General features: G+C 44.2%; 4 protein-coding genes across 5 annotated transcripts; 1 reads left to right on the top strand and 3 right to left on the bottom strand.

Moving 5' to 3' along the window:
* Positions 1–42,322: 42,322 nt before the first annotated feature.
* On the top strand, positions 42,323–154,101 carry LOXL2 (lysyl oxidase like 2). Its single transcript, XM_040346078.1, has 14 exons — positions 42,323–42,463; positions 94,798–95,167; positions 98,440–98,615; positions 109,027–109,238; positions 112,487–112,694; positions 114,302–114,485; positions 116,513–116,664; positions 118,372–118,539; positions 122,986–123,151; positions 126,626–126,869; positions 144,343–144,458; positions 144,564–144,700; positions 148,839–148,950; positions 153,100–154,101. The coding sequence occupies exons 2-14, from the start codon at positions 94,831–94,833 to the stop codon at positions 153,177–153,179; spliced, it is 2,292 nt and encodes a 763-aa protein (XP_040202012.1). The 5' UTR covers positions 42,323–42,463; positions 94,798–94,830; the 3' UTR covers positions 153,180–154,101.
* A 254-nt stretch (positions 154,102–154,355) lies between these two features.
* Positions 154,356–184,699, bottom strand: R3HCC1 (R3H domain and coiled-coil containing 1). The gene is made up of 8 exons (XM_040346079.1): positions 184,642–184,699; positions 175,994–176,138; positions 174,634–174,771; positions 170,170–171,688; positions 162,712–162,884; positions 160,990–161,060; positions 159,450–159,545; positions 154,356–154,995 (listed from the first exon to the last, which is right to left on the bottom strand). The coding sequence occupies exons 2-8, from the start codon at positions 176,044–176,046 to the stop codon at positions 154,880–154,882; spliced, it is 2,166 nt and encodes a 721-aa protein (XP_040202013.1). The 5' UTR covers positions 176,047–176,138; positions 184,642–184,699; the 3' UTR covers positions 154,356–154,879.
* Positions 184,700–205,250: 20,551 nt separating this feature from the next.
* Positions 205,251–238,201, bottom strand: GOLGA7 (golgin A7). Of its 2 annotated transcripts, none has more exons than XM_040346076.1 (6): positions 238,094–238,201; positions 227,358–227,475; positions 216,235–216,387; positions 213,046–213,147; positions 210,671–210,720; positions 205,251–206,336 (listed from the first exon to the last, which is right to left on the bottom strand). In XM_040346076.1, the coding sequence occupies exons 2-5, from the start codon at positions 227,463–227,465 to the stop codon at positions 210,676–210,678; spliced, it is 408 nt and encodes a 135-aa protein (XP_040202010.1). In that variant the 5' UTR covers positions 227,466–227,475; positions 238,094–238,201; the 3' UTR covers positions 205,251–206,336; positions 210,671–210,675. The 2 variants fall into 2 exon arrangements, with proteins under 2 accessions (XP_040202010.1, XP_040202011.1); XM_040346077.1 differs by lacking the exon at positions 238,094–238,201 and adding an exon at positions 227,667–227,690.
* Positions 238,202–243,976: 5,775 nt separating this feature from the next.
* Positions 243,977–247,233, bottom strand: LOC120933079 (protein ANTAGONIST OF LIKE HETEROCHROMATIN PROTEIN 1-like). The gene is made up of 3 exons (XM_040346075.1): positions 246,854–247,233; positions 246,664–246,765; positions 243,977–244,965 (listed from the first exon to the last, which is right to left on the bottom strand). Exons 1-3 carry the CDS (start codon positions 247,072–247,074, stop codon positions 244,086–244,088), a joined length of 1,203 nt encoding a protein of 400 aa, XP_040202009.1. The 5' UTR covers positions 247,075–247,233; the 3' UTR covers positions 243,977–244,085.
* Between the last annotated feature and the right edge of the window lie 38,596 nt (positions 247,234–285,829).

The raw sequence follows: 285,829 nt of genomic DNA, 5'->3' as shown, positions 1-285,829 counted from the left end.
CTCCTGACTCCGCCACTGGGTTTCCCTGCGAGTTCACCTCGTCTGGTACTTCCGTGGTACCCCTACCTGACTACGTATCCTGGTGGACAGCTGATCTTCTACACCTTCTCAGCAAGTCGCAGCTGGCAACCCCTGCATCTCTGGGCATAGCACCCCCTGTGTCACCTCCAGGGGGAGTTCTGCACTCAGTCGCAAGGGAAGCCCTCTCAGCACTTCGGCCTCTGGTAAGGTACGTGACAGACATCTTATGTGTGTCAATGTTCAGTTACCCTAGTCTCCTGTACCAAGGTCTACTTCTATCAGTATGTGTGTACACCTATTAACGGAAGACCTTACAAGCTTGTGTGAAACTTGGGGACACTTTGAGTGCCAACATTCAGTTACTAGTGTTGCTCACGAATATTCGCATTGCGAATATTCGACTCGAATATAGCATATTCGAGAAATCGCGCTATATTTCGAATTTCGCGGTGAATATTCGCAATTCCGAATATTCACATTTTTTCAATTTGATTTTTAAAACAGATCACATCCTATCGACGTCTAAAAGCATTGCTGGTATGATTAGAGACCCTGGGCCGAGTAGCTAAGCTGAGGCGATCCTTTTATGTTGCCAAATTGAAAAAAAAAAAAATTGCGATTTTTCGCTATTGCGAATGCGAAAATGATTGCGAATTTTCGATAACTGTGGTAGGAGAACTCTGATTGTCTCTGATGCAAAAGGGGGGGGGCTTTGTGTATGTGTATGTTATGAATATTTGTATGTTTGATATTATTATTTTTTGTAAGAAGGAAAAAATTGCGCATACCTTAAAAAAGGGGAGAATACAGCAGCAACTCAAAAATGTTATACAACATAAATTAATACAAGACAGAAAATGGAGTCGCTCTACAAGAATAAAAAATATGTCTAGTGACAAGACATGTGGGCAAATTATAAAAGAAGCAAGCGCAAATAACTTGTGAAATACACAGTGAAACAAATATATAAAGAAATATAGTCCCAATAATAGAAAAATAATCTTTCATAAAAATGTCTTTGATATGTGAAGTGAAAAAAAGTCCAAAGCATGCAGCATGAACGTGTTCAATCTTCAAGGTGTTTGATTGACAAACGGCTGTGACAGATGGATAGAGTAAAGAATCACCACCAATGCAAAACACTTTTTATTTTGTATTGTAAAATATCACGAATATTCTGAGCCAATCAGAGTGCTCCTTCCGCATTTGCCGAATATTCGCAATTATTTTGTATTGTAAAATATCACGAATATTCTGAGCCAATCAGAGTGCTCCTTCAGCATTTGCCGAATATTCGCAATTATTTTGTATTGTAAAATATCAAGAATATTCTGAGCCAATCAGAGTGCTCCTTCAGCATTTGCCGAATATTCGCAATTATTTTGTATTGTAAAATATCAAGAATATTCTGAGCCAATCAGAGTGCTCCTTCTGCATTTGCCGAATATTCGCAATTATTTTGTATTGTAAAATATCACGAATATTCTGAGCCAATCAGAGTGCTCCTACAGCATTTGTCGAAATTGCGCAATAAATATCGCATTCGCATGTTGCGATATTTCGATAAAATATCACGAATATTCTGAGCCAATCAGAGCGCTCCTCCAGCATTTCTCGAAATTGCGCAATAAATATCGCATTCGCATGTTGCGATATTTCGATAAAATATCACGAATATTCTGAGCCAATCAGAGTGCTCCTACCGCAGTTATCAAAAAATCGCAATTATTTTCGCATTCGCAATAGCGAAAAATCGCAATCATTTAATTTCGATAAAATATCACGAATATTCGAATTTAGCGAATATATCTCGAATATTCGAATATATATTCGAGATATATCGCGAAATCGAATATGGCATATTCTGCTCAACACTATCAGTTACCCTAGACTCCTGTATCTAGTAGACATGTGCACTGCCAAAAAATTTGTTTGTTTTTAGTTACATTTGTTTTTTTGCATTTTTAGGAAATTCGGAAATTCGAAAATTCGGAATTCAGAATTTTGGAATTTGGAATTTTCGAAATTTAGAATTTTCGAAATTTAGAATTTCCAAATTTCCGAAATTTAAAGTTTCCGAATTTCCGAAATTTTGAATTTCCGAAATTTTGAATTTTCAAAATTTTGAATTTCTGGACCTCCGAATTTCAAAAAATTTGTAAATTAGAAAATTCGTAAATTCAAAATGTCGGAGATTCTAAATTTCAGAAATTCGAAAATTCGGAAATCAAACATTTCGGAAATTCTAAATTTTCGGAAAACCGAAAATTCAGAAATTGTTAAAAAACAAATTCTGAACTAAACGAATTGCGAATGCCAAGTATCTAGGCCTTTAGCAGTATGTCTAGTATTAGGCCAGTGGTTCTCAACCTGGGGGTCGGGACCCCCTTGGGGGTCAAATGAGGATTTGCCAGGGGTCACCAAAGCCTGGGCTGTTCCTGAAGCCTGCAGCCGCCCACTCAGCCTCTTCATAGCCGCCCATTTGGTTCATGGCATAGCTGGGGGGCAGGGAATAGAGGTCAGCTGACTGATGAGGAATGTGAAGTGGGAGGGGCTGGAGGAGACCCTATCTGCTGATTTCAGCATTGGTGTCACTGTTACAAGAAATCACAAAGTCGGAGACACAGTGAGTAACACTACCTGTGATTATAGTTGCCTTTAAAAGTCCCCACTACAGTTCTCAGATCAGCAGATGACCTTGATCAAGAGCACCTAAGTTGGCTGATCCCAACTCCCCGCCAGCACTGCCACTGATCCCAACTCCCCGCCAGCACTGCCACTGATCCCAACTCCCCGCCAGCACTGCCACTGATCCCAACTCCCCGCCAGCACTGCCACTGATCCCAACTCCCCGCCAGCACTGCCACTGATCCCATTCTCCCCACCAGGGAGTAAGGGAAGGAATAAAAATAGAGAATACATGGAAGGGGAGGAACAAATTAAAAGGGAGAGAAAGAATAGGAGAAAGAACAAGAAAGACATCTAGAGAGGGATGGGGATAACAAACAAGAAATTAGGATAGAGAGAGATAAAATGGAAAGAAAGAAGAACAAAGAGAAAGAGTGGTACATCCTAAAATGCACTATAAGGGGTTTTAATATTGTGCGAGTGGAAGGGACTCAGTGAGCGCTAAATGTCCGTGGGTTAGGGGCACAAATTACTTGTCTTACCTTGGGTGCCAACAACCCACGATAAGAAAATAATTTTACCGTTGGGGGTCCCCACAGCTTGGGAAATTTTATCAAGGGGTCACGGCACTAAACAGGTTGGGAACCACTGATCTAGGCCTTTTTCTAGCAGTATGTACATCCCTATGCTAGCAGAGGACCCTCCCAGGCTTGGGAGAAACCTGGGGGCATTTTATGAGTGCCAATGTTCAGTTACTTTAGTCTTCTGTATTGAGGTATATTTCTATCACCATGTGGACTCCTATCCAAATCCTTCCCAAGCCTGGGTAAAACCTGGGGACAACTATTGAGTGCCAACATATAGTTACCCTGGTCTCCTGTATCAAGGTCTATTTCTATCAGCATGTGGACCTCTATCCTAACAAAGGACCCTCCCAGGCTTGGGGGAAATCTGGGGACATCTGAGTGCCAGGTGCCTCTCTAGGGGTTTTGTATGATCCAACACCACCTGCAAAGGAACAAAGGCCCAGATTCACGTAGAATCGTGGCGGTGTAACGTATCGTAGATACGTTACACCGCCGCAAGTTTTCATCACAAGTGCCTGATTCACAGAGCACTTGCATGAAAACTTACGCTGGCGGCCTCCGGCGTAAGCCCGCGTAATTCAAAGGGGCGTGTGCCATTAAAATTAGGCGCGCTCCCTCGCCAGACCTACTGCGCATGCTCCACTTTGAAATTCCCGCCGTGCTTTGCGCGAAGTGACGTCATTTTTTTGAACGGCTACGTGCGTAGCGTACTTTCGTATTCACGGACGTCTTACGCGAAAACAAAAATTTTTCTAATTTCGACGTGGGAACGACGGCCATACTTTATACAGCACATATGTGGGCTGTGTAAAGTTAGGGCAGCAAAAACAACGACTAACTTTGCGACGGGAAACTAGACTAGCAGCGACATAGCGAATGCGAAAAACTGTTGTGGATCGCGGTAACTACTAATTTGCATACCCGACGCTGGTTTACGACGCAAACTCCCCCCAGCGGCGGCCGAGGTATTGCATCCTAAGATCCGACAGTGTAATTCAATTACACCTGTCGGATCCTAGGGCTAACTATGCGTAACTGATTCTATGAATCAGCCGCACAGTTAGGAAGACCCTAAAACAGAGATACGACGGCGTATCAGGAGATACGCCGTCGTATCTCTTTTGTGAATCTGGGCCATAGGGAACTAAGGCCTTCTCCATTCACCTGGTTAATAATGAATATCTGATGGAAAAACATTTCAGGTTTTATAACAATTCCCATGTGTAATCTTAGAGATTCCTGTAACCATAAAAGAGCCTGTGGTGGTTATACAATCCAGAGTACAGTAATAATATAGGGGTTGGGTGGGGGGCGTGTGAGAGATAAGCTTGTGTGAAGTATAAAGCTAAAATCCAGAACGGTATAAACTCAATGCATCTCTGTATTTATTACTACTTTCCTAAATGTGTTTTCTTTTTTTCATTGCATGCAGTGTACGCACCCAAATTTGACTTGGTATCACGCTCTTGGAGTCTCCATACAGCAGAGCTTAGACTTGGGGAGTGTCAAGTAACACAGCGAACCAATCAAAGGTGCTGTAGTGTAATGAACATATTGATAGGAGGAGGGAGCAGAGTGATGGAGAGATAGTTCATCATTGTGCTGGTTCTCTTTTCACTGTCCAGTTGCATGGTGGGTGGGGAAAAGACCTGTAAGGTGTAAGCCGGTCATAGATGGATCGAATATCCGCGGGTTCAGAGGTGACCAGCCAAGATTCTATCCATTTATGGGAAGGCTGATAGTACACGAGTAGATCCATCAATTGATTTGTGTATAAACAACATACAGTTGAACCTCGGATTACGAGCATAATCCGTTCCAGGAGTATGCTCGTAATCCAAAGTACTCGCATATCAAAGCGAGTTTTCCCATTGAAGTCAATGGAAACTAAAATAATTTGTTCCACGTTGACTTCAATGAGGTGCAATACCAAATGCGACCAGAGGTGGGGGGCGCCAGAGAGCGCTGAAAACGTCCAAAAAGGCCCGAGGACACTTTGGCTCGGCTCATGCGCCCCCGTACCTCAGGCCAAATGAGGTACTGCAGGCCAATCTTCGGCTTTTTTCGGATCCTGCTCCCCCGTACCTCAGGCCAAATGAGGTACTGCAGGCCTATTTTCGGCTCTGCTCGGCTTTTGCGCCCCTGTACCTCAGGCCAAATGAGGTACTGCAGGCCTATTTAGCTTGAATTCTGCTCATCTTGCGAGTCAACACTCGCAAACCGAGTCAGAATTAAAAAAAAAAAAAGTTGCTTGCAAATCAAAAAGCTCTCAAACCAAGTTACTCTTAAACCGAGGTTCCACTGTATTGGGTTTTTAGCATGCGATTATTATTAGTGCTCTGTCAAATCGTATGCCAAATCGGTGGTCATTGCTGGCAATGGCACCGTCCGAATCGGTGCGTTGCCGCACCGATTCCCAAAATTAGTTTCTGTACTACTTTTGGCGACTTAGGGGTGCGATTTGAATAGAAGCCGCACAGATGTCTCTGTCGGACTGACATGCAGGAAAGGGTGAACCAGGGCTTACTGTCCAGTCACAGGTATGTGTTACTGAATTGCAATAGAGAAAAAGCAGGTCTGCTCCACTATCAGGGAAAGCTATACTGTGTGGAAGAGCTTTGTAAATCTCAGGACTGGATGGGCAGAAATATACACTCACAGGCCACTTTATTAGGTACACCTGTTCAATTGCTTGGTAACACAAATTGCTAATCGGCCAATCACATGGCAGCAACTCAATGCATTTATTTATCTAGATGTGGTGAAGATGACTTGCTGATGTTCAAACTGAGCATCAGAATGGGGAAGAAAGAGGTTTAAGTTTTCGAATTCAAATCGTTTTCCAATTTCCAAAAATAATAAAAAAGAATAGAAAATAAAGGAATATAATAGAATTTTTTTTCTATTCTATTCCTTTATTTTCTATTCTATGTATTTCTCTTTGGAAATTGGAAAACTATTCAAATTCGAAAACTATTCGAAAACGATTTGAATTTCGTCCGAATTCGAATTTTGATTTGTTTTTTATTTTCTAAATAGGTTCCTTTAAGCTAGTGCATTGTTGTTTCACTTTTCCTTCGATTTCCTTTCTAAATGTTTTTTTTCTTTGTCTGAATTTCTTACTTCCTGTTCCTCCTCAGTAAGCTGTTCTGGCTGACTGACCCTCAGCCAGAACGGCTCGGATGATGGTGGAAAGCTTACTGAGGAGAAAAAGGAAGTGAGAAATTCAGACAAAGAAAAAAAAACTTTTAGAAGGGAAATTGAAGGAAAAGGTAAGTGAACCAACAATGCACTAGCTTAACCCCTTAACGCCCGCTGCACGACTATTTACGTCCGCAAAATGGCACGGACAGGCAGATGGGCGTATATATACATCCTTGCCTTCTAGCGGGTGGGGGGTCCGATCGGGTCTCCGGGGAGCGATCCGGGACGACGGCGCGGCTATTCGTTTATAGCCGCTCCGTCGCGATCGCTCCCCGGAGCTGAAGCACGGGGAGAGCCGTATGTAAACACGGCTTCCCCGTGCTTCACTGTGGCGGCGTATCGATCGAGTGATCCCTTATATAAGGGAGACTCGATCGATGACGTCAGTCCTACAGCCACACCCCCCTACAGTTGTAAACACACACTAGGTGAAACATAACTCCGAAAGCGCCCCCTGTGGTTAACTCCCAAACTGCAACTGTCATTTTCACAATAAACAATGCAATTTAAATGCATTTTTTGCTGTGAAAATGACAATGGTCCCAAAAATGTGTCAAAATTGTCCGAAGTGTCCGCCATAATGTCGCAGTCACGAAAAAAATCGCTGATCGCCGCCATTAGTAGTAAAAACTATCCCCTATTTTGTAAACGCTATAAATTTTGCGCAAACCAATCGATAAACGCTTATTGCGATTTTTTTTAACAAAAATAGGTATAAGAATACGTATCGGCCTAAACTGAGGAATTTTTTTTTTTTATATATGTTTTTGGGGGATATTTATTATAGCAAAAAGTAAAAAATATTGCATTTTTTTCAAAATTGTCGCTCTATTTTTGTTTATAGCGCAAAAAATATGGTGATCAAATACCACCAAAAGAAAGCTCTATTTGTGGGAAAAAAAGGACGCCAATTTTGTTTGGGAGCCACGTCGCACGACCGCGCAATTGTCAGTTAAAGCGACGCAGTGCCGAATCGCAATACCTGGCCGGGTCCTTTAGCTGCATCTTAAGGGGTTAAAGGAACCTATTTAGAAAGTAAAAAACAAACCCCTTTAAATTCGGTACTATTCTAATTTGGAAATTAGGATACATTGAATTGGGTGTAAAATTTGATTCGAATTTCAATTTTAATTTCGGAAATTCGGACGAATTTCATTTAATTATTCGGAGCATTGGGTAAACTTTGTTTACACTGTAATTCAGGTATTTGGATATATCCACATAACGAAAAATGTGTCCAAATATTAATTTGGAAACAAAACATACCGCACGTGTCTACAGACAGACATAGGCCCCGTACACACAGTTTTGGGATGAAGCCGCCGAGGAGCTCGGCGGGCCGCCTTCTCCCATAGAACAACGAGAAAATAGAGAACATGTTCTCTATTTTCTCGTCGAGTTCCTCGGCGGCTCCATCGAGCCAAAACTGTACACACGACAGAGTTTCTCGGCAGAATCCGGGTTTTGACCGAGTTTCTCTGTGAATTCTGCCGAGAAACTCTGTCGTGTGTACGGGGCCTCAGGATCAGGAAACTCCTTTGCTCTACAAATAAATGATCCCACATTGGGTTGTTTTGTGGGCCCAGACAAGGTTGTGAGCAGTGCAGCCTCTCCTCCTGTGCCGCGGATACTCGCTCTCTCTGGGATAACGGTCGGCGGGAAGATGCGCTACACGGAATAAAACTTGTCTGACCTCTTTATATATATATATATTACATTACGCAGCTCCGGGGGCAAGTCGCATACCACAACCTGACCACTTTCTTTTTAGTGTTTGGAGAAAAAATCTATCATCAGGCATCCTCAAAGGTTAGTGCAGCATGCTGGGACTTGTAGTTCCACAACAGCTGGTCAGCCACAGGCTGAATGTCTCTGTTGGGTTCTCAGGATGAGTCACAGAGAATACATAGCAACTGGTTAGTGATGGAATGTGTCCCTGTCACCCATTGATGAGCAGTCAGGAGCTCAGGGGACCAGAGGAGAGTTGAGTGGAGGCAGCTGTTAGAAGAATCTCTGAAACCTGTTTATCTTCATCTATGCTCTAGTCCTTCATTACGTCCTCATGCAGTCATCCCGCGCCAACTTTCCATGAACTCTTCTTCCTGTTCTGACATTTGCAATCTCTTCCTCCTGCTGACATCATGAGGGCACAAGTAATAGGCATGGCCCATATGTATTATTTATTACAGGTACTTATATAACACAGTGAATTTACGCAACGCTTTACATATTGCACATCAGTCCCTGCCCTATATGATTTAAAGTCATAACAAAGTCTGCAATGTTGAAAGTTCTTCTCTGTGGAAATGAAAAAAAACTCCCCCCCAAAAAAACTGCAAGACAAAGGCATAACGAGCTAGTATGCATCGCATACTAGCTCATTATGAAATACTTACTGTAGCGGCCTGCTCCTGTTGAACAGGCGCTGCTTTAAATTTAGAGGGGGTCTGAGTTGTTAATTAACTTTGCCCGGGGGTGTTATTACCATCCCAGGCCAATGGTGGCAGCAGCAGAGTCAGGCCTCGTACACACGACCGAGTTTCTCTGCAAAAACCAGCAAGAAACTTGCTGGGAGATATTTTTTTGCCGAGGAAACCGGTCGTGTGTACATTTCGTAGAGGAAACTGTCGAGAAACTCGACGAGCCAAAAAGAGAGCATGTTCTCTATTTCCTTGACGGGAATGGAGAAAATTGGCTTGTCGAGTTCCTCGACAGCCTAACAAGGAACTTGACGAGGAAAACGATGTGTTTCGCCCGTCGAGTTCCTCGGTCGTGTGTACGAGGCTTCAGGGTGTATTGGGTGTCTCCCTCAGCAGCGAATCAGGGGAGTGGTTGTCCCACTGTGCATGCTGGGGAGGGGTACTTAAGGGACAGACGCCATTGGACCGGGGTCGTCGGTCTGTCATCCCACGCGCCCGGTGGCCCAGCTGGCCAGGGGTGTGTGCCCCTCAATCCTGGCTCCGGGACCACGTTGGTCCAGGGTTGTGGTTTATCTAAGTAGGCCCAGTAGTCAGACTGGGTCTGCTCTTTCAAGGTGATCCTGTGATGTCTGTCCTGCGGGAGGAGGCCACTTGATGAAGGAAGCCAAGGGAGGACCTATCCTGGAGAGGACCATGCAAGAGGCTGGTACCTTGGGAGAAGGCCAGGAAACTTCATCGAAGGATGCACCATACACTGAGAGGCTTGATGGTGATCGCCTGTTAGATCTAAGTTCTACAAAAGTTAATCTGGAGAGATCCGGGTGCTGAATCCTGTGGCAGGGGATTCTGGACCGAAAGGGTCTCCTCATAAAGCAAGGTCTGTGGCAGAGACTGTACTTTATTCCGTGCGCCATCCAGGCTGCTAGGCCGGTGAGCGGGACCTATCCGGGTGAGCAATACCCACTCTGGCTAGAGTGGCGACGAGAACTGTTTGCTGGAATCAGGAGTGTTTCCTATTTGAGATTATGCACCTGAACCTACCTACCTATTTACGCTTCCACCTCCTTCAATCACTTCTTCTTTTCTTACCAAGTTCTGCAAATAAATCTTAGAAAAAGAAGTGTAAAGTGTGGACATTGAACTTTTTCAGCTCTCTTCTACTACCCTGGACAGCGAGAAAATAGAGGTAACATGCCGCCCGAAATACTCAGCAGCTCCTGCGGGGGTAGTGCTACATTACCTTAGATCGATGCCCTACAGTGCCGCCCGCACTCTGCTCCCACAGCCGACATCTTTGACCAAAGTTACTTACGGGTTCGTGGGCTCCAGTGCTGTGATTGGCCACGATGACTTCACTCCTGCAGGTGCCACAAGTCACGGCACGGGTACTGAAGAAACGGCACGAGCGGGCCGATTCTTCAGTGTGCATGCACCAATGAGATTGGCAGCAACCCATATAGTGAATATCTCCTAGGAGATATTTACAATACCTACAGGTAAGGCCCCGTACACACGAGAAAACATGTCCGATGAAAACGGTCCGCGGACCGTTTTCATCGGACATGTCTCCTTGGAGCTTTTGGTCTGATGTGTGTACACACCATCAGACCCAAATCCCCGCGGACAGAGAACGCGGGGACGTAGAAGACACCGACGTTCTCAAACACGGAAGTGCAATGCTTCCACGCATGCGTCGAATCAATTCGACGCATGCGCGGGATTTCGGGACGCTGGTTACACGTCATAACCAGCGGACATGTCCGATTAGGTGTACTAACCATCAGACATGTCCGACGGACATGTTTCCAGCGGACAAGTTTCTTAGCTTGCTAAGAAACTTTTGTCCGCTGGAAACCTGTCCGCTAGGCCGTACACACGGTCGGACATGTCCGCGGAAACTGGTCCGCGGGAAAGGCCTCAGGTCTCTGGCCTAGCAGTCTGGGGGCAATACGACACACATCCACCCAGACAGCCATCCAGGTGTGCATGCAGTGATGTGGACACCTAAACAAGGACCCCAGAATGTAAATAGAAGACGAGAGATTGGGGTTGATTTACTAAAACTAGCACTGAGATGAAGACAGAGTGGGGTCTGTTGTAGACTAGAAGTTATTTGTAGTGAGATGGCCTCCTATAAGCACCATCTTGTTCTTAATTCAGCATGTTGGCCTCTGATGACTGGTAGTCGGTATAAAGCTGGATACACACTATAAGAAAATCGGAAGAAAAATTCCGTATGAGGAACAAACATTTGATTTTCGCATTGTGTGTATACAACTTTTGACAATCGATACAGTCTTTCCAAACGATTTTTGTTTGATGTATATTGTTTTCGTACAAGGAAACTCAGATACGAAAAATGATCAGAAACAATATACATCAATAATCTTCACTACAACGTTTCTTCGTCAAGCAAAAAAAAAAGCCTTTGTCTTTCGAGAATTTTTGTACAATTAGTACGATCCTCGGGTTCGACTCGGTGTGAAACATCGAGGAAATCCGGACGATCGTTCATCCCATTTTATTTTAGTGTGTCCCCAGCTTAAATGGGTTGTAAAGTCAGAAGATTTTTTATCTTAATGCATTAAAGGGGTTGTAAAGGTAAAAGTTTTTTTACCTTAATGCATCCTATGCATTAAGGTAAAAAAACATCTGACAGCATCGGCCCCCCCCCCGAGCCCCCGCTTTACTTACCTCACCCCTCGAAAGTCCCGGGCGCGTTCTCGTCATCCTGTTCGGTTCCCAGCCTGGCCGTTGATTGGCTAGGCTGGGTGGATTAATAGCAGCGCAGCCATGGGCTGGCACTGCTGTCAATCACAGCGGATGACGTGCGGCGCGCCGGGGGGCAAGGCCGAGTGATACAGTCGGCGGCTATGGCAAAAGCTTTCCACCATGTGAGGGAGCTCGCATGAAGGTGGAAAGCTTTTGCGAGGAGGAGCCGAGACAGCCGCCGAGGGACCCCAGAAGACTAACTGCACAGCGGAGCACTACTACTCATCGGGGCACTACACATTACACATCACCATGCACTCTAGTGCTCGAGTATGAGCAAAAATTCTCCAGTCATTATTCATAGTTAACTGTAAACTGATGCCCTGTAGGATTCATGCAAGATTCATGCACATGATTGGATGATGGAAGTCATCAGAGCTTCCCCCTAATTTACTAAGCTCTGGAGGCACTATGCCTAACACACAAATGTGTACAAGGAAGTGCCCCCCAATATCTATGTGAAAAATTAAAATGACACAAACCCGATCGCGTTCTCCGATCTACCAACCAAAAAATAAAAAAATAAATATATATATATTTATAAAAATAAAAAAATAAAATCAACAAATACAAGGTTTGATCCAGGTCAGTGCCAGGGGTTAGTGTCAAGGTCAGGGTCAGTATTTTTTTACACTGGGGCAGTTTTCAAGCACTTTAGCGCTAGAAATAGCCTCTGCTAAGCGCTCGAAAACTGCCTCCCATTCATTGCAGTGTGTCTTTTCACACTGGGGTGTTGCGCTTGCGGGACATTACGAAAAGTCCTGCAAGCAGCATCTTTGGGGTGGTTTGGGAATGGGAGCGCTGTATTTAGTGCTCCCAAAACACCCTGCCCATTGCAATGAATGGGCAGCGCTTCCAAATCGCCTTAAAAACGATTTGAAAGCACCTTAAAAACTATTTGAAAGCGCCGCAAAGCGAGACTTTTTAAAAAAATTTGGGGGGGTAAAAAGTCTTCCGCTAGCAGCTAAAACAATGCTAGAGCACCACTAAAACGAGCAGTGCTTTAGCGCCAGTGGCTGGGCGTGCTGGTCTTAGTGTCAGTGGGCCAGATTCTCAGTGGAGATACGACGGCGTATCTCCAGATACGCCGTCGTATATCTCTGCGTTGCGCCGTCGTATCTATGCGCCTGATTCTTAGAATCAGTTACGCATAGATATCTGTTAGATCCGACAGGCGTAAGTCTCTTACGCCGTCGGATCGTAACTGCATATTTACGCTGGCCGCTAGGTGGCGCTTCCGTCAAATTCCACATCAAGTATACAAATTAGATACGCGAATTCCCGAAAGTACGCCCGGCCAACGCAGTAAAGTTATGCCGTTTACGTTAGGCTTTTCCCAGCGTATAGTTGCCCCTGCTATATGGTGGCGTAAGTACGGCGTACCAATGTTAAGTATGGCCATCGTTCCTGCGTCGAATTTCGAAAAAGTTACGTTGTTTGCGTAAGTCGTCCGTAAATGGGGCTGGACGTCATTTACGTTCACGTCGAAACCAATGACGTCCTTGCGGCGTACTTTGGAGCAATGCACACTGGGAAATTCCACGGACGGCGCATTCGCCGTTCGGGAAAAACTTCAATCACGTCGGGTCACAGTACATTTACATAAAACACGCCCCCCCTGATCCAAATTTGAATTAGGCGGGCTTACGCCGGCCGATTTACGCTACGCCGCCGCAACTTACGGAGCAAGTGCTTTGAGAATACAGCACTTGCCCGTCTAAGTTGCGGAGGCGTAACGTAAATCTGATACGTTATGCCGCCGCAAAGATACGCGGTTCTATGTGAATCTAGCCCAGTGTGTTTTAGGTTGGATAAAAAAAAAAATGAAAATATGCACTATTGTTTTTGGGCTGTACTACGTGTATATAGAACACCTAACATACACATATGTGGTATCACTGCAATCGTCAAGAGCAGGAAAATGTATTTTTGGTTGTTCTTTGGTGGTAGATTATGGTAGTACCAAGATATATACAGCCACATTTAAAAAATTCTACTATTTTGGGCCAGTTTTCCTTTGATAATAAAAAAAGCAGGTGATATCCATTACCATTTACCATCAAATGAAAGCCCAATTTGTCTTGGAAAAAACAATGTATAATCCACGTGGATGCACAAAGTAGTTGTGATAATATGTACAGTTTTACTAACACATGTCAAAGTCACAAGATTGGGTTTAGGCATTAAGATTTGTTTTACCATTAGGCACGAACGGGTTAAATCAGTGGGGTTTGTTTCGCTTTAAGTCAGTAATGAGATGTAATGGGCATGGACATCATAGCTCATTTTTAGCCACAGTCCCCTGAATATTTCTATGACAAGACCTGATACGTTTTTCTTACTGTATGTGCCAGACAAAACACAGCTGAGACTTCAGGTATGTGACAAATGCAGATGTGACAGCAGGGAGTGTGCCCACATGGGCTGACTCAACCATCCCTTTGGCAGAGGCTGCCGACTGCCCAGTGCAGTGCAAATGTGCCATTCAGAATTTCCAGCACAATCAGAACATGACCTTAGAATACATGGAGCTTCTCAGACGCTCTCTCTGTACTTTTTCTTATGGCAATGCTGAACTGGAACCCTGGAAAATGCCCCCCCCCCCCCACAATACCAGTTTAGGGTCCATTGATACTAATCTGATGGGCAGCATTTTCTCTCCGTACCTAAAGAACGCACTGAGGTCATTATGGTACTGTTATTGTGAATTACACTTTAGCTATGTTTTCTTGCAAGCACATGCTCCAGTTATTCAGATCTGTTTTGCAGAATAAAAAATATTTTTGGAACAGCCAGTACAGGCCCATGGCCTGGGGGGTGGCAGTCTGCCCATTATTTCATAATCTCTCTGAAAAATTAACACGCACAAATGCACTTGTTTATATTATCTGAGGTATGTAGAGCTGTGCGGTCGCCAAAATAAAGGGCAATACAGTAAATGTAAACTGGACAAATTATAAATGAAACCCATCCCTGCAGATGTAGAAATCCATATGGAATATTGATGCTAAATGTAAAATCACATTAATATGTGTGCACCTCCCTAGCATGGGAAGCTGTGCTGTTCCTACTGCACTGTGTGCTTCCCACAGCTTTAGCTGGCCATACACCGCTGTTGAGGTATTCCGGCATCAGCGGCAGTCATAATCAGTGGTGGCTGGTGATAAAACACAATTAGGGGGCGCAAACAAACCACTCCAGGTCCTTACCGTCAAACGGAACCTCCAGCCTGGGCTGTTATCCTGGCTCCCCTGATACACGGCGGCTTTCGTATTCCAAATCTTCAGCCTCCTGATTGGCTGGGACGAGAAGCCGAAAACTAGAAGTGACGCAATGGTGAATTTTGATCCGCTAAAATCAAAAGTGGGAGGGTTAAGGGCGCAGTTCTCTGCGCCCCGAGGACAACATAAAACAAGCCAATAAAAGCCTCAGGCCCCGTACACACGTCCGAGGAACTCGACATGCCAAACAAATCGAGTTCCTCGACGAGTTCAGTGTGGAAGCCGCCGAGGAGCTCGGCGGGCCGACTTTCCTCATTGAACAATGAGGAAAAAGAGAACATGTTCTCTTTTCGGCCCGACGAGTTCCTCATCGGCTTCCTCGCTGAAAAGTGTACACACGACCGAGTTTCTCGGCAGAATCCAGCTCCGACCGAGTTTCTGGCTGAATTCTGCCGAGAAACTCGGTCGTGTGTACGGGGCCTCAGGCTCTAATCATGTGCTTGTTAAACATTGACGAACCTAATAGAAACCTATTAGTCTGGCGCCCCGCACAGTGCACTGTACGCGCGTAGAAAAATATATTTTTAGATTTTGGCTAGAGTGGAGAAGTGTTAAAATCTCTGACGGGCTCTTAGGCCCCGTTCACACTTGAGCATTTTGTAGCTTGTTCCTCAAAGCTCAAAAGCACTTAACAAGCAAAAACCTATTGTTTTCAATAGCCCTTGTTCACATCTGAGCATTCAGCAAAGCGCCCGTCATTCAAAAAAGGATGTGAGCTACTTTTTAGGCGTTTTTGTCTCCATAGACTTTAATGGAAACGCCTGAAAAGTGCAACATGAGCTTTTTTTGAGTGTTTTTTCAATCATTTTGTTGCGTGTTTCCTGCTCAAACAATAGCTCTCTGACCCTTTTTCAGCCTCACCTCACACCTTTAAGTTGAAAAATGCTGCAAAAGCGTGCAATTCTGCTCCAAAAAACGCTCAAAAACACTTGAAAACGTGACGCTTACATGTGAATGTCTGTGTCGCTGTTGGGGAGATTTCCCCTCACTTCCTTTGCTGTTGATCACTAACACTAGGAAATAAAGTGAGAGTCATTTCCCAACAGTACTACAAGACATCCCCCATAAAGGTGCTATCCTATCCCCATGGCAGTGATCCCTTCCCCAGAATACCATGATAGAGGGGGGAAACTGGTGCCAAAGAGAAGCTCCTGTGCCCATTATCATACTTATCTCCACTGTGCAGCTCGTTTTGCACAGAATTGCGCAGATCCTCGACTTATGGGGTCCCTCGGCGGCTCTCACGGCTCCTCCCTGCATCAGATAACCCCCCTAGGAGAAGCGCTCTCCCGGGGGGTTACCTTGCGGGCGCGCTCCTGAGTCCAGCATTTGCGTCCATAAACACAAATGCCAACTCGGCCCCACCCCACGGCAACCGCGTCATTGGATTTGATTGACAGCAGCGGGAGCCAATGGCTGCACTGCTATCAATCTATCCAATCAAGATATCGGGCCCCCGTGCAGGGAGGCACAGCATGTTCACGCCAAGGGAAATATGGGGCTCAGGTAAGTAATACGGGGGGCTGGTCACTACCAGAAGTATTTTCACCTTAATGCTTAGGATGCATTAAGGTGAAAAAGCACGAGGGTTTACTACCCCTTTAAGGACCCACTATTTGCAAGGCCCCCTTTTTTACAAAACAAAGCGCATCGCATTTCTAGACAGGGAATTGATTATATACTGGTAAGATATTGCTTGGAACCAATGCTTCTTCACCCCTATGTTATTGGCGAATGGTACGAATTTGCGGAGGAACTTCTTATTTTTGGATACTAAACAGTTAACCTTTTCTTGTCATTTCTAAAATATAATAACATTCAAGTAAAAGAAATTCTAAGCTTTTTCCAAACTATCTAAAACAGATAAAATATGTTGCTACAATTATACTGTATTGATAAAAGCAATACAGATATGCAAGTGCAATGACCTATAGCAATTTAATAACAGATTGTACTACAATAATCTGGTTGGATGGCACGCTTTCCACATCTGTACTACAGTTTGCACCATTCGGGGTAAGCCAGTGGGTGAGTGTTCCTAAGCACATACACACATCCAGAACACAAGTAGGTAAGCATAGTCTACAATGAAGTCCATATTTAGACCACGTACATCATGAGTGTGCAGTTTGAAATACTCTAGAAAGGACATGACAGGTACACGTGACATTACTGATACAAAGCGGGTCTCCGTGTATCACTGGACAGTGGAATGTCCAGCACTAGAGTGTTAATACAGAAGTCATCCATCACTTCCCCACATCGCACCCCCACAGTAATCACAGCCCATCTCCCATACGTACAGATAGTGTAGAGGTATATATGGCCACATCTGTTACCAGTCTGCAACATCTGTCCTGCCATATTTTACACTGAAACGTCTCCCCAGCTGGGTCATTTCCCTGTGTATTGGGCTTCATCTATACAGTTTCTTGCAGGGTCACTTGTTAGGACAGGATGACGGCCCCTGCCTCCAAAATGATGCCCAGGATATGATGACATGTGCATACCTCATGACTATTCCTTGTACAAAGCAACCAGGAAGGTCAAGGAAGATGGGATAGACCATATACGTTGGTGGGCTATATAAGGCATTAAGTAAACATCTTGACCTTTAAGTTGATGTGTTGAATGCAGAAAAAATGAGCAAGTATTTCAGAGACATTGACAAGGGTTAAATTGTAATGGCTAGACAGAGAAACTCCAAAACTGCAGCTCTTGTGGGTTGTGCCCAGTTTGCAGTGGTCAGGACTTGCCAAGATTGGTGTTGCGTAGACAGAGTACCAGGATACTCTCTATGACACTGCGTATCGTCCGGTTATCTAAATTGCTTCCTCCTGGTCAATGGTCAAGGGTTGTTCACCAAATGCCCCTCATTGGCACAATACTTGTCTAGGATAATTATTTCTACATCGTGATGGACTATTCTGGGTTAGGCATGGGGTGAAACTCGTTGGGTGCTTTTTGGCCTTTGTCAGCCTTTACAAGCAGAGTTTCACCTTCGTACTACGGCATATTTCATATACCTGCAATTGCGACATAAATTTGGTTTAAAAAGGTTTCTTTACAGATCTCCGCTTTGAAAAACCTATTGTCCGACCCCACACATTCCAAACGTATTTCTACTTATTATTCCTCTTTACTTCACTCCAAAACTACTTCTTAACACGGAATCTCGGCGAGGGGAGGATATCCCGGCAGGAAATACAGTTATTTCATCCAAAGATAAAGTTGTGCAAACAAAGTTATTTTTTCGTTCCTATTATACCCATCTTCTGCTTTTTAGAATGGGCAAATTGTCATCTCCAGAATGTCATAAATGCTCTTCTGCGGATGACACATTTTATATAAAATAACCTATGAGGCTAAAGGTTGCTCTAAGAAGTTTCATAAGATTAGGTCCCTATGGGTAGATTTCTTGACCGCTATACTTGATAAGGAGTAATATTCTTATGTATTTTGCGCTTTATTTGTGCTACCCTTGATTGTCTTATTATCCTTTTATAACTACTGTATGGCTCCTGATTCCTTTGCATATCGTATTCTTACCATTGGCTATATTATCATGGCATTGTACCTTTATGCAATCTATTATCCTTTATAATCTGCTGTAACGATATACGGAATGGACACCTGTTTGTTACATTGTCTGCTGTTTGTTTTGAGTGATGTTCGCTCGTCTATATTTGAAAAAAACAAAATTACCTTAAAAAAAGAGAATGGTTCTAGGCAAGAAAACAAGTGACTCAGTGACAGGGTAATGGGTGGCTAAGGTACATTGATGCATGTGGGGAGTAAAGGCTGGCCTGTGTTGGCCAATCCAATAGAAGAGCCATTGTACCTCAAATTGCTGAAAAAGTAAAGGCTGCTACTGATAGAAAGCTGTCGTAATACACACTGCATCGCAACTTGTTGCATATGGGGCTGTGTAGTCTCAGACTGGTCAGGATGCCCATGCTGACACATGTCCACAGCCAAAAGTGTCTACAATAGGTGTGTGAGCATCAGAACTGGATCACGTGTAATGGAAGAAGGCAGCCTGGTCTGACAAATCACATTTTCTTTTCCATCATGTGGATGGCTGGTTGTGTGTGCATCGCTTACCTGGGGAAGAATGGAGAGAAAGAGAGAATGCACTATGGGAAGAAGCACTATGGGCCTCCGTTCCCAGTTGAAGCCGTTTTTGCGGAAAAGCGTCAGTTGGAGCACCATTTCCTAACACCATCACGCTCATATTATTCAGCTTTAGGTTTGATCCTTGGCTGATGTGCAAAGTAACTATCGTTAATTATCGTTGTGCCTTTTATATTATTTTGCTGTGGACACCTGCTGTGAAATTTATTTGTATTTATTTTTATTTTTTGGTTGTTGTGACACTTGACTGTGTTTTTTTAAATAAACCTCCAATTTTTTATATACTTCACCATGAAGACTCTATTGTCCCTTTTTTGCTGAGCCTACTATTCCCAGATCAAGTGCCTGGTAAAGCTGAGTGGATTCTGCCTGTTTTTCCTTCCTGTGTGATCCTTCCTGTGTGGTGTGATCCGGTCTGATGAACAGCTGAAGGTCATATCCTCATCCAACAAGACGGAAGCATCCCTCCTTGATCGAGGTGGTCGTTTATTGTGGCCGGCAGGCTGATGCACACGCTCTAGAGATCTCTATAGCCTGAGATCCTCTTAGTCTGGTAAGCGGCAGTAATATTACACTCTTTTGGCTGAAAATAAGACCAAGGCTCCTTCCAGATACTCCATTGAATATTGCAGTAGCTATTGGATAAAATCCTAGAAGTGTCCTATTGTTATGCTTTGGGACTTTGTTCTTCTTTCACACAATGAACATTTAGCACATAATTCACTTTGAATACATTTGCCTCTTGTTGTCATTCACTGTTTTTTTTTGCGTATTTTTATATGCACAATCATTACTGATTTGACTATTTCACATAGGGATTTCTATAATGACACTTTATTGAAATTTTGGTTGCGCGCTTGTTTATAATTTATTATATCTATTTATATGTTTTTTTGGGCCTTAAGTATTTAGGCTTTCATGAGCAGCAGCACTATTTTTTGTTTGATCATTTTTTCACAATCAATTGTTTGATTTTTCACATTCACTTTTTATTAGGTCAAGCGCAGAGTTCTTTTCTCTTTTTTGATAACTATGGGAAGAAGGCAAGCATGGGAGGCAATGTGATACTTTGGGCAATGCTCTGCTGGGAAACCTTGGGCTTTGGCATTCATGTGAATGTTAATGTGGAGTTCATGCCTCGACAGGTCAGGGAAGTTTTGGCTGCAAAAAAGGGGACCTAGCCAATATTAGGTGAGTGGTCATAATGGTATGGTGGGTGGTGATAATGCTGTGCCTGATCGGTATGTATCATAGCTTCCCCAATCTCCCCACCACCAGTGGAGTACAAACTTTGTTCTTCTCCTGAGCCCTCTCATGCCTTTCCTTTGATAGAGCTAGGACAGGGTTTCGCAACCAGGGTTCCATGGAGCCCTAGGGTTCCTCCAGAGGTTGTTAGGGGTACTTTGAGCAATGAGCAATTTATGCCTCTCAGATAAGTTCCCACTGAAACCATTGATCTTTTTGGTTATCTGTAAGGGGGAATTATTTCCAATGACCACAAGTGTAAGGAGCTTTCTTCCCACTGACCATCACACTAATGTATCATGAGTTGGAGTTATACCAAAATGTTAATTCAACGTTTCCTCTGTGTTGAAAAGGTTGAGAAAGGCTGAACTAAGAGCTTAGGTTGAAGGAAGAATAAGGAGCGACAAGCACAAGTGTTATTCTAGAAAGAGACATAATCCAGTAGGAGGAAATTATAATAGGTTTCTTTGATTTAGCACTGCTTCTCCTTCCTGTTTTCTTTCTGAACCTTATTTTCCTCCCTCTATTGGGATAGTGACAAGGGGTTTAATATACCAAATGCCATTGTTTATTTCCTTTTTCATACTTATAGGTACAGGTACGAACAGATATAAGCTGTATAGCCTGCAGCAAAGGCCTGTATACCGGATTTATGGGAAGCAGAAATCACTTCCGACTCACTTGTTACAGCTATGACTAAGCATTGTTGAGAGTGTGAAACGCGTCAGCTTTTTTATCCTGTACCCTGCTGTGGTTTGTATTTTTGTTGTTTTGCACAATAAAGGCGTTTTTATTGGAGTGCGGCTGTCCAGACCATCCCTCTTCTAATCACTTGTTACGGCTATCGAAAGTGGCTGACATTCACTCCATGGACTCCATCACTGCCACCCTGCAGAATAAGGGAGAGAAGTTCAGATATAAATGTTTCTACTGGACTCTATACACATGTTTTCAAGAGTACCAGTCTGCCCTCACTGCAGAGGGGTGAGGTTTCCATCCCCTTCCCCAATATCTATCCACCCCCCGCCACCCTATATTTTTTCTCTCTCTTCTTTCCCCTTCTCTCACTATATGCCTTCATCTTAGCGGTTGTTGACAGATGTCAAGCCCTTGTTTCCTGTTTTAATACAGAGCTCAGACAGGATGTGGAAGGTGTTATTTTATCTTGCAACTCTTCTGCTCTTTGGCACAAATGTGCATTGTCTATTTATTTGACATGCCTTATTTTTATCTTATGTTGACAACTGTAAGCTGCCGCTTACTTCTTTCTGTATGCTGAATTTATAAATAAAGAATAAAAAAAAAAAAAATGCATAGCCTGTCTGCCAAGGCTAACTGTCAGGTTGTTCTGGTTGGCCAAAGCTCCCAAGCTTCCAGGTGGTGTCGGAACCTGACTGCTCTTTCCCTCTACATTCCAATGGGCACACCACTGCCTCGTTGGACAATAGGAATGTGTGTGAGGTAAGAAGGCATGATCAAGCTCCGTCATTAGTGGGAAGTGTGGGAGCTTTGCTTGCTCAGAACAGTCCAGCATTCAGCTGTAGTAGAGGGCATGTAATGTAATGAGAGCTGCTGCAGGTTGCGCAAGAACCACTAGGTGCCTCTAAGTAACCAAATTCAAATGTAAATAAATAATAACCAGATGGAATATAACTATCACTGCTAGGTCAAAAATGCAAATATGCTAATGTTTATCAGAAGCGTGCAAATTCATTTATATACACTTCATATATGATCATTCAAGCATATAGAAATACATGTTTTAAAAGTCTCACAATACATATGGCCTTCGTTATGTTGATCGTTTATAATAAAATAAGTATGGTTTTATTTTGACACCATGTTTTACCCTCCAGAACAGGGGGCCTCTACTAGCTTGACCTATTTATGGGCTGTCACACGACCCTCCCGCTGCAATCCAATAAGTGTTCTTATTTTCTTGCAGAATATTCAGGTACTCCACCTAAGGCCCCTTTCACACTTATACGACTTGTCCCACGATTTGTGATGGCAAAGTAGCATGACAAGTCGTTTCGTATGACAGACACCATAAGTCTTCAATGACAGATTTAACGTTTGTATGTTTTTCGATGCTTTGTCGAATCTTTGTCGTTCATGTTGAATTGTCAGGTAAGTTCTACAATACACAAGTAAAATGCGCATGAACTAAATTACAGCAAGAATTTCTCAGTAGTATATTATGTAAAAATAATAATAGTGTACACAGAAGTGTACAATTAACAGCATAAAAGAGTTCAAGCTCAAGGGGGTATATATGGGAGAGAGTCCAGGGATGAATGGAAGAATGTTGTTGCAGGGGTCACATATACACAGAGGCGGCTCTTTAATTAGGCAAATTAGGCGGTCGCCTAAGGCCTAACACTCACAGGGGCCTCGCGGTCACCTAACTTGCCCAATGCATTACCCCAGTTTTGAGGGACAGAAGATGTTAACGCTGCTGTGCTCAGGCAGTGTTATGAGCCCTGACTCAGGAGCAAGTGCCGCCAGCGTCCCTAACAACCAGTGAATATCGGTGACACCATCCCTTGTGACGTCAATGACCCAGCATGCCCTCAGTCAATGACATCAATGACATCACCGGGTGGCTCCCACCCCTAAGTTATTAACCAGTTGCTGACGGCCGTACGACTTTGTACGGCCTCAGCGCGGCTCTGAATTCCTAACAGGCCGTGTTTTTACGGCCTCCCCTTTGCTCGTTCCCCGCGCGTGCTCACGAGCGCGCAGCGGGGAACTACTGTCATCGCCGCGTCCCCTGGATACAGCCGCACACAGATCGTGGTAAATAGCCAATCACAGCGGCTATTTACAGCGCGATCTGGACAGCCAATGACGGATGATCTCATATGTAAACATATGAGATCATCTCTCATTGCCGGCGCTCTCTCCACACACAGACGCCGCGTGTGTGGAGAGAGAGTGAGTTGCGATATTACAGTTCTACAGTGAAAGAGTAAAAAGTTAAAAAAAGTGCCCATCAGCGCCCAATCAGTGCCCAATCAGTGCCCACCTGTACCCACCTGGTACCACCAGTGCCCACCTGGTACCACCAGTGCCCACCTGGTACCACCAGTGCCCACCTAGTACCACCAGTGCCCACCTGGTGCCCACCAGTACCACCTGTGCCCACCTGTGCCACAGTACAGCCCGTGCCACAGTACAGCCCGTGCCACAGTACCGCCCGTGCCACAGTACCGCCCGTGCCACAGTACCGCCCGTGCCACCAGTACCGCCTGTGCCATCAGTACCGCCTGTGCCATCAGTACCGCCCGTGCCATCAGTACCGCCCGTGCCACAGTACCGCCCGTGCCACCGTGCCACCGTACCACCTGTGCCACAGTACCACCTGTGCCCGCCTGTGCCATCAGTACCGCCCGTGCCATCAGTACCGCCCGTGCCATCAGTACCGTCCGTACCGCCCGTGCCATCAGTACCGCCCGTGCCATCAGTACCGCCCGTGCCACAGTACCACCTGTGCCCGCCTGTGCCATCAGTACCACCTGTGCCATCAGTACTGCCTGTGCCATCAGTACCACCTGTGCCATCAGTACCGCCTGTGCCCACCTGTGATCAGGGCCCATCTGCAACACCTCAGTGCCCATCTGTGCCGCCTCAGCGCACATCTGTGCCGCCTCATCCGTGCACATCTGTGCAATCAGTACACATCTGTGCCGCCTCATCCGTGCACATCTGTGCAATCAGTACACATCTGTGCTGCCTCATCAGTCCCCATCTCTGCCACCTCAGTCCCCATCTCTGCCACCTCAGTCCCCATCTCTGCCACCTCAGTCCCCATCTCTGCCCATCTGTGCCACCTCAGTGTACATCTGTGCCACACACACACCGCCAGCAATGTCAAAACGTCGCTATTCCTTACAGGAGGCATTTCAGATTATTTCTGCACCTGATGAGAGCAATGTGGAGCTCCCTGTTTCTGATTCCCAATCGGATTCGGACGTAGACTATGAGCCAGTCTACACCAGTGGAACAGCGACAGGCTCAGAGGGGGAAGATGGTCAGCCCGCCAAAAGAAGGCGCTCTGGTGAGGAGGCAGTGGCATCCACCAGCACCGACATGCCATCCACCAGCACCGACATGCCATCCACCGATACTGAAGTGCCATCCACCAGTACCGTCGTGCCATCCACCTCTACCGAATTGCCATCCACCAGCACCGCAGTACCCCAGCAACAAAGGTCAAGGACCCATGCCAGCCTTCCCTATGCCCTTCAGTACCCCCTGTGGCTTCCTCCAAATTCCGGAGAAGCCAACATTCCCCCCTTCACTGCCCAGCCAGGAGTCCAGGTAAACACGGACAATTTTTCCCCAATTCAGTTTTTCGATTTATTTTTCCCTGAGGAACTGCTTTCTAGCATTGTGGCCCAGTGCAACTTGTATGCCCAACAATTTATCATCAAGAACCCCACATCGTCCTATGCCCGTCCCTTCCAGTGGAGAGACCTTACAGTGGATGAGTTCAGGATTTTTTTAGGCCTCACTTTTTGCATGGGACTCAACCCAAAAAATGAAAAACATTCCTTTTGGTCAAAACGCCCCATTTACCACATGCCAATTTTCTCCACAACAATGCCCAGATCCCGATATTTTATAATCATGAGGTTCCTCCACTTCAATGATAATACACAGTGCCTTCCCCGAAATGACCCCAATTTTGACAGGCTTTTCAAAATTCGCCCCTTATTAGATTATTTTTCGCAATTATTCCCCCAAATATATACCCCGGAACAAAACGTATGTGTCGACGAGTCCCTAGTAAAATTTTGTGGCCGACTTAAAATCAAACAATTTATACCCAGCAAAAGGGCCCGCTATGGGGTGAAGGTCTACAAACTTTGCGAACGAGCCACAGGGTACCTTTATTCCTTTTTAGTGTACCAAGGGAAGGACACCCAGCTGAATCCCCCCGATTGCCCAGACTACTTGGGATCAAGTGGGAAAGTTGTCTGGCAACTCATCAACCCCCTCCTTGATAAAGGATACCACCTGTACGTGGACAACTTCTATACGTCTCTTCCTCTGTTCCACAACCTGCACCGAAAGAAGACGCCAGCATGTGGCACCGCCAGAAAGAACCGGAAAGGCTTTCCGCAAAGCCTTGTAAATACAAAGCTGAAGAAAGGGGAATCGGCGAGTCTGCGGAACAAGGAGGTTCTGGCAGTGAAGTGGAGGGACAGAAGAGACGTATATATGTTGTCCTCCATCCACAACGATTCTTTTGTTGAAACCCGCAGAAGGCGTGGCACCACCATCCAAAAACCCACCTGCATTCAGGACTACAATTTGTTCATGGGGGGAGTCGACTTAAACGACCAAATGTTGGAACCATACCTTGCCACAAGACGCACGTACCATTGGTACAAAAAGGTAGCAATTTATTTTTTTCATTTGGCCGTCTACAACTCCCATATTGTTTACCGCAAATCAACCCAAAACCCCCTACCCTTCCTTGGCTACCTGGAGGAAATTACCACTTCCCTGATATTCCCGAACGACCTGCCCCAAAACATCCGATCAGATGTTCTAAGTCGGCTCTCCGAACGGCACTTCCCGGATAAGATCCCTCCCACAGCATCAGGCCGACGAGCTCAAAAAAAATGTAGAGTGTGTACCAGTGGAGGAATCAGACGGGACACAGTTTATTATTGTGCAGAGTGTCCTTCCAAACCCGGCCTCTGTATAACTGACTGTTTCAAACGTTACCATACTAAACTAAAGTATTAGTTTAGTATGGTAAACGTAATCCTCCGTTCCTGCCTTCTCACCCCTTATGCCACTGCCTGCTTTTGTAACTGACCCCGGCTTGTTATTGGACCACCCTTCTGCCTAATGATTTTGTAATACCGCTGCCTGATTTGGAATTGACCCTGGACTGTTTTTTGACCATTCTTCTGCCCAACGATTTTGTAATACCTCTGCCCGATTTGGAATTGACCCTGGACTGTTTTTCGACCATTCTTCTGCCTAACGATTCTGTACTGCCTCTGCCTGATCTGGAACTGACCTCGGACTGTTTGACCATGCCTTTTGCCTGCCTCTTGGACTGATCTTGTACCCTGCTACTGGACTAGTGGGATTCAACACAGGGGTCTCACATATGTGAGGGGCGCCAGAAAAGTTTTTCTGGATGAAGAAAACTTTTTTGTTTTCTCATGCTAGATTAGGGTCTGGTTGCCCGGAGGCTTCAAAGAGATTTGGGTGGGAGAAGCCTCTACCCCTGTCCCCATTCTGTCCTGAACGAGGCCCTCCTTCTGCCTGCTGCCTGTAGGACCTATGCCATCATGCCTCTGCCTGTTGCATGAACTGACCACCTGCAGTATCCCTGCCTGGACGTTGCTGACCAAGTCCCTGCCTGCTGCCTGGACCAGTGCTATCCTGCTGTGTAGAACTGCGCTACTATTACCAAGGTAATCTTTTGTTTACGCTTTGCTCAGCATAATGTATTTTGGGGTGTAATTCTTGGTATGTGCATGCTATGTGTCTCTGGAACACCTGACGGTGTTCCTTGCATGTTGGATCTCTATATGTGGTCAGGCTGTGTAGAAGTCTCACACATGGGGTATCGTTTTACTCAGGAGGAGTAGCAGAATGTATTTTGGGGTGTCATTTTTGCTATGTACATGCTATGTGTTGGAAATATCTTATCAATGGACAACTTTGTGTAAAAAAAATGCGTTTTCATTTTTTTTCCACATATTCCAAAAACTTCTGGAAAAAAATGAACTGTTCAAAAGACTCATTATGCCTCATAGATTATACGTTGGGGTGTTAGCTTTCCAAAATGGGGTCATTTTGTGGGTAATTCCATTGTCCTGGTGTTCCAGGGCCTTCAAACGTGTAATAGGTTGTCAACTAGTTAGATGTGCAATTTATGCTCCTAAAACCCCTGATGGCGCTCCCTGCATGTTGGGCATCTGTATGTGGCCAGGCAGTGAAAAAGTCTCACACATGGGGTATCGTTTTACTCAGGAGGAATAGCAGAATGTATTTTGGGGTGTAATTTTTGCTATGTACATGCTATGTGTTGGAAATATCTTATCAATGGACAACTTTGTGTAAAAAAAATGCGTTTTCATTTTTTTTCCACATATTCCAAAAACGTCTGGAAAAAAATGAACCGTTCAAAAGACTCATTATGCCTCATAGATTATACGTTGGGGTGTTAGCTTTCCAAAATGGGGTCATTTTGTGGGTAATTCCATTGTCCTGGTGTTCCAGGGCCTTCAAACGTGTAATAGGTTGTCAACTAGTTAGATGTGCAATTTATGCTCCTAAAACCCCTGATGGCGCTCCCTGCAGGTTGGGCATCGGTATGTGGCCAGGCAGTGGAAAAGTCTCACACATGGGGTATCGTTTTACTCAGGAAGAGTAGCAGAATGTATTTTGGGGTGTCATTTGTGGTATGCACATGCCATGTGAGAGAAATAAGCAATTACAATGACACTTTTGAGAAATTTTTTAAATAAAAAATAAAAATCTTAATTTTGCAAAGTGTTTTGGGAAAAAATGACAACTTCAAATAACTCACCATGCCTCTTACTAAATACCTTGGGATGTCTACTTTCCAAAAAGGGGTTATTTGGGGGGAATTTGTACTTTCCTGGCTTGTTAGGGTCTCAAGAAATGAGATAGGCCTTCAAAACATCAGGTGTGATCAGATGTGATAATTTATTATGATTTGCACTATAGCTTGTAGACTCTAAAACTTTCACACAGACCAAATAATTTCCCAAAAAATTGGGTTACATGTAGAAGTATAAATTGTGGCCAAAATTTATGAAGAAAATTTAATATTTTGCAAAATTTTATCACAGAAACTAAGAAAAAAAATTTTTTTTTCTAAATTTTCGGTCTTTTTTCATTAATAGCGCAAAAAATAAAAAACCCAGAGGTGATCAAATACCACCAAAAGAAAGCTCTATTTGTGGGAAAAAAAGGACAAAAAAATCATTTGGGTACAGTGTTGCATGACTGAGTAATTGTCATTCAAAGTGTGAGAGCCCTGAAAGCTGAAAATTGGTCTGGTCAGGAGAGTGTTTAAGTGCCCAGTATGGAAGTGGTTAAAGAGCACAAAATATGGCTGCCTTGTTAAAGGGTGCTTCCAGATTCTGATAAGCCCCCTGCCCACAGACCCCCACAACCACCGGCCAGGGTTGTGGGGAAGAGGCTCTTGTCCTATTTTTTCCCATCATGAGCGTGAGTGGGGCCCCATGTCAAGCTCCCCCACCGCCGCTGGCTATCAACATCATACAGCGGTGAATGATGCCTTCATGCAGCACAGCGCCCCAGCAGGTAAAGGAGCAGACTTCTCCCTATGGATTTTGTACAATGCCTACTTTAACATCACCAAATGTGAGTTGCCTGTACTAACCTGTTCATTAAATTGTTTTTAAACATCTACACTTAGAGGCGCCTTATCCCTTGCTTTTTGTCAAGTTAGTTCTAGCTATTTTACTGCTATTCCTCTTTGGTTACAATCAGCCAATAACATTCATCATCATCATTATTTTTATATTACTTTACTTTTATTTTACTTCCCCCACCCAATTTCAGCATCAGATCTTTTCTCAGATCTTTTCTCTCTATGTCAAATCTTTTCTCTCTATAATGTCAAATTTTTTCTCTCTATATAGAACAGTGGTCTCCAAACCGTGGCCCTGGGGCCGGATGTGGCCCTTTGCTTGCCTCTATTCCTGACTCCCTTGGGGCACTATTCCAGTCGCAACTAACTATAATGATGGGGCACTATTCCAAACACTGACACCAAGGATGGGGTGCTATTCCTCCCACTGATTTCAACCATAAGGCACTAGTCCCTCCACTAAAACCAATGATGGGGCGTGGCTTACTTCCTTTGATGCTCAGGCATTTTCTACTCCCAATGGCCACAGTCCGGCCCCCCCTAAAGTCTGAAAGACAATAAACTGACCCTTTGTGTAGAAAGTTTGGAGACCCCTGATATAGAATAATCTTGGACTAATAGAGTTAAGGTTAGCCACATTCGACCAACGAAAATGAAAATAAAATATTTGTTTATGTCAGATCTTTTGGCTTTCGTATTCTGCGCTTTTGTTTTCGTTTGTTAAAACGATAAAGAAAATACCTGAAATTCGGACGTAAATGCATTCAGACGAAAACGAATGCACATGTCTATTATTAATAGCCTGTGGACGACTGCTTGAGAAGCACTACCATAGATGATTGGATCCTGTCCCTAATATGGCACTTGAACAAGAACCAGGATATTTAGAAGTTCCGAATTGGGGGTGAAAGTAAAAGCATTTCAGAACGTTGGATGAACTAGTTATTAACTCATAACTTAATTTGCAGCTTGTTGGTAAATGTCCTTATTGTAGAGCCAATCCTTCATCCTTCTCAAAGGAAGGTGTTAACTAAGGGCCAGATTCACAAAAGGGATACGATGGCGTTTCTCCTGATACGCCGTCGTATCCCTGTTTCTATCTATGCGACTGATTCATAGAATCAGTTACGCATAGATATCCCTAAGATCCGACAGGTGTAATAGTTTTACACTGTCGGATCTTAGGATGCAGTACCGCGGCTGCCGCTGGTGGGAGTTCGCTTCGTAAACCAGCGTCGGGTATGCAAATAAGGAGTTACGGCGATCCCCGACGGATTTTCGCGTTCGCTACACCGCCGCTAGTCTAGTTTCCCGTCGCAAAGTTAGTCGTCGTTTTAGGTGCCCTAACTTTAGTCAGCAAACGTATTGCTGTCTAAAGTATGGCCGTCGTTCCCGCGTCGAAATTTAAAATTTAACGTCGTTTGCGTAACACGTCCGGGAATACGGAAGTACGCTACGCGCGTCGCCGTTCGAAAAAATTATGTCACGGCGCGCAAAGCACGGCGGGAGTTAGGAAACGGAGCATGCGCAGTAGGTCCGGCGCGGGAGCGCACCTAATTTAAATGGCACACGCCCATTTTAATTGGCCCGCCTTGCGCCGGAGGCCGCGGGCGTAGTTTTCATCGCAAGTGCTTTGTGAATCATGCACTTGCGATGAAAACTTGCTGGCGGCGTTACGATACGTTACGCCGCCGCGATTCTACGTGAATCTGGCCCTAACTGCCCAGATGCATTTCATCCATTGTTTCATCAGAAATGGTGCAGGTCCCAACACTAGATAGGAACAACTGTATTTCTGGGAAGACTTCTGATAGCTTTAATCAATACAGATGCAATAAGTTTTTATTGCATTGTGCTTTTTGCAAAACAACGTCTTCTGACTTGGGTTTGTGTATAATTATTTTTACTCCATGTGACCAAACCTTGCCACTACATTTTTATGATTTAGACTGGGAACATGAGATTGTTTGCTGGAAAATTTCCAACTGGATTAAATATGCATGCATTGGTTTACTTAGAATCCTACCATGCTCTTTTCAACCTACAATAAATCACAAGTGTGAACGTGAGAAAACAATCTGATTGGTTGATAAGGTCTCTTCCTCCAATTTTATACAGCTTCCTTTTCATTATTTCTTTGCTTGCATGGTTTTTACATACACATATACAGCTGTTCTGAGAACACATGGTGCTTTTATTAAGCCCACGAAGGAGGAAAATATCTCCGTTCATATGTCTCCAAAACTTTTTCCTATTGTTTAAAGTGGGAAGATTCCGATGCTTGAGATCTCACGTACACACATTGCACATGTGGTGTTTATAAACAGCCTATCTGACAATCAGGACAGCTATCCAGTCTGTTCCAGGCCGCAGCGGCATGCGATAATATGCCAGTTCTGTGGTCAGGGTGACAGGAAAGCCCGGTCTCTTATTTCTCAGCTGGGCACCCCATAGAGGAAGTTACAACTCCTGGCAAGAGCCGTTCAGTTCAGATGAAGGCAGAGAAACCAAGCTGTACTGGGTAAACAAGAGAGATTGCTTCATAGGAATGGAAGGATTTCATGGAACTGCCTTAGAGAACAGATGGCCAAGACAACTCCTTTCTTCTTCACCACAAATTTAAAGGACAATAGAGCTGATGTATAGCATAGGGGTTGATTTAAAAAAGCTGACAAGGGCAAAATCTGGTGCAGCTTTGCATAGAAACCAATCAGCTTCCAGTTTTTTTTTTTTTTTAACTTAAAGCGGGAGTTCCGCGGGAAAACAGTTTTTTTTTTTTAAATACATTTTTGTACGCTGATGGTACAAAGAAAAGAGTACTCACCAGTCTCATAATTGCAGTCGTTAGCAGGACGATTTCCCCCAAAAGTATATTTTATAAAATTTCATGATGGACATTGCCATCTTAACTGCGGGCACTCTGAAGCCCTCCTGTGTAGTCTTCCGGGATGCGGTGAATGCTGTCCCAGCAAAATGGGCGAATTGTATCCGCCCCCGGTCACATGACCGTCACATGACCGGGTTCAGAGTCATGTGACGATTCAAATCTCTTGAGATTTCTTCTCTGGCTATTGAAAGCAATGTTGTCTCGTCATCGTGAAGAGACACACGTCAACAATCCCATAATCCATTGCGGCTAAAGCGACACGCCCAGTCCCGCAACGCTAGAACCAAGAAGGGCCTGGTCGAGGAGGCAGAAATAAGGTATGGAATTTTTGTGAATTTTTTTTAACTGCGAACTCATTATGTACATCGGGGGGACTATTATTTCAGCCAAAGTGACCAAAACGGGTGAACCTCCACTTTAATTGAACAAGCTGAAGTTAGAAGCTGATTGGCTACCATGCACAGCTGCACCAGATTTTGCACTCTCCAGTTTTAGTATATCAACCCCATAATGTCCATAGTAAAGGAGGGTGCCCATATCAGTCATAAAAAACAATCATATTCAATCTGCCACTCTTTTTTTTTTCTAAGTTATTGAGTACTTGAAATTAAAAACACGAACAAATAAATTTGACATTATGAGTAGATCGATCAGAGCTTACTTTCTTAGAGAATAATTAAACGCTTGCAAAAAATTATAAAGAGAAGATAGGCCCGGATTCACAGACAGCGGCGCACATTACGCCGTCCCCCTGTGCGCTAAGCCGACGCAGCACAGAGAGGCAAGCACTGCATTCAGCAAGCTATTGCTCCCAACGCTGCATCGGCGTGGCGTAGATTTCGAAGGCGCAGGCCGGCGTAGGTGGAAGTGGGCTTGACCCATGCAAACCCATGCAAATGAGGCGTGACCCCATGCAAATGATGGTCCGAGCGCCAGACAAGTACTTTTAATGAACTGTGCATGCGTCGTGCCTTGGACGCATCCCCCTGCGCATGCTCACAACCACGTCGGAACAACTGCCTAAGATACGCCGGATCACTGCCTACGCCATGAATGTATCCTACGCCCAGCCAGACTCGAGTCCAACGTAAACTACGTAAAATACGCCGGCTTGTATTCCTTGGCGCAGACCTTTGCATGTCTGCTGCTGGGTTACACCTCCTTTATGGGGCTTAACTTTACGCCGGAAGTACAACTTACGCGCACCTCTCATAGCCTGCGTCGGGCGCACGTACGTTCTTAAATCGCCGTATTTTCCTCATTTGCATATTTGAATGGCTGATCAATGGGAGCGCCACCATGCGTCCAGCCTAAATATGCACCCACGATACGCCGGCGTAGGCAAGTTACGTCGGTGGGATGAAGCCTTTTTTTTAGGCGTATCTTAGTTTGTGGGTCCGGCCCACAGATACGACGGCGCATATTTGCACTTACGCGGCGTATCTTGAGTTACGTTGGTGCAAGTGCTTTGTGAATCCGGGCCATAATCTTCAGTGGCATTGTCAAAATGTTCTGTGATTGAATTCCTAAGGCTGATATCACACAGGCTACTCCAACACATCTCCAGCACCAGATTCATGCAGAATTACTCTGTGGAATTACTTCTGTGAAATGACACCCTCTCTGTCCCCAAATGCTCCTGAGTCTGCCTTACTAGCGAGGGGGGAAAGAGAAACTTCAAAGAGAATCGCAAACAATCTTTTGGTAATCCCAGTTGGGGAGTTATCACCAGTGTGAAGATCACCCGTGTGATATGGTGGCCCTGTCAGGGAAAGTAAAATATATCTGATGTGACTTAATATTAGGACCGTGACCCCCCCCCCCCCCCAGAAAAATAAATAAAACTGGGGCCCTCATATCTTATTTAAAGTGGAACTCAGTGCTTCTATTGTGTTTCAGTCAAGGAAGCTACCTTCTTGGCCTCTGTTTGATCTTCAACTGCCATGATGATGCTGCACATGTGATCAGTTATGACACCGGACATTTCATGGTTTGACAGTTTGATTGAGAGCCCAAGCAACGTGACAGTTAGCTATCCTAGCATGCCGGGAATGTAACTGTTTTTTTTAAATTGTTAAATCGATGTTCCACTTTAAAGGGGATCATGTATTTCTTTCTACATTTTACCTTTCCTATTTAATTTATTCTGGTCATAGCTAAAAGCAAAAATACTTTAAAATATATATTTTTTTCTAGTAAGGTAAATATGAATGATCACATATCATTATTATACACATATCATATTATATATCATTTACTATAAAAAAAAACTGTTGCTCATCACCAATTGTCGGCTCTATCTAAAGCAGCATTTTTGACAGAAGATAAGTATGCAGGTGCAGTCTTTTTAGCTAACCTATTGTTCCCTGTGGATCCTTTGCTATGTATTAGGTGTTCATTTGTAAATTAAGTTTGTGTGTGTGGTGACTCATGGGCAGCAACACACTTTATCGTGCATTGTGGCAAGCTTCTTACCTTAGCCCATGGGTCTTCAAACTACGGCCCTCCAGGTGTTCAGGAACTACAATTCCCATCATGCCTAGTCATGTCTGTGAATGTCAGAGTTTTACAATGCCTCATGGGATGTGTAGTTCCGCAACAGCTGGAGGGCCGTAGTTTGAGGATCCCTGCTTTAGCCCATTCATTTTGACTAGACCCTAACAGCCCTCCACCTGTTGCCATACTACAAGTCCCATGAGACATTGCAAGGCTGAGAGTTACAAGCATGACTCCCACATGCAGAGGCATGATGGGACTAGGGCAGGGGTCTCAAACTGGCCCATCATGCCTCTGCATGTGGAAGTCATGCTTGTAACTGTCAGCCTTGCAATGCCTTATGGGACTTGTAGTTTTGCAACAGCTGGAGGGCCGCCAGTTTAAGACCCCTACCCTAAAGCAAGAGAAATAGCTTCTGCTCTCTTTTTTTTCTGGTTCAATCTGAATCAGTTTTACAAAGAAATAATAAAAAAAAAAACGATATAAAATAACATAGACTTGTACATTACTGAACATACTGCATAAGGTTGCCAACCACAACATCCGAGTCTAAGGAGCATTAAAAAAAAGTCCCAGGCCATAGTCCAGAAAACAGACGTTCAGCCTAGGTTCACACTGCTGCGAATTCAAAATCGCGGTAAAATGCATGATTTTAGCGCGATTTCGCGGCTGCGATTTTGCCGCGATTTCGGCCGCAATTTAATGTAAATCGCGACCCGAAATCGCAAAAAGTAGTACAGGAACTACTTTTTGAAATCGCAGATGCGGCGTCGCACTGATTAGGATAGTGCCATTGCTGACAATTGCCGCCGATTTGAGATGCGATTTGACATCTCAAATCGTTCCAAATCGTACCCAGTGTGAACCAGGGCTAATGATTGAATAGATGAGATAAGTTCACATGTGTAACGTGAGGCAGTCAGAACTCGATAAAGCAACCAGATGACCCATAATGCGGTCCAGCTAAAGAACCAAACAAGGGGGTCAGGTTGGCCTGCACCTGATGCCCATCCAGTAAATTAATAAATAAAAGCTATGCTCTCTGGACTTCACTAACAGATAATAATGCCTAAGGCCCCATATACTAGGTAAACCCATCAGTGTTAGGAGTGCCTTTGGGATCACTAAGCTGTGTCTTTCTCTATACCGTAATGTACCACTTATAGAAAACAAAACAAATAGCCAAAAGTCGGGATGGATGTCTCGACAACAATATCCAAACTGCTTAGAAAATAGAAAAGACAGAAAAAAAAAATGAAAAGAAAGAGAAAAAAAAAAGAAGAATAGGGAGTCAAGGGTGCGTCCGCCCAGGAATCCATCAGCTTCTCGCCGGGACTCACCTGTGGATATCCGGTACCTGTAAATAAGAGAGCCAGGGGTTCCAAGCCTTTTCAAATAGAAAGGGCCAGATCCACGTAGAGCGGCGCTTTTTTACGTCCGGCGTAGCGTATCTCAGATACACTACGCCGCCGTAACTTACAGCGTATTTCCTGTATCCACAAAGAATTTGCGCCGTAAGTTACGGCGGCGTAGTGTAAATGTGTTGGCGTAAGTGCGCGCAATTCAAATGGCTAAGTTGTGGGCATGTTTTATGTTAATACGTCTTGACCCAACGTAAATGACGTTTTTTCTGAACGGCGCATGCGCCGTCCGTGGGGGTATCCCAGGGCGCATGCTCCAAATTAACCCGCAACAAGCCAATGCTTTCGACGTGAACGTCATTCTACGCAAAGCCCTATTCGCGAACGTTTTACGCAAACGACGTACACAACGGAAAATTTGACGCTGGCCCGACGTCCATACTTAACATTGGCTACGCCTCATATAGCAGGGGTAACGTTACGCCGAAAAAAGCCTTACGGAAACTACGTAAAAAAATGCACCGGCCGGACGTACGTTTGTGGATTGGCGTATCTAGCTAATTTGCATACTCGACGCGGAAATCGACGGAAGCGCTACCTAGCGGCCAGCGTAAATATGCACCTTAGATCCGACGGCGTACTAAGACGTACGCCAGTCGGATCTAGCCCAGCTTCAGGCGTATCTTGTTTTGTGGATACAAAACAAAGATACGCCGGAGCAACCTAGAAGTTACGCGGCGTATCAATAGATACGCCAGCGTAACTGCTTTGTGGATCTGGCCCAGAGTGTTTATCTCATAGGACACTCAAAATCTTTCAATTGAGCAAGATCCAGGTTACCTTGTGATTCATCAAAGCCAGATCGATCACTTTTCCATGCAGTTGCTATAGCGATATTTTCCACCAAAAACCAGAGTAAATCAGAGTTTGTGTGTGTTTTGGGATATTTTCTATGGGTTTGTTCAATAGGGTAATCTAAGCATCTTTAGTAACATTGACCATGATAATGGAATGCAGTATAAGGGAATGGACCCTTATCCAAAAGTGATGGACTTTAGGACAGGTCCACCAGGTATGAAGGTTCTGCTCCCTTTTTTAACTGCAACACACATTGTGCATTGTGCTGCACCGTCGCAGAGGTACTCTGGATAGATTCTATAGGATGTAATTTAAAAAGAATGGCACCCCAACACATATAACCATGTGTCCACGCATGGGATGGTATGAATGCCCTTTATGAGTGAGATTTGTGATTTTTATTGCACTTAGGCCCCATGCACACGAGACGCTGGTAAACTCGAGTTCAGAGGCATTTGGGCATTTTTTTCAACTGCCCCTGAACACATTTAATGTTATCCTATGTGTCTATGCACACATTCATGTTTTTTTGCGTTTTAAAGCAGTTGGGTTTAGGCTCGTTTTTTGAGATGCAAAATTTTGGGTTCAGACGCAAACGTTTTTGTGTTTCAAAGCTTTGGGAGGGTCTACAATGTCTTTGTTATGAACACTGATAGCCGCAAACGCGGTAAAACGCCGCTAAACGCGGCAAAACGCCGGTTTTTGCCTTTGAAAACTTGAGTTTACATGTGTTTGCATTTGCTTCTCGTGTGCATGGGGCCTAATTGTCCTTAGATTTCTGCTCCCTGTGTGGCGTCTATCTTACACAATTGTACGCCAGTGAGGTCTTCAGGATCTGTTCTCATTCATGTAGTTAGAAATGCTGACCACATCTCTTGACCATCCTGATGTGGTGTGGTCAGCATTCTTGACTGTAGGACTGAGGACAGATCCGGTGACTATTATTAATACACAATTAGATGTGATAGAGGGCTAGCTAACATGCAATTTCAAAATGTCCTGTGACTGCTGTTTCCATTATCCTTCTGTATGCATCCAGACACACTAAACCTATGTTCTTTGTAAAGCCAAGACATAATACAGTAGTAACTCTATCCAGGGAGACTCTGTCATTTGTAGAGCGGTGTGGAAGACAGTTGGTTGCATTGAGCTCACTGGCAGTAAATCTCAGATTTCACCTATATGTAAGCATGACTGTTACAGAAAGTATTTGCATATTATGGGTAAAGCTGACTCTCGAGGATTTCGCCGCACGTTGCAGAGCAATGTGATGGGGGGGTTTCATCTCACAAATGACTCCCCCTCCCCAACCCTCTGGTTACACAGCTAGGGATTCTAAGGAAAGTAAAAATGTTCCAGTTGAAAATGAGTAATAAAAAAATCATGGACAATTCTTCTCATACAGCCATTGCCTTCTCTCTTGGGGCCAGTACCGTAATAGAAAAACAACTCAAAGCAGTATTGACTACCTTATTGCCGTCTGTACTTCTTCACATGTGTCATTAAATTTCCAACCCCAAACCTATGCCCGCAACCTTCCTTTCAAACTAATTCTATTCTACCTACACTTCAGTCTACAGAGGTTTTATCTCTTTCTTCTTTAACATTGCCTTGTTACAAGCAACTTGCATATTAAAAGTGAACTATTATATAACATTTCCATATTACAGATCTCCCATATACCATAAAAACCAATTACAATTAAATAGATGGATGCAATGGCAAAGTTGGCTGCTGTAACCTTCATGTAAGACTGTTGACTATGTCAAAAGAAACTGATGGTGGCTGCTGTTGTACAGGAGAATGCAAACGTCTGCTATCATATTACAAGAGAGAGAGATACTGTTGACAATTCACAGTACTTTAAGTGTATTAATAGCCATGCTTTTTTTGAAGAAAGTATAAAAAGACTAAAACCCCCACCAGTTTTATTTATTTATTTATTTATTTATTAGCTATTTGTGTCCCTTTGGGGAGATTTTACCTCACTTCCTGTCCCAGAGATACAGTAGGAAGTTAGAGGAGTTTCCTCCAAAATTAGAAGAAATCCAACAAATGTCACCAGAACAGATGTCTTTATAAAACAATTTGGCTTCACCTCCTTCATCTTCCAGAAACAACTGTAAAATTTAAAGGGGTTGTAAAGGAATTTGTTTCCCCCTAAATAGCTTCCTTTACCTTAGTGCAGTCCTCCTTCACTAACCTCATCCTTCGATTTTGCTTTTAAATGTCCTTATTTCTTCTGAGAAATCCTCACTTCCTGTTCTTCTGTCTGTAACTCCACACAGTAATGAGAGGCTTTCTCCCTGGTGTGGAGAAAGCCTCTTGAGGGGGCAAGCAGGAGTGTCAGGACGCCCACTAACAGACAGCTCCTTTCTCTATCTGCAAAGTAGAGAGTGTCCTGACCCTCCTGCTCGCCCCCTACCCCCTCAAGAGGTGTTCTCCACACCAGGGAGAGAGCCTTGCATTACTGTGTGTAGTTGCCGACAGATGAACAGGAAGTGAGGATTTCTCAGAAGAAATAAGGGCATTTAAAAGCAAAATCGAAGGATGAGGTAAGTGAAGGAGGACTGCACCAAGGTAAAGGAAGCTATTTAGGGAAAAAAATAATTTCCTTTACAACCCCTTTAAGATATCCTTTCCAGTCACAAAGACAAATGAAGGGGGTTACTCTTTCCAGCACAGATACCTGAAAAAAATATTTATTTTATAAACACGTTAACATTAGTGTAGTTATCTTGTTCATACAATCTGCAGGGTAAGTAAGTACAAATCAGGCCTCGGGCCTGTACCAAGGCCTTGGGTTATGGTATGCTGTACCATTACCCGATCTGAGGCCCAGTTTAGCAGGACATGCTGTAAATCAAGGGAGGCATAGGGCAGTTTGCAGAATGGGTGCAATGATCTGCAGAAAGGGGGACACTTTTCAATAGATTTTTATTAAAAAATGTAACAACTTAACACATTTTGTTAGGATACAAATTGCATATCAGTACAGAATGATCCATACACTCTTAAGAGGTGACCAAATGTCCAATCCATATGGCTGTAGTGTAAAAACGGACCTGAGCGGAGTACTGATAACTTCTTGGTAATGTTGGACCAAGTTGTAGCGCCTTTAATATATCACAAGAGCAGGGCCCTTAAAGTGGTTGTAAACCCTTACAGACCACTTTAACCTCCAGGTAAGCCTAGGTTAGAGTAGCCTAGATTAAGGCTTACCTGTCGGTGCAACAAATATTTTCTAAATTTACACAGTTTAGGAGATATTTGCTGAAAAGACTGCACCGTTGTCTCCGGTAAACAACGGCGCAGGCGCACTGAGTGTGTCGTTAGTGAAGGCGATCGTGCTGTCACTTACGGCTCCCACGCGGATGTGCGGGAGTGACGTCTTTGCGGCTCTGGCCAATCACAGTGCCGGAGACGTGATACCTGGAAGTCACTTGGGTATCATGGCGGCGGCGGAAGAGAGGAAGAAGAGTCGCTTTGGGGGCTTCGATCAGGTAAGTTATTCCTAATGAGCTAGTATTCTATGCATACTAGCTCATTATGCCTTTCTCTTTTTTTTTTTTTTAAAGAAATGTATTAGAGGGTTTACTTCCTCTTTAACACCAGAGGAGGTTAGGTACTTAGGAATAGTTTACATTGCTCCCACCTCAAAGTCGAGGAAAGAAAGGCTCCAGGACCCTCTATTTGTATCTATAAATTGAATCATTAAACATAAAAGGAGAAAAAATAAAAGGGGGAGGAAGGGAAGAAGAAAAATAAATTAGAGTATAATTAATTAAAATAAAATAAGGAAGAGGAGGGGGAAGGATGGGAAGGAGAGGAAAAGAAAAAAAGTAAGTAATTTCCCCTCAGCCTAGGCCCCCCACCATCCACCTAGAGACCACGGGGCCTGGAGGTACCTAATCCAGGGGGACCACTCCCTGTCAAATCTGGCCTGTCTGTCTTTAAGGATGCAGGTCAATTTTTCATTGACCATGATTCGAGTTTTTGCTTTATCAGTGCAAGACTGACCACTGGAGTTTTCCATGCTCGTGTTATTGTAATTTTAGCTGCTGAAAAAATAAAGAAGATGAGACTTCGGAGATGTCCAGGGGTCTCCTCTAGCAGGTCCGCAAACAGCGTCATCTTATGCTAAGGTGACCAGATTTTTAAAATGAAATCCGGGGACATATTTTTAATACATTTTTTTACTAGAATGGGCGCCCGAAACTGAAGAAATATTCCCTCCACTCCGACCAGCACATGATCATCAGAAAGGGGCACAGACATAGGTGTGCGCAGCCTATTGCATTAGGGTGTGCACCCCAAAGTTGCATTTGACTTATTTACCAGTCTCTTCCCCACTTTCCATCCTGAAATAATGGGGGGGAAGGGGGAACCAGGGAGCACACAGGGGGACCCGAGGCAACAGAAAGATGAGGAACAGGGACAGGAGGGGTGGCATATATTGGTACCGATCCACCGTATTTTCCTCCTGTGGCAGCTGAATGTCGACGAGAGGGTGAGGAGGAGAAGCCTACTTTCAGCTGCTGCAGGAGGAAAATACAGATCGGTTCGACTAAATTCCACCCTGCTGCTTTTCCTGTCCAGTATCTGAGGGTCGACAAGGAAGGATTGCGCATTTCCTGTCACCTGCTCCCCATTGACGGGTTGCCCAGGATTAGGGTGTGCCCAGGCACACCCCTTGCGCGCGCCTATGGGCACAGATAATGGAAAAAATATACCCCCCTAATGTAGTAGGAGCAGCAGAGTAGGGGGGGGGGTGTAATTCAGATTTTTTTATTTTATTCTGCACTGACTGTCTTTGAAATTGCCTCAGCCCCTGTTCAAATGCAATCTGGGGACAAAACCAGGGACACACTTGGTCCGGGGACAGTGTCCTCAATCTGGGGACTGTCCCCTGAAACCGGGGATGTCTGGTCACCCTATCTTATGCCGCGTACACACGATCAGGCTTTTGCCCAGCTAAAAGCACAACGGAACTCCATCGGAGTAGGATAGAACATGTTCCGATTGAATTTCTCCGATGGGGCATACACACGGTTGGAATCTTCTAGGAAAAGAGTCCGTCTGACATTTTCCATCGGAAATTCCGATCGTGTGTACGGGGCTTTAGGGGTTTTAGGTCGATTTTGTCCTGTCACTGAATAGACCAGGGTGAATATTCTGATCCAAAAGCGCTGAACTTGGGACAGGACCACCAGACATGGAACATGGTACCCTCTTGTCCGCATCCTCTAAAGCAAAGGGGTCTCTAAACATTCTAAACAAAGGGCTGGTTTATTGTCCTTCAGACTCTTTGGCCAGCAGGGGTGGAAATTTTCCTGGCATCAGTGGGACTAAACATCTGGTATAAGGAGGAGGAATAGTGCCCCATCGTTGGAATCATAGGGAGGAATAGTGGTGTTAGTGGGAGAAATGGAGAAATGGTGCTTCACTGTCGGTGTCAGATGGCAGAATAGTGTCTTGTATCAGTGGGAGAGATAGTGCCCCAAGGGCCGGATAAAGGCAAGCAAAGGGCCGCATCCGGCCCTCGGGCCGCAGTTTGGAGACCACTGCTCTAAAGCAAAGGGGTGAAGTGCCGGGGTACATTTTCGCCAGCCTTGCCGGAACCAGGTACCACCTGGACAGCACCTTGTAATTCCCTTCCACCGGGGAAGTATTAAGTATTCCCTTGTGCACCATGGTGGTCGGCCGAAAGGGGGGCACTTAATGGTATGGCCCATGTGATAATACAAATTACACACTAAATACGCCTAATAGATCATAATACTAATGTATGTAGCAGTATAGAACATGTTATTGCAGATTCTGTCACATTTCTCTCTCCAGCTGCACTCCTATATAACAATGTGAATTCTTCACATGATTAACCCTTTGAAGTTGAGTGTGTAGTTTGCTGCTCAGTCAGTGAACTCATATTACACAGCTCCAGAGTATGAGCTCACCCTTAGTAGTCTGCTGGGGGCTGGGAGAGGAGGGGAGTGCAGGGGGAGAGGGAGGGAGCCAGGCTTCTGTGTGTTCAAAAAGTGTGCAAGGATACAGGGCTGAGACTTGAAGGAAAACTTCTATACACTGCAGCCAGGGACCATCATCAGAGCCAGGGACCATCATCAGAGCCAGGGACCATCATCAGAGCCTGGAGGCTGCTGCTACTGACCTGTAAGTGTGGGGTGGAGGTGGGTGAGGGTGGGTGCCTAATAGAGAACTTACAGCAAGCTTTTACACTGCAGACTCATAGGCAATTCACAGGCAGTACAGTATATTATGAGCAGCAGCTTGCTTCCTGAAGACCTATAGGAAGTGATACTCTGCAGGACCACCGCCTGCCTATAAAGATTGTACAAAAAAAGGTGCTCATACTTTTCAGGTGTAGTATGGGGCTGCCTCTGCAGGGGAGACACATCAGGAGGGGACATTTCTGTGTCTTGAGGGTTGACATTCTTGGGAGTGATAGTCTGCAGAGTAACAAAGCCCATTCTAAGTGATGCTCTGCAAGGAGGCAAAGTCTAAATTAGGGAGAAATAATCTGCAGGTTTAAAAAATTAACTATTTGACACTAATGCTTTTCAAATGACTTGTAGCCCTTTTCAGAAACATGGAAGTGATACTCTGCAGTTTTTATAAACTGTGTTTCTGAATATTTCACACATGAGGGAGTGATAATCTGCATGTGACACACAGCTTGGCTCTGCAGAGCTTAAACAGCAGTGAGCGATGCTCTGCAGGTAGCCTGACATTGTGAGACTGACACCTAAAGAGAAATGCTCTTCAGGTGGCACCCAGCCTAGCTCTGCAGAGTTTGCAAAGTAGGGAGTGATACTCTGCAGGCATAAAGCATGTGTATAAAGATCTCACATATTAGGATGCGATGCTCTGCAGAGGGCAGACAACCTGGTTATGCAGAACTTACACAACAGAAAGTGATAGCCTGCAGGCACAGAGTCTGTCTGAAGATCTCCTATGTTAGGGAGTGATATTCTGCAGAGATCACACAGGCAGTGTGTTGTACAGATGTTGACGTTTGTTCTCAGGGATGCTCTGCAGGGATCATTGTGAGTGTGATCCATTGTCAGCCAAGTGTGAGCCGCTCACTCATCACAATGTAATTGCTGAATATCTTGTAGCACTTTCCTTGCAGAGTCCTGTGTGTCACATACTTCACATAACAGAGCTGAGTGATGCTCTGCTACACGCTACATACATACTTCATCCTCACGTGTGATGGCCCTACGTGTATTACAGAGCATCCCCAAAGAGAGGGATGTACTGTGTGTCTACAGAGGATTCTGTGTGCAATGCTCTGCCTGTATTACATAGCATCCTAGGAGTGATTCTCTGCCTGTATTACATAGCATCCTATGAGTGATTCTCTGCCTGTATTACATAGCATCCTATGAGTGATTCTCTGCCTGTATTACTTAGCATCCTATGAGTGATTCTCTGCCTGTATTACATAGCATCCTATGAGTGATTCTCTCTCTCTCTGCCTGTATTACTTAGCATCCTATGAGTGATTCTCTGCCTGTATTACATAGCATCCTATGAGTGATTCTCTGCCTGTATTACATAGCATCCTATGAGTGATTCTCTCTCTCTCTGCCTGTATTACATAGCATCCTAGGAGTGATTCTCTGCCTGTATTACATAGCATCCTAGGAGTGATTCTCTGCCTGTATTACAAAGCATTCTATGAGTGATTCTCTGCCTGTATTACATAGCATCGTAGGAGTGATTCTCTGCCTGTATTACATAGCACTCTATGAGTGATTCTCTGCCTGTATTACAAAGCATTCTATGAGTGATTCTCTGCCTGTATTACATAGCACTCTATGAGTGATTCTCTGCCTGTATTACATAGCATCCTAGGAGTGATTCTCTGCCTGTATTACATAGCACTCTATGAGTGATTCTCTGCCTGTATTACATAGCATCCTATGAGTGATTCTCTGCCTGTATTACATAGCATTCTATGAGTGATTCTCTGCCTGTATTACATAGCATTCTATGAGTGATTCTCTGCCTGTATTACATAGCATCCTAGGAGTGATTCTCTGCCTGTATTACATAGCATCCTAGGAGTGATTCTCTGCCTGTATTACATAGCATCCTAGGAGTGATTCTCTGCCTGTATTACATAGCATTATATGAGTGATTCTCTGCCTGTATTACATAGCATCCTAGGAGTGATTCTCTGCCTGTATTACATAGCATCCTAGGAGTGATTCTCTGCCTGTATTACATAGCATCCTAGGAGTGATTCTCTGCCTGTATTACATAGCATCCTAGGAGTGATTCTCTGCCTGTATTACATAGCATCCTAGGAGTGATTCTCTGCCTGTATTACATAGCATTATATGAGTGATTCTCTGCCTGTATTACATAGCATCCTAGGAGTGATTCTCTGCCTGTATTACATAGCATCCTAGGAGTGATTCTCTGCCTGTATTACATAGCATCCTATGAGTGATTCTCTGCCTGTATTACATAGCATCCTATGAGTGATTATATGCCTGTATTACATAGTATTCTATGAGTGATTTTCTGCCTGTATTACATAGTATTCTATGAGTGATTCTCTTCCTGTATTACAAAGCATTCTATGAGTGATTCTCTGCCTGTATTATATAGCACTCTATGGGTGATTCTCTGCCTGTATTACATAGTATTCTATGAGTGATTCTCTGCCTGTATTACATAGCACTTTTATGAGTGTATTTCTGCCTGTATTTCATAGCATTCTATGAGTGATTCTCTGCCTGTATTACATAGCAACCTATGAGTGATTATCTGCCTGTATTACATAGCACTTTTATGAGTGTATTTCTGCCTGTATTTCATAGCATTCTATGAGTGATTCTCTGCCTGTATTTCATAGCATTCTATGAGTGATTCTCTGCCTGTATTACATAGCAACCTATGAGTGATTATCTGCCTGTATTACATAGCACTTTTATGAGTGATTCTCTGCCTGTATTACATAGCAATCTATGAGTGATTCTCTGCCTGTATTACATAGCAATCTATGAGTGATTCTCTGCCTGTACTATATAGCCTTTTACAGCGATTCTCTGGCCCTTTTTTCATATCTTCCTGTAGGCAATGCTCTGTATGTAATAAATATCCTTTTGTTAGTGACACTTGCATTGCCTCCTATGAATGATTGTCTGATGATAGGTTACAGCTTTTGTATTTCGATTCTAGTCTGCCATGAGTGATCCCCTCCATACCTTCTTTATCTTACTGGAAGTGATGATCTGCATTGTGAAATGCATAACCAATAATGAATGATGCTCTGCAGTTATTAGTTGTCATGGAAGACAATACTCTGCATAGCCTTTTGTAAAGTGACATTCTACATAAATGAGGTGGATGAGTGATGCTGAGCAGATTTTACAGATGGCACTTAGCATACCTCCCAACTTTTTGAGCTGGGAACTAGGGACAGAAAATGTATGTAGGCATAGGACACCCCCTGCCATGCCCCCTTAAAGGAGAATTATACGTAAAAAAAAAAAGATTACCGTATATACTCGAGTAATACCCCCCACGGCTTATACTCGAGTCAGTGTACCTGAATTCTTGACAGGCGTCCATTTTTTTTAAAGTCGCGGCTTCCTCCTGGCGTTCCGTTCCATGATAGGCATTTGACACAGTGTTCCGCCTATCATGGGGGTCCTCTCATCCTCGGACAGTTTCCCAGCAGACACTGGCCCAGATCCACGAAAAACTTACGGCGGCGTATCTATTGATACGCTGTGTAAGTTCTACGATGCTCCGGCGTATCTTTGTTTTGTATTCACAAAACAAGATACGCCTAAATGTGGGAGAGATGCATATTTACGCTGGCCGCTAGGTGGCGCTTCCGTTGATTTCCGCGTAGAGTATGCAAATTAGCTAGATACGCCGATTCTCAGAACGTACGTCCGTCCGGCGCATTTTTTTTACGTCGTTTGCGTAAGGCTTTTTCCGGCGTATAGTTACCCCTGCTCTATGAGGCGTACGCAATGTTAAGTATGGATGTCGGGCCAGCGTCGAATTTTCCGTCGTTTACGTCGTTTGCGTAAAACGTTCGCGAATAGGGCTTTGCGTAAATTACGTTAACGGCGAAAGCATTGACTATTTGCGACGTGATTTCGAGCATGCGCACTGGTATACCCCCACGGATGGCTCATGCGCCGTTAAAAAAAAATTAATTTACGTGGGGTCAAGTTGAATTAACATAAAACACGCCCACATCTTAGTCATTTGAATTTCGCGCCCTTACGCCGACACATTTACACTACGCCGCCAAAACTTACGGCGCAAATTCTTTGTGGATAAGGAACCTCCGCTCTAAGTTACGGCGGCGTAGTGTATCTAAGATACGCTACGCCGGCCTATATATGCGCCGAGGTACGTGGATCTGGCCCACTGTCTTTAGTGTTCCGCCAATCGCAGACGTCCTCTCGTTCGAGGATGAAAGAATGTCCGTGATTGGCGGAACACTGAACACAGTGTCTGCTGGGAAACTGAGTCCGAGGATGAGAGGACCTCCATGATAGATGGAACACAGTGTCAAATGCCTATCACAGAACGGAACGCCAGGAGGAAGCTGCGACTTTTAAAAAATGGACGCCTGTCATCGTAAATGGGCCGGCGTAAGCGCGCCTAATTCAAATGATGAACAGGGGGCGTGTTTTATGCTAATGACTAGTGACCCGACGTGATTGACGTTTTTAACAAACGGCGCATGCGCCGTCCGTGAACATATCCCAGTGTGCATTGCTCCAAAGTACGCCGCAAGGACGTATTGGTTTCGACGTGAACGTAAAATACGTCCAGCCCTATTCGCGTACGACTTACGCAAACAACATAAAAAGATAGGTTTGTTCCAACGTCCATATCTTGCATGGGCTGCGCTGCCTAGGGAGCAGCTTTATCTTAACGCCGGCGTATCTCTTACGTAAACGGCGTAACTAATTGCGACGGGCGCACGTACGTTTGTGAATCGGCGAATCTTGCTCATTTGCATATTTGACGTGGAAAACAACGGAAGCGCCACCTAGCGGCCAGCGTAAATATGCACCCTAAGATACGACGCGTAGGAGACTTACGCCGCACGTATCTTAGCCTAATTTAAGCGTATCTGGTTTCCAGAATACGCTTAAATTTACGACGGCGTAGATTCAGAGTTACGTCGGCGGATTCTCTCTGAATCTAGCTATTTGTATTTTCAAAGTTTCAGGGAATTTAGGGCAGGGAACTGTTTAAAAAACAAAAAAAAAATATGTGACTTCCTGTCAGTACAAATAGTGTCAGTGAACTGTAGCCGGCCGGGTCTGTGTGACTGCAGACATGTTCAATTAACGCTCATTATTTAGATATCCAGCTATGTAAACACTACATTTTTACTGCAGACAGACTGAGCAAGAAACGTGATAGTAGGTGTAAACCTGAACTACTGAATGACGTTTACTGGCCTAAAGCACAGTGTATTATAAACAATTAGGGTTAGGGGGTTAGGGGATTAGGGTTAGAGGGTTAGGGTTAGGGTTAGGGTTAGAGGGTTAGGGTTAGGGTTAGAGGGTTAGGGTGAGGGTTAGGGTTAGGGTGAGGGTTAGGGTTAGGGTTTCCCATTGAAGAATATGGCTAGGACTCAGGAATTGGAACAGGGACCTCCCCCAAAGGTCAAAGGTCAGAAGGCGGGTTCCCAGAGGTCAAATGTCACAGGGCATGGCTGACCCACCCCCACCAAAGTGTACCGCCTATCCCCCAACTAAGTCGGGGAATGAACAAGTCGGGGACATGCACTCCAGCGGTGGCCGCATGGCATTTCTCAGGGTGGGTTTGTTGATGGTGACACAATGGGGTTTATTTATCAAAACTGGAGAGTGCAAAATCTGGTGTAGCTATGCATTGTAGCCAACCAGCTTCTAACTTCAGCTTGTTCAATAAAGATTTGGCAAAAAACTTGGAAGCTGATTGGTTTCTATGCAGAGCTGCACCAGATTTTTGCACTCTCCAGTTTTAGTAAATCAACCCCAATGGGACATGGTTGTGTAATAGTTGTTAAAATGGCTACTTGTAGTCCCCATCAGAAGCCTGTGTGACAGGGTAACAACGCAAGAGAGCAGATGGGAGACAGGGGCCGAGTATTTTCACTAGGGTTGTCCCGATACCACTTTTTTAGGACTGAGTACAAGTACCGATACTTCTTTTCAAGTGCTCGCCGATACCGAATACCGATACTTTTTTAAAAATGTGTCCCCAAATGCAGCCATGTCCCCCCACAAATGCAGCCATGTCCCCCCACAGATGCAGCCATGTCCCCCACAGATGCAGCCATGTCCCCCCACAGATGCAGCCATGTCCCCCCACAGATGCAGCCATGTCCCCCCCATATATGCAGCCATGTCCCCCCATATATGCAGCCATGTCCCCCCCATATGCAGCCATGTCCCCCCATATCCAGCCATGTCCCCCCATATCCAGCCATGTCCCCCCATATGCAGCCATGTCCCCCCATATCAAGCCATGTCCCCCCCATATCCAGCCATGTCCCCCCATATGAAGCCATGTCCCCCCATATGCAGCCATGTCCCCCCATATGCAGCCATGTTCCCCCCATATGCAGCCATGCCCCCCCCCATATCCAGCCATGTCCCCCCCTTATATACAGCCATGTCCCCCTTACCTACATGCTGCCATGCCGCGCCGCTTGGGTAATACGGGTCGGGGAACATTACAGCTTTCATTTGAATAGCTGTAGTCTTTCGCGCTGCGTATAGACACTCCCCCTTGCTCGGGATTGGACAGTTCACCCGAGCAAGGGGGAGTGTCCATACGCGGCGCGGCGGGAAACACTACAGCTATTCAAATGAAAGCTGTAATGTTCCCCGCCGTATTACCCAAGCGGCGGCGGCAGCGGGGATGCGGCGGGATGCGGCGGCGGGGGGGGGGGAAGTATTTTATTTAGGTATCGGGGGTATTTGCGGCAGTACAAGTACTCCCGCAAATACTCGGAATCGGTCCCGATACCGATACTAGTATCGGTATCGGGACAACCCTAATTTTCATCCTAAAATAGGACGTGCTTGAACAAGGACCTTCATGGCAGGATCTCCAGCTTTTCAAGTATTCACAGCGCTTCACTTTTTCCACATTTTATTATGGTATATCCTTATACCAAAATGGATTAAATTTAATATTTTCCTCAAAATTCTACAAACAATACCCCAAAATTGAAAAGTGAAAAAAGTTTGTTTGAAATCTTTGCAAATTTATAAAAAAAAAAAAAATGAAATAATCCCATGTACATAAGTATTCACAGCCTTTGCCGTGACACTCAAAATGTAACTCAGGTGCATCCTGTCTCCACTGATCATCCTTGAGATGTTTCTACAACTTCATTGCAGTCCACCTGTGGTCAATTCAGGTGATTGGGCATGATTTGGAAAGGCACAAACCTGTCTATAAAAGGTCCCACAGTTAACAGTGCATGTCAGAGCACAAACCAAGCCATGAAGTCCTAGGAATTGTCTGTAGACCTCCGAGACAGGATTGTATCAAAGCACAGATCTAAAGAAAGGTACAGAAAAATGTCTGCAGCATTGACCGTCCCATTGAGCATCATCTGTAAATGGAAGAAGTTTGGAACCACCAGGACTCTTCCTAGAGCGGACTGCCTGGCCAAACTGAGCAATCGAGGGAGAAGGGCCTTAGTAATGGAGCTGACCAAGAACATGATGGTCACTCTAACAGAGCTCCAGCATTTCTCTGTGGAGAGGAGAACCATCCAGAAGACCAACCATCTCTGCGCACTCCACCAATCAGGCCTGTATGGTAGAGTGGCCAGACGGAAGCCACTCCTCAGTAAAAGGTAAATGACAACACTGCAAATTGCCAAAAGGCACCTGAAGGACTCTCGGAGCATGAGAAATAGAATTCTCCGGTTTGATGAAACAAAGATTGAACTCTTTGGCCTGAATGGCAAGTGTCATGTCTGGAGGAAACCAGGCACCACTCATCACCTGGTCTATACCATCCCTACAGTGAAGCATGGTGGTGGCAGCATCATGCCGTGGGGATCAGCAGTAGGAACTGGGAGACTAGTCAGGATCAAGGGAAAGATGAATGCAGCAATGTACAGAGACATCCTTGATGAAAACCTGCTCCAGAGTGCTCTGGACCTCAGACTGGCTGAAGATTCCTCTTCCAACAGGACAACGACCCTAATCACACAGCCAAGATAACAAAGCAGTAACAAAGCAGTGGCTACGGGACAACTTTGTGAATGTCCAGCCAGAGCCCAGACTTGAACCCGATTAAACATCTCTGGAGAGATCTGAAAATGGCTGTGCACTGATGCTCCCCATCCAACCTGATGGAGCTTGAGAGGTCCTGCAAAGAAGAATGGGAGAAACTGACCAAAAATAGGTGTGCCAAGCTTGTAGCATCATACTCAAAAGACTTGAGGCCCTAATTGGTGCCAAAGGGGCTTCAACAAAGGCTGTGAATATTTATGTACATGGGATTTTGTTCCTTTTTTATTTTTAATACATTTGCAAAGATTTCAAACAAACTTCTTTCATGTTGTCATTATGGGGTATTGTTTGTAGAATCCTGAGAAAATATTGAATTTAATCCATTTTGAAATAAGGCTGTAACATAACAAAATGTGGAAAAAGTGAAGAGCTTTGAATACCTTCGTGATTGGGTTTACATCTACTTTATTGTGCAGAAAGGTAACCCATACCATCTGATAACATGACATCTTTTAACTCTAAAATGTGAATACTGAGTGATTGTTATGGTTACTGCTCTATGCACATTCTGTTTTGCTTAGACGTGCTATGCTGCAATGGTTTGCACTCTGCTGTACAATGCATTGGTTATCAATTCACAAGGAATGGCACTGCAATGTACCGTATTTATCGGCCTATTGCGCGCACCCGCGTATAGCGCGCACCCCTGATCTGGACGTGAAATTCCTGTTTTTTATTTTTTTATTACTTAGTTTTGGTGTCTTGCCCGGCGTCCATCGGCGGCCTTGTCCGGTCCGGCGTCCGTCTGCGGCCTTCGTGGTGTCCTCCCCGCTTGTCCCGCGCTGTCTCTGAGCCGATCCCCACTTCCCGCGCTGTGTTTGAACGCTGCCGCGCCGCCGACATATGCCGAGCGCAGTACACTCAGGCACGCTCGGCTCCTCTCGGCTTCTCTCGCATAACCACGAGGGGAGCCGAGCATGGCCAAGTGTACCCGAGTGTACTGCGCTTGGTATATGTCGGCGGCCGCGTTCAAACACAGCGTGGGAAGCGAGTATCGGCACCCACGATTTTGCCCTGATTTTAAGGGCAAAAAAGTGCGTGGTATACGCCGATAATAGAGCAGGTACACTGGCATGTGTTCTTAGCACGCTGCCACAGTTTACCGTACAGTTTTTAAGATGGGCAAAAGGGACACCCTTTAGTAAAAAAAAAAAAGCAGGCGAAAGACAGACCCCTGCCATGACTCCAGTTACATGAACGACAAAAAGCCTCTTTCCCACCTGAGCATTTTGTAAGCTGTAAAACGCTTAAAGCTGAACTTTACCAATAACAACTTGATAAAAACAATGTTCTTTGGCAAGGAACATACATTCCACATAATTATCTATGATACCAGAAGTGGTGTGTTCTTAAAATTGCCTCCAGCATTGGTTGTGTTTCTTTTTGCCAGAGGCTGCCATTTTGCTGAAGCCCAGAGCCCCTAAGCTCTAAGCAGCAGTAAATCTTTAGACTGCCAGCAGATTGGACTCTAGTGGCTCAGATTTTTGCCACAATGCCAAAAAAGGAAAGCAACTGGGCATGTGCAGAGCAGAGTGAGACATTATATTACTGGATTTTATAGGCACTTATTTTTAATGTTTTACAGCTATATCTGAAAAAGGGGCCAAAGGTGATTTAGCGGGACTTAATTTTCTGACTAAAGTTCCACTTTAACATTCAAAATCCTATGGTTTTCATTTGTACCTGTTCACACTTTAGTGCAGTGTCACTTGTAAACAATAAAGTACATAAGCTTTATTTGAACTACAAGTTTCAGGTGTTTTTGACCCACTTCAATGAAAACGCCCCCAAAAAGTGTAAAAACGTGCCTATTGAAAATCGCATTGTCTATGGCCTGCCTAAACACCAGCAGTGATCATTGTATTCGGCTGGTGGGAAAGGCTCTCCGCCAGCAGAACACAATAGCTCTGTGGAAGGGATTCCCCCATTAGCACTGACTGTGTTAATAGGGGAATCAAGCAATTTTCTTTCCTTCAACCTGTGGTTAAAAATAAGAAAATTGCATAATGTATGGCCTGAATAAGTGTGAATGCAGACTGAAGAAGGAATAGCAAGACTATTATAGGCTCAATTCACAAAGCTTAACATATGGGGATCTTTATTTTAGCCATGTGACTATAATTTTCAAATCTTATTGGACTTAGATGAAAATAACTGTCACTTAAATTAATGAATCTTTATCCCGGTGTGTTAGCTATGTGAATTCCTTCATATGTATGAAAAGGGTTCAGTGCTGTAGCATTAGCTATTTAAATGCTCCCCATAAATGTGCCCCCACCCCAGGCACACAGTGTTCTGCAGACTTCTCTGGTTACCCATTCAGGGGAACTTCCTCCCTCTGATGGATAATCCTGAAGTCTGTTTTCCCCAAAATGAACCCCTTCTCTAAAAGCAGAGGACTGATCAGCTAGGTTGGGTCTATGTAGAGATTTATGAACAATACAGAAACTTCCAATTGCAGGAAGTGGAGTTATTGTTTTAGTGTTAATAAATCCTTGGGAGAACTGCAGGGGCCCCCCTCATTAATATTTTGATCGGTCTTTGCTTGAAATATCCTTATTTCTCAGAGTGACATTCCACTAAACATTTTTTTTAAGTTTTGGATATAGCAGGGAAGGACTAGAACATCTTCCAAGCTTTCATTACTGTTTTTATTACTGTTGGTGTCACCTTTGAAGACATTTATTCTCAGTCTATTTCAGAGGTCTCCAAACTGTGGCCCTGGGGCCGGATGTGGCCCTTTGCTTGCCTCTATCTGTCCCTTGGGGCACTTTTCCTTTCACTGATGCAAGACACTATTCCTCCCACTGACATCAACAATATAATCCGTATGGCATCTCAAGTCACCATTTTTCAAGTATAAACTGGGGTACAATGGTAGGAACAGGGCTGTCTTAATGAGAGGGCACTCCTGGGCACTGCCCAGGGGCCCCAGCTGCATGGGGGCCCCTGCACTTTCCCCAAAGCAGCTGGTCCTTGAGCCGTCCTACCTACTTGATGTATTTACCTGCACTGTCTTCTTTGTAGGGGCCCCAGAGCATTACTTTGCCCAGGGGCCCATGATGCTATTAAGACGGCCCTGGGTAGGAACCCCAACTGTCATCCATAATTTCTGAAATTCTGATGTCAGATCTCAAGTGGACAGTGGATGGAGATCAAGCGACCAGAACAAACAACCTTTGAATGTTTTCTTTTGGAGGAATGCTGGATCAATTTTGTTGGAAATGTTCACACAATCTCCATTGGTTCCGCATTTATAATTCCCAACATGCTGTACATTCTCAGGAAACAGCTTTCTGTAAACATAAGCAAAAAAACATCCATCGTATCTAGGGTTGCCACCTGTACGGGATTCACCCGGACAGTTCGGGTTTTGAATCATGTGTTCGGGTTTCAGTCCACCCGAAACTCGGACACAATAGTCAGACGGAAATGTGGCTCAGAACAGGGTGAGAGGGGGCACTATGCACGCCACATTACTATTGTCTTTGGATTGCACAAAGGTGTCCCACGTCTGTTACAAACATATAGTTAAAGCGGGGGTTCACCCGTACATAACAATTTTTTCCCTTAGCTTCATGCTCATTTTGTCTAGGGGAATCGGCTAGTTGTTTTAAAATATGAGCTGTACTTACCTGTTACGAGATGCATCTTCTCCGTCGCTTCCGGGGTATGGGCTGCGGGACTGGGCGTTCCTATTTTGATTGACAGTCTTCCGAGAGGCTTCCGACGGTCGCATCCATCGCGTCACGATTTTCCGAAAGAAGCCGAACGTCGTTGCGCAGGCGCAGTATAGAGCCGCACCGACGTTCGGCTTCTTTCGGCTACTAGTGACGCGATGGATGCGACCGTCGGAAGCCTCTCGGAAGACTGTCAATCAAGAAGGAACGCCCGCTCCCGAAGACCCATACCCGGAAGCGACGGAGAAGATGCATCTCGAAAACGGTAAGTACAGCTCATATTTTAAAACAACTAGCCGATTCCCCTAGACAAAACGAGCATGAAGCTAAGGGGATAGTTTGAAAAAATTGTTTTATGGGTGAACTCCCGCTTTAATGCTGTTAAAATGTTCGGGTTTGGCTTTAAGAAAAAGTGGCAACCCTAATCATATCTCTTCATGACAGCCAGATGTGGGTCCATCCACACAGCAGTGATGGTTCAGATTAGTTATGAGATCATTTCTTAGTGGTTGATATGGCTCATTGCGCTTTGCACTCATAGAATAAGGCCACCAATGTGTGTGGTCAACATAAGGCCCTCCTTCCTTTCTTGTGCCTGACCAGTAATCATCTTGGTCTAGGAGGTTTACCATGTGCATTCCTAGCAGAGCTCACACATGGAGAGCACCCAGGGAGCGATCACGCACACTGCGCCTCTGTTCTATGATAGAAGTGAAATGGGAAGCTGTACCAAACATTTTACATTTCATTAACCCTAAACAATGTGTAGGCTTGTCTACCAGCATTCGTAATATAACATCCAGCTCCAATTTCTATATGGAATTGAAAGGAGATGATCATAGCTGCAGTGAGCACCTGTCCGTAACTCCCATATTGCTTTGTGCAGCACATTGCAGGCATTGTGATCTAGGAGATATTATCATTATTAATCACTTCCAAGATGAAGAGCACCACAAATAAGCAGTATCTTAATCCCAGCTGGTTCGTTTTAACCACTTAAGACCCGGACCAAAATGCAGGTAAAGGACCCGGACAGTTTTTTAGCGATTCGGCACTGCATCACTTTAACTGACAATTTCGCGGTCGTGCGACGTGGTTCCAAAACAAAATTGGCATCCTTTTTTTTCCACAAATAGAGATTTCTTTTGGTGGTATTTGATCACCTCTGTGGTTTTTATTTTTTGCGCTATAAACAAAAATAGAGCGACAATTTTGAAAAAAATGCTATATTTTTTCCTTTTTGCTATAATAAATATCCCCCAAAAATATATAAAAAAACTTTTTTTTTCCTCAGTTTAGGCCGATACGTATTCTACCTATTTTTGGTAAAAAAAATCGCAATAAGCGCTTATCGATTGGTTAGAGCAAAATGTATAGTCTTTACAAAATACAATTGCAGTTTGGGAGTTAACCACTAGGGAGCGCTGAAGGGGTTATGTGTAACCTCATATGTGTTTCTAACTGTAGGGGGGCGGGGCTGGACGTGTGACATCATTGATCGTGTTTCCCTATATCAGGGAACACACGATCAATGACAGCGCCACTGTGAAGAACGGGGAAGCTGCATCTTTGGAGCGGTGAGAGGAGCGGTGTGTTTACCGCTCCTTCCCATTGAAAACAATGGGACACCACCATGGTAATACCACCGGCAATGCGCCGCTGCAGGTTGGGTCGGTGAACTTACCCTTCCAACTTCACAACCCAAGCTCCATTACTTGGAGACTCATTTGTCTTGTGTCTCAGGGCAAGGGATTGGTTGGTTGTTTGGTATACAGATGCTACATTTTGTTTAGTGACATGGGCTAATTTGTGCAGTGTTTACTTTGGATTGGCCTGGTTGGTTTATAGTTTAGTTGCAAGACACATAGAGTGATGATCATATACATGAGATACCAGTCACACATCGTGTTTTCTCCTGTCTGTGAGTGTGCTTCAATCCCTCCAGAGAACAAATCAATCACCTAATTGCTATGAATGACTCTAGAAAAAAGGTGGGGCTTGCAATACCTGCCAGCCAGTGACAGTTGTTGCTCCTTTTTGGGAGGGTGCAAACAAACTGAAAAAAAAAACATCAATTGCCGCCACTGTGCCCATTAAATGCAGCCATTGTGCCCATCAAACGCCACCAGTTTGTCCCCTCAAATGCAGACAGTTTGTCCCCTCAAATGCAGCCAGTTTGTGCCCCCAAATGCAGCCAGTTTGTGCCCCCAAATGCAGCCAGTTTGTGCCCCCAAATGCAGCCAATTTGTGCCCCCAAATGCAGCCAGTTTTTGCCCCCAATTTCTGCCAGTTTGTGCCCCCAATTTCCACCAATTTCTGCCTCCAATTTCCATCAGTTTGTGCCCCCAATTGCAGCCAGTTTGTGCCCCCAATTTCCATCAGTTTGTGCCCCCAATATCCACCACTTTGGGAACCCAATTGCCACCAGTTTGTGCCCCCAATTTGTGCCTCCAATTGCAGCCAGTTTCCCCCCCAGCCCAGCACTTACCTTCTTCGGGTCATCGCCATGCTCCCTCGATGTCTTCTCCGCCCTCGATGCAGCTTCAGCCAATCAGGTGACCGGTATCCAGACCCCTCGCAACTGATTGGCTGAGAGGCAGGGCAGTGTTAGGGAAGCGATTCCCTAACACAGCATTGATTAACCAGGGAACGCACAGCCTGTGCGCCCTCTGGTTAACCATTTGGAAGCCGTGCAGGCTCTAATCGGGAAGCCTATTAGAGTATCTCACTCTAATCAGGCACTTCCAAAACACGCCCACCGCTGTTATTCAGATGGCCGGCACTCAACAGGGGGCAGGACATCTAAATAGTGGGCGGCAGCGGCAACAATACATAGCTCCATGCAATGCATGAAGCTATGTATTGTTGATGGGTGCAGAGGAGAGAGGGGGGTGGTGCTCATGCGCCCACTATGGATGCACCGCCACTGCTGCAAACCCCACATTATCTTTTCCCCCCTGCCCTTGCCATTGACCAGAAAAGTTACACTGGACCGAATGTCCCTATTCATGCAATATTCAGGCCTCATGAGTACAATTGGCCTGTGTCCTCTTATGTCTATTCAGACCATTAATCACTGTCTAGCTTTTCCCAAAGACCCTCTGGCTGGCATGAGCTTTGTGGCTGTGTGACCCTTTCGTAATTCCAGTGATGTTGTTAGCTATGTACATAGGTCCAGGCTTCTATAGCTGCAACTGGTAGGCGTGAGGGACGAATCTGCAGTTCTGGGTGATTTCCATCACTCTTTATCCCTCTGACACCAAGATCATAAATGAGAGAAATGGGGGTCAATTGGACAATAGGCCACAGATAGACAGTAATAAATGTGCCTGCTGCCTTTGTCCTCCTTAGTGACTTTGCCCTTCCCTTGCTGTTCCTCTGACCCCCAGTCAGCAAGAAAGGAACTGAGATAAACTTTCCTCAGTGGTGGAAAAAGAGTGTAAAACAAACCAGATGTTTTTATGTTCTACCAATTCTCTGTGATTAGGATGTCATTAGGATCATTAAACCCCATGATTATTGTGCCTCAATTTAAACACACATTTTACTTTTCTACAAAATGCAGTGCAATCCATGTGGATAGGAATGTGCTTCCAGTCCGGTGTTGATTGATAAGGTTGTTATTATTATTATTATTATTATTATTATTATTATTATTATACAGGATTTACAATATAGTTATAATACAATTAAAATACAAGAGGATTAAGAGGGCCCTGCTCAGAAGAGCTTACAATCTAATAGGGTGGGACAGATGGTACAAAAGGTTGTAACTGTGGGGAATGAGCTGATGGAAGTGGTAAAAGATTAATTGGAGACGTGATAGGCTTCATTGAAGAGATGAGTTTTCAGGGATCGCCTGAAGGTAGCAGGAGTAGGGGATAGCCGGACAGGTTGAGGTAGCGAGTTCCAGAGGAGGGGAGAGGCTCTGGAGAAATTCTGGAGACGAGCATGGGAGGAGGAGACAAGAGAGATTGACAGTAGGAGGTCTTGAGAAGAGTGAAGAGGACGGTTTGGGATATGTTTGAAGACAAGGGCCGGGATTCACAAAGCACTTGCGCCGCCGCCGACGTAACTTGCCTATGCCGGTGTAGCGTGGGCGCATATTTAGGCTGGACGCATGTGGCGCTCCCATTGATTTTCTATTCAAATATGCAAACAAGGGAAATACAGCGATTTACAAAAGTATGTGCGCCCGACGCAGGCTACGCGATGTGCGCGTAAGTTGTACGTCCGGCGTGAAAGTTAAGCCCCATAAAGGAGGTGTAACCCAGCAGCAGACATGCAAAGGTCTGCACCAGGGAACACAAGCCGGCGTATTTTACGTTGGACGTGTGTGTGGCTGGGCGTAGGTTACGTTCACGCCGTAGGCAGTGATCCGGCGTATTTTAGGCAGTTGTTCCGACGTGGTTATGAGCATGCGCAGAGGGATGCGTCCTCGTCTCGGCGCATGCGCAGTTGGTGATACGTATGTCTGGCGCTCGGCCCATCGTTTGCATGGGGTCACGCCTCATTTGCATGGCTCACGCCCACTTCCACCTACGCCGACTTACGCCTTCGAAACCCAGCGCAGTTTTGTCAGCACTGGCTTTGTGAATTCCATGCTTGCCTCTCTGCGCTGCGTGGGCGTAGCGTATATTATTTGCGCTACGGCGGCGTAATGTGCGCCCGCTCTCTGTGAATCTGGGCCAAGATTGGTAATGTAGCTCAGGGCAGAGTTGTGGATGGCTTTGTAAGTTGTGGTTAGTATTTTGAATTAAATTTGCTGGGTGAATTGTATATTATATTATAAAATACATTAGCGAATTGTACATTGTATTATAAAATCTAGGTTACATTGTATTATAAAATCTTAATATGTAATACAGCCATGTCATTGATTTTGGACCTGTCTGTTCATTAACATAGTACTGTAGAATCCTTCACAATGTGCCATATCCCAATGTCAGACGATTTCCTGTCACTTTCCACCTCTCTGTCTACATTCCATTGCATTGACTGTCACACTTCACTTCCCCTGTCCTCCAGACTTTCTCTGCTGGCCTTCTCCTCCCACGGATGCTCTCCATACTAAATGACTATTTAGGAAGCTGTTGAATAAGCTTTGGGTTCTCACTATGTCACAGGCTCTCTTTGTCTTTATGGCTGACTTCTTAACCTTATTCTGTCTTCGGACACCAGGTGCAGCCATCCATCTACATGCAAGGTCTAGCTCTTTAAGGTTTATTACTTTCACAGGTCATGAATCAGTCATCTTTGTGGCTTCAAAAAATAGCACCAGACTGCACAGTGGAAAGCCATACATCTTCCAAGTGGAACATTATTTTCAGTTTACTGTTCCATTAATGTTCAGTAAAATGACTGACGTCTTCAACAAGAATCCACTTATCCTCTGAGGAGAGTAGAAACATGCCTGTCTTATTGAGGTCATCCGATTTACAGCAAGTATTTCTTTCCATTGTGGCACCTTTCCTTCTTTGACATGTGTAGCCAGCAGGGGCGGACTGACCATTCGGGCACTGCCCAAGGGCCCCATGCCACTAGGGGGCCCCATCAACCTCAGTAAAACCAGGGACAGTATGTAAAAATCTGTGTTTTTTTACATCTGTCCCTGAAATGTCCCTTACCGACATCCTTTTGGTCTAAAAATCCCAAGATTATAGCTGCCCCGCCTCTTCAGTACCTTTTCAGTGTGTGTATACTATGTATTCTGTGTGTATGTATACTGTGTGTGTATACTGTGTATGCATACTGTATGTGTGTATACTGTGTGGCCCCATAATCTATTGCCTGGGGGCCCCATAATCTCCTATTGCCCGGGGGCCCCATGAGTTTTCAGTCCGCCCCTGGTGGTCAGAGGTAATTGATTCCCTTTTTCAGTGAATTGTTTGCACCTCGATTTACAGGTCCATCCACCTGCAGTAGCCAGGCATGCAAGTGTCTCACATTCCCATTAACATTATAATACACTAACAGAGAATAAAGAGTTGGAACATAGTATAGTATACTTACATGTTATCAGTGGAAGGGAGTGTGGGGGGTTTTCAGGCCCTCGATGGCACCCATGCTGAATGAGTGGATGATGCGGAGACTCTGTCTGTGAGTCGTATTTTGGTTGGAGTTGGTTAGGGTGCAACTAAATCAGTTTGTCTCCTGTTTACCAATGGTTGACAAAAAATATTGTTTATTGATACAATCCCAAACATATGGGTGAGGCTACCACCCCAACGATAGGGCTTATGAAATAGCACGACGGCTCTCTATAGATACCCTCCAGTTGTACCGCAGCAATCTTGATTTTTTTGGTCTCTACCTGTATGGAGCTTGCTTCCCTACTCTTATGAGATTTGTCTCCCTCACCTCTATATATGCAGGTGATCCCTGCTATCCTGCACTTATATATAAATTTGACCAGTCTCTTGCCTGCTGCGGCAATTATTTGGACTCATCTATCTAAAACCGTCTTTGATGCCTGGACACTCTACTTCCTGATCCAGTCTACCTAATTTTAAAGTTAAAAACGTAACCCTATCCATTTCTGTGGATGAAGATTTATAGCTCCTGAAGAAGCATTCAACTGCGAAACATGTAGAGCTCATGCATAAATACGTCTACTAATACTACGTTGGGAATCAACTTAGGTTGCTGTCCTTAGTGGACCTGTACTGGTTTTTAGTGATTTTTCATTGTCATAATAATTAGATCATTCTCTGTGACAATCTATGTTTTTAATGTAATTTTTATACTTTGTACTGTAATGTTGGTTCAATCACCCATATGTTTGGGATTGTATCAATAAACAATATTTTTTGTCAACCATTGGTGCCTAGAAAGTCCATTCCTTCCGAAACAATAAACCTTTTCAATACTAGCTAGGACGTGGCACTGCAGTACCTCAGGACACCCATAGTCCATCCTATGGTTTGTGTACCTAAAATCTCTTTAAAATCTTGTCTCCTGTTTAGTCTAGACCTAACTTTGCAGGCTGTAGACTCTTCCAGGTTGCAGACTCCTCCAATATGGCAGCTGAAGCCACTTTGCAAGTTCAACTTTGTAATAAATAAATATCGTAACCTGTAGACTTCACTAGTTGTAGTACTGAAGCCAGAGGAAGGGCAAGAATTTATGAAGTCAATGAAGCCACCAGTGTGATGGCGGTGCATTGTATGCCGTCTATAAAAGGAACCTGTTCCCTCGTCTTCCTGGCTCTGGGGCCCAGAAAGTTTGTCTGCCCTGGGGCCAATTTCCTTGCATGTTATGTCTGTACAGGCATCAATTAAATAGGCTGTTGTGGAGTAATTGTATGTCCTAATTAACCATACAGCCAATTTACTTTGCATTTATCCCAATAATAAAGAGACATAAATCTGTACTTAGACAGCGTAGGTCACAAAGGGCTTGTATTGAGTTACATTAAAATGATGTGTGAGTAAAATATCATTTTTTATTTAAATGCTGTGCTGTGAAAGGCTCATTCCATTAACCACAAAATATTTTTCATAATTTCGGGCCACTATCTTATTGAGAAGACTGTGCATTAAAAGTATATGTCAAGACACAAAAACAAAGATGCAATACATTTCTGCAATGCACACACATGTCCCCATGTTTTACTCCTTCAAAGACTCTGCCAGAAATGCACTCAGCTTCCAACTTGTGAAATTACACCACATACCCTTTTGTACGCTAAAATTGCAAGACTTGGTGTCGGCCCTGCCCATTTGTCTGTTAAACTACACAATTTCCTCCATTCTCCTAATCTTCTTCTTCTTCTTTTTTTTTTTATACTGCATTTTTTCATTCTCATAATCTTCACAGCATATGGACTAATTGTTCTGTGGAGCAAGATAAGAACTAGGATGAGTTCTTAAAGCGGGAGTTCACCCAAATTTTTTTTTTTAACATTAGATTGATGCTCATTTTGTCAAGGGGAATCGGGTAGTTTTTTTAAAATCGAAGCAGTACTTACCGTTTTAGAGAGCGATCTTCTCCGCCGCTTCCGGGTATGGTCTTCGGGACTGGGCGTTCCTATTTGATTGACAGGCTTCCGATGGTCGCATACATCGCGTCACGAGTAGCCGAAAGAAGCCGAACGTTGGTGCGGCTCTATACGGGACCTGCGCACCGACGTTCGGCTACTTTCGGAAAATCGTGACGCGATGTATGCAACCGTCAGAAGCCTGTCGGAAGCCTGTCAATCAAATAGGAACGCCCAGTCCCGCAGCCCATACCTGGAAGCGGCGGAGAAGATGCATCTCTAAAACGGTAAGTACTGCTTCGATTTTAGAAAAAACTACCCGATTCCCCTTGACAAAATGAGCCTCAATCTAATGTTAAAAATTAACTTTTCGGGTGAACCTCCACTTTAAGATAACACAGGAAGTGTACATAGGACAGCACTGGATTTCTGACACAATCAATAGGCATTTAATAGAAAATCAGAGATGCTCACTGTTCGGGGTATACTTTTGTTGCAGCGGTTTAGACATTAATGGCTGTGTTGAGTTATTTTGAGGGGACAGAAAATGTACACTGTTATACAAGCTGTACAATCACTACTTTACATTGTAGCAAAGTGTAGTTTCTTTAGTGTTGTCACATGAAAAGATATAATAAAATATTTACAAAAATGTGAGGGGTGTACTCACTTTTGTGAGATACTGTGTGTTAAGGTGTGTCTAGAAGTATTTGTGTGCACTAGTATGAGGCACATGTGTCATGATGTTATTATTCTGCAGCTGCCATGATGTCATAGCAGTACTGAGGTACATGGAAGTGCAAGTATCTTCAGCTCTTTTTTCCTTGTAATTTTTGTCAAGACTTTATAAAGCCTTATAAACAAGCTATAAGGGATTGCATTATGTTTCAAAGTGTTGAGTGGTCTCTGGCTCCAGATTCTCAACTCTGTATTATGGCTAAAGGCCCAGTACACACAGCTCTTCTGTATAGTTCTGGCTTTGTGCTCCATTGGCCTTGAACAATATTAGGAGGAGGAAAGAGTAATGTACAGAAGGATGAACATAGAGGCAGGATAGAAGTTAAGGGGATCCTTAAATGCAGGAAGGGGTCCTGTATGACTGTTTGCACCAACAATGACATGCCTTTGACAACGGGTTGGATTAATCCAAGTGGTGGTGCTTAGCACATATGGGATTTATACAATCTGAGATGGTGTTTATTATCTGCTTAGGAGTTGATCTCCAAGATGGCAATCAAAAGATGGAACTGTAAACTAAGGGAATGTGTGGGTGAGGCTGCAGAGAGGGAGAAGTTCTAGAACCAATGAACATGCTTACTATTTTGAGGAATGCCATGGCGAAAGCTAAAGCCATTCAGCAGGTATACCATGCCCCCTCTGCCATGTTCTGGAGGACTTGAACGGTGGCAGCTACACATAAAAAAGGCAAGCAGGGGGCTAAGTAGACTAGTCACCAATATTTCCTGTGGGCTCCTGGCAGCTGATCTTTTCGCCATTGCTGGCTTACAATGCATTATTCTGCAACCATCTTGAACTACTCCTCATGTTGGAGCTGCTATACAAATGAAGGAGGACCTGTTGACTGGTGGGGTAATTATTAACCAGTAGCAGAAGAGATGGAGGAAGCAAAAATTCAGAAAATTAATAAAGCGGAAACAAGATTCTTTCACTGCAGGTCCTCAGGTACCGCTTTCCTTGCAGCAAGGAGAACAGTGAGCAGCATAGTGTTCACCAATTTTATTAGACTAACAGTCAGAGGCACAGGAGTGCCTAGACACGGAAAGCGCATTGCTATTCTTTCAGGAGGAAATTAAGGCAAACTAAGATTGATCTACATTTTTCCAATGGGTGTGCTGTTTTGGATAGAAAGGAGTGGAATTAGAATGAAAGTGAAAGAACATTTTTAAATGGGGACACTATTTCTGATGACACGGGTGACAACTAGGGATTTCCTTTCAACTCCTGTTTTTACTGTAGGAAAGGAAGTGAAGGCACACAAAAAAAAAACGACATTGGTTATAACCATCCCTTAGGCTGCATTCACACCTGAGCGTCGGTCGTTCGGCGTTTTTTTCGGTGTTTTTTTCCGGCGTTTTGTCGCGCGTATTCATGCTTATTTGCGCGTTTGCATACAGCGTTGTCCGACGTTTTTGTACTTTGACGTTTTTTATTTTAGCCAATAGGAAAAACTATCATCTTTTCATCACTTGTTGCTATGTTGGTAGATTTTTTTAATCTTCTGCCTGGGCGACAAGTTCTATTGATTAAAGCGACGAAACGCCCGTAGCAAACGCCCGTTGTCGCGCAAGTCGCTTGAATCGAGCGTTTCCATTACTTTCTATGGGAAATGGAAACGCTCAAATATGCCCAAACCGCCCGATACGCGCGACAAAAAAGGGTCCGGAACTTTTTTTGGCTACAGGCGATGGGCGTCAGGCGCATCAGCGTTCAGATGTGAACCATCCCCATAGACTTTCATGTATTTTGGTCCCTCTGGCGTTTGTGAGCGTCGCGCTACAGGCGACAAAACGCCTAGGTGTGAATGGGCTCTTAGGCTGCATTCACACCTAAGCGACAGCAGCGTACGCGTGTAGCGGCAGATTTGCCGCGATTACAAATGTATCTTTATTTTTTTCTAAAGTATTCCCATTGCTGTCTATGGGAAAACGCGCCTGTCGCGTGAAAAAAAGGGTCCGGGACTTTTTTTCAGGCGACAGGCGTTGCGCGTCTATGAGATGTGAACCATCTCCATAGACGGCAATGGGAATTCTCCCCTCTAGCGACAGAAGCGTCCCGCGTCGGGCGTTTTGTCGCTTAGGTGTGAATGCAGCCTAACTCTAACTAGAATGAAAAAATATGTTTTGGCTTTAGTTCTACTTTGAGAATACAAAAAAATAAAATTTTGCACACCATACAGTAAGATTTGCTATAGCTTCTTATAGTTAAGTGCTATTTCTATTTCATTACTGTTAAACGTGGTAATAAAGTGGACCTGAAGTGAAGATTGCTGTCTTTTAGTGAACATCTAGAAAAATGAATTGTGTCTAAGCAAATCACGTACAGGTATGTGATCTTGCGCTTCTGGGTCTGTGGTGCGCACATGTGCCGCCGGCGACCTGTTCCCACTGTGAATAAATCAACTATTACTTTTTTGTTTTGTTTAAATATTTTATGCACATCTCGTGTGTCTTTGATCTCCACATAGGAAAATCAGTGGAGGTGATATTATCTGGTTAGCTTCGATAGATAGATGTGCGCTTATGTGCGTTCTCCTACTTTTAGTCTCCCTGCTGATGTATATTACTTTTCCAGGGAGCCTTATCATCAGATCAATGAAAATATTTGTGAGCGGAGGAAGTCTAGTAACTTTTAGTTGAGACTGGAAATCCCCTTTAGGTTTACTATTACTTTTTTATTTATCCCTCTGGTTTCATCATTGACATAACTAGGGCATGACATCATTGGAGTAAAGCTTCATCTTGCAGGACCTCTAGGCTCAGTCAGACCTTTCCCTGGTAACTGAATACGTGATTGAGGGATGGGAAAATTGCAGCCTAAGCAAGATTTCCTCTCCTGGCTCCATAGGCTAACAGGAGTTTGGCATTAAATGTTAGTGAAGGTGCCAATGTTCTGCCTAATTATACAGTACATGGAATTGGAGATAATTTACAGTGATCCCTCAGTTGTAGATATTTACTGTATATCAGACATGATGATGTAGTACAATCATTATTAACTAGGGTTAGAGGTTCTTAGGGGTTTCTTGAAAGCCTACTTGACCCCTCAACTGATGGTGCCAGCATGATTCTGGCTCCAATGAATGATCTAGCTGTCCGTATTGGTGGCATTTTGATCAACATGGCAGAGGAAACATTCTTCCCACCACCAATGTAGGGGACATTCTTCACTCTGACCCGGAATAGTTAATTTTAGCTAGGGTTTCCTACGACTTTTTTTTTTAAACTTTTTTTAAAAAGTTGAGAAAGGCTGAAAGGCGGTAGTGTTAAGCAGTACCTGCAATATATGCAATGGCACTGTGGTTCTGCACATTCTGAGCCAGATCCACGTACCTCCGCGCATTTTTCCGTCCGGCGTAGCGTATCTCAGATACACTACGCCGCCGTAACTTTTAGCGTATTTTCCGTATCCTGAAAGAATTTGCGCCGTAAGTTACGTGTAACTGTGTCGGCGTAAGGGCGCGCAATTCAAATAGATAAGATGTGGTCGTGTTTTATGGTAATTCCTATTGACCCCACGTAATTGATGTTTTTTTTTTTTAACGGCCCAGTACACATGCTCCAAATTAACCCGCAGCATGCCAATGCTTTCGACGTGAACGTAATTCTACGCAAAGCTCTGTTCGCGAACGTTTTACGCAAACGACGTAAACAACTGAAAATTTGACGCTGGCCCGACGTCCATACTTAACATTGTGTACGCCTCACATAGCAGGGATAACTATACGCCGAAAAAAGCCTTACGGAAACGACGTAAAAAAAAGCGTCGGGCGGACGTACGTTTGTGGATTGGCGTATCTAGCTAATTTGCATACTCAACGCGGAAATCGACGGAAGCGCCACCTAGCGGCCAGTGGAAATATGCACCTTAGATCCGACGGCGTACTAAGACGTACGTCAGTCGGATCTAGCCCAGCTTCAGGCGTATCTTGTTTTGTGGATACAAAACAAAGATACGCCAGAGCAACCTAGAAGTTACGCGGCGTATCAATAGATACGCCGTCGTAACTTCTTCGTGGATCTGGCCCTCTATGTGACTTGTCTAATTAGAGTAGCACAACTGCAGATAATTATTGAAACCATCCTAATAAAGTGTGTAGGGAAATGTTAACTCTGAGTTCCTCCATGCTGTATGAGTTTATACATACCAAGCATGCTTGTACTACAATAAAGTAAACATAGAGCTTAGTTCTCTGATGTGTGGATTAGTAGTTTTACAGTAACATTATGTAGCATTTTATGCATAATACAAAGTATATGGAATAAAAATGTGAGCCTATCATTGCATTGTAATGTGTTAATGTTTTGCATTGCTGCTATAATGTAGCAGTGTGTGCAACACATACAGTCAAGGGTAGCAGAGTGGCTAACTGGTTAGCACTAGGGTCGCCTGTTCAAATACCAACCATGACACAACCTGTCTGAAGTGTTCATGTTCTCCCCTGCGCGAGCTTCCTCCGGGGACTCCGGTTTCCTCCCACACTTCAAAGACATGCTGGTTGGTTAATTGGATCCTGTCAAAATTGTCCCTAGTATGTGAATTAGGGACCTTAGATTGTAAGCTCCTGGAGGGAAGGGACTGATGTGAATGTGCAATAAATATATGTGAAGCGCTGCATGAATTGACATGGCTATATAAATACCTGTAATTAAAATAATAAAGGTTAGCATACTTATAGCAATATGTTTATGCCTTGTGCAAAAAGTGTAGCATTGCGCTAATATTTTACACATGCTATGGAATGTATAGCAGTTAATATGTATAATATTGTGTATTTACCATGCTGTATTTGTACGGTCTTGTTATCTAAAAGGCTTTGATTGTTACCCATAGAACCAGCTTGCCTTTTATTTTCAACTCACCCAAGGACTAATGGTAGCAAACTATAGACAAGGGGGCTAGATTTACATAGATTAGTGGATCTTTAGATCCGCCTAATCTATGTGATTTACGATCCGCCGGCGCACTTTTGCGAGGCTAGTGCAGTATTCACAAAGCACTTACCTCTAAACTTGCGCCGGCAGATCGTAACTCCCCCGGCGGAATTCAAATTCCGCGGCTAGGGGGAGTGTACAATTTAAATCAGGCGCGTTCCCGCGCCGATTTAACTGCGCATGCGCCGCCGGTGATATTTCCCAGTGCGCATGCTCCAAATGACGTCGCTAGGACGTCATTGTTTTGGGCGGCAACGTAAATTCCGGCCATCCGTATTCCCGACCAACTTACGCAAACGACGTAAAAATTTGAAACTCGGCGTGGGAACGAAGGCCATACTTAACATTAGCTACCCCTCATATAGCAGGGGTAACTATCCGCCGGAAAAAGCCGGACGCAAACGACGTAAAAAAAAAGCGACGGGCGGGCGTTCGTTTCTGAATCGGCGTATCTCCTCATTTGCATATTCGTCGCAAGTAAAACACGAAACGCCACCTAGCGGACAGCGGAAGATTGCAGCCTAAGATCCGACGGTGTAAGTCACTTACACCAGTCGGACCTAAGGGAGATCTATGCGTAACTGATTCTTATGAATCAGTCGCATAGATCCGACCGTCGGATCTCAGAGATACGCCGTCGTATCTCTTTGTGAATCTGGCCTACGGAATTCATCCATATCATAGGGTAAAGGTGTGTGTGTATAAATATATATATATATATATATATATATATATATATATATATATAGTAATACCTCGGATTGCGACTAACGCGGGATAACAAACGTCTTGCAATACGAGCTATTATTTGTTTTAAATCCAGACTCGGTTTGCAAGCGTTGTCTCACAAAACAAGCAGGATTCAAGGTGTGGGGGGTACCGGTGAGACTTGGAGCCGCTCAGATGCACTTGGAGCCACTCTGAAACAATCCATTCCCAAATGTTTCAGAGCCTCTCCGAGTGTGTTCAAGTGCATCCTAGCGGCTCCAAGCGGTCTCTGAGTGTTTGGAGTGTCTCTGACGCCCCCCCCCACCTCTGGCTACATGTGGTACTACATACAACAGAAGTCAATGTGGAACGAATTATCTGAGTTTTGACTTCTTTGGGGAAACTCGCATTGACATACAAGTGCTTTGGATTACAAGCATTCTTCTGGAACGAATTATGCTTGTAATCCAAGGTATTACTGTGTTAGACTCTATATTGTACATTGTGAATAAACCAAGTCATTGTAATTTAACAAAGTATAGATTCATATACGCCATGGCATAAAAGTGTGTACCTCTAGCAATTTGTATATCAGTGCATACATGTAGTACTAAGTTCATGCCATGATGTATACATATAGGCCCGGATTTACAAAGCACTTACTCCGACGCATCTCGAGATACGCCGCGTAAGTGTAAGTATGCGCCGTCGTATCTATGCGCCGTGCCCATAAACTGAGATACGCCTGAAAATAGGCTTCATCCGACCGACGTAACTTTCCTACGCCGGCGTATCGTGGGCGCATATTTACGCTGGGCGCATTTGCCGCTCCTATTGATTTTCTATGCACATATGCAAATGAAGGGAGATATGCCGATTCACGAACGTACTTGTGCCCGGCGCATAATATACGCAGTTTGCGTAAGTCGTACGTTCGGCGTAAAGTTATTCCCCATATAGGAGGCGCAACCCATGCAAAGGTATGGACCAGGGAACACAAGCCGTCGTATCTTTTGTCGTTTACGTTGTACGTGAATATGACTAGGCGTAGGTTACGTGATTCTGCGCATGCGCACTGGGATGCGGCCATGGGACGGCGCATGCGCCGTTCATTTTAAGTACTTCTATGGCGCTTGCCCCATCATTTGCATTGGGTCACGCCTCATTAGCATGGCTCACACCCACTTCCTCCTATGCTGGCTTACGCCAAGGAAACCCAGCGTATCTTTTAGGCCCGTACACACGACTGGACAATTGTATCCGGTGGATCGGACAGTTTCCAGCGGTTAAAATGTTTCTTAGCATGCTAAGAAACATGTCCGCTGGAAGCCTGTCCATCGGACATGTTCGGTCATCTGTACAGACTCACCGGACATGTCCGCTCGGCCCAAACCCCTCGCATGCGTCAAAGTGATTCGACGCATGCGTGGAAGCATTGACCTTCCAGGGCTGTGCACGTCGCCGCGTAATCGTCGCGGCGATGGCGCAGCCACGTCATCGCGTATCGTGTCCGCGCGGATTTCTGTTTGATGGTGTGTACAACCATCAAACAGAAATCCGGCAGAGGACTGTCCGATAAAAACGGTCCGGCGGACCTTTTTTATCGGACAGTCCGTCCGTGTGTACGAGGCCTAAGAGCGAGTGAGAGCAAGTGCTTTGTGAATCCAGTGCTTGCCTCTGTGTGCTGCGTCGGCGTAGCGTATATTAGATACGCTACGCCCGCATAAATATGCGCCGATGTATGTGAATCCGGGCCATACTATTGGTTAGTTGGTCCAGTATAACAATATATACATGTTGTAAGGAGTACAGGATTTGGTGTGAAGGGCCTGTATGGTTTTATCAGCCGCTTTCTCTCTTATTATAGAAAGGGAAACCACTTAGCAGAACAAGCAGCCACAGGCTCTGTCACTTTATATGATAGTGGGGAGTTAGTGCAGTTGGGCCTGCGGCAGACACATAGGAATCTGTGATTAGAGGCTAATAAAGTCTACACTTTCTGATTCTCTGTCTAGATAGCCCATCCCTGCATTACATCTAGTTACATGTCTGAATGCACATACTACAGAATGATACACGTGTGCACTCTGGCTGCGCAGCACACAGCTGACATTGATCTGATCATATGCACTTTCATCTTCAAAGCCACTTTAATCTACGGACCCGTTTAAGGATCAGTGATAATAATACCAATTTTACAGTTCATAACTACTAAAAACTAAGCTGAAGGCTGGACTAAGTGAGTATTGTGAAATGATGTGGCTTTCATAAATCTCTTTAATCGTGTCCAGAATGGGTTCCCATGCATACCTCCCAACTAGTATTAGGCTGCATTCACATCTAGGCGGACAAAATCGCGGCATTTTGTCCCGCGAATTGCGGCGACAAATAGCAGCGTTTTGTACCGCGATTTGCGGTGACAAAAGGCCGCGATTGTCCGCCTAGATGTGCCCCTAGATTGTCCCCCTATGGAGATGGTTCCCATCTCCTATGCCGAACGCCAAAAGCCGCCTGAAAAAAAGGTCCGGGACTTTTTTTCAGGCGGCAGGCGGCAGGCGTGGAGATGTGAACAATCTCCATAGAGGGCAATGTTAAATCATCCCTCTGGCGTGTCGGGGCGGCAGCGGGCGTCACACTACAGGCGACAAAACGCACAGGTGTGAATGGGCTCTTAGGGTTACTGGGAGGGTTAGTGTTAGACCCCATTCACATTGTTGTGCTTGGTTAGGTGCATGCAGCATAGGCTGTACAAACACGTTAGTGCTTTGCCACACGTTGAGCTGTGCTATACTGCGAGTGCATTGAGAAGGTGGGATGGGTGCCATTCGGAATAGGAATGCTAATGCTAACCTTTCCTGTAAACCTCACACTTATGCCCTGTACACACAATAGGAATTTCCTATGGGCTAAAATCTGATGGAATTTTCTGTCAGAATTCCGTTCAAGCTGTCTTCCATCAGTCTTACATACCCACTGTCAGACTAAATTCCAACCGTGCAAAACGCGGTGACGTAAAACACTACGACGAGCCATGAAAAATTAAGTTCAATGCTTCCGAGCATGCGTCGACTTGATTCTGACGTCCCAGGGACGTCCTCCCAGAACAACTCCACCGCGCTGTAGACGTATTTTCTCTATAGCGCGGTGGGAAAGTGGTTACGGTACAGCAGCCACATTGTACTGGCCGAACCAAAAACAACACAAAGACGTTTTTTTGGGGATATTATACCGATTTTTAGATTATAGTTAAAGTTTTTCCATCCTAGCAAGAACATCCAGCTCAACTGAGTGCTTGAAGAGGTACATCATGGTGATGGCTCGAGTCCCAGTACTAAGACCTCCCATTATGATATGTACTAGATTTCAATTGAAGGCCTTGTTTATCCCCCTATGGGATAGAAAACCCCTAAACTCTGGCACACACAGCTTATTGTGTATGGAAAATATAATGCATATTTACTTGGGGCCAGGTCTTTGTGGTTTAGCAATAATGATGTCACCCCATTCTATGGATGATGTGGGGGAAGCTGTGGAAAAAACAGCCAAACAAATCACTTGAAAATATAATGGCTATACCATATGTGTGTATGTAAGTATGCTACAGCTCACCCATGGGCTTCTGTTAGTCATTGCTAAAAGCAAAATTTGTCTTGGCTGATCATTGCAATAATATGTTGGGGCTAATAAAAGAAAATCAGGAAAAGGAAATCGTATTATGAAAAAATGGTAACTAGCAGATTCATGTTTTCTTAAACTTCTTGAACTGCTGGGTGCCGACCCAGTACTGGCAGAAAGAGCGCAAACAAAAGGAGGGGGTCTCCACTAGAATGATATCATTAAAACCTAAATCCTACATGGAAAGACGCCAATATTTTTACATGTAACAAGTTCAGGGGGATTAAATTATTCTTTAGTTAAAGTGTCACTAAACCCACATCATAAAAACTATTAATAAACGGTATATTACGTGCTCTGTACACTCACTCGGTCAATATGAGATTTCTTTTCGGTATTCTGCAAAACCTGGTTGATCCTGCTGTTCTCTATCTTCCCCTTCTGTCCATGTCCCCAATTCTCTAGGGATTTTGCCGGGCAGGGTTGGCAGCTCTGCACATGCTCAGTTTTTCTATTCTGAGCATTTCCTCCCTATCACATCTGAGCAGCCCATGTGACTATAGAGTCACACATGTGGGCGTATACACAGTGGTAAATGCCAGCCCACTCCCTCCCTCCTCCTCCATGCCCACTAACCAGCTAAACACAATGGGGGGCAGGATATTACATATAGATTCATGGAGGCTGCACCTCCTCTCTAATTCTAAGGCCCTGTACACACGACCGAACATGTCCGCTGAAACTGGTCCGCGGACCAGTTTCAGTAGACATGTTCGGTCGTGTGTATGGCCGACCGGACAATTGTCCGGCGGATTGGACAGGTTTCCAGCGGACAAATGTTTCTTAGCATGCTAAGAAACACGTCCACTGAAAGCCTGTCCGTCGGACATGTTCGGTCGTCTGTACAGACTCACCGGAAATGTCCGCTCGGCCAAAAGCCCTCGCATGCGACGAAGTGATTCGACGCATGCGTAGAAGCATTGACCTTCCAGGGCCGCGCACGTAGCGGCAACGACGCGGCACGTCACCGCGTATCCTGTCCGGGCGGATTTCTGTTTGATGGTGTGTACAACCATCAAACAGAAATCTCCGAGCGGACATGTCCACTGAAAACGGTCCGGCGGACCATTTTCAGCGGACTGTCCGCTCGTCTGTACGGGGCCTAAGACACAGGCTGGAGGGATGTAACACAGCCTATGACTGTCAGAAATCCGCCCTCACCGTGTTATTCCCACAAAATAATAAAGATTTCATTTGAAATGTATATTTGTATGACAATTTAAAACAGTTTATTGATATTAATTATGTATTTTTATTCTGTATTCCAAAAGCAGTTTTTTATTTTTATTTTGAACATATGACCAGCGGCAGAGGACTAGAAGCGCCTCCTTCTTATGTTTCCCTGCAGACAGGCTGGGAAAGATCTGGGTCATGTGACAGCTGTATATCGATTAGGAAAAAGGTACTTTTAGCCCAGGTTCACACTGGGTACGATTTCCTTCGATTTGAGATGCGATTTCACATGTGAAATCGCATCTCAAATCGGCGGCATTTGCCAGCAATTGTCGGCAATGACACTGTCCTAATCAGTGCGACGCCGATTTCAAAAAGTAGTTCCTGTACTACTTTTTGCGATTTCTGGCCGCGATTTACATAGACATCTGTGCAGAAACCTGCACAGATGTCTCTTAAATCGGGACTGCCAGCGGGAGTGAAGTCGTGCGAGTTCAGCTGAACTCGCACGGCTTCACTCCCGCAGCCCAGTGTGAACCAGGGCAGATGGGGGTTTTTTTTTTTATATAAAATAATTACAGTGACATTATCCATATACAGAAAGTATCACTTTAAGAAGTGGATAACCCTTTTAAGAAACTCACTATATCATAACTCACTATAGGAAAAAAACAGGTGAAACCTCACTTTTGTTCTAACCATCAGTCCTAGTATTATATCGCTTAATACATCAGACTACTGCACTACAATATGTTATATCAAATGAGACATTATTGTTCATATAGTAGATTGATGTTTTATGCCTCGTTATTGGTCCTCGTGAAAATTTCACGATCCCCAATCACCTTTGGGGAGAAATGATGTATGACGGACACAGCATTTCCTATAACCTGATCCTTGGATCCTTTACACAATGATAATCAGCCAGTATAAACCTAATTTCCTCTTGATTTTGTAAATTAAATTAAATTTACTTTGTTCTGGGTTAAAGAGCCGGGCCCCACCCATAACATGATTGGAACTTGGCGTTGAGACCAAAACAAAGGCGATAAGGTGGCCCAGAGTTCTTGTTGTGCTGACCTTGTGGTGTGTGATGTCAGTACTCTTCCTCCACCCCAGTTCTGTCTCCATAGTCCTCTGCCTGAACTCGTATCAAAATTCCATCCTCAAAGTATTCCATCTCTATGGTTGCCCAAATATTGCAAAATCAGAATACATCCAGGAAATGCAGGTCCGTTTTTCATGACGATAAAAATGTAATTTTTTTAATTGGTCGTGAAAAACGATCGTGTGTATAGGCTCCGGAGCTATTTTCTCGGCGAGAAAAATGGGCATTAAAAATGTAGAACCTGCTCTATTTTTTCTCGTCGTGTTTCACGTCGTTGTTTTTCTCGTCGTGAAAAACGGTCGTGTGTACGCTTTAACGAGATGGGAAAAAACGCGCATGATCAGAAGAAAGTTATGAGACGGAAAATTAGCATAATCAGCCCAAAGGGTGGCGCTATTCGAAAGGAACTTCCCCTTTATAGTGCCGTTGTACGTGTTGTACGTCACCGCGCTTTGCTCGAGCATTTTTTTATCACGATCGTGTGTATGCAAGGCAGGCTTGAGAGGAATCACGTAGAGAAAAGCGTTGTTTTTTTCCATGACACGAATAACGGTTGTGTGTACGCAGCATAAGAAGACCTAAACTTTTTCCAACCACCCCTTGCCCTATAATTAATTTAATCTGTAAAGCTTTAAAATACTTGTGTACAAATGGAGATGGTTGCACAGATCCGGCCAATCGGTAGTTTAATCCCAAGGCTAGCCATACACATATAAATTCCTCTTGTTCATCCTGCAGACTGAACGAGAGAAATGTAATAGATTCCTCCATCCACACTAAACAGTGCGCAAGGAGAAATCTCCTCTGCCCACTGCTGTATTTAGGCGATGGCAACGCCTGTGGTTGTTTAAATACCCAAACAGTGACTGCATCTGATGGGACGCAGCCAGTGTTTGCTGCCAATTTTCCGCCTGTCTCCTTTGACTTTTTACTTAAAGTTTGCTGAGTCGGGTGGTGCCAGCAGGGCAAACCACAGCTTGAATTTCATCTAATTCAGCAGAAATCATCCAAAATTTGAACTGTATATGATCAGCCTAATTCTTGTTGACAAAGAGAATACCTGCCAGTTTCAAGAGTTTCTTAGAAGCTCACTCCAACCCATTTTACTCACCGTTTCTGCACAGCTCTGTTGTACCACTAGAGCCACTGTACAATATCTGGTGCTTCTTAGTATGGAGGAGCCTTTGAGGAGCACTATGACATCACAAACCCTGTGTAATCACAGACCATTGTCCATTATAAGGCTTACACAGGGTTGACTCCCGGAGCAGTGGTGGAATGTGGTCAAGGAGAGGGTATACATAGACTAAAGGTTAACGTGGTTGTAAACCTCTGAAATTAGAAATGAACAAAGCATATATCGTTATAGGCCCAGATTCAGATACATAGGTGTATCTATCGGCGGGGCGTAACGTTTCTCAGATACGTTACGCTGCCGTAAATTAGGGCGCAAGTTCCGTACTCAGAAAGAACTTGCGCCCTAAGTTACGGCGGCGTAACGTATGTGGTCCGGCGTAAGCCCGCCTAATTCAAATGTGGATGATGTGGGCATGTTTTATGTAAATTACATGTGACCCCGCGTATTTGACGTTTTTTTACGAACAGCGCATGTGCCGTTCGTGAAAGAATCCCAGTGCACATGCTCGAAATTACGCCGCAAATCGTCATTGCTTTAGACGTGAACGTAACTTACATACAGCCCTATTCGCGAACGACTTACGCATACAACATAACATTTTCAAAATTCGACGCGGGAACGAAGTCCATACTTAACATAGGATACCCCTCATATAGCAGGGGTAACTTTACGCCGGAAAAAGCCGAACGTAAACGAGGTAAAAAAATGCGCCGGGCGGACGTACGTTTCTGAATCGGCGTATCTATCTAATTAGCATATTCCTTGCGTAAATCGACGGAAGCGCCACCTAGCGGCCAGCGTAAATATGCAACTAAGATACGACGGCGTAAGAGACTTACGCCAGTCGGATCTTAGCCTAATTTCGGCGTATCTTGCTTTCTGAATACAGAAAGAAGATACGCCGGCGCAGCTTTTAATTTATACGGCGTATCAATAGATATGCCAACGTAAATTCTTTCTGAATCCGGGCCATAGTGTCTAGTAGCCTCAATCCAAGAAACAAATGTGATTTCGGTCTCTTCTCTGCTATCTGCATTAGTCACTTCTGACAAGTTATCTGAACGTCAACAAATCTCAGGCGATACCCCCCCCCTTCAGCACACAGCAGGTGATTGACAGCCACAGCTTCGAGACCCTGTAGAGGTGTCTATTCCCTCCACTCAGGTGTCAGATTACACTCAGCTGTTCTCGCTGTGCTGTGCATCAGATTCCTGCCCCCTGTATGCTGGAGCTGAGAAATAGCTTTTGATCAGTGTGTTTTAGAAGGCCGTAGAGAAGCGGGTGCTGCAGATAAAAAGGTACAACTTATGTATGTTGCATAGTGACTTAGTAGGTAGGATTCTGTGAAATGTTGCCAACAAACCGACCAGTGTTGTAATACACGAAAGTGAAATTTGAATTTTTGTTCAAAAAATAGTAGCTGGCTGCATTCTGAAACAAAAATGGCATTATTTAATAATACTAAATTACAAAATAGCTTGTATAATAAATATATATGAAAATGTCTTATAGAAACAAAATTCTATCTACATACTGTATGGAAGAGTTCAGTCTATCCACCCATAGACGTACATACTCTGAAACCTTTTAGTTCTGCTCTTTCTCTACCTGCTGCAACAATAAGTAGCTAATTATTCGTTTTAGAGCTCTAGAGGTCTGCTGAACATCAGCCAGTTTAGTCATCCCATTGACAATTACAAAAACACATGATTAAAAACACAGGAATAATCCCTTATTGGCCCCTTATTTCCTGAACATCTGCAGATGGTGTTTTCAGAGAACAGACTGTCTGCAAAATTAGGGAGAAGTCTCAGATTTGAAAGATTTATACATGTAAGACTTAAAGGGTCATTAAAGGAAATTTTTTTTTTAGCTAAATAGCTTCCTTTACCTTACTGCAGTCCTGGTTTCATGTCCTCATTGTTCGTTTTTGCTTTGATGTTGCTGTAATTCCTCTCTGTTCTGGACACTTCCTGGTTGTCTGTTTCCTGATCACCACACTACTGGGAGATTTCTCACTGTGGTGACTAATCAAGGAGGTGTGTCTAAAACCCCTCAGCACCAATCCAGTTTCGTTTTGCAAAACCTTCACTGCCCTCTATTGGCTCTTTGTCTCTGTACATCAGAGAACCAGGAAACAACAGCAAAAACGAAACTAAACTGCAGATAAATTATATGATTGTTTTTTATCGATTTTTAATCATTTTTAAAAGGAATCAGTTAACTATTATGGGGCAGATCCACAAAGAGAGTACGCCGGCGTATCTATTGATACGCTGGCGTACTTTCAAATTTACCGCGTCGTATCTTTGTTTTGAATCCTCAAAACAAGATACAACGGCATCTGGGTTAGATCCGACAGGCGTACGTCTTCGTACGCCTTCGGATCTAAGATGCAATTCTTCGGCGTCCGCTGGGTGGCGTTCCCGCCGTTTTCCGTGTCGAGTATGCAAATTAGCTATTTCCGACGGTCCACGAACGTACGAGCGGCCGTCGCATTCTTTTACGTCGTCTCTAGTCGGCTTTTTTCGGCGTATAGTTAAAGCTGCTGTTTGGTGGCGTACTCAATGTTAAGTATGGCCGTCGTTCCCGCATATAATTTAAATTTTTTTTTTTCGTTTGCGTAAGTCATCCGTGAATCGGGCTGGACGTAATTTACATCCGCGTCAAAACAATGACGTCCTTGCGACGTCCTTTAGCGCAATGCACGGCGGGAAATTTAGGGACGGCGCATGCGCAGTTCGTTCGGCGCGGGGACGCGCTTCATTTAAATGAAACACGCCCCCCTACTCGCCGATTTGAATTAGGCGCCGTTACGCCGCGAGATATACACTACGCCGCCGTAACTTACGGCACAAATTCTTTCAGGATTCAAACCAACAAAAGTAAGTTACGGCGGCGTATGTGAAAACCACTTGCTGACCAGGCCTTTTCTGGAACTTTTTGTTTACATTAGTATTTTTTGCTAGAAAATTACTTAGAATCCCCAAAAATATATATATATATATATATATATATATATATATATATATATATATATATATATATATTAACAGAGACCCTAGATAATAAAATGGCGACCGTTGCAATATATTATGTCACACTGTATTTGCGTAGTGGCCTTTCAAACACAATTTCTTAAAAAAAAAAAAACACTTTCATTAAATAAAAGACAAAACAAAATAGTTACCCCTGTTTTTTTTTTTTTTTTTGTATAATGTGAAAGATGATGTTACGCCAGGTAAATACTGTAGATACCTAACATGTCATGCTTTAAAATCGTGAAATAGCGACAAACATGGAATGGCGACAAATGGTGCCTTGGAGACACAAAAGAAGTTTAACATAAAAGGATAGTGTTTTATCTTATCGCCCTGATTTTCACTCCTTTCTCTTTAAAGCGGAGGTTCACCTGAATTTTTTTTTTAAAAAGCCAGCAGCTACAAACACTGCAGCTGCTGACTTTTAAAAAATGGACACTTACCTGTCCAGGTCGCCCGCGACGTCGGCAGCCGAAGCCGAGCTACCGTTCGGCTCTTGGCTTCCCCTGTCGACATCCTCAGTGAGGGAATCGGGAAGTCAAGCGCTGTGACTTCACTGCACGGTTCCCTACTGCGCATTACGTGAGTCTATACCTGGAAGTGGTGCAAATATCTGTTTTATACAGGTATCTGCACCCCCTCCCCCCTGAAAGGTGCCAAATGTGACACCGGAGGGGGGGAGGGTTCCAAAAAGCGGAGGTTCCATTTTGGGTGAACCTCCGCTTTAATTGGCAGCCTGTAAACCTCGGCACTGTAAAGCTTCTGTCAATCTTCCCCTCTAGCTGAGCAAAGGCATACAATCAAGGCTGGAAATGTACATATTTTAATTATAGAAAGTGGCAAAATGGCATCCTCCAGCAAGAAGAAACAGGAGCAATGCTGGAGGCAATTTACAGCACACATTTTGACAGCATAATTAATGTGGAATGCATGTTCTTTTGTAAAAGAATATTAATTGTTATCAAACTGTTATGAGTAAAGTTCCGCTTTAATTACAAAGGGGTTGCACCACTGTTTCTGTCCTTGGACGAGAGTCTTAGAACGTTGAATAATCTCCAGTGGAATATGAATAGTTTTTTTTTATCAGACCATCTGCCAATTGCTTTAGAGATGTTGAAGGGAGATATGCTATACTTTCCAAAACTGATCACAGTATTCGACAGATGTTAAAGTTTATCTTGGTGCTCCTCAAACCAAGACTGAATGGTCCAAGTGTTATGATATTGACCCCTTTCACTTAGCCTTTTAGGCTAACGTCTTCACCACAGTCATCCAGACTGACACTCACCAGCCCACCGTGCTAACTCTTAGATCTCCCAATAGTGCTGATCTGCTTCTGCTGTCCTCTCTCCTTGCTCCCATGCTTCCAGACGAGGGGGGCACCCTTGAGGGCCACGACAGCCTCCTCAGCAATCCATCTCCATATTTCAAAAAAATTCCCCTGCTGGCATGACTCATGCCTATATATGAGTTGGCCTGCCCCCTTTCCAGCTCTTTACTGGGTATTGGCCGAGCTCCTCATAAATATTTCAAACAGCTCCTCCTAACCTCCACCCACTATGTCTGGAACATTCTCCAATGTCCCAGAAAACAGGGGGAGTTTGTAAGGGCTAATTTTCTGTCAACCTGTGACACAAAGGGACAGCCAGGCCATGAAATACCAACACTGACAAAAGCAGAACAATTGAGTGTTAGCTCTATAGGTGCTTGGTGATGATATTAAAATTGCTCTTGTCCAGCAGTCACTCAATGGATGAGGTGGAAAGGCGGGGTCACAGTCTCCACCTTGTCCAATCACAGAATGCTTTGCATTAATTGAGAGAATGCAAAGTGTTCTCTGAATGTCACCCGTGCTGTGTAAAAGACCTCATGTGTTCACTAGGCAGCAGGGCAGCCGCTTGGCATGGGACTCAGAAGCTAGAGACAATGGGCCAGATTCAGAAAGATCAGCGGATCTTTCTGCTGGCGTAACGTATCTCATTTACGTTACGCCGCCGCAAGTTTTTCAGGCAAGTGCTGTATTCACAAAGCACTTGCCTGTAAAGTTGAGCCAGCGTAGCGTAAATAACCTGGCGGAATTCAAATTCCGCGGGTAAGGGGCGTGTAACATTTAAATCAAGCGCGTCCCCGCGCCGAACGAACTGCGCATGCGTCGGCCGCGACTGAATCCCAGTGCGCATGCTCCAAATCACATCGCTATTTGTCAATGAAAGCGACGTGAGCGTAACTTACGCCCAGCTCAATTGTGAATCGACTTACGCAAACAACGTAAAAAATTTAAAATCGGCGCGGGAACGATGGCCATACTTAACATTAGCTACGCCTCAAATAGCAGGGGTAACTATACGCCGAAAAAAGCCGAACGTAAACGACGTAAAAAAATGCGCCGGCGGAACATACGTTTCTGAATCGCCGTATCTACCTAATTTGCATATTCCTCGCGGAAATATACGAAAGCGCCACCTAACGGCCAGCCTGAAATTGCAGCCTAAGATACGACGGTGTAAGACACTTACACCTGTCGTATCTTAGGCATATCTATGCGTAACTGATTCTCTGAATCAGGCGCATTGATACGACGGCCGGACTCAGAGATACGACGGCGTATCAGAAGATACACCGTCGTATCTCATATCTGAATCCGGGCCAATCACTTTAGTAGTGGAGATTACTACAGTAATTTCCACCGGGATCACACAGGTATGGCACATACATACTTACATTGGTCCAAGCTAGACCTAGTTACACCAATGTAACTATGCAAAAATGTCCTTACCTAAAATTAAGCTTTAAAGGTTTAGGAATTGTGAACGTTGGCTTTCTGAAGTTCTCGGCAGACGTTTTTTGTGGAAACTATGGTGCATTGCCAAGAGAAAGATGAGAGACATGAGACCGAACAATGCAGAAGAGCTGAAGGCCGCTATTGAAGCATCCCGGTCTTCCATAACACCTCAGCAGTGCCTCCATGCCTCCATGCCACGCCGCAGTAATTGACACAAAAGGGGCCCAAACCAAGTACTGAGTACATATGCATGCTTATACTTTTCAGAGGTCCGATATTGTTCTATGTACAATCTTTGTTTTATTGATTGCATGTAATATTCTAATTTTCTGAGATTGTGGATTTGGGGTTTTCATGAGCTGTAAGCCATAATCATCACAATTATGACAAATCACGGCTTGAACTATCTTGCTTTGCATGTAATGAGTCTATCTCATAGATTAGTTTCACCTTTTAATTTGCATTATGAAATAAATGAACTTTTTCACAATATTGTAAGTTTTCGAGTATCACCTGTATATTATATTGGCCAGCCGCTTCTAATCAATGTGGAGTAGCTGCTGATGGTTATGTATAGTAGTCAATGGGCTAGATTCATGTAGGGGCGCAGAGCGTAACGTATTTACGCTACGCCGACGCAACTTACAGGAGCAAGTGCAGTATTCACAAAGCACTTGCTCCGTAAGTTGCGGCGGTGTAGCGTAAATGAGGCCGGCGTAAGCGTGCGTAATTCAAATGTGGAAGGGGGGCGTGTTTTATGTTAATGTGTGATGACCTGACGTGATTGACGTTTTTTTTACGAACGGCGCATGCGCCGTCCGTGTACATATCCCAGTGTGCATTGCTCCCAAGTACGCCGCAATGACGTATTGGTTTCGACGTGAACGTAAATTACGTCCAGCCCTATTCGCGAACGACTTACGCAAACGATGTAAAAAATTCAAATTTCGAAGCGGGAACGACGTCCATACTTAAAGTGGAGGTTCACCCGAAAATGACCATTTTTAACCTTAGATTCATGCTAATTTTGTCTAGGGGAATCGGCTATTTTTTTTAAAATCGAAGCTGTACTTACCGTTTTAAAGAGCTATCTTCTCCGCCGCTTCCGGGTATGGGCTGCGGGACTGGGCGTTCCTATTTTGATTGACAGTCTTCCGACAGGCTTCCGACGGTCGCATCCATCGTGTCACGATTTTCCGAAAGTAACCGAACGTCGGTGCGCAGGCGCCGTATAGAGCCGCACCGACGTTCGGCTTCTTTCGGCTACTCGTGACGCGATGGATGCGACCGTCGGAAGCCTGTCGGAAGACTGTCAATCAAAATAGGAACGCCCAGTCCCGAAGACCATACCCGGAAGAAGATCGCTCTCTAAAATGGTAAGTACAGCTTCGATTTTAAAAAAACTACCCAATTCCCCTTGACAAAATGAGCATCAATCTAAGGTTAACATTTTTTTTTAGGGTGAACTCCCGCTTTAACATTGGCTGCGCCACCTAATAGCAGGAGCAAAGTTACGCCGAAAAAGTCTTACGCAAACGACGTAAAAAACTACCGTGGGCGCACGTACATTTGGGTATCGGCGTAACTAGGTAATTTGCATACTCTACGCTGAAAACAATGGAAGCGCCACCTAGCGGCCAGCGTGAGAATGCACCCTAAGATACGACGGCGTAAGAGAATTACGCCAGTCGGATCTTAGGCTAATGTCGGCGCAGCTTTGAATTTACGCGGCGTATCTATGGATACGCCGGCGTAATTCTTTGCTGAATCTGGCCCAGTCTGTTTCTGTATAAGCAATATTGCAGTTGCATAGTCGGTGTCTGCTGCGTGTCATCGTATCTCTCATTTTGAGACACTTTAAGTTTTATGAGATGACGAATTACATGCTTTAGTGATTTTACAGCTGGCGTTGGGTGTGCTGCAAGGTGCTGTTTCATTTATTGGTTTGTAAATATTTCCGAATGAGGATAAAATCTTGGTACATTATGTCCATAGATTTTGCATGGCTGTCTCACCCAATCCACCCCCCCCCCCCCTTCCCCCCGCACGTCTCCCAGGCATGGAAAATTCTCTAAAATCAAGCAGAATTTATCGCTCCGACAATTGTTTGTTATGCGCAACATCGAAGGTTATGTCTTTACTGATCAGAGCTGGGTCCGGAAAGTAAGAGTCTATGGATAACCTGGGGCCGTCCCAGACTGCTTAATGATAGAGGTAACACAAAAATGTGGGATGATTCATGAGGAATTCCATTCTAAATAAATAGCAGGATATTGTATTAAAATAGGGATCTGATGATATCAAGACATAGAACCACGTCACCTGTGGTGAGAGCAACTGATATGCATTCCAGCAACTCACATCTTGTCAAACTAGAAAACAATGATTACTGCTAGCGGCTATAGCTGCTGGCAGTAAACACAAATCTAAAAAAATACGACAGGCAGGTTGTACCCAAGTCGATCAATGGATCGACTTGTACCCAAGTCAATCAATGGATCGACTTGGGTACAGTCAGCCTGCCTTACATGGATCGAATATCGGTCGGTCCCTGCTGAACTGGCTGCATTTCGATCCATGTATGGCTGGCTTAAGGTCTTCTGAGTGGATGTAAATTCAGTGGATTGTTTAGGTAGGCACTCCCAAACATGGCTTTGGTAAATCTAAAGGAGATTATCAATAGAATGTACATGTAACATGTATAAGCAGTTTAGTAAATTAGGAGCAGGCTCCCATTATATCATCATTGAAGCTAAGCTTTCCTTTCTTTCTAGTTTAGATATGTAGAATATGACATGATGGGGAGGAGCAGTGTCTATACACTAGAACTAAAACATTTTTTTTTTCATTCACATACATCTGGCAATTATAGACGTTGGAACCTGGAGCCAATTTGTTTTTTTTTCTAGCAATCAGACTGAGAAACTTTTTGGGATCAAAGATGTTTTAAGGTGAAAGTGAAATACCCTCTAAGGGCCAGATTCTCAGAGACTTACGTCGGCGTATCAATAGATACGCCGTCGTAAGTCCGAATCTGCGCCGTCGTAAATTTAAGCGTATTCTGGAAACCAGATACGCTTAGATTAGGCTAAGATACGAACGCCGTCGTATTTTAAGGTGCATATTTACGCTGGCCGCTAGGTGGAGCTTCTGTTGAGTTCGGCGTAGAATATGCAAATGACTAGATACGCCGATTCAAAAACGTACGTGCGCCCATCGCAATTAGTTACGCCGTTTACGTTAGAGATACGCCGGCGTAAAGATAAAGCTGGTCTCTAGGTGGCGCATCCCATGCAAAGTATGGACGTCGGAACAAGCGTATCTTTTTACTTTGTTTGCGTAAGTCGTACACGAATATGGCTGTGCGTAAATTACGTTCACGTCGCAGGCATTGAGCCGACGTATTTTTGGGCGTAAATATGACATGATACTGAGCATGCGCACGCATGCACCGGTCGTTCGGCCATGCATCTACATGGGGTCAAGCCTCTTTTAAATACAACACGCCCCCTACAGCCTACTTTGAATTACGCGCGCTTACGCCGGCCCATTTACGCTACGCCGCCGTAACTTAGGAGGCAAGTGCTTTGTGAATACAGCACTTGCCTCTCTAAGTTGTGCCGGTGTAGCGTAAATACGGTACGCGCAACGTAGATCGGCCGTACCTGAATCTAGGCCTATATGTCTACTTCTTAATTATTGGTGGGTAATGCTCCTCAATAAACTTCTGAAAAGACAGTCAGGCCATGGAAATACAATGTGAAGGAATACATTTCCAATTGACCTGACAAGAGCTGAACAATTTAGTAGAAGGACTTTTCCCCAGCCTCTCCTATCCTATGTAACTCCTTACCCAAATCTGTCCGTCTATCTCCTTCTCTATTAGCTTTTAGAGGATCCCTGAAAACCCTCCTCTTTAGAGAAGCCTATCCTACCCACACCTAACAACTGTATTTTCATTTTGTCCATCTGATCATCCCCCACAGCTACTACCTCTTGTCCCACTTGACCCTTCGTTGAAGATTGTAAGCTCTAACGAGCAGGGCCCTCTGATCCCTCCTGTATTGATTTGTATTGTAATTGTACTGTCTTCCCTGATGTTATAAAGCACTGTGCAAACTGTTGGCGCTATATAAATCCTGAATAATAATAATAATAATAATAGAAGCCTCGAATGTGTTTGGCAATGTTATTGAAATTGCTGATCTGTGGGGAGATCTTGGGGAGACCACCATGATCAGCGGGTCACCTTTATTCCCACTCTAAAGCCCCATACACACTATCAGTCTTCCTGCAGGTTTTTCTCTTCAGGTTTACCAAAACTATGTAGTGCAAGAGCCTGCCTGATTGCATACGAATTGGAACTCTTATGCCGCGTACACACGATCATTTTTCAGCATGAAAAAAAACTTTGTTTTTCAGCATGTCCAAAAAACAATGTTTTCTCAACTTCATCATTAAAACGACGTTGCCTACTCACCATCACTTTTAAAAAATGCTCTAGCAAAGCGCGGTGACGTACAACACGTACGACGGCACTATAAAGGGGAAGTTCCATTCGCCTTTGGGCTGCTTTAGCTGATTCCGTGTTAGTAAAAGACGATTTGCGCTTTTCTGTCTGTTACAGCGTGATGAGTGTGCTTACTCCATTATGAACAGTAGTTTTACCAGAACGAGCGCTCCCGTCTCATAACTTGCTTCTGAGCATGCCCGGGTTTTTTACGTTGTTTTAGCCCACACACGATAATTTTTTACAACCCGAAAAACGACATAGTTTAAAATGGCTTTAAAAAATGCAGCATGTTCAAAATAATTTTTTTGTCGTTTTTCAGAACCTGAGGAAAACCGATGAGGAATAAATGCTGTCTGGTTACTTGGCTTTCTGCACATTTGCCAGTGTTATTTCCCATGGCAGGCATCCATTATTCCTTGGAAATGTCCCTGGTTCCCAAAACTGATAAATTCTACCCTATAATTTATTTATTTTATTTTATTTTTTATTTACAATTTTTATAGCTGTAGTATGTTTTCTGTGCTTTTAATACCCATTGAGATCTGTGCTGGTGCATTTTTTTGTAGCATTGGGCAGGTGCACTGTTATGCATCAATTTGCATTTCCTTTGTAATTTCACACGCTATGACGCATGTTCAGATGCATGTTCAATGCTTGTTCTAATTTAACATTTGGAAGGTATAGAGTTACAAGCTTTTGACCAAGGCCTGTTAAAACATGTTGCCAGGCCAGCGTGTCAAAACACGTTAGTTTTAATGCGTTGCCATTGACTTGGACCTTTCATTGCACTAAAATGCAGAAAAAAATGGCCTGGTTGTATTTTTGAAAATGCACTGCATTGTAGTGCTGTGAGAAAAGAATAGACACTATTTTTATCATATATTGCATTGTAACGTGTAGATTAAAATGCGACAATAAAAATGGACCCTAAAGTTACTATGAACTGCTAAGCAGCATTAAGATGCAGAATCTTAATATGTTCAGTTTTAATAAAACTGCCATATTTGAGAACATAATAAATCCCGGTCAATTTGCTACACAGTGATTTTAGACTAAAGCCTCATACACACGGCCTGTTTTCCCGATGGGAAAACTGCGAGAAGAGGTTTTGACCTGGAATTGCAGCCGTGTGTATGCTCCTCGCAGTTTTTCCGACGGGAAAACTGCCAAAACCTGCCGGACAAAAAAAGAGAGTCAGCTCTCTTTTTTCCTGCCGGGATTCCTGGCAGACTTTTTCCCAGTGGTTTTTGGCAGTTTTTCTATGGGAAAAACTGTGATGGAGCATACACGCGGCCGGGGTTCCCGACCAAAGCTCTCATCTCAGTTTTCCCGACCGCTGTGTGTAGGGGGAAAAGTTACCGAGCAGGTTCTCGGCTTTCCGCTTGGAATTTCCGACGGAAACATTTCCCGTCGGAAATCCCGCACGTGTGTACGGGGCATCAGCCTCTGAGCAAATGTTCCTGGGGATAGTTACTCAAGTATTAGGCCTCGTACACACGACCGAGTTTCTCGCCAAAAACCAGCAAGAAACTTGGTGTTTTTTTTTTTTTTGCCGAGGAAACCGGTCGTGTGTACACTTTTAGACGAGGAAACTGTCGAAGATCTCGTCGAGCCAAAAAGAGAGCATGTCTTCTTTTTCCTCGACGGCAATGGAGAAATTTTGCTCACAGAGATCCTCGACAGCCTAACATGGAACTCGACGAGCAAAACGATGTGTTTCGCCCGTCGAGTTTCTCGGTCGTGTGTACGAGGCCTGATTCTTTGTCTTGGTGTCATGCTGCGTACACATGACCGTTTTTAATGACGAGAAAAATGCAATTTTTTTAATTGGTTGTGAAAAACAGTCGTGTGTATGCTCCAGAGCATTTTTCTCGACGAGAAAAGTGGCGATTTTTTTTTTAGAACCTGCTCTATTTTTTCTCATTTTTCACGTCGTTCTTTTTTACGTTGTGAAAAACATTCGTATGTACGCGGCATCAGACATAATTCAGCTTAACTAATTCTGCTTCCTTGAACAGGTCGGACATTCTATCCAATGTACCAGTTTAGGCCCCAGTACAGCGCCACATGTGGTCAGCATGATAAAGAGAGGTTATTGTTCTGTAGGAAGTCAAGAGTGTGAAGAAATATGTTCTCTTATCAGACCACAAGCTGCTTTAGTGTGTTATTTTAGAAGGTCTGGAAAAAGTTCCATGCGTTGGTGTGAATGTTACCAAGGGGCTCCTACAGAACAATGAGCTTTATTATAGCCCTGCAGAAATTGTGCAATGTCTCTATGGCAACGGATGTCTGCTGCTATGGAACCTACGTGCCGTAAACTCTACCAGCTCAGCAAATATCGCCGGGATCTGGGGTATCCCCCTTGTTCCAGTGAGGTCATCTTCAGTGTGATTTCATGTTGGAAATATTCAGACTCAGGAACCCCCACCGCCCAGAGGAGTCTGGGAGAGTGAGACAGGGAGGGGGTCAGCTTCTGTACAAGACTGGGGGGAAGAGACTAAATGAAAGGTTTACTTTACTAGAGGATATGGACTTCCACCTACACATAGTGAACACATTACTGAATCATTCTGATGTTTGTTCGGTATGTGGAATATATACAAAGCCATAATACCCAGATACATATACCTACTGCTAGACATTTGGGAGTTCTTGCAATAAATTGGTACCTGGTCGGATTTTTTTTTCTTCTGTATGTATATGAGACACATAGTTGGTGGAAGGTGGATCTAATTTAAGTGTGAGGTCACCCTAAGGAGGATAGCGGGTTCTCACGGTGGTTAGGGGCCACTAAAGGGACCTCACCTACATCTAATGGGTCAGCAGTTAAGCAGTTTAACTCGCATCATCTATACAATATATACATATTGTCTCAGACACTAAAATTAGATTACAAGCTCAGGGGAGCCGTGTCTGAAAGTCATAAGCTTGAAGCAGAGATCAGCTATAGACGTTGGAAAATGTTTGGTTTTAGTTATATTTCAGCCAGATACAGCAGGTCCCATAGAGGAGAGGCCTAGATTTAACCAGAAAGTTCAACATGTGTTAAAACATTGCAACCAATCTTTTAAATTCTTCAATCTGATGAAAGATTAAATATGGATGATTGTCTGGGTTACTGCACACCATTTATTAGTTGCTTATCAAAGCCCAAATCCAGACAACATTTATTTCATTTTTGGATAGAGCAGGAAAGGGTTAGAGACTTGGTCAACTACCTTCTGTGTCCCTATCAGGATAGTTAGGGAATATGGGAAAAAACAGTGCTGGACCTGTAGGGTTATCTCACTGCTTTTGCTATCTTAAAGTGACATTAATGATTCTTAAAAAATAAAAAATAAATCATACCTACCTGATCTGTGCAGTGGCTTTGCACAGAAGCAGCCCTGACCCTCCTCTTTTCAGGTCCCCCACCGACGCTCCTGGCTTCTCTTCAGCCAGTGCCCCTAATACCAAGCCACTTGTTCTGGGGACACTGGTGGGTGCTCGTTCCAGAGTCTCGCTCCATGCATCAATAAGACACCCAGAGCCGCAGCTCGCCCCCCCCCCCCCCCCACCACTCTCTCCCCATTGTTGGCTGTGATTGACAGTAGCAGAAGCCAATGGCTCCCACTGTTGTCTCAGCGAATGAGGAATTGGAGACCTAGGAGAAGCTCAGCTCTCGTGCACAGAAGAAGCTTAGGTGAATATTAAGGGGAGGGGGGGGGGGAGGTTTTTTAGCATAGGATGCATGAAGGTAAAAAAGCATTGAAACTGTAAAACCACTTTGAACTATTGATATTGATGTAAATGACCATGTTCCCAGGATGGTGGCTTCTACACCCCAGGGGATTTCTACCGTCTCCTTGGCTTGAAATGTAATTTAACAAAACAAAGGGGGCAAACCAAAAAGTAGCCAATGTGTTTTGGGGGGTCCCCCCTCATCATGGCTAGAAAAAACATTAGGACATCTCCATATCAATCCAATGTCAATACATTCCCTCCTCTAGGTCATATTTAAAACAAATAGGCGATAGTATTTGAAGTATCAAAATTAAAGCGGGGGTTCACCCTGAAAAAAAAAATTCTTGATCTACAATACAAACGAGCATACTAGCGTCAGCTAAAGTATGCCTTTTTTTTTTTTTTTTTGAGCTGCACTTACGGTTTAATCCGTAACTTTCGTTTCCGACTCCAGCCGGGAAATGGGCGTTCCTATGAAGAGGGGTACTTGATTGACGTCCAGCTATGGCGCGTCATGCCTTCCGAAAAAAGCCGAAATAGGACGCCGACATATACGGCGCCTGCGCAGTCAGCTTCTAGTCTGATGCTCAGGCACCGTATAGCGCCGTGAAGAGCCGAGTCCTACTACGGCTATTTTCGGAACGTGGGACGCGCCATAGCCGGCCGTCAATCATGTTCCACTCTTCATAGGAACGCCCATTCCCGGCGGGTGTCTGAAACGAAACTTACGGATTAAACCGTAAGTACAGCGCATAAAAAAAGGCATACTGTAGCTGATGCTAGTATGCTAGTTTGGATGGTCCAAAGTTGTCTTTTTGGGTGAACCTCCGCTTTAATATACAAAAACTTCAGACAATAATGAGAGCATGATTACTAAACCATACCATTTCAGTTCATCAACTGGATAAAAAAATATATATTATTAAAATAATACATTCTGGTTAATATATGAACCTAATGAGAAAAAATGTATATATATAAATTTGTAAAATATAACCAAAACTGATATGAGCCACACACTATATACCGTATTCTGATTGTATAATAGTTGAACAATGCCCCCATTCACTTTGTACAGCCATTCACTTCTACTGTATGTATATTATCTCACATAGCCACACATTTATATTGCCATATTTAAAATGCACAAAACTTTTTATATATGAAAATATCTACACCTTCCCAAAAAATCTGATTCTTCTTTATTTTATAAAAGATAAATGTAGGAGGCAATCTAATTGGTACGCATGGATGGAACAGTCTGTTCTGAAGTCAGATACGTTTTATAGGCGGCTATGTATATCCAAGTTCAAGGCGAGTGTTAGACACATGGGGCCATGTACACAGAACCAGATGTGCACCTGCTCACTCAGCATTTATCGCTCCTTTGAAGTTGGTTGTGGCAACTGTGCACAGGCAGCCAAGTCCATGTGAGAGTGATGAACAGAACATGCAAACCTAGGGAGATAGATTTTGTTACATATGTTGGGGCACTGAGCTAAATATTTTAAAAAGCGTTTCAAACGCTCAAATGTAACCTGTTTACGATGTTTCAGAGTGCCTGAAACTTGAATCATTTATAACAAGTATATTCTAAGGCAGGGCTCGACAAATCCCGGGCGCCAGGTCGCCATGGCGACTAGAAATAGGGTCCTGGCGACTTGGCTTGGAAGGGGGGCAAAAAAAAAAAATTTTTTTTTTTTTTTTGGAAGCTGGAGCCATCTGGTGGTGAGCCGTTGGTATTACAAGTTATTACCACCAGATGTGTAAGCTGGCGCCATCTGGTGGTGGCCGTTGGTATTACAAGTTAAGCATTACAAGTTAAACAGCAATTCTAATGTCATTTTTCACTATTATCACTGCCATCTTCTTCCCTCTAATTAGAACCCCCAAACATTATATATTTTTTTTATCCTAACACCCTAGAGAATAAAATGGTGATCGTTGCAATACTTTCTGTCATGCCGTATTTGCGCAGCGGTCTTACAAGCGCACTTTTTTGGGAAAAAATTACACTTTTTTTTTATTAAAAAATAAGACAACAGTAAAGTTATCACCATTTTTTTTAATATTATGAAAGAAAACTTTTACCCTTTAAAATCTTCATAGGCGACGTTTAAAAAAATCTACAGGTTGCATGTTTTGAGTTACAGAGGAGGTCTAGGGCTAGAATTATTGCTCTCGCTCTACCAATCGCGGTGATACTTCACATGTGTGGTTTGAACACCGTTTACATATGCGGGCGCTGCTCACGTATGTGTTCGCTTCTGCGCGCAAGCTCGTCGGGACGGGGCGCGTTTTCTGGCTCCTAACTTTTTTAGCTGGCTCCTAGATTCCAAGCAAATTTGTCAACCCCTGTTCTAAGGGCTCTTTCATATGAAGCAGGGCTCGATGTAATCAGCCAGGACTCCATGAGCAGAACCCCTGCTGAATCGGAGCCGAATGGGACGGGTGTCAGTTTTTTTTACATTCGTATCTATTCAGTTTGTGTCCAGCAGACACAGGCGGACCTGTGATAGCTCTATGGGTGGTCATATGTACACAACTTCATTTTTTTTTCCCGGACCTGGACAGAATCGGAGGTAGGCGGATGTAAAGAGACACAAGTCCGTTTACATCCACCTGTCCATAGAGCTGCACAGAGCTTCTCATCAGTTTTTCTGTACGTTTTTTTCTGGCGGACCTGATCAGAAAGCCTGTGTGAAAGGGGTCCTAAGCCAGACACCTAGAATAGTGATTTTCTACCTTTTTTTAGGTACCCTTTAAAAGTATGCAAAATTTAGAGGTAACTCAGTCAAAAAATGGGGACCTCCCTTTGACATCAGGGTCCATCAATCAGATCAGAGTCTTCAGCCCCCCATTCCCCCCTTTTTAGATCAGAATACTAATTTACCCTCCCCTCCCTCCCCCTTTGTAAAAAGGAGTCCTCATAACTCTTCACATCAGAGTACTCAGTCAACCCCCCACTTTCACACCAGAGGCCTCACAAACAGCTGTCCCATTTGCTCTATGGAGACTCATGACACTTTGCAAAAATATGGGACGTAGCTCAGCACCCATGAGGAGCCCAGAAGGCACTCTAGTTGAGAAACACTGACCTAAAACACTGTGTGATCTATGACTGCAGAGGCGTAACTAGAACTTTCAGGGCCCTGGTGCAAGAAACCACAAAGGGCCCTTCCCGTTGATCCCGGGGGCCCTTTACTCCCATCGTGGGACCTTTTATCACTGCCCCTCAGCAGGCCCCCTTTCTGCCATTTTGGGGGTCCTTTGTGACCCCCGTAGTTCCGCCACTGGTGTCAGAAGTTTTTTTAAATTTTTGTTATTTTATTGCCATTTTATTCTATTTTTATTGTTTTTACAATTACATTTTTTATTATTCTTGATTTTATTTTTTATGACCATCGTTGGGGAGCTGTGGTGAAATATCAGGGGTTTAAACAAAGAAAGGAGATTGAGGACACTAGCCCTTAACAGAACAGAATAAATAAACAGGAATGGCTCTGTACAGAGCTTCATCATGTTCATTCATAAACTGAAGCATAGTAAACATAGTCCTCAGCTGTGAAGGAAAAATAAATCGTTACTGATCACTGACTCTATTGATTAAGACCTGGAAGAGGACGTTAAATGTGCGCTCCTTCCTTGCTCTCTATCCTGACAGTATCTCTAGCGGAAGTCGGGGGAGGTGGGAGGTGGGAAGGGGAAACCTGGCAGCGCTGCTTGAGTGCAAAGGGGCCCAGGGCAGCAGGACAGGGATAGGGAGGCAGCAAGGGCAGCATGTGGAGCAACCAATGCCCTCCATTTACTTCTTGCAGCCGCTGAATGTATGCAGGAGGGAGAGGAGGAGAAGAGGGCATTCAGCGGCTACATGGAGGGATGCGTTCCTCTACATGCCCTTGCCCCTCCTATACAGGTGTACAGGGGGGCCACACGGGCCCCCTGGAGGATGGGGTAGAGTCACAATTGTGACCCCTGTATGTACGGCCCTGTATGATTGCCTTGTACAGAACAAAATATATAATCTGATTTTACTGAATTCACTTACTGTATGCTTGTATTGGATCAGAGGCACAAAGTGTTGAAGACAGAGACAGACAGGTAACTAGCAATTTTAGAAGGAGATCAGCCATGATAACCTACATACCTCTCTCTTAACTTCCCTCAACTCCACCACCCTTGTATTAAGTCACCATAACATGGCTTGTTCTGAGGCCTCGTACACACGACCGAGTTTCTCGGCAAAAACCAGCAAGAAACTTGCTGGGATTTTTTTTCCAGAGGAAACCGGTCGTGTGTACATTTTTAGACGAGGAAACTGTCGAGGATCCCGTCGAGCCAAAAAGAGAGCATGTCTTCTTTTTCCTCGACGGGAAGAAGAAACTTGCCTTGTCGAGTTCCTCGACAGCCTAACAAGGAACTTGACGAGCAAAACGATGTGTTTCGCTCGTCGAGTTCCTCGGTCGTGTGTACGAGGCCTCAGGCCTCTTCTTATTAGTGAAAGGACAGACATGAGCACAGGTTCTAAGACACACTGCTGCTGCAACCCTTAAGCTGGTCTTCCACAGAATGCATTTCGAGCTGTGGGTGGCCCAGTCCACTACCTTCCACCCAAAATTCTGTCATTCTGAGAATTGAAGGAACCAGGTGGAAAATTGTTGACAGAACAGTGGCTGCACCCAAAAAGATGGCTTTAGTCAAATAGCTGTTTTCTAGCCTATTCCGGTAGGCTAGAAATAATTTAAATACAATATGGAAATGAATATATCATTTTACATTTTGACCATTTAATACATTTTAAAGAATAACATTCTGTTGTGTGTGTTTTATATCTGCCTATGCTTTCATTTAATCTGGTGATCCTGGAACACATGTGCTGGTTATGCTGGAACACCCACTTTCTGCAATCTCGCACTTGATAAGTTTGATTTAAAAACATTAGTGCTGAAAAGTTTCAACTAGCCACCAGTTATAACGTTGCTCCTTTTTCTTGTTCTAGGCTTGCAGTCAGAGCTGGTGTCATTCCTAAACCATGTTGGTGGTTCCTGCATTCCTTCTCTTCCTTACACTCTCTGTACCTGCACTGGGACAATATGAGCACTGGCAGTATTATCCTGAATATCACGAGCAACAAGCACCCCCTCCACGGCCAACAGAGCCACCCAAGCCTGCCCAGAAGGTCCACGTTCGTCTAGCAGGAGAGAAACGCAAACACACTGAAGGGAGAGTGGAAGTTTACTATAACGGGGAGTGGGGCACTGTGTGCGATGATGACTTCTCTATCCATGCGGCTCATGTAATCTGTAGAGAACTAGGCTTCACGGAGGCATTATCATGGGCACCCGGCGCCAAGTACGGCAAGGGAGATGGTGAGTAAGTCTGAAATACAACATGGTGCTATACTTACATATGTATGCTTACAGTGGCGGAGTGTAGGAAGGTCTTATTATGCTTTTGCCAATTTTACTCTGCCTAATGGCCTGCATATGCAAAACAAATTCAAGTTTTAAGCATTAATTAAACATTATTGTTATTCATATATATTTTTTGGTTTTATTTTAAGAGCTACAGTAACAACTAGGCATTTACAAGAATCCTAATGTCCTGTTTTAAAGTTTAAATTCAGTCTATATAAGACACTGTAGCTCTGTAATCAATATATGGATCTAAAATACAAAAAAATCTAACTTTTAAAGTCAGAATTCTGGGCCAGATTCTCAAAAGAGTTACGACGGTGTATCTCAGGAAACACCATCGTATCTCTGTTTTTGGCCCCGGGTATTTATGCGAGTGATTCCTAGAATCAGTTTTGCATAGATACGGCCAAGTTCCGACAGGTGTAAGTCACTTACACCGTCGGATCTTAGATGTAATGCGACGCTGGCCGCTAGGTGGCGTTTACGGTCAGTTCTCATTTGACTATGCAAATGAGACTGATACGCCGATTCCCGAACGAAATTTGCGCGCGTCGTCGTCGTTTACGTCGTTTACGTAAGCGTAAGGTTACCCCTGCTATATGAGGGGTAACCTTACGCCAGTCCGCCGTATGCCATGTTAAGTATGGCGTCGGGTCCGCGTCGGCTTTTTCCGTCGGTTACGTTGTTTTCCTAAGTCGTTCACGAATACGACTTTACATCAATGACTCTCACGTCGGCGTCATTGACGTTTTCTGTCGTGAGCTGGAGCATGCGCACTGGGCTATTTTTCCGCCGGCGCATGCGCAGTTCGATCGGCGCGGGGGCGCGCTTAATTTGAATACAAGCTGCCCCCTTTGAATTACGCGGCCATATGCCGGGCAATTTACACTACGCCACCGCAACTTACGGAGCAAGTGTTTGGGGAATACGGCACTTGCTCCTGTAAGTTGTGGCGGCGTAGTGTACACGTTTTTTTTGTTTTTTATATCAAAGCATTAGTGTTCAGCTGCAGGACGTCCCTCCCAGGACCCACCCTTAATTGTTCTATTCATTTATTTCACCCCCACCCCATATCTCTTCCTTATACCGGCGTAGTGTAAATAGCTTACGCGACGCCGCCGCAGGATGTACGGGAATCTGGCCCAGTATGTTTAAAAGTAAAAATTCTGACTTAATGTACAGTCAGAATTTTGCATTTAAAAGTCAGAATTCTGTGATTAAGAGTCAAAACTCCAATTTTTTAAAGCTAAAATCCTGAGATTAAACTCAGAATTCTGACTTTATCATTTCAGAATTCTTTGATTAAAGTTGGAATTCTGAGTTTCATAATGCTGACATTAAAAGTCAGAATTTTAAGATTAAGGGCTTATTCACACGGCCGTCAGTCCCATGCAGTGGCCAGAGCTGTTTCCTTTTTATTTTATTTTTCACTGTTAATCTGCATGTAGGCAGCCTGTAGAAAGTGAATCGGAGTGCATTGACTGTATAGTCTCACCTGCACAGCTGATTGACAGACATCAGGGATGGGTGCACAGATGGGTTTTAGGTTGAGTGTCAGAGGTCCTCACCTGAGGTCTCAGGCCCCGTACACACGACCGAGTTTCTCGGCAGAATTCAGCCAGAAACTCGATCGGAGCCGTATTCTGCCGAGAAACCCGGTCGTGTGTACACTTTCGGCCGAGGAAGCCGACGAGGATCTCGTCGGGCCAAATAGAGAACATGTTCTCTATTTCCTTGTTGTTCAATGGAAAATTTCGGCTTGCCGAGATCCTCTGCGGCTTCACAAGGAACTCGACGAGCAAAACGATGTGTTTTGCCCGTCGAGTTTCTCGGACGTGTGTACGGGGCCTGACAGTTACTGCTCTGTCAATTTCTTGACCACCTGCACTGCAGCCAAATTCATGAGAGTGCCAACAGAACTCTGTACTTGACAATGTTACTTGACAGTGTTTTGCACTCTCAGGAGCTGGGAGACCGTGCGCGAGGACAAGATGATGAAAAGGACAAAAATGGCAGCCTTCAAGAGATCTTGAACCCAACACTAAAGCCCAGATAAAATAAAATAAAAAACTAAATGAGGACTCAATTATATATCTTCTTTAGTATGCATGAGCAGTTTTAATGATTTAAAGGGTCACTAAAGGATTTTTTTTTTTTTTGCAGAAATGACTGTTTACAGGGTATAGAGACATAATAGTTAACTGATCCCTTTTAAAAATGATTAAAAATAGATAAAAACCAATCATATAATGTACCTACAGTTTAGTTTTGTTTTTGCTGTTGTTTCCTGGTTCTCTGATGTACAGAGCCAGAGAGCCAATAGAGGGCAGTGAAGGTTTTGCAAAACGAAACTGGATTGGTGCCGAGGGGTTTTAGACACACCTCCTTGATTAGTCAGCACAGTGAGAAATCTCCCAGTACTGTGGTGATCAGGAAACAGACAACCAGGAAGTGTCCAGAACAGAGAGGAATTACAGCAACATCAAAGCAAAAACGAACAATGAGGACATGAAACCAGCACTGCAGTAAGGTAAAGGAAGCTATTTAGCTAAAAAAAAAAAAAAAAAATCCTTTAGTGACCCCTTAAAACTGGTCATTTACATGAGCCCAGTCATGATGGGTGCTCATCAAGGTTACCAAAAACCATATTTTTCTTTGAATCTATAGCCAACTATGATCTTAAAAAGTTGAAAATTTCTTTCAGCCATATTAGGAGTAGATCATTTGTGTTTTAATCCTAGTCCAAACTGACCCGAGTGATCCCACCTGGAATCTGTCAATATACTAGACCAGTCATAAGCAGCCTAGGAATTCCCTGCCCTGCAGTTACAGGTATACACTCCCCTTGTATACATGTGGCTGGGAATGCTTTGACTGCAAATGATTGGCACAGTATAGATGGCATCTACCTAGCAGTATCACTCAGGTGAGTTCTGACTAGGATCTGGACATTGTGAGCTCATCCCTAATTAAGGGTACTCACACAGGATTTCCAGTATCCCCCTGCTCTTGATGCTTGCTCACTGTCTCTCTGAAATTCTGCATTAGGTAATTATAGATTGTTTTTTTATAGATTGTTTTTTAAATGTGTATTTAACCCACTATGACATCAGTGCATTATGTTTATCTGACTACAGTAACCTAAATTTTAATTGGTTACACATTATCATGACTGCTTGTCCTGCTTCATTGAATGAATGAATGGCCCTCTCCTATTTCCTCAGGTACAATCTGGCTGGACAACGTACACTGCAACGGCAGAGAGAGCAGCATTGCCTCTTGCACCTCTAATGGCTGGGGGGTTTCGGACTGCAAGCACAGTGAGGACGTCGGCATTCAGTGCAGCGACCGCAGGATCCCTGGGTACAAATATGATAATGCTTTGGTGGAGCGGCTGGAGGTGAGGATTGTGGGAAAAGCCACACCTAAGAATTGTGGGTGGAGATATAAGATATTTTATAATATTCCATTCAGTGGTAATTCATAGAATGAAGGCAGTGTACTTATATATCACCAGTAAAATGCAAGACATACAGTGCTTCCGGAAAGTATTCACAGCGCCTCTCTTTTTCCACATTTTGTTATGTTACAGCCTCAGGGCCCTTTCACATGGGACAGATTCGTGATGATCCACCCCGTGAACCTCCGCTTGTTCAACGGGGATCGCTCCCCTGATCCCCGCTGAGCCGGCGGATGACAGGGCGGTCCCCGAACACTGTGCAGGGACCGCCCTGTCAGATCTCCGCTCTCCCCTATGGGGGGATCGGATGAACACAGACCGTCTGTCCGTGTTCACCTGATCCGCTCTGCAGACGGATGGAAAAATATGATTTTTCTCCGTCTGCAGAATCGGAGTATTGCGGACACTGATATGATCGGGTGTCAGCGGATATTCATCTGCTGACACCCGCTATCTCATAGGGATCAATGTATGTCCCTTTTTCATTTGTAAACGAATGGATGAAAAAGCGGACGTATGGTCCACATGTGCGAAAGGGGCCTCACTCCAAAATGGATTAAATTCATTATTTTCCTTTAAAATTCTACAAAGAATACTCCATAATGACAACGTGAAAGAAGTTTGTTTGAAATCTTTGCAAATTTAATAAAAAACGAAAAAAAAAAAAATCACACAAACATAAGTATTCACAGCCTTTGCTCAATACTTTGTTGAAGCACCTTTGGCGCCAATTACAACCTCCAGTCTTTTTGAGTATGATGCTATAAGCTTGGCACACCTATTTTTGGACAGTTTCTCCCATTCCTCTTTGTATGACCTCTCAAGCTCTATCAGGTTGGATGGAGAGCGTCAGTGTACAGCCATTTTCAGGTCTCTCCTGAGATGTTCAATCGGGTTCAAGTCTGGGCTCTGGTTGGGCCACTTAACGTTCACAGAGTTGTCCCATAGCCATACTTTGTTATCTTGGCTGTGTGCTTAGGATCATTGTCCTGTTGGAAGATGAACCTTCACCCTAGTCTGAGGTCCAGAGCGATCTGGAGAAGGTTTTCATCAAGGATGTCTCTGTACATTTCCTCCAGACATGACGCTTACCATTCAGGCCAAAGAGTTCAATCTTTGTTTTATCAGACCAGAGAATTTTGTTTCTCATGGTCTGAGAGTCCTCCAGGTGTCTTTTGGCAAACTCCAGGCGGGCTGTCGTGTACCTTTTACTGGGGAGTGGTTTCCGTCTGGACTATCATACAGGTCTTTGATTGGTGGAGTGCTGCAGAGATGGTTGTTCTTCTGGAAGGCTCTCCACAGAGAAACGCTGGAGCTTTGTCAGAGTGACCATCGGGTTCTTGGTCACCTCCCTGACTAAGGCCCTTCTCTCCCGATCGCTCAGTTTGGCCCGGTGGCCCGCTCTAGGAAGAATCCTGGTGGTTCCGAACTTCTTCCATTTACGAATGATGGAGGCCACTGTGCTCATTGGGACCTTCAATGCTGCAGAAACATGCACCCTTTCCCAGATCTGTGCCTCGATACAGTCCTGTCTCGCAGGTTTCAAGGATGAACATTGGAAACAGGATGAACCTGAGCTCAATTTTAAGTGTCATGGCAAAGGCTGTGAATACTTATGTACATGGGATTTTTTTATTTTTAATACATTTGTAAAGATTTTAAACAAACTTCTTTAATGTTGTCATTATGGGGTATTGTTTGTAGAATTTTGAGGAAAATAATGAATTTAATCCATTTTGGAATGAGGCTGTAACATAACAAAATGTGGAAAAAGTGAAGCGCTGTGAATAATTTCCGGAAGCACTGTAGGTGATATATGTAAAAAGATATACAGTAGAGGCCAAAAAAAAATCATCTTTTAGAGCAGAAATGTTCTGGTTGGTTGCTGTAGATTGCTGTACATTACAGGATCATTGAATCTAGTCCAGGAGATGAGCTGTACGTTTTTTCAGCTTCAATTCCTTAAAGTTCAATATTACAGTGATAACTTGGCACTCTAAGGACAACAAGCGTCCCAGGAGGTCCAGAGGGACTGAAGGGTTTGCTCCGACTCCCTTGAAGATGAAGCTTGACTGAGCTGCCTGTAGCAAAGTCACCATTTCCATTAATCATCAGCTTTGTGTGTCATGCATTACACCGAATGTGTGTCATTGTCTAACTGTCCATCCTGAAACCAGCTCTAATCCCATCTGTGCACACAGCCCAGATATCTATTCCCTATCCAGCCTATACAAATACTCTGTGTGATCTCTCTCTCTATATATAATCTTCCTTATACCTTCCCGCACATACACTGTTACAATTTATCAAAATATCTCAATGTCCATCCAGGTACTCCACCTGTAAACAACTTGTACATCCATGTACTTCTTTTATATGTCATCCTATACATCCATGTACCTCTCGTATATGCCATCCTGTACAACCATGTGCCTCTCTTATATGCCATCCTATACATCCATGTACTTCTCTTATATGCCACCCTGTACATCCATGTACCTTTATTATATGCCACCCTGTACATCCATGTACCTCTCTTATATGCCACCCTGTACATCCATGTACCTCTCTTATATGCCACCCTGTACATCCATGTACTTCTCTTATATGCCACCCTATACATCCATGCACCTCTCTTATATGCCATCCTGTACATCCATGTACCTCTTGCCATCCTGTACATCCATGTACCTCTCTTATATGCCACCCTGTACATCCATGTGCCTCTCGTATATGCCATCCTGTAAATCCATGTACCTCTCTTATATGCCATCCTATACATCCATGTACTTCTCTTATATGCCATCCTATACATCCATGTACTTATCTTATATGCCATCCTGTACATCCATGTACCTCTATTATATGCCACCCTGTACATCCATGTACCTCTCGTATATGCCATCCTGTAAATCCATGTACCTCTCTTATATGCCATCCTATACATCCATGCACTTCTCTTATATGCCATCCTATACATCCATGTACTTCTCTTATATGCCATCCTGTACATCCATGTACCTCTATTATATGCCACCCTGTACATCCATGTACCTCTCTTATATGCCACCCTGTACATCCATGTATCTCTCTTATATGCCACCCTGTACATCCATGTACTTCTCTTATATGCCATCTTGTACATCCATGTACCTCTCTCATATGCCATCCTTTACATCCATGTACTTCTCTTATATGCCATCTTGTACATCCATGTACCTCTCTCATATGCCATCCTGTACATCCATGTACTTCTCTTATATGCCATCTTGTACATCCATGTACCTCTCTTATATGCCATCCTGTACATCCATGTACCTCTCTCATATGCCATCCTGTACATCCATGTACTTCTCTTATATGCCATCTTGTACATCCATGTACCTCTCTCATATGCCATCCTGTACACCCATGTACTTCTCTTATATGCCACCCTGTACATCCATGTACCTCTCTCATATGCCATCCTGTACATCCATGTACCTCTCTCATATGCCATCCTGTACATCCATGCACCTCTCTCATATGCCATTCTGTAATCCATGTACCTTTCTTATATGCCATCCTGTACAACCATGTACCTCTCTTATATGCCATTCTGTACATCCATTTACCTCTTTCATATGCCATCCTGTACATCCTTGTCCCTCACTCATATACAATACTGTACATCCAGGTACATTGTCCTGTACATGTGTGTGTCCTTATGTTGTACATGTGTTGTTCTTATATTACTTCCATACTCCACTCCACATGCTGACAGCTGCAGTCATAAAGTATTTGCTGATTCTGAACAGCTTTCCAAAGTCCCCCCCCCCTATACTTCGCCCGTATGGTAAATACAAGTACACAATGGAAGCGTTATATGAAAAGAAATGGTGGGCTTGAATGAACATCCCTGGCATCATTTATAGGACACACACGTGCTGTATGACAGGTCTCCTCTGTGTACTTGCTGTTACTGCTGCTCTATATACAGTATTATGTGAGCTGCCAGAGGCTGCAGTGTGTAGGTCTGTGTTTACTCTTCTCCTGCAGTTCTCACCAGTCCAAAGTAATCACACCTAGTGTACAGTACACATATATTATTACACAGCTCACTGAGTACAGTGCTGTATTGTGCGGCATGTATACCCACCACTGGGTTTTCCCTCGCTGTGACAGACACTGTGCTCCTTTCAGCTGTCTATCGTGTTAAGATTGAACCATCACTCCCCTGACGTTCTTTCATTTTGTTACTGTGATGTGTGATTTGCTTTAGGCGTGACCTTGCCAACGCAGTCTGTGCTGTGTTTACACTCTGTGCCCAGGCTGGACATGACTGAACCCAGCATCTGAGCCCAGACTGGTTGGTCTGGATGTCCTACAAAGCGTCTGGGTCACAAGTTCAAGAAGTGCGTCTTCTGCTTAAAATATGTTTGCTCAGAGCGTGGTCATAGTGTATATATAGCTGACATTTTGTATGTTGTGTGTACACATCTGCACAAAGGGTGTATGTATGTGTGTGAATATATTTAGAGCCTCAACCCCCCACGTGTGTTTGTGAATACAACTACCTCAAAATATTTTAATATATCAAGTAGTCAGTTTAGTGAATCAGACTTTTTAAAACATAATGGAGATTTACTAAAACTGGAGCTCTCAGAATCTGGTGCAGCTCTGCGTGATAGCCAATCAGCTTCTAACTTCAGCTTTTTGAATTAAGCATTGACAATAAAACCTGGAAACTGATTGGTTTATATGCAGAGCTGCATCAGAATTGGCATTGCCTAGTTTTAGTAAATCAATCCCAATATGTTTATAACAGTTGTAGAAGAGCTACTTGTGACTGTGGTTTATAGATGCCCCTTATATATCTGCCTGTGCTAAGTACTCTGTATTGGTCTCCCTATAGAAGGTACCCCATCTGTGTTTGCCTTTACCAAGAAATTGTGTATAGGACTGCCTGTAGTAGGTACACCCTTTGTGCCTGCCAGTGCTAAGTACCCTATATGGACATGCCTACAGTAAGTACTGCCTCTATCCTTGCCTATGCCAAGTACTCATTATGGGCCTGCCTGTAGTAGGTACTCCCTCTGTGCCTATCTGTATGAAGTACTTTTTATGGGCCTGACTGTAGTAGGTACTCACTCTGTGCCTATCTGTACAAATTACTGTGTATGGGCCTGCCTGTAGTAGGCACTCCCTCTGTGCCTATCTGTACGAAGTACTTTGTATGTGTATGGGTCTACCTGTAGTAGGTACACCCTTTGTGCTTGACAGTGCCAAGTACCCTATATGGACCTGCCTAAAGTAAGTACTGCCTCTATCCTGTCCTCTGCTATGTACTCAATATGAGCATGCCTGTAGTAGGTACCCCCTCTGTGAATATCAGTACGAAGTACTCTGTATGGGCCTGCCTGTAGTAAGAACTCTTTCTGTGCCTTCCTGTACTAAGTACTCTGTATGGGCCTGCCTGTAATAGATACCCCCCCTGTGCCTGACTGTACTAAGTACTATGTATGGGCCTGCCTGCAGTAGGTACTTCCTTTGTGCCTGTGTGTACTGAGAACTTTGTATGGGTCTGTGTAAAAGGCACCCCTTTTCGCCTGCCTTTACCAAGACTTGGTATGAGCCTGCCTTTAAAAGTGCTCTGTGTGCGCCCACCTGTAGCATTTTTTGCCTTTTAGCCTATTTGCTCTTTGCCTGCCAGTAGTATGTTCTCTGTGTGTCCTTGCCTGTAGTAAGGGCTCTCTGTACATTCCTGTAGTTAGGGCTCTGATTGTGCATATCTGTAGTAAACACTCTGTTGTGTTGCTGCCTATAGTACGTGATATGTTTACACCTTCTGGTACTATGTGCTCTGTGTGTGCCTGCCTGTAGTAAACACTCTGGAGTTGATGTACTAAAGGCAATTTGACTGTGCACTTTGCAAAGTTCAGTCGCACTTTTTTATTTTCCTTGCATGCTTGCATGTGTAGCGCCTGGTTACTTCAAAGTACTGGTGCTATTTAAATTTAGAAAGAGTTTAGAGTGTAGTTAAACTCTGATCTGGTTAAAATGTTCGAACTGGGTCTCTGTCTCGGCTTGCCTGTGCTGTGGGCTCATTCTGTTGTACTGGGGTGTTCTTCCTACCCCAGGGCAGTAGGTGGCAGCAGTGGAGTCAAGGTTTGGGTGCTCTTCCCCAGCAGCCAATCAGGAGGGTTGAGCCTCGCTGTGCATGCTGGAGGAGGGTATTTATGGGGCAGACGCCATTGGTTCGGGTTCTTCTTCTTCAAGTGCGGCATCCACCTTTAGGGTGTCTGCACCACGGCGCCCCAGCGTTATGGCCTACCTGACCGGGGCGTGCTCACAACGCGGAGTTTCTGATTTCGGGACCATGTGGGTCCGGAACATTTGAGTCGTGGCAGGGAGCCCAGTGGTCGACTGGGTTCCCAATTCTGAAGATCCCAAGCGGTATCGCTGTTTGGTGGGGAGTCCATCTGAGGAGAGCCAACAAGGGTCTCGACAATCCACCCGGGATCGAGGTATCCGGACACTGGGAGTCTGGTCACCTGTCACTCGGTACCTGAAAGGAATTAGAAGGAGATCCAGGCTTAATTTTACTAAGGAGGTACATCTCCGTAACTACAATCAGAAGGGCCTGTGGCAGAGGTTTCTTACTGAATTCATACTAGGAGGGCCTGTGGCAGAGACTTCTTGTCAAAGGTTCGAGCGATACTCTGGCTGCCAGATCAGTGAGAGAGGCCTGTCCAGGTACGCTATTCCACTCAGGCAGGAGTGGCGCAAAGAAGTGTTACACGTGGGAGAAGGAATGTTTCCCTATTACTACGCCTGAATTTGCTATTCTTCTTCCTTCAACTTTACCTTCTTCACCACAAGTTTATTGTTTTTACCCGGCTGGGTAATAAAGAGCACAACAAGCTCTCTGTGTGTACCTGCCTTAATAAGCACTCTGTGTATGCTTGGCTGTAGCAAGAACTTTGTGTTTGTCTGCCTAGAGTAAGTGCTCCATTTGTGCCTGCCTGTAGTAATGGCTCTGTTTTTGCCTGCCAGTAGTAGTGTTTCCCCTGTACCTGCCAGTAGTTAATGTTATGTATTAGTCTACCTGCGGGTTATATGCTTGTAGTTGGTTGGCTATATGAGGAAGGTCCTCATTGTGAATTATATATATTTGTTGCTTGTAGTATGTCTGTCTGTATTTTTTGGTTTCTTTCAGAAGGTTCTGTCTATTTAGTTATTAGAAGTATATGAGCCCTGAAGCACAGGAATTAAATGAGTGGTCTCTTTTAGTGCTTAGAAACCATTTTCTCTGATTTATGTGTGGCATTTGCACTATGTAGCTGACAATAGGAGAAAGAATTGATAATTACTCTCGAAAATATATTTATTTCCTTTACACAGATGTGCTATGAAGCTGTGTGGCCGTTTAGGGGTGCGTTGTGGTCTGGTGAAGTGGGGTAAGAATTTAAATGTGTGTATGCTAGTTGGAACAGTCCTTTCCTAATGTGTGTCTTGTGTTCCTTATATGATTATATGCTTTACTAGGGGAGTTTCTCCCAGTGTGTAGAGGTGGAAAGGAGCTGCTTCTGTAACTTGGTGTGCATGAATGGAGGAGGAATACCCTGCATGATTGGGTACATAGGAAGCCTATTGTATGCCTGAAAGAAAGGGGAGCTCCCTGTGTGTCTGGACTGGGGAGAAGTCCAATGGGTGGGGGCTGAGCTCACTGTGTGACTGGATGGAGGTGGAGCTTAATGAGTGGTTGGGTGGAGGTTGAACTCAATGTTTGGCTTTGTGGAAGTGAAACTCAGTGTGTTGCTGGGTCGAGCTGGAACTCAATGTGTGTCTGGGTGGAGGTGGAACTCAGCAGGTGGCTGGTTGGAGGTGAATCTCAATGTGTGGATGGTTGGAGGTGAAACTCAATGAGTGGCTGGGTGGAGGTGGAACTCAATGTTTGGCTTGCTGGAAATGAAACTCAGTGTGTTGCTGGGTCAAGCTGGACCTCAATGTGTGGCTGGTTGGAGGTGGAACTCAATGAGTGGCTGGGTGGAGGTGGAACTCAATGTTTGGCTTGCTGGAAATGAAACTCAGTGTGTTGTAGGGTCGAGCTGGAACTCAATGTGTGTCTGGGTGGAGGTGGAACTCAGCAGGTGGCTGGTTGGAGGTGAATCTCAATGTGTGGATGGTTGGAGGTGAAACTCAATGAGTGGCTGGGTGGAGGTGGAACTCAATGTTTGGCTTGCTGGAAATGAAACTCAGTGTGTTGCTGGGTCGAGCTGGAACTCAATGTGTGTCTGGGTGGAGGTGGAACTCAGCGTGTGGCTGGTTGGAGGTGAATCTCAATGTGTGGCTGGTTGGAGGTGAAACTCAATGAGTGGCTGGGTGGAGGTGGAACTCAATGTTTGGCTTGGTGGAAATGAAACTCAGTGTGTTGCTGGGTCAAGGTGGAACTCAATGTGTGGCTGGTTGGAGGTGGAACTCAATGAGTGGCTGGGTGGAGGTGGAACCCGATGTGTGGCTCATTGTATGACTGGGTGGAGGTGGAGCTCAGTGTGTGGTTGGATGGAGTAGAATCTCACTGTGTGATTGGATGGAGAAGATGTTCACTGTGTGATTGGAGGGAGAAGAAGTTCACTGTGTGATTGTATGGAGGAGAAGCTCATTGTGTGTCTGTGTGGAGGTGGAGCTGAATGAGTGGCTGAGTGGAGGTGGAATTCAATGTGGGGGTGGGTGAAGGTAGAGCTGATGCGTGGTTATGTGGAGGTGGAACTTAATGTATGGTTGGGTGGAGGTAGAGCTAATGCGTGGCTGTGTGGAAGTGGAACTCAATGTGTGGCTGGGTGGAGGTGGAGCTCAATGAATGGATTGGAGGAGGTGGAACTCAATGGCTGACTGGATGGAGGCTGGATTCAATGTGTGGTTGGTTGGAGGTGGTACTCCAAGCATGCGTCGACTTGATTCTGAGCATGCGCGGGTTTTTAACCGATGCTTTTGCGTACTAACCGTCGGTTTTGACCTATCGGTTAGGCGTCCATCGGTTCAATTTTAAAGCAAGTTCTAACATTTTTGACCGAAGGATAACTGACCGATGGGGCCCACATACCATCGGTTTGGACCGACGAAACGCTCCTTCAGTCCGTTTCCATCGGTTTTTACCGACCGTGTGTACGCGGCCTAAGGCCTGGCTCGCCGTCTCCGCTCAAATTCATTGCAAAGGTGTTCTATCGTGTTGAGGTCAGAACTCTGTGCAGGCCAGTCAAGTTCCTCCACCCCAAACTCTCTTATCCATGTCTTTATGGACCTTGCTTTGTGCACTGGTCTAAATCATTTGGTGGAGGGGGGATTATGGTGTGGGGTTGTTTTTCAGGGGTTGGGCTTGGCCTCTTAGTTTCAGTGAAGGGAACACTTAAGGCATCAGCAAACCAAGATATTTTGGACAATTTCATGCTCCCGACTTTGTTTGGGGATGGCCCCTTTCTGTTCCAACATGACTGCGCACCAGTGCACAAAGCAAGGTCCATAAAGACATGGATGAGCAGGTTTTAGGTGGAAGAATTTGCCTGGCCAACATCAGTGCCAGACCTCATTATTGCACTTCTGGAAGAATCATCAAACATTCCCATAGACACACTCCTAAACCTTGTGGACAGCTTTCCCAGAAGAGTTGAGGCTGTTATAGCTGCAAAGGGAGGGCCAACTCAATATTGAACCCTACGGACTAAGACTGGGATGCCATTAAAGTTCATGTGCGTGTAAAGGCCGGTGTCACAATACTTTTGGTATTATAGTGTATGTAGATTTATATTTGTCTGATGATGATGATCGTGATGACAATAAAAGATCTACTGCTTAGTGAATTGTTGATAACCAAGCAGGGCCATGTGTTTGGCAGAATGGAGGAATAAGCCAGTAAAACTGGCCATGTGTTATTGCAACCTGTACTTAGAGAGTATTTTTATATTTTTTACAGACAGGCAATTTTTAGTCCCAGATAAAAATTCTGCTGAACTTTTCAGAGTTTCTGCTGACCATCAGTCTGGTCCATGCACCTGTTTATACACCCAGCTCTAATATAAGGAGCTACGCCACTTTGCACACAACCGATATTGACTTGGAACGTGGGTTGAAGATTTCTTTAATAGGCACTCCCACAAGTGATTAGGTCTCGGCATTTGAGGAGACAAGACAGCAGCTGGTAAAGAAATGATTTCTCTATAATTAGAGCTGCCCGGACCTGCCATCAGAGACCGGATAGTACATTGCACCCACATGACAACGTTTCAGAAATATGTTTTATGGTTTGGCTCCTCTTTAATTATCCAGTACCGCAGTTATGTCCTTCACCTATAACATATTGCTGCATCCACAGGTGCTGAACATTCTGGTGGAAGACGTGCGCATCCGCCCCATCCTTGCCACATACCGCAAGCGAGTGCCTGTTACTGAGGGTTACGTGGAAGTAAAAGTTAATGACCAATGGAAGCAGGTGTGCGACACCCACTGGACCCAGAAGAACAGCAGAGTAATATGTGGCATGTTCGGGTTCCCCGGGGAGAGGAAATACAACCAGAAGGTCTACAAGTAAGTGAGCGTAAAAAGGAAAAGATGTAGATGCAGAGATTATTAATACAGTACAGGATGCAGCAACCCATAGAAACCAATCCAGTTTCGCCTTTTATCAGTTTAGAGCAGACCGGTTAAATGTGACTGCTGATTGGTTCCTGTTGGTTAATTCACACTTTCTGTATAGGTGATCTCCGAACAGATATAAAACACAAAGATCCTGTGGCTTGGTAATTATTAATACATCATTATTACCAGGGCTCAAGTCCTGCGGGAACGCGTGGGAACGGAGTTCCTGCACTTTTTTCACAGCAGGAACTCCCTTTGCAGGACTAGAGCAGCTGAGCCACCCGAGCCGATCCTTCACTAAGCGGCGATGCCCAGCTCGAGTCACTGTCAGGGGCAGGCGAACCTTAGTAATCCTTTATGTTACTGGCCGCTTCCTGTATATGGATTCATCAGGTAGTGTATGGGTATTCCGTCACTTCCTCAATGCCGCAATGTCTCCTGGGAGCTTTTGTCATTGTTCCCAGGAGACACTGTGGAGGTTTTCCGTGAGTTATCGCGGGATTTAGAAAGAACTTGCTTCTCGTAATTAAAACATGCGGTTTAGTAATTATGCATATGAACGTATCATTTTTTTTTTTTTTGGTGGGGGAGTGGATCTTGGGTGGGAGTTCCCACACTTTTTTCCCCAGGACTTGACCCCTGATTATTACCCTTATCTCATATACACCTTAATAGGCGGGTATACAGTATATTACTAGTACCCCTTATTGCATATTCATGTTTCCCAAACAATCGTTTACATTAAAAAAAAAGATTAAAAACTCACCCACGATTATTTTATGAATAATCATTTGCTCCAGTACTGTGCTAATATATTTCATTTATTTATACCAGAAGCACCCACCTAACCAGTTTAAATTACTCTCTGGGGGTACATGTGCTAATTAACATTTGTTCCGCACCACCTATGCCTAAAGCCTGGTACACACAACCAGATTTTCCGTGGACAAAGCGTAGGACTTTTGACCGAAGGGCGTTGGCCATGAACTTGTCTTGCATACAAACGTCAAAGAATTGTTGTCCAACAAACACGATGCTACCTGTTTTTTCAGCTCTTTAGCGCCACCCTTTGGTTAACTTCTGCTAATGTTGTGTTATGGTTAGCACTGCTTCTGAGCATGCGTGTTTGTACTTTGGATTTTTTCTCGACAAACTTGCGTACACACAATCGTAAAATCCGATAAGACACATTTGTTGTCGGAAAATTTTAAAGCATGCTATCCCACTTTTGTTGTCAGAAAAACCTGACAACGCTTGTCCGATGGAGCATACAAATGGTTGTATTTTCCGACAAAAGCCTGCCATCACACAATTCCTGACGGAAAATCCTATCGTGTATACGAGGCTTTAGACTAATCTACAGGTGGCCAGTGGTTGTTAGAATATGTGGTTATGCTGCACAGGACTGGTATTTGGCCATTTTTCCCGTCAAATGAAAAGCTTTATAGGTGTATTGTATATGTGCTTGTCTTAGTTTGAATGTCTTTTTTATAAAGTAAAACAAAAGGCAATTCTTTTTTCTAGTGGAGGTGGAGACGGATTAGAACATCTGTCAGGTTTTTATTGCTGTCTCCATTATGGAGATTCACCCTCTCTATTTGTCCTATTTACTGTTATCTGTTAAAAGTGAAAGTAAAAGAAAATCCCACATTTTTGGGTTGTCCCCAGAAAAGTAATACAGGGAACATCTTCCAATGGGAACACTAGTTCTGGTGACCTGGGGGGCCCCAAGGGATTCCCTTCATTTGCAAGGATTTCCTCTCACTTCTTGTTTTGGCTATGGGACAGGAAGTGAAGATAAATTTCCCAATGGGACACAAATTGCAAAAACAAAATAAAACATTTGACAGGGGTTGTAACGGTATGGCCCGTGGGACCCAGAGGCTCTTGAAGGATGTGGGGTACTCCTGTGTCAGCTTCACCAATGACTGAGAACTGATATCATGGATTACATGAGATGGGACAGTAATGATAATTCATGTATTGCAGGATATCTTGAAATATTACAAGTTGTTCATTCTGAACACAACAGGTCAATAGAGCGTCTCCTTCAATGTGGAACATAGACTGTTAAGATGTTAATTGATGTTAATCACCTTCAGCTACCTGGCTGTAGTGATGAAAGCTTGCTGTGATTGCATTCTATTGTCTATTGTGTTAATTAAGCCTGGCTCCTAAGATATTTCATGGTGCTATGCTAACTAACCCTGTATTGTGTGGAAGTTCTATTGATGCTAATATGTGTTGTGAGTTAACACACTCTAAAGGTCAGAATTCTGACTTATGTTCACTAAAAGAATGTGGATTGTGTAGCAGGTGAGAATAGCTTATCGCGGAGTCAGAACGTCTGGGTAATTATTAGTAATTAGTTCATGTAGATTATCTAAATGTCATTATCTAAAGGAATGTGTATTGAGCACCCATTGTGTCATGTTGTGGGTGAAGTTAAGCCATTGTTTCTTGGGGCTTCTAACTGTATATAAGGAGCCTGAGTTTACCATTAAGGTATCCATTCTGTTTGGAACCAGAGAACAGAGCTGTGTCTCGTTATTCTGGGGGAAATCCAATGGGTCCTGTCTGCTGGATTGTGGAGTGTCGGAAGCTGTCTTGGGTTGGTGGAATGGAATATCGTAACGGCGTTAACCCCTGACCGTTACAGGGGTTATAACCCTTTATTCTGATATCCATAATAATAATAATAATAAAAGTTTTGCCCATAGTTCTACTCTAAGCCCATTTGGAGTCACTGAAATAGATTTACAGTGAGACAGCCATTGTAACAGCAAGCTTCACCTTCATTCTTACTTCAGCGACTTTCCTATTACTGCAGTTGTGTAGACTGTCTAAATATCGCAATGCAGTTCAATAAAAATCAAACCCAGTGAACCTTGTTATCATCTCTAAGTAATACACACAGAACTGGTCAGACACGCCCCTTCTCTGCAATATAAGTCTGAGTGAGAAGGCTTATGTTGAGGGGTGTGGCTGTTATTGAGCTATGCCAGCACAGACCACTGCAGTGTGAGAGTTAAAAGCAGCATTTTCAGACCAAAAAAATATATATTAACGCCTTTTCAATTACAAATCAGTTACAAATCTTAATATGTTGGGGTACAGGACTATAAGGAGAAAAAAGATAGCGAGACTTCAACTGAGCTTTAAATATTTACTAAATCACACTGTTTTTCCTTTTCCAGAATGTTTGCAACCCGCAAGAAGCACACCTACTGGGAATTCTCTGCTAACTGTACTGGAAATGAGGCCCACATATCCTCCTGCACTGTTGGCAATATTCCTTCAAACCTGACCTGTAATGATGGGGCTCCTGCAGTAGTCAGCTGCACCCCAGGAAGAGCCTTTGCCCCAAGTCCCAACGCAGGCTTCAGAAAGGCATTCCGTCAAGAGGTGTGGGCAATTTAACTTGTGTGTTTGTGTGTTGGGGGAAAATCATTAATAATATTATACGGGGAATCGTTTATTCCAAAGCTGCTTCGTTTTTTTTTTTTCATTATGAAGACGAGAAATATTTAAATTGCTTTAGAATAAGTATACATGGACACCCAAGTCTCAAGTGTGTTGATTTTGTCATTGTAATAGACCCGTGATAGAAGGGAAGAAAACAGAAGTGTGGGTCCTGCTATTATGGACTTGATTTTGTTGATGCAGGTTTTGGGGCTTCCGTTGGTGCTGGGATGTCAGCCCTATATATTTGAACCTCTTTAAAGTGAAGCTGTGCTTTGCCCCATGCAAGTCAAAGCAATAAGATCAATGTATCCATTCCTCCTACATATCCACCTTTCTATAACTTCCCCACTGCTCCATTTAGCGTTGGGAGTGGTAGAAGCTGCTCTGTGTAAGCTAAAGTCTCTAAAGTCTTAGGCCCAGATTCTCAGTGGAGATACGATGGCGTATCTCCAGATACGCCGTCGTATCTCTGCGTTGTGCCGTCGTATCTATGCGCCTGATTCTTAGAATCAGTTACGCATAGATATCTATTAGATCCGACAGGCGTAAGTCTCTTACGCCGTCGGATCGTAACTGCATATTTACGCTGGCCGCTAGGGGCGTGTACGCTGATTTACGCGTCAAAATATGTAAATCAGCTAGATACGCGAATTCACGAACGTACGCCCGGCCGACGCAGTAAAGTTACGCCGTTTACGTTAGGCTTTTCCCGGCGTATAGTTACCCCTGCTATATGGTGGCGTAAGTGCGGCGTACCAATGTTAAGTATGGCCGTCGTTCCCGCGTCAAAATTTGAAAATTTTACGTTGTTTGCGTAACTCGTCCGTGAATGGGGCTGGACGTAATTTGCGTTCACGACAAAAACCAATACGTCCTTGCGGCGTATTAGGAGCAATGCACACTGGGAGATTTCCATGGACGGCGCATGCGCCGTTCGTGAAAAACGTCAATCACGTCGAGTCACAGAACATTTACATAAAACACGCCCCCCTGTTCCAAATTTGAATTAGGCGGGCTTACGCCGGCCGATTTACGCTACGCCGCCGCAACTTACGTAGCAAGTGCTTTGAGAATACAGCACTTGCCCGTCTAAGTTGCGGAGGCGTAACGTAAATCGGATACGTTACGCCGCCGCAAAGATACGCTGCTGGACGAGAATCTGGCCCTTAAGGTATCTCAAGGTAGTAAAGGAAAGGACTAATAGCAAACATTGCTTTGTCCTATATGACCTGCATGTAGGTTTTCTTTAAAATTAATCTATCATGAGAAAAACATGCTAGGTATCTGTTTGTCATACTGATCCTCTTGCTCCAGCACTCTTAGCTATTGAACTGGAAATAAGGACTTCTAATGTTCCTGATCTCCATACTTTTTCTAGATCAGTCATACTTCTGTCCAGGCAGGTTCTATTGGAGATCTTCATGGAAAAAAATGGTTAGACCAATGACACTGTCCAAACAGCTTCCCCAACAAGGCGTCTCTGTTCTTAAAGCTAAAGCTGGTTATATTTATCATGTCTTTTATGCTTTATTGATTGCACTTTGCAGCATCCATTGGTGCGCCTGAGGGGTGGAGCCAACACTGGAGAAGGACGAGTTGAGGTTCTGAAGAATAATGAGTGGGGAACTATTTGTGATGATCGATGGAACTTGGTTTCTGCCAGTGTGGTCTGCAGGGAGCTTGGGTTTGGCAGTGCCAAAGAGGCTTTATCAGGATCACAGATGGGGCAAGGTAATATTAAGTGTAAATGTGATAAATTTTTCTGGGATGTTTTACTAAATTAAACACGTGCTTTAAGTTTCCGGTCCCTTTTAGATCTGAACACAAGCCTTTGACTTTGAATTTTAGAATGAAAGGTCACATTGTTCCCTTGAGATAAGTCTGAGGAGTGTCTGCTCAGAGTATAGATAAAGTCATAGGTCAGATCTCCCAGATGGACTTCAATACTTAATTGCAATTAGAGAATAGGAGTCATACCAGGGAAGCACATTCCACATCTGACTAAGCTGCTTCCTGTTCATTGTGGTCTGAATAGAGATGTTATAGCTCAGGGTCTTCATAGCTCTCTGGACAATCATAGCAGAAAACCTTTAGGCTCCGTTCACACCAAATGCCAATGTGGCTCCCAGCATGGGTCCAGTGCATCCTGGTTTATCGTTTCAGGTCCGATTTCAGCCTGAATTTTGGGCTGAATTCTGACCCAAAATGGACCAAAAGACGCACAGGGCTCCTGTGCAAATTTGCACCGGAGCCGCATCAGAGATATGTGAACCGGCTCCATAGAGAGCCATTCACATTCTCCTGCTATTGCGAATTGAATGCGGAGAACCCACATCCAATTTGCAATAGTGTGAACCCGGCCTTAAAATTCAAATATAAAAAAAAAAACGGAATATTAGAGCATTAAAATTAACATAACAGAAGTGCTAAACAAACAGGTGACAAATCAGACACATTGAATTAATTATCTATAAAGACCAGATGTGGCAGAGGAAACACCCCATTATAGTTATGCCAAATTTTCGAATGTGTCTGTGCATTTGGGCACATGTATTCATGGCATTCATGCTTATACCGGAGTGGATATTGTTGTACCTTGATAAAGAGTTCCTGAAAGTTGTTAGAATAACGATCCTTGTAGAGTTTCCTTGCATTATAACATGGAGTGCTGGCGCTTTTGCCTCTGTTGCTTATGGCGTGAAGACCACACTGTGAAAAAGTAATACATCTACACATTGGAGATTCCTTAGGCCGCGTACACATGGCCGAGAAACTCGACGGGCAAAACACATCGTTTTGCTAGTCGAGTTCCTTCTGAAGCCGCCGAGGATCTCGGGGAGCCAAATTTTCCCATTGCCGTCAAGGAAATAGAGAACATGTTCTCTTTTTGGCCCGACGAGATCCTTGTCGGTTTCCTCGTCGAAAAGTGTACACACGACCGGTTTCCTCGGCAAAAAAAAAAACCCAGCAAGCTTCTTGCTGGTTTTTGCCGAGAAACTCGGCCGTGTGTACGAGGCCTCAATTGTCCGGTCAACTTGCATGAGTTTACTTTCCAATTTAAGTCTTTACGGCCCCATTCACACCTGAGTGTAGTGGGAACACGCTTTTCCGCTCACCTTTTTTTGCTCGTTCTTCATGCATTAAGACATGTCATGCCTAGGGCAGCCCATTTACTTTTTGGTCATGGAGCATTGAGTGTTTTTTACAGTGCGCATTTTGGCACGTCTGAAGGACATTTTGGTACTCGACAAACTTGCAACAAAACACGCATCTGCTACCCTTGTTTAACAGTTAATGGCACTGCAAGCATGGCCTGCGATTACAGTGCGTTTCTCTGTGATTTGTTGTGTGTTTATGAAATGCGCAGGTGTGCATGCAGCCTACAGCTTGTAGTAAGAAAAGTTGGCAAAACTGTAATCCTTATTATAATCATGTCCAACATGTACAAGTAAAGCTATTGCCAAAACGCGTCAGATTAATTGTTTTATTGTCACTCTGATGTACCAATAAACAACACATCAAGGATTACAGTTTTGCCGTCTTTTCTGTTGCATTGGAGTGTGTTGGGACACATCAAGCCTCGGCACTTGTGAGTGGACCTGGTGTATGGATTGGGTTGTCCCTGCAGAGAGCACTGTTACCTTTCTTCTCTTCCAGCCTACAGCTTGTGCACATACCGCAGTAGAGGGTCATAGTGTACATAGCTAGTCATGTCTCTGAATTGTAAAGCAAAATCACATGTCTCTGTGTCTCCGCAGGGATGGGCCACATTCATATGAGTGAGATCGAGTGCTCCGGTTTTGAAAAGTCACTTATAGATTGCAAGTTTAACATGCATACCCCCAGCTGTACCCATGAGGAGGATGCGGCAGTGAAGTGCAATATACCAGCCATGGGTTTCCAGAACCAGGTGAGAACTCAGTCCTGCAAGATTAACATTCACAGGCCAGGTATATAGATGCATATTTCTAATGATTTTCAAGCTGCCAAATGTTTGTACACCAAAAAGAATTATACTGGACATGATTTTAATTAGAGATTACAACAGTGTGCAAATCAGCCTCAGAACAAGGGCAGTTACAAATGTGTCTGAGGTCACAAAACTACGCAGTGGTTCAATTGGACATAGCTGAGCTTTGGAGTGTCTTTCTGTAGGTGGCCACCTCAGATAAACTGCATTTATTAAGAAGTAGAAAGGTAGATATACATTAGGGGTGTCCAACATTTTGTCCCTACTGGGTCACATTGGAAGAAGAGCAATTGTCTTGAGCCACACATAAAATACACTAAAAAGAAGGATAACTGATGAGCAGAAAGAGGTAGATCACAAGTTATCGATCACTGATATACATAATGTACCTGAGTAATTTATTTTTTATATTTTTTATTATAAAAGTAAAGAGGGCAACATAAAACGAGTGCGATATTTGACACTGTCTTCGATAATCTAACACATTAATATCTGGTTTGGATGTAGTAGCAATTTTCAAGGTGCTCATCAGATATTTGGGTTCTAATTTTGCCCTTTGTGTTCTTCATCCTTGAAAATACCTTATATACTCGAGTATAAGCCGAGTTTTTCAACACTTTTTTTGCTGAAAATGCCCCCCCTTGGCTTATAATCTAGTCACCTTTTTGCGCCTGATCTCCCGGACTTTGGGGACCCGGTACCAGCCATCCCCTGGACCCCAAACTTGGCACACATGTAGTCCTCTACAAGTGTGCAAATTTTGTTGTCCGGGGGACCTGCGGCCAGGGAGCACTGATTTTTCAAAGCCGGGCACCCCTTCTATAGACTCCCATATTAAACGGTCATTTGATCGGTGACTTTGGGGACCCCGTACCGGCCGGTCATAGGTCCACTGGACTCCCATGTTAAACGACAGTCTAGTCATGGACACAGTGAGGCATGGGCATAAGGCATGGGCACAGTGAGGTATGGACACAGTGAGGCGTGAGGCATGGGCACAGTGTGGCATGGACACAGTGAGGCATGGGCACAGTGAGGCATGGACACAGTGAGGCATGGGCACAGTGAGGCATGGACACAGTAAAGCATGGACAAAGTGAGGCATGCAGATGGACACCCTAGGCTTACACTCAAGTCAATAAGTTTTCCCAGTTTTTGTGGTAAAATTAGGTGCCTCGGCTTATATTCGGGTCGGCTTATACTCGAGTATATACAGTAGTTGCTCAAAAATATAGGTGCTTCTGAAACTTATGTCATGAATAAGGCATGATTGTGAAGATTGGGATGAATTAGAGCAGAGACTTTGAGCCAGGACTTCTTGTCCACTATCAGTGCCCTGACCTCACAAAGCACTTCTGGAAGAATGGTCAAACAATCCCATAGACACACTCCTAAACCTTGTGGACAGTCTTCCCAGAAGAGTTGAAGCTGTTATAGCTACAAAGGATGGGCCAACTTAATATTGAACCCTATGGACGAAGACTGGGATGCCATTAAAGTTCATATGTGTGTAAAGGCAGGCATCCCAATACCTTTGGCAATATAGTTTATACAGCTTCATACTATAGCGATAACTTAGAGGGTAAACTGAGCATGCAACTGCTGTTTGAAGTACTTCCTTACCTGAGATGGTCTGTTTCTATACAGGTTCGTCTGAGTGGCGGACGTAACCCCACAGAGGGAAGAGTGGAAGTTTTAATGGAGAAGAATGGCACCCTGCGCTGGGGCACTGTGTGCAGTGAGAGCTGGGGCACACTGGAAGCCATGATTGTCTGTCGCCAGCTAGGACTAGGATTTGCCAGCCATGCTTTCCAGGTAAGGAGTGCATGTTACCCAAACAGCTATCCTGTTCTGAATACTGGAGCACCATTCAGTGTCTACTTTTTTTTAAATGGATATACAGTTCAGTGTGTGTAAGATTCTCTTTAAGAAAATCCTCCATCAGGTCTGGCTTGGCTGGTGACATAACAAAGTAGGATAACATGTCTTGCTCCGGAGCCTTTACAGGAATGTTCCCTGGCTTCATTCCACAGTGTGGAGAACAGACATTGTTCCATGCACAGCAGCTGTAAGCAGATCGTTTACTGTTGTGCAACATGTAGGATCAGCAATGCCAAAGCTCCTGGGGGCGGCAATTTATAATGTCTGTAAAAAATAGATGTTCCCGATCAGACCCCTCGGATTCACATACAGAGAGATGCACATAAATATTATATGTCAAATAGCAATGACCAGAATTTTCTCTAAAGCTAAAGGTTATGTTACTCCAGGCAGTACTGGATGTCTGTTCCTGTATCCAATGGCTGTATGTAATAACACAAAGAGCAGTGATTTGCATTCCTCCTTATCAACCAATCAGAACCTGGCTTGTAATTGTGGAATACATTCAACTTATAAAAGGCTGAAATCTGATTGGCTAACAGCCTATCTCTTGTACAATGAGCCTCATTTATCAAAAGTGTCAGTTAGGCCGCGTACACACGATCAGTCCATCCGATGAGAACGGTCCGATGAACCTGACTGATGGTCCGTCGCGCCTACACACCATCGGTTAAAAAAACGATCGTGTCAGAACGCGGTGACGTAAAACACAACGACGTGCTGAAAAAAACTAAGTTCAATGCTTCCAAGCATGCGTGGACTTGATTCTGAGCATTCGCAGGTTTTTAACCGATGCTTTTGCATACTAACGATCGGTTTTGACCTATCGGTTAGGCGTCCATCGGTTAAATTTTAAAGCAAGTTCTCATTTTTTTGACCGAAGGTTAACTTACCGATGGGGCCCACACACGATCGGTTTGGACCGATGAAAAGGTCCTTCAGTCCGTTTTCATCGGTTTTGACCGATCGTGTGTACGCGGCCTTAGGCATGTCCTGTTATTACCATAATAATTAACCAAATTTAAACTGTCATATTTACAGGAAGGTTTTAAAATAAAATTATGTTTCTGATTGGTTACCATGGACAGCAGTTCTTCAGATGAATTTAAGTAAAGTTGCATCTCATTAAAAAAGCTGCTGATTGTTAAGGTTGACTCGTCATTTGAAGGAATTTAAAAGTAGATCTGAACACTATCTGGATGACATTTACTTTGCTATCAACCAATTGCTATTTTTCCTCATAAGGATCGGTTCACACTACTGCGCTGTGAATTTATTCCGTTTTTTTTTTTTGTCCTGTGTGAGGTGTGAATTCACAGCAATTTTGCCGCGATTTTACCGTGAATTTCAGGAGTTGGACATAGCTGCGATAGATGTTCTAGCCAATGGAATCATAATGTAAAAAAAAAAAAAGGTGTACTTCCTGGATTTTGTGGAGAGTTGTGAGGTGGAATTTGCACATATGTGAACCATCAATGCGATTCCACGACAATTTACATTGATGTCTATGGAGACTAAATTTGCAACACAACACTGTAAACTCGCACAAGACCCTTTTTTTTATCGCATTGCGTTCGTAGAGGAATCGCAACGCATGTATGTGAACGACCGTCATTGAAAACAATGACTTTATGGATGACATGCGAATTTAGAATGTTTTTGACGCATCACATTCGTTATGAACCCGCATCAGTGTGAACCGGGCCTAGAATATACATTAATCATTTTGACTTTTTCATCCTTTTTTTACCAGTATATTTCCTGTAGCCTTTTTCAGACACTTCCTGTCTACATGCACTCGCTCCAGTGTCAGCTGCACATCACTGTGGACTGACAGAGGTGGACCATGCCTGCACAATGTGTAGTTGTCACCCTGTGACAGGAAGTGTCTGAGCAAGAGCCTTTATGACAGGATCTGCAGGTAATCTTCTATTATAATCCAGAATATATAAAAGCGTATTTGCATTTGGTGGAGTGCGTTCCCCAACCTATAATAACAATGGCTTCATTCCACAGTGTGGAGAACAGACATTGTTCCATGCACAGCAGCTGTAAGCAGATCGTTTACTGTTGTGCAACATGTAGGATCAGCAATGCCAAAGCTCCTGGGGGCGGCAATTTATAATGTCTGTAAATAAATAGATGTTCTCGATCTGACCCCTCGGATTCACATACAGAGAGATGCACATAAATATTATATGTCAAATAGAAATGACCAGAATTTTCTCTAAAGCTAAAGTTATGTTACCCCAGGCAGTACTGGATGTTTGTTCCTGTATCCAATGGCTGTATGTAATAACACAAAGAGCAGTGATTTGCATTCCCCCTTTTGTGAAATGTCAGTAAAAACGTGGCTGCCCCAGTAAATTTCGGGTGTCGTGCCAGTAAATTTCAATCTGGTAGGTTGTCACCAGGGGCAGGCAGGGTTTAGGTGGAAATATTAAGTTAAAAAGCCTGAAAAGAGAAATCTAATGAGTCCACCACATCTAAGGACTGGTAAGCCACAATCTACACAATGGGCCAGATTCACGTACGACTTACGCCGACGTATCTTCTGATACGCCGCGTAAGTTCTCAGATGCGCCGTCGTATCTATGCGCCTAATTCTTAAAAGAAGATACGCCTGAATTTTGGCCTCATCCGACCGACGTAAGTCTCCTACGCCGTCGTATGTTGGGCGCATATTTACGCTGGCCGCAAGGGGCGCTTCCATTGATTTACGCGTCGAATATGTAAATGACCTAGATACGCCAATTCACGAACGTACTTGCGCCCGTCGCTGTAATCTACGCCGTTTACGTAAGGCGTACGTCCGGCGTAAGTTTACCCCTCATAAAGCAGGGGTAAGTCATGTTAAGGTATGGGCGCGGGAACAGCGTCGTATTTTACGTTGTTTACGTAAGTTGTACGTGAATGGGGCTGTGCGTAGGTTACGTTCACGTCGAAGGCATTGAGCTGTCGTATCTTAGGGAGTATATGCGACGTGATTCTGAGCATGCGCGCATGCGCCGTTCGTTCGGCCATTCATTTACATGGGGTCACGGTTAATTTACATGTATCACGCCCACTACCTTCCTACTTTGAAATAGGCGGGCTTACGCCGGCCAAGTTACGTTACGCTGGCGCATATATGGGAGCGAGTGCTTTGTGAATACTCAGCTTGCCTCTCAATGTTACGTCGGCGTAGCGCATATGAGATGCGCTACGCCGGCACAAAGATGCGCTGAGCTACCTGAATCTGGCCCTATATTGTCAAAAGTGACGCCTGCCTTTACACGCACATGAACTTTAATGGTATCCCAGTCTTAGTCCATAGGGTTCAATATTGAGTGGTCCCTCCCTTTGCAGCTTTAAAAGCTTCTATTCTTCTGGGAAGACTGTCCACAAGGTTTAGGAGTGTGTCTATTGGAATGTTTGACCATTCTTCCAGAAGCGCATTTGTGAGGACAGACGCTGATGTGGACGATAAGGCCTGGCTTGCAGTCTCTGCTCTAATTCATCCCAAAGGTGTTCTATAAGGTTGAAGTCAGGGCTCTGTGCAGGTCAGTCAAGTTCCTCCACACCAAACTCGCTCATCTATGTCTTTATGTACCTTGCTTTGTGCACTGGTCCAAATCATTTGGTGGAGGGGGGATTATAGTGTGGGGTTATTTTTCAACTTTGTGGGAACAGTTTGGGGATGGCCCCTTTCTGTTCCAACATGACTGTGCACCAGTGCACAAAGCAAGGTACATAGACCTGGATGCGCGTATTTGGGGCGGAGGAACTAGACTGGCCTGCACACAGTCCTGACTTCAACCTGATAGAACACATTTGGGATGAATTCGAATGGAGACTGTGAGCCAGGCCTTCTCGTCCATCATCAGTGTCTGAGCTCACAAATGTGCTTTGGAATAGACACACTCCTAAACCTTGTGGACAGCCTTCCCAGAAGAGTTGAAGCTGTTATAGCTGCAAAGGGGGGTCAACTCAATATTGAACCCTACGGACTAAGACTGGGAGGCAATTAAAGTCCATGTGTGAGTAAAGGCAGGTGTCCCAATACTTCTGACAATATAGTACACATTACATCATTGATTTTGGATTGAGATGTGCTAAAAGCATGCATGCTGTGTTTTCTGGATAGTTTATGCTGTTCACTGAATATTAGTTATTAGAGTTGCCCTTTAATGTTGTGCTGTATATATCAGAATGTTGTTGTTGTTTTTTTTTGTGCAAGTGTGAAAATAAAACTTGCTGTGAGCAATATCTTCACATTTCCACTCATCCGTATTTATAGAAGAGAGTGGATAATGGGCCTGATATCTGTGATAAGATCTTGGTGTAGTGTCCATGATTTTTGGTATTCCCAGAGCATTGAGAATTGTCTTCCCTCCACAGGAAACCTGGTACTGGCAGGGTGATGTCACGGCTGATGATGTCATTATGAGTGGAGTGAAGTGCTCTGGCACAGAGATGTCCCTGTCACACTGCAGACATGACGGGCCCCACATCAATTGCCCCAAAGGAGGAGGACGATTCGCTGCCGGAGTGTCTTGTGCAGAGAGTGAGTTCTTTATACCCCATATCAAGGTTTATTACAGTATTCAGAGCTGTTTATACCAGGAGTGAGAATTATCAAGATTCTGTCCTCATTTCCTGCCCCTGAAGCCTCATACACACGATCGGACTTCCATCTGACTTTTCCGTGGATCTTGGTCCGAAGGGGCGTTGGCCGTGAACTTTGTATGCATACGCACGGCACAACTTTTTTTAGCCAACTTTCACCAAATCATGTGGTTTTTTAGCTCTTTACCGCCACCCTTTGGGCAACTTCTGCTATTGTTTTCTGATCTTTATCATTGGTTCGAAGCATGCGTGTTTGTACTTTGGACTTGTGTACATGCGATAGGATTCTCCTCCATCGGACATTTGTTGTCGAAAAGTTTAAGAGCATTCACAGCCAACATTTGTCCGATGACACACGTCGGATTGTCCGATCAGACACGTCCGTCCGATCGTGTGTATGGGCCTTTACGGTCACTTAAGGTACATACACACGATCTGACTTTTTGAAAACAATTGTCCGACAGACCTGTTTGATCGAACAATCCGACCGTGTGTACGCTCCATCGGACAAACCTTTTGGGCCAGATCCACAAAAACGGGCGTAAATATAAGCAGGCGTAGCGTATCGTAGTATCGAGAGGCAAGTGCTGTATTCACAAAGCACTTGCGTCTAAAGGGAAGGCGGCGTAGCGTAAATGGGCCGGCGTAAGCGCGCCTAAATCAAATGAGGAACAGGGGGGCGTGTTTTTATGTAAACTAAGCATGACCCCACGTACATGGCGCTTTTTTCGAACGGCGCATGCGTGCACATGCTCAGTATCACGTCGAATTTTCAAATTAAATTACGCCCGCTCAATGCCTAGACGACGTGAACGTAACTTACGCAAAGCCCTATTCGCGAACGTTTTACGCAAACGACGGAAAATTCGACGCTGTCCTGACGTCCATACCTAACATTGCGTACACCTCATAGAGGCAGGGGGAACGTTCCGCTGAAAAAAGCCTTACGTAAACGTCGTAAAAAAATGCGCCGGGCGGACGTACGTTTGAGAATCGGTGTATCTAGCTAATTTGCATACTCTACGCCGAAATCAACGGAAGTGCCACCTAGCGGCCAGCGTAAATATGCACCTAAGATCCGACAGCGTACTAAGACGTAGGTCAGTCGGATCGAGCCCACATTCAGTCGTATCTTGTTTTGTGGATACAATACAAAGATACGACGGGGCATCGTAGAACTTACGTGGCGTATCAATAGATACGCCGGCGTAAGTTCTTTGTGGATCTGGCCCTTTGTGTTTTTCATCGGACAAATGTTTGCTGTGCAAACAGACAAACTTTCCGGCAACAAATGTCCGATGGAGGCTAATCCTATCGTGTGTACACAAGTCCATCGTCTAAAGTCCAAAGTACAAACACGCAAGCTCAGAACCAATGATAAAGATCAGACAACAATAGCAGAAGTTGCCCAGAGAGTGTCAGTAAAGAGCTGAAAACCACGTGATTTGGTAAAAGTTGGCTGAAAAAGTCCTGCTGTGTGTATGCAGAACAAGTTCACGGCCAACGCCCCTTCGGAGCAAAATTTATGGTAAAGTCAGATGGAAGTCCGATCGTGTGTATAAGGCTTTACACACTTTTATCACGACCGGCAGGAGCTGGGGCAGCACACTGATGAGGAGGCACCTAAAGCGATGCTACAGCTTTCCCAAATAATATATTTTCTGTAAATTCCAGTTTCTGCCTAATTGTGGTCTATGGCTACCAGGTGCATTGTTAGTGTTTGACATTATCAGAGACTGTAATCTAGTATTTCCAATCAGACTTTTTTTGGAAATTGTGGGGTAGATTCACAAAGACTTACGACGGGCATATCAGTAGAAACGTCGTCGTAAGTCAGAATCCCCGCCGTCGCAACTTTAAGCGTATGCTCAAACTGAGATACGCTTAAATGTTGCTAAGATACGACTGGCGTAAGTCTCCTACGCCGTCGTATCTTAACTGCATATTTACGCTGGCCGCTAGGGGCGTGTACGCTGATTTACGCCTAGAATATGTAAATCAGCTAGATACGCCTATTCACGAACGTACGCCCGGCCGTCGCTGTAAAGATACGCCGTTTACGTAAGGGGTTTTCAGGCGTAAAGTTAAACCACCAAAAACATGCCGCAGCCAATGTTAAGTATGGACGTCGGAACCGCGTCAAATTTTTCAAATTTTACGTTGTTTGCGTAACTCGTCCGTGAATGGGGCTGGCCGTAATTTACGTTCACGTCGAAAGCATGACGATTTGTCGACGTCATTTGGAGCATGCGCACTGGGATACGTCCACGGACGGCGCATGCGCCTATCGTTAAAAACGTCAAATACGTGGGGTCACTAGTATTTTACATAGAACACGCCCCCAACCAGCCTATTTTGAATTAGGCGGGCTTACGCCGGCCCAGTTACACTGCGCCGCTGTAAGTTACAGCGCAAGTTCTTTGTGAATACAGTATCTGAGATACGCTATGCCGGCCGAAATCTACGTGAATCTAGCCCCATGTGTATAAAATAATGGACTATACATGAGGGAAAAGGTGTTTAAAATATTAACGAAGATAAATTTTGATTACATATTTTAGATCAACAAAAACATTACAAAAGCTATATGTCCTATTTTACATAATATACAATAATTAAAGCAGATCTGAATTTGTCTGTTTAGTTATTATAAAGGGGGGTGTCTGGGATTTTTTTTACAGTATATGGAGGTACAGGTAGTAATGATGCACGTGTTGGGGGTGTTTGAGATAAACTGACCCTCCCTCTACTTGGTAGGCATTGGCATAAATTCATAAATCTGAGAAACCCTATCACATTGAATGAATTGTAAAAACATATCTGAGCTACCTTATGGCCATAGGTGTGCGCAGCCTATTGCATTAGGGTGTGCACCCCAAAGCTCAAACACATATGCATTTAATATATTTACCGGCCTCTTCACCGCTCTCCATCCTGAAACAATGGGATGAAGGGGGAGCAAGGGAGCACATGGGGGACCCGTGCAACAGAAGGAAGAGGAACAAGGAAAGGAGGGGTGGCATATATTAGTACCGATCCCCTATATTTTCCTCCTGTAGCAGCTGAATATTGACAAAAGGGAGGAGGAGGAGGAGAAGCCTACTTTCAGCTGCTGCAGGAGGAAAATACAGATAGGTTCCACTAAATTCCACCCCCGCCACCTCTCCTGTCCAGGTTTTACCTGTCACCTGCCCTCCATTGACAGGTTGCCAATCCTAGGATTAGGGTGTGCCCAGGCACACCTCTTGCGCATGCCTATGCTCAGAGTACCGCTCACTCTGGGGTCCTAACTAGATTGCCCTAATGGTGAATGTAGCTGAGTTCCCTTCTCACAGATTAGTTATATGTCATGATGTTTCTTTGTATTAAAGGTGCCCAATAATGTATAACTGATTCTCTTTCTCCCTGGCAGCTGCCTCTGATCTTGTCCTCAATGCTCCTCTGGTTGAGCAGACCACATACTTGGAGGACAGACCCATGTTTATGCTTCAATGTGCCCATGAAGAGCGATGCCTGTCCTCCTCAGCTGACCGTGCCAGTTTTACCACTGGATACCGTCGCCTTCTACGGTTCAGCTCCCAGATACATAACAACGGACAAGCTGACTTTCGACCTAAGACAGGACGCCATGCCTGGGTATGGCACGAATGCCACCGGTAAGTCATTAGCCAATGCCCACAATAGCACTAATGCACTGTGTTAATTAAGGGAGTATCGGTGACAAAAGTGGTCTATGTATCAGAATCCATAACCAATTTTATGGTGGTTATACATGTAAGGATCGGTCATTCTTTCTTGTAAATATGTCCACCCTTACCTTTGTCCAGAGATGGGCTTTAAAGTGAACCTGCATAGGTAAAGCAAAGGTTCACTTTAAAGAAAACCTGTCAGGATAGTTATTTTTTTTAAGTGTGTAATACATGCTCTAAAATATAAAATGGGCATTTAAAGATGGCTTTTAGGCCCCTTTCACATGGACGGCTGTTCTGCCGCAATTAAAAGCATGTTTATTTTCTGTGAAATTCAAGACTCCAGGCACAGCGATCAGCTGCATTTGTACAGTGCGATTAGCTGCGTTTACATTTAGCTGTGGCACAATATTGAACGGGGATCCGACATAGGGATCCTATGGTCACATACCTTGTAGAGCTGTTTATATTAGAGCTTCCTGGGCCTTGCAGCATCTAGGAGCTAACAAGTCACATGCCTATGAGTGCCACCAAATTTAGGCTTAAATATGCCTTATGCCGCATACACACGGTCGTTTTTGGGCATTAAAAAAAACAATGTTTTTAAAAATGTCATTTAAAATTATCGTGTGTGGGCTTCACATCGTTTTTCAGCTTCTGAAAAATTCGAACATGCTGCATTTTTTCACGTCGTTTTTTAAAATGTTGTTTTTCGTGTTGTAAAAAATGATCGTGTGTGGGCTAAACCGACGTTTTAAACCCTTGCATGCCCAGAAGCAAGTTATGAGATGGGAACGCTCGTTCAGGTAAAACTACCGTTCATAATGGAGTAAGCACATTTATCACGCTGTAACAGACAGAAAAGCGTGAATTGTCTTTTACTAACACGGAATCAGCTAAAGCAGCCCAAAGGCGAATAGAACTTCCCCTTTAGAGTGCCGTCGTACGTGTTGTACGTCACCGCGCTTTGTTCATCATTTTTCAAAAACGATGGTGTGTGGGGAACATCGTTTCTAATGATGAAGTTGTAAAAACATCGTTTTTTGGACATGCTGAAAAACTTCGCTTTTTTTTATGCTGAAAAACGACCATGTGTACGCGGCATTAGGTTTGTTGTGTTAAGTTTAAGGCTGCACTTACACCTAGGCGTATATACGCCTGAAGCGTGACGCCGCAGCCGCCCCTCATACTCTGGAGGGATGATTTTACATGGTCGGCTATGGAGATGGTTCACATCTCCACGCCGGACGCCTGCCGCCTGAAAAAAGGTCCCGGACCTTTTTTTCAGGCGTCTTTCGGCGTTCGGCATAGGAGATGTGAACCATCTCCATAGAGGGGGTGAGGCTGCATTCACAATCGCTGCGTTTTGTCGCCGCGAATCGCGGTACAAAACGCCGCTATTTGCCGCCGCAATTCGCGGGACAAAACGCCGCGATTCAGTACGCCTAGGTGTGAATGCAGCCTAAATGGTTCTACACATTTTTGTTTTTGTTGTTATTTGGATGTCTTACATGAATAGTCGAGAACTTGGCCAAAGGGCAGTTAGCTCAGGTGACTTAATAAAAAAGGATGTTTACAGCTTTGCCCCCTTCCCTTCTGCATGCCTTGGCACAAGTCAGGCATTCGCTTACATGCAGCCAAACACTTCCCTGCAATCATCCTCAGAAATTAGCAATTATACTTCAGTGTTTTCACATCCAAAACTAGTCCCGGCCAGATGAGGGGGGGTTGCTCAGCCAGTCACTCCTAACTTCAGAACATGCTCTAGGCATAGAAATATTTTATTGACGGTATACAACCCTCAGCACATAGATTAGGTTATGTCCGCCACTTGTATGTCTCCTTGTAGTTCTGGTGTCACAGTTTATAGGGAAACTATAGTCTTTTTATAAGCTATATTACTGAAAGAAATTAGCTTAAATTAAATATGTATAGTAGTTTCTTTGTTTTTGTGTGCAACCACGATGGTGAAGTCAACAAAAAAAAACGCATGAAGTACATCTCTGCATTATGAGCACCATTTCCCAAATGTTATCCTTCTTCAAGGATATGTTCACCTTTTGGGAAAAAAAATTAGCAAGAACAAAAAGGGCATTTATTATTTTTTCCCTAAGGAGCCTTGAAAGCATTGGACCCCTGATTGATCAGGGGTGCAACGTCGGGCTCCTGCAGACAAGCCCTTCAGCTTTCAGCCTATACCTGCATACGAGCTGACTGGCGAAAAAATGTTCCCCAAGATACAGGGGAGAAAAGAGGCTATGTCTGTGACAAAGAATGTAATATGTTGGGTACAAAAAGATTCAATTTATTAGTACCAAAAAGATGTATAATTCCTTTAAAAGAATTTCCCTGGGGTACAGGTTCCCCCAACAGTGAATTACACAGAAGCACTTAAGACATTGAAGGTCTAGCATGCTAACATGTAACACAAAAACAAATAAATACAACATAAGAACCACTTAAGACATTGAAGGTCTAGCATGCTAACATGTAACACAAAAACAAACAAATACAACATAAAACATAAAATTGCAAAAATCGCCCTGACGCCAAGCCTTCTGACACGCAGGGTACTTAGGGTTGCCACCTCATCCCTTTAAACCCGAACACATATGAACTATACAGGTTCTGAGGCAAATTTAATGCAGATAAGGCACCAGGTGAGTTTAATTACCACCTTAATCAGCCACAGAACCTGTGTAATTAATATGTGTTCGGGTTTAAACACATAGGTGGCAACCCTAAGGGTACTGGCATGGCTATACGCCGTATGATATTACCAATAAGATCTACCTAGGTAGTTCTTCTAAGTGTCAGCCCCTTGGAGGCTCAAGCTGGCTGACTGTTTACAAGCTGCAGGCCTTGTGAATGAATGACAGGGCCACTCATCAGAGACCTCACAGTCAGCTGTCTTGTCTGATGTTAGTTCATGCATTCTCAGGAAACTGTGAATAAATGATGCAGCCATGTGGGTGGAGCCCAGCACAGCCTCGTAGATTTCAGATAGTTACAGTGGGCACGGGGAGAAGATCCCTTGCTCGCTGTCACAAGGAGAGGGGGAGAGTTTGCAGCTGCTTGAACATGTTACATGTTCCACCCTAAATACTGGTGGAACATGTAACATGTTCCAAAAGCTGAACCTTAAAGACTCTGCAATTACAGAAAATGACTTGTTGATCTGCCAAAAATGCACTCAGCTCTCAAAGTGGTTGTTAACCCACCAATGTAACTTTACATTTTCCACTCAGTTTTTTGACTGTGCTTTATAAAAATAATGCTGTATATACCTTGTTTACAGAGTGCTGATCTGCACTCATTGACTCGCCGCCTATCTCCTCTCTCGGCTTGACAGATACAGCAGGCAGTCTGATTAGTGATGTCCTTCTTTTAACCACTTGACCACCAGGCACGAAAACCCCCTTAATCACCAGACCAATTTTCAGCTTTCGGTGCTCTCACATTTTGAATGACAATAACTCAGTCATACAACACTGTAACCAAATTGCGCGGGGGGGTATTGCAGAGTAATTGTGCGGGGGGTATTGCAGAGTAATTGCGAAGGGGTATTGCAGAGTAATTGCGCAGGGGTATTGCAGAGTAATTGCGCAGGGGTATTGCAGAGTAATTGCCGGGGGTATGCAGAGTATTGCCGGGGAGTAATGCAGAGTATTGCTGGGGGTATGCAGAGTATTGCGCAGGGGTATTGCAGAGTAATTGCCGGGGGTATGCAGAGTATTGCCGGGGAGTAATGCAGAGTATTGTCGGGGGTATGCAGAGTATTGCGCAGGGGGGTATGCAGAGTATTGCCGGGGGTATGCAGAGTATTGCGCAGGGGGGTATGCAGAGTATTGCCGGGGTATGCAGAGTATTGCACAGGGGGGGTATGCAGAGTATTGCACAGGGGGGGTATGCAGAGTATTGCGCAGGGGGGTATGCAGAGTATTGCGCAGGGGGGTATGCATAGTATTGCGTAGGGGGGTATGCAGAGTATTGCCGGGGGTTTGCAGAGTATTGCGCAGGGGGGTATGCAGAGTATTGCGCAGGGGGGTATGTAGAGTATTTCGCAGGGAGGGGGGTATGCAGAGTATTGCCGGGGGTATGCAGAGTATTGCCGGGGGTATGCAGAGTATTGCGCAGGGGGGTATGCAGAGTATTGCACAGGGTGGTATGCAGAGTATTGCCGGGGGTATGCAGAGTATTGCGCAGGGGGGTATGCAGAGTATTGCCGGGGGTATGCAGAGTATTGCGCAGGGGGGGTATGCAGAGTATTGCGCAGGGGGGGTATGCAGAGTATTGCGCAGGGGGGTATGCAGAGTATTGCGCAGGGGGTTATGCAGATTATTGCGCAGGGGGTTATGCAGAGTATTGCGCAGGGGGGTATGCAGAGTATTGCGCAGGGGGGTATGCAGAGTATTGCGCAGGGGGGTATTGCAGAGTATTGCGCAGGGGGTAATGCACAGTATTGCAGGGGGTTGCAGGGATGGCTGAGCAGGGATGGATGGATCTGTGACTGCAATATTCACAGATCCATCACACAGTCCTGCTGACAACCGCGCTCCCCCTCTCACACTATACCGATCGGTACAGAGAGAGGAGGGAGGAACCGGCGTCATCAAATGACGCCGGTTTGTTTACATGTGATCGCTCCGTCATTGAACGGAGCGATCACGTGGTAAACGGCCGCTATCAGCGGCAATTTACCGCGATTTGTGATCGGCTGGGTTCTCTGGACCCGGCGGTCACGGACATTTCCGTGTGCGCGCCCCAGGGGGCGCGCGGGAGAGCGACTCTGGGAGGACGTCAATGTACGCCCTCCCAGAGTTAAGCAACCGCCCTGTAGACGTATATTGTCTATGGGACGGTGATTAAGTGGTTAATAAAAGGCTACAATATTTTTTCTTTTGTGATAAATAAATGGCTCTAAACTGAGCTGGCGATGTGCTGTGACCTCTTTACTTCTACATGAATTCCATATATCCCTTTGGCACCTCTGACTGTGAGGACATCACATGTCTGCGTAAGAATAATGGAAAATTATTTCAATATGTTTATTTTGCTGTTTTACTTTTTTAATTAATAATGCTGCTTTAAAGATGAAGTTATATTTTAAAACGTATTTCATTACATATGAACCTGGGGCTAAAAGTCTCCCTGGCATCTCTCCCTTCTTCCTTCCTGTTGCCATGCAGCCAGCTGTTCCTCACCAATGATGTTATTTACTGCTGATCAAATTTAGATTTTCTAGGCTAAAAGTAGAACTAATAAACACATAGAAGTGAAAACAAGTAGCAAATATAGCACAGAGTCGTTGCCAGTCCAAGAAGCTGAGCACACCGCACCTCCTAATTATACATGCCAGGGACAGAGTGCCAGGCTAGAGTCGAGGAATGCAGAATGAGAAGAAAGACATGCCTGTTTCTTGGCATTTGGACCGGGAACTGGGTGGGGTGGCTACATAGCTTTGGTTAAATCAAAGTGAAGCCACGGCCCTGGAGCTGGGGGAGTTGGGGAGGTGGAGTCTTTGTGATCAGGCCTGGAAAACATGGTGGGGTAGATAACCTGGGATAGGAAGACATGTACTAGATATTGGGTGGAGGGGAAATGGGTTCAGCTGGGGATCATGCGAAGCTATGTGCAGGTGTTAGTGCTGGAAGGTATCTAACAGCTGATAAGAATCTTGGCAATATTTTCTTCGCTTAAAAGCTTGTTTGATCCTAACAGGAAGAAAGGCAAGAATTAATGAAGGCTCCCCCAAAAATATAAGCTTTACCTAAACTTGCTGGGGCAGATCCTCAAAGAAGTTACGCTGGCGTATCTATTGATACGCCGCGTAACTTCTAGTTTGCTCCGGCGTATCTTTGTTTTGTATCCACAAAACAAGATACGTCTGAAGCTGTGCTAGATCCGACTGGTGTACGTCTTAGTACGCCGTCGGATCTAAGGTGCATATTTACGCTGGCCACTAGGTGGCGTTTCCGTCGATTTCCGCATTGAGTATGCAAATTAGCTAGATACGGCGATCCACGAACGTACGTCCATTTTTTTACGTCGTTTCCGTAAGGCTTTTTTCGGCGTATAGTTGCCCCTGCTATATGAGGCGTATCCTATGTTAAGTATGGCCGTCGTTCCCGCGTCGAATTTTGAATTTTTTACGTCGTTTGTGTAAGTCGTTCGCTAATAGGGCTTTGCGTAGAATGACGTTCACGTCGTAAGCATTGGCTTGTTGCGGGTTAATTTCGAGCATGCGCACTGGCATACCCCCACGGACGGCCCATGCGTCGTTAAAAAAAAAACGTCATTTACGTCGGGTCAAGACGTATTTACATAAAACACGCCCCCATCACATCCATTTGAATTGCGCGCCCTTACGCCGCCAAAGTTACACTACGCCGCCGTAACTTACGGCGCCAATTCTTTCAGGATAAGAAAAATACGCTGTAAGTTACGGCGGCGTAGTGTATCAGAGATACGCTACGCCGGACGCAACAATGCGCCAGGCTACGTGGATCTGGCCCGCTGTGTCTATAACCTTTTACCTGGGCCTACTTTTTGTTTTTAGTAGGTAGTCTGTATCAGTTTTGACGATGAAAATGTTTCGTCCAGCACTGGGCTCTTGTAAATACTATTTGTATAAAATAAACAAAGCTGTTGAGACCTGGGTCATATAGGGTAGATTCTGTGAGCAAGCATGTAGTTCCTGGGGGCCACAGACGTGGCCCTAATTCAAGACTGCTTGATTCTTGCTCCTCGTTGATCCAACAGAACCATTATTATGATATGATTAGTTGTTAGCTAGTAAAATGTTTTTCTTTACAAGTTTGGTAGGTTTGATTTAAAACAAGGAAAGTTGAACATTTTAGCTATTAATTCATGCTGGTACTGTTAATTAAAGCTATTGTGGTGATTGAAAAAATAAAAAAATAAAAAGCACAACTGCTAAATGGTTCTTTTTGCCCTGATGGAAGTTTTGCGCAATACATACTTTTATATCTGATTATACAGAATTGATATATTGTCATATGGGGGCCCGAGATCATCAGAAGCAGTTTGTAAAAGCAAACAGTCCTTTATTAATTCCTCCAAACAGATAACATATATAGCTTCCTTCAGAACAAAATCAAATAAACAGTTCCAGCAAAACAAGGTAGCATATAACTGGCTCACCACCAAATTCGTGGTCCCTGCCATACTGAGGTAGGGTTCCTCGGTGGCTCGGGGTGCGGGGCAGGCCACAAGGATCCAACAAGTGTCTCAGCTTGTCTGAGATCTCATGCTTTATTTACAGCTTGAGTCCCTCTCCACTCTACTTCCTTGACACAAATACTGATATCCCTCTATTGCCTTTCAACCCTCCCTTGGGACTTAACCTCTTTGGGCCCAGAGTTCTGGTGGCCAGGGTTTGGAGGTTCTTCCCACCCAAATCTGAACATAAAAACAGAAGCTTTCTTTGGGCCATTGTAGGGTGCACAGATGTCTGTGTGGTCAGTATTAATGCTGGAATATTACAGGGTCCTTGTAGAGTTATTGAACTGATAAGTGGCAGTTGGTAAAATGACCAAAGGTAGTCCAACATGATACAGTTTTCATGCCCACCTGACTTTTTTGGAGAAAAAAAAATGAAGTTTGTAGTATAGTAATTTTCCTCCAGTAGACTGCAGCTTGATAGCTAAAGACTGTTGGATTTCTCACCTCCCTTTTACTTTTATTGGTGTCTGTAATTGTGGTATGTTGTGTGTTCACAATTAATACTGTGTATGTCATGGGGCTGCACATCGCTTTATTACAGGAGATATTGTGATTTAGCTGTTCAATGACTGTAATTATTTTTCCTTGAAGTGGAAAAACATACAGGGCACTTTCATAATGCAGTCTGATCACTAGGCACTCATCCAACTGGTGAAGGATGAGCAAATCTAGCACGCCCCACTAGGAACAGCTTTGCTGATATTTTATTCAATATAAAAGGTATGTTTTAAACCTCAACTAGCTCACTGAAGCAGCATTATCATTTCTCAGTATGATCTTACAGTAATGGAGGCCATAAAAAAAATTGTATCTATTAAAAATAAAAGTGTCAATGTTAAACTACATGCCCTATGTCACGGTCATGAGACTGTTGTCAAAGGGAGCGGAGGGTCTGGGTTTATTTATGAGGGGGACTAAGATAATGACACCAGAGGCTCAGGAAACGGGAAGAGCATGGATCAGAATGCTTACATGTTTGGCAAGGGTTTGCTTGAGGCACAGAATCTAAGGAGCATCTAGTATTCACCAGAGCACCCTACAAAGATTGATACTGTTTGCTGCAGGGCCATTCCCAGGTTGTAGCCCTCAAACCCACCTGTTCAGGCTACAGCTGACCAGATACTGTGAAGATCTGGGGTCACTGAGATGTACTAAAGCAGGAGTAAAAGAACTTCATAGAAGAGACCTTAAGACGGATATTCCTCTTAGCCAGCCAGATACTGTCCCCACATTTAAGAAGTACAGTAGTGTCTTCTGATGATTTACAGAAGGTCAGCAAATTTTTTGTGCCTAACAGCAGATTGGCAAAGTTGGTTCTGGGATTGCATCTGTCACGTACCTGGCAGTGGAGCCCAACGTGCAGGGAGCAGCCTCTCATAAGCCTCTGACTCAGGAGCCCCTGGTAGAGTAGACAGAGGGTCAAGAGTCCAGAGGGGCACAAGCGCCTGATGGTAAGCTGAGTAGCGGACCGGGTGTGGCAGCAGGTAGGTGTAGAAAAGGTCCTGGCAGGATACCAACAGCAAGCAGGAGCAGAGGTGTGACACTTGCGGGACAGGAACCAAGCGGATGGCACAGACCGGATCAAGCACAGGCGGGCGGATCAGAAACCAGAGCAAGTCCAAAAGGGTAATCAAAGTCCAGGCCGGGTCGGTATAACAGGCGGGCAGAGAACAGAGCTGGGGGTTGAGCAGAAGCGGAGGTCAGACGTAGCCGGGGTCAGGGGCAGGTTGCAGGCAGAAGAGGTCACAGGAAGCCGGGTCAGGTAAACAGGAAACCAATAGGTAAACAGGTGCAGATTCTCCAGGGATACGCTGTAGACTGGTCAGCAAGATGGTGAGGGACCAGGCTGCTTAAATAGCGTATCTTGGCACCAAACGCTGTCACCGCGCGCTCCTGCCGAATGCGTCGGGGCTGAATTATCCTGTCGTTGTTATTGATGGCCAAACTACTGGAACATCTTTCATGACAGCATCCTATATGCCATGGCAGCTGAACACTTGCCAGAAAAAGATGAAAAAAAAACAAAACACTGCAATGGTTAAGCCGGGTACACACCACAAGTTTTTTTTTTAGTTCAGCCCAGCGGGTTGATTAAAAAAAAACTGTCAGCTCCAGTCAGAGCCGCTGTACTAACCATGCAAGGTCAATTCAGCCATCTCCCCAGCTGAGCTGTTGTGTTCTGATAGGGAGACAACCCCCCTGCCAGAAAAATCCGATCAGCGCTCTCTGTCATTGATCTGGAGTCAGTCGGCTGCTAGTTTTCCAGCATGCATGTCCGACAGAAGCCGGCCAGATTTCAGACAGACCGACACACACGTGGTCGAATGTCAACCGGTTATTTTTTCGGCCCGTGTGTAGGGGCTTAAGACACTTCAGGGTTGATCCCGTCACAATTAGTTAGATTGGTTAGAGCTAGGGTGTAGCACAAAAATGTGTGGAGGGAGTGGTGAGGGAATGATAAAGTACACAAGTAGATGAGGGTTTACGTTTATTGAAACTAATAGAAGGAATTCCTTCACACATATAATAGAGGTGGTAGGATAGATTACACAAGGAGGTTTCAATAATCATTTAAATGGGAAGTTGTGGAGACGCTTTCAGATATTTCGAGAGTCATAAATATATGGTACATTTATAAAAATAGGAAAGTTATAAGAGCCGGTTCACACTGGGGCGGCATGACTTTGGGCGCGACTCGGCAAGGCGACCTGAAGACGACTTCAAAGTCGTACAAGAACCTTTTTCTAAGTCGGAGCGACTTGCGTTGCTCCTTTTAGAACGGTTCTATTGAATAGAACGGGACGCGACTTGTCAGGCGGCTGAGTCGTCTGATGAGTCGCCCCAGTGTGAACCGGCTCTAAGGGTTCTAGAGGGTATATATATTCATAAGTCGATAAGTGGATTATTATATATATAAGTATTTACTGTATGTATGTATGTTCTAAACAATTAACTGGAGACAAGAGTTTTTGTTTAACAAACTGTATGTATGTGTTGTGTAAAAGAAAAAAAAAAAAAAAGACAGGTTTAATAAAGATTATCTGATTAAAGATAAAAAAAAAGCAAGGGATCTATTGGTGGTCAGAGTCTGAGTTCATCCATAGATTCTCCAAGATTAGGATTCAATTTCCTGCTAGGAAATTCTACAGTTTTCATGCTATCCCTATCCGTAGCTGAGCCTCCTTCTTGGCCTGTATAGTTTTCCTGCATGTTGGTGGGTGGAAAACTCAAGCAGCGCAATGTCTCTTTTTGCTTTATCAGCTTACACAACTCACTTAACATAATGCTGACTGCATTAAATTATCACTGCAGAATGCATTTTAAGTTTTAGAACAGTTCATGCCAAGGCGGTTTGGTCATTTTTGTATAAATTTAAAACAAGTTGGTGTAAGTTGGACATCGATCAAGGTTTGTGGCTTGCTTTGGACCGCATACCAATTGCTTCCAGTCTGTGGGTAATATTAATTGCCTGTGGCTAATACTGATTAGTAGCGCACACATTTGTATCTGGAATAAAGATCACGATTTCTGCTTTTTATTCACGTGGCACAAGCTTCATCTTTTCCATATTGTAAGGCGCTGTCTTTTATCTGTGACCTATTATCGAACAAAGTTCAAATTCAGAGTGAGAGTAGAACGGAAGCCAAGTAGAAATCGGCAACCTTTTTAATCGAATGCCTCCAGCTTACAAGGCTAGAACAATTTCATGCTGTACAATGTGGTTTTCTGCAAGGCCTATGGGGAATACATCCAATATAATGCTGAGGAATGTTCCTCTCCCCAACATGGAAAAGTGATATATCATGGGAGAACCAAACTGAGGGACAAACTAGAGTAAGAGTAAGGCAATTTGCAGAATGATGATATACAGTAAGGAAACAATGGTTATTAATCATTCGTGAATCCCAAATAAACTTCAAGGATAACGTTAGAAATGGAAAGCAGATATAATCCATCCTATGACTCAGGAACAAAAAAGAAAATCATTTAGGGGCCAGTCCATCCTAAAGTAATATTTCAGTTATAGGAGAGTGCTTGGGGCTTAGGCATCCACTACCTTCCTTATTCTCCTGGGGACTTCAGTGGATAGCTGGACACCATAGTTCCTGGGTTTCCACTCACCTTGGAGAGTCTCTCCTTCAAAAATAGGTGTATCCATCTCTTCCAGTAAGTTATCCATAGTATAATATGAACCCCAAAGGGGAGAGAACTTTCTACACACAAACAGAGATTTTACACCTGAAGTTCTTGAGTGTTATAAAGCTGGCCATTCATGCAGAGAAATTCTTTGGAAAATGTTAATATCATTAAGAAACCTGTTAAAGTGTCTGTTAAGCCTTTTTATTAAAAACTGCCAGCCGCTCTATTAGAGGCTGGCTTACCACACTGTGTAAATCCTTTCTAAAAACAAGCATTCTAAATAGCTATTTAGAGCTGTCTTCAGGCCGGTCACGTGACTCGTGGCTGCTTTTCAGCTCCGATACACGGCTACTGCAGGAGGGACCGTGATTTCCCTCTGACGTCAACTGGGGAAATAACATGGCCGCTCGGCTGCTCCTGCTGGAGCCCTGTCTTGGAGCTGTAAAGAGGCTGCGAGTCACGTGACCGGCCTGAAGACAGCTCTAAAGAGCTATTTAGAATGCTTGTTTTTAGAAAGGATTTACATAGTGTGGTATGCCAGCCTCTAATAGAGAGTCTGGCAGTGACAATTTTAGTTTTGTTATTTTCAATAATAGTGGCGGGGGGCAGGGTGGAGCGGAGACAGAGGCCGCGTACACACGGTCGGTCCAAACCGATGAAAACGGCCTGAAGTCCAGTTTCATCGGTCCAAACCGACCGTGTGTACGGCCCATCGGTCCGTTGTCCTTCGGTCAAAAATTTTAGAACTTGCTTTAAAATCGAATCGATGGACCGCTGCCCGATAGGTCAAAACCGATGGTTAGTACACAAAAGCATCGGTTCAAAACCCGCGCATGCTCAGAATCAAGTCGACGCATGCTTGGAAGCATTGAACTTCGTTTTTTTCAGCACGTCGTGTGTTTTACGTCACCGCGTTCTGACCCGATCGGTTTTTGAACTGATGGTGTGTACGCACATCAGACCATCAGGCCACTTCATCGGTGAACCGATGAAAACGGTCCGTCGGACCATTCTCATGGGTTTGGATCAACCGTGTGTACGCGGCCAGACAGGGCGCTGACAGGCAGGAATGAGGGGTTGAGGGAGGAGAGAGGAGAGCAGAGCAGGGTAGGGCAGCGTATGATGTAGGAAGGCTCTTTGACCACAGTGATCAGGGCTGAGTAGCCATGGTTATCGTGGTCAGTATAGAGAGGGGCATACAGCAAGTGGCAGATTCATGGAGGTTTTTTTTACAGTTTAGAGGGGGGCATAATACACAGCACAAGCACTGTGCTGTTTAATCTGCTTTAAAGGACCAGAATCTGTATTATTTTTTTGGGGTTAACAAACACTTTAATACGTCTGGGATTCCATTTAAATTTCAGGTCTGGAGGAAATTTTAAGGGCATTTGAACAAAATAATTTTATAGCAAGAAAGAATGTTCTGACAAACGATGTTTCTTCGAATCTGGCCAGCTTTAGAAGCTACTATGTGATTTAACTCTTCGGCATCTATCATTAAAACTGCTTTATCACTTTTGGGTACACTGATCCTGTGCTGGTTTATAAAATGTAGAAGGCAATTAATATAACAAACGCTCAGCAGGAAATCATGAAAGTCAATCCTTTATTCCCCTACAGTCCGAGAAATCACAAGACATTTCCCAGCCGCCTCAGAACTAGGCATGAGGGGGTTGGGGTGAAGTACCCTATATAAAGCTCTAAAGGGTGCGTGATGCTCTATAACAACCGTTTTTTGTGAGGCGCAACCTTGGGTTTCCATATGTACTGCATTACTGCACAAGAATGCCTTTTGCTAATGTGTTTTAACATATTTTCTACAAGAAAGATCCAGTTTTTATGGGATCCTGATGTGTTTGTGTTACCAGTAAAGTATTTCAGATGCTCTAGAAATAGCTTACAGGGTGACTGAAATTAGCACTTTTGAGGTAAACTGCTAAAAGAAAATATAAGAGAAATAAGCAGGCTTTTAACAAATAGACAATTTACCACACATCGTGTGATGTACATATTGATAATCACTGTTGTGTCTCACAAATAACTGCTGTTAGAGAGCAGTTTACTCCTCTCCTGGTGCCTTTGGCCCTCAAAAGTGCAGATACTATAACATAAATAAAGGATAAGTACACCCTAACACAAAAAATCTCTACGTCTACAGACATCCACGATCTAACAGTAACTTATCTAGCCCTGTAAAGAAGAAATCAGTAAAAATACCTTTTTTGAATCCGATCAGGTCCGGTCTCCAGTGGCGGAAGTTCTGCAGAGCACACAGCCAACAATGGCTGTGAAATTATGGGAAGTGACATCACCAATAGACTTACTATGGAGCTTCCGTTGTTGGCTGTGTCCTCTGCACCTGCCTCCACAGCTCAGTGTGGAATCGGGTCGGATTAAAAAAAGGTATGTACCATATTTATCGCGGTATAACGCGCTCCCGCGTATACCACGCACCCCTAATGTTGCCCCCGAAATTCCTGTAAAAAAAAAAGTTATATGATTTTATTACTTACAGTTTTGGTGTCTTCCCAGCGTCCATCGTCCGGTCTGGCGTCCGTCTGCGGCCTCGATGGTGTCCTCCCGGCTTCTCCAGTGCACGTCTTACGTCGAGTCCCCGCTTCCCGCGCTCAGTTCGAACGCCTCCGCCGACATATACCGAGTGCAGTACACTCGGATACATTCGGCAAGGCTCGGCTTAGCTCGCGCTCACGCTCTGTGACGTTTATGCGTGAGCACGAGCGAAGCCGAACCTGGCCGAATGTACACGAGTGTACTGCACTCGGTATATGTCGGCGCAGGATTTCAAACAGAGCGCGGGAAGCGGCTATCGGCGTATATCGCGCACCCACGATTTTCCCCTTATTTTAAGGGGAAAATAGTGCGCGATATACGCCGATAAATACGGTATATTGATTTCTTCTGTATAGCATTAGATAGGTTAGTGTTAGATCGTGGATGTCTGTAGCTGTAGAGATTTTAGTGTTACTCCCCTTTCACACTGAGGAGTTTTTCAGGTGGTACAGCGCTAAAAATAGCGCTGCTATACCGCCTGAAAAACTCCTGCCCAGCCTTCTCAATATGAAAGCCCTGAGGCGATGCGCTGGCAGGAGAGAAAAAATCTCCTGCAAGCAGCATCTTTGGAGCGGTGAGACCTTCCCATTTAAAACAATGCATTGTGGGCGGTATTAACCATTTATCGGCCCCTAGCGGGGGTTAATACTGCACCGCTAGCAGCCGAATCCCACAGGAATTCCGACGGTATAGCACCGCTATTTTTAGCGGCGCTATACCGCCACCGCGCCTCCCACCCCAGTGTGAAAGGGGTCTTAAGGTGGACTTATCCTTTAACTTTATATAGTTGCACAGGGTCCAAATTCCCCAAGATCGATTAGCATTTTCACCTGGCAGCACTAGGGTTGTCAGTTCGAAATACCAACCATGGCACTAGCTGCTTGGAGTTTGCATGTTCTCCATGTGTCTGCATAGGTTTTATCTGGGTATTCAGGTTTACACATCAAGATCATGCTGGTAGGTTAATTGGCTCTAGTATGTGTATGTATAAATGTGAGTTAGGACCCTTAGATTTTAAACACCTTGGGGGCAGGGACTGATGTCAATATAAATTGATGGAGATATAAGTACCTGTAATAAATAAATAAAATAAAGATCCAGAGTGCAGTACAAAGTGGCAACAGGGTGCCCTTATAATTATGCCACTACCCTTGAATGGAACGATCTACTCAACAGTAACAGCATAGTTCTGGTCAGATGAGGAAATCAGAGTAGCAACACAGGAATGTGTGATGAGATAGGTGACCACTGAACACCAATGCAAAGATGAAGCGATTGCTTTATGAGTTCAGAGTTGTGGATTAATGAAAAGAGATTTCTTGGAATGTGGTTGACAGAATAAAATTTGCTGGGTGCATTGCCAACAAATATTGGGCTGATAATCTCCTAAAATGAGTGTCTACATCAGTGTTTCTTAATTAAAAAAAAAACTTAAATGTTACTTATTAATAGGAGATCAATCAGAAGCCCCCCTTCACATCAGAGGTCCCCCCATCTCATTAGAGTCTGTTTGAGGGAGAAGAGAAAGGTGTCGGTGGAGACGGAGAGATTGAAGATGTGAGTTAGAGAATGTAGAACAGAGCAGTAGTGGGACCATAGTAGTTCAGAGGGTACAGGGTCCAGGAGGCAGGTGCTGAGGTGGGCCTCAGAAAGTCGTTTATCTCTGTTACAACTGATGAAGTTGCTAAAGGAGCAAGATAGTGGGCCAGATTCAGATAGAGATACGACGGCGTATCTCCTGATACGCCGTCGTATCTCTGAGTTCCGTCCGTCGTATCTATGCGACTGATTCATAGAATCAGTTACGCATAGATCTCCCTAAGATCCGCCAGGTGTAAGTGACTTACACCGTCGGATCTTAGGCTGCAATCTCACGATGGCCGCTTGGTGGCGCTTCCGTTTGTATACGCGACAAATATGCAAATGAGGAGTTACGCCGATTCAGAAACGAACGACCGCCCGGCGCTTTTTTTTACGTCGTTTGCCTTCGGCTTTTTCCGGCGTATAGTTACCCCTGCTATATGCGGCGTATCCTATGTTAAGTATGGCCGTCGTGTGCGGGTCGAATTTAGAATTTTTTACATCGTTTGTGTAAGTCGGTCGCGAATACGGATGGACGTAATTTACGTTCACGTCGAAACCAATAACGTCCTAGCGACGTCATTTGGAGCAATGCACGCTGGGAAATTTAGCGGACGGCGCATGCACAGTTCGGTAGGCGCGGGGACGCGCCTGATTTAAATTCTACACGCCCCCTAGCCGCGGAATTTGAATTCGGCCAGGGGATTTACGATACGCCGCCGCAACTTTAGAGGCAAGTGCTTTCTGACTAAAGCACTTGCCTCAAAAACTTGCGCCGGCGGATCGTAAATCAGATAGGTTACGCGGATCTAAAGATCCGCTAACCTATCTGAATCTAGCCCATTGAGTGTAGTAGTAGACCTGGACCCCGTCCCCTCTCAACTAGTACATTGCCCCTCCTGCTCTGTTCTACCCTCTTAAACTCACATCTTCAATCTCTTCCCCCCTCTCAATCAGGCTCCAATGAGATGGGGGGGGAAAGCTGGACTGTGTAGATCTCATCATGAATTGTATTGATCTTGTTTTTGAATTGATTAGGAGTCTCCTGGGCAAGTAAGTAGGTTAGTGGATGGAGACTGTAGGGGGCAAATAAGAGAGTTAAGTTTAGAAAAAAGTTGACAAGGGCTGCATGAGAGGGATTTGATGAGAGTGACGAAGTAGGTTTGTTTAGCAGCTCAGAGGCAGGAGTTGTACTTTAGAAAGGCAGATTTGTTTATGGTGAAGATCTGAATGAATGTAGTTTTACACCACAACTGATCAACAGTACGGCTGTGTCTCTTGAGACTTCCAGTGTTGTCTGTTTGCCAGGGTTGTAGCGGGCGACTCCTGGTTCTGCACATAGAGGGGAGAAAAGGTGTGTCCAGGGAGGATGAGGCTTTACTATGGTTTTAAAGGATAACTGTAAATCTAGCAACCTTCTTTTCTTTCCATGCTAGCTGTATCTATTTACTTACCTCAGATCAGAAGGCATCCTGGTCCTGTGGTGTACACTGGGCGGTGCTCTGGTCCTCTCCAAACCAGCAAAAGAGTGGGACTCTGGGCCTGCAGCTTTTGTCTATAGCCCCTAATAGAAAAGCAATCTACATACAAACCTGCAGGTTGGGGGCTTCTCTATCAGGGTCTACAGAATGCATGGAGAATACCAATCTGGTTTAGTGGAGGGAGGACTTCCGCCTGAAGAAGGACACAGCTCCTGTCCTTTGTTGCCTTCGGATTTTAAGTAAATATATGGAAGTATAATAAGTAGTATTGAAGGGCTGTTGGGAATATGTTATTTATAAGTATCCTTTAACAATTATTTTAATATCGTGGTAGTGTTACATAAGCAAAAGCTGTAATGGAGGGTATAAGTAAAATGATTTGTTATTTAGTTTACTAAATGGAGACTTGTTTTTTTGTGCAGCCACTACCACAGTATGGAGGTCTTCACTCACTATGACTTGCTGAGTTTGAATGGGACCAAGGTTGCTGAGGGGCACAAGGCCAGTTTCTGTCTGGAGGACTCGGAGTGTGAAACAGGTGTGTGCACACAGACAAGTTCTACATCTGTCTTTCTGGTATTCTCTGTTTGGCCCCCTTTTATCATCTCATCGGCTTCATTTTCTGACATCAATCTTTTCACAGATGCACAGAAGCAGTTTGTGTGCGCTAATTTTGGTGAACAAGGGATCAGTATTGGCTGCTGGGATATTTACAGACATGACATCGACTGCCAGTGGGTCGATATCACTGATGTGGCCCCAGGAGATTATTTCTTTCAGGTGAGATACCTAAATCATTTCCGAACAATCATACATACAATTTACATACCGTTTAGATGCATTTTTTTTTTTTAAATGGCTTCCAGAACTTAATGAGAAGCAGTCTGTACTGAGCATTTGCAAGAATCAATGTCTGTTCTATAAATATTATAATAGTGAAGCCTCACTTCTCAGGGATGGCTGTGGATGCTGTTATTTTGTTGTATTCTTTTCCTAGACCACTGAAATACAGCTTACCAATTGGCTTTGCTGCCATTAATAAGTAGTCTTTAAAGCGGAGTTCCTCCCAAAAATGAAACTTCCCCTTTTCGGATCCCCCCCTCCGGTGTCACATTTGGCACCTTTCAGGGGAGAGGAGGGAGAAGATACCTGCGTAATCCAGGTATTTTCTCCCACTTCCAGGCATAGGTCTGCCCGCTCCCTGCTGTCTTCTGGGAGACACACATGTCCCAGAAGACAGCAGGGACCAGTGGGATTGTGCATGCGCAGTAGGAAACCAGGAAGTGAAGCCGCAAGCCGCCCTCTGTCACTTTTCTTCTGGGCTGATTTCTCAGGGATGCCAGTGCAGTGGTAGCTCTGATGATCTCCCAAAAGCAAAAGAAAACTTCCTCTGCCAGGCTCTGACTGATGGCATCATCTATTGCAGAGCCCAGCAGAGGAAGTCTTCCTTTGCTGACACTTTTTCTTTACTTGTCTGAGCAGTTACTGCATGGGCATTCCTTCCCCAGAGGTGTCGGCCCAGCCACAGGAGCAGTGATAAAGCGGTCACTTCTCCTGTCAGTGGTGGTGCACTTTCTGCACTTGGCAGACACAGCTGCCCCAGTCGCCCTTAGTAATGATAGACTGTATGCTAGCTGTCAGCAGGTATATACTGTATGCACAGGTAGATGTGGATGCACAGGTAGAAATGTGCCAACGTCCCGATATACTGTACTTGCGTAAGCAAGTGTTTAAATCCATGGACACACACACAAGCCGCCCCCTGGCATTTATTCCAATGCACATGTGTAGGCAAGTATGCTGTTAACATGTATACAGCCAATGTGCATCCACTCATGACTATGGGCAGCAGTACACAGCAGCTTAGACAAAAATTGTTTTCAAATTGAGCTGCAACAAAAAAGTGATATACACACAAAAGTACATAAGAAAAAGAATTGTAGTTGCGCTAAAAAGTGAAAATTTAAAAATCAATATTAAAAAGACCAAGCTGTATAGTCCATAATTCAAAAGTCCTCAAACAGCTTGGAGTATATGGTGATAAATAAATTGCAATGAATCAAGAGTGTAGCCACCACCAGTAAAAAAAATGGAATAAGATGTGCGCTTACCAAAAGGCAAGCAAATTGTGCTTGCGGCTGAACCCCAGCCAGGGTCTTTACATAGGAACCGCCATCGGCATCTAGGATGATGAAAAATAGTAGTATTTAATAATAAAAGGTTGCACTTACAGAAATAAAAGATGAGCCGGCCGGCTTCCATGAACGCCCGTCCACAAGGACCATAACGCTACACGTCAGAGCGTCTCCTACCCATGGAAGCCGGCCCATGGGTAGGAGACGCTTTGACGTGTAGCGTTACGGTCCTTGTGGACGGGCATTCGTGGAAGCCGGCCGGCTCATCTTTTTATACTTCTTGAATTTTATTTCTGTAAGTGCAACCTTTTATTATTAAATACTACTATTTTTACGGTACATCACTATTGTGGATTCAATTCTTTTTTGGTGGTTTACCATTGCTGTGGACGCTGGGAGAGTTCTGAGGCTGTGAGGTTGGAGACAATTCGGTTTAAAGGCCCTGGCTGGGGTTCAGCCGCAAGCCATTAAAGCTTATCTGTCTGGTAAGCGTGCATTTTATACGGTGGTCTCTATCGGTGGTGGTCCTTATTTCTCCAGTGTGTCACAAATGTATTGTTTAATTGCGGTACATCACTATGTGAGCATTTTTCTTTCTGGGATTCCCATTCCATCTTTGCCATAACCGGAGGATAATCATCCTAGATGCCGATGGCGGTTCCTATGTAAAGACCCTGGCTGGGGTTCAGCCGCAAGCACAATTTGCTTGCCTTTTGGTAAGCGCACATCTTATTCAATTTTTTTTCACTGGTGGTGGCTACACTCTTGCAATTTATTTATCACCATATACTCCAAGCTGTTTGAGGACTTTTGAATTATGGACTATACAGCTTGGTCTTTTTAATATTGATTTTAAAATTTCAATTTTCACTTTTTAGCGCAACTACAGTACACAGCAGCTACCCCAAGGTGTAGAAATATGCTTGCATTTTTCTCTGTATGGCCCCATGAGCATCGTCTTCTAAACATGAATGAATGAATGAAAAACGTATAAAGCGCGGCGCATGCGAACTGAATCGCTTCATAGTTGATTACTTCCTGAAAGTATTGTTGAGCTTGAAACACTGAAAACTAAGATATCAGGAATTCTGCAGAGATTTATACCTGTTTAGTGGTAACTTATTTGGACAATCATGTTGCTTGCATTAGTGAGCAAGTCTTAAGCCCCATACACACTATTTGATTTTCTGCAGATTTTTGTCTTCAGATTTACCATAAGGCCCCTTGCACACTGGGGCGTTTTTCATGCGGTACAGCGCTAAAAATAGCGCTGCTACACCGCATGAAAAATAATGCCCTGCAGTGTTCAATGTGAAAGCCCGAAGGCTTTCACATTGAAGCGGTGCGCCAGCAGGAGCGCACCAAAAGTCCTGCTAGCCACATCTTTACCGCGGTATAGGAGCGGTGTGTTCACCGCTCCTTCCCATTGAAATCAATTGGAAAGCGCGGTATTAACCTGTTTTCGGCCGCTAGCGGGGGTTAAAACCTCACCGTTAGCGCCCAAATATCGCGGTAAATACGACGGTATAGCCGCGCTACAAATAGCGCGGCTATACCGTCACCGCGGCTCCACGCTGCAATGTGAAAGCAGCCTAACATATAATATGAGGTTAAACCTTAAGAGTTTTAATTTGTATGCAATCAGGCAGGCCCTTGGACATGGTTTTGGTAAATCTGAAGACAAAAATCTGCAGAATATCAAATAGTGTGTATGGGGTTTAAGGCTGGGTTCACATATGTGTAGCCGCGGTTCACAGCATGGGATCTGGTGCGATTCTGTACACCAGTTCAGGTCCAAATTTTTGCCTGAATTCACACCTGAACCGGACCCAAAGACACACAGGACCCTTCTGCAATCCAGAATGCGGCTGCACTGGACCTGTGTGAACCAGCTCCATTGAGAGCCGGTCACATTCACCTGTCATGCGAATTGGATGTGGGGAAACCTGCATATATGTTAACTTAGCCTTAAAGGTTCTGTCCCCCTCCAAGCCAGCTGAATTAGCTGCATTTTAGGTCTGACGGCTTCAGGAAATATTTTGCGTACTTATGAAGGCTTCTAGTGACCCCTTCAGTAAGTAAGTGGAATCCTCTCAATTTCTATTGTCCGAGCTTTGCTACAACATCATTGCAGGTTACTTGTTTAAAACAATGTGCCTGCACTAACATGAAAATGTTAGCATGCCTGGAGAAGTCTGGGTACTCTGGGCTAGAGTGGGTAATGTAGGTCCTTTCATAGGTCGTTATTGGTACCTGTCTCCACCTAAAAGTTCTTCTCACCTCCTTTAAACAATCCAAGGCATTGCCGATAGCTGAGCTTCATGTCTGCTCCAGTGGAGTGCTTTCTCTTTCCCTCTCTTTTAAATGCTTTCCATTACCAAGTCATCCCTTTTAGTCAATTCCTCTTTTAATTCCATAGCAGCATGTGACAATAGGTAAGATGCTAGCATTTATAAGTCACGGTTCCATTATCTCATGAAAAACTTGGATTGTTATCAAGAGACACAGCTGTTTCTCATACTGAAGATTGGAAAACGATTACTCATGTTGAAGACTTCTTGGAACTTTCCTAATAGTTTCTCATACTAGGGATCTAACATAATGGCAAACTGTAATAAAGTAGCATTGAGGGGCAAAGAAACAGATGGTATGTTTATGGAAAACAGTCATCTTACCACAATGTCTCACTGAAGTAAAGTACCCTCTACTGGCCAACACAGCTGCTGCATTACTCAGTATTTTATCTTCTTTTTTCATGTGTTCTACATGTTTGTGTCCTACAGGTTATTATTAACCCCAACCAGGAGGTGGCAGAGTCAGATTACACCAACAACATCATGAAGTGTCGATGTCGATATGATGGCCAACGTATATGGATGTACAACTGCCATATAGGTGAGTGGCATTTGAGCTACAGCATTAGGGTCCCAAAATATATAATTTTGAGCACTAGCAGGTTGGCATTTGGAGTGCGGAATGTGATTCAGGGATTAAACGCAAAAGTGAACCAAATGCAGTAAGTTTTATAGTACTTCTGAGTTGATTTGTCTTTGAATTTCAGGTAGTAGTGTTCACATTTACTTGTAAGAAAACATTAATCTGTAGGTATGAGCTCACTGTGGCTACAGCTGTTACGTTACACACACTTGTAGGTGAAGGCAAGGTGTAAAAAGCCTGGGTCATTTCCCTGTTCCTACCAAAAAAAAAAGAAGCACTATTACCTTAGCGCTCAGACTTGCAGCATACTGTTGAAAACGAATGGTGTGTTGCAATCACTCCAAGGAAATGCTGAGTAAAGTAAACGGCAATTAATTCAGACACCAAGAGCCTTTTCTGTGTGCATTTACACTTTCATGGATCTTTTGAATCCTGACTATGCCACAGCTGAGGTGATATTTTGATGAAGCTTTTGGTGAGCAGCAGAAAAAAATATATTTAAGGCATGCACACGGAAAGTTAGACATTTTGGGTTACCTGTAAAATTATTTTCTTAAAAGTACAGTAGGAGTTAATATATATGACTACACAGGTTATACGGTCACTATCAGGTGAATGGATACTGGCCAATAAATAATCCCTTCCAGCTCAACTAAGCCTCAGTTTTGTAACAAGCAATAGACAGGGGGGGGCTCTACTGTGAAGAGGTGGCAGCTGAAGGCGTGTTTCACATGGGCTCCAGCTTGTAGAAGTACATCTCAAAAAAATTAAATATAATCAGAAAGTACATTTTTTTTCAGTATGCACTCAATACTTGGTCAGGGCTCCTTTAGCATGAATTACGGCATCAATGTGGCATGGAGGTGATCAGCCTGTGGCACTGCTGGAGTGTTATAGAAGCCTAGGTTGCTTTGATAGCAGCCTTTAGCTTGTCTGCATTGTTGGGTCTGGCGAGTGGGAATACATTAGGGGCTTGTCACATCACGGCATTCATTTACTTGGAGCACATGAGCACTTTAATATATGGACGGTTGTTACTATTTGAGTATTATTTACACCAATTGCATTCTTTGCACAGTTGTAAGCGCTGCATCAGTGCTCAAAATTCAAGTGCTGAGCTACTAGCCAGGCCTCAAGGGTTACTCGCCACCAGTTGCCCCACCCAACCCCTACCATGCCCCGCCCTGAATCCCACCCTCATAAATTATCTCATAAAATGACACTTAAATGTTTTATGCAGAATTAAGTTATAAAAATAAATATTAACAACTTTATCTGTGTTCGGTCTCCCCCATGCAGCCTACCTGTGTAGGCCCGTAGGGCAAGAGAAAGAGAAACGCTGCCACCTGGTTGATCAGTGCGCAGCTTTCATTTCAATAGCTGTGTTCCCCGCCCGCGCCGAGATATACAGCTCCTCCTCCTTGTCCGGGCATTTTGATAGATAGACAATCCTGGGATGGGTGATGTCTAAGTGCACGGACAGGGGAGGGGGCTGTATATGACGGCGTGCGGCGGGGAACACAGCTATTGAAATTAAAGCTGCTCCCTGCGCACTGATCAACCAGGCGGCAGCATCTCTCCTCTCCTTTCTCTTCCCCTACTATCGCTCCAACAAACCCAGGCTACCGGCAGTGCCCCATCCCCCCCCCCCAGCCCTCAAAATCCACTCACATTTTGCGAGCAGGCGAGTGGATTTTTTGAGGGCTGGTTATAATATATGAACTTCACTTTTTGAGTTGAATTACTAAAATAAATTAAAGTTAGGATGATATTGTAGTTTTTTTCATAAATGCACCTGTATAAGAGTAGTGTGAACAGAAAGATTTTACAAAGCATTAGAAGAGTTGTCAAAGCTTTCAAGTAGCACCCTTCAGCTCCAGTTTGTAAATGCTAAAAACAAGTTCAAATTGGAGTCCTGGTTGTCACTTTAAAAACAAGCAGCTAGCAGGCTTCAGCACTACATGAAGCTTTTTGAAAGTATGCTCAATCCTGCTAGCAGATTGTTTAAAAGTGACATTCAGCACTCCCATTAAGACCTGTGTATATCATTTCCAAACAGGAGCCGATGCTTATGCCGCGTACATACGACCGTTTTTCATGACGAGAAAAATTACATTTTTTAAATTGGTCATTAAAAACAAACGTGTGTAGGCTCCAGAGCATTTTTCCTCAACGTGAAAAATGGCCATTAAAAATTTAGAACATGCTCAATTTTTTCTCGTCGTGAAAAACGGTCGTGTGTAGGCTTTAACGACGGGGGAAAAAAACGTGCATGCTCAGAAGCAGGTTATGAGAAGGGAAATTTGCATAATCAGCCCAAAGGGTGTCGCCAATCGAATGGAACTTCCCCTTTATAGTGCAGTTGTACGTCACCGCGCTGTGCTCGAGCATTTTTTTCCCACGATCGTGTGTATGCAAAGCAGGCTTGACAAGAATCACATCAAGGAAAAACGGTCGTGTGTACACGGCTTTTAAAAAAAAAAGCTGTTCAAATCTTTTCAAGAGCTTGCTGTTCACATTGCTCTTCAAGCTAAAGCCTGTGTAAAAAAGACCTTGCAAACATGAACAGCAAAACCTTGATGCTGTATAGCCATGGAAACACTGACACTCCTGTTCAAATGAACCTTGCCAAGGAATGAGGGAACCTTGCCCTTGATACTGTAGGCCTGAGAAATGAGCTGACAAATCCACCTAAAGGATTGAGAAGTAGCCTGACCCTTGCAAAGACCCTTCAGGGTGAACAGACAGGAACTCAAACTGTCAAATCAAAGCTGTAGCCTTCAGATATACTGAAACAGCTTGAACAACATTCAAAGTGTAAAAGTCCCTTTCATAAGAACAAAAAGATGTTAACACAACGTCCTAAAATCAGGTGGCATGAAGGAATCACCTTAGGTAGGAAAGAAGACAAAAAGGCCTCAACACCACCTTATCGTGAAGAAGGGTTCCTTGCTTGAATGCGCAGCAAACTCTGCAAGCCTAGGTAATGGCAATTAAAAAGATAACCCTGTACATATGGAGCAACAAGGGAATCGCTTTGGAGAGGTTCAAAAGGGAGAAGACTGCAAAATAGACAAGTTGGGCTGCACAGGTGGAACAATCCATGCGACACCCTGCACAAAGGGTTTAACCGAGGAATGAAACATAATGGGGGTTATTTACTAAAGGCAAACCCACAGTGCACTTGGAAGTGCAGGCGCTGTAAATCTGAGGGGTAGATCTGAAATGAGGGGAAGCTCTGCTGATTTTATTATCCAATCATGTGCAAGATAAAATGCTATTTTCCTTGCATGTCCCCCTCGGATCTACAGCAAGTGCACTTTCAGTGCAATTGCAGTTTGCACTTGTAGTGCATAGTGGATTTGCCTTAAATAAATAACCCCCAATAGGTCTTTGAAATAGACTGGCCAAGGCAGAGATATACCCTTTCTGTGTAGGCTCAGGGCTAGTATTCAGAGGCACTTACCAGTCCATAGTTTTCACACCTTATAGTGGGCATGCCCCATAGAGCCTTCAGGAACTCGACTCTCTCTTGCAGGAAGATCACTGCCTTGAACTTGTATGGCAACCCACCAGCATGGTCACCAGGTACACTGTACACCACAGATCACTACCCAGAGGATCCAGCTCTGACCGGCAGACATTACCGGCTGCCCCTGCTCTTTTACGCAGGGTCCAGGTACAGTCTCTTTTGGCCTGCTGTCTGTAGCAACATATCTGAAAAAAGTTCACCTCTGCCCCCCCAGAGGTGCAATGAACAGGCCAGGAGTAAAGTGATACAGAGCCCATAAAGAACATCTTCAGAGACACAGGAGGCATGTCCCTGACTGAAGTGACACTAGCTAAAAACTGGGTTGAGATTGCAGACTTTTTTGTCCCTTGTCCAGTTATCTGTAGGTGACAGCATAACCCAGGTAGTCATTTATATTAACTTCTATGATGTACAATTAAGAAATAGGAACTTGCAACTCTAGAAGTAACTGTCAATTGCCATTTATAATATGCTGTTTGGAAAAGTGAGAAAAATCACATATCAAGCACCAGACAATCCAATGGTTGTTTACTTATAGTGTTTTAACATACAAATTATATTTTTTTTCCTTCTAGGTGGCTCATACAGCACAGAGACCGAGGAAAAATTTGAACAATTCAGCGGACTCATCAACAACCAGCTGTCAGCCCGGTAGAACCGATAGGGAACAAAGTTCATCTCTTCCACATCCAGAGGAGAACAGGATCAGCCTCAAGTGCTCCAACAGCAAGCCTGGACAATGAAGGGGAGGGATCTATTGGCTGTGGTGCTAGTCCTTATGGGAGAGGGTTGTAAAGCTGTATCTTCTGGATAATCTTACATTCCTTGGTACTTGGCAACAAAGCAGACATCAAATAAGCAGTCTGAATACGCATGTTCTACAGCCTATCCACTCCATATAAGTCACTAAAAGGGGACCCCACTATCAGATGTGTCCACATGACAGGATTCCCAGGCCAGTAATTTGGATGCACACAAGATCAATTCTTCTAAAGAGACTGGCTAAGAAGAACACCTTTATTTCTATATATAATCTAGGGCTGTGCAGCTGATGGACTGAAGACGGTTGCTGCAAATTTACTTGATTGTACACTCGGCAAGTTGTACATGGTGCACCAACAGTGGCGTGTTGCTAATCACTGAAGAGCTGCCATGGAAGCCGAGTGCTTGTGTCATTCAGATGTACAGCATCAGGGACTGCACCATTACACCTAGCCAACTGATCCTGTTTCAGTCTCTCCATGCACTCTGGGACCATTATATCCACATACTATGGATTCCATATGGCATTTATGGTGCTATTAACTCTTCTGCCAGTGGATCCTTCAGCACTTTGCTGTGCTCCATGTCATACACCTTGTGTCCGACAGACTTGCTAATATTCACAGGAGAGCTGCAGAACTGCCCTGCACAGCCTGTTATGTACTATGTATTGATATGTGAAATACACATCCCTGTACACCAATTCAGCTTCTCCCACCAGCCTGCAGTAAAGGCACCAGCACTGCATCCAAACAGTACATATATATCTCCTTTCTGTGTATGTCTAGGAATAAATTATAACTTATTACTATTTATATTTGCTCTCAATCACTTAATGCCCTGTATGCATGCGCACGTACACACAAAGAACCACTCTGCATATACTATACCAGGCAGAAAGGTGAGGCATGAGTGGCAGGTTACAATGGTGAGACACCCTGCTTAATTCTGGAGTCTAGAACCTTCTTCCTTCCCTGGTTATTGGGGGAATAAACCTAGTAATAAATCAGTGTGCATCATTTCCTGCAAAGGTACATGGGAGACAAATGAAATGAAGACACGGCTCACACAGCTGCCAATTACATCATGTTATGGTCACATGCTAAAAAAACATGGCATCCACATTAAACAGCAACAGATCAAAACATAAAATTACTTTAGTTTTGCAGCGATATTTCAAACAAAAGAAAATAAACTTCCACATCTCTGCTGCTTCAAGGCACTTGAAAAGGCAGAGGATGGTGGCTTCTTTAACAAAAAGGATTTATGGGATAATAGCCTTCCTTGCCTAATTAATTAAACAGCTCATGAGAAAAAGAAAGCATACGTGGTCCTAGAATAAACTTCATGGGCTTCCATACTATAGTATATTGTCTCCTTCATACAAATTTTACATTTTCTGAGCCAGGCAGATCTAAGGAAAGTAAGAAAATCTGTATATTGTTAAAGGTCACCCTATGTGCAAAGCCAAAATTCCTTAAACAGATGGACCTCTTTGGCCACATATGCCTGTGCTGCACCTCTAGTGTGCAGAAAACCCATGTAGCGTGCTGTAGACTTTGTATGAACACTCAGTGCCGAAAGATTCCAAGCTCACTCCTTCACAGACTCATCAGCCTCTTGTGTCTGCTGCCCTAGTGCTCTGTTCACCATTCTCTTCGCCACAGATGCATCCGTCGGAGGCCTGTCCTTGTAAGGCTGCACAGATACTGCAAAAGGAGAAATAGTCTTGTTACATTACAGGTGACATAACGGTTAAAAGTAAATCTAAACCCAAAACAGAATGACATTGTTAAAACCTTATGCATTATAATCAACTGCCGTTAGTTTTCCTAAAATAAGATTTTCACCATTTCCCTCGGCCACATTCCATCTCCATGCACTTCCTCTAGCGTCAGGTGCACATCATTGCTAGATTTCGGAAATGTCTGTAGTCTCCATTTTGGGTTCACGCGAGAACAGGGTGACAATATAACCCCACAACTGAGAGTGGTCACCTCATAGCAGGAAGTGTCTGACCAAGGACCTTCATGGCAGGATCACCAGAACCAAGTAGTATTTAAGTGAAAAAGTGCAGATTTGAAAATGATAAAAAAACATTTTTAGAATTCCATTAACATATTTAAAGGCTATAGAAGATTTCAGTGACGGGAGTTAGATCCCCTGCAATGGAAAAGGGGAGAGTATACTTACAGAATCCCTTTTCCTGCTGGCCCTGCGTCACTTCATAAAACAAATTTGATGCTAAAAGAGCTTTGAAAAATACTGCTTAAAAGAGCACTATGGGCAAAGCTTTTTTGGCCATATTTCTCTTCTGGGTCACAGAAGTGCACTTATGTCTGCTCTACTGTGACTCAGATCACCCAATAGCAGGCTATAGTGCAGAGCTGCTACAGACAATGGAGGGATCCCGACCATTTTCTCAGGATCCTCCCAGCTGCCTGATTGCCAGCTGGCTCCAGATCTCATTATGCAGCTGAGAGCCAAAGCCAGCTGCGCCTGCCCGCTCTGCAGCTCTGAGCTCTAGTGAGCGCTAGAGGGGCAGAACAGGAATTGGTGACCAACAGTCACTGCTCTCCACTTGGAGAAGACTGAAAACTGAGCAACCAGCAGTGATGTGAACACTCAGTTCTCATTCTTACAGTTCTCCATCTCGTGTGCCCCAGGAACAGGAAAAAAAATAAAAAGTAAAAAAAAAAAAAAAATAATCAGCATGTGCCTTGCCATATACTTAATATTAAGAGATCTGTCCAAGTGACATGCTCAGACCACAGATAATGCCCTGCTAACTATCAAAGTGGTTGCACAGGAGATTTTCTTTTTACCTTAATGCATTCTCTGCACAAAAAAGGTAAACACTTTCTATTGTCAGCAACCAATTGCACAGAGCAGCCAAGTATGACATGCTTGTCACTTAAAAAAATAAAATAAATAATAAATTATGTTACAATCACTTTACAATAATGTTCTGCATGTATTCATAGGACCCAATCAGACCTCATTTCTTAGCAGTTGCATTACTTTGCAGATTGGGTTTTGCATTATTAAATAAAATGGTGAGTGTTTAATTTTCATTCAACCGACAGCTCACATTGGTGCTGACCTATGCACATAAGTCAGCCATAACAGCTGTAATGGAAGAGATTGATGTTCTCTGCTGGATAGAGAAGTAAAGCATCCCATAATGGCAACATTACCTTCTTTCACAGTATTCTAGCTTAGTAAAGCAATCCTAAGTGGAAGCATTACCATACTGCACTATACTCAAGTTCAGTAAATCACCTCTAGGTGGCAGCATTCTCTTTCTGCAGAAGAACCCTCATGGCAAGCGTTACTGCCACCAGGACAGTGGTTTATAGTCACAATAAAAGCAAAAGATCATCAAGTAAGGATTTGCTGTACATGTGGTTACAATTAATACAAAAATGTTCCAGGCATGTTTAACAGAAGAAACGTACCATACACTCTCAAAACCAAGTATAAAATTAGAAGCACACGAATATACTGTATACCTGGGGCGGACTGACCATTTGGGCACTGCCCGAGGGCCCCATCAGGGTTGCCAGGCTCAGTAAAACCCAGGGACAGTACGTAAAAATACGTTTTTTTACATCTGTCCCTGATATGTCCGATACCGACATGCTTTTGATGTGAAAATCTCGAGATTTTAGCTCCCCTGCCTCTGCGCTGCCTCCTAGCAAGGTGGCCATCTGTAAGCCCGGGGGCCTCATAATCAATTTCCCAGGGGCCCCATGAGTTGTCAGTCCGCCCCTGCTGTATACCACCATTGCCTGCCTACTGCTGAACGAACACAATGCTACAAAAGTGATATGATGGTAATTCAGAGATGTGGGTCAGGTGACTTTACGTGCCAAAAGGAAACACCATCCATTATATCCTCAAGTGATATGATGGAACAAAGGCATCCAGCAACAAAGCAAAGTTCCTCTGTTCCCACTCCACGTGAATATTCAGGTACATTGGTTAGGCTGTTGCCTTCAGCAGATATGACATTGGCAAAACAAAAGGACAGCCAAATATAACACCTGAACTCGGCATTCATGAGTTGTTGGCAAGCAATAATAGACGTGATTATAAGAGTGGAGGAACCGTTGTCATTTAATTTACACCAAGAAAAAGGATTATACGGCAAGTCAAATTATATATATATATATATATATATATATATATATATATATATATATATATATATATATATATATATATATAATTTATTTTGGGAAACAGGATAAGTATTCAGATACACAGACAAATGCAGTGCATCAAAGGGTTGGGCAACAGAACCCCCCCAAAAAAAACACAAAAAAAAAAAACACACCACCACTTTATGATTGAAGCCAGCATCAGCTGAGGCCTGAAAGTCCACCTGGGAGAATTTAACAAAAAGTATGAACAGAAGGACTTTCTGAGAACCAAATGCATAATGCAGACAAGCCCAAGAAGCATCAAGTGATCTGATGGCGCAACAGGGAAAGGGGGAAAAAAAAAAAGTCATAATCTTCCCACCTAATGATGAGCAGTGAAAGCCACCTAGAAATGCTAGAACAAGAAACAGGTAGTGCCTACGATGATCTTCAGAAATGATGGAATTGAACTGTGGAAAGGGAGCTGCAACAGAAAATGTTAACAGTGCGTACCATCTCCAAACAATAGAGGGAAAGTTCCTTAGGATTTTTCGGAGCAAGACAAAGATGGTAGAACAACAATATCCTGGTTATAGTATTAAGCTCCACCAACAAATTCTGGTATGCAGCTTAAAGTGGATGTAAACCCACTGTCATCGTTTCCAATTTAACATAGGGCATATCTAGAAGGATATACATGCCTCCTGCATGTATCCTTTTTATTATTTTTAAACAGGTAGTATTGCTGCACAATCTAAAGAAAATGCATCCATTTGCAGTGTCCCGTAAATGGGAAAACTACAAATCCCGACAGCATGTAAACCAGGGCGCTGTTGATTTCTGTGGTAGTTCATCGGTTTTTCCTCTCAGCGTGAAACTGTCTGCCTGTATGATGTACAAGGCAGACAGTTTACACTGACAGTGTGCAGGAGACCTGCATGGCATCAGCAATCTGCCGATTGCTGGTGCAATGCTTTTTAGGCTTCAAAAATAAAATAAAAAAAAAGGAGTAAATGCTAATTTACTTATCTGCAAAAACAAAAAGTGCATTTATGATTTTTTGTTTAAGGTGAACTTATCCTTTAAGGCCAAACCGTGATACAGACTAGACTGGAGAAAAGACAGGATTTTATAGTGATGGAAGTTCCTCGCACCAAGGCAAGTAGGTTTTTTCAAATGCAATGGTAGACTATGTGAGAAGTCAACTTCCTCCTAACTTTCAAGAGAGTGGGTATGACTGAATCGGATAGGCCCCGGTGCCTTAAGACCTGGCCTTCAAAAAAGGAAATGAAAGCCTGCAACTAACAAGCAGGGAGGCAAAGCACCAAAATTAGGAAGGGTTAATATCAGTTATAAAAGATCACTGGTTTGCCACAAAAGAGCCCAGTACAATCCAGAAGATCGAGGAACCAATGCAGGCCACAAGTGTACAACTACTATAGAGATATGGGGGGGGGGGGGCATGTCCAAGATGGCGACCGGGCTAGACGTCTAGGAGCGAAGCTCTGCACCAACAGAGGGGATTTCATCCTGCTTCCTTATCCTGACCTGGCTGAGACCGCTCTAATCTTCCTAGCCGGCTTGTGTTCATGGGCCTGCCTCGCAAGCACAAAGGGGAAACTCGTAAATCGCAACTTAAGGGAACCTTGGCCCGATATTCTGATGTGGCTGTGCACGTGGAGGGGACGTCCAACATGGCGACACAAACCTCTGAAACAGACCCGGCTCTCACACAGAATGCTAACTTTGCGGCACTTATGCAGGCCATCAACGGATGTCAGGCAGCTCTCACCACAAAGATTGACTCCCTGCAGATTCAGATGGGCCTCCTGAGAAAGGACTATGAAAAGATCTCCTGGCGGGTGTATGAGGCCGAGTTCTGGTGACTTGGTTGACAATCAGGGATTCCCTTACTTTGAAAAACTCTATCCAAAATGACAAAACAAGTTTTGCCTTTAGTTTTACTTTAAGGCCCAGTTAGAAAATTAAAGGCAATATCTAATGTAATGCAGCTTTACCTGTTCTCTCATGGGCCAGCATTTTGGACTGACGGCTGCCCTGAGACAAAGGACGGAACTTCATAGCAGAGTGAGTCCTGCAGGATGCAGCATATGCTATAAGAGAGAGCAACAGTTAAAAAATAAAAAGGCAAAAACATCAGATAAATCACAGAGAATGTACATCATCAGGATGTTGTAGCAAAAGCCATTTTGCAGTGAAGCATCCTACAATTTTACTGTAAACCAGCTGACCATTTTATTATTAGGAAATAGAATGTAAAACAGTTTAGGAGAGCACTCCAATGTTCTTAGATCTGACATGCCACATCTAAGGATGGAAGACTGCTCTCCTGAAATGTTACATATGGTTCTCATTCTGTTTTCTAATAACGGGATAAAGCTTTGTAACAGCAAGATTTGCCTCACTGCTTTCTTTTAGAAAAACATATCAGATTCTTTAAAGGCTCAAAAAGGCAAATCTTTCGTAAAGCACAGATATATATTTTGTGCATCAAACTGACTGGGGGAGCCTACAAATCAGTTAGTAACCCTGTCCTTGGGCATCCAAACATATTCTTTCCAGATCTTTTCTTAGAATAGAAGTAGGGTTGCTCTTCGGACAGTGTCCTATGGCTTTCATCTGTAGGCCCCACATGACCATCAATGCATTTGACCAAAGGGTCACTAGCATTCACCTTGGCCTCATTCAAAAACCATGAGCAGCGCTAGACGCATAAACAAGATGCTCATTCATGCTGTACAAGCCACACTACCCGTGTGAATAAGCACTAAAAGGGGGGGGGGGGAAATTCTAACCAAAATATGGAATGATTTGCGGTTCCAGGGTCTTGTATTATACAAGGAAAAAAATAAATAAATTGTATGGATTAAGGGTAAAAGCGTCTGCGTTTTAAGTGGTCCATCCTTTAGGGAGATTGCCCCTTGCTGACAGACACCCTTCACCAAGACAGGAAGGGAGGGTAAATCAGCAAAGGAGTCACTAGGCTTGGATTTGTGGGTACATGTGCCCAAACTTTATGTTTAAGCGGAGCTCCACCCTAAAGTGGAACTCCTGCTGATCGGAACCCTCCCCCCCTCTGGTGTCACATTTGACACCTTTCAGGGGGAGGGGGGTGCAGATACCCGTCTAAAAACAGGTATTTGCACCCACACAGTCTGCGGGCAGAACGTCGCCTCTCCCCCCCCCCCCCCCCCCCCCCGTTGTGTTCTGGGAACACTCGGCTCCCAGATTACAGCCGGAGCCAATAAGCAGCATGCGCCATAGGGAACCGGGCAGCGAAGCCGGAGCGCTTCACTTCCTGGTTCCCTCACCGAGGATGGCGGGGCAGCAGAGTGCTGGCTTTTTTATTTTCAGCGGACATCCGCTTTAAGTGCCCTTGTCTGACCACAATTGTTTAATGCCGATCTGCCCCATTTATATTATTTTTTGCATCACTATGCACTTAGGCATGCTGTGAAAATGCAAATAAATCCACACTTGCATCTGAACAACCCTCTCCCAGCATTCCACAAAGCTGACATCGCAGCAACATCTTACCATCCTCGGGACTGGAAAATATTCCCAGGGCATGCGACTGATCAACCCACTGCAGGTGGAAACCTCTGTCTCTGCAAACAAAACAAAACTGCATTAGAGCCATAACATCTACATACTCCCAACAACTACCAGTTAATGGAAGGAAAAGATTGCATTGGTCTCAATCTTACAGTCTTGATGAGGAGAAACCAAACCAGGACTCTAGGCAAATGGAACTGAAAATGTATGCCTCTCATATTCCCAACATACTCTTGGAAAATAGCATGCCCCACGTGCACAAATCACCCCTTGTATAGTACAATAGGACAGATTCGGGTAATATTAGCTCTACATAAAATGCATTTCATGTTTTTTAATGAATACATAGTCAAATTAAATTGTGCTTAATATTTATTGTCTGGATTTAAATTAAAGCGGGGGTTCACCTGCAAATTTTTTTTTTAAAAGCCAGCAGCTACAAATACAGCAGCTGCTGACTTTTAAAAATTAACACTTACCTGTCCAGCGCGTCCGCCGAAGCCAAGCGGTAGCTCAGCTTTCGGTTTCCCCCGCCACCATTCTCTGTAAGGGAATCGGGAAGTGAAGTGCTGCGGCTTCACTGCCCGGTTCCCTACTGCGCGAGTCGCGCTGTGCAGTTCCACTGGTTCCCATTGTGTTCTGGGAGCCGAGTGTTTCCCAGAACACAACGGGGGGGTGATGCGGAGGGGCCGGACTCCCGCGGGAGTAAATACCCGGAAGTGGTGCAAATACCTGTTTTATACAGGTATTTGCACCCCTCCCCCCTGAAAGGTGACACCAAAGGGGGGGGGGGGATCCGAGAAAGTGAACCTCCGCTTTAAGGCTGGGTTCACACAGCATTCACCTAGGCCTCATACAAAAACCATGATCTGTTTTTAACAGATTAGCAGAGAGGTTTGACTGCACAGAGATTCATATGGAAACGATATCACTGCACAAAGCTCCTCACTGAGCACCTCAGATCACCAGGTGAAGCTCCACTCACTCACCCCCTGCTGCGCAGCTACAATGAAGGGCTATTATATTCAATTGCCACATAGCAGGGGGTGAGTGGGCAGGCGAGTGAAGCTCTGCGCCATCAATAAGTGGCGGCTACTCTCCTTCTACTGACACATTGGGGGGAAAACAAACACATACAGGTCTCTTGCTGCTGACCAACAACAACTGAGTCCCCGCCTGGGTCTTGATTTGGCCAGGCTCTGAGTGGATGGTGTTGAGTGGCCTGACTGCAAAGTGTCTCCTGCATGGACCATTATGAGACCTCCGTGCTGCTGCTGTTTTGCCAGAGCCGCCACAAGAGGTCCGGGGTCGGTACTGGTGACGTGGTCTATGCCGCCATTGACGGTAAAGAAACAATAAAACGGATCCCGGGCGGCAATAAAATAAAAAAAAAAAAAAGCCGCTAATCGAGATCAAGCTGCCATCAACCCTGCGGTCTGGCTCAACAGGCCACAGGCCGGGCGTTGAGACCCCTACTATATAGAAAACACATTTAGCACACAAGATCATCATACAAAAAAAAGGCTGCATAGGATTTAAGATTGCATAATGGCAAAGGCTAAAGAATCGTGGAAGTCACCCCTGAAACCACTTATAGGGAGTCTCTTGAGCATTGAGCTGCCCACAATTTGTGTCCCTACTAAAGACACTGACCACTGGTGCGAGTCAACTACAACTTTCAGCACATTTTGTTGGTTTTTCTACCTGTAATTTTGAAACGGCTCCATCAGATCCTCAGTGCCAAGTGTGGAGGAAAAGCCATACACCTCAATAATATGGCCAAATCTCCCGTGATCCACCCGAGTTTCTGCAAATTCTGAGAAATCAGACAAGAGAGGCTGGATGTGCACATCCTTCTCACTTACATGGGCAATAATCTGAAATGAAAAAAATTTAAGAAGAAGGACAGTACTGAGCAAAGACATACTATATATCCAGAATGGCATATACACTGTTATTTAAGGTTTCTTTCTCCAGCTAGCATTAAATACAAATGCACTCCTGAATTACCACAGTTTACCACTTGGTGGCAACATTCAACTAAGAATGCCATTTATCATATTATGGAATATCACATTCACGCTTTTCTCTTTTGCCTTATTAACCTATACTTGCTTTCAGTGAGCACATATCTTTAACAGTTAATGTTAACAGTGAACATGTGCTAGCCCCAGCCATAAAAAAATCATGGTCATCTCTGCTCTAGAAGCCAGAGGATGAAAACAAAACCCTGCATCAGGTAAAAGACTAGCAAACAAAAAAAAAAGCATACTGCATTAAGGAGCTGGTGTTGCAGGGACTGGATTACATTTTTCTGTTTTACTGTATACCAAACTTCTTTATTCCTCAATGGATAAGAGAGATCTTGATTGCTTTAGGGCTATTGACTCTGCATATATGCTTGGGTGTCCAACCCTCAAATCATTTAAAAGAAGAATGCCTGCACTGTTCATTTTTGTCTAGGGGTGAAGAGAGCCGAGATAAACTTACCTAATCCACCAATCCTCAGAGTGCAAGACCGATCCCTGCCACAGCTGCCCCCCGCACACTATTGGTCTTGTGTGGCTGTTCCTGATATCATTACACCCACAGACTGGCCCTGGACCAAAGATGGTAGGAACAGTCCACCACAAAGGGGGAGCGTCTTTTTCCGGAGGATTGAAGGATCAGGCAAGTATAGTAGTCTCTGGACTAAAACAAGCAGTTAGTCCAGTCTTGGTCTGGACTAAACCAAGTCGTTAACCCATGCAGTGCAAGCACAGCACCACTGCATGGCAAAAAAGAAAGTACATTTTTTTTTTTTTTTACAGGAAATGATTTGAGGGTTATACACAAGTATCGGGGGGGGGGGGGGGGGGGGATGCTTTAAATCTTAATTCCCCTTCATATCTCTTTGATGTATATAGGTGCATAGTGAGGGGATAAAATATTACCGCGCTACCAGAGAAATGGACAAGGGAAGGGTGGGGGTGAGGAAGTGGGAAAAGGGTTACTGCTGCAGCACTAAAAAAGGTGTATCAAACCCAAAGTAAATGTGAAAAAAAGATAGCGTGAAACTAGAATCATCAACGTGCACTGCTATAGGAAATCCCAAAAACAGAAAAAATACAGAATAAAATATAAAACACACATAAGTGATAGTGATGAACTAGAATCTTTCATCAGTGTCCATGCAGAAAATAGCCAAAAAACAGGTGCTACTATAAAATGCAATCCAAAATAAAGTGCTGGTGTTTGTGCCAAAAATTCAACGTGGAGGTTGTGTAGATAGGGATTCCAATTTCCTCCCCTTACTGCTGTAAGGTAACAGCATGTATAATACAACCAAGCGCGTTTCCTGTCGTTTCCAAATGTAGTGTATCCAAATAAACTGTAGTCTCCATTTGTGGATAGAGCCCCTCTCGGGAATCACATCCAATGGACGACAATGACCCTCACCCAGGGAGATAAAAGCGCCAATAGTGCAGTTTTGTTTAAAAGATACACTATGGTACTCACATGGATGCAGTAAAAACAGGCATAAAAGTATTGAGTTCGCCAGTGTCACCTCCGGTACCTCTTACGCGTATTCGTCACTTCACATGACTTCTTCAAATATCTTTTAAACGATACTGCACTACTGGCGCTTTTACCTCCCTGGGTGAGGGTCATTGTCATCCATTGGACGTGACTCCCGAGAAGGGCTCTATCCACACATAAACTGTAGTTTATTTGGATACACTACATTTGAAAATGACAGGAAATGCGCTTGGTTGCATTATACATGCTGTTACCTTACAGCAGTAAGGTAAGTGGAAGAAATTGGAATCCCTATCTACACAATCTCCAAGTTAAATTTTTGGCACAAACACCAGCACTTTATTTTGGATTGCATTTTATAGTAGCACCTGTTTTTTGGCTATTTTCTGCATTGACACCAGGCCCGGACTGGCCATAGGGCATACCGGGCATATGCCCGGTGGGCCGCGGCGGCCCGCGAATGGCCCTTGGCGGCCCGATCGCGGCCCGCGAACGGCCCTCGGCGGCCCGCATGTCACTTCTACCCAGAGGTGTACCAAGGCCCTTGGGGCGGACTGGGCTGGGTTGCAAGAATGCATTTGCCCCCTGGGCAGCTCTAATGACCTGCAAAAAGGCCACTGAGCTGGCCGAGTGCGCCACCTGCCACAAGTTGTGGATTGTCCACTGGCCACGTCACCTGCCATGTCACCTGGCCACGTCACCTGCCACAAGCAAAAAACAAAAGAACAAAAGCTGGACAGCCGCACTCCAAAATTTTCTTTAAAAGAGATGTCTTTTATTTTCAACTGTGCATACAGTCACTGCAAGCCCACAAAAATCAGTATGGCCAACGGTTCGCACTGGCGTCAGTGCTGAGCCATGACTAAGCACTGACGCCAGTGCGAACCGTTGGCCATACTGATTTTTGTGGGCTTGCAGTGACTGTATGCACAGTTGAAAATAAAAGACATCTCTTTTAAAGAAAATTTTGGAGTGCGGCTGTCCAGCTTTTGTTCTTTTGTTTTTTGCTATTACCGCATCGCCAGCACCCTGGTGGTTCAACAACCCCTGATCATCACGAGGCTCACCTGGAGCGGTGAGAATTCTGTCTGTGTCACCTGCCACAAGTTGTGGATTGTCCACTTGCCATGTCACCTGGCCACGTCACCTGCCACGTCACCTGGCCACATCACCTGCCACGTCACCTGGCCACATCACCTGCCACAAGTTGTGGATTGTCCACTGGCCACGTCACCTGCCACGTCAACTGGCCACGTCACCTGCCACAAGTTGTGAATTGTCCACTTGCCACGTCACCTGACCACGACACCTGCCACAAGTTGTGGATTGTCCATTTGCCACGTCACCTGCCACAAGTGGATTATGCACTTGCCAAATCAATTGGCCACGTCACCTGCCACAAGTTGTGGATTGTCCACTGGCCACATCACCTGGCCACATCACCTGCCATGTCACCTGGCCACGTTACCTGCCACAAGTTGTGGATTGTCCACTTGCCATGTCACCTGGCCACGTCACCTGGCACGTCACCTGGCCACATCACCTGCCACAAGTTGTGGATTATCCACTGGCCACGTCACCTGCCACGTCAACTGGCCACATCAATTGCCACAAGTTGTGGATTGTCCACTGGCCACGTGACCTGGCCATGTCACCTGCCACATCACCTGGCCACGTCACCTACCACAAGTTGTGGATTTTCCACTTGCCACGTCACCTGCTTCAAGTTGTGTATTGTCCACTTGCCATGTCATCTGCCATGTCACCTGGCCACGCCACCTGCCACAAGTTGTGGGTTGTCCACATCACCTGGCCACGTCACCTGCCACAAGTTGTGGATTGTCCACTTGCCATGTCACCTGGCCACGTCACCTGGCCACGTCACCTGCCACATCACCTGGCCATGTCACCTGCCACAAGTTGTGGAATGTCCACTGGCCACGTCACCTGCCACGTCAACTGGCCACGTCACCTGCCACAAGTTGTGGATTGTCCACTTGAAACGTCACCTGCCTCAAGTTGTGTATTGTCCACTTGCCACGTCATCTGCCATGTCACCTGGCCACGCCACCTGCCACAAGTTGTGGATTGTCCACTGGCCACGTCACCTGGCCACGTCACCTGCCACAAGTTGTGGATTGTCCACTTGGTATGTCACCTGGCCACGTCACCTGGCCACATCACCTGCCACGTCACCTGCCACAAGTTGTGGATTATCCACTGGCCACGTCACCTGCCACGTCAACTGGCCACGTCAATTGCCACAAGTTGTGGATTGTCCACTGGCCACGTGACCTGGCCACGTCACCTGCCACATCACCTACCACAAGTTGTGGATTTTCCACTTGCCACGTCACCTGCTTCAAGTTGTGTATTGTCCACTTGCCATGTCATCTGCCATGTCACCTGGCCACGCCACCTGCCACAAGTTGTGGGTTGTCCACTGGCCACGTCACCTGGCCACGTCACCTGCCACAAGTTGTGGATTGTCCACTTGCCATGTCACCTGGCCATGTCACCTGCCACGTCACCTGGCCACGTCACCTGGCCACGTCACCTGCCACATCACCTGGCCACGTCACCTGCCACAAGTTGTGGAATGTCCACTAGCCACGTCACCTGCCACGTCAACTGGCCACGTCACCTGCCACAAGTTGTGGATTGTCCACTTGCCACGTCACCTGCCTCAAGTTGTGTATTGTCCACTTGCCACGTCATCTGCCATGTCACCTGCCACAAGTTGTGGATTGTCCACTTGCCACGTCACCTGACCACGACACCTGCCACAAGTTGTGGATTGTCCACTGGCCACGTCCCCCTCTCTGCATATTAAGTGTTATATTACAGCAGCCTGTGACAGTTTCTTGCCCTCCTAGATGTTATGATGTGGGTTCACACTGGCAAGCTGCAGTTTAGCTGGTGTTCTGGCATGTTACCCTCCAGTCCCATAGACTTCTATTAGGTTGTACATTTTTGCTGCATGTCCTGAAAGTGCACAAAAAGACCTGCATGCCGCATCTGTGGTGCAATTCCAAAAAATGCACCAAAAACGCACAATTTATAATTAGAAGTCTGAGGGACTGGGGCTATGGAAAACCGCCACAGTGGCGGCCTGTCCATTAAGGGCACACAGGCACTGCCCCCTCCATTATGCCACCCCCATATGTAAAATGGATAGATTCATGCCTGACCGGCCACTAAGATGGGGTAAGTGTCGGTCAGACAGCGAGTGGGTGGAGGGTGTGTCACAGTGGCTGCATTTGATGGGGCACAGTGGCTGCATTTGATGGGGCACAGTGGCTGCATTTGATGGGGCACAGTGGCTGCATTTGATGGGGCACAGTGGCTGCATTTGATGGGGCACAGTGGCTGCATTTGATGGGGCACAGTGGCTGCATTTGATGGGGCACAGTGGCTGCATTTGATGGGGCACCGTGGCTGCATTTGATGGGGCACAGTGGCTGCATTTGATGGGGCACAGTGGCTGCATTTGATGGGGCACAGTGGCTGCATTTGATGGGGCACAGTGGCTGCATTTGATGGGGCACAGTGGCTGCATTTGATGGGGCACAGTGGCTGCATATGATGGGGCACAGTGGCTGCATTTGATGGGGCACAGTGGCTGCATTTGATGGGGCACAGTGGCTGCATTTGATGGGGCACAGTGGCTGCATTTGATGGGGCACAGTGGCTGCATTTGATGGGGCACAGTGGCTGCATTTGATGGGGCACAGTGGCTGCATTTGATGGGGCACAGTGGCTGCATTTGATGGGGCACAGTGGCTGCATTTGATGGGGCACAGTGGCTGCATTTGATGGGGCACAGTGGCTGCATTTGATGGGGCACAGTGGCTGCATTTGATGGGGCACAGTGGCTGCATTTGATGGGGCACAGTGGCTGCATTTGATGGGGCACAGTGGCTGCATTTGATGGGGCACAGTGGCTGCATTTGATGGGACAAAGTGGCTGCATTTGATGGGACAAAGTGGCTGCATTTGATGGGACAAAGTGGCTGCATTTGATGGGACAAAGTGGCTGCATTTGATGGGACAAAGTGACTGCATTTGATGGGGCACAGTGGCTGCATTTGATGGGGCACAGTGGCTGCATATAATGGGGCACAGTGGCTGCATATAATGGGGCACAGTGGCTGCATATAATGGGGCACAGTGGCTGCATTTGATGGGGCACAGTGGCTGCATTTGATGGGGCACAGTGGCTGCATTTGATGGGGCATAGTGGCTGCATTTGATGGGACACAGTGGCTGCATTTGATGGGACAAAGTGGCTGCATTTGATGGGACAAAGTGGCTGCATTTGATGGGGCACAGTGGCTGCATTTGATGGGGCACAGTGGCTGCATTTGATGGGGCACAGTGGCTGCATTTGATGGGGCACAGTGGCTGCATTTGATGGGGCACAGTGGCTGCATTTGATGGGCACAGTGGCTGCATTTGATGGGGCACAGTGGCTGCATTTGATGGGGTACAGTGGCTGCATTTGATGGGACAAAGTGGCTGCATTTGATGGGGCACAGTGGCTGCATTTGATGGGGCACAGTGGCTGCATTTGATGGGGCACAGTGGCTGCATTTGATGTTTTTGTTCAGTTTGATTGCTTCCCCCCAAAAAAATGTTGAGCACCAGTGTGAGCCAAAAGGCTTGCACTCACAGATACTCCACTGAAAAGTTATCAATTCTCATGTCACTTTTCAGAGGCATTTGACAGACAGTAAGGAGGTGATGCCTAATTTCCTCCCTGCCTGTTTTAACCTCAGCCAGTCCCTCCAGATATTTCACTTTGTACTCCACCTTATTTTCATTACTCTTTATAGGTATTAGATGTTCTCTCACCTTATTCTTTGCACATCTAATACATAATGAGAGTTCTGGAAATAAGGTGGAGTTCAAAGTGAATTTCTAAACCTAAGTTGAGAACCCCTTTCAGAAGATTTGAGGATATTATTAAACTCAGAGACTGGTGGACTTAGGCCATCATAAATAGATTGAAATTTCTGCTGAACTGGCAGAATTTCAATCTATCAATGTGCAGACTGGTTATACAGACTCCGATCTATCAACTGACTTCAGTACAACAATGGGAAATGTCCAACGATTTCTCTCTGTTCCAGCAATGTGGAGTAATTTCTCTCTCTGTGCCACAAATGTGGAGCAGTCTCTCTCTCTGTGCGGGCATTCCATCATTAACCCCCGCCGCGTGCCCCCCCCCCCCCCCGGGCTGCTCAGTCTAAAATGCCCGGGCCTATTTTTTGTCCCAGTCCGGGCCTGATTGACACTGAAAGATTCTAGTTCATCACTATCACTTATGTGTGTTGTATATTTTATGCTGTATTTTTGCTTTTTTGGGGATTTCCTATAGCATTTGCATGTTGATTATTCTAGTTTCACTCTAGCACTTTATTTTGGATTTGATGTCAGTTGCATTACTATCACCAGCAAGTTTTTATTCACTTTGGATGTTTATATGTTAATAGTAGTTTCCCCATTACATTTGCCTTGGATGTCTACATTTTCCCTAGTATATTACCCACAGCGCAATCTATTTTTTTCACATATAGGTGCATAGACCTCTGTTCCTAAAAAGTTGCACTTTACAGTCTTCCCAGAAGTATGACTACTCACCTCAGTCATAATTTGCTCAAGCATCTTCTGCGGATCTTCATCGTTACCTTTTGACATTTCCACTTCTGTTAGCATAGAGCTGATACTAGTCTTAGAAATTTCTGTCACACTTTTGTCTTCTTCCCCTGTTTTGTCAGCTGGCAAGTGTGATTCCGGTATCGCAGACTCTGTGCTATCACCACCAGACACTTGTACTTTTTCATCTTTCCTAGTATTATTGCCACCATCTACACTGGGAACACAGCACACATTTTCGAATAGAATATTTGAGGCAGATTCTAAACTGGTTGTTTCCATCTCCACATCATTACTAATTATTTCAAGTTTGTTTTTACCAGTTACACTTTCACTATTTGCATCATTGCACTCTGAAGGATTGCATCCATTGTCTGGTTTGGAGTCTATTATTGCATCGTCTTGTACTTTGCCACAGTCGGCGGTTTCTGTTATATCGGCTCTATTGTCTTCAGATGCATCTGTATCATAGATTTGGTCTGCAATTGATGTATTCTCAGATTTTTCCATGCCTTCTTCGGTCCTCACTTCATGGTCCGCTGTTTTGCTGTGTGTTCCTATGTGACTTTCCACTGGCTTTTCAACATTTTGATATTCTGCAATGCCTTTAGATTGATCAATTTCCTGGGATCTTTGCACCGGTACAGGACTCTCTCTATTCTCTTCCAGATCCTGCGATTCCTTCTCTAGCTTTTCTGCATTCTTTGCTGGCTTTTCTACCACTCTTTGGCTCTCTGATCCCTTTGTTAGGTCCTTTAGCTCTTCTGAGATATTTGTAATTTCTTCCTCATCTTGCTTCACCTGCATCTTCTCACCGACCTTCAGACCATCTAGGCTCTTTGACAACTCATTCACACTACTTGGGATCAGCACTCCTGTGTGGTCCTGCACCTCATCAGGGACTTTTGATATCCCATCTGGATTCTCCTGTCCAAAAGAGGCCACGGCTCTTTCACATTTTTCCATGACAGTATCGGACACATTTTGGTCTTCCTCCCTTGTGCCATGCACAAATGTTCCCTGTGCATCTGCCATTTCTCTGTCCATCTTTTCTATCATATCTTGACTGCTCAGACTTTCCTTTGGTAACTTGTGGTCCTGTGATCCATGCTCTGGTACCTCAAGGTCCACCAAACTCTCCTCTGCTCTGTCCAAACCTTCCATTTTGCCTGTCTCAGACACTGCGCTTTCCTGTCCATTCGTGTTTTCTTTTTTCGTCACTTGCATCAGTTGTCCCCTGTGATATGTATATCTATGGCACTCTCTAACTTCTGGTTCTTTAGTCTGGCTGTCTTCTATGTCCTTTATTCTCTGTTCTTCTCTAACTTTCCACCAAGGCTTCCCCTTAGCTGCATACATTCCTCGGTCTGGTCTTGCATCCTTTCTCTGCCTCCAGTTTTGTCTTCCTCTGCCAGTCTCTGATTTTTTGTTGTAAGAGCCACGCCAAGTTCGGCTGTAACTTTTATCTGCTGCATCGCTGGATTCTTCACTTTGTGATGGGAGCCTACAAATACAACATTGGGGGGAAAAAAACACTTTAAAATTTTACAGTTTCAGCATACTGCATGTACAGTGAGGGGGGAAACAAGTATTTGATGCCCTGATTTTGTACATTTGGCCTACTGTCAAAGAAAGGATCAGTCTATACTTGTAATGGTAGGTTTATTTTAACAGTGAGAGACAGAACAAAAAAAATTCTGGAAAAAAAAAAAAAAAAACCCACACACGTTATAAATTGATTTGCATTTTAATGAGCGAAGTAAGTATTTGATCCCTTCGCAAAACATCAGTACTTCGCACACACCTCAGGAGGGATTTTGTCCCATTCCTCTTTGCAAATCCTCTCCAAGTCATTAAAGGGAGGGGTTGTAAAAATGTTGTTTTTTTATTTTCTTACTGGGTTCCTTTAAGCTAGTGCATTGTTGGTTCACTAACCTTTTCCTTCGATTTCCCTTCCGTTTTTTTTTTCTTTGTCTCAATTTCTCACTTCCTGTTCCTCCTCAGTAAGCGGTTCTGGCTACTAACCCCCATGGATGATGGGGGCAAATTTACTGAGGAGAAACAGTAGGTGAGAAATTCAGACAAAAAACATTTAGAAGGAAAATCGAAGGAAAAGGTAAGTGAACCAACAAATGCACTAGCTTAAAGGAACCATTTAGAAAATAAAAAACAAACCTTTAAGGTTTCGAGGTTGACGTTTGGTAACTCGAACCTTCAGCTCCCTTCACATATTTTCTATGGAATTAAGGTCTGGAGACAGGCCACTCCAGGACCTTAAAGTTCTTCTCTTTGAGCCACTCCTTTGTTGCCTTGGCCGTGTGTTTTGGGTCATGCTGGAATACCCATCCACGACCCATTCTCAATGCCCTGGCTCAGGGAAGGTGGTACTCACCCAAGATTTGACGGTACACAGGCCTCGTCCATTATGCCTTTGTTGCAGTGAATTTATCCTGTCCCCTTAGCAAAAAAGCAACCCCAATGAATGAGGTTTCCATCTCATGACGGTGGGGGTGGTGTTCTTGGGGGTCATAGGCAGCATTCCTCCCCCAAACGCGAGTTGAGGCCAAAGAGCTTGATTTTGGTCTCATCTGACCAAAACATTTTCACCCAGTTCTCCACTGAATCAGATATTCATTAACAAACTTTAGACATGCTTGAACATGTGCTTTCTTGAGCAGGGGGACCTTGCAGGCGCTGTAGGATTTCAGTCCTTCACAGCGTAGTGTGTTACCAATTGTTTTCTTGGCGATTATGGTCCCAGCTGCCTTGAGATCATTGAAAAGGTTCTCCCGTATAGTTCTGGGCCGATTTCTCATCGTTCTCATGATCATTAAAACTCCACAAGGCGAGATCTTGCATGGAGCCCCAGACCGAGGGAGATTGAAAAGTTGCTTGGCGATGTTCTTGTAGTCCATTCCAGACTTGTGTAGGACTACAATCTTGTCCCTAACATCCTTGGACAGCTCTTTGGTCTTGGCCATGGTGGAGAGATTGGAATCTGGATTGATTGATTGCTTCTATGGACTGATGTCTTTTTTACAGGCAACATGCTGAGATTAGGACCACTCTTAAAAGGGAGTGCTCTTAATCTCAGTTTATTAACTTTAATAGAAGACACATGGGAGCCAGAAATCGAATACTTCTTTTACTCATTAAAATGCAAATCAATTTGTAACTTTTTTTTAATGCGTTTTGCTGGATATTTTTAAAATAGAAAGCAGAGTAGCTTCCAAAATTCCTTTTTGTTGAATTTAGTAAATAGTCATGTTACTACTACAAGTATTTTTTATCTCCTTGATAAGAGCTGGGGATGGAGTGATAAAATAGTGCTTCCACAGATATCATATAGCACTCTACAGATTGAGCTCCCAGCAGATGGGAGGTATGCAACATCATTCACCAGGGAAGAGTTGTGGTACCAAGTGACCAGTGTCTTCCTCCAGATTCACATCTAACACTAAGAACGGAGTGATCGAACACTGCAGATCGCTCGGTTCTCACAGCTCCCTGAACAGAGAGTTAATCACTGTCAGTCACAGCTCTCTGCTCTGCCCCCCCTCCACGCATACTGGAGCGCTGGGCTGTGGAGTGGGTGGGAGCGGCCAGCTCAGCCTCTAAGCAGCTCGCTAAGAGGCTGAGTCGGGTGTCGGTCCAGGGATCTGGGCGGATCTCCACTCAATGGTCGTGATGATGCCAAGCCTGGACTGACTCGGATGTCGGCAAAAAGCAGACTTAAGCCAAATAAACTGCACTTCTGCGATCCATAGGCATAGTACAGCCAAACAAGCTTTGGCTGTACTTCTCCATTAATGCATTCTCTGCATTATAGTTAACCCCCCTTCTCCAAACACTTTCCTGAGTCCTCAATCAATCCAGCACTGTGCCCAGCTGCGGGTCTTCTTGACCTTGTTTCTCTTTTAGAGGTTTCACTGGGAACAGCGGGAGCCATTGGGTCCTGCTGCTGACAGTCAAACCCTGTGAGGGCACATGGGGCTAAGCCGCTGTTTTTTTTTTTTTAAAACAAAGGAAGCATATAGAAGCACTTTCATCTGGCCACCTCTTTCCACTCTTACTTTCCAGCCTTCATGTAACCCGTCACCTACTTTGCAACTTTGTTTTTTGGCACTAACTGGCACCTCTAAACAATCACCCATAAAACGTATACTCTTCATATACTGGTCTAATAGATTCTCCATTGCAAATTCCCTTAGGGTCCAACAAGGTGCATTCTATTGATTGATACAGATACTCTATTAGAGGGCAGCTGAAAAGATGGCATTATCCGACAACCATAAGATTTTTTGTGACAAACATGAAGCTTGGAATGCCCAAGTATGTATGTATGTATGTATGTATGCATGCATGTATGTATGTGTCAAAGGACACAGGAGAACATATAAACACCACCTGCATTGGCGTATCTAGAAAGAGCACAATTTAATATCTCACCTGATCTCTACATGGCATAATACAGTGCGGCGCTGCCACCCTTCACCTACAGAAAAGCTGCTAAGTCCATTATAAGGCTCTGCGAGCCGGTGGATAAGGTAACGCAGTCGGCTAGAGACAGGCGGGAACAAAAGAACTCTGAAAGACAATAAGCAAAGAAGCCATTCAATATTCAGAAAATTTTAAGTGCACAATGCTGGGAAGTGAATCTATGTATTAAAAACGGTCATAAGGAATACACTCACACACGTCTGTTTGCACAGCATCAGCCCGAAGATGGAATTACTTGGGACACACAGGTATTCCTGTTTAATCTATAGATGATGAAATGAAGTTGTGCTTCCCTCCCCCATAGCCTAGGGACCTAGTCTATGCCTTTATTTTTACAGGTTAAAAACCCAGAATATATAACAAACATTTTCACCAAATCTCATTTCTTACAGCTCTTCTACCATTTTACTCTATTATATCCAACAAAATGATGGGCATATTGCAAAGCTGCCACCACTGACAAAGAAACCTTCAATATTTAAAGACATACAGCAGGTTGTGCTTTTTGTTAAAAGCAGAGTGATTACCACTTCTCTCGTCAAATGAAGTTTGACAGAGCCCATTGGTCTTGCAGTAGAAACAACCCCTCCAGAGACTTTCCTGTAATAATGCTCCTAATAAATAAATAAAAAAAAACACACACACACACACACACGAGAAGGATATGCTTGTTTCATATTTCCATGTCTGAGGTTTACAGGCAGGTATTTTATCTCAACTGTCCTTTAGCATGCAAAGTAACTATTATACTTAAAGGATTTTTAACAAAAACATGTTATACTTACCTTGACTGTGAAGCTCGTTTTGCACAGAGTGGCCCCGAAGCTGGTCTTCTGGGGTCCCTCAGCGGCTGTTCCGGCTCTGCCCCACAAGGACTCAACACCTTAATGCGAGCGAGCATGATGTTTAGTGCCTGCATGCGCGCTCCTGTGATACAGTCGGCGGTCATAGCCGCTCACTGCATCACTCGGCCGCGTCATTGGATTGGACAGCAGTGCAAGCCAATGGCTGTGCTGCTTTCAATCAACCAATGAATGAGCTGGGAAGACAGCCAAGAAGCCTGCTCGTTCACGGCGCTGGACTTTTGAGGGGTCAGGCAAGTAATCGGGGGGGGGGGGGCACTAATACTCTGATGTTTTTTCACCTTAATGCATTAAGGTGAAAAAACATTTACCTTTACAACCCCTTTAATACAATCATGACATGCATTAGCAACATACTGTTATGAGAATATAACATCCTCTGAAACAGTTGTTCATCAAGAAGCTTCAGACATGTGAAAGGGTTTTAAACACACACACATACTTACGCCTTGTGGTTTCCCTGTTGTATAAAGTGGTCAAGTTCTGCTGACACAAGCATGTAGAAATCATGCTCCAGTCCAGAGAGGTACACCCCATCTATACACGGTGGATCCAGGTTTACAACGCTCCACGTACCAAATAAGGAGAAAGCTGAGGAATGAAAAAAAAAATAAAAAAAAAATATGGTTTTAGTACATTTGAAGGCAAACTTCAGACATTACTTTTGCAATGGGGCATTAATACATTTCCGATTAAATTTTTATTCCTGGCTGTGTTCCCCATTAGGAAAATATCTACCTTTGTATATTACCATCTACCAAGGTAAACATGTCTTCCCATCCCAACAAGATACATTTATTGGCATTTGTCACTTAATCACATGCAGGCATCTTGTTCTAGATACTATGACTGAGCTGGAGAGCCATGATCTGGGAACCTCATTCACCTGTCTGCAAAGGGGTTGCACTGGCTACATGTTTACATTTCAGTGTTTAGCAAAAAAGAAATAAAAAAATGTTACATAGAGCTTAAAACACACAGTTGCAAATAGAAGTTCTTACTTCATTCAGAATGAACAAACTGCAACATCAGTCTTCATCAATGCTACCCGCCAGGGAACAGTTCAATGAAAACTAAAGATTGAAAATGCCTTTTGAAAGATTAAAGCAGGATTAAACTCAGATGACAGGCAGGGTCTCTCCGACTCTAGTGGTCTCTCCTGTCATAAAAGCTTCTACCTGCCTGTCAGTGCTGATGCACATAGAGTCGCACATGCGTAGCTCAGAGTACATTCATGGCACCGCTCTGCGCCATGATGAAGTGACTTCTGTGCACATCTACTGAGTGACATTATTGCAGCCATTCAAGCGACTGAAGAGAGCAAACCGGAAAGGAAGACCAAGACAAGATGGGACCAGCTGAAACACTGACAGTGCATTACTGGAGGGCTTCGTTTGACAGGCAAGACTGTCATATTGTGCCCATATGCAGTCCATACAAGAACATTATGGCAGAAACCTCATGGGGGGGGGGGGGGGTCATAAAAAATAAAGAGGGTGAAAATGAATTCCAGTTTAAAGTAGATAAGATTTTAGTGATTTTGTTTAGATCAATTAATGAAGAGATAAAACCAGGGCTGTGGAGTCGGTAGATAAATGTTCCGACTCCTCAGTTTTATGTACTTCCGAATCCGACTCCCCGACTCCGACGTATTAATATGCGAATGTATTTTATACATTCCTTGAGGGAAAGAAACACAACCTACCACAGGACTACTGGCTGGAAAGCCAACAGTCTACTGTATTGCACAGTTTAAGCAAAAGACAAACACAATGAAAACAATCAAGTGGCTGGATAGTAGCAGCAGGCATAAACATCAGGAACAGGATCTTTACCAGTTCAAAAATACAAACCACATTATTTGGTTGTTTTAGAACAAAAACAAAGCTTATCTATAATGAACCAAAAACAAAATCTGTAAAACCTAGAAACGGTTTATATTAATCTTGAAATGTAGTTATAGGCTTAGCAAATGCAAATCAATTCAATGTAGAGTTCTAAGGAAGAGAATTGCCTCTGCCAGATCCTCTTTCATAGAGGCTCTTAAAGGGGAGGTTCACCCTAAAAACTTTTTTTTATTACACTGCCCCCCCACATTACAATACGATTAAGGCTATTATTTTTTTTTTGATGCTGTACATACCTTTGTACAGCATATTCACCCTTGGCATCCGGGTTGCGAGTCCCGCGGGAGTGGGCGTTCCTAACATGTCTGTGATTGACGTTTTTACCAAAAACGAGCCCCCCCCGTCGCGTAAGCCGCGTCATGGTTGGCGAAAGGAGCCGAACGGCGAGTCGGCGCTATACTGTGCATGCGCATCGCCGTTCGGATCCTTTCGCCAATCGTGACGCGGCTTACGCGACGGGGGGGGAGCTCGTTTTTGGTAAAAACATCAATCACAGACATGTTAGGAACGCCCACTCCCGCGGGACTCGGAAGCCACGGGTGAATATGCTGTACAAAGGTATGTACAGCATCAAAAAAATAATAAGAGCCTTAATCGTATTGTAATGTGGGGGGCCAGTGTAATAAGAAAAAGTCGTTTTTAGGGTGAACCACCCCTTTAAGTCAGACTTTATTATTTTTAGGGCTGAAAATAATCTTTCGACACTGACTTGGGTGGGTGGCATTACAGTAACTATTCTGGCCACATCACTAACGATCTCTGGATAAACAAGGATGGCTTCTTCAACAGTAAGTTTTGATGCGCGATCATACTTTTCAACTTCTTTTAGTGCTTTATAAAACTCCTGTTGGAATTTTTTTATTTGGACACTTACTGGTTCTCTAACATGCGTTCCCTGTAAAAGCAGAACACAACACTATGGAAAGTATAAGTATTGCAGCTCCTAATTGTGCGTTGCGTGCCATATAGTGAAGCACATGAAAAGCATGCTTCTTCACGGTCACTTAACGTGTTCGTTTTGCGGTTACGTGAGGCACTGCATGCATTGGTCTTTATTCTTACAGTAGAGAAGTCATTAATTATAACTTTTTGTGAATTGGGACATTTAAACTTGCTTTTTTTTTTTTTTAATTCCAATCTAAATTTAGTAGGAGTCGGAGTCGGTGCATTGTTTGCCGACTCCAGGTACCCAAAATTTCCCCCGACTCCTCGACTCCGACTCCACAGCCCTGGATAAAACTCAGGGTTTTACTGGAATGAGCCTTGGCCAGCTGATCCAAGTCCCTGGTGCCCAACTTGCAGCTCCTTGATATACGATGTGCGGCCCTCCTACATTAGCAGTCTGTAGTGGGAACATTGATCTCTACTAGTCCCATGTAACATCTCCTCAGTTCCATATTGTCTTCTGCAGCATGTCCCATAGCCAAAAATGTAGTATTTCCACAATCTCTGACCCTCATTTCCTCCATTAGGTTGTCAGTTTCTGACAGTCCTCTTAAAGCGGAGCTCCACCCAAAAGTGGAAGCTCCACTTGTTCGCACTCAGCAGGACTCGCAAATGCACAATAGGAAACAGGCTGTGAAGCCACAAGGCTTCACTTCTTGTGTCTCAGTAAGGATGCTGGCACCTGTACCCAAAGCCAATGGACGAATTGGGTAGGAGTGCCGACATTGTGGGATACCTGGACAGGAAGTGTCCTTATATTAAAAGTCAGCAGCTACAGTATTTGCAGCTGTTGAATTTTTTTTGGGGAACTCCGCTTTAAGCATTACATATACCGATTATGTGCGGCCCTTTGGGGGCTGTCAGGGACCACATTTGAGCCCCCCCTTTAGCCAATGAGTTGACAACCACTGATCTAAGCCTTCCCTATTGCATTAAAAAAAATGTCTGATTAGAACATTGAAAATAGAATATCTTGGTGAATACATAAACTGAGTAGGCAAGTTTACGAGAGAAGATTCACAGTATAACAAATTACTCTCCTCAGAATGTGTGCGATTAGACTTGAGGTCTATAGGAAATCCACCCACACTAACTGGAACACAAACAGTTGTTAGGACTAAGCAACATAAGGCTGAGATGGTAACAATGAACAAAGAGTCTAAGGACAGAGAACACAGGCATCTCAGGAGTGATAACTGTCTATCCAGACTTTAGTTAAAACATCCACAAGCAGGGCCATTGTCAAGACAGTACAGGACATCCTCATGTACCAGGCTTGGAGCACACTGGGCCACCAAGGGAACCTGTGTCCCTGTATATTTCCTCCCTGTCAGTGCCCCATAAAAAATCACTCTGGGGCTGGTAGACGCATTCTCAAAGCTTAATATCCTCTCCCCAAAAAGGGCAGAAGTGTTGGGGGGGGGGGGGGGGCCAGGTTGTGTGGCTGCCTCACACAGTTCGGCGCTTTAAGCCTGGTACATACTGAGAGGTTTTTTTTGTTCAACCAAAAAAAATAAAAAGAAAATTGTCAGCTCTGGTCAGAATTGCTGTACTTAAATGGGCATTTAAGTGGCGATTCCCTGACGATATAGCATATACATAATGTCATAAAAACAAACATTTATTGAAATATACATAGAAGATGACTAACGGGAGGGCCCGTGGGACCCAGAGGCTCTTGCAGGGTACTCCTGTTTCAGCTTCACCGATGACTCTTGTGTCTAAAGTCAGCCTATGTCCACTAGGGGCATAGGATGACTGAGAAATTATATCTTGGATTACATGAGATGAGGCAGTAATGTAATCCACAATATATTCAAGAATGCCTGGAAGAACTATTTACAGGTTGTTGATTCTGAACCCAACAGGTCAATACGAAAGGGTGATTCATTCAATGTGGGGGACACATACTGTAGGGGTTAATGTCATCTGCTACTGCGATGTAAATTAACCTTAGGATGGCTCCTAAAGACCTTTCATTGTGTTATGCTAATTGACACTGTATTGTGTGAATTTCTATTGATGATAGATGTGTGTTGTGAGTTAGCACAGTCTGAAAGGTCAGATGTCTGACTTATATCTACTAAAGGAATGTGTATTGTATAGCAGGTGAGAGAAGCCGGAGTCATGATGTCTGACTTGTCAGCTGTAGTAATTAGCTCATGTTAATTATATCAGACCTGGTGCCAGAAAGTCTGACTAAAAGATGTGTATTGGAGTTACCCATTGTATGATGTTGCGGGTGGAGTGTGTCATTGTCCATTTGATTACTGCAAGTATTCTTTTTGGTGTATACAAGAGCCTGCCTTCTCAATAAAGATTGCCTATTCCTGTTAAACCAGAGAACAGAGCTGTGTCTCGTTTCTGGGGGAAATCCGTACGGGTCGTGTCACCGGATTGTGGAGTGTCAATAAGCTGTCTTGGGTTCAAAATGGAATATCTTAAACGGCGTTAACCCCTGACCGTTACAATGACAAAAAGTACAAATCTTCTACGTATAATTCAATAAACATTTGTTTTTACAAGTTTATGTGTATGCTATATCATCAGGGAATCACCACTCAAATGCCCATTCTCTACCGTTTCCTAGTACAGCGATCTCCCCTGCTGAGCTGTTGTGTTCTGACAGGGGCACAGCCTCCCCACCAGAACGCTCCAATCAGCACTCCGCCATTGGCTGAGAGCGCTGTTCGAGAGTTGGTCGGCTGCTTGTTTTCCAGCATGCTCGTCCAAAGGAAGCTGGCCGGTTTCTGTCAGGCGGGGTGTCATACACAGGTTTTGCGTTTCCTTGTGTCCTATTGGGAGGATTTCCCTACACTTCCTCTCCCATAGCCAAAACAGAAAGTGAGAGAAATTCCCTGGAAGGAACTCTTGGTTGTCACCAGGGTCATTAGAACTAGTGTCAACCTTGGAAGATTTTCACTTTCGATGAAAACAGAGTGGGCGAATCTCCCCAAGAGCTCTTTCACACTGGCTGCTTTACCGCTGTTATAATGGCACCACTATTTGGGCAGGAGTGGGGTGCTTTTAACCCCCTAGAAAGTGCTTTGGCAGCGCTGCCCACATTCCATTGGGGAAGGGGCAGTGTATACACCGCTCAAAACTGCCCCAAAGATGCTGCTTGTGGGACTTTTTCTAACGTCCTGTAAGCGCACCGCTCCCGTGTGAAAGCACTCACGCTTTCACACTGGGACTGCAGATGAGGCATTTTTCAGGCGCTTCACAAGTGCCAATTTTAGCACTGAAGCGCCTGAAAAACACCCCAGTGTAAAAGGGGTCTAAAGGGGGCAAGAGTGCAATAAAAACTGACAAGTGTTTTAATCCCACTCCACGCTATACAAAACTAAAAACAAAAAAATTCCAAGGGGCAATCTGAACACCCTTCTGTACCAATCAGAAACTAAAATAAAGAAAAGTCATCAACTAAATAATAGTTGCTAAATCCATTAGAAGCTATACAAAGACATTTTCTTGTTGCCCATAGTCACCAATCAGCGTTCAACCATCATTGTTAAAGTTCACTTTGGAGTAAACTTTCTTATTGCCGTAAAAAAACATTTTGTTTTATTTTTCAAAGTACGTGACTTTGGTTTTAATTTTGGATAGAGTAGGGATGGGTTACCACCCCACCTCTCAGGGCCACCAATTCAGAAAATACAAAGCATGCTTTGAATAGCACCTGTGCCAAGCGGCCGACCTCTTGTGTTCAGAATGCAGCAAGCCAGCTGGATGGCACGGGCCCCAAAAGAAAGATCACTGAAGATTAGCAGCAACTACTACAGCAATATCCAGGTTTCAGGGGCATCAATCAGGTATAATATGGAACAATGCAAGTATGGATAATTTATTTATATTATACACACACACACACCAAGTATTCTTCTTTATGTGCTGTAGCTCATAGCAACCAAGCCAATATCACCTGGTTACTATGGGTTACTGCACCTATAGAAAACTTTAGGTGTAAGTGGTTTGTTCCATGTAAAACACAGAGGTGTACGTTTATCAAACATTGATAATTTATCTCATTTCAGTTCTCAGAGAAAAAAAAATCTTCTCCTCTGGCACCCTGTTTATGAAGCGGAGAACATTTGTTCTCAGGAGAAGAGAAGTTTTTCCTCTGAGAACACCTGAGATCTGAGTAGAAGGGGGGAGGGGCTGCCTGTGATCTCCTCATACACCTGTGTGATTACAGAGCAGCTGAGTTTTAAAAGTGAGACCAAAGAGCGTCTTATTCACACAAAATATATCCAGCACAACTAGGGGCTCCACTGGGGCTTTCACAATACAACTAGGGTCCCTGACAACTATGGGGCAAAATTAAGGGTCCCCTGCTTCTATAAGGTACAACTAGGGGTCCTCTGTGGCTATTGAGGGAAATTAGGGTCATGTGATAAAGATGGGGCTTCTCGCCAATGTTTCTTCCATCTCCCCTGCAGCTAGCCTGTGGAACTAGGGGGGGGGGGCCTCCCTGCGGCTAGACTGTGAAACCAGGGGGGCCTCCCTGCAGCTAGCCTGTGAAACTAGGGGGGGGGCCTCCCCCGCAGCTAGCCTGTGAAACTAGGGGGGGGGCCTCCCTGCAGCTAGCCTGTGAAACTAGGGGGGGGCCTCCCTGCAGCTAGCCTGTGAAACTAGGGGGGGGCCTCCCTGCAGCTAGCCTGTGAAACTAGGGGGGGGCCTCCCTGCAGCTAGCCTGTGAAACTAGGGGGGGGGGGCCTCCCTGCAGCTAGCCTGTGAAACTAGGGGGGGGGGCCTCCCTGCAGCTAGCCTGTGAAACTAGGGGGGGGGGGCCTCCCTGCAGCTAGCCTGTGAAACTAGGGGGGGGGGCCTCCCTGCAGCTAGCCTGTGAAACTAGGGGGGGGGGCCTCCCTGCAGCTAGCCTGTGAAACTAGGGGGGGGGCTTCCCTGCGGCTAGCCTGTGAAACTAGGGGGGGGGCTTCCCTGCGGCTAGCCTGTGAAACTAGGGGGGGGGCTTCCCTGCGGCTAGCCTGTGAAACTAGGGGGGGGGGCTTCCCTGCGGCTAGCCTGTGAAACTAGGGGGGGGGCTTCCCTGCGGCTAGCCTGTGAAACTAGGGGGGGGCTTCCCTGCGGCTAGCCTGTGAAACTAGGGGGGGCTTCCCTGCGGCTAGCCTGTGAAACTAGGGGGGGGGGCTTCCCTGCGGCTAGCCTGTGAAACTAGGGGGGGGGGCTTCCCTGCGGCTAGCCTGTGAAACTAGGGGGGGGGGCTTCCCTGCGGCTAGCCTGTGAAACTAGGGGGGGGCTTCCCTGCGGCTAGCCTGTGAAACTAGGGGGGGCTTCCCTGCGGCTAGCCTGTGAAACTAGGGGGGGGGGCTTCCCTGCGGCTAGCCTGTGAAACTAGGGGGGGCTTCCCTGCGGCTAGCCTGTAAAACTAGGGGGGCTTCCCTGCGGCTAGCCTGTAAAACTAGGGGGCTCCCCTGCAGCTAGCCTGTGAAACTAGGGGGGGCTCCCCTGCAGCTAGCCTGTGAAACTAGGGGGGGCTCCCCTGCAGCTAGCCTGTGAAACTAGGGGGGGCTCCCCTGCAGCTAGCCTGTGAAACTAGGGGGCTCCCCTGCAGCTAGCCTGTGAAACTAGGGGGGGCTCCCCTGCAGCTAGCCTGTGAAACTAGGGGGGGCTCCCCTGCAGCTAGCCTGTGAAACTAGGGGGGGCTCCCCTGCGGCTAGCCTGTGAAACTAGGGGGGCTCCCCTGCAGCTAGCCTGTGAAACTAGGGGGGCTCCCCTGCAGCTAGCCTGTGAAACTAGGGTTTCCAATCTTGCCAAGGTTTTCTTTCCCAGTTGGCAGGTCCCCTGAATAGTACATAATGACACATCACTATCCCTACTCCTGAGAATGCTGCCCATCTCCTAAATTGATCCCAGGCTCAGCCCCCCACCCCTCAGACCATGCGCTCTGCCCTCACCAGCTGCACTCCTATTCCAGGTCTGGGACTTAAGCAGCCAGACAACTAGTATTTTCAGCCTGTGCTCAGCAATAGTAGTCACCACACCTCCCAGTGTAGGATTTCTTTACATGAAGCACAGGACAATGAGCCCCCATTATATCTTATAACGCTTCTCTCTGGAAGGACTGCAAGTCCCAGCACGCCCCATGCAGAAGGTAGCAGAGCAGCTGGAATTACACGTGTGGCTATCAGTGCATTGAAGAACACGCAGTCTGTCCCACCCCAGCACCGTGCACCCTATACAGGACTCTACACCCCCATCCCTGTATATACCTCTCCCACCTTGTGTGTAATACCCCCGACCCCTCACCCGGCTCCCTCCAGTACCTGCCGGGATAGACCGTCCTTCTCTTTCACCCCGACTTTCCCGCGGTCACACCGGAACACAGCGCCCTCTGGTGGCCCCTTCCAATAACAGCACGGCTTATATCTGAGGTGGATGTTGTGTCACACTCCTCAGGATCACATGTAGATATGCCAGCCCAGAGTTATATGGGTGCCACCAGTCCTTGCCAGGGAAGCTGAAATACAACTATCCATCTACTGGCCGTCTGCCCACAGCATTGTGTCTGCTGCCCCTAACTTCCTGCTTTTAAAGATGTCCTCAAGTCTCCCTTATGCATCATTTTTTGGGGGTTTTATCATGTGGAAAACAGAACAGAAATGAATACAGTAACTAAATTCTGATTCACAAACATAAATATATATAATATACATACTGTACACATAAATATATATAATATACATACTGTATACATAAATACAGTAAAACCTTGTAAAACCAGTAAAACATGCTTGTAACATGCTTGTAATCCAAAGCACTTGTATATCAAAGCAATACAATTATAAAAATAATTTAAATATATATATATATATATTTTAATTAAAGGCCCCTGGATGGCTACCCCCCCCCCCTTTTTTTATAATTGATTTTTATATATGTTTCCTTACCCCTTTTTTTATTATTATTTTATAAAGGCCCCCCCCCCCAGCTTCTCAATTTCAGGCGGCAGCCCCCCCCCCCCCCCCAGGGCCCATGCCTCAAGGGGCCCCATGATTCCTGATGGCGGCCCTGGGCAGTTTCACAGGGTAACCTCAGGGGAGGCCCTTATTGCACCAGGTAGCTGCAGGGGGGGCCCTAGTTGCACCTAGTTGCACCAGGTAGCCTCAGGGGAGCCCCTAGTTTCGCGGGCAGCCTCAGGGGAGCCCCTAGTAGACATATCTTTTGATGTTGAGGCCAAATAATTCAGGGGGCCACTAGTTGGACTGGGTAGCCGCAGGGGGCCCTCATTTCACCGGGTAGCCACAGTTGGGCCTTTAGTTGCACTGAGTAGCTGCAGGGGGGGGGGGGCTAGTTGCACTAGGTAGTCTGGTGTTATGGTCAGATGAGAGTTAAATTGAAGCGTGAAGGAGACTAAAAAGTTCATTAAGGCTGATTAGAGTAAATTAAATGAACACTTCAGATTGTGTATATAGGTACATATATGAACAGCGGTGTCCCGTGTATCACAAAAGTACAAACGGAGATATTTCAACAAGTATTATCTAATTATATGAACCAGTTGCCGACCAGCCGCCGCAGCTTTACGGCGGCATGTCAGCTTGGCTGCGCAAAATCACGTAATATTACGTGATTTGCAGTTCACCCACTTGGGGCGCGCGTGCGCCCCCCTGCTCGCCCCTGGTGCCGACGCGCGTGCCTGACGGGCGCAATCACCGCCGGGGACCTGCGATCGCTCGTTACAGAGCAAGAACCGGAAGCTGTGTGTGTAAACACAGCTCCCGGTCCTGTCAGGGGGAGAAATGACTGATCGCATGTTCATACAATGTATGAACAGCGATCTGTCATTTCCCCTAGTCAGTCCCACCCCCCTTCCGTTAGAACACACCCAGGGAACATAATTAACCCCTTCCTCGCCCCCTAGTGTTAACCCCTTCCCTGCCAGTGACATTTTTACAGTAATCAATGCATTTTATAGCACTGATCACTATAAAAATGCCAATGGTCCCAAAAATGTGTCAAAAGTGTCCGCCATAAGGTCCCAGTACCAATAAAAATCAGATCGCTGACATTACTAGTAAAAAAATATATATTAATAAAAATGCCATAAAACTATCCCCTATTTTGTAGACGCTATAACTTTTGCGCAAACCAAAACCAATCAATAAACGCTTATTGCGATTTTTTTAACAAAAAATATGTAGAAGAATAAGTGTCGGCCTAAACTGAGGAAAAACATTTTTTTTTATATATTTTTGGGGGATATTTATTATAGCAAAAAGTTAAAAATATATATATTTTTTTAAATTTTGCTCTATTTTTGTTTATAGAGCAAAAAATAAAAACCGCAGAGGTGATCAAATACCACCAAAATAAAGCTCTATTTGTGGGAAAAAAAGGACGCCAATTTTGTTTGGGAGCCACGTCGCACGACCACGCAATTGTCAGTTAAAGTGATGCACTGCGGAATCACAAAAAGTGGCCCAGTCATTGGCCAGCAAAATAGTCCGGGGCTGAAGTGGTTAAGATGATTGGATGAAATGCACTTACCATAAAGGAAACTGTAACCACAAGACGTCGGCATGCCTACTTCTAGACGATCCCCAAAAAAAAACATCTCTTCAGAGAAGCCTATTCTGCCTAACAACTATTTTATTTTCTCCATCAGCTCATCTACCACAATTATTACCTTTTGTATCACTTGACCGTCCCTTTTATGATTGTAAGCTCTAACGCAAAAAGACTCTCTGAATCTTCCAAACTCTATAAGAGGCTGGCAGCTGCCATGGTATGAACATTTAGAACATGATGTGCCAAGGGATGAATGCCTGAAACACAAGCAGTCTGTCTTCTGAGCATTCGTTCCTGGGCACATGGTGCGCTAAATTATTTGTCCCGTTAGGTGCACCCTCCAGCCCCATCTAGTTGCAGCAGCTCTCAGGGACTGGACAGTGCACCTATGCCCTCCACCTATAGTTCAATGCTGATGTCTCATGCATCGGATCTAAACACCCAATGTGCATGAAGCCTTAAAGTGATTGTAAAGGTTCCCCTTTTTTTTAAAAATAACAAACATGTCATACTAACCTCCACTGTGCAGTGCGTTTTGCACAGAGTGGCCCCGATCGTCCTCTTTTGGGGTCACGCGGTGGCTCTTGTGGCTCCTCCCCGCATTAGTAAACCCCCTCTAGGAAGCTCTCTCCTGAGGGGGTTACCTTGAGGTCGCGCTCCTGTGCCATACACTTGGCGTCCATAGACACCGAGTGTATGACTCTGCCCTGCCCCCCGGCGCCCACGTCATTGGATTCGATTGACAGCAGCGGCAGCCATTGGCTGCACTGCTATCAATCCATCCAATCAATGAAGAGGACACTGGGGACGCGCGGAGCAGGTGAACGAGCTCAGGTAAGTAAAACGGGGGGGGGGGGGGCAGTGATTGCCAGGTGTTTTTTCACATAGGATGCATTAAGGTGAAAAAACACAATGGCCCAGATTCAGGTAGAACCGCGCAATATTTGCGTGGGCAAAGGGCAACGATTTTTGCTCTGCGCCTACGCAAATATTTCGATTTGCCCGCGATTCACGGAGCAGTAGCTCCGTAAATTGCGCGGGCGCTATGCTAATTTGCCCTGCGTAAGGGCGCCTAATGTAAATGATCCCGCCGGGGGCGGGAATCATTTAAATTAGGCGCGCTCCCACGCCGAGCGAACAGAGCATGCTCCGTCGGGAAACTTTCCCGACGTGCATTGCGGCAAATGACGACGCAAGGACGTCATTTGCTTCTAAGTGAACGTGAATGGCGTCCAGCGCCATTCACGAATCACTTACGTAAACGACGTGAAATTCAAATTTCACGAGCGGGAAGGGTGGCTATACTTTAGCATTGGCTGCGCCTACTATGAGTAGGAGCAGCCTTATGCTAAAGTCGCCGTACGGAAACTCCGTACCTTGCGTGCGCAGGGCCCGCGCAACTTTTGTGAATCGGTGGTAGTATGCAATTTGCATACTATACGCCGATCACAATGGCCGCGCCCCCTAGCGGCCAACGCAAGAATGCAGCCTGAGATATGAAGGCATAAGGAGGCTTATGTCTGTCATATCCTAGGCTGCAGTCCGCGTAGCGATGTTCCTGAATCAGGGGCATTCGCTACGCGGGAGCAAAACAGCTATTGCACCGCGCAACCTATGGTTGCGCGGGCGCAATAGCTTCTTGAATCTGGGCCAAAGGTTACAACCCCTTTAAGTTAACCCTGCCCGATGACCAAGTATGCACACAAGCTAAGAAATTACCGTTACCGTTAGACATTATTAGCACCTTTGTTTATTTACCAAACACTTGGATGACGCCCTCATCCGCTAGAGTTGAAATCTAAGCAGGTAGTAATCTTTTGAAACAAATTTCAAAAAAGGATATCCTACCAGGTCAAAAAATTCTTAAAACAGGCGGAAATATATAATTTTACGGAGAATAAGCAATCTACAAAAGCCTAGAAATCAAAAATATTTTTTTTTCTGTTTGTCTATGTTGGAGAAATTTCACATTATTATTATTAATATTCATAATTTATATATCACCAGCACAGCGTTTTAAAGGCAGACAACACAGTTGCAATTTAATACAATACAGGATAAGAGGGCTCGTTAGAGCTTACAATCTAAATGGGAACATTTCCCTGTGCCTATCAATCTACACTTTTTTGTTCAACTCATAAATCAAATTAATAGAAAAAGAAAATAATTACATATTAATAATATTGCAGTGATTTGTGCACTCAGCACCTTTTAGGATGTATATCAGAATACAGGATAGAAACAATGACCATTGTGTTTAGGTCAGGATATCCTACACTTCTCACTTACAAGTTGCCCCCATGCCCGTGCTCCCAGGCCCAGAGTAAAATTACAGTGCTGGTTATTGGGGGGTCCTGAGAGGCCCTATTTCTCCAACAGTCTTGCTCGGCTGAACGCGGGTAACTCTAGTTGCATTCTGCTTGGACATAAAGACTGCAGTGTGTGTGTCTGGGTAGAGAATAAAGGAGACATTATCCACTGATAGGATCTCTCCCAACGCACTTCCAAATCCATCAAGATCAGCTTACATGCTTGGATGTGACTGTTTCTTGTGTCTTCAACCAGGGAACAATTACAACGAATGTGTCAGCAGCTCAGCAAAGGCCCACACAATGTGCTGGTTATATAATAGAAAATATAACAAAATTCTATGTAAGGAGTACTCATACCATTCCCAAACACCAAACAAAAATTGGAATAATTAAAAAGTTATGATACTTGGGATATCTTCAGGGCCATCTTTTCCATTGGGCACGCTGGGCAGTTGCCCGGGGGCCCCGCTTGCCTGGGGGCCCCACCGGCTGCCCAGCAACCCCAGTGAAAAATTGTGGAGAGTGACGGGTTAGAACTGCCCATGCCCAGTTTGCGGAAATCACAGAGAAGATCCGGTCCTCCACGAGTGCGGGGGGTTTCTGATGTAAGGGGGGAGTGAATGCAAAAATGTAAGGGGGCACTGATATAAAGGTTCCCCCTCCTATATTAGTGACCCCCCTTACCTTAGTGTATTTACTCTACGAAAGGTGGTCTCTGGTCACCAGAGTGCCCCTCACATCAGAGTTCCCCTTTACATCAGAGTCTGCAGGATTCCCCCTTACAATGCAAGGGGGAACTCAGTCTGCGGACCCGGATGTAAGTGGGAAAGAGAAAGCAGTGGACTCTGATATAAGGTGGTCTCTGGTCACCAGAGTCCCCTCCACATCAGAGTTTCCTCCTTAGATCATGATCTGCAGCGTTCCCCTTTACATAAGAGTTCCCTTTCACTGTAAGGGGGAATCCTGCAGACTCTGATGTAAGAGGAAACTCTGTGCTGGCTGGGTTATAGTAACCTGACCTTCATGTCAATGAAGACATTTTCTTTTTGTTTTACTTTTTTTTACTTAAACACATTGCAAATAGCACTAGCTATATGTTTATAGTTTAAATACTGACATTTGCATAGTTCGGTACTGAAAACTGTAATTTTAGGTACTTTTTTTGCAGTGGCAGTAAAAAATGTGGTTCTGATAGTAAATTTTATGATTTTTGTCAGTAAATTCTCGTGCGTGATTGTGTAGACAGGGCCCCAGTGCACTGTATTGCCCGGGGGCCTATAATGCTCTTAAGATGACACTGGATATCTTGTCTTACAATGACTGAAGCTAATTGCATGTCAATCATTTTAGGCTAATAGAGATTTGACCTTTTTATTTATTTTTGCTTGGTTTCCAGCTTTTAAAAACTAGGGTGATCCTCTTTAATGTAAAAGTATTTATGCAACATTTTTTGTTACATAAAGTTTTGGTACCAGATTCTTAAAGAGGTGTTTTCAGGCAAAAAATAAATAATTAAAAGTCAGCAGCTACACATACTGCAGCTGCTGGCTTTTAATAAATGGAGACTTACCTGTCCTGGTGTCCCTCGATGTCGGCACCGCAGCTGATGTTTCCTATCAGCTGTTGGTTGCTGCCGTCGCCATTGCGGGTAAGGGGGAACCCGGCAGTGTAGCCTTTTCGGCTTTACTCCGGGAACCCTACTGCGCATGTGCAAGGCCTGCTCCTCTCTCCGGCGGCCATTGGAGGAGGAGGAGGAGGAGGGAGCCCCGCAGGGATGTCACAGCCAGACTCCCGGAAGTGGGGAAGGATACCTGTCTTTGACAGGTATCCCGTCCCCCCTTCCCCCGAAAGGTGCCAATTGTGGCACTGGAGGGGGGGGGGAGGAATCCGATGAGCGGAAGTTCCACTTTAGGGTGGAACTCCTATTTAAACACAAAATAAAGTGAATTTTTGCCACCCGTACATATTTGCATAGACATACCACATGTGGTTTTTCAGCACATAAAACGAATATTAAAGTGGTTCTAAAGGCAAGACATTTTTACATTAAAGCTGGTTTGGTCATACTTCTGTGGATCACAGGAGTGCAGTTCTGTCTGCACTCCTGTGACCCGTTTTCAGCAGACAGTGGGCTGAAGTCCGCTCTCTGATGACCTCACAAAGTCGGTCCAGTCTCTGCATCATCATGACCAAGGTCTGTATCTGCCTAGATCCCTGGATCGACACCTGGCTCAGCCTCTCAGTGAGCCGCTGAGAGCCTGAGCCGGTGATCCCGCCTCCTCCTCAGCACAGTGCTCCTGTGAGCGAGGAGAGGGCAGAGCAGAGAGCTGTGACTGACAGTCACCAGTTTGAAGAATTAATTCCGGGTGACTGCACTTCCAAAAATCCTTTTATTGAAGCTTCATATGACAAGTGGTTGACAGATGGAGCAGGGGACAAAGAGGTAAACGCGTTTAACGCAAATGTTAGCACTTAGTCATTACCAAGTCACCAGCTCTCTGCTCAGGGAGCTGTGAGAACCGGGCGATCGGCGGTGTTCGATCTCTTGGTTTTCAGTGTAGAGGCACCAGGGGGACAGATGCAGCATCGGACTAATGCGGCATTCACCTAGGTAAGTATAAATGAAAAAAAAAACAATACTTCTCTTTTAATGAATTTCCTGCGTTAAGGTAAAAAATGTCTCTGTTAGTGTATCGCCCCCTCACCTCCCTATATACTCACCTGAGTCCTACATCGATCCAGCAATGTGCCCGTCTGCAGTCAGTGCTGCTCTCTCTCCATCTCCAGGCACAGAAGCAGCAGGGGGAGTCATTGGCTCCTGCTGCTGTCCGTCAAATCTCGTGTTTTTTCCCCCTTCTTTTTGCTTTTGTTGTTTTGGTGGGGGGAGGGGTAGAGGGAGGGGGGTTGGTCACAAGAGGGAGGGAATGGGTGGGAAAAGAAAAAAGGAAAACAATGAGAAGTCATTAATTAATGTTCCTTCAGCCCAAAAGTACAGAGTATTTGTGGAAAGTAATATATATAAGTAACCAAAATTGAATGTATATGCATAATCAAATGTACTAGGATAGAAGGAAAGGTAGATGCAAATGGTTTTATATTTGATGGATGTGATAAAATGTCTGTTGATACTTGTTCCTCTATTTTTGATTAAAAAAAAAAGATCAAATACGAAAAAAATCGTGTGAGGAGGGAGTGGGGGTGGGGCTGAGCCATGCTGTGTGTGTCCATAGACAAACACAGCCCGGCTCGAGAGCAAGCCCGCAGGTGCACCGCCTATAGTGGCACATGAAGAAGAGGAGAAGTAGAGAGCACCAGTGGGGGACCCCAGAAGAGGAGGATCAGGACCACTCTTTGCAATACCATTGCACAGAGCAGGTATGTACTGTATAACATGTTTATTTATTTTTAACTAGTTGTAGATTTGGGCACATTATAGGTTATACATTATTGTACGCAGAACATGTATAGCATGTCCAGTTTCTCTGCCCTGCTGTTGGGACCCCCTTCCTATACACAGTAATTTCCACGTTTGATTAATCAGAGTTGGCATTATTGTGTACTCAGAGAAAGTGTCAGCGGGTATTGCTGTCAAAAAAGCAGTCTGAATCAGTGTTTATAAACAGCACTGCTCCAGAGGTGATTATCCGCTTGCCAACCGCCTAACTTACATTTACGATGGTAGTGTAGCAACTCTGCGCTGGACCACATACGTAGTACATGATCTACATGCCTGCCGGCCTGGCTGTGCTGTGATTCCTTACAGTGATTCACGGTACAGAGCTCTGTGATTGCAAACAATACAGAACTAACAGGGGATCTTGCTGTTTCTTATTCCCTGCTAAGCAGGGAAAAAAACAAGATCCTTAGTAAAAGCAGCACACAGTGGGCACACAATTAACCCTGCGCCTAGATGTTAACCCCTTCTCAGTCATTTCATCAGTACTGTGACAGTTGTATAGTATTTGCACTAATCACTGTATTAGTGTCACAGTATCAGTTACCCCCCAGCCAGCGTCTGCTAGTGTCATATTGCCCGCTATAAGTCGCTGATCGCCGCCATTACTAGTAAAAACAAAAATAAAATACAAATTCCAGTATATATATCATAATTTGTTGACACTTTAACTTATTAGGATTTTTATTTTTACCGAAGACTGTAGTTCATTTTGGCCTAAATTAAACAAAAATTTTATAGCAGAAACTATCAAATATATCTATATATTTTTCCACAAATCTTTGGTCTCTTTCTAGTTATATACCGTATTTATCGGCGTATACCACGCACTATTTTGCCCTGAAAATCAGGGCAAAATCGTGGGTGCGCGATATACGCCGATACCCGCTTTCCCGCCATGAGTTTGAATACTGCGCCCGCATATAGCGAGCGCAGTTCACTCGTGAATCTTCGGGCAGTCTCGGCGCCTCTCGTACTGACGTCCTGACGTCCTGAGCGTACAGGACATCAGTGCGAGAGGCGCCCGAGCCTGCCCGAAGATTCACGAGTGTACTGCGCTCGCTATATGCGGGCGCAGTATTCAAAGTCGTGGCGGGAAACGAGCGGGAGGACGCCGCCGAAGGACGCCGGACCCGCCGAAGATGGACACCAGACCCGCCGAAGATGGACACCGGACCCGCCGAAGATGGACACCCGACCCGCCGAAGATGGACGCCCGACCCGCCGAAGACGGACGCCGGACCCGCCGAAGAGGACACCCGAAGCCGCAGAAGGACGCCGGACCCGACGAGGCCGCAGATGGACGCCGCGCAAGACATCAAAACTGTAAGTACAAAAAAACAAAAAATCTTTTTTTCCCACAGGATTGGGGGCCACTTTGGGGGTGCGCGGTATACGCCAGAGCGCGTTATACCGCGATAAATACGGTAATAAAAAATAAAAACCCCAGTGGCGATTTAATACCACCAAAAGGAAGCTCTGTTTGTGTGGAAAAAAAATATTTAAGTTTCATTTGGGTACAGTGTTGCATGACCGTGCAGTTGCCAGTTAAAATAGCACAGTGCATAACACTTATTTTATCTGTCTACTAGCTGAATACCCGGCGTTGCCCGGTCTTCCTATCTTAACCTTTTGGGGAGGAAAATCATAGTAATATAAATATACCCATCTTTTATATAAGGGTGTAGGTAAGGGTTAATTTAACTGTTATATATTTTTATTTGGCATGTAAGTAATATGTATACCAGGTATTATTGAAATATCTCCAGGCGTACAGATGTTATGTGGGGGTAGTTAAGGGATAAATTAACTATCCTATAGTTTAAGTGGACATATAAGTAACATGTGACCAAGTGTTATCGAAATATCTACAGCCGTTTGGAAGTTATGAAGTAACATGTATTTCCCATAGAGTTGAATGGGACTTTAAAGGAAAACCCCGACCATGGCAAATGGGGGTGGGTAAGGGTTAAACCACCTATCCTATGTTTGTTGCTGACATATAAGTAACATGTGTGCCAAGTTTCATGTTAATATCTTTAGCCGTTTGGAAGTGATGCTGGAACATACATACATACACACGTTGAGTTTTATATATATAGATTCGTGTGACCTTGTTTTGCACATGTTTGAAATGCAACTTAAATAAAAGAATTACAAAAATAGCACTGTGCAGAATAGCACAAAATGGTCTGGTTATAGAAAGTAGCATATTGTTGCTTTTATATAATTATGTTCATTCATGTGCAGACAAAAGGGATGAACCTAGATCTGCAAATTATGTCAGCTAAAGAAACCTGACAAGTAAAAGAAAAAAAAGTAAAATGTTCCTCAGTTTACCCCCTTTTTAACCCTTAAAGTGGAGTTCCACCCATAAATATAACATTACATCAGTAGTTTTAAAAAAATGTCATTAGTCCTTTAAGAATTTTTTTTTTTTTTTTAGATGCCTTCAAAGTGTTGTTGCTAGGCAGAATAGTTAATCTTACCACTTCCTGCACCTAGGTGCTTAAGCTTCACCGCACAGACTCCTGGGAATGTAGTGGGTGTAACTTTCCAGGAGTCTGTGCACTCCCCAGTCTCGTAGAATCATGTGACTTGGACAGTACAGGTGCTGAAACCTGATCTGAAAACTATTACATTGCTTGTGCAGCACTGAGCATGTGCGAGATCTGCAAGGCTGAAATCCAGGAAGTCATACAGTCTGGCTTCATGATGCCCACACTTAAGATGGCCCCAGTCAATTTCTATTTTATAAAGTGTCTAAATGCTGTAACAACCTAACAAAACGGACCTTCGTTTACAGACTAACTTTACTAGAATACATTAAGCTTGTGTATTACAGGGGTATTTATATTTAAAAAGTGAAATTGTGGCCGGAACTCCGCTTTAACCTACACGGTTAAGGAGATATATGCAGAAAACACTTCACCGATGTCTATGGCAAATGTGCGCTGTAGACAATGGCGCAGGTGCACTGAGCATCCAGGCATTCTGAATGGGATCATGCTGGTCCCGCGCGCATACACGGGAGTGACGTCATCGCCACTCCGGCTAATCACAGCGCCGGAGCGGTGATACCAGGAAGAAGCACAGAGGGGACATGGCGGCGGTGGAGGGGAACGAGGAGCACTTCGATTTCAGATAAGTGCCACATAATGAGCTAGTATGCTATGCAAACTAGCTCATTATGCCTTTCTCTTGCAGGTGTTTTTTTTTCTGAATTGTTTTAAGAGGGTTTACTTCCTCTTTAAGCTTTGTACACATGATCGGATTTCCATCAAACAAATCTGTGGAATTTTGTGCGAAGGGCGTTTGCCGTGAACTTGGTATACATACTGTACAGACGGCAGAACCTTTTCAGCCAACATACACGAAGCTACGTGGTTTTTCAGCTCTTTAGGCAACTTCTGCTAATATTGTGCTATGGTCAGCATTGGTTCGGAGCATGCATGTTTGTACTTTTGTTTAAATTTTTTGCAATGGCTTGTGTACACACGATTGGATAATCCGACAAGACACATTTGTTGTCCGGAAATTTGAAAGCATGCTATAAAACATTTGTCGTCGGAAATTCCGACAACAATTGTCCGATGGGGCATACAAACGGTCGGATTATCCAACAAAACCCTGCCATCACACATTTGTTGTCGGAAAATTCGATGGCGAATGGAGGACGGTAAAAACATAGAACGACCATCTGTTTTTATAGCCCCTTTTCCGCCCATGTATGCAAGCCAGGGCCGCTGATAAGCCAGTACAACTGGCCCTGTTGTAGGGGGCCCCGGGCCAGCAGGGGCCCGGATGGCAACCCCCTTTAAAAAAAAAAAAACTTTTTTTTTTTTTTTAGGGGTCTGGAGATCCCCAGGGGCCCGGAGGCCCACAGGGTCCCAGGTGACAACTCCCCTTTTTTTTATTTATTTTTTATAAAAAATATATATATTTTTTAATATATTTTTTTTTTATTAAAGGGACAATTTTTTTTTCTTAGGGGTACGGGGTCCCCAGGGGCCCGCAGATCGCCAGGGCCCGGGATGAAAACACCCCTTTTTTTTTATAAATGTTTTTTTTTTTTTAATTAAAGGGCCCAGAGGTCCCAAGGGCGCTGAATGGCAACCCCCCTTTTTTTTTTAAATGTTTATTTATTTATTTTATATATATATATATATATATATATATATATATTTTCATTTTTATTAATAATTTGTAAAGGGCCCCCCTCCGCTTCTCAATTCGCGGCAGCCCCCCCCTCCTGCTTCTCAATTTCAATTTCAGACGGCAGCCCCCCCCCCGGTTCTCTGCTCCAGGTGCCTACCAATGCCGCCAATCCCGTAACGTGCTGCAGAGACAGTTTCAAGGCGTGGCCAGGGGTGGAGCTAAAGGCGGGACCAGGGGTGGAGCTGAAGGGGGCCCCGTCAGGTAGGCTGTATGGGGCCCCATGATTTCTATCAGCGGCCCTGATGCAAGCATGCAGGATTTGACAGAGGAAACTGAAGATTCAAGTATATACCTTTGCAGTGAAAACACTGAAGTCAAAGCCTCAGTAAAACAGTGAAGTCCAGTTTCATCGGTCAAATCCGACCATGTGTACGGCCCATCGGTCCGTTGTCCTTCAGTCCAAAATTTTAAAACATGCTTTAAAATCGAACCGATGGACCGCTGCCCGATCGGTCCAAACCGATGGTTAGTACAGAAAGCATCGGTTCAAAACCTGCGCATGCTCAGAATCAAGTCGACGCATGCTTGGAAGCATTGAACTTCGTTTTTTTTTAGCACGTTGTGTGTTTGACGTCACCGCGTTCTGACCCGATCAGTTTTTGGAACAATGGTGTGTACGCACATCAGACCATCAGGCCACTTCAGCGGTGAACCGATGGAAATGGCCCATCAGATCATTCTCATCGGTTTGGAACGACCGTTTGTACGCGGCCTGAGACAATGGTAATTTTGTGTAATAGAAGTGAGCAAGTGTAGCCAATATATGATGGAGACCTCTTTCTTTAAATTAATATGTATTTTTTTGTAAATTAGACTGTCTTCAGCCTCTTCCACATGGGCAGCTGAGCCCCTTTAGGCCGGGTTCACACTATTGCGAATTGCGGGTTCACTGCATCCAATTTGCAATAGCAGCAGATTTTGACCAGCTCTATATGGAGCCGGTTCACTCATCTCCGCTGCGAATTTGCACAGGAGCCCTGTGCGTCCCTTTGGCCATTTCAGGTCCAAATTCAGACAAAAATTCGGGCTGAAATCAGGCCTGAAACGGTGAACCAGGACGCGCCGGACCCCTGCTGTGAGCCGCATGTGAAGATAGTGTGAACCCAGGCTCAATGTAAATCCCAGCATCTTTGCACACCCTGGATGCCCAGTTGCAGTGTACAGCCGCCCATAGCCATGGATGGCTGTGTGCTGCTGTTTTCAGGTATACGCCACTGCTAACAAACAATGGGCCAGATTCACGTAGATCAGCGGATCTTTAGATCCGTGTGATCTATCTGATTTAAGATACCCTGCCGCAAGTTTGAGAGGCAAGTGGGTAATTCACAAACCACTTACCTCCAAACTTGTGGCGGCGTATCGCAAATCCCCCGGCGGAATTCAAATTTCGCGGCTAGGGGGAGTGTACTATTTAAATCAGGCGCGTCCCCGCGCCGATTTAAATGAGCATGCGCAGGCCGTGAATTTACCCGGCGTGCATTGCTTCCACTGACGTCACTAGGACGTCAGTGGTTTTGACGCTTACGTAAACGACGTCCATCCGTATTACAAAACGATTTACGCAAACGACGTAAAAAAATTCAAAAGCAACGCGGGAACGACGGCTATACTTAACATTGGCTGCGCCTCATAGAAGCAGGGGTAAGTATACGCCGGGAAAGCCGCTACGGAAACGTTGTAACAACACTGCCTCGGGTCCGTGTACGTTCGTGAATTCGCCTATCTCGCTGATTTACCTATTATTCAACGTAAATCAGCGGGAACGCCCCCGCGCCATTTTTAAATTACAAATAAGATCCGACGGTGTAACACAGTTACACCTGTCGGATCTTAGCCATATCTATGCGTAACTGATTCTATAAATCAGGCGCATGGATACGACCAGTTTAAGTCAGAGATACGACGGCGTATCAGGAGATACACCGTCGTATCTCTTTGTGAATCTGGCCCAATGAGTATAGTGTATGGGCGTATGCAAAAAATAAATAAATAAACATTTTTTTTTTTTTTTGCATGCATCCACACTTGTGCTTACAATAGCACTGGCATTTACCAGAGTAGAGCAGTGCACAGCCATTCTCCTGGGCTTCCTAGGTGGAGGAGAGACACCACCATTTAAGTTGTACAGGCTCAGCCACCTGTGTGCAGGGCCCCTTATTCTGCTGTGTGCTGGGCATTTTGTATTGTGCATTTACCGAGAACTGCCCCTCCTGTATTTACCTCTATTTCCAGTAATAATCTGGTTATTTAATTACGATTTGGTCCGATAACAAATCCCTCCAATACTTAGGAAATGTCCTACCATGTACTTGAAATGGTTATTATCCTTATAACATTTAAATATTTGCAACCTGCATATCCACATCAGGTTTTAATCAAATCCAAATTCCTGCTTGACAATTAAATATCACAGGCAGGAGAGTCTGGAGCTTGTGCAGGAAATTAAAGCCTCTGTCTCAGCACCCCAGATTTCCTGGTTCAGCAGGGCTGGCAAAAGTATCCAAATCTCTGCCAAAACAACCAATGACACAGCCTGCAGTAGACGCTAGAATATCCACAGCTCGGCTGGTGAAGTACTTGCCATATTTACATTGCACTTTGTGCGAAAAAGCAGAGATTCACCACTTATTTTACTGCAAAAAAAAAAAAAACATATAAAATTGTAATAGTTTTAATGTTAATTGGTTATTATTTTAACCAGTTTCCCTCAAATATATGCAAGAACTACTATTGCGTTGCGCTAATAAAGTGCATAAGAAATTCATATAATAATATCACTGAACTGTTGAATAACAAAAAAATAAAAAAAAATTATAATAAATATTTCCAAAATGTATAAGGTTCATATCGAATGAAAGAGATCAGTCCTAAAGAAAGTGCTGAAAAAAATCAAGGTGCTCTACTTGTGCATCAGAAAACATCCAAAAATCCTTGTGCTTGCAGTGATCGAAAGAATGTACTCTGCCAAAAGCGATATTAAAGTCTCTTCCCAGATTCTAATGCCGCGTACACACGATCATTTTTCGGCATTAAAAAAAACTTTGTTTTTAAAAAATGTCATTTAAAATGATCGTGTGTGGGCTCCACATCATTTTTCGGGTTCTGAAAAATTACCAATTTTTTTTTCGAACACGCTGCATTTTTTAACGTTTTAAACGATGTCGCTTTTCGGGTTGTAAAAAATTATCGTGTGTGGGCTAAAACTAAGTTAAAAACCTGCGCATGCTCAGAAGCAAGTTATGAGATGGGAGCGCTCGTTCTGGTAAAACTACTGTTCATAATGGAGTAAGAACATTCATCATGCTATAACAGACAGAAAAGCGCGAATCGTCTTTTACTAACACGGAATCAGCTAAAGCAGCCCCAAGGGTGGCGTCATCCGCATGGAACTTCCCCATTATGCACGTTGTACGTGTTGTTCGTCACCGCGCTTTGCTAGAGCATTTTTTAAAAACAATGGTGTGTGGGCAACGTCGCTTTAATGATGAAGTTGGAAAAACGTCCCAAAAACGTTGTTTTTTTTCCTTCCCGAAAAATGATCGTGTGTATTAGACCTTCATAAGAAAGGACTAACTGTGCTTAATGGAGAAAATCCTCCAATGGATGGATGGGATTGTTTTTTTTTTATTGTTTTTCAACACAAGTTCCGTTAATTTGATACTAAAATAATTCTAAATAGAAATGTAACTCTAAAGCCTCATACATACGATCGGACTTCCATCGGACAAATCCGTGGATTTTTGTCCGAAGGGGCATTGGCCGTGAACTTGTTCTGCATACACACAGCAGAACTTTTTCAGCCAACATTCACCAAACCACGGGTTGTAAAGGTACATTTTTTCCTTTACCTTAGTGCAGTCCTCCTTCACTTACCTCATCCTTCCATTTTGCTTTTAAATGTCCTTATTTCTTCTGAGAAATCCTCACTTCCTGTTCTTCTGTCTGTAACTCCACACAGTAATGCAAGGCTTTCTCCCTGGTGTGGAGTGTCATGCTCGCCCCCTCCCTTGGACTACAGGAGAGTCAGGACGCTCTCTACGTTGCAGATAGAGAAAGGAGCTGTGTGTTAGTGGGCGTCCTGACTCTCCTGTAGTTACAGACAGAAGAACAGGAAGTGAGGATTTCTCAGAAGAAATAAGAACATTTAAAAGCAAAATGGAAGGATGAGGTAAGTGAAGGAGGACTGCACTAAGGTAAAGGAAGCTATTTAGGGAAAAAAAATTGTATCTTTACCGCCACCCTTTGGGCAACTTCTGCTATTATGGTCTGATGTTTAGCATGGGTTCTGAACTTTGGATTTTAGCCCGATGGATTTGTGTACAGATGATCCTCCATCAGACATATGGTGTCAGAAAGTTTGAGAGCATGCACAGCGAACATTTGTCCGTTGAAAAACCAAAAACAATTGTCCGATGGAGCATACAGACAGTCAGATTGTCCGATAAAACACATCCGTCGGAGCGTTGTCAAAAAGTCCAATTGTGTGTATGGGCCTTAATTGTGCATGCCAGACTACAGATACGGAGCAGCGCACAGCTAAGGGACGTTCTTCCAGTGGAGGACTCAACTCTGAGATGTCACATGACCCAAAGCAGAAGTGAAGCCTAGAAAGACTTCCTGTCAATTTGCACCGGGTGCTGCTCTGCATCTGAGAAAGATTTTGCATGGAGGGAGAGTACAGATCATTACTGGAGAGTGAAATTGTGCTTGGGGATAGCTAAATTGTGCTGAAGGAATTGCCCACCTATTGCCACAACTGCCCATATTCTGCTTGTGTGTGAAAACTGTTGAGTTTGTTGCACCTCCTGTAATACAACAATTGCCCCTTTGTTTCCAATATATTGTAGCAATCTACTGTTTGTTGCCTGAGTAATGTATATGATTGCCAGTTGGTTAGATGCAGGTTATGTCATTGGTTGTGGACTAGGCTCTCTGCTGTTCTTGGTACTCCCTTAAATAAATCTTTAAATATCATTTAATCATGGCAGTAGAACCACCTGATAAGATGCCAACACTCGTATGCCCTGTACACACGATCGGCTCGTCTGATGAAAACTGACCCATGGACCGTTTTCATCGGACAAACCGATCAAGTGTGGGCCCCATCAGTTTATTTCCCCCATCGGTGAAAAAAAATAGAACCCATTTTAAAATGTCCGTATGGTTATACGGAAATTTTAAAACGGGTTCTATTTTTTTAGATGCCAAGTCTTGGGTTGAAACCATTAACTCAATGATTTGGAGTGAGAGAGTGACACCAGACAGGGCAATTACAGGAAGTTTGTGAAGATGTGGAAACCTTGGCCAGACCAAACAGGATGTCCTATATAAGAAGATGGTAGTCGGCCCTCAAATTTAGTACATATCTTAACCTGTTATCGGGCATCCCTTTTTTAGGGAAGATTTAATTAATGAAGTACACCAACTTCAAAAACTGGTTTATGTATATTTATCTTATTCGACTACATTCTATCCCATTACTTGTTCCCCCCTCCGACAAGTCGTCTATTGGCATTAAGTTCCTTTCCTAACCTGTCGGGGACGGAGTCTGCAGAGATGTCTATTAGTAGTGGTTGCATTTCGCCAGTATGTAGAATATATTGTACGGTGTAACATGCTTTGCCTATGCTGTAGTGGAAATGTGTTCCCACGCTTCTGTCAATTGCCCATGTTACGTCCCTGTTTTCTCTGTGGTCCAATGACTCATGACTTCTTGTTTCTTTTTGTCTATATGTTTGTAAAACTGAAAACTTTTCAATAAAAATTTAATTGAAAAAAAAAAAAAAAAAAAAAATGGTTTATGGTGTGCGGGAAGGGAGGGGGGTTTGACGGTTAGAGGGGTGGGTAAGGGGGTGGGAGGAAACGAGGGAAGACAATTTGGAACTGGGAGGTTTTTCATTTTCACAATGCTACAAAGAAAAGAAAGGGGAAGATAAGAAAAGGGAAAAAGTATGGTTGTGTATTTAATATGTCAGGTTATGCACGTTGGTGTACTGTTTTTTACCTTTGATATGTAAACAACAATAAAAAAAGTATTGAATTATAAAATTTCCGTATGGTTAAAAAAACCGATAGAAAAAAAAAAAAATAATCATCTGTGGGGAAATCCATCGGTCAAAAATCCATGCATGCTCAGAATCAAGTCGACGCATGCTCGGAAGCATTGAACTTAATTTTTCTCTGCACGTCGTGTTTTACGTCACCGTGTTGGACATGATCGGATTTTTAACCGATGGTGTGTAGGCAAGACTGATAAAAGTCAGCTTCATCGGATATCTGATGAAAAAAATCCATCAGAACGTTTTCATCAGACGAACCGATCGTGTGTACAGGGCATTTCGTTTAAGAAATTTAACATGCCCATGTGACTTGAAAATGCGTATTGCTCCAAGACGAAAAAAAAAAAACAAGACACATTCGATTTTCAAAGCCGACACGCATTGCACATAAGTGGTCCATTTTCCGTAACAGTAAGACTCTTCCGAGCAATGATGGGCAGACAATTCTGGAGCAAGTGGACGTGAAGTGGCTAGAGGAGAGCAGCAGAACAGATTGGATTTACAAAACTAAGGGATTGTGTTAAAGCTGATCTCCATCTTTTAGTGAAGCTTAAATCTTTTTTTTGGACCAAACAAACTTTTACCTTTACTACTAGATGAGCTTGCAGTGTTCGCTGTATAAACTGTATGACGCCTCACCTACAGGATAGAGCGCTGTGTTCTGGCAGTGGGACAAGACCTTCCCATCCTGCTTCCAGAGCAAAATTGAGTTGGGCTGAGCACCACTCAGCGATTCATAGGAAACTTTGTATTTTACAAATGAATACAAAGCTTTCTCCGATTGGCTGAGTTGGCACACCTCTCAACCAATCAGAGGAAGCTTTGTAATTCTTCATAGCAGTGCTTAGCCCGACTTGTGTTTGTACCTGGAGCAGCTGCCAGAACACAGCACTGTATGTAGCCGAGGATACATACAGCGCTAACAGTGGGCTTGGTCCAAAAGAACATCACTAAAAAAATAGAAATCCACTTTAACACACAAAATACAAATATACTAAATCTACGATCACCCTCCTCGTATGTACATGGGGGGGGAGCCATGTTTACTTAAAGTGGTAGTAAAGTCTGTGTTATAAAAACCCTGCCTGTCAGCAGATTTTAAACAGAAGAGACTGTAAAAGGTCTCTTCTGTCGGAAGTATCCCCTCTGTGTGTCAGTGGGTAATGTGATCTGAGCCGTACATGCGCAGCTCAGATCACATTTACAGCCTGCTCTGTGTGCTGCAGCGATATCACTCCCATGCGCAGGAGTGACGTCACAAGAAATTCGGAAGGAACACAGGGGGAAGATGAAAGCGCCGGGGAAGCTGTGACAGCTCTCTGCTGGATGCTCCATTTGCAGATAAGTCTTTTGTAACGAGCTATCACATGGTGCATACTAGTACATTATGACTTAAAGGGGTTGGAAAGTCAGAAGGTTTTTTATCTTAATGCATTCTATGCATCAAGATAAAAAAAGCCTGTGTGCAACAGCCTCCCTAACACTTACCTGAGGTCCCTCTCTGTCCCGTGATGTCCACAAGTGTCTCAGCTGTCCGGATTCTCCTTCCTGATTGGTGGAGACACAGAAGCGGCGCCATTTGCCCCTGCTGCTGTCACTCAAACTCAGCTACCCAATCAGGGGAAAGAGGGGTCAGGCTCCATGTCTGAATGAACACAGGGATATGTGACTCAGCTTGGGTGCCCCTATAGCAAGCTGCTTGCTGTGGGGGCACTGAACAGGAGGGAGGGGCCAGGAGTGCCAAAGAGGGACCTGAGAAGAGGAGGATCCAGGCTGCTCTGTGCAAATCCACTACAACAGAGCAGGAAAGTATGTTTGTTATTTGTATAGGAAAAAAACGAGCCTTTACAATCACTTTAAACCTGCAGGGGGACCAGCTTTTTTATTTTTAGGACTAGACTTTACTACCGCTTTAATACATTGTCATGTGCTTTCTGCTTAGTCATTTTGCAAAGTGATTGTGCTGTACTATTCTCTCTTAAAGCAAATCTATCAGTTTGGTTTAGAAAGCTACAGGCGCTCTATTGAAAGCTTACCATTAACCTCCACAGCTATTGGATTGTGACTTACACAGCCGATATAGGCCGCCTCTACAGTGAAATCCTGAAAATCTAAACATGTAATGCCACAATGTAATTATGTTACAGAAAGCATTTAAAAATGTTATTTATCAAAAATTTACAACAGTGCAAAAAAAAAAAAAAAAGGAAAAAAAAAAAAACACTAAATTAATGCAATTAACTAAAACAAATATTATAATAAATCACACAAAGACATCCCTATAAATTATGTTTATTCATAATAAATCTGATGCATAAAAGCACATGATGTGTGACAGTGACTTAATGTACATGGCATGAGCAATCGGCCTATATATATAGAAAAACCACAGAACCAGTTACCACACACATCCAATCTGTTAACCATTCAGTTACAAGCAGCAAGATTGTCCTGGAGAGGAGGAGGGTGGTAGAATAGGGCACCAGTCAGCAGCAGCTGTCATACTGGAATGTGAATTGGCATCACAATTGCACATTTTACGATCTGTTTCAGTCAGAGCTGCCCAAGTTTCAGCCAATCAATGTATGTGTATAAAAACTGGTACTCTTTGTGTGGGCCACAGGACAACTGCCATTTAAGCACTTCAAAATGTGCCAAGTGAAAATAGGATCAGCACCAACTTCATAATGAACGTGTCACATGTCTAGCGTTGCACAAAAAGAAAACAAAAAAAAAAATAAAATTAGGGAAAATCTTTAAAAAAAAATTATAATAATAAAACGCAAGAAAAAGTAAGCCAGGAAATGCATAATGTAATTCTAGAATATAGAAATAAATATTAGGATGACAGAAGGGGAAGATTCTATTATTCTTCATCAACAGGCCACTCGACTGACAGCCTGGCACCAGAAAATCATGTCCACCCCAAAACTGCCATCTGTGAGAATTAAATCCCCCATAATGCATTGAGCTTCATCAAGCCATTGTCTTGTCTATACTTACTACACATCACGTCCACTCTACTGCTAGAGAAATACAACAGATACTGTAAGAAAGATGCCATTGCACAGGAGTTCCATACAGTGATCAAAACATTGGCACAATCCCAAGCCCATGATTCTCCCCTGAAAACGATATCCATTCTGCTAAGCCATCTTCATCCGTCTTCTCTGCATGTTCAGCCATTAGAACAGCAGGCTGGCAGGGTAACCGATTGGCACGGGGGGGGGCACTGGGTCCATGAGGTAAAATAATGAGAAGTCATGAAGGATGTGTTGCAGAAATGGGAATGGCGATTCAAGGAATGTCAGGGAGGACGGTCTTTGTAGCAGAAAGTATTTACAGCACAAAGGATTGGTCACCTGTGTGAAGAGACGGTGCACAGCTAATTATTTCCTTGTGGGTAAAATGATTTACATTGAGACCTATACCCACCAAGAGTACACATTTGTCCTGTACAGGTATACATAGATAGGGAGCCCTACTGTGACGAGAAGTTAGATCCAATGGTCAGAAATACTTTTCTTTGGTTTGTTGATTTTCTCCCTATTCCCAATGCTGTATCTCCCAAGGTGATTGGAAGTTATAGTACTGAAGTCAGAGTCGATATATAACGAATGACCAGCAAATGAATGACCAAGGATCTTGATTGTAGCAGACCCCTGCAACAGGGCTCAGTGCACGGGTAGAAATGTTCCTGTACACGGGCGATTAACACACCCTGCAAATTCTAGCAGCAAGAATCTGCGGATCCCTGTGTCTGGATCTGTACACAACCAGCAATTAACTTCAGTTAGGGGCAGATGATCCTGGCTGGACACAGTGGGATTCATTTACTATAAGACCCCTTTTACACTGAGTTTCTCAGGTGGTACAGCGCTAAAAATAGCTGCTATACCGCCTAAAAAACTCCTGCCCAGCAACCTCACACTGAGGCCATGCGCTGGCAGGAGAGAAAAAAAAAATCTCCTGCCAGCAGCATCTTTGGAGTGGTATGTATACCGCTCCTTCCCATTTAAAACAATGGGAAACCGCCGTAATACCGCCCGCAAAGCGCCTCTGCAGAGGTGCATTGCAGGCGGTATTAACCCTTTATCGGCCGCTAGCGGGGTTAATACCACACCGATATCGACCGAATCCCGCGGCAATTCCAACGGTATAGCGCCGCTATTTTTAGCGGCGCTATACCGCCACCGCGTCACCTGCCCCAGTGTGAAAGGGGCCCAACTGAAATCTGGTGCAGTTCCACATGGTAGACAATCAGCTTCTAACTTCAGCTTGTTCAATTAGGGCGCTTTTCACACAGGCGGACCAATTGGGTCCACCTGTCAGTTTTTTAGGCAGACCAAATTGGACCATCCATTGCCCTTTATGGAGCAGAGGGAGTCAACGGACATGTGTCTGTTGACACCCGCTAACATCCGATCTTATCCACTAAAAACAGACAGATGGTGGATCCAATTCAGGTGGTCCGTTTACATCCAACTGCCCGTGGAGAAAAGCAGGCAGTGTCCGCTCTGCATTTATCTTTCATACTTACCAATAGCAAACACCAGTAACAGGAGTTCTCCGATGCCTCTCTCTGCAGATGTTGTGCTACAAAAACTCAAAAGCAGACACTGGGCACTAGTAGAAGGTGCACAGCTGGACCTCAGAAAGGAGTTTCTTAGGGGGTAGTATGGGCAGGGGAGAGAAGTAATACAGTAAAGTCTCGTACACATGATCAGTTTTCCCGATGGGAAAACTGTGAGGAGAGCTTTTGGCCGGAAATTCCGGCCGTGTGTATGCTCCTCGTAGTTTTTCCGACAGGAAAACTGCCCAAAAACCGCCAGAAAAAAAAGAAAAAGAAAAGAGAACCAGTTCTCTTTTTTTCCAGTCGGGAAATCCGGCGGACTTTTGCCCAGCGTTAGTCAGTTTTCCTATGGGAAAAACTGCGATGGAGCATACACACGGCCGGGATTACCGGCCAAAGCTCCATCGCAGTTTTCCTGTCAGGAAAACCGGCCGTACACCTTTCCTTTAAGCTTAAAAGTAGAACTATAGGCAAAACAACTTTTTTTTTGGATAGAGCAAGGGAAGGTTATAAACCCAGTCAGATTTTTTTCTCTTAACCACCTCATTGCGGAGACTTCAAACAGGAAGGGAGAGGAAATCCTGGCAAATTAAGGAAATTCCTTGGGAACCCCCAGATCACCAGAACTAGGGTCCCCATTGGAAGATTTCCCCTCTACTCCTTTTCTGGGGACAACCCAAAATTTGTGATTTTCTTTTACTTTTAAATGATAATGGTAAACAGGGCAAATAGAGAAGGTGAATCTCCCTAATGGGGGCACAGACAGCAATAAAAACTGACAGGGTTTCTAACCCGTCTCCACTCCATCCATAAAAAATATATAAAGGGTTTTGTCTTTAGATATACTTTAATCCTACTATGCTTTTAGTAGATACATTTTTTTTAAACAATATTCTCTTTAGATGACTGCACTTCATACCTGTCACCAGCTTTTATTTTTTTCTCTTTAAAGCTATACAATAATACAAAGAATCAAGTGTGGAAGATAATCCAAAATGTATTCTTTGCATGTTTCAATTTGCATGAGACTTTACAATTTGAAAGTATAAAATCGTTCTTTTAATGCAAATATGTGATAAGCAAACCACAATAAAATTCCTTGCATTATAGATCAGACTATAATAATAGAAAAAAAAAAATTATAAAATATTACAATAAAAGTGAATGAACTATTTTTCCAAATGTAAGTGGTAAATCCATCACATAAATTCTACCAATGATTTAGCATTCATTGGATGGATTGGTAATGTTTTAGGGTAGTATCAGTTCTTTTTCAAGCCAGGAGTACAAGTGTCAAAAACAAACATTCTCCTCCCGTTAAATAGTTGAGGAAATCACCAACAGAGGTCTGGTAAAAGTGGCCAATCACATCAGAGCACAGTGGAGGAACGGAAGACAGGAAATTGGACGATAGAACTGGTTTTCCCCTTTACTCTGAGATCAGCTGTTTTTACAACGCCTCCATTGTTGTGATAGCTGATAAGTGTTTAGAACACAGGCGTCAAACACAAGGTCCCTGGGCCAAATCCAGCCCTCCAGGTCATTTCAGGTGGTCTTTACACCTCTCCTGCAGTTGCAGCACTCCCCTCATCTCCACCACCAAGTTTTAGCAGTTGGCAGCAGTGAGGACGACAAAACTCCTTGAGATCTTGCTCCTCTCTGTAAAGCTCCACCCCCCTCATCTCCGCCTCCCCTGGTCTCAGCATTCAGAAGACACCAGCCCTCCTCTGGTCCTCCTCCAGACCCTGCACTTTCTGCTTCCCAGCTCTGCCCCACTGTGATGTAAGTTTTAAAAGAATGAGAGCGCTACACTAGCTTGTACAGCCCTGATGAAGGGGAAGTGCTGAGCCCCCAAAACACGCTGGATTTTTTAAAAAAGTCTTTACAAGCTGGTGTGGTTCTCCCATCCTTTCAAAATTTCAACGAACCCTTCTGGGGTCCAGAAAGGCTCCACAGTTGCTGATGAGCAGCCTCTAGGACCACAAACCACCTATCCCATGGGTGCTCAACCTGTGGCTCTCCAGCTGTTGCAAAACTACAATTCCCATAATGCCTCAGCCTTTGGGAGACATGCTTGTACCTGTCAGCGGCTTGCAATGCCTCATGGGAATTGTAGTTCCGCAACAGCTGGAGAGCCACAGGTTGAGCACCCATGAGCCCATCAAAACACATCTGCATAAAATTCAGTGCTTCTAGATCACAAAAGATTGCATGTACCCACTGTGATGCAAGGAAGGGTGGGGGACTCGTGACTTCTGGCGGTGGAGGTTCTTGGCATCTAATGTAAGGGGGGTGGTGTTCTGGACATCTACTCTTACAGATACAACATAAATGCTGATGCGGCCCGCGATTAAATTAAGTTCGACACCCCTGGCTTAGAATATATAAAGTGTTTTTTTACCTTAATGCATTACCTGCATTAAGGCAAAAAAACTTTCACTAGTTGTCTTCCCACCCCCTTAATACTTACCCGAGCCCTGTATTGATCCAGCGATGTGCCCATCTGCAGCATTGCTAGTTCACTCTCTCCCCCCTCAGAGAGGCTCCTGTGGTTGTCAATAAAATGCTGTATAGACGGAGCAGGGTCGAGCCGAGCTGGGTGTGTCTGCCTATAGAAGCACATAGCCCAGCTTAGGAGCGAGGTGCACCACCATAGGAAGCAGCTTCCTAAGGGGGCATACACAGAACAGGAGGAGCCGAGAGTGCTGGTGGGGACCCCAGGAAAGGAGGTCTGAGCCTGCTCTGTGCAATACCATTGCACAGAGCAGGCAAGTATAACATGTTTGCCATTTAATTTTTTTAATATATATATATATATATATCTCTTTACAAGCACTTTTAAGAGAAGTGGATTTTTAAAGTTACTGTACCTGTGGCTTGAGAAATAACTGATACTAGTCCATGCGATTGCTGTATAATGGAGAATTTTGTACTTTATTTTGCTAGTGGCATATATGCATTAAAATGTTTTTTTTATAGTCAATTGAAGAAATTTTAGTTTTGCTCTTATTTATTCCAGCAATGCTGCGGTCAATGCATACGGCAATTTTCAGATACATTTTGCTACCAATCTTTCCATTTTATGAATTCTTAAAGCCGATGAAATAGCTAACCATCACATACCTGTCCTATCTGCCAGTCAGACTTCTGTCCTCGTAGATCGTGATTTCAATCTGTATGTTATGTCAAGGAATAGGATCTAAATGTTTATCAGTTCAACATACACAATGTTTCCTTATAAACTCTTAAGACTTGATTGTTTGATTTTTATTAAAATACACTAGTTATTAACATGCTATATTCACTTTAGAGTTACACTAAAAATAATAATAATAATAATAATAATAATAATAATGTATTTAAATGGCTGTTGCTAGGCACAAAGTCTAAGTCACATTGTCCTCAAGTTCTACAACTACTCCATCACAAGGGGGAAATTTGTGCCTTTGTGACTAGGTTTTTTTTTAGGTCTCCCTACTTTGTCAAGTGACCCCAAGTGAAAGTTGGTACATTCAGCTCATTAAAAGATAAGAAGTGCATTTACACTACTACCTACCTAACCCCCTGACTGAAAGCACACTCCCCATTGCAGATGTATACTTACCTGGAGTCCACAGCCAAAGTTCACCAAACATTTGCCAGCCCACAGTTGAAATCTTGGCAGTTTCTGTGCAGTTGACCCCCATACACTTCTATGGCGCTGTCTCTTGAGCTATATACACTCACCGGCCACTTTATTATTAGGTACACCTTGCTAGTACCGGGTTGGACCCCCTTTTGCCTTCAGAACTGCCTGAATTCTTGTGGCATAAATTCAACAAGGTGTTGGAAACATTCCTTAGAGCTTTTGGTCCACAGTGACATGATAGCATCACCCAATTGCTGCAGATTTGTTGGCTGCACATCCATGATGCAAATCTCTCATTCCACGACATCCCAAAGGTGCTCTATTGGATTGAGATCTGGTGATTGTGGAGGCCATTGGAGTGCAGTGACCTCATTGTCATGTTCAAGAAACCAGTGGTGAGATGATTTGAGCTTTGTGACATGGTGTATTATCCTGCTGGAAGGAGCCATCAGAAGATGGGTACACTGTAGTCCTAAAGGGATGGACATGGTCAGCAACATTACTCAGGTAGGCCATGGTGTTTAAACAATGCTCAATTGGTAATAAGGGGCCCAAAGTGTGCCAAGAAAATTTCCCCTACACCAATACACCACCACCACCAGCCTGAACCGTTGATACAAGGCAGACGTGATCCAATGATTTCATGTTGTTTACGCCAAATTCTGACCCCACTGAATGTCGGAGCTGAAAACGAGACTCATCAGACCAGGCAACATTTTATCAATCTTCTATTGCCCAATTTTAGTGAGCCTGTGTGAATTCTGATTTTAGGTTTGAACTACAGCAAGTTGTCGTCACCACATCTAGATGCCTAAATGCATAGAGTTGCTGCCATGTGATTGACTGATTATCAGTTTGTGTAACCAAGCAACTGAACAGATGTACCTAATAAAGTGGCCGGTGAGTGTGTAGTTGCATGTACAGGTCCACTAATGCAGATATACAAAATAGAGATGATCTACAATTACTTTAGTATATCTGCCAGAAGGCCTACTTCATCATGGCACAGATGTACTATTCAAGAGGAAACAAAACAAACATGGGCAGTTAACAGATCCAAAGTGTGACGAGGCTAAAAAAAAAAAAAAAACTTGTAGGTCACTGGCAGTATTGGAATAACAGATGGCATACTTAACTCGTAAGAGTACATTCACACTAGTAATAAGAAGTGGCTGGTGTGCATTGTAATCCATCCAGGTCAGCACAATGCTGATGCGCCAATCTCCGTGCATCACACAGTTTATTTTTTTGTAAAACAAACTTTATTGAAGTGTCACGCAGACATCTCTTGAATTCAATTGGCCTTACATATTTTTCTCATGACAGGTGCACTTTAAAGCGGATGTGCCATGAAAAAAAATATTAAAAGCCAGCAGCTACAAATACTGCAGCTGCTGACTTTTAATATTAGGACACTTACCTGTCCTGGAGTCCAGCGCCGTCCGCAGCAGAGGACGAGCGAGCGTTTGCTCGTCACTCTGCTGCTCCCCCCCCATCCTCAGTGAGGGAACCAGGAAGTTAAGCGCTCCGGCTTCACTACCCGGTTCCCTACGGCGCATGCGCAAGTTGCGCTGCCCTGCTGATTGGCTCCCGCTGTGCTCTGGGAGCCGAGTGTTCCCAGAGCACAACGGGGGGAGGACGGGAGGTGATGTTCTGCCCGCAGTTTACCCGAAACTGTGTGCAAATACCTGTCTTTAGACAGGTATCTGCACCCCCCTGAAAGGTGTCAAATGTGACACTGGAGGGGGGAGGGTTCCGATCAGCGTGAGTTCCACTTTAGGGTGGAGCTCCGCTTTAACTGTAGATCTACTAGTAAAAGACATTAAATATGAAACATTTTGGAAGCAGTCAGATGAGAAAAAAAGGATACCACCCGGAGCCCCCTCTCTATAGGATCAGTGAGGAGCAGGCCTTGCGGAGCAAAAATCTTCTCATTCTGCTCCTGAATAAACTTTGCGATCTTCTTCAGGACCTGAGCATGCAAGAAACAAAAGAAGATGAACAAACACAACAAATACCAAAGGAAAACAAATACAATTTATAGAAAGAAAAGTAGGTTATATGGGGTCCAATGGCATAGTTCAAAACCGCGCAGTGCATTTCAGTGCTTTACAGTTCCAGAAAAAATTTAAAAGTTGCATCCAGAACGTTTTTGTGGTGTGAACAGGCACTTACAGCCTTCTAAAAATGTACAAAGCAAGCAATACCAAGTCATAGCAGTAGCAAAAATGCACAGCACAGAGCTGTGATCAGGTTCCCAAATGGCCTGCAAAGAATTTCCCAAGTAAAGCACATAAAAAAATAAAAAAAATTGCTTTCAGGTCTTATCGATGACAATAGTCACCAGAATATTCTCTCAGGGCTTCCTTCCAATGCTCTATGGGAAAATGAGAGGAGTTGAGCGTTTCTCAACTTTAGGCATCAGGTGCAAGGCAAGTTTTAGACTGCAATCACACTTCTTTTAGTTAGACACATATGTTTTAATTGAAATAGATGTAAAAGTATGACAAGGCACACTGATGGGCTCTGTAATGCACAGTGTTGCATGTAAACATGTTTTAGTATTAGCCGACACATGTTTCCAGTTATTTTTTTTTATTAAAAGTCAGCAGCTACAAACACTTACTTACCTGTCCAGGGAGCCCGTGATGTTGGCCCGCCTCAGGCTGATCCGTCTATCGGATCGGGTGTAGGCGCCGCCATTCTAAGGGAAACAGGCAGTGGAGCCTTGTGGCTTCACTGCTCTTTTCCTACTGCGCATGTGCGAGTCGCCCTGTGCTTTGTGAATGGCAGGCTGTCTTCTACGACACACACAGGTCCCAGAAAACAGCGGGCCCCATTTCCTAGGAGACAACGCGAGTGAGGACGAGAATGAGGAGCTCCGCGGTGTAGGAAGTGGCAAATTAGGCTTTTCCCGGATGTAAAACATTTATTTTTTTTCAAATGTTTAAGATATTTTAACCACTTCATTACTGGGCACTTAAACCCCCTTCGTGCCCAGACCAATTTTTAGCTTTCAGCGCTGACGCATTTTGAATGACAATTGCGCGGTCTTACAACACTGTACCCAAATTATATTTTTATCATTTTTTTCCCCACAAATAGAGCTTGCTTTTGGCGGTATTTGATCATCTCTGCGATTTTTATTTTTTGCGCTATAAACAAAAAAAAAAAGACAGAAAATTTTGAAAAAAAAAACCACAATATTTCTTACTTTGTTATAATAACATCCCAATTTAAAAAAAAAAAAATCCCTTGGTTTAGGCCGATACGTATTCTTCTACATATTTTTGTTAAAAAAAAAAAAAAAAAAAAATCGCAATAAGCGTATATTGATTGGTTTGCGCAAAAGTTATAGCGCCTACAAAATAAGGGATAGATTTATGATTTTTTTTTTACTAGTAATGGCGGCGATCTGCGATTTTTTGTCAGGCCTGCGATATTGCGGCGGACGTATCGGACACAATTTTGGGACCATTCACATTTATACAGCGATCAGTGCTATAAAAATGCACTAATTACTGTATAAATGTGACTGGCAGTGAAGGGGTTAACACTAGGGGTGAGGAAGGGGTTAAATGTGTATCCTGGGTGTGTTCTAACTGTGTGGGGGGAGGGGACTGACTGGGGGAGGTGACCGATGCTATGTCCCTATGTACAAGGGACACAGATCGGTCTCCTCTCTCCCTGACAGGACGTGGAGCTCTGTGTTTACACACAGAGCTCCACGTCCCTGCTGTCACTGCCGATCGTGGGTACCTGGCGGACATCGCGGCCGCCAGGCACACGCATCGGCTTCCCAGTGATGCGCCGGGCACGTTGTTTCCCCGCTGCGTGCCCCCAGTGGCGCGCACAGGGAATGTAAACAAGCAGGACGTCCAAAGACGTCCACTCGGCATCCCAAGTGGTTAAAGGAGCCCATGAATGCAATTTTTTTTTTTTTTAGGGTGAACCTCCACTTTAAAAACACAAACGTTTTCAGATTTCCCTTGGATAGAATGTAAATGATGAAAGATAGAAAACATGATTTGCTGTGAGTCAGACTGTCCACGACAATGAAAATCTCAGACCAATGTAAATGTTAGTGTTTTTCCTCATTATACAGCATTGTCTTAGACTCAGGCTGCATTCACACCTGAACGCGGCGTATGTTACCACGATTTGCCGCAACAAATTGCGGCGTTTTGTCCTGAGATTTGCCGCGACAAAACGCGGTGCGTTTAAGCCTAACATACGCCGGAGGGGTGAATAACATTGTCGGCTATGCCGAACGCCGAAAGACGCCTGAAAAAAAGGTCCGGGACTTGTTTTGAGCTTCAGGCGTACGGCGTGGAGATGTGAACCATCTCCATAAGCCGACAATTTTAAATCACCCCTCCAGCGTATTGCAGGCTGCAATAGCGTTGCGCTACAGGCGACAAAACGCCTAGGTGTGAATGGAGCCTTAGGACCAACATCTCTGGAACCATTACGGGTTAATGGACAGGAATAGTGATGAAGTCGCACATAAACCCCATTTCTTAAGTGCATGTTTGCTTTATATATCTCTGAAAGAGGTGAATTCATCCACGTCCACCACTTTCCTTGAGCCATTTAAGAAGAAGAACTGTCCAACATCCCAATATTTACTGTCAGGTTGAGGACACTGGCTGCTGCCTATTAACCACTTTGGTGTTGGGCCCAATAGTGTACATAGGAAGGCTGCTTCCTGATGCTCAGTGGAAGAGAGAAGGGTTTACCGGAGTCTTGCCAGCCCTGACTGAATAAATAAATCCAGGATCTGTCTGTACGTGGCAAGCTATTTCATCTGTAAGCTGCTGAAAGGTCTCAATTCATTCTCCAAGAAACCTCAACTAAACACAGCTGACTGCAAATAAAAACGGCACATTTTATATCCACACTCAGCTTTAATTCTTCAGGAGGAAAATAAACGACTCGGCAGGGGCTTAAAAGAACTAATATGGAGGCTTGCAAAACCTTTTCCTTCAGTAGAATAGACATGCTATGTGGTCTACAGGGCCTGCAACAGGGTGCAATGAAACGTGGCCCAAACACCCACCTTCTCGTAATGCGTCTCCATGCACAGGAATATAGTATAGGCGGTGAGACAAGCAAGGCAGCCTTCCAGATAAGACTGTCCCCCTAGCTTCTCTGCCTCGGCAAACAAGTTGTTCAGCGTCCTCACAGTCTCCTCAAACTGCTGTCTGTCAATCTGGGAAGAGAGAGCAAATGGTTAGGAAATGATCTTATACGATAATTATTATTTATGGTTCTTGCATCACTGGCACATATTACATGTCATGGTTCAACAAACTATTATCAAGCCAATGATGTATATAATGCATGACTGAGAATTTACAATAACAAAATGTTATATACAGTGCTCAGCATAAATGAGTACACCCCTTATGAAAAGTAAGATTTAATCAATATCTCAATGAACACAAAGAACAATTTCCAGAATTTTGACAAAACAGTTTCATAGAACATTTGTTTAGCTCATTCCATGAAATTAAAGGAACACTAAAGGAATGTTTTTTATTTTTTAAAAATAACAAACATGTTATACTTACCTCCACTGTGCAGCCCGTTTTTCACAGAGTGGCCCCGATCCACGTCTTCTGGGGTCCCTCTGCAGCCGTCTCTGGTCCTCCCCGCAAGAACTCCACACATTCATGCGAGGGAGCTCGCATTGTGTGGAGTCCTTGCTGGCGCGCTCCCGTGATACAGCCGACGGCCATAGCTGTCGACTGTATCACTAAGCCCCGCCCCCCAGCGCACCGCGTCATTGGTTGTGATTGACAGCAGCACGAGCCAATGGCTGCGCTGCTTCAATCGACCAATGAGCCGGGAAGCTGGCCAAGATCCCAGCGCGTTCCCTACCACAATGGTACTCCTGGGCAGAAGGACGTATATATATATATATATATATATATATATATATATATATATATTCCCTTTAAGGAAGCGCCATTGTGCACACGTCCGCCGCAAGCTCTAAACCCGACCGCAGGTCCCGATCGCCGCGGGGATACCCGCAATCGTCTCATAGAGAGATCCCCGCTCTGCGTAGTGACAATGACACTGATCAGTGTCATGTCACACACAGCCCATCCTCCTACAGTAAGAAGCACTCACTAGGGCACACTGAAACCCTACACCGCCACCTAGTAGTCAACCCCTTCACTGCCAGTGTCATTTTGACAGTTTTTATAGCTCTGCTCGCTGTAAAAATTACAATGGTCCCAAAAATTTGTTAAAGGTGTCCGATGTGTCCGCCATAATGTCGTAGTCACGATAAAAAAAAAAAAAAGAAAAAAAAAAAAAAAAAAGAAGAAAAGAAAATCTGGGATATTTATTATAACAAAAAGTAAAAAATATTGCATTTTTTTATTTTTTATTGTCGGTCTATTTTTGTTTATAGCACAAAAGGTGGCCTGGTTCGCAAAATGTGGCCCGGTCATTTAGCAACAAAATGGTCCAGGGCTTAAGTGGTTAAACTGTCTTTGGTTTTTAAAGAATTATCTGGGACTCCCTTGATTCCAACAAGCGGGATTGGCTGCAGCTGCTGGAAATGTTACATGTTCCACCCTAAATACGGGTAACATGTTCCAAAAGGTAAACTTATCCTTTAAAGTGGAAGTAAAGTCAGGAATACTCATGTATTCTTCAACGGTTCAACGCTCATGAGGTCCCTCGCCGGCATCTTCATTGCATGTCTCTTCTGCAATAAAGAGCCTGCCTGCTCTCAAATTATTATTTTTTTATTCCCCATTAGCTTTACTTAAAGCAGATATTTTCCCAATGCTTCAATATTGGCTCACTATAATATTTCAAGAGTGTTCAATGGAACTTACATTATTTAGCTGTATGCACTGGATCAGATTATGAATTGTATATCATGAGTGGCTTTCCATATTGCTGCAAAACTTCCTAGGAGCTCCTTGAAACTACATAAAGGTCTGCTGTGTTCCTATAAATACTTAGAGATTCAATTGCTTTCATTGGTCTGCTGTTTCAAGATCAACACTGGGACTTCTAGGATGTCACATTAATATATTATAAACCAGACAGTATGCACATACTGAAAAAAATCTTGACAGCTACATGTGGATTTAAACTTAAAGGAGTTGTAAAAGAAAAAAATGTTTTGACTAAAATGTCTGCAAGGTAGACAGACAGAATAGTGTAATGATTCTGTTAAAAACGAATACCTATTAAATTCCTTCTATATCTATCTAAATCTATATCACCTCCGGCGTTCTAATTTCTGTTCTCTCATTCACTTCCTGGTTTGCGGCGCATTTCCCAGTATGCATTGCGGCACGCCCAGTAATTCACACCACCTTGAAATCTCTAACTAGTAGAGAGCGTCCTGCCACACAGATGTAGTTCCCTGGAGGGGGCGAGCACGTCACTGACCACCGCAGTAAAGCCTCCCATCACGGTGGTGACGAGTAACAATCAGACAAGCAGAAAGTGAACAGAACAGAGAAGAAATAGAGCCACTTCTGAGCAAAAACTAACAATGAGGAAGTGAAAAGAGGAATGTCTGCAGGTAAAGGATGCTTATTATGAAAAAAAAAAATGTTTTCCTTTACAACCCCATTAATTTACAATAGCATCCAGTTGGATATGTTGATGGTTGGGCATAACCTCGTCATTCCAGCAGCAAGAACCCGCAGACTCTTGCCGTAGGAATCCGGAGCCAGCAACAAACTGGCCACATGAAAGGGGCCGTATCTTTTGCCTAACCTTTTTATTGACAGCAGCCATGTACGCCATCGTAAGTCCTAATCTGGGCCGTTGTATTTATGCGACTGATTCTTAGAATCAGTTACACATAGATATCCATTAGATCCGACAGGCGTAAGTCTCTTACGTCGTCCGATCTTAACAGCAATTCTTTTTTTGCCCGCTAGGTGGCGCTTCCGTTGATTTCCCTGTAGAGTATGCAAATTAGCTAGATACGCGAATTCCCAAACGTACGCGCGGCCGACACGTTTACGTTAGGCTTTTCCCGGCGTAAAGTTGCCCCTGCTATATGAGGCGCAACCAATGTTAAGTATGGCCGTCGTTCCCGCGTCAAAATTTATAAAATTTACGTAGTTTGCGTAAGTCGTCCGTGAATGGTGCTGGACGTAATTTACGTGCACGTCAAAACCAATGACGTCCTTGCGACGTCATTTAGAGCAATGCACGCCAGGATATTTTAGGGACGGCGCATGCGCAGTTCGTTCGGCGCGGGGAAGAGCTTCATTTAAATGAAACACGCCCCCTACCCACCGAATTTGAATTCCGCCGGATGATTTACATTACGCCGCCGCAACTTTACACGCAAGTGCTTTGTGAATAAAGCACTTGCCTAAAAAACTTGCGCCGGCGTAATGTAAATCAGATACGTTACGCCTGCCCATTTTTACGCTATTCTACGAGAATCTGGGCCAAATGCTCTTAAACTAAAGTAAGCCTTATAGCAGTTGATCTGTTTATACTGTAACAGTCTTGCTTAACAGATATATAGATTTCCAGCTTTCCATCCTTACACATATACATTACACATAAGATCTCACCCCATGCTGAACCTCCTCTATCTATGGAGATAGTGTCTAATCACGGCGCACATCTCTCTAGCTCCATAGATAAACACTCCCAGGCAGACACAGCTCTCTGTGTGGTAGGACATACAGCAGAGAAGAGGTCTGGACTAGAGAGAGCTGACCTGTAGAAGATGGGGTCTCGGCCATTTCATTTGCAGCTTAAAGCCGAGCCAACAAAATCAAATCAGACCTGGATTTGGTACAGAAAAATATTAGTTTTATGCATGTGATATAGAGAAGCCCTAAGGCAGCAAAGAACAAGGAATGTGGAGAACAGAGCATAAATGGTGGGAGAACTGATACATGATGGATTGCCTCCTTCCCTCTTCCTGAATCATGGCTGCTATTAGACAGCAATATACTGCTCCCTAGAGACCTCAAATTACAGCCGACTGCTGCTTTCTGCCTCCTTTTCTGTAACCTAAAATCACAGCAAAAGCAGAAATGACACCGAAACACAAAAGGACAAACACTTTAAACTGGCCAGGCAATGTACGAATGTTGTCTGGTTCCTGATGAACCAGACACATTTTGCTTAGTGGGTGGCCCCATCGGCCCCCCCTCACACCAAACATATTTCAACTCATGAATTGAAGGAGAACAACATTGGCCAAACTGTGACTACACCCAATGCAAATCTTGCATGAGCAAAACCGATGCAAATCCTTTTTTTATTGCGTCCGCTGACACGATGGCGATTATTATTGCATCCACCGACAAGCAACTCTTGTAGTTCCTACTGAGTCCACAGACACCAACGCTGGGGGTTATTACCCCGTCCACCGACGCCAACGCTGGGGGCCTATTACTGCGTCCGCCAACACTGGGCGCTTATTACTGCGTGCACCGACGCCAACGCTGGGCGCTTATTACTACGTCCACCAGTTATCGTTGCGTTCACCGACACCAATCTGTGCAACGTTATTGCGTTCACTGATGCTGAGAGTTTCTACTGCATCCACTGACACCACTGCTGGGGGTTATTATTGCGTCCACTGACACCACTGCTGGGGGTTATTATTGCGTCCACTGACACCACTGCTTGGAGCTCCTACTGCGCCCACTGACACGATACTGGAGGTTATTACTGCACTCACTGACACCAATGCTGAGGGTTATTACTTCCTCCACTGACGCTGGGGTTATAATTGCATCCACTGACACTGATGCTGGGGTTATTGTTGCGCCCACTGACACCAACGCTGGGGGATATCACTGCATCCACCGACATCGATGCTGGGAGTTATTATTGCATCCACTGACAGCAATCCTGAGGGTTATTATTGCATCCACAGACACCAATGCTTGGAGTTCCTACTGTGTCCACTGACACCGATGCAGACGGTTATTGTACTCTAAATGCGCCGCTATTGTGCAGCCATCTGGAAGGTGTAATTTCTTTAGTGCAAGATAACATGAAGCCCAGCTCTAAATACCATACTGCAAAGCCTACAATCAAGGTGGGTTAAGGAATTACCATACCATGATTAGTGCAATATGAATGCAAGAGCTGTGAGGATACAGGTATGTCAAACTCTGTGTAACAGTTGTGAGTAAACCATGATACAACGTGCCAGCTGTGAGGGTACAAATATGTAAAAATTCCTTATAACCACTGAGAAGATACAGATACAAAATGACTGCAAAATAAGCTCAGTAGATTCTGCAGTAGATTCCAGTTTTAGTAAATCTCTCCTACAGTCTACAATTTTAAGTACAGTAGTTCAGAAAATTTGAGCATCGATTGCACCCAATTTAATCACTTGCCGACTGCCCAACTGGGAATTTCTGTTATGAATTTGATGTTAAATACCCGGGTTATAGCTGCAGCTAGATGCCACAACCCTGGTATTTTCTTCTCCTTTAGGTGGGCAGCTTTCAGATAAAAGTGGTCCCTGAGGCAGATTCACCACGGAATCACTTTTAGAAGAGGTGAGAGAGAGGTCCTCCCCTCCCGTCATTAACCGGGGTAATATTACCGATGGGCGAGTCCTGGAACCATGGCAGTGTTTTCCCATAGAGATAAGCAATGACAAGATGGCCACTGTTTATCTCTATGCCCTTGGGCCAAAACAACATCAATATAATAATAATAATAATAATAATAATGACACTTCCGGTTCTCAGGCCATGTAAACATCTTTTTTTTTTTATCTTTTTTGCTTTTAAGTAGGGTTGTCCCGATACCACTTTTTTAGGACTGAGTACAAGTACCGATACTTTTTTTCCAAGTACTCGCTGATACCGAATACCGATACCTTTTTTTTAAATGTGTCCACAAATGCAGCCATGTCCCCCCACAGATGCAGCCATGTCCCCCCACAGATGCAGCCATGTCCCCCCACAGATGCAGCCATGTCCCCCCACAGATGCAGCCATGTCCCCCCACAGATGCAGCCATGTCCCCCCACAGATGCAGCCATGTCCCCCCACAGATGCAGCCATGTCCCCCCCACAGATGCAGCCATGTCCCCCCCCACAGATGCAGCCATGTCCCCCCCCCACAGATGCAGCCATGTCCCCCCCCCACAGATGCAGCCATGTCCCCCCCCACAGCCCCACAGATGCAGCCATGTCCCCCCCCACAGATGCAGCCATGTCCCCCCCCACAGATGCAGCCATATCCAGCCATGCCCCCCCATACCCAGCCATGTCCCCCCCATATGCAGCCATGTCCCCCCCATATGCAGCCATGTCCCCTCCCCATATATGCAGCCATGTCCCCTCCCCATATATGCAGCCATGTCCCCCTTACCGTACATGCTGCCGCGCCGCCGCTTGGTTAATACGGGCGGGGAACATTACAGCTTTCATTTGAATAGCTGTAGTCTTTCGCGCCGCGCTGCATATAGACACTCCCCCTTGCTCGGGATTGGACAGTTCACCCGAGCAAGGGGGAGTGTCTATACGCGGCGCGGCACGAAAGACTACAGCTATTCAAATGAAAGCTGTAATGTTCCCCACCCGTATTAACCAAGCAGCGGCGGCAGTGGGGATGCGGCGGCGCAAGTATTCTATTTCGGTATCGGGGGTATTTGCGGGAGTACAAGTACTCCCGCAAATACTCGGAATCGGTCCCGAAACCGATACTAGTATCGGGACAACCCTATTTTTAAGGGTAAAAAAGGAGAGATTTGGTGCATTTTAGACCCCAGATCTCTGAATAAAGTGCACCTGCCATGCTGTATCGTCATTGCAAGGGGTGTTTACACATTCCTTGCAATAGCATTAAAATTGATCAAAACTTTTTTTTTTTTTAAAGGCCAGCGTAAAAATAAAAAATGTATTAAAATAAATATTAATAAAAAATAATAATTTTAAATCGCTGCAGTCCCCGTGTAGCAGCACGCTCACACATGTAAACAGTGTTTGCACCATAACACGTGAGGTATTGCCATGAACATCTGAGAGAGAGCAATAATTCTAGCACTAGACCTTCTCCAACCTGAGAAAATGTTTAAAACGTGGTCTATGTAGGCTTTTAGGTACCGTATTTTGGCATTATTCCATGACCGCATGCAATTTTAAAAGCATGACATAGGTATCTATTTACTTGGCATATCATCTTTCATATTATACAAAAAAATTGGGGTATACATTAGGTTTTTGGTTATTCCAAATTCAAAGTGTATTTTTCCCCAAAAAATTGCATTTGAAAAAACGCTGCGCAAAAAACATGCAACATAAAGAAATGTAACGAACGCCATTTAATTCTCTAGGGTCTCTGCTAAAATATATATGATGTTTGGGGGTTCCAGGTTATTTTCTAGCAAGTTTTTATTTTTAGATTTCTACTTGTAAACAACAAAATGTCAAAAAAAGGCTGGAGGGCAGGCAAGATCTCTCACCATCCGCTGTTTTAGGGGAGCAATTTGCCAGAGCCAGCAATTTGCGTAAGAAAAAAAAAAAAAGCGCACAAGAACTGGGGACATGGCAAGTATAGACCATGGAACAGCCTGTGTCCATTGAGTCCAGGTCTGGCAGAATTGGATGCCTGTTCAGATGCAAATGAATACTTTACAACCGTTGGCGGACAGCAGAGTGAATACAGCTCTGTGAAGAGCGGCTTGTCAGCGTAATCTTTCCATGAGATACAATGAAGATAAAGCACAGACCAGCATTTGTAAAAGCTCCCAAACTAAATACGCAGCTCTGCAACACAAGAGGAAAAAAATAAACTTTGCAAATCCCCTTCTGAACAAAAACGGCTACGGGCTGGCGGCAAATCAGGGTTTTCTTGTCAAATGATATTTTACACCATCAAAATATGGGCAGAGATCTAGGAAATTACATTCCTGTCAATATCACCCTCTCACATGAAATATCCTAGCTGAATATCCACAGCGCTGCCAGGAACGTTTTACTCAGTATCAGACAAATGTCATCAAAATCTTCATAAATCGCCAGCAAAGCTTATTTTCAAAGAAAGAGTTGCCAACCATCCTAAGAAAACATAAAGGAGCTTTTCTTCAAGGCCTTCAGAATCCAGCAGCAGACATTAAAAGATTGAGGCTAAGTTGCCTCTCTGAAACAGGTGGAAGTCATCCCTTGAAACAGCCTCTGGTCTATGTCACAAATTCTCAGCTTGCCAATTTGTATAAGCCTATTCCCGACTATTACAATAAAAAAAAGGCATGTTGCACAATGAAATTAGAACAATTGGGACCAGATTCTGAAAGGACTTACGACTGCGCAGCGCCATGTACGTCGTCGTAAGTCCGAATCCGACCCGTCGTATCTATGCGCCCGATTCTTAGAATCAGTTACGCATAGATATCCATTAGTTCCAACAGGCGTAAGTCTCTTACCCCGTCGGATCTTAACTGCATTTTTTTTCTCAACGCTTCCGTTGAATTCCGCGTCGAGTATGCAAATTAGCTAGATACGTGAATTCGCGGCCGACGCAGTAAAGTTACGACGTTTACGTTAGGCTTTTCCTGGCATATAGTTGCCCCTGCTATACGAGGCATAAGTGCGGCGTAACAATGTTAAGTATGGCCGTCGTTCCCGCGTCAAAATTTTAAAAAGTTACGTCATTTGCGTAAGTCGTCTGTGAATGGGGCTGGACGTCATTTACATTCACTTCGAAACCAATGACGTCCTTGCGGCGTACTTTGGAGCAATGCACACTGGGAAATTCCACGGTCGGCGCATGCGCCGCTCCGCAAAAACGTCAATCACGTCGGGTCACAGTAGTTTTACAAAAAACACGCCCCCCCGATCCAAATTTGAATTAGGCGGGCTTACGCCGGACGATTTACGCTACGCCGCCGCAACTTACGGAGCAAGTGCTTTGAGAATACAGCACTTGCCCGTGTAAGTTGCAGAGGCGTAACGTAAATCAGATACATTACGCCCGCACAATTTTACGCGGCTGTACGTGAATCCGGCCCTATGTGCATTAAGTATTGGGCTTTGCCCTACTGATGTATCTGCCGACTCCTTGAGACCCTACAATAAATCATTTGTAAAAAATAAAGTGAATATGTAAATGGTAATATGCTAGCACTTATGTCTGCTAGAAAACTACACTGACCTCATCTAAAACCTCCCCTAAAAAAGCACAATACAAATTTGGAGTCTCCATTACCTAATTTTGCACAAATATTAGTCATTTAGGCAAGCAGCTTTTATGGATGCATACTAATCAAAGAAAAGAGAAAAGTCGGGAAGGCTGGTTTGCGCCTGACCAGCAAAGGTGCACAAAGGATAGGCAGTAAACTGTTAAGCGGTTTCAGGAAAGAAAATTGCTTGATTAAACTCTCACCACAGTCAGTGTTGATGGGGGAATCCCTCCCATTGAGCTATTATGTTCTCTGGATGGGGGGGGGGGGGAACACAGTGGGATCGATTTACTAAAACTGGAGAGTGCAAAATCCAATGCAGCTCTGCATAGAAACCAATCAGCTTCCAGGATTTTTTAGTCAAAGATTAATTGAACAAGCTGAAGTTAGATTGGCTACCATGCACAGTTGCACGGGCACTCACCTGTCTCAGTTAGACCCCTTTCACACTTGAGGCGTTTTTCAGGCGCTTTAGCGCTAAAAATAGTGCCTGTAAAAAGCCTCATCTGCTCTGCAATCCCAGTGTGCTTTCACACGGGGGTGCTGCGCTGGCAGGGCGTCAAAAAAAGTCCTGCAAGCAGCTTCTTTGCAGCGCTTTAGAAGCGGTAAATACACCGCTCCTAAAGCGCCCCTGCCTACTGAAATAAATTGGCAGTTGCGCTTTTAACCCTTTATTCGGCCACTAGCGGGGTTAAAATCGCCCCGCTAGTGCCTGAAAAGCGACACAAAAACCAACGGTAAATGGCCGCTAAAACTATCTGCGTTTTACTGCTGATGCCCGGGCGATGTCAGTGTGAAAGGGCTCTTAATCAACCTCAGTGATTATTGGTAGCAGCTATAGCCACTGGAAATAAATCGCATGAAAAATCCAACAGGCTGGTTGTACCCAAGTTGAGCAATCGCTCAACTTGGATACAATCAGCCTGCCTTTACATGGTTCCCTGATGAACTGGCTGAGATCTTTGACTGGCTTTACAGACCGTTTTAAAATATTGAAAGCCAACTCGACGAACCACAGCAGCAGGGACCAGAATAAATGCAAGAAAACATAGCTAAGACTTTTTTAGCTTCTGAAACGTACTTTTCTCAACATGCTATACCTCGGCCAATAGGATAACTTTATAAATGCTCTGGAAGATCTATGCATTATCAGAATTCGGCTTGTAGGAGTGTTGGCCTGCCACATCCCGCACCTCATAGCGACTATCCATAACATTGATGGGTCAATATCCAGGAACCAAGAGGGGGGTGGGGGTATTGTACCACTTTGTAAGCAGAATATGACTTTAGATAAATGCCCCAGGCCTTCTGAGCGGTTTATGAATATAAGATAATTGACTAAAAATAAATAAAACCTCAAATCTAAAAAGGTACCTACACACCTGCTACAACCCTCAGTGGTCCCATAGTTTGCCCATCTCACCACCCTGCTCATTGCTATTGGTGAGCCATCCATCGTGGTGAGGAGCCAACAAAGGTGGAATGAACAAGGGATCAAACAGACCAGGGCTCGACAAATCCCGGGCGCCAGGTCGCCATGGCGACTAGAAATAGGGTCCTGGCGACTTGGCTTGGAAGGGGGGCAAAAAAAAAAAAATATATATATATATTTTTTTTGTGAGCTGGCGCCATCTGGTGGTGAGCCGTTGGTATTACAAGTTATTACCACCAGATGTGTAAGCTGCTCACGTATATGTGTTCGCTTCTGCGCGCAAGCTCGTCGGGACGGGGCGCGTTTTCTGGCTCCTAACTTTTTTAGCTGGCTCCTAGATTCCAAGCAAATTTGTCAAACCCTGACTTAGACACTACCAAGAAATCATGGAGCTTCGTCCAATTAGAACAGCCAAGTGTTTGGTCATGGCAAGGTAGGGTGGGGTGGGGTTTATCCTAGAAGTGAAGATCCTATCGAAGATTAAATCAAATAATCGTGCTCCATTAAAAATATTAAAGAAAATGAGTGCCGTTCTGTTTTAATTTTCCCCTATGGCAAGCATTAGATCATTTGCCTACACACATACCCGGGTCTCCAGTTCGGAGGGGAACTTCGTCTGGAATTGACACAACGTGCCATTGGTGTAGTCCCTCTGGATAAACACTTTACCGGCCACAGCCGCTTGCGGTCTCATTGCCACAAATCTGTAAACAATTTTCAAATATATACCATTAGTGAACTGTACCAATCAATGTTAAGTACAAAGACATACCAAAGACATAAACCATTTAAAGCAGAACTCTGGGATCGGCAAACAAATCTCCTATTAGTACACCCCCCCCCCTCCTCTCTACACAAAACGCTACACAGTTATTACATTTGTAAAATTCCTTACCATTGAAGAGAAAAGTTGAATTGAATTTTCAGGAAGTCAGCTTTCCAATTAAAAAAAAAATGCAGCCTGTATTCTGCCAAGGAGGAACAGCGATTACATCATATCCTCTCCTCTCTCTCCAACTACATTTCCCATGAATCCTTGGGGTTGCACTGAATGTGGGAGGGTACACTAGTCCTGTACATGTAAACAAGCCCACTTCAACATAAAATCACACCCCTCATTCGGCAGCCACACTACTCAGTAACACACACAGGATAGGCAGGTTACAGACTTATAAAATGCAATGTCTGTGCTCTCCCCCTCCAGCCACAACAGGAGATAAACAGACTTCCCTTACTTGCTTGTATTCAGTACTGAACTGTAGACACATCCCATAATTCTATATTATACACCCTGTACTCTGCTGTAATTCAGTATTAGAAATATTCCTCCTCCTGCTGTAGCTTTGAGATCTTTTTAACAGCAAGCATTGCTTGTATAGTGTATATGAGAACATCTCCAGCCGCAAAACCCAGAATGAAAGAGCCGGGACATGCTGGCACAAGTAAATGTCGGCATAAAAAAAAAAGAAGCAAAACTTACTAATCAATATCACAATAATGGTGGAACCCTCCAATGTATGTAAATCTCAATAAGGAAGCAGAGGAGGAGGAGGGGGGAGGCGAGGAAACCACCTCCATGGGCAGTACAGACCGGGGGCCGCGAGACCCCCTCCTGCTTGCTATAGAGAACTACAACTGGGAAGTGCCAAGACCGCTGTCTACGAGTAAGGAGGAATAGCGGCTAGCTGTCTTACAAACAGGAAATCACATGGGATTAACGTTTTTTCTCCAAGATCAGCAGCCATTGGCTCCCACTGCTGTTAATCAAGTCCAATGACACGGGCACCAGGGGGCGGGGCCGAGTCTGGCATTCTGTGTCTATAGACTAAGGATGAGCTCCAGCGTGTTCGCATAGAACACGTGCAGAGCCCGCCAGGAAGTCGGCACCCGCGCTGCGCTAATCACAGCCAGGCAGACATTGTCCGATGCTCGGCTGCAGAGATCGGGAAATGTCTGCCTGGCTGTGATTAGCGCAGTGCGGGTGCCGACTTCCTGGCGGGCTCTGCACGTGTTCTATGCGAACACGCCGGAGCTCATCCTTACTATAGGCGCAAATGCTGGACTCGGGAGTGTGCCCGCAAGGTAACCCACCGGGAGAGCGCGAGAGCCGCCCGAGGACACCAGAAGACAATGATCAGGGCCACACTGTGCAAAACTAACTGCACAGGAGGAAAGTATGATACGTTTGTTATTTTATTAATTTTTTTAAACAAGGGTTTCCAAACCCTTTAAAAAAAGAAAAAAAAGAATGCAGCCACCACGTGTAAGGACTGGTAACCTGCAATATATTAAAAATTGTTGTTTTTGGTCTTAATGCGGAGTTCCACCCTAAAGTGGAACTTCCACTCATCGGATTCCCCCCCCCCCCCCCAGGGTCACAATTGGCACCTTTCGGGCAGAGGGGGACAGGATACCCGTCTTTGACAGGTATCCTTTCCCACTTCCGGGAATCCGGGCCGTAGCCTGCGACGTCACCGCAGGGCTCCCTTCTCCTCCCCTGGCCAATAGGAGAGAGCCTCAAGCATGTGCAGTAGGGTCCCTGGCTTGAAGCCGAAAGGCTACACTGCCAGGTTCCCTAACCCCCAATGATGGGGGCAGCTGTGGTGTCGACATCGAGGAACTCCAGGACAGGTAAGTGTCCTATTATTAAAAGTCAGCAGCTTCAGTACGTGTAGCTGCTGGCTTTTTTTTGGTTCCGGAACACCGCTTTAAATCCGCTTGAAGCCTGTGCGAATAAGGCTGAATTCTAAAACGCTTTAGTACTTTGACCAGTCACTGACATGAAACAAGAATACAGATGGTGTAAATCAGCAGTCCGTGTCAGAAGAATTATTCTGGGTCAGTGACTCAAAGTAACAAAGACAGAAAGTCATCAGTTTCACAGCCAGCCTCCATATTTCTTTTAAGACATCTTTAATATAAAAAGAATATGTACTTGTCTCAGAAGTCAGTACCTGAAGTCGAAAGAAATCTATTACTCCACGTTCAACAGATAAGTTAGGAGTCAGGTGTGATTGGTCTACTTCCAGATATCTGCCATGCTGCATAATACACATACAATGCTATGTAAAGGCAATTACCAGTAATAAACCTGCATGTGTCAAGCTGAACATAAATCGGTCATTTATAAAAGTACATTACAAAAATTTACAGCTACTACACTACGCATCTTGAAATGGGGGGGGGGGGGGACACACATTAAAAGCCAGTTCACACCATAGAAATGCGTTCCAGGTGCTTTTCTGCATGCACAATTTTGATGCACTTTTGGGGGAGTCCAGTGAATTTTTTCCCCTCTGTTTTCTTAACCTTAAATAAAGACATGTGTGTTCCAGTGCGTTTTTAGTGCATTCCGGTACAGTCCCCTGTAGGAAAAATGCAGCGTGTTCTACTTTTTATTTCTGGAACTGCAAGCACTGGTGTGAACTATGCCATTGAAAAACTATATAAGCTTCTTTCATGAGTTTCTGAAAAAAAAAAAAAATCGCACTGGACTGCATGTGGTGTGAACTGGCCCTCAAAGAGAACCTGTTACCATTCAGGACAAAATGAAATGGTCTAATAAAAGGATTCCCCACTATATACTCACCTTTCCAGATTATTAAAATGAGCAGTGGATGGCGGGTACAATGCCAGGCTTCTGCAGACTCTTCAGCTCTCTGCCCATATCCAGGTACAGACTTTCAGTTGGAGAGCTGGAGAAAATGTCAATGGACTATGAGTGTAACTATCACCACACTTGTGTTTCACAAGACAGGACAGGACTTGTAGTTCACTCACAAAGCTCTGTGAATGAATGATGCAGTTGTGCGGGTGGCGACATCATACTTTTGCACCACGTTACACCCAAAATATGGGTATAACATGGTACAGAAGGTAGTGTTAACCTTTCCAATGTATGTAAACCCCAACAAGAACTCATGTTATGGAGAACCCTCACACACCTTCTGTCCCAAGGTGACAACACGGTTTCTTAATAGATATAGTGGAGTGCATGTTGTCACCTTAGGACAGGAGGTGTTGCATGAAGAAACACCAGGTGTTGCAGGTTTAGATACTATGTTAAAGCGGAGTTCCGCTTTAACAAATACTGCAGCTGCTGACTTAATATATGGACACTTACCTGTCCAGGGCACCCGCAATGTCGGCACCCAAAGCCGATCCGTCCCTCGGCTCTCAGATGTAGGCGCCACCATCTTCAGTAAGGGAATCAGGAAGTGAAGCCTTGCAGCTTCCCTTCCTGGTTCCCTACTGCGCATGCGCGAGTCGCACTGCACTATCCCACAGACAGCAGGGGAGACGAATATGGCATAGAATATGGCATAGATATCCACGTATACTTCAGCTATCTATACCCCGGAAGTGGGAGCAAATACCTGTATTACACAAGTATCCCCTCCCCTGAAAGGTGGCAAATGTGACACCGGGGGGGGGAATCCGAAAAGCGGAAGTTCAATATTTGGGTGGAACTTTAAATATCAGGCTGAAAGTCTTCAGGAAAAGAAGAGCTTTTCTAGCTGTCCCTTTCCTCCTCTCTGTTCCCATGCTGCAAGACTATTCCACATTGAACACTTCCATGAGTGTCAGAGGTCTGTGCACTGGTTTAGAGCAGCATCGCAACTGGTTTAAAGCTGAGCTAAGCCTTATCATTTTTATCTGAAAATCTTTGCTCACAAATAAATGTTGCAGCAGCTGATCAACCATTCCTTGTCAAACAGTGTGGAGGGATTCACACGACTTGTTGTTTACATCTTCACCCTCTGAATATCTCATCGCCGATCACATGAACTTCCACTCTACAAGTACACACAGCTTGCTTTGTTTAAAAGCAAGATGGATGGAGGAATCTCGCCCGCCAGGACATTGTATTGCACTCTCTGCAGGCAGAATACATTGATCAGCACTGCAGCTGATTGGCTGCAAGCCACTAATCAAAGAAGGTTTTCCAGCGGGTCCATTTGACAGAAGTCGATCAAAATATTGACTCCTGTCGAACAAGGAAAGCTAAACACAGTTCAAAGTTTAGCTGGTCCCTGCTAAACTGGACAGACTTGGATCCGTGTGTACCCAGCTGATATTCAGGACAAGTCCCATCAGTCACTGCGACACCACTCAGGTCCGTCCCTTCATTGATAAAAACTGCCCTATGTTAAGACGCTGCCTGAAGTGAGTAAAGTGCCTCTGCGCCGTGCAAAATAAATTATTGCTTTGCAGTGTCAAAATGCTCAACAGTGGCGGGCCTCCTGCAGGTCCCATCACCGCTGCGCCCAGCTTTCTTATTCTCTGGTGTCACCTGTACATTGTGGTGTCTGTACTCTCCCGTGTGAGGACACCGACAGGCAGCCTCTGCTCCTCATACCAGGGAAATGATTGGCAGTGACTCTGAGGAAGGAGCAGAGGCGGGTCTTCAATATGTTCTCTCTGGGGGAGGCGTGGGGCACAGGGCAGCATCTTCACATCAGCTGGATTTTCTTAATGAAGGGGGAAGCATGAGCTGTCACAAAGCATGATGGGACGTGTAGTTTCCACTGAGGTTCGTACTAATGAGCAGGGAAACAGGAGACGGCTGGATGTGTCTCCAATACCATAAAAATGTAAGGTTGCCTAGAAATCCTTTGTTTCAGTGTGATAGCTTGGAAGACACTGTTACATTTATAAAGAAAAATAATGAACTTTAACGTGGAGTTCCACCCAGATTTAGAACTTCCGCAGATCAGATCCCCCCTCCCCCTCCAGTGCCACATTTGGCACCTTGTAGGGGGGAGCGGATACCTGGCAAATCCAGGTATTCGCTCTCACTTACGGAAAAAGACTGGCGCAATCTTGTGCGGCAAACCACGCAATGTACCCCCCCCGCTGCCTTCAGGGAGACACACAGGTCCCAGAAGACAGAGGGGACCGTTCAGAAAGTGCAGCGCGACCTGCGCATTCGCAGTAGGAAACATGCTGTGAAGCAGTAAGGCTTCACTTGCCGTTTCCCTTAGTAAGGTTGCCGGCGCCTGCACCCGGAGCCAAGGGACGGGTAAGCTTCGGGTGCTGACATCGTGGGCTCCCTGGACAGACAAGTGTCCTTATATAAAAAGTCAGCAGTTGCAGTATTTGTAGCTGCTGACTCTTAATTTTACTAGGCAGAACTCTGCTTTAAGTACTACTTTAACACCTTCCCTTCCAACCTATAGTACAATGACGGCCTGGCTGAAGCACTGTTGTTCTGGACAGGACAAAAGGGCCGCGAGAGACGTCACTGGCTGTATCCACTGGACAAAGCCAATGACTGATCACTGAACTGGCTGACTGCCACTACCATGTGATCGCTGTGACCAATCACAGCAGATCACATGAAAGTTGTAAACAATGGATAGCTTTCTTTCATGCCATCCATTGTATACCATTGTGAGCTGCGATTGGTCACAGTGATTTCATGGTACATACAGGGTCAATCACAGCCCATCTGTACCATGTGATTACCTTTGGCCAATCACAACAAAAGACAATGAATGAACCTGTTTCATTCAGTAAAAATGGTTGCTTATTATTATACCAATGAAATTCACTTTATAAATAATAATATTTAGGAACGTAGCCACCCTACCCTTTCTTGCTCAGTCCCAAGATAGACTATGGGATTTGTAGTGTGCATAGAGCAGCATATATGACCACAACTAACATGCACTACTTATTTGAAACAAATAAAAGTGAGAGGGAAAAGGAGAAATTCGGGAGCTCTAAAGGAAATTACATAGGGGCAGAAAAACACAGTACAAAGAAAATATTGCGCTTAATTTAAAATTATTATGTGAAGCTGCGATCAAAAGTGTTATACTACACAAAAACAGATTAAAGGGAAAAAAGATCGCGCTAAAAATGAAAATGACAATAAATGGTGAACAAAGTTCAAACAAATCAAGTGAATAGTCCCGCCACACGGGCAATTTGGTGAATTAATCTCCCAGGTGCACAAACGAAATCCACAAGAAAAGTGCTTTAAAGGAAAGGATCCTCCACCAAGGTTAAGAAGGGCCTCTTACCGGATGGAATTGATCTCCAGGTTATAGGAGATCTCACACAGCATGATAAGAGGTACTAGGATAATCGCATAGACAGCCACAGCATAGGAATCCTTATCACAGCAAGTCCTCATAAGCCAGAAACTCCCCAATAGATCATCCAGATGTATGCAAGAAAAACAAAGGCTCACATAGTGTAAAATCCTTATGTTTTAATAGAAAGGGGTAGATGCAAATACACTTACATTTAGTAGTTGAAAAACGTGCACATAAAAGCCGGCCAGCTTTGGAATCACAGCCCGTATCGGGTACAAGGTACGCGGTGACGTCAGCACGCCGCCTCCCAAACACAGTATAGCTACATTAAGGCTCCATTCACCCATAGGTATTTTGAATCGCAATTCTGCCCGAGATTTTAAAACATGCTGTTAAAATGTCAAAACACGCGTCCGTGCGTTTAGCTGCCATTCATTTCAATGGCACCTACAAATGCGGCGAGATTCTGTCACGACAAATCAGGCTGAAATCTTCCAAAACCAAATCACATGATGCGTCACCCAAAAAGCATTGGGCAGAATGGCACCGCATTTTTAAATGCCATTTGACATTTTAACAGCGCAATTTGAAATCGCAGGAAGAATCACGGCGATTCAAAACGGCAATGTATGAACGGAGCTGTAGACGTGTGCCTAACCCATTACTTTTCTGAAAGGTAATCCACGTTTAAGAGGCAATCGACAAATGCAATGCCCCCTCACCTCCTATATTATCCCCAACTTTGCTGGCAAACGCACTGCAACCGTGTGCAATGCACGTGGTTGTGGGGCTTCCACATTCACTTGAATGGCTCGTGTTCAGTTGGCTCACCACCCCCCCTCCCCCTCTGTGAGGCAAGAATCCAGAAGAGATGGGCAACAAGGACTTCCGATATGGATGGGATGTTTACAGGTTGTTGCCAGGGTGAATAAAAAAAAAAAATTCGATTAATTATTTTATTTTTTTCTTTAAAAACACAATTTTTAATTTTTTTTAATTATTTAAATCCGATTATTTTGATTTAAATCAGATTTATTTTAATGAAATTCTTTTGGAGTAAAAATCTATCTACAGATAGTTTCCGATTTAATATACATTAATGATTTAGTTTATTCAGCATAAAATGGAGCTTGGTTACGTAGCAGGAGGCTGTATATTCTGTAAGATTTTAAATGTTGGTAAACTCGTATAATGAATCCAAGCTCTACAAGCTGAGATAACAGGCACTCCATTGATGCATTCACACAATTTCACAGTAACAAAGTTCAGGAATATTCCTTTATCCTATCGTTTTGCAAATATATGTGCACTAAAAACTGTATGATTGAATCAGTTCTGAATTTGCTGTTTTACTAACCTGACAGCTTATTATTCTAAATAGAAAACATTAATTTTGTTTACAAATATTAAAGATTCTAACTACCAGCAAGAATGAGTCCTTACATTTAAAGAGCACCTGTCATTTCAGATCCATCATGACAGCACCCACTCACCTGCTGCCGCCACGTCCCTCACCTTGGGACCTTGTGTCACTGCAGCATCACCAGTTGTCCCATTAAAGAGAATGGGACTGCCGGCGAGTCAGCAGCGGGTCCGAGGAGGAGCCTCTGCGGGAGAGAGATGGCAGTTGCTCTTTAACCACTTTGGCCCTGGAAGAATTTGCCCCCTTAATGACCAGGCCATTTTTTGCGATACGGCACTGCGTTGCTTTAACTGACAATTGCGCAATCGTGCAAAGTTGTACTCAAACAAAATTGACATATTTTTTACCCACAAATAGAGCTTACTTAGGCCACTTTCACACTGGTGCGGTGGCGGTATAGCGCCGCTATACCGTCGGAATTGTGGCGGTATTCGACCGCTAGAAGTGCGGTTTTAACCCCCACTAGCGGCCGAAAAAGGGTTAATACCGCCCACAATGCGCCTCTGCAGAGGCGCAGTGCTGGCGGTATAGCCGAGGTTTCCCATTGCTTTCAATGGGAAGGAGCAGTAAACACACCGCTCCTCTCACCGCTCCAAAGATGCGGCTAGCAGGACTTTTAGAGCGGTCCTGTTAGCGCACCACTCCAATGTGAAAGCCCTCTGGCTTTCAAACTGGAGAGTTTACAGGCGCTATTTTTAGAGCAATAGCGCCTGCAAACCGCCTCAGTGTGAAAGGGGCCTTATGGTGGTATTTGATCACCTCTGCGGTTTTGAATTTTTGCGCTATAAAACTAAAAAATTTTAAAAAATTTAATAAAATGTTTTACTTTCTGCTATATTACATATCCTTTAAAAATAAAATGTATTCATCAGTTTAGGCCGATATATCTTTGACATATTTTTGGTAAAAAAAAAAAAAAAACGCAATAGGCGTATATTGATCGGTTTGCGCAAAAATGATTTCATCTGCAAACTATGGCAGGGGTCTCCAAACTTTCTAAACAAAGGGCCGGTTTACTGTCCTTCAGACTTTAGGGGGGGCCGGACTGTGACCATCAGGGGTAGAAAAAGTCCTGACATTAGTGGAAGTAATCGTGCCCCATCATTGGTCTCATTGGGAGGAATTGTGCCACATTGTTGGTCTCATTGGGAGGAATTGTGCCTCATTATTGGGTGTCACTGAGCCCCATTGTTGGTCTCATTGGGAGGCATTGTGCCTTATTATTGAGTGTCATTGGGCCCCATTGCTGGTCTCATTGGGAGGAATTGTGCCCCATTATTGGGTGTCATTGGGCCCCATTGTTGGTCTCATTGAGAGGAATTGTGCCCCATTATTGGGTGTCACTGGGCTCCCTTGTTGGTCTTATTGGGAGGAATAGTGTCCCATTATTGGGTGTCATTGAGCCACATTGTTGGTCTCATTGGGAGGAATTGTGCCCCTTCATTGGTGTCATTGGGGGGAATTATGGCCCCAAGGGCCGGGTAAAAGCAAGAAAAGGGCCACATCTGGCCCCCGGGCCATAGTTTGGAGGCCACTAAACTATGGGATAGATTTAGGGGTTTTTATTTTTATTGTTTTTACTGGTAATGGCGGCGATCTGCGATTTTCAGCGGGACTGTGACATTGCGGACAAGTCTGACCCCAAATGACACTTTTTTGGGGACCAGTGACATAATTACATTGATCAGTGCATTTGTATAGAACTGATCAATGTAAAAATGGGTGGGCTACCAGGGACACGACATAGATCACTGTTCCCAAACAGCATGTGCAGAGCCTGCCAGAAACAAAATGGCACTGCGGAGCGCTAATCACAAGCATTGAGACATTGTGCAGAGATGGGGAAATGTCTCACTACCTGTGATTAGCGCTGTGTAGTGCCTGGCGGGCTCTACACGTGCGGTTTGCCAACACGCCTGAGCTCATCCTTGTTCCCGATCACTGGGAACAGTAGCTCTCCGTCACTAGGCAGAACGAGGAATCGCCTTGTTTACATGCAGTTCCCCGTTCTGTCTCTCCTCCCTGCGATCGCGGGGCCGCCGGCGGACATCAAGCCTGCGGGACCTGAGGGCATGCTGCCGCAGCAGGCACGCGCCATCCTCCTTGTGACAGGTACGTCACTTTGTGCAGGGGAGCCGACCTGCCGCAGTATATCTGCATGAGGTCAGCAGGTGTTTAAAAAATGATGATTTAAATCGAGTTGATTTAACTCATGATTATATTTTTTTTTTTTAAATCAAATCCACCCCGATTGTTACCGGCTTATACAGCATCTGATCAAACAGATCTCAGATTCATCGGAGGTTTCGGAGGAGAGATATGGGGGATCTTTCAGTAAAGTGTACCTGTCACTGCCCATGCTATCACAAGGGTTGTTTATTGCAATCACAGGGGATACACAACAAGTTCTAATGAAAAAAAACTTTTTTAAAGAGACAGTGTAAAAAAAAATGTAATAAAACATTTAAAGTGCACACACAAATCTACACTCATACGTTGGCCCCGCACACATATGTAAACAGCGATCTCACCACACAGGAGGGTACAAAGTCAAACAAACTTCTGCTTGTATCGCCGAGACAATTGGGGTGGGAGTGGAGAGCTGTCAGAACCAGGTCCCCCCCAAAAAACCTTATTCTACAAATAAGAGAACCGTTTTTATCACTTAGTGTCACTTTAAATAAAGCCTTATGCTGGAATGCCATCAGGAATGTGACATGGACGGATACAATCGTCCCCGAGCTGGGTGTGATCCCCCTCCTTCCCATACACAGCACTACACGACGGACTATTATCACCCCGGAAAAACACAAAGAAAAACAAAACACAAATAGTAAATAATCCATCCAAACTCACCCCACTTCCGACAGCTGCAACCAGCGATGCTTTGCGGCAGCCGTAAAGGAAGCGAGGGCCGAACCGAGAGGGCTCACGTGACCGAGAACGGGCCCACGTGACAGCCGAGACTGTCTCATCTCAGAGGCATGTGTGTCAGAACAGCGATAGGAGTGTAACCATAGTAACAATAATACAGAATTCAATCAAATAATGCTGATTACGATAATAATAATGAATATAATATGAATAACACTGATTATAATATTGATACTGCATATAATAATATAACATAATACTGTAATAATAAAAATACTGACTATAATAAGCGGCCCGTCCATTAGGGGCACAGGGGTTACGCCTAGGGTTGCCACCTCATCCCTTTAAACCCGAACACATATTAATTACACAGGTTCTGTGGCTGATTAAGGTGGTAATTAAACTCACCTGGTGCCTTATCTGCATTAAATTTGCCTCAGAACCTGTATAGTTCATATGTGTTCGGGTTTAAAGGGATGAGGTGGCAACCCTAGTTACGCCCCCCTAATCAATGCGCCCGGCCCCCTAATCTACATGCAGGACGCCGTACGCATGGATGCCAATGCTTTTTTTTTATACCACGCAATTAGAGCCTGATGCAGCGTACACACGACCGTTATTCATGTTATGGAAAAAGACAAAGTTTTTCTCGACGTGATTCCTCTCAAGCCTGCCTTGCATACACACGATCGTGATAAAAAAAATGCTCGAGCAAAGTGCGGTGACGTACAACACGTACAACGGAACTATAAAGGGGAAGTTCTATTCGAATGGCGCCAGCCTTTGGGCTGATTATGCAAATCTCCCTTCTCATAACTTACTTCTGAGCATGTGCGTTTTTTTCCCGTCATTAAAGCCTACACACAACCGTTTTTCATGACGAGAAAAACGACGAGAAAAAATAGAGCAGGTTCTAAATTTTTAATGACCATTTTTGTCGTCAAGAAAAATGCTCTGGAGCCTATACATGACCTTTTTTCACGACCAATTTAAAAAATGTAATTTTTCTCGTCATGAAAAATGGTCGTGTGTACACGGCTTCAGACTTTAGGACACTTTCACACTGGGACAGGCTTTGGCGGTAAAGACCTGCTATTTTTAGCGGCGCTTTAACATCGTATTTGCATCACTTTTCAGGCGCTAGCTACACCGCTCCTAATGTGCCTCAAAGAAGCTGCTTGCAGGACTTTTTTGGACGTCCTGCCGGCGCACCGCTAGAGTGAAAGCACTCAGGCTTTTACATTGGAGTGACAGGAGAGGCGCTTTGCAGGCGCTATTTTTAGCGCTATAGCACCTGTAAAGCCCCTCAGTGTGAAAGGAGTCTTAAAGCGGGAGTTCACCCATTTTTAAAAAAAAAAAAAATCTCCCCTTAGCTTCCTGCTCGTTCGGTCTAGGGGAATCGGCTATTTATATTAAAATATGATCCGTACTTACCCGTTTTCGAGCTGCATCTTCTTCCGTCGCTTCCGGGTATGGGTCTTTGGGAGCGGGCGTTCCTTCTTGATTGACATTCTTCCGAGAGGCTTCCGACGGTCGCATCCATCGCGTCACTCGTAGCCGAAAGAAGCCGAACGTCGGTGCGGCTCTATACTGCGCCTGCGCACCGACGTTCGGCTTCTTTCGGAAAATCGTGACGCGATGGATGCGACCGTCGGAAGCCTCTCGGAAGCCTGTCAATCAAGAAGGAACGCCCATTCCCGAAGCCCATACCCGGAAGCGACGGAGAGGATGCGTCTCGTAAAAGGGTAAGTACTGCACATATTTTAAAATAAATAGCCGATTCCCCTAGTAATAACGAGCAGGAATCTAAGGGGGAAAAGTGCCCTCTAAGGGTGAACCCCCGCTTTAATTTCCAAAAAGGGTGGGCTCAGGGCGCAGAGCACTGCACCCCAAACCCACCCAGTTGTGTGACAATAGCAAATTAAAATTCGCTATTGTCTTCCTGATTCTTCTCCGGGCCAATCAGGAAGGGGTCCTGAGACCTGATTGGCCAGGGAGTCTTAGGACCCACTTCCTGTATGACCGTGAGGAGAAGCCTGTCTGTTCGGCCGGGAGGATAAGCCCCAGCTCTTCCCTCGGCTGGAGCGATAAGCAGCAGCCCTACCAATCCTCATCTCCTAAGGTAAGACCGCCTTCCCGTTCGTCACCATTGGCGAAGGGGGTGGGGTAGAGTAGCGGTAGTGTGAGTGAGGGGGGAAGGTTTGTTTGCCGCCCCCCAAAAAATATTGAGCACCCACCGGCCACCACTGATAATAACACTGATTATAATACTAATACAACATATAAAATTAATAATACATATAATATAATAATGCAGTAGTAATAATAATAATAACACTGATTATAATATTGATACTAAATATAATAATAATACATATTATAATTAATAATACAGTAATACTACTGAATAATAACACTGATTATAATATTGACACTGAAAATAATAATATAAAAGCTAGTAATGCTAATAAAAATAGGTAAATAGGGAGTACTAATGCGCAGACCAATCAATAATGTAAAATCTAGACGAGTAGCTGCCGACAAAACAGGTGTTCTCACACTAAAAATAAATGGCACTAAAAAGAATGTGGCGCTTACTACATAAACAATTAATCCTCATAAATATATAATTAATAATATCTACAAGTGTAAATATATTTACTGATTGAATCAATCAAACTGCCAAGCAGCAAGTGTGAAAAATGACAATTGTGCAAAATATTCAAATGTGCAAATAGCAATCAAGTAATTTCCAAATAACAGAGAAAAAATGTGCAAAGAAATATATAAAATGACTAATTGATATAATAAAATGAAACAGTCCCATAAAAAGCGCAAGAAATAGTCCAAATATAAAAATGGCGCAGTGCTGGCGGTATAGCCAAGGTTTCCCATTGCTTTCAATGGGAAGGAGCGGTAAACACACCGCTCCAAAAGATGCGGCTAGCAGGACTTTTGGAGTGGTCCTGCTAGCGCACCGCTCCAATGTGAAAGCCCTCTGGCTTTCAAACTGGAGAAACAGCAGCCACTGTTTAGTGTCGGTTTGCAGGCGCTATTTTTAGAGCAATAGCACCTGCAAACCGCCTCAGTGTGAAAGGGGCCTTATGGTGGTATTTGATCACCTCTGAGGTTTTTAATTTTTGCGCTATAAAACAAAACATTTGAAAAAAATTTAATAAAATGTTTTACTTTCTGCTATATTACATATCCTTTAAAAATAAAATGTATTCATCAGTTTAGGCCGATATATATTTGACATATTTTTGGTTAACCCTAACCCTAACCCTAACCCTAACCCTAACCCCATAAAAAGCGCAAGAAATAGTCCAAATATAAAAATGAATCCAAAACGTGCGATCAAGTTCATCAAAAGTAAAGTGCAAGTGATACCATTCGGGGAGTTTCCACCATCCAATGTGCATAACACCGTTTGCCCCAGCCTCTCACCTCAAGAATGAAAGCAATGAGCCTCTCTGATGTTTTCAATACTGGCCGATCGATTCTCAGGATGTTCCCAATAGTGCACCAATCACCTTATAATACAGCTCATTCTGTCTTAGGTTTGGCACAGGATGGTCCCAGCAGCATGGCCGCCATCAGGAATTATGGGTCCCCATTACACAACCTCAGGCATGGGCGCTAATTGAGAAGGGGGCCGTGAATTGAGAAGTGGGGGGTACCACGAATTGGGGGGGTTGCCCTGGGGACCTCTGGGCCCTTTAATAAAAGGAAAAAAAAAAGAAAGAAAAAATATATATATAAAAAAAATATATATATATATATATATATATATATATATATATATATATATATATATATATATATATATATATATATAAAAAGGGGGGTTGCCGTCTGGGGCCCTGGGGACCTCTGGGCCCTTTAATAAAAAACACATATATATAAAAAAATTAAAAAACCTCCGGGCTCTTTAATAAAAAGAAAAAAAAAGAAAGAAAAAATATATACAAATATATTTTATTTTTTATATAAAAAAAAGGGGGGCTGCCATTTGTGGCACTGGGGACCTCTGGGTCCTTTAATAAAAAGAAAAAATAATAATAATAAAAAAATATATAAAAAAACATAAAAAAAAATATTTTTATAAAAAAAAAGGGGGGTTGCAATCCGGGCCCCTGGGGACCTCCGGGCCCCTTACAGATGTACTGCCTGTATCCCCTTGATTGCGGCCCTGCCAAGCATCACCTAGGATAAAGAAGGAAGGGCTGTGTAGCTGTGATCAGCAGGAAGGTGTATAGAGACAGGTAATGCACAGCAGCTACACACCGATAAAAATAGAACTGAATATAATAATAATAATGATTATAATATTGATACTAAATATAACTATAATAATACTACATGATATAATAATAATAATAATTATAATAATAATAATAATACTGAATATAATAATTCTGAATAAAATGTGGTGCGATTCTGCAGCAACAAATAGCACCGCAATCACGCAAACCAAATCATGTAATGCCCAAAAAAGTTAGGAACTTCGATAGGGCGAAATGCGCTACGCAATTGCAGTGCGATTTGTCACGGCACAATCGCACCGCATTTTTTAGATGCCATTGAAATGAATGGCCCCTGAGCACATTGTTGTGCAATTTGACATTTTAACAGCGTGTTTTGAAATGACGAGCAGGTTCGCAATGATTACGCCTGCGATTCAAAATGCATTTGTGTGAACGAATGAAGCAGGTGAAGTCACCGAAATTCCAAGGGGTGTGTTTTAATCACACAAAAAGTGTTGTAAAGGTACAATTTTTTTTTCCTGAATAGCTCCTTGAGGCTAGGTTCACACCTAAGCGAATTGAGTGCGGTTTCAACCGCATCCAAATCGCAGGACATTTTAAAATACATTGTTTTCAATGAGGCTGGTTCACATATGTGCGATGCATCCGCACTGCGCATTGCCTCCAAACCGCGTGCGGTTTTTATGTCTTGCGGTGCGGCTCAGGTGCGAATTCAGTCCCATTATCTTCTATGGGTACGCATCTAAATCGCAGGTGTGTTGCGGTTTGAACGGAAGTTTTTTTTTCTCCTCCACCACCTCCCCCTTTTCCTAGTTCCTCCTCTGTCTGTTTCATGCTGCTGAGGTGAGTAGCCATGTCCAAAAAACGGAGCAAAAAAGTCACTGCTAAGGTGAAGGACTGTGTGGATTCCGAGGAGCTTATCCGCCTTGTCAGGGAGAACCCACAAATCTATGACACCCGGCATCCTAAATATAAGGACAATGTTTTGAAAAAAACTACCTGGGTTGAAATTACCAAAAGCCTTTTGCCAGAGTGGAGCATGTGCTCATCCCAAGTTCAAGCTGACAAAGGTAAGTTTGTTTTATTTTTTCATTCCCTAACTTCTTAAATTATAATTCTAAGTAGACCCCAATAACTACAGTGCATACCGCCCACAAATCCAGAGCAGGCCTTTATCCAAGCATGCATTCTGTGTGGACATGTAAAGTCTGCTAACCCATACCATGCCACATGTTTTATATCTTGGCATGGTGTTCCTAATGCACCCTGTCCCCGTGTTGCTGGTGGCACGTGACTCATTCCCACACCCTTGGTCATTGTTTGTATGAGTCTGCGTGTGTCTATCACCAAAATATGTAAACTCACTTTACCAAGTATGTTTGCAGATCCTTGGGGGAGTGACTATCTGTATTTGTCATCCTATTATGACGTTATTGGCCATGGTGGTCTTACAAAGACATCATCCTCTGTACAATGACACCCAGCAGAACACACATAACAGTATCACCAAGCCAATTTTTGGTGTTTTTGTCCAATTGCAGGTAGAGAATCACTTCGGAGTCCTTAATATGCTGCCAAAAGATAACTTTATTTTTTTTTCTTCAAGATGCATTCAAATTACACATAGTGACATTTTTAGCTTAGTATTTTATGTTATAATATTTAAAGGGCCATATATTTTAATGACAACACCACATTTTTTGGTTTTAAATTGCCTGCATCTGCCAAGGTAACTCGCCAGCTGGCGATAGAAAGTAATTAAGAAATTGATCTCGAATCAATTTCCCACTGCTAGTGCCCCTAGTCAAACTCCACTGTGCCGCCTCCATATTATGCATCATGGAATCCTCATAATCAATTCCATCACGTTCTCGCACATAGTTGTGCAGTGCACACGCAGTTTTCACAGCAGAGACAGCATGCTCCAAACTGAGATTGATGGCGGTGTGCAATATTCTCCATTTATTGGCAAGAATTCCAAATGCACACTCTACTACTCGACGTGCCCTAGTGAGCCGATAATTAAATATTCTTTTATCATTGCTCAGCGCTCTACTTGAGAATGGTCGAAGAAGATTTTTACCAAGGGCAAACGCTTCGTCCCCTACAAAAACAAATGGGAGGGCTGGCTCATTTGTTCCGGGCAAGGAGGAATCGTTTGGTAAATCCAGACTATTCGCCCTTATCATTCTCCCAAATGTGGAATGATTAAATACACCAGAATCAGAGCTGCTACCATAAGCACCCACATCAATATAAATGAAATTATATTTGGCATCTACCACTGCCATTAATACAAACGAAAAATATTTTTTATAATTAAAAAACTGACTCCCACTATCAAATGGCCTCAGGATGCGTATGTGCTTGCCATCGATGGCTCCCACACAGTTTGGAAAATTACATCTCTCCCAGAATTCATCTGATATCTTCAACCAATCTTCTTTTGTAGGCTTTTTGAAGACCAATGGTTTTAGTACATTCCATATAACAAGGCATGTTTCATGTACAATGCCAGATATAGTTGATTTTCCAACCTTAAACTCATAGTGGAGACTTCCAAATGAATTTCCTGTAGCTAGGTACCTTGAACAAATAAGAAATATTAAATAATTATTATCTTCTCTTTTTTACAGTGGTATACATCAAGAATCGTTGGCGAAGCATGCGTGATGCCTTCAAGAAATACAACAAACATCTAAGAGAAGTGAGGAGTGGCTCGGGGGCACCAGCTAGAGTACCCTATATGTATGCAGAGGACCTTGCCTTCTTGAAACCACTCATAGAGATGAGAGAGTAAGTTATCCTCTACATCATCTATGTATCGTGACTATATATTTAGCATTAGTAATGTTTCTATTTTCTAATAAAAACAGGACCGAAGCAAGTTGGGACGAACAGGATGTCCTGGAGGATCAACCAGAGAGCCAATCTGAGGCCCAATCCGTGCCAGCAGTTTGCATTGATCCAAATGAGGAAATACCTGAAATGCCACTTGGGTCAGATCTATGGGTCACAAACCCAGAGACTGACTCTGGATTGCCTGAGCCTATGCCTGGACCCTCCTCAGCTCCAACAACCATTGCGCGGCCTGCCAAAGTGGCACGTAAGCGAACGCCAGTATCGCAGATGGACATAAGCGAGCGTCTTCTAGAGATGTTACAACAAATGGCTGGAAAGGTGGATGCTTTCTTATGTCCAGCTACAATACTGGCGCTTAATTTTGTACCATTGATCAAAAAAGTTGTACCTGAGAGATATTTAGAAATGCGAACCACAGTAGAACACGTTCTGCAGTCATTTACAGTGCCAAGCGAGCAACATACATTGGAAAGGCCATATGTAACTAAAGAAACAACACACATACACTTACCAATGTCAGGCCAGTACCCAGACCCAGGAAACCAACCTTACCCCTATGTTCCTCCATCCTACACTTCAAGCTTTCAGGAGCCAACTTCAATATATGAGGTACAACAGAGGCGAACTCCATATCCCATCCCATCCACATTCCCTTCAATTATGCCACAAACACAAATGCAGGGGATGTATGTGCCACAGCACCATGGGCCTCAGACACATGGGCCTCAGACACATGGGCCTCAGACACATGGGCCTCAGACACATGGGCCTCAGACACATGGGCCTCAGACACATGGGCCTCAGACACATGGGCCTCAGACACATGGCCCACAGCACCATGTGCCACAGCACCATGTGCCACAGCACCATGTGCCACAGCACCATGTGCCTCAGCAACATGGCCCACAGCAACATGGCCCACAGCAACATGTGCCACAGCACCATGTGCCTCAGCAACATGGCCCACAGCAACATGGCCCACAGCAACATGGCCCACAGCACCATGTGCCACAGCACCATGTGCCACAGCACCATGTCGAGTCTAGCCATGCTTCAAGCACCGAGATTGATGAATCTACCTCAGCAAGTCAATACTCCTCAGACACACCATTATTTCCCAAAACATATCAACATCTCTAAAGTTTACGTTATGCCCACAGTAAACAAGCATGTGTGCATATTTTGAATCAAAGTTTAATCCAGAGGAAAACTTGAAGGCAAAGTTTTTATTTTTTATATTAGTCCAAGCAAAAATATGTTGTCTATTTCTTTATTTTTGTGAAAGAAGTAAAAAATAAATATATTTTTGGGCATCTTATGTCTGGTTGTTCATTTATAAGTACAGATGTTGGATAGTTGAAACCAAAAATGAATACATGCTTCAACATCAATTTGAAAATGCACATAGGTGTGGAAAAGTACCTTAATGTGATTAATAATCTTTGTGCAGGCTGGATGCTTGCTCTGAAGCATGTGTTCTGGCGCTCCAAACTATGGTACGTTAGTCCTAACAATTCATCAAAACTTCAAACAAAAATAAAATTTTTAATTATAAATTTAATATGGAACAATGGAGAAAGAAAATGTTTAGCAAAATTAAATAAATAATCACCTGGTTATTGACATGCGTGTATAATTAAAAAACTTGTCCTCATGCCCACGGAGATCTTCATATAATATAATGAACTGCCCTCTTTCATCCCTATTTGCAATGATAGGATGAACCCAGTATCTTCTTCTTCTACTCCTCCTTCTCCTCCTTTCAACTTCCATCAAGATTGCTGCTGTTGCAGCAACAACTGTAGGCATGATCATGGGCAGGGCAGCACACATTTCTTAGGAAATCCAAATCCTATTCCACACTATACTGAATGCTCGTGAAAAAGGAAGAGTTCAAGAAAGGTCACTCCCTTTTATTACCTACATCATCACACAGCTAACAATGATTGGCCCTCACCAAAAACGCAGCTCAAGTAATTATTTTTTAAAAATCGCACCCGATCCGCAGCTAAACCGCAGTTGATCCGCAGAACACCCTCTAGAGAAATTCGCAACGGAAACGCAGCTCAAAAACGCAACGCACTAGTGTGATTCCGGCCTTACCTTAGTGCAGTCCTCCTTCACTTACCTCATCCTTCCATTTTGCTTTCAAATGTCCTTATTTCTTCTGAGAAATCCTCACTTCCTGTTCTTCTGTCTGTAACGCCACACAGTAATGTGTAATGCTTTCTCCCTGGTGTGGAGTGTCGTGCTCGCCCCCTCCCTTGGACTACAGGAGAGTCAGGACGCTCTCTACATTGCAGATAGAGAAAGGGGCTGTGTGTTAGTGGGAGTCCTGACTCTCCTGTAGTCCAAGGGAGGGGGCGAGCACGACACTCCACACCAGGGAGAAAGCCTCGCATTACGGTGGTGAGTTACAGACAGAAGAACAGGAAGTGAGGATTTCTCCGAAGAAATAAGGACATTTAAATGCAAAATGGAAGGATGAGGTAAGTGAAGGAGGACTGCACTAAGGTAAAGGAAGCTATTTAGGAAAAAATCTAGGAAGACTTGTGGTGAAGTACACGGGACAACTGTTTATTCTGTAGCACTTTATTTCGCTATGTTGCATTATATGTTATGCAACATTGTTTCATTTGAGGTTTGAGTGCTGTATTTGTGGGAGATTATAGGGCCTGATCCACAAAAGGGATACGCCGGCGTATCTACTGATACGCCGTCGTATCCCTGTTTCTATCTTTGGAACTGATCCACAGAATCAGTTTCCAATAGATAGGCAGAAGATCCGACATGTGTAAGGGATTTACACTGTCTGATCTTAGGATGCAGTACCGCAGCCGCCACTGGGGGCATTTCGAGTCGAAATCCAGCGTCGGGTATGCAAATTAGCACTTACGGAGATCCACAAAGCTTTTACGCTTCGTTTTTTCTCCGTAAGTATTAGTTTGCTGTCGCAAAATTAGGGCTGCTTTTACAAAGTGTAAACTGTTTACACCTTGTAAAAGTAGACCCTTCTATCCCGCATCACTGTCATTTTTATTTTATTTTTTCCCGCCGCAACTCTTTTTTTTTTTTTTTACGCCCGTCGCGATTCTCAAAACCCGGCGCAACGTAAATCCGCGCAAAGCACGTCGGGAAAATAACGTCGGGAGCATGCGCAGTACGTCCGGCGCGGGAGCGCGCCTAATTTAAATGGGACTCGCCCCATTAGATTAGGCACGCCTTGCGCCGGACGGATTTAAGTTACACCGCTGAAAATTTCTAGGTAAGTGCTTTGTGGATCAGGCACTTAGGTAGAGATTTTGCGGCGGTGTAACTTAAATGGCAAAAGTTAAGTTACGGCCGGTTTTTGTGGATCAGGCCCATAGTTCTCAATTTTTTTTTGACAAATTGTAATTTTTTTCACTTGTGTTTGTCATGCAGCAGCATAGGGCAGAACAACAACGTGCCAAAGTACCTTTTTTTGGCACTGAGACAAGCGCATTTTGCTTTCCGCATTCTGCCACGTTTTTCACATAACAAAATGAGAGAATGTTACCCACATTTTTGGTGCCATTAAAGAAACAGGACACTAGGTTTAGGGAGAAGTCAGAATTAAAATGCTGCATTAAAAACAAAAACAATCCCCCCCCCCCCCCACCAGGAGCTTTATGTTATAATGTAGTAGCCAGCAGGGTTGCTATTAGAAATCACAAAGCCCCATACAGCCTACCTGACAGGGTCCACCTCCGAATTTTTTTTTTATTAAAATGTGAATTTCCCTACAAATACGCTAAAATCATTATTAGCTAACACAAACATATCAAAATTCCTGATGAATTTATAAGATAAAACTGTATTGAGTTAATTAATACAATTCTGTGTGTAAATGAGGTATTGGGGCTCATTCACATAGATGCTGCGGCCTGTATAGTGTGAATCCATTTTTTTTTTTATGTGGCTATTGCTGTGAGCAGGCAGCCTTTGTTATGCTTTGAGAACACTTTGTCAAATTATCAAATTTATCCTCATGGAGTAAACCACTCAAAAAAACAAACAAACAGAGAACCTGTATGAATGAGCCCTTATTTTTTTAATACATTTTTTTTTTACAATTTGTTATTTTTTTAAATAACTTTTTACAGTTTGTTATTATTTTTTTAAATACCTTTTTACAATTTGTTATTTTTTTTTTACAATTTGTTATTCTTTTTTTAAATAACTTTTTACGGTTTGTTATTATTTTTTTTAAATAACGTTTTACAATTTGGTATTATTTTTTAAAATATTTTTTTTACAATTTTTTGAAATATTATTTTTTTACAATTTGTTATTGTTATTTTTTTAATTTTTTTTTACATTTTTTGTTTTTACAACACTGTTGAAGGAGCTTGGGTTAAATATCAGGGGTCTAAACATACCCCTGACATCTCACCTTTGAGGCAGTGGAAGGAAATGAGAACACAAATTTCTTCAATTTAATTCTCTGTAACCTCAGCTGCATTGAAGATGAATGATAAGGAGAGCAGGAGGAGGCTTCTGTTCATTCATAATACTATGCTTCAGTTATGAATGCACACAGGAGCAATTGGTACTGATTACTTGCTGAGTTCATTCACTTAAAGGAAGAGACATGTAAATTACACATGTATCGGCCCCTTTCCTTGCTCTCTATCCTGAACATCCCCCTGTGTACCCTGAGCAGCGGCAGGGGCAATCAGATATGGGCAGGACAGAGAAGGTAATTACAGGAAGAGCAATGCTCAGTGTGTGTCTTCCGGCTGCAGGGAGTGACACACAGGGTATCTTTCCTTTATTTGCCCCCCTGATGCACAGATCCCCCTCCATGTCCTGCCCACATCTGATTCCCCTGCTGTCTGGGCCCCCCTGTGTGCTTGGACCCCCTAAAGGAGGACCAGTGGTACCACCTTTCAGCAGCCCTGGTAGACAGTGATCACCTCTAGCACTGTGCTGTCCACTGTCACAGGTGCTTCCATCTTCTTCTGGTCTTTTTTCCAGGTTTGAACCCTTCAGCTGCTTGATTGATGTCACTCCTGCACATGCGAATCACATCAATGTATGCTGAGCTGAGCATGCGTGGCTCAGTGTGTATAAACACTGACAGGCAGCGAGAAGGGTTTCTGTCATAAAATTAGTACCTGTCAGTGTTTTTTATATTTTAGTGATAATTCCACTTTAAAGGGCCAACTCCATGAAACCTTACAAATTTGTGCCTGCACTGGAATCATTAACTGCTTGTTTCGCCTAGGGGATGGTAAGAGCAGCTTTACTTACCTGATCCTCTGCCTCCTCATGCTCCAGTGATGGACTGCCCCTCAGTATCCTCACATCCATTGTAGGGCTATGATGGACCCCGTATCTGTCTTGATTACTTCCGAGGTCCTTAGACTGCTGGAGCATGAGGGAGAAGATGATGCAGGATCAGGTAATTAACCACTTGCTTACTGGGCACATAAACCCCCTTCGTTCCCAGGCGAAATTTCAGCTTCCAGCACTGCGTCGCTTTAACTGACATTTGCGCGGTTGTGCGACGTGGCTTCCAAACAAAATCGGCGTCCTTTTTTCCCCACAAATAGAGCTTTATTTTGGTGGTATTTGATCACCTCTGCGGTTTTTATTTTTTGCGCTATAAACAAAAAAAGAGCGACAATTTAAAAAATATATATATGTTTTTTACTTGTTGCTATAATAAATATCCAATTTTTTTTTTTTTTTTAATATTTTTTTTCTCAGTTAAGGCCGATACGTATTTTTCAACGTATTTTTGTAAAAAAAATCGCAATAAGCAAATGGTTTGCGCAAAAGTTATAGCGCCTACAAAATGGGGAACAGAATTATGATTTTTTTTATTATTTTTTTTTTACTAGTAATGGCGGCGATCTGCGATTTTTATTGGGACTGCGATATTGCGGCGGACGTATCGGACACTTTTGACACAAATTTGGGACCATTCACATTTATACAGCGATCAGTGCTATAAAAATGCACTAATTAAAATGTGACTGGCAGTGAAGGGGTTAACACTAGGGGGTGAGGAAGGGGTTAAATGTGTAGCCTGGGTGTGTTCTAACTGTGTGGGGGGAGGGGGGTGACTGGGGGAGGTGACCGATGCTGTGTCCCTATGTACAAGAGACACAGATCGGTCTCCTCTCCTCTGACAGCACGTGGAGCTCTGTGTTTACACACAGAGCTCCACGTCCCTGCTCAGTTACCGACGATCGCGTGTACCCGGCGGACATCGCGGCCGCCAGGTACACGCATCGGGTCCCCAGCGATGCGCCGGGACAGTGTTTACCCGCTGCGCGCCCCCCAGAGGTGCGCGTAGGTAATGCATTTAAAATGACGTCCAAAGACGTCCAGTTGGCACCTGAGAGCCGCGCTGTTGACGTCTTTTGTCAATAGCGCGGGTCTCAAGTGGTTAAATCTGCTTTTCCAAATCCCCTAGACAGAAATGGGGAGCTAATCCTTGCAGTGGGGCGAATTTCTTGGTTTCCTGGATTTGGACTTTAAAACCTTTTCATAATCCTTTTCTATTTGAGGTTCACCATTACCAAAAAACTGCCTATGCTGGTAAGGATCCCTGTAGATAAAAGCAAACTGTGTATCTTTGACTAAAGTAAAATAATGTCCTTGCTATAGGTGTGTAGGCCATCTCCAGTGCCTTGAAAAGGTATTCATACCCCTTGAAATTTTCCACATTTTGTCATGTTACAATTAGAGTTGAGCAGACACCTGGATGTCCGGGTTCGACTGGTTCGGCCTAACTTCGGAAAAAAGTCCGGGTTCGGGACTCGAACTTGACCCGAACTTGACCCCGAACCCGAACCCCATTGAAGTCAGTGGGGACCCAAACTTTTGAGTACTAAAATGTCTCTAAAAAAGTAATGGAAAGGGATAGAGGGCTGCAAATGGCAGCAAAATGTTGGTAAGAGCATGGCAAGTACTCTGCAAATAAATGTGGATAGGGAAATAACTTAAAAAAAAAAAAAAAAAAAAATCTTGACCTAGGAGGACACTGCAAAATATATTTGTTTGCCCTAAATGGGTGTTTTTTGAATAGAACAATAGAAGAACACTAGCTAAAGTGTTTATCTCACACCTACACATATGGAGGAAACACTGCAAACACTGGAGGAAACACTGCAAAAAAATTTTTCCCCCCTAAATGGATGTTTTTTGAATAGCACAATAGAAGAAAAGTATCTAAAGGGTGTATCTCACAGTAACATATGCAGTGCTGGTGTAATATGATTTGTGAAGCAGGACTGACTCCTATATATTTCTCTCCCTATAAGCAAAATCAGGAACCTTTCCCTAAAGTATCTAATGCAGAGTATCTCACAGGAACATATGCAGTGCTGGTGTAATTTGATTTCTGAAGCAGGACTGACTTTCTCTCCCTATAAGCACAATCTGGAACCTTTCCCTAAACTATCTAATTCACAGTATCTCACAGGAACATATGCAGTGCTGGTGTAATTTGATTTCTGAAGCAGGACTGACTCCTATATATTTCTCTCCCTATAAGCACAATCTGGAACCTTTCCCTAAACTATCTAATGCACAGTATCTCACAGGAACATATGCAGTGCTGGTGTAATTTGATTTCTGAAGCAGGACAGTCTGACTCCTATCTAATTCTTTCCCTCAGAGCAACAGCAGCAGCAGCAGCAGCCTTTCCCTACCCTATCTAAAGCAGAGTGACAAGCTGTGCTATGTGCCTCTAGCTTATATAGAGGCTGGGTCACATGCTGGGTCACATGCTGCACTGGCCAATCACAGCCATGCCATTAGTAGGCATGGCTGTGATGGCTTCTAGGTCACATGAGTAAAACAAATGGTGATTGGCTGCCCTGCAGCACGCCATTACATTGCCGAACACCGAACCCGAACTTACAGCAAATTGTTCGGGTTCGCTCAACCCTAGTTACAACCAAAAACATAAATGTATTTTATTGGGATTTTATGTGATAGACCAACACAAAGTGGCACATAATGGTGGAGTGGAAGGAAAATGAAAATGGTTTTCAAAAGCTTTCACAAATTAAATTCAGAAACCAATTGCCTTCAGAAGTCACCTAATTAGTAAATAGAGTCCACCTGTGTGTAATTTAATCTTAGTATAAAGAAGCCCTCAGAGGTTTGTTACAGAACCTTAGTGAAAAAATAGCATCATGAAGGCCAAGGAACACACCAGACAGATCAGGGTTAAAGTTGGGGAGAATGTTAAAGCAGGGTTAGTTTATAGAAAAAATCCCAAGCTTTGAACATCTCACAAAGTACTGTTCAATTCATCATCTGAAAATGGAAAGAGTATGGCACATCTGCAAACCTACCAAGACATGGCCGTCCACCTAAAGTGACAGGCCGGGCAAGGAGAGTATTAATCAGAGAAGCAGCCAAGAGGCCCATGGTAACTCTGGAGGAGCTGCAGAGCTCAGGTGGGGGAATCTGTCCACAGGACCACTATTAGTCCTGCACTCCACAAATCTGGCCTCTATGGAAGAGTGGCAAGAAGAAAGCCATTATTGAAAGAAAGCCATAAGAAGTCTGGTTTGCAGTTTGCAAGAAGCCATGTGGGGGACACAAAAAACATGTGGAAGAAGGTGCTCTGGTCAGATGACACCAAAATTGAACTTTTTGGCTTAAAAGCAAAACGCTATGTGTGGCGGAAAACACATCACAAACACATTATCCCTACTGTGAAACATGGCGGTGGCAGCATCATGTTGTGGGGATGATTTTCTTCAGCAGGGACAGGGAAGTTGGTCAGAGATGATGGGAAGAAGAATGGAGCCAAATACAGGGCAATCTTAGAAGGAAACCTGTTATGCCACGTACACACGATCGGAAAATACGACAAGAAAACTGTCAGGTATTTATTTCTGTCTTTACCTCTTTTAGGCAGATTCACCCTCTCTATTTTAAAGTGAAAGAGAATTCAAAATATTGGGTTGTCCCCAGAACAGTAAAGAACAGAACAGAGGTGACATTTTCCATTGTGGACACTAGTTCTGGTCTGGATTCCCTCATGTTGGAGACATTTTATCTCACTTCCTGTCGTAGCTTTTTGGAGAGGAAATGAAGGTAAATCTCCTCAATGGGACACAGATGGCAAAAAAACCTGATCTAAAGTGAAAAAAAAAAATGCTTTTTAAAGTTCTCCTAGACATTAATGAGCATTTAACCCTTGCAGCGCTGTGGAGCTCCACTGCGGGGGTAACTTTAGCTATTTGTATTAACATGTTAAAGCTTATATTAAGATTCTGGAGATTCGGTTTACATCTACAATAAATTTCCTAAAAATAAAACTGATAAAAGCCATGACAAATGCAGCACTCCACTTTGTGTCCTATAAATTCTAAATAAAGTACAGGCAGTGTAACTGGAATATCAAGTTTACAATAATAGAATTCTTTCCCAGGAAAAGACAGAGCGGAAGGCTCCTTAATTATCTGGTGTGTTTCATTTAATTCTTCAAAGTGGAATGTCATCCAGCTAGTTAGAGATTTATAGCCGGATTCATAGAGAGTTACGCTGGCGTATCAGTAGATACGCCGTCGTAACTCTGAATCTACGCCGTCGTAAATTTAAGCGTATTCTGGAAACCAGATACGCTTAAATTAGGCTAAGATACGAGCGGCGTAAGTCTCGTGCGCCGTCGTATCTTAGGGTGCATATTTACGCTGGCCGCTAGGTGGCACTTCCGTTGATTTCGGCGTAGAATATGCAAATGAGCTAGATACGCCGATTCAGAAACGTATGTGCGCCCGGTGCATTTTTTTACGTCGTTTACGTAAGGCTTTTTCCGGCGTAAAGTTAGTCGAACAAATAGCTGGCCTAGCCAATGTTAAGTTTGGGCGTTGTTCCCGCGTCAAAATTTTACGTCATTTGAGTAAGTCGTCCGTGAATGCGGCTGGACGTAATTTACGTTTGTGACGGTATCGGTATGATATCCCCGTCAACGTTCCCTTCTTCCCATAACGAAAATCACCCCAATATTCCACGAGGAGGGATATCCCTGGAATCGCCCAGAAAGCCACACATGAGACCAGCTTACTGCTTGAACAACACCGACTTTAATGTTATAACACACAGCTTATATGTCATTTCCAAAACTGTTACAATGACAAATCTCCACCCCCCTCACACTGGGGCTTCCATACAGATGAGTAGGTAGACACGACGGGGCCGATGCTGAAACACATTTTCTTTAGACAATGACATCAATGACGCTGAGCACTAGCTGTACTGAATACATCAACCAGACCGCTCGACCCCGCATATAGAGAGATAATTACCACAATGAAGCAATCAGAATAATTAACACAAGCCACTTAAACCCAGCTCTCCTTCACACAACACAATAGATCAATTAACCTTTAGAAATAGTGAGGGGACATTAGCACATCAATAACCTGGCTAGCAGGGAGCAGTAAACTGAGACATATAGGCAAATGTATCACAATGGCCCCCCTTTTGCTCCCTGCTCCGGCAAACCCGGTTGGACCTTCCCTGGTCCAGTAGGGTTGACGGGTTCAGAGCTATTAGTCAGAGGTTAACTCCGTTTGGCATGACTGACCTCCCTTGGCAACTGCTTCAGACTCAGGTATGTCACCGGGTCGTCAGATCACACGCCGGTCAGTCCCCAAGTCTTTGTGCGATCTGCAAAGTCACCCGAAGTCAGTGTGAAGACAGTGAATGGGTCTGTGCGCCGCCGTCTAGGTGTCCCGCTATGGGAGGGGGCAGGTTATGGCTCTGAAGTGACAATCCCAGGAGATTCATAAAAAGAAAAAGTTATATTTGTTGAAATGCTGTAGCACTGGTGCTCAGAGTCCGGGGGGGGGGGGGGGAGGGGAATCAGAGCCCCATAAGGTCAGCCACCCCCTGCTCCCTCCGCAGCCGCCGGTTCTCCTCTTGGAGCTTCTCCAGCTCCATCTCCAGTTCATGGAGCCTGGGGGGGGTCAGCCCGCTGTGACCTCAGGTGGTTGTTCTCCTCCTCCATGCGGCTTATGCACTCCTCCAGCTCTATGTACTCACGGATCAGCTCCTGCTTGCTCATGTCCTGCAGGCTCTCCACGTGGTCCTTCATCATCAGGAACTGGGTGGTGGTGTAAGGGGCCACCGGTGGGCCCTTGGCGAACATCTCGGCACGCATCTGGGACGCCCGCTGCGACTCCCTCTCCTCCAGTCGCTTCTTCTCCTCCCAGGTCAGCTTGTTATACGGCTTCCAGGACCTCTTCTTCTTGAAGGGTGGCCGGCGGTGCCTCTTTCTGTCCAGCTCCCTCCAGGGCCCCTCCGGCTCAGGGCTGTCGCCCATGACCAGCTGACAATGGTGTTCCCTGTTGTCCGTAATAACAGATTGTACCATGAGGGCTTCGTAAGGGGTGCCCAATGGTTCTTCCTGACCCAGCTCCTTTGGATCCCAAGCCGAGTCTACACAATGGGCTGCTGCTGGTGGGCGGTACCCAGGTTGAGACCAATTTGACCTGGTGTTGTCATTCATGGGGCAATTCTGCTTGAAGTGACCCAGCTGTTTGCACCGGAAGCAGCGTTGTTCGTTGCCCTCCTGGCGATGATAGCGAGGGCTAGATGTCACTGGTCTGTTAGGAGGTTGGTATCTAGCGGCTGGTGGGTGTGAGGGCACCGTTGGTCGTGGAGGTTGTACCCGTGGTGTGACCTGGTTTGTCTTGCGAGTATCTGCATATTCATCCGCCAACTTCGTGGCCTCTGGTAGAGTCATGGGCCTGCGATCTCTCACCCAATCTTTGACGTCCGTCTGGATGTGATTGTAAAATTGCTCCAGGAGCATTAGTTGCAAAATGTCCTCTGCGGTGGTGGCCTGGCTGCTGTTAGCCCAGTTAGAGGCCGACCGGGACAATTGGCATGCCCATTCCGCATAAGAGTCTTTCGTGGTTTTGCGTGAGTCCCTGAACTTCTGTCGGTGGGACTCTGGGGTTACTGCATAACGAGCCAGGAGCACTTCTTTAACCCGGGCGTAGCTATGAATATCCTGATCTGGCACGGTCCGGAAAGCATCAGAAGCTTTGCCTGACAGTTTGCCTGACAATATTGCAACCCAGTCTCCTCTAGCTATTCGGTGCAGGTTACATTGTCGCTCAAAATCCGCCAGGAAGTTATCAATCTCACAGTCCTTTTCATCAAAAGCTTTAAAAGCGCTAAACGGAATCTTCCTTGCGTCTGCTGTGCTGTACTCACTGTTTGGAGAATGTGCGGCTGCTTGTTGGACTGCTGCCAGTTTTAACTGTAGTTCTGCGTCCCTTATTTGTTTATCCTTCTGTAGTTCTGCGTCCCTTATTTCTTTAGCCTCCTGTAGCTCTGCGTCTCTTATTTGTTTATCCTTCTGTAGTTCTGCGTCCCTTATTTCTTTAGCCTCCTGTAGCTCTGCGTCCCTTATTTGTTTATCCTTCTGTAGTTCTGCGTCCCTTATTTCTTTAGCCTCCTGTAGCTCTGCATCTCTTATTTGTTTATCCTTCTGTAGCTCCGCGTCTCTTATTTCTTTAGCCTCCTTCGCTAACAGGTCCATCACTTTCAGTACCACATCTGGCGTTGGGTTCGGGCCGAACCACGCTAGCTTCTCTCTCATTAGCTTGTTGGCTGGCGATTCCTCCTCCTGAATCACTGGTGTCTCCATCTCTTGTACTGCTGGCGTTGCTGCAATCCCGTCCTCCTGGTCTAGCTCCATTGATTCTGCTATGATGACCCGCTTGGTTTTGTTGCTAGCAATCCTTCCACGAACTTCCAGTAGTTCTTCCAGTGTCTGCTTGGAATCCGGGTGTGAAGGGGAATAGAAGGGAAAAAATCCCACTGCTACCAACCAATTGTGACGGTATCGGTATGATATCCCCGTCAACGTTCCCTTCTTCCCATAACGAAAATCACCCCAATATTCCACGAGGAGGGATATCCCTGGAATCGCCCAGAAAGCCACACATGAGACCAGCTTACTGCTTGAACAACACCGACTTTAATGTTATAACACACAGCTTATATGTCATTTCCAAAACTGTTACAATGACAAATCTCCACCCCCCTCACACTGGGGCTTCCATACAGATGAGTAGGTAGACACGACGGGGCCGATGCTGAAACACATTTTCTTTAGACAATGACATCAATGACGCTGAGCACTAGCTGTACTGAATACATCAACCAGACCGCTCGACCCCGCATATAGAGAGATAATTACCACAATGAAGCAATCAGAATAATTAACACAAGCCACTTAAACCCAGCTCTCCTTCACACAACACAATAGATCAATTAACCTTTAGAAATAGTGAGGGGACATTAGCACATCAATAACCTGGCTAGCAGGGAGCAGTAAACTGAGACATATAGGCAAATGTATCACAACGTTCACGTCAAAATCAATATGTTCTTGCAGGGTACTTTGGAGCAATGCACACTGGGATATGTTCACGGACGGCGCATGCGCCGTTCGTTAAAAACGTCAATCACGTCGGGTCACCAGTCATTAACATAAAACACGCCCCCCTGTTCCACATTTGAATTAGGCGCGCTTAGGCCGGCCAATTTACGCTACGCCACCGTAACTTAGGAGGCAAGTGCTTTGTGAATACAGCACTTGCCTCTCTGACTTACGGCGGCGTAGCGTATATGCGATGTCTACATGTCTTTACTACCTCCCGGCCACAAGCGTAGAGAAGCCCTATAGAAAGATTTATATTCTGACAGTTCCATTTTTAACTAGCTTTCAACTGCAAATATGACTGAATAGGTCAAGACAATGAGATTGATGAGTCAAATGAAAACATCAGTATTAGAATTGCCAGTAGTAGGTTGTTTGATCCATTTAATCATTTTCGCTGACTAAATTTGCTAGAAAATTGCCCGAGTGTATGGAGTGTATGGAGTGTATGGCCTACACAATAGCTTGTCAGTGTTCAGTACTCGCCAGCACACACACATGCTCTCCTTAATATAAACCAGGCCATGTTTAATTATCTGCAGCAGGCTAGCCAAGTCTAGAAAGCCAGTAATTGATACCTCTCTTGTGTTAGGCAGGAGAGCTGGATTGAAGGTCACTAAAGACAATAGATTATATAGTTGCCAGTTTTCTTGAGCCCTGGTGGGGAATTAGCAGATGTGAGAGAACAGACATAAAGCAGAAGTCTACCCAAAAAATGTATTCTTCGTTTTAGAGCACGGAAAGAATAGGACCTAAGGTTTTTATGGCGGACTGTACCCGTTGGGTAGGTTTCTCTTTAATTCCTACTCTGGTGATCTCAGCCATGTGGAACAGGAAGCAAGGAAAAAGATACACACAGAAATACTTTTCCAGACACCAACATGGCAGCATGCATGTGGTGGTAGCCACAGGATCAGTGCATAGCCATAAAGTGTTGGTGCCCACACACCAGCCCATTCCCCTTTTGTCCTCATGGAATTTACAAGCACTGTGAAGAGAAGAAACTCTTATGCCACGTACATACGATTGAAATTTCCAATGGAAAAAGTCAGACGGAATTTATTCATGGGATATTCCGACCGTGTGTATGCCCCATTGGAGTCATTCCTTTGGAAATTCAGACGGACTTAGAAAGAGAACATGTTCTCTTTATTTCCGATGGAAAACATTTTGATTTCGTCTGTATGGAACTCCGACGGAGAAAGAAACACGCATGCTCAGAATCAAGTCGACGCATGCTCGGAAGCATTAAACTTAAAGGATCACTAAAGGATTTTTTTTTTTTTTAGCTAAATAGCTTCCTTTACCTTACTGCAGTCCTAGTTTCATGTCCTTATTGTTCGTTTTTGCTTTGACGTAGCTGTAATTCTGCTTTGATCTCCACACTTCCTGGTTGTCTGGCTCCTTATAACCACAGTACTGGGAGCTTTTCACGGTGGTCTAAGCTGTCATTACTGTGTGTCTAAAATTCCTCAGAACCAATCAGATTCATTTTAAAAACAAAACACTGCCCTGGATTTGTTTGTTTTTGTTCTGTGGGTCTCTCTAGTTCACAGGAACATGAAACCAGTTTAAAACCGAAAGTGAAACTAGAGGCACATTATATGATTGAATTTAATCTATTTTTAATCATTTTTAAAATGAATCAGTTAACTTTTATGTCTCTATACCCTGTAAACAGTCATTTCAGCAAAAAAAAATGTTTTCCTTTAGTGACCCTTTAATCTTTCATGCCCCGTCATAGTGTTGTACGTCACCGCGTTCTTGAGGGTCAGAACTTGGTGTGACAGTGTGTATGCAAGACAGCTTGAACGGAATTCCGTCAGAGAAATCTGTCAGAGTTTATCACGGCGGAAATTTTGATTGTGTGTATAAGGCATTACATGCCACCTTTTGGTGGTTGTCCATGAAGGTTTAACCTCTCCCGCAGTGCAGACCCTGACCCTGGATGCTGAAGGCTCCAATATTGCAGGGAATCCCTTCTGTGGATTTTTTTGGGGTAACAATTTGGTTCTAAGTAGTCCCACATACAGCAGTAGTACAGCCAGGTCCATAGTCCTTGGAAATGCTCTCGTTGTCTGGAGTTTTCCCAGCCTGCCTATCAAATAGTGAGTGGATTCATGTAATTGTGGCACCACATATACAAGACAAGTTTATTTTCTTGTTTAGCGCTTCCTCACTTTCTTATAAAATTAGGATTACCTTAATCTTCCCACCCCGATAGCGATTAATTGGTCTACCACATGTATGTTGCCATGTTGGTGCCAAGAAAACATAAAATTGTATCAAATATTTACAGTATTTTTACTTTCTTAGACAAATCCACAATAGCATACTAAACCCACCCAGTCAGTTTCTAGCTTTGTACAAGAAATGGACTGTTAAGTGGGTGTCATCATTTTATAACTATGCATTGGTCCTGTGTACGGAAGCAGATGGGCCAATATCACCACTGCCATGGTAGAGCTGCACGATTAATTGTCAAGAATCGTTATTGCGTTTTTTTCCCCGTTCTTTTGTATGCAGAGAATAACCTCTGCTCTCAGCCCTCAAAAGAAAGGAAGACAAATCTGGGCTGTCTGCCAAGTAGCAGAACATTCTTTATCAGTGGAAGTTAAGTCTAAACATTCTAACAATTTGACTTTTACATCAAAGGAATATATTTCTGTATGTAAATTATGAAAATTACTTAGAACCCCCAAATATCTATATATATAAAACTCAACGTGTGTGTGTATGTATGTTCCAGCATCACGTCCAAACGGCTAAAGATATTATTAACCACTTAAAGACCCACGTATTGTAAATGTACGTCCTCTTTTTAAACATGGATATCTCAGTAACGGCAGCAGCTGCTGCCACAACTGAGATATCCATGTTTTCAGCGGGCGGCCGTGTAAACGATAACGGCGGTCTCCGCGGCGGATTCGCCGCGAGATCGCCGTTATCGGTGGCGGGAGAGGGCCCCTCCCCCCTCCCGCCGCTTTTCCGCGCCCTCCGCCACTTACCGGAGCCGTCGGTAGCGGCGGAGGAGATCCGATGCTGCCGCCTGGAGAGTGAGGACTTGAGTGAGGGCAAGATGGCCCCCACCCGTCCTCATAGCTCTGCGGGGCGGAAGTGACGTCAAAACGTCAGTCCCGCCCAGCCTCTTAAAGAGACAATTTTTTTTTCCTTTTTTTTTTTTTTTTTTTGCATTTAAGCCTAAATATGAGATCTGAGGTCTTTTTGACCCCAGATCTCATATTTAAGAGGACCTGTCATGCTTTTTTCTATTACAAGGGATGTTTACATTCCTTGTAATAGGAATAAAAGTGATCATTTTTTTTTTTTTATATTTTAGTGTAAAAAATAATAAAATCAATAAAATTAAATAAGAAAACAAAAAAAAAATTTTTTTAAAGCGCCCCGTCCTGACGAGCTCGCGCGCAGAAGCGAACGCATACGCGAGTAGCGCCCGCATATGAAAACGGTGTTCAAATCACACAAGTGAGGTATCGCCGCGATCGTTAGAGCGAGAGCAATAATTATAGCCCTAGAGCTACTCTGTAGCTCAAAAAATGCAACTTATAGAATTTTTTAAACGTCGCCTATCTAGATTTTTAAGGGTAAAAGTTTGACGCTATGCCACGAGCGGGCGCAATTTTAAAGCGTGACATGTTGGGTATCATTTTACTCGGCATAACATTATCTTTCACAATATATAAAAAAATTGGGCCAAATTTATTGTTGTCTTATTTTTTAATTCAAAAAAGTGAATTTTTTCCAAAAAAAAGTGTGCTTGTAAGACTGCTGCGCAAATACGGTGTGACAAAAAGTATTGCGATGACCGCCATTTTATTCTCTAGGTTGTTAGAAAAAAATATATATATAATGTTTGGGGGTTTTAAGTAATTTTCTAGCAGAAAAAACTGTTTTAGTCTTGCAAACACCAAATCTGAAAAACACCTAAGGTCTTTAAGTGGTTAACATGAAACTTGGCACACATGTTACTTATATGTCAGCAACAAACATAGGATAGGTGGTTTAACCCTTACCCACCCCCATTTTCCATGGTCGGGGTTTTCCTTTAAAGTCCCATTCAACTCTATGGAAAATACATGTTACTTCATAACTTCCAAACGGCTGTAGATATTTCGATAACACTTGGTCACATGTTACTTATATGTCCACTTAAACTATAGGATAGTTAATTTATCCCTTAACTACCCCCATTTGTGAGGGTCAGGGTTTTTGTTTAAAGTCCCATGCAAATCAATGGGAAATGTATGTTCCCACATAACTTCTGTACGCCTGGAGATATTTCAATAATACCTGGTACACATATTACTTATATGCCAAATAAAAATATATGACAGTTAAATTAACCCTTACCTACACCCTTATATAAAAGATGGGTATATTTATATTACTATGATTTTCCTCCCCAAAAGGTTAAGATAGGAAGACCGGGCAACGCCGGGTATTCAGCTAGTTATATATATATTTTTTAGTAGAAACCCTAGAGAATAACATGGTGGTTGTTGCAATATTTTATGTCACACTGTATTTGTGCAGCGGTCTTTCAAATGCATTATTTTAATGAATAAAAAAAATAACCAGTAAAGTTAGCCCAAATGATTTTTCTTTTGTATAATGTGAAAGATTTTACGCAGTGAGAATCGTGATCTTTATTCTAAGCAAAAAAATAGTGATTCTCATTTTGGACAGAATCGTGCAGCTCTATGCCATGGATTAGTGCCAGGAGAGGAAAATTATGGTACGTTTTTTATACATTTTTTTCCATTTTTTTTAACAGAGTGTGCAGGAGTTAGAACCTCTATCGCATATTTTTTTGCTGTCTCTGACCCTTTAATCATCCTAAATAGCAAGGGTAACTTGCCATACATTTGTGGAAGTGTTGAATGATAAGTCTGTTGCAGTGCACTTGAAGCACAAGTTCTAGTTGACCCTTTTTCAATTTGTCTAGCAAGAGCAAAGTTGCAGTGGTGAGTCTACAGCAAGAGCACTGCAAGTCTACAGCATGAAAGTTCAGTCACAGTGCCCCCTGTGGTGGGATGACTATTACACCACATAACTGAACCAGAACTTGCAGCAGACCTGCAGAATGTTTGCAAAGAAAGTTGATCTGGAGTCACACAATGCGGATTTACTGCAATTGTGCAACAAACTTGTCTGGCAAGTCTAGCAATAGCTTAGCAAGTAATTTTCAAACTTGCAGCTCAATTGCTTGCTATCTAGGATTATCTCTGTTTCTGGAATCACCTGTGACAGGCGGTGAGTAAAGCCCCAGCCGAATATTGGGCGGTATTGGCCGGTTCAATGGAAACTGAGTCCAGGCATGGTTCCCCCCTTGAGCCGTTTGATTGTGTAGTGTGAGTGCTCTAAACCACGCCCAGGAACAGTTAAGTGTAGTGTGTGCGGGACTACTTGGAAGAGGTGTTCCCAGACATGGTTCACTTGTTCACATTTTTTTTTTATAAATCTCTTTATTGTTTTTTTTTTTTCATACAAAAGTATACATTTTACAACTTACATTTATCTGCTCTCTCCGGAGCTTCCATAAAATTCCACTAACATTCATTCCATCAAACACAAATAACATTTATACATTAATTTCTCCCCCTTTATTCTATGGTGTGGTTTATCCTGTCTTCTTACCCTCATTATCCTGAAGCCGTCACGGGGGTTCTCTATCCAACTTGCCCACACTCTTTTATATTTCTCCCCATATCCTCTATTACAATATGTCTCCCTATACAATGGCAAGTTGCTATTCACTAGACTTTTCCAATGTACCAACGAGGGGGCTTCCACCTTCTTCCAACTCAACACTATTGTCTTTCTTGCATAGAATAGTAATAGGCCCACCTGTGTTCTCTTTCCTATAGACATGGTTTTCTTCCCTACTAATCCTAATAGCCAGATCTCTGCCTCTTGTTCCAAAGATACTGATGTTACTATAGAAATTATTCTCAGGACCTCGCTCCAAAATACCACTATCTTCGGACAAGACCAAAATATGTGGATGGAATTTCCTGGAATGTCTTCACATTTGTGAGGATTTGATGGGGACATCTTATGCAGCTTACATGGTGTATAGTAGCTCCTGTGTGTTATTTCAAATTGTATTAGTTTGTCTTGGAGTCAGGCCCGTCGCAACAGGACAGGCAAGGCAAGCAATTGCTTGGGGCCCCGAGCTAGAGGGGGGCCCCCAAGCTGGCTCGCCTGTCTGCCTGCTGCTATGTTCACAGGCTCCCCGCGAGCCCCCCTCCTCCCGCACGGAGAGCCGCACAGCTGAATCCTGGAGTTCAGTGCCGAAGCGTGCAGTTGCACTGAACTCCAGGATTCAGCTGTGCGGCTCTCCGTGCGGGAGGAGGGGGGCTCGCGGGAGGGGGGGGGGCCGTTTCTCCGTCCCCCGCAAAGTGGCGCGGTCACCGGGGACAGTGCAGCCGTCCCTCTCTCTCCACTGACTGCAATACATTACACAGTCACACTTCGGCTCCTCCCCCCTCATGGCTCAATGTGTACACAGCCAGGAGGAGGAGCCGAGGAGAGACACGAGTGCTGCACAGTAAGCAGGAGGTAAGGGGCCCCCCTTAAGCAGATTCGAGGTGAACTATTGAAGTGATGGGAGAGGAGAGGGTGGTATGGTGATATGTGCTGGGGACTGATTTGAGAGGGAAGATGATATGTGCTAGTGTGTGTGTGTGGGTGGGTGGGGGGGGGTCCGATCCCCCCCATCCCCCCCCCACTAGCACATATCATCTTCCCTCTCAAATCACTCCCCAGCACATATCCCCATACCACCCTCTACCCCCCCCCCAAATTAAGATGCTCTGTTCCCCTGTGCCCATCTCACCCTGTCCCCATCCCACCCTGTCCCCATCCCACCCTGTGCTCATCCCACCCTGTCCCCATCCCACCCTGTCCTCATCCCACCCTGTGCTCATCCCACCCTGTCCCCATCCCACCCTGTCCCCTTCCCACCCTGTCCCCATCCCTCCCTGTCCTCATCCCACCCTGTCCCCATCCCACCCTGTGCTCATCCCACCCTGTCCCCTTCCCACCCTGTCCCCATCCCACCCTGTCCCCATCCCACCCTGTCCTCCTCCCACCCTGTGCTCCTCCCACCCTGTGCTCCTCCCACCCTGTCCCCATCCCACCCTGTCCCCTTCCCACCCTGTCCCCATCCCACCCTGTGCTCATCCCACCCTGTCCCCATCCCACCCTGTGCTCATCCCACCCTGTCCCCATCCCACCCTGTCCTCATCCCACCCTGTGCTCATCCCACCCTGTCCCCATCCCACCCTGTGCTCATCCCACCCTGTCCCCATCCCACCCTGTCCCCATCCCACCCTGTGCTCATCCCACCCTGTCCCCATCCCACCCTGTGCCCATCCCACCCTGTCCTCCTCCCACCCTGTGCTCATCCCACCATGTGCTCTTCCCACCCTGTGCTCATCCCACCCTGTCCCCATCCCACCCTGTCCCCATCCCACCCTGTGCTCATCCCACCCTGTCCCCATCCCACCCTGTACCCATCCCACCCTGTCCCCCTATGCTCACCCCACCCTGTCCCCCTGTGCTCACCCCACCCTGTCCCCCTGTGCTCATCCCACCCTGTCCCCCTGTGCTCATCCCACCTTGTCCCCCTCCCACCCTGTCCCTCTGTCCTCATCCCATGAAAATGACAGGACGAGTCTTAAAAAGGAAGGGGTGCGCGAGTTTCACCAGGCCTAGGGCAGCACAAAACCTAAATACACAAGTGTGTCCTGCCTGGCTCCCTCTCCCCTCCTCCTCCCTCTCCCCTCCTCCTCCCTCCCTCACAGTCCAGAGCCGCCAGTAGGAGGCCGCCCACCGGTTCCTGTAGGCTTTGTGTGCGCGTGCAGGGGGGGTTGGGGGGCCTCTATGTCCATTTTGCTTGGGGCCCCCAAATTCCTTCAAACGGCCCTGCTTGGAGTGATAATAATATCTGAAATGGGAACCTCCATATCTCCTCCCAATTCTCTTCTACTAAATTTGGGACATCTCTTGTTCAACATTCGCATAATTTGCTTATGTCTGACAGTGTAGTCCTTGATAGTACACAAAGTTGAAATGTACTTCTTTTAACTTCTTTCCCTTACTATTTGCTCTAAACCCAGTTCCGTTAGTTGTGGGCAGGGCCGATCACTATGCAAGCCGCTTATGGCCCTGCAAAGCTGCGGAGGGCCCCCCAAATTACTAGAGGCCCCGCCTGGTGAGAAGTCATTTTTGGCCCCTCACCCCGCCTCTCAACTCACTGGCTGCATCGGAGAAGAGGTAAGAAGTCAGCACCCCCAGCTTCTCTCTTTAATGTAAGATGTAATTTCCGACAGCAAAACACCCCCTCCCCCCGCTTCTCAACTTTAATTTTTAATGTGACATGTCATTTTCGGCAGCCCCCCCCCCCGCTTCTCAACTTTATTGTGACATGTAATTTTGCTTAGGGCCCCAGGGAGTTCAGGATCGGCACTGGTTGTGGGGTACCCTCGGGGAACTAAGCTAATAAAGCATGGACAAGCTGCATATGTCTGAAAGTATAACTCCCAGGTATATTCCAACATTGTCTAATTTCTGCAAATGAGGAAAATTTTCCCCATGTATTACTTGTGATAGTTTTTTAACCCCAAATTTAGTCCATGCCCCTGGATCTTGAATGGAGTCTAGATGTGGCAACTTGGGGTTTCTCCATAATGGAGTACGATACGCTTCACATTAGTGTAAGTGCAAACTGTGCCTGAGCACAGAACTCTCCATAGATGATGAAGCACAGAAGCAGGGATCTTTGTATTTTAGTTGGCAGAGGTGATGATGTAAGGATGCCCTAACACTTAGGCCACTTTAACTGAACCGTGCCCGAGTTCAATTCTCCCCACCACTCCCCATTCCCCTGCTGGTCTGCACTTACACTGAAATGTAAGGAAGGGTTCACGTGAACATTCCCCTCCTAACCATACCAGCGATCCCTCTTTTAATACACAATCTTCTATGGAGGGAACTGTGCTTAAGCAAGGTTTGCGCTCACCAGGGGTCAAGTCCTGGGGAAAAAAGCGTGGGAACTCCCACCCAAGATCCACTCCCCCACCAAAAAAAAAATAATAATACGCTAACATGCATAATTACTAAACCACCTGTGTTTTGTTTTCGAAAAAAGAAGCAAGTTCTTTCTAAATCCCGCGATAATTTGCGGCAGACCTCCGCAATGTCTCCTGGGAACAATGACAAAAGCTCCCAGGAGACATTGCGGCATCGAGGAAGTGACGGAATACCCGCACACTACCCCATGAATCCATATACAGGAAGCGGCATGTAACATAAAGGATTACTAAGGTTCGCCTGCCCCTGACAGTGACTCGAGCTGGGCATCGCCGCTTAGTGAAGGATTGGCTCGGCTGCTCTCGGCTGCTCTAGTCCTGCAAAGGGAACTGAGTTCCTGCTGTGAAAAAAGTGCAGGGACTCCGTTCCCACGCGTTCCCGCAGGACTTGAGCCCTGGCGCTCACACTCCACCAAACTGTACTAAATTACAAGTGAACCGCACCCGGGACCACCTTTTCCAAGTGGCCCTAGGCATAGTTCGCTTAACCAGTCCCAAGCCCAATTCAGAGCACTTACACTACACAAGCTAACAGGCCCAAGGGGCTGAACCGGATCAGTTCAGATTTCCCGTATGAGTGCACCCTAAGGTGTATACATTATACAATTTTCTTGTACAATTTACCAAAACCGCATAATACAAGGTCAAACCTAAACACTTTAAATTTGTATGCAATCAGGCAGGCCCTTGCACTACATAATTGAAGGTAAATCTAAAGGAAATTGATTGAACAATAATGTTTTATAATGTATGGGCAGCTCTTGTGTGCCTGAGAACCCTTCCTTATAGCCCAGTATGGGGCCCCATTCACACCTCAGCATTTTGTAACTTGAAGCTCGAAGCTCCAAACCACTGGAGGGGGAAAAAAATCATTTATTCTCTAAGGAGAGGGTTCACTTCTAAATTACAAGTTGCCTGAAGATCAAAAAAGTCCTGGAGCTTTTTTTGTAGCTCCAATCGGGCAGATTTGACCATTTTGGTGGGTTTTTATTCTCATAGAAACTCATGGAAAAACACACCATTCATGCGTTTTTGTGCAATTTTCTGCTCAAATGAATTTTTTTTATTTTTTTTAAAGTAATAATATATGAATAAATACATGTAAACTAAATACACAAATAACAAAAATCATCATAAATAAATTAATAATATGTAATAATACAAAAATCTATGGGCCAGATTCACGTAGCCCGGGCGCAGCGCAATGTAACCGATTTAGGTTACACCGCCGCAAATTTTCTGGCTAAGTGCCCAAACCACAAAGCACTTACCTGGAAATTTGCGGCGTTGTATCCTAAATCCGTCTGGCGCAAAGCGGGCCAATTCAAATGGGGCGGGTACCATTTAAATTAGGCGCGCTCCCGCGCCAGACGTGCTGCGCATGCTCCCGACGCAAATTTCCCGACGTGCTTTGCGCGAAATTACGACGCGCCGACGTTTTGTGAATCGCGACGTGAAAAAAAGACTTGCGCCGGGAAAATTTTTTTAAAAAAAAAATTCAAAAGCGACGCGGGAAAGACGGGTATACTTTTACATGGTGTACTAATTTTACACTTTGTAAAAGGTGCCTTATCTTTGCGATGGCAAACTAACACTTGCGGCGACGTAACGACGGGAAAAAGTTTTGTGGATCGGCGTAAGTGCTAATTTGCATACCCGACGCTGGTTTACGACACAAACTCCCCCCAGCGGCGGCCGCGGTACTGCATCCTAAGATCCGACAGTGTAAAACTATTACACCTGTCGGATCTTAGGGATATCTATGCGTAACTGATTCTATGAATCAGTCGCATAGATAGAAACAGGGATACGACGGCGTATCAGCAGATACGCCGTCGTATCCCTTTTGTGAATCTGGCCCTATGATAATTGACCCCTAACCTAAATAATATATTAAATAAATTATTATTAATTTATCTTATTAATAATAATAATAATAATAATAATAATAATAATAATAATAATAATATAATAAACACCCAAACCTGAGCAAAAAGAATACATTTATAATAATAATTGATTTTTTTCTTATGTGTTAGGGTGTTTAGCTGTTGTATTATTATTATTTTACTTTATTTAAGCCTAAGGGTTAGGGGTTAATTATTTATTATTACTTAGTATTCATTTATTAAATGTATTTTTTAATTTATTATTATTATTATTATTATTATTATTATTATTATTAGTATAGTAGTAGTATTAACAACCTAACCCTAACAAAAAAAAAAAATCCTAATCCTAACTCTAAACTAACCTTGACTCTTAAGCCCTGTACACACAATCGGATATCTGATGGAATCTAATCCAATGGATTTTTTCGTCGGATATCCGATGAAGCTGACTTTCATCAGTCTTGTCTACACACCATCAGTTAAAAATCCGACCGTGCCAAAACGTGGTGACGTAAAACACTACGACGTACTGAAAAAATTTAAATTCAATGCTTCCGAGCATGCGTCAACTAGATTCTGAGCATGCGTGAATTTCTGACCGATGGACTTCCACACATACCAACGTTTTTTTCTATCGTTTTTTTATCCATAGGAAATCCATAAGAAGCTCAAAAATGCTGTATAAAAAAAATCTGCATAAAAATGCGCCACAATTGCACAGAAAAATGCGTAGAGATGCTAAGCCCAGTTGATTTGTGCCCAGTGTGCACCTTTTAGGCTGCATTCACACCTTAGCGCAGCGTTTTGTACCGCAATTTTGCCGCGACAAATTGCAGCGTTTTGTACCGCGATTTGCCGCGACAAAACGCGTCATTTTTTAACCTTGTTTTCACTGGAGGGGTGATTTACACATTGTCCACTATCCCGAACGCCAAAGCCGCCTGAAAAAGAGGGTCAGGGACTTGTTTTGAGCTTCAGGCGTACGGCGTTTCGGCGTTCGGCATGGAGATGTGAACCATCTCCATAGAGAACAATGTTAAATCACCCCTCCAGCGTATTTTAGGCTGCAATAGCGTCGGGCTTCAGGCGTTAAAATGCCTAGGTGTGAATGGAGCCTCAAGTGAGAGATAAAAAACTGACTAGAAAAAAGTAGAGGTTCCCGCACACTACTGATAATTACCCTATGTTGCAACAACAAGCAAAAAGTAGCAAACTTAGATCTTACGAAAGGGGAATACAATGTAATAAATCAGACCAAAATCTAGCTATGCGTGTGTTGCAACCACAACCCATTCACCACTGTGCAGTTGTAAACCTCTAAAAATAGTCTTGTTTTTTGTGGTTTTACTGCACAGTGGTGAATGGGTGGTGGTTGTAACACACTCATAGCTAGATTTGGTCTGATTTGTTACGTTTTATTTACTTTTGAGTCTGAATATCAGCAGTGTGCAAGAAGAACTTGGGCCGGATTCAGATACGAACGTCTATCTTTATGCGCGGCGTAACGTATCTTAGATACGTTACGCCACTGTAACTTTGGGCGCAAGTTCTGTTCAGAAAGAACTTGCGCCTTATTTACGGCGGCGTAACGTATGTGTTGCGGCGTAAGGCCGCGTAATTCAAATGGGGATGTTGGGGGCGTGTAGTAATTAAATTTGTCTTGACCCCGCGTTTTTTAATTTTTTTTTGAACGGCGCATGCGCCGTCCGTAAAATATCCCAGTGTGCATTGCGCCAAAGTACGCCGCAAGGATGTATTGGAATCGACGTGAACGTAAATGACGTCCAGCCCTATTCGCGAACGACTTACGCAAACGACGTAAAATTTTCAAAATTCGACGCGGGAACGACGGCCAAACTTAACATAGGATACGCCGCACATACCCCTCATATAGCAGGGTTAACTTTACGCCGGAAAAAGCCGAACGCAAACGAAACATTTGTTGTCAGAAATTCCAACCGTGTGTACTCGGCAATACAGTACATTTCAGCCAAACCAAATGTCTTTAATCAGTGAATTTCCCTGCATAGGACTTTAAAATGCAGTTGCCCGATGACCACATACATATGACCATATCTTTCATTTTTGGCATTCAGTACCTATTCTGTGTTTGCTCCTAAAAACAATGGCCCAGATTCAGGTACGATTTGCCCCTTTTTTACGGAGGCACAGGGCAGCGTTTTTGCCCTGCGCCCCGCAAATTATCTGCGCTGCGCGCGATTCACGGAGCGCGTGTGCGCTCTTTAAAATTGCCCTGCGTAAGGGCGCCTAATGTAAATGATCCCGTAGGGGGCGGGAATCATTTAAATTAGGCGCGCTCCCGCGCCGAGCGTAGAGCGCATGCTCCGTCGGGAAACTTTCCCGACGTGCATTGCGGCAAATTACGTCGCAAGGACGTCATTTGCTTCCAAGTGAACGTGAATGGCGTCCAGCGCCATTCACGAATCACTTACGCAAACGATGTGAAATTCAAATTTCACGACGCGGGAACGGCGTGTATACTTTAGCATTGGCTGCCCCTACCATTAGAAGGGGCAGCCTTACGCTAAAGACGCCGTACGGAAACTCCGTAACTTGCGTACGCAGGGCCCGTGCAACATTGTGAATCGGTGTTAGTATGCAATTTGCATACTATACACTGAGCACAATGGGAGCGCCCCCTAGCGGTCATCGCAAGAATGCAGCCTAAAATCTGCGTGGCATAAGAGCCTTATGCCACGCAGATTTTAGGCTGCAGTCGGCGTTACGATGTTCCTGAATCAGGAGCATTCGTAACGCCGGAGCACGTAAGCAATTGCGCTGTGTAACCTATGGTTACGCAGGCGCAATTGCTTCTTGAATCTGGGCCAATATTTAAAAAAAAAAATGATTTTATATATGTGTAACATTAGATCAGGTCGCAAAGATTTTATTTGTTGTAATACTTTATGTTACCACCAGAGGGGGCATGTACAGCAAGCTGCCAGATAATACATTAGTTTGAACATTTGAGACACAGTTCAGACTTCTCCTGCACTGTCTGTTTTGCCTCAGTGATTGACATTCATGAGAACTTCCTTTAACTTTACTGAATAAGTCAGCAAAATTATTTTCTTTGCTTGATATTTTGCAAGGTGGAATATTAGCAATATATCAATATTCTATACATTGTCATATAGAATAAATCTGGTACCCTTACATTAATTATTTGTATTTTTGCAAGTATGCATTGGATGGTATCTTTGCAACATTCACCTGAGAGTTTTTTTGTCTACTTTTTTTTTTTTTTTTACTTGCTGTTTTTGATTACTATAGTTCAGATTTGTAAAAGCACCCCCTATGTCATCTCTATGTATTAAGAAATGAGTGTAGCAGCCCCTGCTTGATAATTGCAGAGATAAGTTTGCTGTTTCCGGACAGGTCAGACCTACCTAATAAACTCTGAAAAAAAGCAGCAACAAAGCACAGTCATTGTGCAGGACTATTATGCAGAACGCAGAGTTTGCATATGCAATCAGCAAAGATGGCTTCTATATACCCATATACAGTAATGGGTGGGTGGGCATCTGAATTGTGCATAACCTGCAACTTGGAAAGCAGAAATAAAAAACGAGGGGAAGGTGAAGTTCCTTTTAAAGCACTGTGCTACTTTAAATGGCAATTGCGCGGTCATGCAACACTGTACACAAATTAAATTTATAACAATTTTCACACAAATAGAGCTTTCTTTTGGTGGTACTTTATCACCACTGTTTTTTTTTTTTTTTTTTTTTTTTTTACTATATAAACAAAAAAAGATCCAACATTTTGAAAAAGGAAAAACAATATATTTTCTTTACTTTCTGCTATAAAACATCATATCTAATAATAAACAAAAATAATAATAATAATTCACAAAACATAATTTTAGACCAAAATGTATTCTGCTACATGTCTTTGGTAAAACAAATCCCAATACGTGTATTTTGATTGGTTTGCATTATGAGATATACATTTGGAGCCTTGAAAAAGTATACATTCATATACATAGATACATACATACATTCTATACATATATATATATATATACATACATTCTAAACATAGATACATAGATACATACATACATTCTATACATAGATACATCATCATAGATTCTATCTATCATAGATTCTATACATACATTCTATACATAGATTCTATACATAGATACATACATACATTCTATACATATACATACATACATTCTATACATATACATACATACATTCTATACATAGATATACATGGAGCCTTGAAAAAGTATTCATACCCCTTGACATTTTATTTTGTTGGGATTTTATGTGATAGACCAACATTAAGTGGCACATAATTGTGAAGTGGAAGGAAAATGATAAATTGTTTTCCAATTTTTTTGCAAATACATATGTGAAAAGTGTGATGTGCATTTATATGCAGCCCCCCTGAGTTAATACTTTGTATAACCACTTTTCACTGCAATTACAGCTGCAAGTCTTTTTGGGGATGTCTCTACCAGCTTTGCACATCTAAAGAGTGACATTTTTGCCCATTTTTCTTTGCAAAATAGCTCAAGCTCTGTCAGATTGGATGGAGAGCGTCTGTGAACAGCAATTTTCAAGTCTTACCAAAGATTATTAATTGGATTGAGGTCTGGACTTTGACTGGGACATTCTAACACATGAATATACTTTGATATGAACAATTCCATTGTAGCATCGTTGTCCTGCTGGAAGGTGAACCGCCACCCCAGTCTCAACTATTTTGCAGACACTAACAAGATTGCCCTGTATGTGGCTCCATCCATCTTCCCATCAACTCTGACCAGCTTCCCTGTCCTTGCTGAGTAAAACATTCCCACAACATGATGCTGCCACCACCATGTTTCACAATATTGTCGGTGTGTTCAAGGTGATGTGCAGTGTTAGTTTTCTGCCTCACATAGCGTTTTGCTTTTAGGCCAAAAAGTTCAATTTGGTCTCACCTTTCTTCCACATGTTTGCTGCGTAGACGTGGCTTCTTGAAAGCTGCAAATGGGACTTCTTATGTTTTTTTTTTTTTAATAACGGCTTTCTTCTTGTCACTTTTGCATAAAGACCAGATTTGGGGAGTCCATGACTAATAGTTGTCCTGTGGACAGATTCCCCCACCTGAGCTGTAGATCTCTGCAGCTCCTCCAGAGTTACCATGGGCCTCTTGGCTGCTTCTCTGATTAATGCTTTCCTTGCCCGGCCTGTCAGTTTAGGTGGACGGCCATGTCTTGGTAGGTTTACAGTTGTGCCATAACAGCTTTAAACTTCTCCACAACTTCTAAACTTCTCTTTACTAAATGGAAGGTTTTGCCTTCTGAGATATGTGTCGTGCATATCCCAGGAGGCAAAGGTGGAACAGTACGTTCCGTTCGACTAGGTGCATGCCATGCAAGGGGGCAGTGGCGTCGCTACGGGTGGCAGGGCCAGCACCCGGGTGACACCATCTTGAGGGAGGTAGCGGGTCCTAGACGCTGGGCTCTTCAGCCGGAATGTACTGCGCCATGTTCGCCCTGAGTGAGACTCCTTACTCCTGCTGTGGTTGCCTCCTTTCATTATACACAAGCGCGCTGCGGCTGCCCAGAGATTGACAGTCTGAGCAACTCTCCAGGCAGCTGAATGCTTAATCTTCCTCCGCCCGCTGCCCAGGTGCATGAGGTCGGTGGAGGGGTTTATCCTGAGGGAGGTCTGCACTGAAGGAGGGGGGTTTTCCTGATTGGTAGTCTGCACTGACGAGGGGGGTTATCCTGAGGGGGATCTGTACTAAGGGTGGGGGGTTATCCTGAAAGGGAGTCTGTACTAATGGAGGGGGTGGTTTGTCCTGAGTGGGTCTGTACTGATGTAATGGGGTGGTTTGTCCTGAGGGGGGTCTGTACTGATGGAGGGGAGTGGTTTGTTCTAGAGGGGGGTTTGTACTGATGGAGGGGAGTGGTTTTTCCTAAAGGGGGGTCTGTACTGATGGAGGGGGTGGTTTGTCCTGAGGGGGCTGTACTGATGTAGGGGGGTGGTTTGTCCTGAGGGGGAGTCTGTACTGATGGAGAGGGGTGGTTTGTCCTCAGGGGGGTCTGTACTGATGAAGGAGGGTGGTTTGTCCTGAGGGGGTGTGTACTGATGGAGGGGGGGTCTATACTTAGTGCAGGTGGTCTGTATTGATGTAGGGGGGTGGTTTGTCCTGAGGGGGGTCTTTACTGATGTAGGGGGTGGTTTGTCCTCAGGGGGGTCTGTACTGATGGAGGGGGTGGTTTGTCCTGAGGGGGGGTGTACTGATGGAGGGGGGGTCTGTACTGAGGGAGGGGGGGTCTGTACTGAGGGGCGACTATACTTGGTGGTTTGGGGGAGTGACACCATGTTTTACCACACCGGGTGACACCAACCCTAGTGACGCCACTGCAAGGGGGGGGGCAGGGACTGACTTTTTTTCTTATGTAAAAAACAAAACCAAACAAACAAAACATCACTGGACATTCTTGGGACTAGAGGACAGGCGGAGAGGAGGGATCATGCTGCAGAGGCTGAAGAGACGCTTTAAGCCGTAAGCTACAGTGTGACTCTAGAGCAGCAAAGGAGGAATTTATGACTCAGGCTAACCTTGTAATAAATCTGTCTCTTGGTGCATCTCACTGCTTCTGTACAGCAAGATTTGCCATGCAACAAAATTGACAAATGTCCCTGTTTTTTTCCATTTTGGAAAGTTGGAAGGTATGACTGCCTGCAGTATTGACTCCACACTGTCTCAGCATGTTGAGATGTCATACATCTCAGAGGAGAGAAGAGCCCAGCCACAGGACTTCAACAGCTCACATGACCAGACTCTTCACTGTGCTGAAGTCCTGAAGAAGTAAGCCCTCGGTCACACCAGTACAACTTCAGGCACGACATACAAATCATACCTGATGTAGCATCTAATGTATTACTATGGCAGTGTCTTAATAGATGCGATTTCAAGGAGTACAATTTGAGAAGAAGTTCATGTATTACTTTTTCAGGACTTCAGCAGGATTTCACTGCCATACACTATAATGTAAATCGCTACTTAACTACCACCCGACCTGCTCACGTACATATACGTGGGAAGGTTGGCTCTTCTGCGCAAAACGAAGTACAAGTACGTCAGCTCCTTTAAGAGCCTTAGCACGGCGGGGGTCCCCGCGATCACGGGCAGAAGAGACACAAATCCCATGTAAACACACAAATCACGGTTCTGTCAGGAGAGAAGTGACAGATTCTGTGTTCCTATTAGTTAGGAACAGCGATATGTCTCCTCCTCTAGTCACGCCCATCCCCCCACAGTTAGAACACAATGGTCCTAAAAAAGTCCGCCGCATTGTAGCAGTCCCGATAAAAATCTATCTCCTATTTTGTAGATGCTATAACTTTTGCGCAAACCAATCAATATTATTATTATTATTATTATTTAGGTACTTGTATAGCGCTGTCAATTTACACAGCACTTTACATATACATTGTACATTTACATCGGTCCCTACCCTCAAGGAGCTTACAATCTAAAGTCCCTAACTCACATTCATATACTAGGGTCAATTTTAGACAGAAGCCAATTAACCTATCAGCATGTTGCGTATTGCGATTTTTTTTATTTTTTTTTTTACCAAAAATATGTAGAATATATATCGGCCTAAACTGATGAAGAAATTTGTTTGAAAAAATAAATGCAGGGATATTTATTATCGCAAAAACTAAAAAATATATATATTTTTTAAATTTCGCTACTTTTTGTTTATAGCGCAAAAAATAAAAAACGCAGAGGTGAGCGAATACCACCAAAAAAAAGATCGGAGTGTCATGCTGGGCAGGTTAAGAAGGCCATCCGCCCACATTCCCTGCATTCATTTCCCATGGGGGGTGTATCGGCCTAGTTTCCAGCCAGGGGGAAATGTGTTGGCGTTGGTTTGCCCACCAAATTATCAAGCACCAGCCGAAACTGCTGGGACCACCTTCACTAGGACAAGAAACTCTCTGCTCTTATTCTCGGAGTACAGTATTTATGTTCCTTCCCAGCCATCAACTGTGCATCTCCATAGGGCTGCATAAATATTCAGCTGCTGATTTAACTTTCCCAGCGCACTATTTTCCAGAGCCTTTCCAGACAGGGGGAAGCAATCAACCCTGCAGCCAGTGAAACACAGAACAGACCAAAATAAGCTTGTGGGTGGGGCTAACTCACCCGATTCATACAGCCACGACCTGAGTTGTCAGTTTACTTTTCTTTCAGCCTGCTGGGTTGAATGGAAAAAAAAAAACTAGTAGTGTGTACTAGGCTTCAGGCAGGTCATAGATGATACAATTTTCTTTAGATCCCCCCCCCCCCCCATCAACATTGACTGAAACCCTTTTCTCAGAGCTATTGTGTTCTCCCAGCGGGGGGGGGGGGGGGGGGAGACGTTGGGAGCTATCCCGACCTGGAGAACACAGTGATTATTGCTAATGGCTATAGCCGCTTGCAGTATTCGCATCCTATAAATCTGTCATGCTGATTGTACCCAAGTCAATCGATGGATCAACTTTGGTACAATCAGCCTGCCAATACATAGTTTTAATCTTGTCAGGTCCCTGCTGAACCAGACAAGATTCAAACCATCTATGGCTAGCTTTAGATAAGCTGGCACCAGCAGCATCCTCTCTCCTGGTCACATCGATGTATAACTTGGCAGCGATAACCTTCCAAAGTGTATGGGACATTCTGGAATGCTTGGTTAAGTTCCTTGCCCTAAGGGGGGGAGGGGGTTGATTTGTGCCTTCAAGTCTGATCACCTTCTAAATAGGCTGCCTTTACATAATATATTATTAGAGGGCTGACAATTATTATTAAATAAACATAGCTTTGTGTATGGTTGGGAGATTTTGCATTAAGTATTGTTCTCCCTATATGTTTAGTTTTTACAATTCTTTTCATTACAAACAGTGATCACTCGATGTTGGATAGTTCTGGGGGAGTAGGGGATGTACTCATACATGGATCGATCATTTTAGTAGTGGATGTTCATATACATTGATTAACCACTTCATTACTGGGCACTTGAACCCCCTTCCTGCCCAGACCAATTTTCAGCTTTCAGCGCTGACGCATTTTGAATGACAATTGCGCGGTCATACAACACTGTACCCAAATTATATTTTTATCATTTTTTTTACCACAAATAGAGCTTTCTTTTGGTGGTATTTGATCATCTCCGCGATTTTAATTTTTTGCGCTATAAACAAAAAAAGACAGAAAATTTTGAAAAAAAACACAATATTTTTTACTTTTTGTTATAATAATATCCCAATTTTTTAAAAAAAAAAAAATTTTTCCTCGGTTTAGGCCAATACTTATTCTTCTACATATTTTTGTTAAAAAATAATCGCAATAAGCATATATTGATTGGTTTGCGCAAAAGTTATAGCCCAAAATAGGGGATAGATTTATGATTTATTTTTAATTTTTTACTAGTAATGGCAGCGATCTGCAAATTTTTTTGTTAGGCCTGCGATATTGCGGCGGACATATCGGACACTTTTGACACAATTTTGGGACCATTCACATTTATACAGTGATCAGTGCTATAAAAATGCACTAATTACTGTATAAATGTGACTGGCAGTGAAGGGGTTAACACTAGGGGGTGAGGAAGGGGTTAAATGTATTCCCTGGGTGTGTTCTAACTGTGTGTGGAGGGGGACTGACTGGGGGAGGTGACCGATGCTGTGTCCCTATGTACAAGGGACACAGCATCGGTCTCCTCTCTCCCTGACAGGACGTGGAGCTCTGTGTTTAAACACAGAGCTCCACGTCCCTGCTGTCACCGCCGATCGCGGGTACCTGGCGGACATCGCGACCGCCAGGCACGCGTATTGGCATCTCAGCGATGCGCTGGGCACAAAAATCTGTTGAGAGCCGCGCTGTGGACGTCTTTCGTCTACAGTGCGGGTCTCAAGTGGTTAATCTCTTCTTTTCCTGGCTCTGCTTCATTTTGTTTTCATTTTTCATTCTCCAGTTTTGCTATTTTTGCGATGGCTTCCCTTTTACTTTTGTGTCCTTTTAGTCCTCTATTGTATGCTAGATTATGAAATCCACATGGAGAGGTTCTAGGATATATTATAAAACCATTTACATGTGCACAATGTTTTTTTTATATATATATATATATATATATATATATATATAGGGCTGCAAGGGATGGGGCAGTGATAATTAGAAAAAAGGGGTAAAAAGGAGGCTCCCAAGGGGCTTATATACAGCTAAAAAATTGTAAACTCATAAAGAAAAAGTTTTTCTTTAGAAATTAATGTATTTATAAATATCAAAAAATTGTACATAAATAGATAAAGAAAATGGATCCAATACATACAGGGACAACAAGATTAAGATTAAGCTTGGAACTGTCCTGGCTAATCCCTAATGTTCACATACATACATATCTATATCTCACAATGATGATATCTCACAATGACCATATGTAGGTAACCATTTGGCTGCCACATCCCCATGGGACAGTGATAATAATGGGGGATTTTAAAAAATATATAAAAATAAAGGGACATATCATTGTTTAAATGTTACAAAGAATACCAGAATATGTAAAAAGGAAATTAAGGATGCAAAAATTCAAAACTATCTGCAGATTGAAAAAGATATTAAGACAAACTCCCAAAAAATCTTCAAATATATTATTAGTAAAAAGGTCAGGTCTGAGCATGTAGGCCCTTTGCAAAATAATGGGTGACTGGGCACAAAGAGAAGGCAAATTCATTAGATGCTTACTTCAGCTCTGTGTATACAAAGGAGCATGGGGGAGTTCATGTCAATAGTGGGGGTGGTAGTGACACAGCCCCAAATGATACACAATGTCTCAAAAGTGATATGGTCCAGAAATATTTAGACAGAATAAAGGTGGATAAAGCACCTGGACCAGATGGCATACACCCATGGATCCTACAAAAATTGAGCTCTGTCATTTCAAGGCCATTGTTTCTATTATTTAGAGACTCGTTAATGACTGAAATAGTACCACTTGATTGGCACAGGGCCAATGTGGTGCCCATATTTAAAAAGGGATCAAAGTCTTTACCAAGTAACTATAGACCTGTTAGTTTAACTTCTATAGCTGGGAAGATACTGGAGAGATTAACCACTTGCCGACCTCCTCATGTAGATATACGTCAGAAGAATGGCACGGACAGGCACATGTACGTACCTGTACGTCCTCTGCTTGACGTGGGTCGGGGGTCCGATCGGGACCCCCCCCCCGCTACATGCGGCGGTCGATAAGCCTCAGGGAGCAATCCGGGAAGACGGCGCGGCTATTCGTTTATAGCCGCCCCGTCGCGATCGCTCCCCGGAGATGAAGAACGGGGAGAGCCGTGTGTAAACACGGCTTCCCCGTGCTTCACTATGGCGGCGCATCGATCGAGTGATCCCTTATATAAGGGAGACTCGATCGATCACGTCAGTCCTACAGCCACACCCCCCTACAGTTGTAAACACACACTAAGTGAACACTAAATGTTACAGCGCCCCCTGTGTTTAACTCCCAAACTGCAACTGTCATTTTCACAATAAAGAATGCAATTTAAATGCATTTTTTGCTGTGAAAATGACAATGGTCCCAAAAATGTGTCAAAATTGTCCGAAGTGTCCGCCATAATGTCGCAGTCACGAAAAAAATCGCTGAGCGCCGCCATTAGTAGTAACAAAAATAAAAAAAATAAAAATGCAATAAAACTATCCCCTATTTTGTAAACGCTATAAATTTTGCGCAAACCAACCGATAAACGATTATTGCGATTTTTTTTTTACCAAAAATAGGTAGAAGAATACGTATCGGCCTAAACTGAGGAAATTTTTTTTTTTATATATGTTCTTGGGGGATATTTATTATAGCAAAAAGTAAAAAATATTGCATTTTTTTCAAAATTGTCGCTCTATTTTTGTTTATAGCGCAAAAAATAAAAACCGCATGAGGTGATCAAATACCACCAAAAGAAAGCTCTATTTGTGGGGAAAAAATGACGCCAATTTTGTTTGGGAGCCACGTCGCACGACCGCGCAATTGTCTGTTAAAGCGACGCAGTGCCGAATTGTAAAAACCCCTTGGGTCTTTAGGCAGCATATTGGTCCGGGGCTTAAGTGGTTAATAAAAGACCACATAGACGAGTTCTTGCTGCAAAAAAATATTTTAAGCAACAGACAGCATGGATGCATGAAAGACAGAAGTTCTCAGACAAACCTGATTTCTTTTTATGAAGAGGTAAGTAAAACCTTGGACAGAGGCGTGGCTGTGGACGTGGTATACTTGGATTTTGCAAAAGCGTTCGATACAGTTCCGCACACACTGCTCATGTGTAAGGTAAGGTCTACAGGATTGGATATATCAGTTTGTAAATGGATAGAAAACCGGCTAAAAGACAGAATTCAGAGAGTCGTGGTTAATGATTCTTACTCTGAATGGTCTAAGATTATCAGTGGTGTACCCCAAGGTTAAGTGCTGGGACCCATATTTTTTAATATCTTTATAAATGATATTGGTTCTGGGATCAAAAGTAACATTTCTGTCTTTGCAGATGACACCAAGCTATGAAGTGGAATATCGTCCTTACAGGATGTCTCCAATTTACAAGCCGACCTCAATGCTCTATCTAATTGGGCGTCTAAGTGGCAAATAAGGTTTATTGTTGATAAATTTAACTTTTTTTGCCTTCCTCTGGATCAACTGTGGGTGAAGGATTGTGGATATGGGATTGTATTATTATTATTTTTTTTTTGGTTGAACTAGATGTCTTTTTTCAACCTGACTATGTAAATACGTATATACAGTAGCTCACAAAAGTGAGTACACCCCTCACATTTTTGTAAATATTTTATTATATCTTTTTATGTGACAGCACTGAAGGAATGACAATTTGCTACAATGTAAACTAGGGAATGTACAGCTTGTATGATGCCACGTACACTCGATCGGAAATTCCGACAAGAAAAGTCTGCAGTGAGCTTTTTGTCGGAAATTCCGACCGTATGTAGGCTACATTGGACTTTTTCTGTTGGAATTTCCGCCAACAAAATGAGAGCAGGTTCTCTATTTTTCCAATGGAAAAAGTTTCTATCGGAAAATCCGCTCGTCTGTATGCAATTGTGATGCGCAAAAAAAACATGCATGCTCAGAATCAAGCGGAAGAGCTGAACTTTGTTGATCTCGGCTCATCGTACGTCTTGAAGGTCGGAATTTTCCGACAAGATTTGTGGGACCGTGAAGTTTGACCGTGAAGTCAGAAAAAGTCCATGGTTTTCTTGTCGGAATTTCCGATTGTGTGTAAGCGGCATACCAGTGTACATTTGCTGTCCCCTCCAAATAACTCATCACACAGCCATTCATATCTAAACCACTGGCAACAAAAGTGAGTACATCCCTAAGTGAAAATGTCCAAATTGGGCCCAAAGTGTCAATATTTTGTGTGGTCACAATTATTTTCCAGCACTGCCTTAACCCTCTTGGGCATGGAGTTCACCAGAGCTTCACAGGTTGCCACCCACTGGAGTCCTCTTCCACTCCTCCATGATGACATCACAGAGCTGGTGGATGTTAGAAACCTTGCGCTCCTCCACCTTCCATTTGAGGATGCCCCACAGATGCTCAATAGGGTTTAGGTCTGGAAACATGCTCGGCCAGTTGATCACCTTTACCCTCAGCTTCTTTAGCAAGGCAGTGGCTGTCTTGGAGGTGTGTTTGGGGTCGTTATCATGTTGGAATACTGCCCTGTGGCCCAGTCTCTGAAGGGAGGGGATCATGATCTGCTTCAGTATGTCACAGTAGATGTTGGCATTCATGGTTCCCTCAATGAGCTGTAGCTTATGCAGCCCCAGACCATGACACTCTCACCACCATGCTTGACTGTAGGCAAGACACAGTCTTTGTACTGCGTGTCTTTGTGTGGATCAGTTACTCACTGTCAGCAGAAAACTGTGGAGGCAGCACTATGCAGTGCAGCTAAAAACAGCTGATCAGAACTTCCGTGATCCCTCTTCGTAGCTGAAATGTCAGGTATACTGACTCCAAAGGGAACGGCTCACAGGATATGAGGAGCGGAGAGACACCGCTGAGATTACTGACTAACCGTAATATCCAATGAACGTTCCTAGGACACAGCCCGCACTATGGACCGGGTAAGAGCGAGGTGGTGATGCCAGGTGATGCTTGGGATGGCATCTAGCATTCAAAGGAGTGAAGTCACAATCAGAGAAGTTCACAGAACACTGCATAGTGTTGCCTTCACAGTTTCCTGCTGACAGTGAGTAACTGATCCACATATTTTCATTAACCACTGCTATTTGAACTATTGTCAACTCCTCACCCTGATCATCATGCAGTCATCTGGGAACGCACTATTATTCATTATGTTGTTCCAGTTAATATTTGACAAGTTATAGCAGCTTTGATTACTTTTAGGCTATTCATAGCCCAGTGGATTTCATAGTATCCGTGGACACGCATACACCATTTCAGCCCCTGCCACCTTCCTATCCTCCAGACTGTTCCTCAATAGCAGCCTTCTTTTCAGCTACGGACTGGTATATATCTTTTAAATCTTTTGAATAATGCAACGGCCGTTACCTCCATTATTATGCGACATATGCCTGGCTGGTGATGCCATCACCTCAATTTGCACTCATCTATAGTGTCACATAGGTGCCATTATAAATTTTGAGTGGTGTCTATTGTTCTGTCTTGTGTGTGTTTGTTGTTTGTTTTTATCCCCAGACAATCTTGTCTATTTATAAAGCTAGGTGTAGAATCTCTGCATACTTTATCAATTGGTTTGTTTTTTTCAATAAATTATATTTGATTAACTATTTATGCATTTTTTGTTTTTTATTTCCCTGGGCTCTCTTATGTGGCACTTGGTACTGTGCAGTCTTTCTGACACGGTGCACATTTTTGCATAAGCTTCAAGACGCCCCCTGTATGGAGAAACTAGTCGCATGCATTGCTCAGGTGTGGTTTTTGCCCATTCTTATACACAAACAGTCTTCAAATCTTGAGGGATTCATGGGCCCAGGGCCGTCTTTAATATGGTTTGGGCCCTGGGCAAACATCTTTTTTGGCCCCCCCTCCAGCTTATTTTGGGCCTGGCTGGTTCACATGTATGTTTTGGCGGTCCTCATTTGTGCAGGTACAGCAGCCCATTGATTTGAATGGGCTGCCATGCCTTAGTTTAATGCAGAAAAAAGGTGCATTCAGCATTTTTAAAATACTGTTGCCTTGAAATCTGTTCTGCTTTTGCACCATGCTACTTACCTGCAGTTCTTGCACACACAAATGCACTGTGTTTTTAAAAGCGTGAACTAAACGTCTAAAAATGCAGCAAGTTTGACAGTGCGGGAACTGCAGATAAGTCACAGCAGACAGCATAATGGACAGACAGTGCTGAATTTCAGTGCTTGATGGGCATAGGCGTGCCGTGTGCACAACCTATTACATGAGGCATGCGCTTTTCTTTGCAGGAAACGCAGGCATGGCGGCCCATTCAAATGAATGGGCTTCTGTGCCTGTGCAAATGTGGGCCGCCAAAACACATACATGTGAACCAGCCAGGCCCAAAATAAGCCCATCAAGCAGTTAAATACAGACAGTAATGCCATGCACTCTGAGGCCTTACTCAGCCTGGACTGCAGGTCTGGTCTGTGATTTAAAGAGTTCCTCTATTTTACACATGGCATGGCATGGGGTCCCATGGTGCTAAAGCAGTGCTGTGACCCCCATGCCATGCCATGTGTAAAATAGAGGAACTTTTTAAAACACTGACCAGACCTGCAGTGAATCATCAAATATTATAAAGACTTTGGGCACACTCTACAAAAAACTTCTATTTACAATATAGATTAGCAAACGGTGACATACCTTGAGGAGCAGGACATGAAGAAGTCAGCCTCGGGAAGAGCAAACTGGGGATGTTATAAAATCACATTCTAATTCACTTTTATATACAAGCAGCACCCAGTGGCAGGAAGGGAGAAGTGCACGTCTAAAGGGAAGCCAGGGGTGCTGTACATTTTAAAACACTGGGAAGGGAAGCAGTACTGTCACTGGCTGCGTGCCGCTGATGATTTTCAGCCTGATTTGTGGGCAT

Source organism: Rana temporaria, chromosome 3 (genome assembly GCF_905171775.1).
Source record: "Rana temporaria chromosome 3, aRanTem1.1, whole genome shotgun sequence".
Lineage (NCBI taxonomy): Eukaryota > Metazoa > Chordata > Amphibia > Anura > Ranidae > Rana > Rana temporaria.
Note: the sequence above shows the minus strand (reverse complement) of the source record. Positions and strands in the feature narration are given on the sequence as shown.

Bases quoted from the DNA above. Each gene is read 5' to 3' on its own strand.
- R3HCC1 (XM_040346079.1), bottom strand. From the start codon at position 176,046: ATGCTTGTGTCAGCAGAACTTGACCACTTTATACAACAGGGAAACCAC. The intron at 174,772-175,993 runs GTAAGTATGTGT...ATTGTCTTTCAG, and splicing joins CAACAGGGAAACCACAAGGC to AGTTCTTTTGTTCCCGCCTG. The intron at 161,061-162,711 runs GTAGAAAAACCA...TTTTGTTTGCAG, and splicing joins GAGCCGTTTCAAAATTACAG to AGACAGAGGTTTCCACCTGC.
- LOC120933079 (XM_040346075.1), bottom strand. From the start codon at position 247,074: ATGTGTGCTGCCCTGCCCATGATCATGCCTACAGTTGTTGCTGCAACA. The intron at 246,766-246,853 runs GTGATTATTTAT...TTTTGTTTGAAG, and splicing joins ACACGCATGTCAATAACCAG to TTTTGATGAATTGTTAGGAC. The intron at 244,966-246,663 runs GTACTTTTCCAC...TATTTGTTCAAG, and splicing joins AGATTATTAATCACATTAAG to GTACCTAGCTACAGGAAATT.
- GOLGA7 (XM_040346076.1), bottom strand. From the start codon at position 227,465: ATGAGACCGCAAGCGGCTGTGGCCGGTAAAGTGTTTATCCAGAGGGAC. The intron at 216,388-227,357 runs GTATGTGTGTAG...CTCTCTTCCCAG, and splicing joins CCTCCGAACTGGAGACCCGG to ATTGACAGACAGCAGTTTGA. The intron at 213,148-216,234 runs GTGGGTGTTTGG...TTGCATGCTCAG, and splicing joins TGGAGACGCATTACGAGAAG to GTCCTGAAGAAGATCGCAAA.
- LOXL2 (XM_040346078.1), top strand. From the start codon at position 94,831: ATGTTGGTGGTTCCTGCATTCCTTCTCTTCCTTACACTCTCTGTACCT. The intron at 112,695-114,301 runs GTGTGGGCAATT...TGCACTTTGCAG, and splicing joins GAAAGGCATTCCGTCAAGAG to CATCCATTGGTGCGCCTGAG. The intron at 148,951-153,099 runs GTGAGTGGCATT...TTTTCCTTCTAG, and splicing joins GATGTACAACTGCCATATAG to GTGGCTCATACAGCACAGAG.